This window comes from Gopherus flavomarginatus, chromosome 5 (assembly GCF_025201925.1).
Source record: "Gopherus flavomarginatus isolate rGopFla2 chromosome 5, rGopFla2.mat.asm, whole genome shotgun sequence".
Classification (NCBI taxonomy): Eukaryota; Metazoa; Chordata; order Testudines; family Testudinidae; genus Gopherus; species Gopherus flavomarginatus.
This window is the reverse complement of record NC_066621.1, coordinates 138,935,728-139,179,511: the sequence shown is the minus strand read 5'-3', so window position 1 is coordinate 139,179,511 and position 243,784 is coordinate 138,935,728. Positions and strand designations below refer to the sequence as shown.

At 44.2% G+C, this 243,784-nt stretch overlaps 1 protein-coding gene across 1 annotated transcript; it reads right to left on the bottom strand.

The window, feature by feature from the left end:
• Positions 1-90,722: 90,722 nt before the first annotated feature.
• Positions 90,723-221,249, bottom strand: RCOR1 (REST corepressor 1). Its single transcript, XM_050954193.1, has 12 exons — positions 220,825-221,249; positions 220,644-220,703; positions 153,483-153,566; positions 125,953-126,005; positions 121,430-121,591; positions 118,863-118,981; positions 110,280-110,358; positions 101,145-101,339; positions 99,822-99,899; positions 98,974-99,031; positions 98,202-98,431; positions 90,723-95,516 (listed from the first exon to the last, which is right to left on the bottom strand). Exons 1-12 carry the CDS (start codon positions 221,018-221,020, stop codon positions 95,475-95,477), a joined length of 1,356 nt encoding a protein of 451 aa, XP_050810150.1. The 5' UTR covers positions 221,021-221,249; the 3' UTR covers positions 90,723-95,474.
• Between the last annotated feature and the right edge of the window lie 22,535 nt (positions 221,250-243,784).

Genomic DNA, 243,784 nt, shown 5'->3' with positions numbered 1-243,784 from the left:
GCGGGGCTATGGGGCAAGAGGTTGACCCGCAGCCCTTGCTTTGTCCCTGTCCTTAGATTTTTCCCAGATCTGGATGCTAAATTATGTCTTCCACAGTTTGCTCCCCACCCGCAACTTTATATGTGATTCTATTATATCTTGTAAAGTTCTGTATGGGGTCACATTTTCCCCTCCCCTCAGAAATGATGTTCCCCGGGGAAAAGTGAAAAGAGGGTGAGGGAAAGAGGAGTGTGAAGAGGGAGAAAATCATGCGAGAACTAGAATGGGAATAGGGAGCATAGAAAGGAAGGACATGGATTATCACATATGAAAATACAATCCATTTTTACCTAAAATCACTCCCTCAGCAGCACCTCACCCAAAAGTGAATGATCTTCAGGAGAGCGTGACTAGACCAAACTCCAACAATACCAGTATGCAAATCACTAGGACAGATCATAAAAACAAGTTAGACTGCTGGTTCTCTGCACAAAACTAGCAAATTGTTTCAGTGCAGTAGAAAGTGCAAAACTAAGACCTGCTCTCACCAAATACAGCCAGTAAACAATAAACTAGAGGTAACAGAGTCAAACAGCTGTGCAAACCCAGAAAGAGTGTGCAATCACTGTGACAGAGAACAGATTGAAAGAGAAAGAGATTTTCTACTCCAGTGTCCAAAAGAAAAGGAAGTACAAGAAATGTATTTACTCAATTATCAGAAATGATAAAGAGACTTCACATTAAACAGCAAAGAGGGGGGAAACAGTACATATCTGGGAAAAAGGAAAGAGATGGCAGCAATAATATCACATTATTTAGAACAAACTGCAACTAAATCAGCAGTAGATAATGTTAACTAAACACAAGAAGTTTAACCCCCAATATAAAATGTTAAACCCTGTCTTGGGCAGATGCTTTATGTACTGAATCTACTGGTGACAGACAGAAGATTCTCTTTTACACGTGGACAACTTTTGTATAGTTTGTTGTGTCAGTAAAACATAGCATTGAACTGAGAGGAAGTGAAGGATGGCAGAGAAACAGACAACTGGGGCCCAGTGCAGGATTTTATTGTGGACCCCCTCCCACAGCAGTGCCACCCCTAATCCCAACTCAGTTCCGTGTTGCAGAGGGAACTGAAAAGCAAGCCTCTCCCACACTTACCTTGCAGCAGCAGCTCCAACAGCTCCTGGGTCCCGTGGGGCTGAGCCCAGCACCTACTCTCACCCTGCAATGATGGCTGCAGGGTTCACGTGTCCACGGGGCTAGGCCTGGCACGCTGCTCCATGCATTGCAACATGGTGTGCAATGTCACAGTGCTACTCAGGTTTGGCCCACCAAACCTCATAATATGGTCGGGTGGGCCAGATCTGAGGGGTATTGTGACCTTATATATCAGGTTGCAATGCATGGAACAGGCTGCCAGGCCTAGCCCCACGGGACACAGTAGCCACCCTGAGGGGTGAGTCATGGACACAGAAAAAAGTCACAGATAGATGTTATTCATGACTTTTCACGTAATGACAAACCTGCAGCCTTAATAATGATACAAACTTGCAGACCTCCCAGGGCCTTCTAAGGTACTTTGCCCCCTGGGCACCTGCACTGGCTGTTCTTCTGCCTGTGGAGAGGAGGTTCTGTGGCCTTTGTCTACCCTAGACTTTTCTGAGAACTATCTCACTGTTTCACTACTGACAGTGCAGCCCCTCTAGCAAGAGGAATGGTGGCAGTATTGCTGTAAGCTATCCACCAATGTTTTGACACATTATTTAGACCTGCTGAATATTGATTAGATGGAACATTAAATAGATGTCCTAGCGAACAGGAGTGGCTAACAGGAGGGTTTCACAAGGGAGTTCTCCAGGTGAAAGAAGTGATTACATCATCCTTGGGGTAAGTTTGTTGTCTGTAGTGTGTGTGTTTGTGGTGTGCTTGCTGCTTGCCTGAAACATACCATGTGGTCTGTTTGTTTGCGGGACTGTGTGCTGACAGTGTGTGTGCTGAGCCTAGTGACCTGCTAGGCAAGGATGAGATCTTCTTAACGAGGTTTTGATCCCTAAGCCCTTTAGCACCCATCAACCCTTCACCAGGCTACTCAGGAAGACCAGGGCTTGAAAAAGCCTGCTCCTAAGCGACCAGAGGAGCTAGTGAACAAGAGCAGCTAACAGGGAAGTTTTACAAGAGAGTTTAGAGGGGGAGTGTGAGGAGGGGGGGCTAGATACACTTACAATTCTTTAAACTTAAAGCCAAACACCTATTAAAAAAGCAAAAACAACAAAGGAATGAGCTGCAGGAGTAAAAAGATAATGCAGGCAGAAATCCAACAACAAAGTGGGTGCTATCCAGTTTATTGCACCCATTGCAACATCTATGATTACCTGCCTTATGAGCAGGTGACATACATGTGCATTCGCTGCAAGGAGCTCCTGGCCCTCAAAGACCATGTACAAGTTTTGGAGACTAGAGTGGCTGAAGCTAAGGGAGACAGAGCCGTATATAGATGGTATATAGACGCAGTAGAATGGTCCCACCCCTGGTCTGACAGCCCCTGTGCTCTTGAGGAGAATGAAAGTCTCAGGGAAGGAGAACATCCAACTGGAGCAGAGGGAAACGATCCCATAGTTGGGACCCTCCTTTTAGATGATGTTGTGGTATCCTCTTGCACTGAGGATATCTCTCCGGGGTATGGAACTCCAGTTATTAGAAAGAGACAGGTAATAGTTATGGGGGATTCGATCATTAGAAACATAGATAGCTGGGCTTGCAATGACCAGGAGAACCGCATGGTGACTTGCCTGCCTGGTGCAAAGGTTTCGGATCTCTTGAGGCATCTAGATAGATTTACGTGTAGTGCTGGGGGCAAGCCGGTGGTCGTGATACATGTAGGTACCAATGACATAGGGAAGAATAAGAGAGAGGTCCTGGAGGCCAAATTTAGGCTGCTCGGCAAGAGACTGAAGTCCAGGACCTCCATGGGAGCACTCTCTGAAATGCTTCCAGTTCCATGCGCAGGGCCAGTTAGACAGGCAGAACTGCAGGGTCTCAATGCGTGAATGAGATGATGGAGTAGGGAGGAGAGGTTTATATTTATTAGGAACTGGGGAAACTTTTGGGAAAGGGGGAGCCTATACAGGAAGGATGGGCTCCACCTAAACCAAAATGGAACCAGATTGCTGGCACTTAAAATTTAAAAGATTGTAGAGCAGTTTTTAAACTAAGGTCTGGGGGAAAGCCAACAGGTGCGGAGGAGCACGTGGTTCAGACAGCGCCATCCTTTAGGGGAGGATCTATTAATGGAGATTCTCTATGTCCTAGTAAGGAGGAGCGGATGGAAGATGATAAAATACTGGTAGGATCTTATGAGAAACAGTCAAATGAAAAAAATTCCTATTCAATTACATCATGTAATGGCAGACAGCTAATAAGTGACAAGTTTTTAAAGTGTTTATATACCAATGCTAGAAGTCGAAATAATAAGATGGGTGAACTAGAGTGCCTCATTTTAAATAAGGGTATTGATATAATAGGCATCACAGAAACTTGGTGGAATGAGGTTAATCAATGGGACACAGTAATACCAGGGTACAAAATAAATCAGAAGGACAGAACAGGTCATGTTCGTGGGGGAGTAGCACTATATGTGAAAGAAAGTGTAGAATAAAATGAAGCAAAAATCTTAAATGAACCAAACTGTACTACACAATCTCTGTGGACAGAAGAATGTAGCAGTAGGGATATATTACTGGCCACCTGACCAGGATGGTGATAGTGACTGTGAAATGCTCAGGGAGATTAGAGAGGCAACTAAAATGAAAAACTCAATAATAATGGGGGATTTCAACTATCCCCATACTGACTGGGTACATGTCACCTCAGGATGGGATGCAGAGATAAAGTTTCTTGACACCTTAAATGGCTGCTTCTTGGAGCAGCTAGTCGTGGAACCCACAAAAGGAGAGGCAATTTTTGATTTAGTCTTACGTGGAGCACCGGATCTGGTCCGAAAGGTGGCCCCTGTAATAGTCACCATAATATAATTAAATTTAACATCCCTGTGGTGTGGAAAACACTCCACAGCAGCCCAACACTGTAGCATTTAATTTCAAAAAGGGAAACTACACAAAATGAGGAGGTTAGTTAAACAGAAATTAAAAGATACAGTGTCAAAAGTGAAATCCTTGCAAGCTGCATGGAAACTTTAAAGACACCATAATAGAGGCTCAATTTAAATGTATACCCAAAATTAAAAAACACAGTAAGAGAACAAAAAAAGTGCCACTGTGTATAAACAACAAAGTAAAAGAAGCAGTGATAGGCAAAAAGGCATCCTTTAAAAAGTGGAAGTTAAATCCTAGTGAGGAAAATAGAAAGGAGCATAAACTCTGGCAAATGAAATGTAAAAATATAATTAGGAATGCCAAAAAGATTTTGAAGAACACCTAGCCAAAGACTAAAAAAATTTGCTATTAGTTTTTGAAAGTACATCGGAAGCAGGAAGCCTGCTAAACAACCAGTGGAGCATTCAAGGACAATAAGGCCATTGAGGAGAAACTAAATTAATTCTTTGCATCGATCTTCATGGCTGAGGATGTGAGGGAGATTCGCAAACCTGAGACACTCTTTTTAGGTGACACATCTGGGGAACTCTCTCAGATCGAGGTATCATTAGAGGAGGTTTTGGAACAAATTGATAAACTAAACAGTAATAAGTCATGAGGACCAGATGGTATTTACCCAAGAGTTCTGAAGAAACTCAAATGTGAAACTGCAGAACTACTAACTGTAGTCTGTAACCTATCATTTAAATCAGTTTCTGTACCAAATGACTGGAGGATAGCTAATGTGATGCCAATTTTCAAAAAGGGCTCCAGAGGTGATCCCAGTAATTACAGGCTGGTAAGCCTGACTTCAGTACCAGGCAAACTGGTTGAAACTATAGTAAAGAACAAAATTGTCAGACATATAGATGAACATAATTTCTTGGGGATAGTCAACATGGTTTTTATAAAGGGAAATCATGCCTCACCAATCTACTAGAATTCTTTGAGGGGGTCAACAAGCATGTGGACAAGGGGGACCCAGTGGATATAGTGTACTTAGATTTTCAGAAAGCCTTTGACAAGGTCTGTCACCAAAGTTTCTTAAGCAAAGTAAGCTGTCATGGGATAAGAGGGAAGGTCCTCTCATGAGTCAGTAACTGGTTAAAAAATAGGAAACAGAGGGTAGGAATAAATGTTCAGTTTTCAGAATGCAGAGAGGTAAATAGCGGTGTCTTGCAGAAGTCTATACTGGCCCCAGTCCTATTCAATATATTTATAAATGATCTGGGAAAACGGGTAAATAGTGAGGTGGCAAAAGTTTACAGATGATACAAAATAACTCAAGATATTTAAGTCCCAGGCAGACTGTGAAGAGCTGCAAAAGGATCTCTCAAAACTGGGTGACTGGTCAACAAAATGGCTGATTAAATTCAATGTTGATAAATGCAAAGTAATGCACATTGGAAAACATAATCCCAACTATACATATAAAATAATGGGGTCTAAATTAACTGTTACCACTCAAGAAAGAGATCTTGGAGTCATTGTGGGTAGTTCTCTGAAAACATCCACTTAATGTGCAGCAGCAGTCAAAAAAGCAAACAGAATGTTGGGAATCATTAAGAAAGGGATAGATAATAAGACAGAAAATATCATATTGTCTCTATATAAATCCAAGGTATGCCAACATCTTTAATACTGTGTGCAGATGTGGTCACCCCATCTCAAAAAAAAGATATATTGGAATTGGAAAAGGTTCAGAAAAGTGCGATGAAAATGACTAGGGGTATAGAACGGCTTCCATATGAGAAGAGATTAATAAGACTGAGACGTTCCATCTTGGAAAAGAGACACCTAAGGGGAGATATGATAGAGGTCTATAAAATCATGACTGGTGTCAAGAAAGTAAATAAGGAAGTGTTATTTACTCCTCATAACACAAGAACTAGGGGTCACCAAATGAAATTAATAGACAGCAGGTTTAAAACAAACAAAAGGAAGTATTTTTTCACACAACGCACAGACAACTTGTGGAACTCCTTGCTAGAGGATGTTGTGAAGGCCAAGACTGTAAGAAGGTTAAAAAAGAACTAGATAAGGTCATGGAGGATAGGTCCATCAATGGCTATTAGCTGAGATGGACAGAGATGGTGTCCCTAGCTTCTGTTTGCCAGAAGCTGGGAATGGGCGACAGGGGATGGATCACTTGATGATTATCTGTTCTGTTCATTCCCTCTGGGGCACCTGGCATTGGCCACTGTCAGAAGACAGGATACTGGGCTAAATAGACCTTTAGTCTGACCCAGTAGTGCCCACCTATGTTAGCATTCCCACAATCAGTGCCATTTGTGGAACTGCTGTTGTGAAAAGGACTGTAATCTAAGTTGTCCAAAGTAACAAGAGTCCAACTCAGTCTGTTATACAGAACTGTTCATGAAAGTCAGCAGAAGTTGGAGACAAATAGACTGACGCAAACTGTCTTGCTTAAGTTAAAGGAACTGCGCTAAGGCGGCTTCAAGTCTGCTGGTAAGGTGATGGGCTGACTTGGCAATAAACTGAAAGATTCTAGAAAGGGGAGAAAATGTTTATTGTTGAAATCACTGAAATGTGTTTTGATTGGTTAATTTTAATGAGATGAGGTTGCCAACTCTACTTGGACATTGTTAAGTGAGGAGGGAGGGGGTCACTAGATTGGAGCAGCAGGATAAGTGGACCAGAAGCAGCAAGATTTACCATCATGGCTGTCACCCCCTCTGTGTCCTGGGACCACAGAATCTGCCATGACACCCTTGGGCCTTCATTATCCAGATCCTGAAAGACATCCTGTCCAGGCCAGAGAGAAGGAACCAGATGACATCACCACCTCAGTCAGCCTCAGCGAGGTCCTGAACACCACCTGGGATATGAGACTTTGTTTTCACTGTGGTTACCTTCCTCATGTGTTACTATTCTTCCCCTATATACTTCTCCTCTTTCCTACATCTCTATCCAGGAAGAGTGTGGCCTATCTGCTAAGACAACTATGCCTTGTTCAACGATGCTATGAGCCTGTGCCCGGAAAGACAAGCGAAAAGCAAAATTTTAAACAGCCCCTACATGCTCATACAAGTTTACCAGGTCTCAGAATAGCTGATAAGACTATGCTGGGCCTGTGTTTCCCCAGTAACAAGGTTGCAAATAAAAGTCAGCACCTACTTTTTCTTTTTATGCATTTTTTTGTCTTCCCTTTTGTGCGTGGTTTGTCTTAAAGAAAATAGATTTGGACTCCCAAAAGCTCCGTGCCATCTAAGCTAACTTTTTTCTTTTCCCTCAAAAAGGGAGTGAATACCATCTACAAGACTGTTTACAGTGTTGCTGTTGCCCAGACCTGAATAAGAGCTCTGTGTAAGTTCAAAAGCTTGTCTCTTTCACCAACAGAAGCTGGCCCACTAAGAGACATTATCTCACTCACCTTGTCTCTCTAAAAGACTGTCAAACAAAGAGTTTCCCTATTAAAAAAATCTTTATACAGCTAAAAGGAAAGGAAATTATTATTATTCAAATGAAAGCTTTACCTAATACTTTACATTTCAAATGTTTTAACGGTTGTTCCTTCTTTTTTTGAATCTTTATAATAAAAGATTACAAATATTTGTAGTGGTGGGTGTTATAATGGGAGGAAGCCAGTGATAACTTGACACAAAACTCCAAATCACATTTCACTGTTTAATGTAATAAATGAAAAAGAGTTTTGTTAACATCTTGTCTCTTGTTGGGCCAGGACACCCTTTACCAATACAGAAAAGAGTCCTGTGGCACCTTATAGACTAACAGACGTATTGGAGCATGAGCTTTCGTGGGTGAATACCCACTTCGTCGGATGCATGGAAATTTCCAGGGGCAGGTATATATATATGCAAGCAAGAAGCAGGCTAGAGATAACGAGGTTAGTTCAGTCAGGGAGGATGAGGCCCTCTTCTAGCAGTTGAGATGTGAAAACCAAGGGAGGAGAAACTGCTTGCTTTCTTTACCAATACAGTGCACAACTGCCACAACAACAATGCATGATTTTTTTTTTCTGAAGCTTATGACAGGCTACTGAGTGTGAGAAAGGTAAGGAAGCAGAGAATCCTTGTCTCTAGTGAAGGTGGTATTGTTGCAATATACAGCAATTCATGTGAACTGTTGTAACTTGAAAGTGCAGTGTGTCCAACCCTGGTTCTGCTGTTTGGGATGCATCTTTGCCCAGCTCCTGTGCATGGCACTCTCTCCAACCATTGCATACTAGTGATTTGTGCATGCTTATCCCACAGTTTCTATTCTCAAAGAAGGTGCTTGAGTTTTCATTCCTAACTGACATATTGGTTATTTGGATAGGACTTAACTGGCAGAACCCAGTTCCTGCATTTCTTTTACTACAAAGTCTTCAGGCGTGTTCCTTCTTTGCCTTGTTTTTATGATACTATATGCATATTGACACTAGGGGGTTATGAATTTTTCTCCAGTTCAATATTTTTCGAGTTAAGATAATGTTTCCAAACTCCAAGGTTGGAACATGTGTACAGTATAGTTTCTCAGGTATTCATCTTTATGACCTCTGTGACTTTCTGTTTCACCTTCCTGATAAGTGTTCTGAGAAATAACTCCTATTATAAACAGCATAGTCCTCAGATTCACATTATGAAGCTGCTGCTTACACTACTTCTTTACTGCTGTGGCATAGCCTGGGAGAACTGCTGTTTTCCCTGCACCTTGGGAATAGGCATTGATTTATTGCATCCCAGGAATGGTATAAGGATTCCCGTGGGCTCATTTCAGCTGCTGCTAGGGAATAATCTTTGATGTAATAGCCTTGCTTGAGAAAAGGATTTACCCATTTTGGTGTCTTTCTAGTTTGAAATTCCTGGAAAGTGATGGCTTCCCAAGTGAGAAGAGTATCTGAAGTGAAATTTTCCTCAAGTCCTCTAAAGGTTATTTATTTAAGTAGCATGTTTAAGGGGTATGTTAGGTGAGGTTCCCTCCCCCTCTTTTTTTTTTTTTAAAGCTAATTTGACTCCTGAGTTACCTTACATGTCTCTTTCACAAATAGTAGTTGCCATCCTGCTGAAGGTGCTAGCATTGCACATCGAGACTCAGTGATCTTCGGGCCTCTCTTTACGACATTAACTAGCTAACTAATCATGGCAGAATCGCCAATGTCTTGAGACTATTGAAAGAGGTAATGAGCCAGATCCCCCAGCTCTCCCAACCCCACAGCTGCTGGGCTGATTCAGCCTCTAGCATAACTTAGTACATGATCCAAAGCCCACTGAAGTCCAAACAAATTTTCTCATTTATTTCAATGGACTTTGGATCAGGCCCTTAGAGATGCTCTAAACTATGCCTGACTGCAACGGCCTCAAGCAATGCTCCAGCCAAATCTCTTCTCCGTCAGCTCATCCCCTAAGCTGGGGTGAGAGGGAGAGTGGTGCAGAACTAGCAACAATTTCTCTATGCCAGCCAGCGAGTCCCCTATCACAGCTGAATCTGCATGTAGCTGGCAAGAGCATTTTTTAAGGCTGCCTTGTGCACTGGAGCAGCACAAAACACCCTTAGCAGGAACCAGATTTGGCCCCAAAGCTCTCCCCAGATGTAACATGCCTGTTATACATAATTAACAACTTCAATGACTCTACTAAACACCTGGAAGAGGAGAAAGGTGGACACAGTCTAACAGACCATCTCTGGAACTCTATTTATTGATTCTGATTTGCTCATTTCATGGTAATACACCCATCCCTGAACAAATCTTTATGATCTGTTGTCCACCAGATATCACAAGGCCTTACCTAGAAACAAAAGACCTTACCCAGTGCTGGCATAAAGATCAGAGGTATTAACTGGGTATATACTCAACACCGAGAGTTGTTCATTAGGTATCACTATGGATAGAATAGAATCAATAGCAACAATCATCCACTGAAGAGGGAAACCTGAGGGAAAGTAGTCTATACCTTCATACATTCTCAACTCAATGCCCTGGGAGTGAGAGAGCCTTTTTCACAATCGCACGTAAGTTCCCATTGTTGAATTGCGTGGAACTTGACTTATATACTAGATACAGGTCATGATCCTAGGCTATGGGGGAATCTTCCACTCCCAAGTCAGTTTCTCAGACAGCTGTCTAGAAGCATCTTTATTAAGCTGGCCCTTCCCTGCCAGATTTTAAGAGCTCTGTGTAGCTTGAAAGCTTGTCTCTTTCACAACAGAAATTAATCCAATAAAAGCTTTTATGGTGTCTAGTATAGTCAAGGCTTCTGGACAATTTCACAAGTGTCTTATCCAAGACTTTAATCTGTGCTAATACAAAGTAATACATTTCCTTCTGAATATCTGCCTCATAGTACAACCCTTGTATTGTCCTCTGTTTGGGAACCATATGACCCTGCCTTTGACTGTTCACCACAATTTCAATATTCTCATCCACCCACCCACCTCCTCTTGTGGTTGGAGACAGTTTATCCTGCCTTGTACAGTTTCATGATCTGGTTAGGATTAGGGTTTGGAGAGACTTCCCTTCAGACTTTTAGACTCCAGACAATAATAAGCTCTTTAGAGGAGGGATAACAACACACCAGCAGTAGTTCTTCTCCAAAGGTATCTTTTAACTGGATTCTACTATAAAATTTGGGGGGAAACATTTTCATGGACTGATTTTTTATTCCAGATGATTTCACCCTAGCACAGAAATGTTCCATAACAGTTTGGGGAGCTCTCTGCTTCCTGCAGATAACTCAAGGAACAATGCTCTAGAGCTCACTGAGGCACTTGGCCTCAGAATGAGGTGGGTATGCCTCTGCCACAAAGGGCTAACGATCTTGGAAAGCTATAACTCCAGTCTCTCCAACACTGGAGAATTGAGACCCAACAATGATCTCCATATCAAATGTGCTCAGTTTACAAGTAAAGATTTTTTTAAAACTTAACTGCCAGGCCTGCAGTCTGACAATCAAGGTGGTTTTTTTCCTTCTCACAAATCACCACTGGTTGCAGGTTAAATGACACCCTCACTGGCACCTGTGCAATCTCTGCTATCTCCAATTTACAACCCTCACTAACACCTGTGCTGTCCCACTAGCCAACAGCAGGGTTGTGCACATATAATTGAGGGCATCGTCATTCCAAACAAAAAGGTCCAAAGGGTCAGAGATTTCCCTTTCTCCCCAACACTCCCATCACTCTCCCTTCATCGTCAGGCCAACCAAGATGAAGAACATACCAAGAACATACCAACATGTCACCTGAAGGTTCAAGTGGTGTATCAACATCCAAACAGCCCAAAGCACCATCACAGCTACCTAGTGAAGAAACAGTGTCTCCACAACCTAAATTCAGTTCCTAATGTTTGTCGGTCAAACTTTTCCCATTTACTGAAATTACAAATGATGGCTACTGGTACACCTCTTGCAAATATGCTTATGAAGAAAGAAAGCTTCCTACTGCTACAATTGGTAAAACCGGAGGAGCTTGGTTTGTCAGACTGATCAGCAAAGCCAATGCTGACAAACTAGATGAAAAGGCTACAAAACAGCAAGCCTCTGGACTGTATCGACATGCAGAAAGCCTTATAAGTACTTTATGAGGCTGTTAATAATGCTGGAGACACAACACAGTTTATGTGAACAAACATAGCTATCACATCATACTTCTATTTAAGCAAGAGATGCCACACACTACAAACTAGAGGCCAAGTGTTAAGTGCATTGTCACTGGTTAACCCTGAAGTTGGACTCTGGTTCCGAACAAGACTGGCAAATGCTCACCAGCTTTCTGCAAGAAACTCAACTGACTGGTTAGAAGCATGGAGTGCAACAGTGAAAGACTGAACAGTTGAAAAAGTGAAAAACTCTCTCACCACCTTAAAAAAATTTGCATACATGGCTGATGAATGCACCTATGTAAATGGGCATCAAGTATTAAGTCATTGCATACATTATCTTAATGTCAGAGGTAGGATAGTAGATGCATTTCTAGATGTTTAGGTTATAGAAGACACATTGGCTGCATCTGTGACAACTCATGGCTGCATCTGTGACAACTCATTTCTTAGAAGAGTTAATTGCTTGTAAATTGGACACCAAACAGATGGGTGCTTGTGCATTTGATGGAGCTGCAAACTTCTCTGGAAGACATGATGGAGTACAAGTCTTGCTCAGAGAAAAGTGTAATCCCAATCTCTCCTATACACACTGCAGAGCAGAGACCATCTTAACTTTAGTACCTGAAAAGATAATGGAGCAAATAATTAAGGAATCAATTTGCAAACACCTTGAAGATAATAAGGAGATAAGTAATAACCAGCATGAATTTGTCAAGAACAATGCATATCAAATCAACCTAATAGCTTTCTTTAACAGGGTAACAAGCCCTGTAGATAGGGAGAGGGGGTAGATGTGGTATATCTTGACTTTAGTAAGGCTTTTAATATTGAATCACATGACCTTCTCATAAACAAACTAGGAAAATACAACCTACATGGAACTACTATAAGCTGGGTGCATAACTGGTTGGAAAACTGTTCCCAGAGAGTAGTTATCAGTGATTCACAGTCAAGCTGCAAAGATATATCGAGTGAGGTCACCCAGGGATTGGTCCTCGGTCTGGTTCTGTTCAATATCTCATCAATGACTTAGATAATAGCATAGAGAGTACACTTATAAAGTTTGTGGATGATAGCAAGCTGGGAGAGGTTGCAAGTGCTTTGGGGGATAGGATTAAAAGTCAAAATGATCTGGACAAACTGGAGAAATGGTCTGAAGGAAATAGGATAAAATTCAATAAGGACAAATGCAAAGTACTCCATTTAGGAAGGAACGATCAATTGCACACATACAAAAAGGGAAATGACTCCATAGGAAGGAGTACTGCGGAAAGGGATCTGGGATTCATAGTAGATCACAAGTTAAATATGAGTCAACAGTTTAACACTTTTGCAAAAAAAGCAAATATTCTGGGATGTATTAGCAGGAGTGTTGTAAGCAAGACACCAATTCTTCCGCTTTACTCTATGCTGATTAAGCCTCAGATGGAGTACTGTGTCCAGTTCTGGATGCCACATTTCAGGAAAGATGTGGACAAATTGGAGAAAGTCCAGAGGAGAGCAGCAAAATTGATTAAAGGGTCTAGAAAACATGACCCATGAGGAAAGATTGGGTTTGTTTAATCCGGAAAAGAAAAGACTGAGGGGGGAGGGCATGATAACAGTTTTCAAGTACATAAAAGGTTGTTACAAGGAGGGAGAAAAATTATTCTTGTTAACCTCTGAGGATAAGACAAGAAGCAATGGGCTTAATTGCAGCCAGGGAGGTTTAGGTTGGACATTAGGAAAAACTTCAATAAATTGCCTAGGGAGGTTGTGGAATCACCACCATTGGAGGTTTTTAAGAGCAGGTTAGATAATCACCTGTCAGGGATGATCTAGATAATACTTATCCTGCCTTGGGTGCAGGGGACTGGATTAGAAGACCTTTCAAAGTCCCTTCCAGTCCTACGATTCTATGATCTACTCAACTAGCACTAGTAGAGGCTTCAAAATCTTCAAAAGACATTTAAAAAGCCATAAATTTAATGTCTTTGTTATACTCTTTTTTTCCAACAAGTGTTCAAAAAGACTGAACATCTTGGAAAAAATAAAAGATATTCTGGGACTGAAGTTCAAATTAGTCCAACGTGGGAAAACCTCCTGGCTTTCTTGTGAGTGATCCTTGGCTATTGTCTTAAAATTACTGCAACCTTTATTACTGGCTTAGTCAAGTATCTACCAAGTTGGGATGGATCTAAGTAGTGAGACTAGTAGACTTCTTTTGCTAGTATGTTCAGAGAAGACAATCTCCATTCTCTCTCTTGTAAGTCTACTGTTGAAACCGCTTGGGTTATTAAACAATGCAATCCAGGCATCTGGTACAACAGTAGTAGATCTTTGTCCAGCAATAGAAGTTACACTTGGATCAGAGAGAGAGCCAATAAAAAAGTACTGGAAGAACCAAAGACTTCAGTCCACAAGTTGACTAATGAAGGCACTTACACTGAATCCTTAACTGAAGAGACAAGAAATGGTTGCTAAGTCAGCTGAAAAAGTACACAGACTTGATTCTTACAAATCTACAACAGCAACTTCTGGATTCTGCTCAACCACTATGTAACTTTTATAGATGCCTGTCTTATAAAACACCGATACTTGAATGGAATGAGGCACTACCAGCAATGGGACTGGTATGTGATCAGGACAGAATAGATAATTTGAACACAGAATGGAATGTCATACAACAAATGAAGATTTGACTTCAACTTCTTTTTTATCATCACTAGTTGCTTGACCCAATCTTTGTGCTATATTTCCTGGGATGAAAGAAGCAGGAATTCATTTCTTGCTACCCCCGGTTACAAAAGCTACAGTTGAGTGTTCTTTTTCATCATTGAATAGAATTTTGTGTTCTGGAAGAAGTCAAATTCTGCCTGATCATGTGAACGAACTAATAAGCATGTCCTTTGGAGGACTGGAGGTACCATACACGCAAGAAGCCACCAAAGATGAACACGTTGTATTCAGAAGTACATTAAACAGAGTTATACAAAATTACAGTAAGAAACCAAGAAGGATGTAGATGTAGTGCTTCACAGAAGGCTTGAGTAGCCAACTTTAATTTGTTTGATAATGTTAAAACATGAGTTAAATCTCATAAAATGATTGTGAAACATTTTTCAGTTTTTACTATGGTACTATGCAGCCCACCTTCGCCCTCATGGTCTCACCCTTGGCCCTTACCCCCAATCTAAATTCAAACAGCCCCCCCAAATTTCAATTCCTGGGGAAAATACTGGGTCAAGTTCTCCTCTTCTGTCTTCTAGTGTACATCTAGAGTATGTCAGATTAAATCTGTCAAGTCAGTTGACTTTGGTGAAGTTACTCTAAATTTAAAACAGTGTAATGGAGAACAGAATTGGGCCTCAAAACTGGATCATGTAGCAGACAGTAGACAATCTTATAGAATCTCATCATTTTTAAGTCAATCTTAATTTTTTTTTCAATATTTCCAATGCTGGGGTGGCAATACTGTATAGATCATCTTCGCTGTTGGATAAAACTCTTCACCACATTGAAAAACTGAATCAAGCCAATAGTAAATTCACTAAAAATGAATCACACAAAAATATTGTACACTCTTGGCTGCATTAAAGCATCATCTGCTGTTTACAAAATTTTTATAGCACAGTCAAGGCTAATGGAAAATCATAGCTTTCATCCTGCAGAGCCCCAATATGTGACAACTTTAAGAAGTGAGAGGCATAACAAATATGGAAGCTAATGATACTTGAGATAGATGAGATTTGTATCTTTAGCATAAACTTTTCTAGACCTTTGGAGCCAAATTCTTCTTTCAGTTACACTAGTATAAATCTAGAGTAAATCCACTAAATCAATTGACTCCATTGATTTCAATGTATATATATGCTAGAATTAATTCATACCAGTTTCAGTGAGCAAATTTGTCCCTCAGTTTCAAGAGTCAGCATTCTTCTTTAGTCAAAATCTGGTAATTCAATATGAGGTAGAAAAAAAAACACCACTGCAACAGTTCAAATTGTAAACTCTTTGAGGCAAGGAATGTGTCTTGTGTTTATTTTGTACAGTACCGTGGTAGATTAAGGAGCTAAGAGTTCTAAAATAACAAATGTCCTCATATTTGTGCAAATATAATAATGTGTGTGTGTTTGTGCTGCTAAGAGAACATTAAAGTTGCAAAGCGAAGCACTCAAAAGATAGGAAATGCCAGAATTAAGGTTGCCTGTTGTCATAAACAGATAGCTAAGGGTTAATGTCTCTTTCACCTGAAGCACCTGACCAGAGGACCAATCAGGAAACCGGATTTTTTCAACTTTGGGTGGAGGGAATTGAGTGTCTTTGTCTTTGTTTTCTGGCTGCCTGCTTTCTCTGAGCTTTGGAGAAGTACTTTCTACCTTCTAGTCTTCTGTTTCTAAGTGTAAGGACAAAGAGATCAGATAGTAAGTTCTATGGTTTTCTTTTCTTTGGTATTTGCATGAATATAAGTGCTGGAGTGCTTTGATTTGTATTCTTTTGGAATAAGGCTGTTTATTCAATATTCTTTTAAGCAATTGACCCTGTGTTGTATCATCTTAATACAGAGAGAACATTTGTACTTATTTTTCTTTCTTTTTATATAAAGCTTTCTTTTAAGACCTGTTGGAGTTTTTCTTTACTTCAGGGAAATTGAGTCTGTACTCACCAGGGAATTGGTGGGAGGAAGGAATCGGGGAGATCTGTGTGTTGGATTGCTAGCCTGATTTTTGCATTCCCTCTGGGGGAATAGGAAAGTACTTTTTGTTTCCAGGATTGGGAACAGAGAGGGAGATTCACTCTGTTTGGGTTCACAGAGCTTGTGTCTGTGTATCTCTCCAGGAGCACCTGGAGGGGGGAAGGGAAAAAGGATTATTTCCCTTTGTTGTGAGACTCAAGGGATTTGGGTCTTGGGGTCCCCAGGGAAGGTTTTTCAGGGGGACCAGAGTGCCCCAAAACACTCTAATTTTTTGGGTGGTGGCAGCAGGTACCAGGTCCAAGCTGGTAACTAAGCTTGGAGGTTTTCATGCTAACCCCCATATTTTGGACGCTAAAGGTCCAAATCTGGGACTAAGGTTATTACATGAGTGGCAGCTGGTGGGAGATAGACAGAATCCAGAAGCCAGTAGAAATATTATATTTTTCTTTTCTCTGCTAAGGGCTTTTTAGCAGAGAGAAACAGTTGGTTTTAAAAGGGAACCAGAGAGAATTTTTTTTTCTGCTCTCTCTCGCAGTTTGTGGCTTGCATGTTAAGGGTCTTTTGTCATGCAATAGCCCTCCCATTAGGAGGCAAGTACCAGCACTTATAGGCATGCAAATAAAGTGGTTTTTCTGGTTTCCCTTCATTGAACATTAGCTAGAGAGAGAAAAGGACAAAAAACACTGTTGCTAGGCAGACTTCAGGAGGCAACAGAGAACCTGCAGTTCAGAAGATAAACACCGGAGGGCACCCCAACACAAGAAAACAGGAACCATGACTTCTAAGGCAAAAATTGAGGCCGAAGAACAAATCAAAGAAGCTGAACACAGGCGACAACTGGAAATAAAACAAAAAGAGATGGAGATGAAAGAAAGAGAAGAACAGATCAAAGAGGCAGCACACAAAAGAAAACTAGAAGAAGAAGAGATGGCCTACCGAAGGAAACAAGCAGAAGATGAGTTGGCCCACAGAAGGAAGCAAGAAGAAGAGGAGGCGGCCCACCGCCGAGACATGGAAAAACACCAAAAAGAAATGGAAAAACAACAAAAAGAAATGGAAAAACAACAAAAAGAGAATGAAGAGAAGGAAAAACAGAGAAAACATGAACTGGAGTTGGCAAAAGCTGGGCTGCATGTGCCAGCCAACCCTAACAACCCGGCGCCAAATATTGCTCCACAGCACAGGAAATTTCCCACCTACAAGGCAGGTGATGACACCGAGGCCTTCTTGGAAAATTTTGAAAGAGCCTGTCTTGGGTACAACATCCCCGAAGACCAGTACATGGTAGAATTGAGGTCACAGCTCAGTGGACCTTTAGCAGAGGTGGCAGCTGAAATGCCTAAGCTGCAAATGAATGACTATAAACTTTTTCAAACCAAGGCCAGATACCGAATGGGGATAACCCCAGATCATGCCCGTCGGCGCTTCAGAACCCAAAAGTGGAAACCCGAGGTGTCATTTCCCAAACACGCCTACTACATTGCAAAAAACTATGAGGCCTGGCTAACAGGAAACAACATTCAAACCTTGGAAGAACTGAACCTCCTCATACAAATGGAGCAGTTCTTGGATGGTGTTCCTGAAGACATCACACGGTACATACAAGATGGAAACCCCAAGAATATCGCTGAGGCGGGGGAGATTGGAGCCAAATGGATGGAACTGGCAGAAAGCAAGAAAGCTACTGTCAAGGGGAACGATTACCCCAGGGGGCACACAGACCATAAACCCTACAACCGAGGACAGCCAAAGACCCCACATACCACCCAAGTAAAGCCACAGATACCCTACCCTTCAACCTCACCAGTCTCCAGTAACTCACCTCGGCCCAGTGATCCATCAGATGGAAGATGCTTTAAGTGTAATGAACTGGGACATATCAAGGCCAACTGTCCCAAGAACACCATGCGAGTGCAATTCATTACACCACCATCACACCAAAGATCCCCAGGCCCGGATGCCTCTCAAATACCCTTGGAGCGAAGGGAAAATTTGAGAGTGGGCGGAAAGAAGGTTACTGCGTGGAGAGACACGGGGGCACAAGTGTCAGCTATCCACCAATCCTTCGTTGACCCCAAATTCATCAACCCAAAGGCCAAAGTTACAATTTACCCCTTCATGTCACAAGCTGTAGACTTGCCTACAGCTCAACTGCCTGTCCAGTACAAAGGCTGGTCAGGAATTTGGACTTTTGCAGTCTATGACAATTATCCTATCCCCATGCTACTGGGGGAAGACTTGGCCAACCAGGTGAGGCGGGCCAAGAGAGTGGGAATGGTTACACGTAGCCAAACCAGGCAAGCTTCCAGACCCATTCCTGTTCCTGAGCCGTCCACAGAGGCCCCATCTGTGTTACCAGAGACCCAGACAGAGGTAGTGGACCCGGATTCCATGCCTACCACTGAAACAGCCACAGCATCTCCAGTCCCAGGCCCGGAACTGGAACAGCAACCAGCACCAGCAAGTGCAACTACATCTTCAAACTCAACGCCAGAGGGCGCCAGCGAGCCAAAACTGGCAGAAGCGACAGACAGCCATACCCAAAAGGCTCAGCCAGAGCCTGAAATACCCTCAAGTGCACCAGCGGAGAGCGGTTCACCAGCAATGGAAACAACCCCATCACCTACATTGCTTCCAGAGGGACCAAGCCCAAGTCCACAGTCTGAGGAAGAACTGGTGACCCCAGCCTCAAGGGAACAGTTCCAGACTGAGCAGGAAGCAGATGACAGTCTTCAGAAAGCTTGGGCGGCGGCACGGAGCACCCCACCGCCTCTCAGCTCTTCTAATCGATCCCGGTTTGTTATAGACCAAGGACTTTTATACCAGGAAATTCTTTCTGGTGGACACCGGGAAGAATGGCAGACGCAAAAACAGTTGGTGGTTCCAACTAAGTACCGGGGGAAGCTCTTAAGCTTAGCCCATGATCATCCCAGTGGCCATGCTGGGGTGAACAGAACCAAGGACCGGTTGGGGAAGTCCTTCCACTGGGAGGGGATGGGCAAGGACGTTGCCAAGTATGTCCGGTCTTGTGAGGTATGCCAAAGAGTGGGAAAGCCTCAAGACCAGGTCAAGGCCCCTCTCCAGCCACTCCCCATAATTGAGGTCCCATTTCAGCGAGTAGCTGTGGATATTCTGGGTCCTTTCCCAAAAAAGACACCCAGAGGAAAGCAGTACGTACTGACTTTAGTGGACTTTGCTACCCGATGGCCGGAAGCAGTAGCTCTAGGCAACACCAGGGCTAACACTGTGTGCCTGGCCCTAACAGACATCTTTGCCAGGGTAGGTTGGCCTTCTGACATCCTTACAGATTCAGGGTCTAATTTCCTGGCAGGGACCATGGAAAAACTGTGGGAAACTCATGGGGTGAATCACTTGGTTGCCACCCCATACCACCATCAAACCAATGGCCTGGTGGAAAGGTTCAATGGAACTTTGGGGGCCATGATACGAAAATTCATCAACGAATTCTCCAATAATTGGGACCTAGTGTTGCAGCAGTTGCTGTTTGCCTACAGGGCTGTACCACATCCCAGTTTAGGGTTTTCACCATTTGAACTTGTGTATGGTCACGAGGTTAAGGGGCCATTACAGTTGGTGAAGCAACAATGGGAGGGGTTTACGCCTTCTCCAGAAACTAACATTCTGGACTTTGTAAGCAACCTACAAAGCACCCTCCGACACTCTTTAGCCCTTGCTAGAGAGAACCTAAAGGATGCTCAGGAAGAGCAAAAGGCCTGGTATGACAGACATGCCAGAGATCGGTCCTTCAAGGTAGGAGACCAGGTTATGGTCTTGAAGGCGCAACAGGCCCATAAGATGGAAGCATCATGGGAAGGGCCCTTCACGGTCCAAGAGCGCCTGGGAGCTGTAAACTACCTCATAGCATTTCCCAATTCCTCACTAAAGCCTAAAGTGTACCATGTTAATTCTCTCAAGCCTTTCTATTCCAGAGACTTACAGGTTTGTCAGTTTACAGTCCAGGGAGATGATGCTGAGTGGCCTGACGGTGTCTACTACGACGGGAAAAAAGACGGTGGCGTGGAAGAGGTGAACCTCTCAACCACCCTGGAACGTCTGCAGCGGCAACAAATCAAGGAGCTGTGCACTAGCTTCGCCCCATTGTTCTCAGCCACCCCAGGACGGACTGAACGGGCATACCACTCCATTGATACAGGTAATGCTCACCCAATCAGAACCCCACCCTACCGAGTGTCTCCTCATGCCCAAGCTGCTATAGAACGGGAGATCCAGAACATGCTACAGATGGGTATAATCCGCTCATCTACCAGTGCATGGGCATCTCCAGTGGTTCTGGTACCCAAACCAGATGGGGAAATACGCTTTTGCGTGGACTACCGTAAGCTAAATGCGGTAACTCGTCCGGACAACTATCCAATGCCACGCACCGATGAGCTATTGGAGAAGTTGGGACGGGCCCAGTTCATCTCTACAATAGACTTAACCAAGGGGTACTGGCAAGTACCGCTAGATGAACCTGCCAAGGAGAGGTCAGCATTCGTCACCCATGCGGGGGTGTATGAATTCAATGTCCTTCCTTTCGGCCTTCGAAATGCACCCGCCACCTTCCAGAGGCTGGTAGATGGTCTACTAGCTGGACTGGGAGAATTTGCAGTTGCCTACCTCGATGATGTGGCCATTTTTTCAGACTCCTGGCCCGAACACCTACTACACCTGGAAAAGGTCTTTGAGCGCATCAGGCAGGCCGGACTAACTGTTAAGGCCAAAAAGTGTCAAATAGGCCAAAACAGAGTGACTTACCTGGGGCACCAGGTGGGTCGAGGAACCATAAACCCCCTACAGGCCAAGGTGGATGCTATCCAAAAGTGGCCTGTCCCAAAGTCAAAGAAGCAGGTCCAATCCTTCTTAGGCTTGGCCGGATACTACAGGCGATTTGTACCACACTACAGCCAAATCGCTGCCCCATTGACCGACCTGACCAAAAAGACCCAGCCAAATGCCGTTAAGTGGACTGATGAGTGTCAAAAGGCCTTTACCCAGCTTAAGGCGATGCTCATGTCTGACCCTGTGCTCAGGGCCCCGGACTTTGACAAGCCATTCCTAGTAACCACAGATGCATCTGAGCGTGGTATAGGAGCAGTGCTCATGCAGGAAGCAACAGATCACAACTTCCATCCTGTCGTGTTTCTCAGCAAGAAACTGTCTGAGAGGGAAAGTCACTGGTCAGTCAGTGAAAAGGAATGCTATGCCATTGTGTACGCCCTGGAAAAGCTACGCCCATATGTTTGGGGACAGCGGTTCCAACTACAAACTGACCATGCTGCACTAAAGTGGCTTCATACTGCCAAGGGGAACAACAAGAAACTTCTTCGTTGGAGTTTAGCTCTCCAAGATTTTGATTTTGAAATTCAACACATCACAGGAGCTTCTAATAAAGTTGCTGATGCACTCTCCCGTGAGAGTTTCCCAGAATTCAGTAGTTAAAAAGTGTTCTTAAAATGTAGAAGTCTGTTAGTTATATACTTAGGAGTATATGTAAAGGTGTATGTGTTGTATTAATCTGTTTATTTTCAAGTTCTAGAAGGAAATCGCCGCCAGTGAGCTTCCCCACTGTCTGCAATTTGGGGGGCGTGTCATAAACAGATAGCTAAGGGTTAATGTCTCTTTCACCTGAAGCACCTGACCAGAGGACCAATCAGGAAACCGGATTTTTTCAACTTTGGGTGGAGGGAATTGAGTGTCTTTGTCTTTGTTTTCTGGCTGCCTGCTTTCTCTGAGCTTTGGAGAAGTACTTTCTACCTTCTAGTCTTCTGTTTCTAAGTGTAAGGACAAAGAGATCAGATAGTAAGTTCTATGGTTTTCTTTTCTTTGGTATTTGCATGAATATAAGTGCTGGAGTGCTTTGATTTGTATTCTTTTGGAATAAGGCTGTTTATTCAATATTCTTTTAAGCAATTGACCCTGTGTTGTATCATCTTAATACAGAGAGAACATTTGTACTTATTTTTCTTTCTTTTTATATAAAGCTTTCTTTTAAGACCTGTTGGAGTTTTTCTTTACTTCAGGGAAATTGAGTCTGTACTCACCAGGGAATTGGTGGGAGGAAGGAATCGGGGAGATCTGTGTGTTGGATTGCTAGCCTGATTTTTGCATTCCCTCTGGGGGAATAGGAAAGTACTTTTTGTTTCCAGGATTGGGAACAGAGAGGGAGATTCACTCTGTTTGGGTTCACAGAGCTTGTGTCTGTGTATCTCTCCAGGAGCACCTGGAGGGGGGAAGGGAAAAAGGATTATTTCCCTTTGTTGTGAGACTCAAGGGATTTGGGTCTTGGGGTCCCCAGGGAAGGTTTTTCAGGGGGACCAGAGTGCCCCAAAACACTCTAATTTTTTGGGTATATGCATTTTAATATAGTCTTTAATCATACAACCACACTATTTTTCCACAGGATCTCTATCATATCCCATTAGTCATCTCTTTTCCAAGATGAAAAATCCCAGTCTTCTTAATCTCTCCTCATACAGAAGCCGTTCCATGCTCTTTATCATTTTTGTGGTTCTTCTTTGTACCTTTTCCAATTCTAATGTATCTCTTTTGAGCAGGGGCTATCAAAACTGCATGTAGTATTCAAGGTGTGGCCATATCAAGGGTTTACAAATTTTTCTGTTCTATCATCTATCCCTTTCTTTATGGTTCCTAATATCCTTTTAGCTTTTTTGACTGCACATTGACTGGATGTTTCCAGAGAAGTATCCACAGTGATGCCAGGATCTCTTTCTTGAGTGGTAACAGCTAATTTGGATCCCATCATATTGTATGTATAGTTGGGATTATGTTTTCCAATGTGCATTATTTTACATGTATCTAAATTGAATTTCATCTGCCATTTTGTTGCCCGGTCACCAAGTTTTGTGAGATCCCTTTTGAACTCTTCACAGTCTGCTTTGGACTTAACTGTCTTGAATAATTTTGTATCATCTGCAGTACTAATCCTGGGGAACACCACTATTTACCTCTCCATTCTGAAAACTGACTCTTTATTTCTACCCTTTGTTTCCTGTCTTTTAACCAGTTACTGATCCATGATAGGATCTTCCCTTTTATCCCAGGATTACTTTGCTTAAGAGCCTTTGGTGAGGGACCTTGTCAAAGGCTTTCTGAAAGTCCAAATACACTACATCCACTAGACCACCCTTGTCCACGTGTTTGTGGACCCCCTCAAAGAATTCTAGTAGATTGGTGAGGCATGGTTTCCCTTTACAAAAGCTGTATTGACTTTTCTCCAATAAATCATGTTCCTCCATGTGTCTGATAATTGTGTTGTTTTCTATAGTTTCAACCAATTTTCACAGTACTGAAGTTAGGCTTACTGGCCTGTAATTACCAGGATTGCCTCTGGTCAGACTAATCAGTCCAAGTCCCTCCCTGCAGACACCCTGTCTAAGTCCAAGTCTCCCATCTCCCCTCCCAGTTGCTCTGCATGATCACCCACTCCCAGTCTCCTTACTCAGTCAGTCACCGTTCCCCCACCCAAATCCTTGTGCAATCTGTCTCTGCCCTCCCCTCAACCTCCAGGTGTCTCTCCCCCTTCCCTTCAGTCCCAGTATCCCACCCCATCCAATCTGTTTTCCCCAGCCCCTTGTCTCAGTCTCCTTGTCCAGCCAGTCCCAGTTTTCCACAGTGCTTTGTCCTGTCTCAGTGTTACTTCTCTCACAAACTTGCTCCCAGTCTCCTTACCCAGCAAATCACAGCCACCCCTCTACTCCTTTCCCAGTTCCCAGATCCAATCTCTTTGCCCAGTCAGTTCCAGCCTTTCTCCACTCCTCCTGGGCACCAGCGAGGGGTCACTGGCAGCACAGGAGAGACAGGCTCCTTGCTCTCAGTGCTAGTCCCTGGTGCCACTCTGAAGCAACTGATTTCAATCTGTGGGGATGGTGCATGTCAGCACTAGGAACTGTGAAGGGGTCAGTCTTGCTCACTGAGGATGGAATCTTTGGCAAGTTTATCCGGTAAATGCTGAAAAGTCTCTACTGAGCATGTATAAGATGAGATTTTTCAAAGGCTTATAACTTGGCCAAAATTGGATGGCTTTTCACCGGCGGAGAAAAAGACACATCCTCCGAACACAAAAGTCACCCAACGTCAAATTTCAAGTCCCTGCTCCAAAACATGCTAGAGAGTCTCAAAGAAAATTTGCCTATGAATTTTTTTAACACGGAAAAACATATTTTCCCCCAACTTCATTCTCGGAAATGTCTGAACCATTTAGGCTGAAGCTTTCAAAAAATGTTCAGCCTGAAGCTGACACCCAACATGGAAAATTTCAGCACAAATAGTTAACGTCCCACCTATAATGCATGCCTTACCATGAATGTGCAATTTGACCAAGTGATGGTTGCCATGTGAAACATACATTTGAATTCATTAGCATTTTAATTTAAATTCTAAGTCACCTTAACATTTTTTATATGCAATGGTAATTATAAGCGTTTGGTAACGTATCTAGCTGGTAAAGTAAAGGACTGGAAGTCAGGACACCTGGATTCTGTTCCATAATATGGCACTCTAGGTGGGTGAGTTAATATCTTTTATTGGACCAGTTTCTGTTGGTGCAAGAGACAAGCTTACACAGAATTCTTCCGGTCTGGGAAACATACTCAGTGTCACAGCTAAATACAAGGGAGAACAGACTGTTTAGCATAAGTAATTAACCCATATTTCGAGGGAACTCCCTTCTGATCTTAAAGTCTATGATTCTATGAAGCAGCCTTGCTAGTCATGTAGGGTAAAGAGAGGGAGAGTGAAAAAGGCAGTTTGAGTGGGGAGCTGTTAGCTGGCTGGGGAGGATTAAGGTTAGCGGCGGATTAAGCCCCTTCCGCCTGCAGTGCCCCCCCATCTTCCCTGGCGCTCCTGCGGGGAGTGAGGTTGGGGAGCAAGGCAAGCCCCCGCACTCTAGCCCCACTCCCTGGCTGGACCGCTGGGCCGGCAGAGCAGGTCAGAGTGTAGGGGTGCCCATTTTTCCAGGGTCCCCCAATTAGTCAGGGCCCTTGGGCACAGGCTCCGTTGGCCCAGTGGCTAATCCACCACTGTTAGTGGGTTACAGATGGTTGTAGTAAACCATAAATCCAGACTGTTCAGTCCATGATTTTTAGTGTCTGGTGAAGTTATGAATTAAAGCTCCCAGGCTCATCTTTTGAAGGTATTGTGCAGTTTCCTTTGAGGATGAGGAGTGAGAGTTCAGATATAGAGTGATCGTATGGCACTGATGGTGTGACTTTGAACAAATCAAAAAAGAGACACAGTAAGGTTATATGAGACAAAAGATTGCTATCCTACTTCTAATACCTCAGTACAGTAAAAGCTTTGTAATCTGGCATATTGAGAGAATGAGGGGTGCCAGGAAGACAAAGATTCCGGTTAACTAAGCGTTATATTTACCAATGGAGGGAGGGAGTTTGGGTGCAGGAGAGGGTTCAGGGCAGGGGGTTGGGGCACAGACGGGGGTGCAGGGTGCAGGCTGGGAGGGATTTTGGTTGTGGGAGGGGTTTCAGGGTGCTGGATCTGGGCAGCGCTCACCTCAGGCGGCTCCCCACAAGTGGTGACATGTCCCTGCTGCTCCTAGGCACAGGCATGCCTAGGCTGCTTTGCACACTGCCTCTGCCCACAGGTGCCACTCCCGCAGCTCCCATTGGTCGTGGTTCCTGGCCAATGGGAGCTGCGGAGCCAGTGCAATGCATATAGCCCCTGTGGCCATTCCTCCGCCTAGAAGCAGCAGGGACATGTTGCCACTTCCAGGGAGCCACGTGGAGCCAGTAGGGAGCCTGCTGGCCCCGCACCAACCAGACTTTTAATGGATATCAGAAATGCTGGTTTCTAGAGCTTTCCAGCTGGTGAAGTGCCGGATAACACAGCTTTTACTGTATAATACTGAGAGACTTTGTTTCGAGAGCCTCTAGTGAAAGACTATGTAATGAAAAATCCAATAAACACACACTACTGAATAGTTCAGAATAAATATATTGTACATTATAGAGGCCTTCAAAGTAAGGAAAGGCAAATAAACTGAATAACCCATTTAATATTTTAGTGTCAAACTCTTATTGGTGTATTCCAATAATAATAACCTGGACCAAGTTTAATAAAGCTGATTTTTTTCTCTTAGTTTCTAAGTCACTTTTTCCCTACTTCAGAAAAACCAAATTTGTCTCTACCAATTTTCCTCCACTGGCAGTAATGACAATTCTACCTCAATAACTAGCTGCAGGCAATAATGCCTTAAGTAATATATTGAAGGCCTTTTGGCCGCAGTTGTCAGTCAGTATTTGTGGCCTTGCCCAGTTGTTTCTGTCAGGAAGAGGAACTGTTGATACTGGTCAGGTATTTCTTTGGTGCAGTCCTGTTTTTATGAAGCACATACAGAAAGTCTGTTTCCCTGTCGTCGTTTTCCCTCCCACTCTGTTACTGTTTCCTACCATTCCCAGTAACCTGCCTTCTACATAAGCACAGAAAAGAAGAAATATTGTAACAAGATGTGTACTCACAATCATCCTGTTCAACTTCCCTTAATCCCAGGCTTTTTAGATTTCAGGCTCTTCAGCACAGGCCTGTCTTCCTGCGAGTCTGTACAACACCTAGCATAATAGGGATAGGGAGGAAGGATGATCCTGTGGTTACAGCACTTCCTTTGGATGTGGGAGGCCAGGATTCAATTCCCTGCTCTGCCACAGACTTCCTATGCGACCCTGGGCAGTCATGCAGTCTCTTTATGCCGCAGTTTCCTATCTCTAAAACAAGGACAAAAAATAGGACCCTACCAAATTCATGATCCATTTTGGTCAATTTTACAATCAGAGGATTTTGAAAATTGTAAATTTCACGGTTTTCATGGTTTTGCAACTGTGGGGATCCCAACCCAAAAGGAGGTTGGGGGAGGGGGGCGTTGCAAGGCTATTGTAGGAGGTTCACAGTATTTTCACCCTTGCTTCTGAACTGCTGCTTGCAGCAGCGCTGCCTTCAAAGCTGGGCTCCTGGCCAGCAGACATTGTTCTCTGCTCATGCAGCTCTGAAGGCAGTGCCGCCAACAGCAGCAGCGCAGAAGTATGGCAATCCCTCCCACATAGAATAGCCAGATTTCACAGGGGAGACCAGATTTCACAGCCACGGATTTGGTAGGGCCCCAATAATAGTAGTTGAAACATTGCCTAGTGCCCCATGTGCTTTTCCTGCTAAGCCCATAAACAAGCCATGTAAATATAGTTTTTCCTAATTTTGTTCATTCTATTATGTGACAGGCTGAGTATCTTGAAAGACCTAAAACTCCTAAGTTTTCCATCCAAGAATTTTAATGCTCACTGCACCAGAAATGGACATTTTCAAGTATTAAAAAAAAAAAAGGAAAACTAAGAAGTTAAAATGTTGACCCTGAAGTATTTAATAAGCCAAGAGATGCCAGGGAAAGCTGACCTGGGTGTGTATTCCAGACACGGGAACTCAGTGATACAAGAGAGGAAATTCCCTGCCTCAGCCCTGCCGTGGCCAATAACTGCACTAGAACGGATAACCCCAGTGAAGTCAATAGGGTTGCACAGGGGCACAGGGGCTCGGCTGCAGAGAGTCACCTGTAGGATTGGAGCCTTAGAATTTAGTTTTCCCATAGCATGAAACAAGGTGTGTAAAGCTTAAGAAAACTGAAAAGAAGCTGAACAGATTTCCCCCCACCCCTTAAACTGGGGGAGGGCCCCTCACAGTTAGGGTGACCAGATGTCCCAATTTTATAGGGACAGTCCCGGTTTTTGGGTCTTTTTCTTATATAGGCTCCTACTACCCCCTAGCCCCTGTCCCGATTTTTCACATTTGCTGTCTGGTCACCCTACTCGCAGTAAAGCAGAACTGAAAGTTATGCTAATTAGAATATGCTGATTTCTGCTTAACAGTTCATGATTTGCAGGCACCACTGTAAAAAAATACAGTGAGTGTAAAAAGGTAAATAAAGATAGTTATGCTCAAAAGCTTCTGAAATGTAGCATCAACAGTGTCAATAACACTGAACCTGTGATGTGCTTTCTAAACAGCATGTTGTCGCCTAAAGGAAAATCAGTGTCCTTGTAGGCAGCGGAAGGACTGGCTTGTTAACAGAGCCCAGGGTCATAGGTAGCAGAACAGCAGACAAACCCAAGAACAGGATGAGTGACACTGGAAAAAATTAGTCCAATTGGAGCAGATGCTCACACAGGTAAAGATCATAGGTTTTGAATAGTTTCTCTAATGTATACAGCTCCAGAATTAAATGAATGTTGTTTGGTAGCTATGGCTTTCTGCCTTCTCTAGGATTTCCCCAAGATAGCACAGAAAATAACCTATGATCTGGGATTTTAACTGTAAGCTCTCACAAAAATATATCAGTTTATCCTTATACAGTAGAACATCAGAGTTACAAAAACCTAGGGAAACGGAGGTTGTTTGTAACTCTAAAATGTTCATAACTCTGAACAAAACGTTATGGTTGTTCTTCCAAAAGTTTACAACTGAACATTGACTTAATATTGCTTTGAAACTTTACTATGCAGAAGAAAAATGCTTCTTTAACCATCTTAATTTACATGAGACAAGCACAGAAACAGTTTCCTTACCTTATCAAATCTATTTTTAAAATTTTCCCTTTTTTTTTTTAGTAGTTTACATTTAATAGCATTGTACTGTATTTGCCTTTTTTTTTTTTTTTTTTTTTTGGTCTTGTCTCTGCTGCTGCCTGATTGCGTACTTCAGTTCCCAATGAGGTGTGTGGTTGACTGGTCAGTTTGTAACTCTGGTGTTTGTAACTCTGAGGTTCTGTTATATTTCATCCAGCAAGGAGAGTTCTTGCCTCACGAGGCATGGTTTTTATCCTCACGTGGAAATTCAATTTTAAGTATCTGCTTCCTTCTCTGTAACCATTCCCGACACCCTAGGAAAAAGAACAAATGATCTTTTTGGAGAACATGGTAGAGAGGCATAAGCCTTCCTTTAGGAATGCCGAACAATGCAGTGAACTCTATTGTCAATTTAGCATGAAGGGATTGCAAAGAACCCATAAAATTTCCCTGGAAAATAATCCTAGTACAGGGAACCTCTGCCATCAGGTGCAGAGCTACTGTAGCCAACTCCCTGACAACTCCTGGCATAAGGAGTGGGAAGGGTATGGCTTGGACATTCCTAAACCCTGACAGTTCCCCAGTTGTGGCAATACCCACAGGGGCCAAAGCATCTGAGATGTAATTTAGGGCAGCCCTCAGACTACCCTAGCCTATGCTGAGTGCTGAACCAGCCTCTCAGCAGCCCCAGAATGGGGGAACTGCAAGGTGCTGTCCTTGTGCCAGATACTGCACTAGCACAGAAATGAATTGAGACCTTCATCTCCAGGCTGAATCCTCACAATATGACAGACATGCACACAACAGGAGCTAGGAGACAACACAAATGAGAGTTAGCCAGTCTATTCAGACATACATCAACAGAACAAAGAAACATTAGGAGATTCCTTGAGAACATCAGAAGCATGGGGTATTGTTACCAAAAACAGGAGCTTTAAAGTTCAGATCTTTTTTGAAAGATCATATCTGTTTAAAAACTAAGCAAGCCACACCCAGAGTCACAAACACACAATAAATGTGGGACACCACAATGCCATTTTCACAGAGTACAAACTGCAAGCATTGTAAATACAATCTGGGATCTGAGAAACAGGCTGGGTTTTATCTTCTTACACATCAATAGGCTGAATCCAGTCCTCAGTTACACTTGTTCAGCCTATTTAATTGATTGCATCGGTGGAAATTAAAGCCATCTATTTTCCACTCTCTGATTTTAAGTAATGCAGATTTAATCACATTACCCGGTAGAGGTGAGGGCCGGATGTTGTAGTAAATATGTATTGTCAGTATAAGCTCAAGATTTCCTTCCACTTTTCAAAATGGATAAGAATATTTTTGAGTTTGTGACAAAAAATTTCCCTCTGTGTCATGTACTTTTTTTCTAAGTTCTAAACAGATATTTAGGGCCTGACCATGCAGCCTTTACTTACAAGAGTAATTCTCACTTACATGTTTAATGCCTATGAAATCAGTGGAACAACTTGAATAATCAGAACCAAGTTCTTAGAAATGACTGCAGATAGCATTCCTTTGTTGAAGCAGTGCCACTTGAAATTTTGAAACAGGAACATTTTGAAAGGCTGAGACAGAGACAGGAGTTTTGAGAAGAAAAACCATTGGTAGTGCTTTCCGGGAAAACACATTCTGTACTCCCCCATCCCCTAAAAATAAAATTGATTTGGTCTCCTCCATGTTTGTTTCACTACGTGTGACATTTTAAAATTTGCTTTGAAAATACAATAGGTGAGTTAATTGAATTCTTCTGCTAGATCCATGCTCCTGGCTGGAACCAAGAGGCAGCAAGCACTGTGTAAAAATTTCTACACACAGCTCTGCCAGTGAAAGTCAACCATGCCTTCCTAAACCACTAGAATGATGCCTTAGCTATGCCCTTCAAGTGGAACTAAGATGAAACCATCACTGGCATTCTAAGGCAGAATCTGAACTTATGATTTAAATACCAGTGCTACTAGGAGAACACAAAGCACCTCATCATGAATTTCACCACCTTGTTACAAACATTTTTCCAAACTATTTCCCACTTTTGATAGACACAAAGACCACTTGCCAATTTCCTTCTTTCCCCACGTTTACCATAATCATGGGGAGAAGTAGTGCAGTGTGAAATTATAACTGGAAATTATTTTAATGCAAGTCAACATTGCCAAAAAGTTAAAATGTGAGATTTACATGGCAAAACAATTTCAAGGTAAGTCTTTAAAGACCTCCTTTCAGGGCCCTACAAATATATTATTTCCAGTCTAAGAAAGACCATCATGATGTGATCACAATTCTAAAACAAATATGAGAAAATTTGGAGATCAGTTTTGTAATAATGAAATAAGGTCAATGCAAATTAAATTCCTTTTAATGCAAATGAAATTAAACAAAAACAAAACAATATTAAAAGGTAAGTCCACAACAGTAAGGGAAATTCTGAGTTAAGGCTTTATGCTTTTCTGGTGAAAATGTCACTGTGCAAAAGTGTATGTGTAGAGGGGGAGGTACCTTATTCTTTAGTATATTTACTCCATGTGTGTCTTCAACTCATACCTACTTAAGAGTAGATTGGTGATTTATAAGATTATTTCACAGTTTACTTGGATGCTACATATTTCACGTTAATAAATTAAATACGAAGAACTCAGCTATCACATACTTTGTACAGACTAGAATGTATAGTCATGTAGGATTGCATTTATCGAGTATTTGTCTCTTCCCCGCATCATTCCTCCTTCCCCTTCCCACAGTTAAAATTTCCTCCTGAGGATCAGAATCACATTTGTGCTAATGCAGCAAAGAGTCCTGTGGCACCTCATAGACTAACAGATGTATTGGAGCACGAGCTTTCGTGGGTGAATAGCTATTTTGTCGGATGCATGACATGCTCCAATACATCTGTTAGTCTATAAGGTGCCACAGGACTCTGCTGCTTTTACAGATCCAGACTAACACGGGTACCCCTCTGATGTCTGTGCTAATGATGCTCCTGCCCCTAATATTTCCCAAGAAGTAAGAGCAGAGAATAGCGGCTGAGAGGTATTGTGTCAAATTCAGTCTGCAGCTGCTCTTGCTGATAGAAAGGATGGGCTGCTGCATTACACAACTGAGGGGCATTGGTTTGTCTTTCACCCCTCCTATTAGTGTTTGTATCCATTGCACATCTCCAGCAATTGACCTGTTCCAATATGAGTCCCTAGCGGGAGTGTGAAACTGACAAGGATTTTGTCAGTCATTGCTGCTCCTGCTGGAATGCCTGGTAAAACAGCAGCAGCAGCAGCAACAGCAGCAGGTGAGAACCTGGAGGGAGAACTAATCTTAAAGGATGAAGAGAATGCTAATGGCATGATGGTCTAGTCTCCAGTGGCAGCACACACTACTTTGAGGTGACTTTAGTCTTGCTTCTCGGGCCAGGAGGTCTAGGAATACTGGGGAAAGCATTCTACCCTCTCTTGTTTCAGTGAAAGAACAATATGACCAGTGGAGGACAAGTGGCCCGCTCTCAGCAGAAGGGAGGGTCACTGTTATACAGAGCTTTTCCTAGATTCATCAATTCCAATGCCAGAAAGGACTGCTGTGATCATTAGGATATGTCCACAGCCACAACAGTGGCACAGCTATGGCACTGCAGCTGTGCAGCTTAGCACCGTAGAGAAAGAATTCTTCCATTGACCTAGCAGTGTCTACACCTGGGGTTAGGTCAGCCTACCCACAATACTCAAGGTGCAAATTTTTTCATAGCCCTGAGTGATGTTGCTAGGTCAATCTAATTTTTAAGTGTAGACTAGACCAGTCAGATCACCTGTATAACATAGGCCATAGAATTTCCCCAAATAAATTATTTTGAACTAGAGCATACCATTAAAAGAATCCAATCTTGATTCAAAATAATAATACTCACTGTTAAAAATGTAGGCCTTATTTCTGGTATTTACATATTGTGATCAAGTCACCCCTTAACCTTCTCTTTGTTAAGCTTTGAGGGGGAAGGAAATAAAAATGGGGCTCCTGGAAGTCAACCATTCTTCAGAAGGAGGGGGTGTCAAAGAGATGGAGGAGAGGAAAGATGCAAAGACACAACATGAGGATAGAAACCTTACAAGAGATAAGTGGCCTGGGGGTTGAGAAAAACAAGAAATCCAAAAGGAGGGTGTGGAGCTGAGGAGGGAAAGAGAAAGACCCCAGGGAGGAGAGGAGAAAAGAGAACAGGAAAAACACACACAAAAGATGAACTGCTTCATTTTAGGGAGGAGACTTGTAACTGAAAGGACCCTAGGTAGCGGAAGCCTCCCTTTTAATTATAAAATCCTCCATTTGAGAATGTGAATGAGGGCAATTCAGTTTTGCTGGCCTGGAGAGCGGAAGGGGAAATGTACCCAATGTACATATTGTTGATAAAGCCACTGACCTGTCTGTGTCTCCCTTTCTGTAACTTCCCATCTTTTCATCAGGGGCAGCTCCAGGCACCAGCACGCCAAGGGCATGCTTGGGGCGGCAAGCCACGGGGGGCACTCTGCCGATTGCCACGAGGGCGGCAGGCAGGTTGCCTTCGGCGGCATGCCTGTGGAGGGTCCTCTAGTCCCGTGGCTTCGGCGGACCTCTAGCAGGCTTGCCGCCAAATCTGCAGGACCGGGGACCTCCCACAGGCAAGCCACCGAAGGCAGCCTGCCTGCCATGCTTGGGGCAGCAAAATACCTAGAGCCGCCCCTGCTTTTCATGGACTGAGTGGTGCTGCCATCCTGAACCCACAGGACAAAGCCATGGAAACACATACATTAATATTTTCTAAATGAGTTTTAATTTCAAGTGTATTTAAACACTTACATTGTTAAAAACCACACTTTTTTTTTTCAATGACTATGAGGCCAATAGAGTGCTGCAGAAGCACATATGGAGCGGAGCCCAGTTGGGCAGTCCAAAAATAATGCCTTATATATATTTCAGGAATGCATCATAACTATACTTAGGATGTGGAATTTATCTTCATGGGATGAGTGTGACTTCATCATCTACAAAGAGAGTTATCGGGAGTGGATAATGCAGTCACCCCTCTCAAGTGTGAAGTCCGAATCATCAGTATATATCATGCATTTAAAGTGTTTATCTGGGACCCATTGCCTGGGTGTCTGGGTGCCTCACAGTCTGCCTAAAAATAAACAAATATCAGTTACCCAAATGGGTGACTCATAATCATACACAAACCCCCTTATAGCAAAGGTTGGTTAATTAATTCAAAGCCTGATTGAACAGGTGATCCTTACGCTGTGTGCTGTCATCATACTAGTATAATTATTACACGAAGGGCCAAAATCTCCAAAACTGGCACAGTAAGGTGTAAAGTCAACTACTCTCCCACCTCTGGCCTACCAAAAAGCCCATTGCATCACAGCAGGAAATTATCCCCCATGGCAGCTGGCTTTTCAGTGCTCTCCTGCCTCAGATTTAGGCTAGGGATGGAGGGGCAGCCTTACATTTCACCAGCACACTGATGGACATTCAACAGTGAGAGACTACACTGAACCATCAGACCAGCGTAACATTCAGCCTGGTCTGCATATCCCCTCCTTGATACCAGCACTGCCTCTCTCTGACACTGTGCCAATCACTTAACCACAAACCCTCCCTTCCTCCCCTACCCCTAAAATCCATTAGGCCAATATTTTATAACCTAGTCCCTTTAGGAGATTTAAAAAAAAATTAAAATTGGATATTTGGAGTGCATTGGAATTATTGTTTGTTTGCTGGATTGATTTTAATAATAAAAAAAAAAATTAGCAGCAACTGCAGCTGCTTGCTGCCTAGGCAGACTAGGCCCCATAGGCAGCTCTCATGCCAGGGATCGCTGCCATCCTTCTAGTCAGTTTAAACCCTCCCACTGCCAGTGATTTTTGCTCTAAATTAGAGCTGTTAAAAATGCAGAAACGTTTTCAGAATTTCCCCAAAATTCACCACTCTGTGAGCTGGTCAAAAAATAGCAAAAATGATTAATTAATTGTTCCACTAAAGCAACATGAAAAAGTTTGTGCCAGCTCTCCTCAGCATGTTTCCAGTTGCCCCTCTTTAAAACTAAGCTTTGTGTTAAATCCACTTCCTGGAGAAGGACTAGTACTGCAACTCCCTAGCAGTGCAGACAATGCTAAATTGTTTAGATAGGAGCAACTATTCCTTACAGGAAAGGGAAGGAGACAGGATATTGAAAGAAACTCATCTTTAATCCCTATGTAACCCTTCTGCTAGGTGGAGCCAGCAGCAACAAGGGCTGGGTTCAATAACTAGGGGTCCCCCTTAACAATATAATACAGAACCAGCTCAAGTCCCCACCCAATCATCTGGGAAAATTAAGCATCACCCTAGGCACCTCCAAGAGGCAATAATTCCCCATTCACAAGCACCGAGTCTGTGTATAGCAGAGAAAACTTTTAATAAAAAGAGGAAAGGAACCTGGCATTAATTTGGGAAAACACCACAACCATGATTTGAATCCATTTGGTCATGAAGCCAAACTCCTGCCCCAGAGTACATTGGGCAGTGTTCTTTGCCTCTGTTTCTCACCTTGCGGTCTGAAAGTCCAACAAACAAATGTGCCTTTAACATGCCACTCCTCTCTCCCTCCACCACTCAAAGCTGTTGTGCTTGGTCAGCAGAGGCCCAGAACTCAGAGGTGATAAATAGGCGAGTTCACCTCCCACCTGGAGAGGCAAGTGAAGAAATGTTCGTGCTGCCACCACCGCAACTGGCTCACAGTTGCCACCATTCACTGCATTGCTGCCTGCAGCCACAGCTGCGCCGTCCTTCATGCAGTTGCTGTCATTTGTCATCGTGCCACCATTCACTCCACTGCATTGTCGTCTGCTCTGTCACCACTAGCCCTGCGCCATCACCTTCTGCTACCACCCCCCTCTCTACCATGACCTCTGTAAATCAGTCTCTTGATGTTCCACCCATTGTGATTTCAGCTCTCCATGGGGGAATCTCACTGCTAGTGCAAGTGGGGCAGTCTCTTCCATCCAAACACTGTCCTGCAGCAGGTCTAAGCACTTAGACCTGATTATTAGTCATTTCAGCTCCAGGGATCACTTAAAACAGAAGACTCTCCATGGATCCTAATCAGCTCTATCTTTAAATAGGGGAGAGGGGCAGATCAAACAGCACCTATGACTTAGGCAGAGTCCACATCACCAGGCAGAAACCACTTTCTCCACCATGTCCCTCCCTCCACTGCCCCTGGGATCTGAACTCCCTGTTTAGCTAATTCAGTTCAGTTGAGGGTGACCCTCTCAATCAGCACAGGCTAAGTACACTTCTGCTGCCCTCTACTCATACAATAAGGATAACAACATTTAATCAACACCAGCCAAAATTGATCACTTTGGCAACACAGCTCTGTCTGCTGGATACCTAGGTAGGGTGGGTTGTTCATGTAAATACAGTCTGGTCCTGAAGCCTTTTCCCTCCAGCTCATCAGTAGCTGTCAGGGGAGAGCTCATTCAGACCTTGCTTACACTTAGGCCATAACTACACTTACAAGCTTACAAAGGCACTGGAGCAGGCCACACTAGCCTTTTGACACATGGTAGCATACTGGCTTTGTGTGTATGAATGAGTTGTGTTGCTTCCTAGTGACTGACTCAGAGAACATAAGGGACCTAATTACTATCAACAGCCACAGGAGCTCTCTTTGAGCTCAAGTGATAAAGGTGTGTGTTTTGGAGGCTGAAGGACCAGAGTTCTAGGGTAAAATCCTGGCTCCACTAAAGTCAATGGCAAAATTTCCATTGACTTCATTGGTAGCAGGATTTCACGCCCTACTGCTTGTAAAATTGGATCTATAATTCCACCCTGAATTTCCATAATCTCACTGAATGCATGTATGATACTTCACTAACTTCAGCTGTACGATTACAGCACAAATCACTTAAGTGGGGTCTTGTCTAAATGAGACCTTGCATTTCCCTCGACACATAAGTAGAAGCAGTCCAGCAGCATCACAAGAATGAGAATAACATCCTATTCTCACCACAGTGTTTGCAAAGGAAATAGCAGGGTCCACTGAAGTGAACTGAAAGGTTGATCGTAAGAGTTATATGCATACACACATCACTTCTTTCTGCAGTACCACTGAGTTTTCTATGGACGTTCCAAAATGTGTGAAAACAAAGATGATTCAAGTTTTCCCTCCCAGTTTATTGTTTGAATTTCAAAGTGATACTGACTAGCACCTACATAATTATCTAAAGGAGCTAACTCTGCAGCTCTAAAGGTGCCCTTTTGACCCATAGAACTGAACGGACATATGGGCTTTGCACATTATTTGCATCATGAAAAATCCTATTAAAATAAATAGGACTCTGGTCTATGCCATGTTTTTGAAAGTGACTATTTTGTAGTATGAAACAAAAGGAAAAATGTGCTTTATGGACATAGATTAATCTAACACCACAAAATCTATTTAAACAAAAAAAGGGGGAAATTTCTATCATTTTGCAAGAGATTTTGTAGCAGGAAGACTAATAAGCATATAGGATACATTTGCATGATCTGAGCAAGGCTGCAGTGTTTGGACATGAAAATCCACCACATTGCTTTTGTTTCCCTTTATTTGTAAACATTTTTAGATAGGAAATGTAATGGGACAGCATCAGTCTGAGAACAAGGCAACTTCAGAAAATTAGTTCAAAGTAATCTCCCCTACTATGCCTGCCCCTTTCCACAGCTACCAGTTCTTGTGGCTTTCTAATACTTTCTTTTTTTAAAAAAAATAATTCCCTTTGATCTGTACAAGACCCACACAAAACAAGGCAACTGAGTGATTGACTGTACATAAGGTAGCAATGAATGTGATAACACACAAAGTGCTGTCAAACAAACTATAAACATATTGGAGAAAAACAGAGGTTTTTTTCTCCAAGGTCTCACTAATAGTCTTTTTTATTATTATTAATTATTATTGTTATTACTATTATTTAAGACAGGTGTTTTAAGTGACTTAGTTGGCTACGTCCATTTCCAAAAGCGAAAAGTGCTTAAGGAGCTTCAGTACCTAGGTCACTTTTGAAAAATGAGACTTCGCCATCTCAGTCATTTAGGCCTTGCAATGCTGAGCAGAGCAATGGTTAAATACCTTTAAAAATCTGTGCCTTAGTCTCTCTGTGCCTCCGCTCCCTGTATGGGGTAATATCACTTCCTTGATTCCAACCTTTGTCTGTCTTGCATTCAGGACAGGGGCTGCCTGTGTAACTACAATACACAGCATGTGCATATATATGTACGCTAGTCCAAAGGGTATGTCTAACACAAGACTTCTAACTAGAGATATTTGGCAGTCAACTCATGGAGACTAACTAGTTTGTATGTACTAATCTCGAAAACCCACAAAATTTCTGTTTCAGGAGGATGTAAATGCTCAAAGTTAACTCCTGAACTCTGTCTATATAGGGAAAAAAAAGTTGTGGCTTTTTCAATCAATTATCTCAATGAATATACCTTAACTCTGCTGAAGCTTCCCCCACCTCCTTCAGGGTGCATCTTCACTTGGATAAAAGGTGCATTCTTAACTTGAATTAACACAAGGTAACATCCTAATGAACACAAAAGCAGTTTATAGTTTTCATGTGAGTTAGCAGGTCAGGGTAAACCCTGTGCTCCCCTATAGCCTATAACTTGGCCCACTAACTCACATGAGAGCTACAAACTGCATTGTCTTTGCCAGGGTTTTTCCTGGAGTTAGCTAACTTGAGTTAAGAGCGCACCTTTTTTTTCCTAGTGAAGACAAGATCAAATCTAGCATAAACAAATCCAAAGAAGCCCCAACTGATGAGACCAGGGCCCCAAAGTGCTACTGTAATACAAATATTAAATCAGCATCATTACTCATCACAATATTTGCTGCAGCCTGAAAATATCAAGCTCTCATTTAAAAAATAACATTTTTATTTTTTTATTGCAAAACTTACTGTTTATATAATAATGACCAGCATGCTGCTGTCTTATCCCTGTAGCCCTGCAGAAAGCACTCTCCAGCCAAGAAAACAGCTGCAAAGGAAGGAATCCACGCCTCCTTCACCAACCTATTCGTTTTAATGAGCTGGGAACGACACTGATTAATTGGGACCATTTAATCAATAACATTATTAACCAAAGCCCAATTGTTCTCTCTTTTTTTTCCCTTTTAATTTTTGTTAAAAGGCGATGAAATACCAAAATCTATGTTAATGCAATGTCAAGGGTACACAGGTAAAAAAAAAAAAAAAAATCACAAAAAGTAAAACCATGTAAATGTTAGGGATTCAACAGCAACATTATTTATGCATTCACTTTGTAAATACTGTTATATTAATACAGAGGGGATTGAAGGGGGGCTTTAGAGGGAAATTCTTAACAGTACAAAAATATCCACTTGAATATTTTGGCACAAGCGGTGAGTGAAGGTTGACTGGACCCAGCCTGAGCTCTGCTTTCATTGCTTCAGCAGACTTACACTTTGAATTTCATTTTAGCATACTGTGTTGCAGGCTGTTGCCTGGGGGAGGGAGGTTGTGCTGTAGTTATCCTTGCATGCAAATAAATTACACAGTATAGGTAAAAACAGAATGTGTGGAACCATCTTTCTGCTGACATTAAGCTAAGTCCCACAGACAGAATCTGATTCCTTCTTAGCACATCCACGTTTGTTGCTATGGTTTAGCAGGATTATGATATTTTGCACAAATAGCATCAACAACATATGTGGTGGCAGACTAAACAATGTTGCCACAATTCTTGGCATGGCTGAAAGCCTACAAACAATGTAACATATACTAATATTGTGTATTGATTTAATTAAATAACAGCTTTTAGAAAAATCACCCTGAACAGCAGCTTTTAGGAAAACAGCTCTGTATTCCATAATATTTTAATCTACATGTCCTGATGGCAATCTAGATCTATAGGAGAAACCGCTGAATCAGAGGCCCCTGAAAAGCAGGACCTATCTCTGCTGCAAGGATGTGAGAATTCTGCAGCAAATTTTACTAATTCTCCTCCAGTCCTACAGTAACATGCGGCTGCTTTCAAATCCCACAGCTTCAGAATCAGCCGTCAGTACTGCACGACCAGGAAATGGGTTTAAAATCCTTAACCTGCCCTGAGATTTACTTAAGGATACCAGCATCATTCCTAAAAATAGCAGTTGTGTTACCCTTGGACACATAACACAACCTGATGACACACTGCTGGGAGGGTTAGAAAGGTTTGAGGCTGTGGTCGGATCTATGCTAGGAATGTTTTGCCAGTATAGCTATACAGGTATGCTATATTGGCAAAGCACTCCTAGCGTGGATACAGTTTATACTGTCTGGCAAAACTGCACTTTGGCGAGTATCAGGGGAGGCAGGTTTGTATAATTTTTGGTGGTGCCCAGAATGGATCCAAGTTCCCCCCTCGCCCACCCACACCCCGTCTTGTAAGCTGATATAGATTTTTTTAAATAATGTAAAAATGTGATGGCTCTTGAGTGGGGCTGTTGATGAGGGGTTTCGAGTGTAGGAGGGGCTCAAGCAGAGGGTTGGGGTGCAGGGATGAGGGCTGTAGGGTGGGGCCGGTGATGAGGCGTTCACGGTGCAGGAGGGGGCTCAGGGTTGGAGCAGAGGGTTGGGGGGGTGAGGGCTCTGGCTGGAGATGCGGGCTCTGGGGTGTGGCGGGGCTGAGGATGAGGAGTTTGGGGTACAGACATGCTGCCCTGGGGCTGGGGCCAGAGAGCAGGACTCCCCCAGCCCTCTCCCTGCTGATAACAGTGAGCTCTGGGGGAAGGGACCTCCCCTCCGGCAGCACACTCACCTCGCACCACTGTCACTAGACATGCTTCTAGGGCCCCTCTCAGGTCCAGGAAGCCCCCTCACCTCCCCTGTGGTGGGTGCCGGGAGGGGGCTGCCATCACGTGTGTGCCTCCTCCCCTGCTGCTGCCCCTCACTGGGGATGGGGGATGGGGCTGCCCCTTGCCCTGTGTGGGGCAGGAGAGGTAACTGCAGGTGGCGGGGTCCCTATGCTGGTGACGGGTCCCGTCGGAAAAGGGAAGGATCTGGATGTCCGAGGTGGAAGGGCAGGGGCAGGGTCAGCCTGCCCTGGTACTAGTGTTTGGGCGGGGCACTATGACCCTGAGGCGGCAGTTGATGCTGGGAGCTGGCAGAGCAGAGCACAGCGCAGAGCTGCAGGGGACAGCCGCCTGCTGCCCAGGGCAGGCAGGGATGCTCGGGGGAGGCACACGGGGGTGGTAGGTGAGACTGCGGGGGGAGACTCAGCCCCATATATTGGTAGAGCCAGGCCCCTGGGCCCTGAATATTGCTGGAGTACAGGCACCACGGGCCCATATAACTCACTGGCCCTGGCCAGTATAGCTAATTTCATTCTTCCCTGAGCAAAACAAACAATACGAGCAAAAGCACAGTTCTGCTAGCATATATGTGACTGCACTAGGGCTTTTACCAGCACTGTTACGTTGGTCACAAATCACACCTCATCACATGCCTGGCTGACAGAACTACATGTACATCTGGCCTCAGGGAGCTAGCAAGGGATATAGTTTTAGATCAGTTGAAGTATATTATCAGTGCAAATTCCGGGCTGTTGTACTGCCCTGTCTAAGCTCAAGTATAATATTAATTTAACATCTGCTAATGTTTTCCACCAGGGAATACTGTATCTATTGCCTTAACAGGCGGTGGCCTTGATCTTACTGAACAGAAAAATGGCCATACTGGGTCAGACCAACGGTCCATCTAGTCCATTATCCTGTCTTCTGACAGAAGCTAATGTAAGGTGCTTCAGAGGGAGCAAACAGAACAAGCAATCATCAAGTGATCCATCCCCTGCCGTCCTTTGCCAGCCTCGGGCAAACAGAGACTCGGGACACTCAGAGCATGATATTCCATCCCTGACTAACCTGGCTAATAGCCATTGATGAACCTATCCTCCATTAACTTGTCTAGTTCTTTTTTGAACCCTGTTACAGATGCTCCCCAACTTACGCAAGCGTTCCATTCTGGAACGCCTTGCGTAACTCAAATTTTGCTTAAGTTGGAAACATATACCCGACCATTACGCAAAAAAAAACCCCAAAAAACAAAAAACCCACCTCCTATTTCTAGCTTAGGGAACTTTTTCCGTAAGTGCGGATTTGCATAACCCTGGGGTGGTGGGGGCATCTGTATAGCTTTGACCTTCACAACATCCTCTGGATTGTGCATTGTGTGAAGAAGTACTTCTTTATGTTTGTTTTAAACTGCTGCCTATTAATTTCATTGCACGAACTCTGGTTCTTGTGTTATGTGAAGAAATGCATAACACTTCCTTAGTCACTTTCTCCATACCATTCATGATTTTACAGACCTCTGTGATGGGATGCACTCACCCCACACTAGACAGGAAAGGGTTAATTCCTCATTGGGGGCTGAGAAAGCCATGCCCCCATGTCCCTACTGGGCATGCACAACAAACATGTGGACAAGGGTGGTCCAGAGGATATAGGGTACTTGGACTTCCAGAAAGCCTTCGACAAGGTCCCTCACTAAAGGCTCTTAAGCAAAGCAGGCAGTCATGGAATAATAGGGAAGATCCTTTCATAGCTCAGTGACCAGTTAAAGATAGGAAACAAAGGGTCAGTTTTCACAGTGGAGAGAGGTAAACAGTGGGGTCCCACAAGGATCTGTACTGGGACCACTGATGTTCAACATATTCCCAAATGATCTGGAAAAGGAGGAGATCAGTGACATGGCAAAGTTTGCAGGTGATACAAAATTACTTGAGATAGTGAAGTCCAAAGTTGACTGTGAAGAGTTGCAAAGGGATCTCACTAAACTAGGTGACTGTGCAACAAAATGGCAGATGAAGTTAAATGTTGATAAATGTAATGTACATTGGAAAACATAATCCCAACTATACATATACAATGATGGGGTCTAAATTAGGTGTTACCACTCAAGAAAGAGATCTTGGAGCCATTTTGGATAGTTCTCTGGAAATATCCGCTCAATGTACTGCAGCCCTCAAAAAAGCTAACAGAATGTTGGGAACCATTAGGAAAAGGATATATAAGACAGAAAATATCATAATGCCACTATACAAATTCATGGTATGCCCACCTTGAACACTGCGTGCCGTTCTGGTTGGCTAGGACTGGAAAAGGTACAGAGAAGCGCAACAAAAATGATTAGCGGTTTGGAACAGATTTCACATGAGGAGAGATTAAAAAGACTTGGACTTTTCAGCTTGGAAAAGAGAAGACTAATAGGGGATATGACAGAGGTTGTGACAGGGTGGGGGGACCCCGTCCAGTGCAGGGTGAGTGCCCCTCATCCCCCAAGCCACTCTCTGGCTCCAGGTAGTGAGGCCTAAGGGCTAAAGTCAAAAGAGTGACCCTATTCTGCAAGGCTATAAGGCCTAGAGGCCACAGTCAATAGAGATATCCTGTTTAGCAGTATGGTGTGGCCTGATGGCCTGACAAGGGGAGGGTCAACCCCCTGGAGGGGGTGGGAGGAGAAGGTGGTTGCCATAAAGGGACTCAGGCCCATCCTGCTCAGCCGGGTCCCAGCCCAGGGCCCTGGTGGCAAACTCGCTACCACCAAGTCAGAAGGGGTCCAACCGCAACATGCTGACTATGCTTGGGACTATGGCTAGTCCCTCCCCGGGCTACTTCCTACCGTGACTCCTGCATCCATAATCTGGGTAACTCTGGGGTTCCTGGGATCCTCTGCCTGGGTTGGTCCTGGTGGCTCCAAAATCCTTGTGGTATCCCCAGGCATCAGGGCATCTGCCAGAGTCTTGGCACCTCTGACTTCTGTATTCGAGGGCTGCTGCTGCTCCAAGACAGAAGCCTGCAACAGACATCTTTCCTCCCAGGCAGTCAGTCCAGACTGACTGGGATGCTCCCTTTTATACTTGTAAAAAATTCTAGTAGGTTGGTGAAGCATGATATCCTAGTACAAAAACTGTGTTCACTCTTCCCCAACATATTGCATACATCTATATGTCTAATAATTCTGTTTTTCACTATAGTTTCAACCAATTTGCCTGGTACTGAATTCAGGCTTACTGGCCTGTAATTATCAGGGTTGCCTCAGAAGCCCTTTTTTAAAAATCAGCATTTCATTAACTATCCACTAGTCGTCTGGTACAGAGGCCAATATAAGCGGTAGGTTACAAACCACAGTTAATAGTTCTGCAATTTCATATTTGAATTCCTTCAGAACTCCTGGGTGAATGCCCTGACCCCGGTGGTTTATTACTGTTTATTTTGTCAACTTGTTCCAAAACCTCCTCTAATGACACCTCAATCTGGGACAGTGCCTCAGATTTGTCACCTAAAAAGAATGGCCAGGCGCAGGAATCTCCCTCACATCCTCTTCAGAGAAGACTGAACTAGTCTTCTCATTGCTAACTTCTATGATCCTAACCATTCAAAGGAGAAATTAAGTAGTACAGACACTGCTAATTAAAGCGGTATTATTATTAGCTCGACACTCTTTAAAAAATCAGGTTCCTCTGCTGGACTGCTGACTTGGCTGCAATGCTTTGCTAAGGATGGCAGACATCTGATCACCATACACAGCTTTATTCTATCTGGCAACCAGATCTCGTTTTCAGAATAGTTCTGTATGACGAGTTTGTAGTCTGCCAACATTTTTTTTTAAAAGAACTTAAAATGTAACAACTGACTCCATGGTAAATTCAGGCGAGTGGACTGCTGTCTGTACCCCGTTCATGGTACATGCCTAGCAAATAAAGCATCTCTGTGACTAGACTTGGATCAGTTACACTGACAAGCCAGTTACAAGGCGTGCTGCTGTAATTGATTCCTGCACAATGACAGGAAGTACCCAATTTGATGTACATTAGTTTCTGGAGATGAGAGTCTAATGACTACCCAATTCAGAGTGACTTGTGCCAACTTGGCGACTCTATACCGTACCAGAGGGATGAGTGTCAGATTACCCATCAAAAAGCGGGATGATCAATAACAAAACTGTGTGCCCACTGGATTAGACCCTCTTCCAGTGCACTGTGCATCCACTTCTTATTGAAAAGTCCTTGGGGCGGCAACTACTTCATATGCTGATTTGTACAGTCCCATGCAATAATGATAGCGTTCATATAGCAATAGGTCTCTCTCTCTCTCTCTTACTTCCTGGCCACTACATACTAGGGTGACAATCTCAGCTCAGAGAAGAGAGGAGCTGTGGTTATGACTGTTGCTCTTGCTGGTGTCACTGAATGTTTAATTAACCTTTGCACGGGTTTTAGAAAGTGCAAACGGCTATTGTTTGTTATGGTCAATATTAGAGATGGGTCTGAGTCACACAATTTAATTACAGATACAGTCTGAATCTGAACTTTCACAAAGTTCAGGGGTGTTCAGATTTGGGTCTCTTCATTGCAGGCCATTATACACCTGAGTAAAGTTTGGAGCAGGATCAAAATTTAGTTCAGCCCTATATTTAATTGCTATTATTTACAATAAGAAAGCTATGTGCTGTTAGGGTGACCAGACAGCAAGTGTAAAAAATTGAGACAGGGGATGGGGGGTAATAGGAGCCTATATAAGAAAGACTCAAAAATCAGGACTGTCCCTATAAAATCGGGACATCTGGTCACCCTATGTGCTGTCCTGAGGGAAAGAATCTGTTATAGTGTATACTTATTAATGGAGGGATGAGTATTCCCCTATTGGCAACCTGGTGATATGTCATGTAGGCTCTGTCAGGCAGGAGATGAGACCTGGAGCAAAATGGCTGCCTCAGTGAGAAGGCCCTCATAAAAACTAAGCAAAAGGACCAATAGACAGCGCTCAGTTTGAGGGAGAACTATAGAGAGATTAGGGAGGCTTCTGCAGGGCACCCTGGGCTGGGGAAGGGGTCTTGCCACACGAGCTAGTGAAGAAACCTGACTGAGGAGACCTACTGTGGGGCAGGACAAGGAGGGGTCGGCAGCAGGACCTGGTTTACATGTATTGACTGATGTCAAACTGTGTTTGCGGTTGAACAATAACTGCATTTGTGGGGAATGGGAAGGAGACACTGACAGTGGAAGCTGCACTGTAACAGCTGGCCAATGAGCTGAGCTGCCAGCTTTCATAAATGGGGAAACAGAGGCTGGGAGTGTCCAGTGCTACATTTGAAAATATCCTGTGCCAGAATTCTAAGCAGATGCCACTTTCAGTGATTGGGGGGAATACATTTAGAATGGAGAAGTTTCATAATAAAATGGAGGAGCGCCTCTCCCAATTAGACTAAAAAAAATTGTTTTATGCTTCCAAGCCAGATCAAAGGCTGAAGCTGCTGCACAGGAGGGATAAAGTGCAGGCCAGGTTAACTAAATACACAGCAAAAGGTAAATCCCACAAGCGAAGTATTTCACACTTTACTCATTTAAAATTGTTTCATGCTTACTCACATGTGTGCAGGGTCCCATCAGATTACATATAACCACAGGAAAGAGGGGAAAGTTAGTGCAATTCAGTTTCACAAACTTACATAATAAAGAGACAATAACAAATGAAATAGGGAGTCATTAGTCCACATTTTACTGTGATCCATTTGGTCTTCATTTTCTAAGACCTTCTTTATTTTACATGGAAATTAAATTAAAAATATCATTTTCAGGAAAAGTTATTTTAAGCATCAGTCTCTGAGCTGCACTAATGACATTGCAAACACACTTAAATCAAAACCTGCCATCTGGGTACATTCGGAAGCTTTCTGGAAAGAAATTTAATATGGTCTTTCTTAGTAATGAGACCTCTCAAAAGAAAATACGCTGAATGGGAGTCACACTCTGACATTTGGGGGATATTTCCTTCCTTTGATTGATCTACACATGCAGTAGACGAGACAGATGCATTGCAGGGGGTACGGCTTAAGACAGAGTATCATGGGAGTTGAAGTGCTTTCAGGTCCCAGCATGATTGTGCAGGAGCAAACAGTAAGAGGTTAGCTGCACAGCATGTAAGATGACTACAGAAAATTCAAAGTACTAAGCAAAAGTGACAAAACAAGTCACCCAGGCTCTCATCATCTTGCAGCCCAATAACTGCAATGTCCTTCTCTCTGGCCCTGGCAAATACCATTGTGACGTTGAACTCTATATGATTTAATGAAACTATGCTAATGTAGTCTCTTGTAAGGTATCATTACAAGCTTATAATCTACTGAGTGTGATCATCCTATTTGTATAAATGTACCGCTCTTGTATCTGAAATTAGAAATATGAAATATAACTCTGGGGGCCTACTGTAATTATGCAAAGTGTGGGCCATTAATGGTGGTTTGGAATCTTGATGACTCCCATTAGCCAGGACAATTGTCTGCAGGTGTCTCTGTTTTACATGCAAGTCTTCCTGTATACGTGTGTGCTGGCAAGCGGGTAATGAAGTCTTACAATGACATGTGATCATGTCACCTGAACTGGAATCCATCTTTACCCTCATGCTTTTCCATTGCTGGGAGGGGAGGGTGAACCCAGATGGACAAAGAATTCCTGCCTTATGCGAAAGATATATAAGTGGGTGGAACAGAGAAAAGGGGGCAGCCATCAAGAGGAATCCTCCAGCTACCACCTGAGCTGGAACAAGGGCTGTACCCAGGGCCGGCTTTAGGCCGATTCCCCCAATTCGGGCCCCGCGCCTAAGAGGGCCCCATGCCTAGCCAGAGCGCAGCAAGCCCCGCGGTCCCGCAATCCTGGCGAGAGCACCAGGAGGAGCGCGGCAAGCCCCACAGCCCTGCTCCTCCCGCCAGAGCATGGCAAGCCCTGCAACCCCGCTCCCCCGGCTGGGGCCCAGCAACCCTGCTACCCGCTTCCTCAGCAGAGTGCAGCAAGCCCTGCGGCTCCGCTCCCCCGGCCGGAGCGCCGGCCAGGGTGCGGCAAGTCTGTGGCCCCACGTGCCTGGCCAGAGCGCAGCAAGCCCACGGCCCTGCTCCCTGGCCCAGAGCACTGGCCAGAGTGCAGCAAGCCCCGCGGCCCCACTCCCCTGGCTGGAGCATGGCAATCCGAAGTACCACCGAAGACTCAGAGCGCCACCCAGTGAGTACAAGCCCCACGAATCGGGCCCCGCACTTGCTAAAGCCGGCCCTGGCTGTACCAGGGGAAAGGATTGTGCCCAGATTAAGAAGGCGTCCAGTCTGTGAAAGAGATTTATTAAAACATCTTTCGGGGTGAGATTTTATCTGTACTCAGTTGTATTACTGTATTAGGCTTAGATTAGAGTGTTTTATTTTGCTTGGTAATTCACTTTGTTCTGTCTGTTATGGCAATAAGAAAGGCTGTCTTCTGACAAAGGAGGAACAATTTCCTTGGCTCCTGAGGTGCACAGTTTGAATCTGCTGAAGAAACAGTGATTTGTGAGAGGGGTCCCAGAAAAGGGATGGGGTGGGGAATGGACAGGAATTGGATAGTGTAACCCAATCCCACGGGAGTTAGGACCCCTTTGTCTCTGGTTATTATTTCCCAAGTTCCATAGAAGTGGTACAACTTGTCCTCAAATAGAGGGAATATGGTTGGGAAGTTGATAACTGATATGCTGCCCTTGGGAGAAGGGTCAAATTGCCTGCTTGCCCAAAGCTAATGGAGGACAGGCTGGTTGGTTAAAGTTGAAACCAGAAGGCCTTCTCCTCTGTGACCTGTTTCCTTCTGGAGAAGTCTTGCTGCCTAGCAGGATAAACTGCCTGTCTGAAATACCATTAGGACTGCTGATGGTGTAGCTGCTATTTCTGCTGAACAGTACAATGACATCTTTTAACTGCTGGGGAAAAACCTCCCTATGGATATAGAGTGACTTGAGAATCCTGAAAAGAATACAGCAGCTCATCAGTTTTTTCAGAAAACAAAAACTGCCCATCAAAGCTCTGAAATGAAGAAATTCTTCTTCTCATTGTTACAACTGAGGCATAATCATGGAGGAAGCTTCTGCTACGTCCAGTACCAATTGCAGTGACATTTTAGCCACTAGATGACCTTCAGCGATGAATGCCTTAAATTCTTCCCCGGTGACTTCTGGAAATGTATCAGTACATTTAGACATGGCATTCCAATTTACAAAACCATATTTCAATAACAGTGTCTGCCGATGAGCAGTGTGCATCTATAGTGATGAGGTAGAGAAACATCTTTCTTGGATTAGACTCCTTATCTTTAAGCATCAACATGTATCTCCTTTGTTGCAACTTCTCATTCACAGCCATTATGACAAATGAATTAGGGACCAGATGTGAATGGAAGCACTCAAATCCTTGCCGCACTATGTCTCTATGCTTATCCATCTATTTTGCTGTGGGAAGTAAAGAAGCTGGGGAATGCCACAAGTTCTTTGCAGATGCCAACAGAGCTTCATTTATAGGGAGAGCTACTTTCCCTGCGGTTGAAGATGTCCACTAACCTAGGGGGTATTCTTGTGAACAAACTCTGGGTACGTCTACACTATGGGATAATTCCGATTTTACATAAACCGGTTTTATAAAACAGATTGCATCAAGTCGAGTGCACGTGGCCACACTAAGCACATTAATTAGGTGGTGTGCATCCATGGTTCCGAGACTAGCGTCGATTTCCGGAGCGTTGCACTGTGGGTAGCTATTCCGTAGCTATCCCATAGTTCCCGCAGTCTCCCTCGCCCCTTAGAATTCTGGGTTGAGAGCCCAGTGGCTGATGGGGCAAAAATCATTGTCACGGGTGGTTCAGGGTAAATGTCGTCAGTCATTCCTTCCTCTGGGAAAGCAACGGCAGACAATCATTTAGCGCTGTTTTTCCCTGGATTGCCCTGGCAGATGCCATAGCACGGCAACCAGGGAACCCGTTCAGCTTTTTCTTTTTTTTTCTTTTACAGTCACCGTATGTGTACTGGATGCTGCGGACAGAGGCGATACTCCAGTGCTACATAGCAGCATTCATTTGCTTTTGCATGATAGCAGAGACGGTTACCAGTCATTCTGTACCGTCTGCTGCCAGTGTAACTTGGCAATGAGATGACGGTTATCTGTCCTTCTGTGCTGTCTGCTGCTATCATGGGTGCCCCTGGCTGAGATCGGCCGGGGGTGCAAAAGCAAAACTGGGAATGACTCCTTGAGTCAATCTCTCCTTTATGGTTTCTAAAAATAGAGTCAGTCCTGCCTAGAATATAGGGCAAATGTACTAGAGAAGCAATGTATCAGAGAGCACAGCTGCTCCGTGTCAGATCCCGCAGAAATGATGAGCTACATGCCATTCATGGGGGGTGCCCCTGCAAAAACCCCACCTGTTGCTTCCCTCCTCCCCCAACCTTCCTGGGCGACCATGGCAGTGTCCTCCCCATTTGTGTCATGAAGTTATGAAAAATGCAGGAATAAGAAACAATGACTTATTAGTGAGATAAAATGAGGGGGAGGCAGCATCCCAGTGCTATGACAGTCCAGGCAGGACATTAAGCGGTGCAGGGGAGAGGAGCCCAGCATGCCACTGCTATGATAGTCCAGGCAGGACAGAATCTTTTCTTTACACAGGAAAGGGAGGGGGCTGATGGAAGTGGCTATGATGAAGACAGTTACCAGCCGTTCTGTCCCATCTACTGGGAATGACCAGGAATCATTCCTATTTTTACCCAGGCGCCCCTGAGGCCAGCCAGGGGTATTCAGCAGTTATCAAGCATGTTGTACCATCTGCCACCGGGGAGGGAAGAGGAGCGGATACTGCTCTTTACTGCCGCAGCATCGCGTCTACCAGCAGCATTCAGTAGACATAGGGTGACATTAAAAAAAGTCAAGAAACGATTTTTTTTCCCTTTTCTTTCACATGGTGCGGGGAAGGGGGTACATTGACGAGCTATTCCCTGAACCACGCCGGACAATGTGTTTGAACCTACAGGCATTGGGAGCTCAGCCAAGAATGGAAATACTTTTCGGAGACTGCTGGGGACTGTGGGATAGCTGGAGTCCTCAGTACCCCCTCCCTCCCTCCATGAGCGTCCATTTGAGTCTCTGGCTTCCCGTTACGCTTGTCACGCAGCTCTGTGTAGCCTGTAGATTTTTTTTTTCAAACGCTTTGGCATTTCGTCTTCTGTAACGGAGCTCTGATAGAACAGATTTGTTTCCCCATACAGCGATCAGATCCAGTATCTCCCATACGGTCCATGCTGGAGCTCTTTTTGGATTTGGGACTGCATTGCCACCCGTGCTGATCAGAGCTCCACACTGGGCAAAGAGGAAATGAAAATCAAAATTTTGCGGGGCTTTTCCTGTTTACCTGGCCACTGCATCCGAGCTGAGATTGCTATCCAGGGCGGTCACAGTGGTGCACTGTGGAATACCACCTGGAGGCCAAATACTGTCGATTTGCGGCCACACTAACCCTAATCGGATATGGTAATACCAATTTTAGCGCTACTCCTCTCGTCAGGGAGGAGTACAGAAACCAATTTAAAGAGCCCTTTATATTGATATAAAGGGACTCGTAGTGTGGACGGGTACAGCATTAAATCAGTTTAATGCTGCTAAAATCGGTTTAAACGTGTAGTGTAGACCAGGCCTCAGTCTGGATGGCCAAGGCTATAGCCATTCTCCTCAGAAGATCTTGATATGACGTAAAGTCTTCAGGAACAGGAGAAGATGAATCTGGAATGGTGGAATCATCCAGTGAGGAAGATGAGGAAGGAAGTGTAGCTAATGGAATCACCTGTGGCAAAGCTTGCTCCTGCAATGCTGGTTCAGACTTCTGGGGAGATTCTGCGTGACTGTGTGCCTGCAGAAAACGCCCCCCACCCCCGACCCTGCAGAATTCCTGTGGTTCCCTGTAGAAAATGGCAGGGAAACAAAGGGAAACCGGGTGGGGGGGAGGGAGAGGGAAGCAGAGGGATGACCATGGATGCAGTTGGGGGAGGGGATTGCCCCCTCCAAAGAGGTGAGGTATGATGGGGGGGCACACGGGATTACTTGCCATTGCCCCACACCCCTCATTTCTGCAAGTGCAGAGCTGCTTAGCTGAAGGAGGATGTGTCTGGGCTTCCCTGACTCTGCAGCTGAACGCCACCTACTGGGTCCAAGTGCCAGTCGAGCTCCACTTGTGTGTGCTAGGAGCCTTCCAGTTTTCTGTGCAACAGTGAGTGCCTGCAGTGGCAGGGCTGGGTAAGGAGAGTTGGGGGGAATGAGGGAAGGGTGGGGAGGCAGTAGGGGAAGAGGTAGTGGGAAAGGAAGGGGGTGGAATAGGATGGGGGAGGGGAATGATGGGGGGAAGCGGGATCCTGGCATTCAGCATTCCCTTGGCAGGAGCTGGGGCTCCCCCATTAAGCAGGCTCATCAAACCCTCACCCTGAGAAGCCCCACCCCTGAACCCCTCTGACAAGAGCCTCATACCCAGACCCCCAACCCACTGATCTCCAACAGTTGAACCTGGACCACCTTCCCAGACCCATCTGACATCCAATATGTGGATAGCATCAGTACCAAAGACGGTATGGTAGCCAGCACCTTGAGTACCAGCAGAGACATTGAGGCTCCCCTACACTTGGCCCCACAATGGATGTTGGTGCTGGAGGAGAGGTCAGTACTGAATCTGAAGAACCAGTCTGCATTGAAAATGTAGAAATTATCATGGGGGAGGGGTAATGATAGTATTGGTATCAACAGCTTTCGGTGCTGATAAGGGGACCGATTTTGCCTCTGCAATCTGATTTTTAAGTGGTGCTGAAGATGACACCAGCAACTGCCTGTAGTCTGAAACAATCAGTCAATGTGATCAAGTCTGCAGAGGAAGCCACCACAGTTGAGAGCTCCTGTATCAAAGGAGAGCCAGGGACATAAAGGCAAAGCAAATGTGGTGCAGCCTGATAAGCCTGTGGAGTCGATATGATCAGTGCTGAAACCGATGTCGGTACCGGACTCAGCAGATGCCTTATGGACAGTACCAGAGTTGATTGCACAGTGCGTAACTGAGCTAGTCTAAGTACCAGAGAGCAGGCAGACAGCCCAGCTCTCAAGGAATCCCAGTGATCCCCTGCACTCCTCTTAAAAGAGGAGGACAAATCTTTCCAAGCTCTAGAGTGGCTATGGTGAGTCGTGGGAGTTCTCTTCCTCAGAAGACCAGAGGAAGGAGACCAATTTCTTCTTGTTGGTGAAGAGGCCCCCCACTACAGAAAGGATGTGGACAAATTAGAGAGAGTCCAGCGGAGGGCAATGAAAATGATTAGGGGGCTGGGACACATGACTTATGAGGAGAGGCTGAGGGAACTGGAGTTATTTAGTCTGCAGAATAGAAGAATGGGGGGGGGGGGATTTGATAGCAGCCTTCAACTATCTGAAAGGGGGTTCCAAAGAGGATGGAGCTTGGCTGTTCTCAGTGGTGGCAGATGACAGAACAAGGAGCAATGGTCTCAAGTTGCAGTGTGGGAGGTCTAGGTTGGATATTGGGAAAAACTATTTCACTAGGAGGGTGGTGAAGTACTGGAATGGATACCTAGGGTGGTGGCATAGACTGCCCTGACAGGTGCTGCTACACAAAGTTCTCTCGCTTCAGGGCTATGGGCACAAGCACACCGGAGTATAATACACACTGACAGCCACTTGAAGAAGAATATAGGAATACATATCTGGGGAATTAGGCATCTGTTTGTTTTATATATAATAGTAGACGCCTAATTCCCCAGATCCCTGCCTTCTAATAAGAAATATTTCAAACTGTGCCTTATTTATTGCTAAGGTTGTTACCATGAGAAAGCGTTTCCAATGTTTGGGCTCAGCTAGTTACAGTGCAACTAATAGGCCACTCTTTCTAATGCTTGCTGAAGAACTGTGTTGCTATTCGGAACGTGCTTTGCTAGCTTTTAATATATTGGTCATAATAGTGTTAGAATATTTCTATAAATAGAGAAGTAAAGTAGAGAGCCAACTATGGCTCCTTGAGGTACAACACTGTTACACTAATTGTGCTTTAACAGCCATGCTTAGTAGTTGAATGAATGACCATTTGTTTGCAGTATCTAAGTTACGATTGCATCCAGTTTGTAGCAATTTAGAGGAGTATTTACAGCCAGGCCTGATAATTTCCCTGAGGTATTCCACAGCTCACTGCAATCACTTGACACCTTTAATGACTCCTCCCCTGCCCACTCTCTCTGCTGCCTTGTCCAAGCAATAGTGTGATACCAAAAATGTTAGCAAAGGGCTCCCTTCTACCTCAGTCAGAGATACATGTGACTTTCCCTGGGCAAAATATTCTTCCTCTTCCCCAGAAATACCCTTCCATTAATGCTATACTCTTTTCCTCCTCAAAATCCATCAATTCCACACTTCTCTGCTGCCCAATAAATCCTTCAACCCTCCTCTGGCCCAGTTGCTCAAACCCACCAGGCTTCACACTCCCTACCACCTAATGGGGGCTCCTTGTTTCTCACAGAAGCCAGAATGGTGGCTGGGAGCCATCCTGTGGTCTCTGGCTGTGGAGTGACTGGGCAGGTGGACAGCAGGTGGTTCTGGAGATCAGCAAATCTATCCTAGCTGGTGTAGAGAGTCAGAAAGACAGTCTCTACAGGCCAATGGGGAAGATTTATGGAGCTGTGAGTGTTGCCTCAGTCCCAGCCCCTGTGGCAAGGGCATCTTGGGACAGAAGGCAAGAAAGGCCTCAGACAGACCATGGTTTGACAGGCCCACAGCTGTACTCGGAAATTTCCAGGCAAAACTTTATTTAAAGAACTCTCCTCTGTGATCTGGAAGGAGATGCTATCTCTTTAGAACCTGCACAGAAACTGGGTTATCAGCAATTGCTCTCCCAACAAGATAGGGTGACCAGATAGCAAGTGTGAAAAATCAAGACGGGGGTAGGGAATAATAGAAGCCCATACAAAAAAAGCCCCAAATATCAGGACTGTCCCTATAAAATGGGGACATCTGGTCACTCTAAAGCAAGATCTTCTCCAGCTGCCCCTCTGCACACAAAGCTGGCAGCATCTCCATTGTATGGTACAGGCTCTGCTGAACAGGGCCTCAGAATACAGGGTGGGCACAGACACCAGGAAAAGGAAGAGGCTACCCATGCCCTGGCAGAGAGGATCTTCCTAATGGCCTCCCACTCCTGTCAGCCTAGTAGGGGGTTTGGAGTGCCCCTCAGCAAACCTCTGTTCCACAATGCCCCCATCCCCTCCAGACCTGGGGAGGAAGGAGGTGAAGAATCTCCCAAACATATTCCTACAAGGCCTGGGGGAAGCAGCAAAGGTCTTTGTGCACCCCCCAGAGCTAAGGGGGGAGATGATGAGAAGAATCTTTGGGCTGGACTCTTGCTCCCTGCTGCCCATCAGGGCCTGCAGAGTGACACCCTTTAGGACAGGTTGGATCAATTTGTCATTGGGGGAAAAGGTGTGAACTGAAGTCCCACCCCACCCCCAGAAGATTGATTCACCTCATCCCAACAAAAACTCAACCCCCTAACACAGAACAGCTATTTGCAAGCTCTGCTTAAAAGCAATGTTAGGGCAGGGGGGAAGCTGCCTGCTATTCACAGTACACCGTGTCTGCATATATGGAAATAGTTACTAGATATGGTGTCAGCAGATGATGCCCAGTAACGTGGTGTTCAGTGATCACTCAGTGCTTAAGGTGCTCCCAAGAGCTCTGGTTTATTCTGGCCTGGTTCCAAATGGGTGAGCATCACACCAAGAGCTTCACAATGCCTCGCCCAGACACTCTAGAAAGCTCAGCCCTTAAAGGCACCACCCCCAATACCATAAAGAACATGTAGCATAGCTCCTGGGTTTTCCAGAACCTGAACAACATGTGGATAGCAAATGGCTTCTCCTTTGTGCAGCTTTTACATCAGCTATTAACAGGAGCCACCAAGAACTCTTCTATCAGAGGGGTAGCTGTGTTGGTCTGGATCTGTAAAAAGCAACAAAGTGTCCTGTGGCATCTTATAGACTAACAGATGTATTGGAGCATAAGCTTTCGTGGGTGAATACCCACTTCGTCAGACGCATGTAATGGAAAATTTCCAGAGGCAGGTATAAACTCTTCAGTGCCCTTCCACCATGCCCATCATGTGGGGAGGAGGCTACTAAGAGCAACGTCAGCCTGGCCCCCTCCTCGGCTGTGGTGTGGGTTAGTGCAAGGGGCTCCTCAAATACCCTTGGACAAGCTTTGATGGGGGCTCAGCCAGAAGGTTCTTTATTCCCTTCTCCACAAAGCCTTGGTGGGAGCAGCACTGGGATGAATTACTTTACTGAGGGTACAGACAGCTTCCTGCTTTGGACAGAGCACTATTCTGGGGCTTTGCTCAGTAACGCTGGCACCAAAGCACCTGCAGACTTTCCCCTGTGGAAAGGAAAGCTCTAGAAGGCCTGTCTCTAAGCCAGTTTTAAAGGGATAGCTTCTCTCAGAATTAAGATTATGACTGGCTGGAGCAGGGGCCTCCAGGAAGATTTCCCAATATGCTTTTGTGGGCCAGACTAACTGTGTCTGTTTTGACTAGTAATTGGAGGACCTTCAAGGACCACCTCTTCAGACTCCAGGCTTGAACCGGGCTAGAAAACACCTACTGGCTGCAGGACTCCCAGTAGGCAGCCACAGCTTGATGAGTTTTCCAGAGCAAATGGCTGGGGGAGAGAGAAGGCAGGAGGAAGGGAGGTTGTGGGAACTAATGTGGTACATCCCCCATTCACAGCTATAGGTGGGAGGTCCTGGGGGCGCAAGATGCAGGAAGGCCAAGAACTTAAGGTTCAAAAGGGATTGGACCTGTGGTCCCCATACTTTTCAGGGTTGCACCCCCACAACCTTTGTCCTACCCTCCCCCCCCTACCCCCGAGGATCTGAGGCCGGGAGTAGCTTGGGATGGGGGAAGGCAGACGGAGTAATGGGGCCACAGGAGGTGGCAGGTCTGGGGCCGGGAACGGAGCCATGGCCAGGGTCCGAGGCTGGGGGCAGCAGCCAGGGTTGTGGTTGGGGGCTGAGGCTGGGGGCAGGGCTGGGTGTGGGACCAGGAGCTGGGGGTTGAACTGGAGCAGAGCTGGGGGCAGAGCAGGGCTAGGTGGCACTCCCTTCCTGCTCCATGGGGGCTGGCCCAGGCCTGCCGTGCCCTCTTGAACGTTCCTCCGTGCACCCCTAGGGGTGGGCCTCACAGTTTGAGGACCACTGGATTGGACATTTCCATGGATATCAAGAATATCCAGAGTGGTTATAGTTAATGACAACATTTTTTGGAAGGGATAGTAAAACCTTGTGCTTCAGGGCTTACGCCAACTCTGACTATTAGAGATCAAGATGAGACCTATATGGGTGCAGTTTATTTCACATACGCCTACAGTAAGGGTTCTATGTCATCCTCTGAAACATCTGCCTCTGGCCCCTATCACAGTATGTGGACCGCTGGTCTGATCAAACCTAGTAATTTCTATGCTGTGCCAGCAGCAGCTGCGGTCACAGCATGTGCAGGCACACTTAGAGCTGAATAGTTTAACAAGCAGAGTGAGACAGGGCATTTTTTGGGGGGTTGAGAACATTTTTTCCTATCTCCCCGCAGCTGTAACCAATTTCTGTCAATAAGTATCACTGTATATGCACAGGGCTAGCCTGAGAATTTTAAGCAGAGTAATGACATGGTTCTGTGGGACATACCTTGAACAAATCAGAGTGTGAGAGAAGACGCAGGGGGATCTTTAGGCCTCCTGCTGCAGAATAATTTACCTGGGGTTGCGGCCAATTCTCCGTCACTGGCAATGTTTAAATCAAGATTGGATGTTTCTCTAAAAGATCTGCTTTAGAAACTATTTGGGGGAAGTTCTCTGGCCTTCGTTATACAGGAGATCAGACTAGATATTCACAATAGTCCCTTCTGGCCTTGAAGTCTATGAAAGCGGAGCCCTGCTGCATATCCCTTTCAATTGGTTTACATTTTGTTAGGCTAACGTCACACAAAAAAGTCCTGGAAGTGTTTGTATTGTATATAAACTTGAGATTGTCAGCGGACTCACATGAGCCTCTGCCACCTCATAAGCATGACTAAATAAACATAAGCTTGCTTCTCTCAGCTAAATCTCTCAGCTGTAGAAGCACTTGAGATGGGCAAGCAGAGCTTGCTGAAATATAATTCCGTCTCTGTTCTAGACCTAGTTCTCCATTTGGTTCCATTGTGCAGGTATTTAACCATCCATTCTGAAGTTCCTTCCCTTCCTACATAATCACCTTCTGCAAACCTAATTCAGAGAGGCAGTTTGTAAAAGCTGTGGGATGGGACCACCTTGTGTGTTTATGAAGCACCATATACAGTAACAGCATCTACACAGTATCCCAAATGTTTGGCAATATGGTATAGCACTATCTTGAGTCCCGCTCTGCTGAAATCATCTCTAATCTTAAATATTGCATTTCTCTTCTCTATCAGTTCCCCAAACCCCAGACTTCAGCATGTGCAGCGTTGTTCCCTCTTCTCATAAATACAAAGAAGTAGGAGCCCCTCTCCCATCCTCAAGCAACTTTGCAGGTTCTCAGTTTGTTTCAGCAGCCAGTTCAACATTCCCCTAATTTTAAAAACACCTCATGGATTCTTTAGGCAAGTATCACAGACCTCCTCCTTCTACTCTTGCCTTCCCAGTTCCCACACTGACACTCTTTGAACCTCTATACAATCTCACCCCAGTAAATCCAAGAGCCGCCTTCTCTGCAGTTCTTGTCATCTAGAATAAGAATAGCCATAGTGGCTCAAACCAATGGTCCAGGACCAGAGCTTCAGGAGGAGCATATCAAAGAGGGCTATTCTGGAGAGATCCACTCCTGTCTCCACATCCTGGCTTCTGGCAGTGAGGGGTTAAAGTCACCCCAAGCACAGGGTTACATCCCTGACCATCTTGGCTAATAGCCATTGATGGACCTAACCTCCATGAACTTCTCTAGTTCTTTTTTGTTCTTTGTCCTGTTTCATTTTATCTCACCAATTCTCCAACACTTTCCAAATGCCACCTGAGAACACATCTCTCTCCACTGCATATACATAATTTTTATCTCAGTTATTCAGCTCTGTAAAATGCTGGGGGATAAGGTGGATTAAAAAACCCTATACAATAGTCATATTCTAAGGCTGGGGACTAAGACTACTGAATTCCAGTGGCTTCATTTGAAAGGATAGATTTAAAGCTTCAGTTTAAAGGCTTGAAATCAGCCGAATGACTTTAAAAAACAAAACTAAACCAACACCTGAAGATCGTAAATAATTACACCTATGAATTTGGCTGCTTGGACAGATTCATACCTATGAATTATACAACATTATATGTGGACAGCATTACAGCATAGCTATCCATATTTTAAAAATTGTACACAATTGTTTCTCCGGTTTTAGATATTAAAGGAAGACTAGATATTCCAGTCTAGACAAGAGAGCTGAGTTCTTTGGATCACTGAACCCTGATGTATGAAGTTATTAAACTTACTATTTGGACCATCTGCTTCTACAGCTACTATGTGGGGAAAGCGGGGGGGGGGGGGGGGAAGCTTGTTGTATTAAACTTCTTGTCTTGAACCTGAGTTACAATTGGCTGGTGATCCAGAACTGAGAAATAAAGGACACCCAAGTGAAATGTTGTAGATTTAAGCACTTGTTTATCACTTCACTAATGGGCTGCTTCTTTTAAAATCACGTACAACTTACAGCATATGTACTGGGGGAGGAGGGGAAGCATTTTGGAAGTGATGGGGCTTACAGATGCATGCAGTGACAAAAAGACCTTAGCTAAACAAATGATAAATCCAGAGAAAAGCTCACACACACAGCCATGCATGTCCAGCTTGTAGATGGTAACAGAGTCACAGCCATTCATTAGAAGAGTTTAATGCATAAGATCTGCTATTTAACTGGGCACGACACATTAAGAACTCAAACCAGCAACAGAATGTATGTTATTAACAAAGGGGGTCTGATTATATCAGTAGCTCCGCAAGCAAAGTTCTCTTCATTATATAAAGCACCAATAATACATTTTTACAAGACACATAGGGTACCTCTACATGGCGCACTAAGCCTGGGCTCTGACTCAGGTTTGAGTCCAAGCCCCCCTTCTGTCCTCACACAAATCAGTCTGACTCGAGTTAGCAAGCACTCAGGACCTGGACCCTAGAATCCTGCTGGGGGGCGGGAGGGGTTGGAGCCCAAGTCCCCATGTGGCTCAGGTCCAGGCCCTGTCATTCTGCAGTGTGGATGCAGTTCAAGCTGCAGATCCGAGTCAGAAGGTCTGGGTAGTGCAGTATGTGCTATAGCATGGCTGTGAGATGCAGGTCTAACAATTGAAAAACCCAGGTTTACAATGAGGTGGATACTGAAGCATGGACTTAGAAACGCCAAGTCCACAAGCCCAAGTCCCACAGATCCAGGTTTACACTGAAGTGTAGACACACCCAAAGAGACAGGGCCAAGCAGATCACCTTTCAGGGTGCAACCATTTTCCACATAAGGGGAAACAGGACTAGTCAACTAAGTGATGGAGAAAACCAATTTAAAAATATTTGTATCTTAAAATTAATGTGTCATTTTAAAGGCCTCATCCAGCCAATAAGAACTCCTCATCACACAATCAGTGATAGGCCATGTATCCTGGCTTGGCAGCAGGCTTACCAGCAAGCTTCAGAGCTGTATAAAGCGGCAGAGAGTTAATAGAGAGACCTTGCTGCCTTCATAAAACAACATTCCCAGCTTTCCCATTCTGCAAATCTTCTGCCCTGTACCCATAAATCAAACAGAAGTTAATCCAGCTCAGTGGAGCCATTCTCCTATTCAACGGTCATTATTAATTATTATGATTATTATTATTTGTATTTCTTAGCTACTCAGAGCCCCAGTCACAAACCAGGACCCCATCATCTAGGTGCTGTAGAAACATGGAACAAAAGGATGGTCCCTGCCCCAAAGAGCTTCCAGTCTAGGATGTTTGACTACTTCACAGGCTCACAGCCTAAAACAATTTGGTTTTGTTTGTTTTTACATTATGGGGGCTCTGAGGGGCCTCTCATCCCTGATCACCATTTTTTAAAAACTTCAGGTTGTCTGATCTCTTCCTTGATCTCCCTGAGAAAGGTCTATAGCAGGGCACATGCAAATACCACCAGGTCAGAGTCTCTCTGACTTCCTTCACCATCTGACTAAATGGTCCAAATATCAGTGAAGAATTATCTGCCCCAGCTGGAATTTGGACAAGGGACCTTTACATCCCAAAGCAATAGCTCTACTTTGTGAGCTAACGGAGAAGCTCTGTACTCATAGTAGCCCGGAAATCCTCTTTCAAGCATCAGGTGAGTCTCATATTTACCCTCAGTTCTGAACCTCAGTCACTCCCTGACCCTGCTATGACAACAAATTGACTCAGAAAGAGCATTCCTTCTGGAAAACACTGTGCATCTGTTTTTATTTTCTTTCTTATGATGTTACTTTAAAGTTCTCCATCTGCTGAACTGAATGCTTCACAATCAAACGAAACTAATACTGTACATTGCTAATATCATTTTAAACAAAGACACTTTGTTTATATAAGCCCTCAATGAATATGAATGCAGATAGAGCAAGGAGAAGAATAGCAATAGGGTTTATGACAACAACCAAGTCTGAACTGAATACAGTATATCACATGCAGATACTCTTTTCAACTACTGTGAGTGGAAGGGCTGATGCTTTTCAGCCTTTTGCTCTGTTTACATTGCATTTCCCCCGTTCATTATTTCATTCCTGCCTTCCTCTTGCATTCTCTCTTTCTTTTTTGATTTTTCCTTTTCTCCCTTCTTTTCACCCAGACTCTCTCCTCTGTTTTCAATACCTCTCTCATGTACACACCGGTCAATTACTGTACATCAAAATAACCAGAATAATGAATTTTGGCTTAAATTAAACAAGTTGAATTTTATTCCAATGGGTTTTTTTGCCCACTATTTGCATTCTCCCAGCAACCTGCTACTTTGTCTTGGAGACACGCATTCTGCTGGAATGCATCACACCAAGACAGTGTTAGATTAGATGTTATTTCATACAGATATTATGTGATCCTATTTACTAACAAAATTCAGATTCATTATTAATATACATGATAAATAGGCTCTGGAATTTATGAGATGGTGATCTTGTCTCAACAATAATAATTAATTACTGTTTTCCCCTTACCTGCCTTCTTTTCTCAAGATGTTCCAGGATGTGAAAGAATTAATCATAGAGAATGAAAGGGGGAAAAAAAACTTCCAAAAGCTACTCCTGCCAAGTGAGAGGATAAGTTAAGAACTAAGCTCTGGAATATCTTCAGCCTAATTATTTATATATAAACACTAAATTGCACCAAGCAATTCTAAAGGCAAACATTTGATATTCATTCAAATCACTGACTGGAGTTGGGTGAATATTTGTCAGGTCATTTATTCTGCAAACTTTGCAATGTTTTTCAGATTAAGTTATTCACCTTTTAAAAACAATTATTTGTTCAGCACAGTTGACAATTCTTGATTTGTGTCAAGGTTCACTAATTAACACTTTGCTTGCTTCTTAATTTAAGTAACCATCTGTTTTTAAGTATCAGAGGGTAGCCGTGTTAGTCTGGATCTGTAAAAGCAGCAAAGAATCCTGTGGCACCTTATAGACTAACAGACGTTTTGGAGCATGAGCTTTCGTGGGTGAATCTGAGGAAGTGGGTATTCACCCACGAAAGCTCATGCTCCAAAACGTCTGTTAGTCTATAAGGTACATCTGTTTTTAGAAACTAGGCATCTCACTTCAGTTCATCTGGGCTGTTATTTGTCAAGCACAATTATTTAACGGCTGCATTTTCCTGCTTTGATTTAAAAGTCACTTGTTCTCCTATGTTTGCATTTCAGATCTGCGTTTCAACAGGCATCATTTATCTGCCAATAAGAAATAGCACAACACTTCTTTTCTATGGTCTCCGAAAATCAGAACTATCTGTTCAGAAGCTCAAAATAATCCTATTTTTCTCTTTTTGGTGGGGGTGGTGAAGAAAAAGGGAACCATAAAACAAAGTCTGGTGATCAACCAGAGCAACATTGTGTACACTGAAATGCTGTGGAATTGGTTTGGAATTACACTGTGCCTATTTTTGAAAGCTTAATTTTTCATTTTAGGATACTGTGGACTACAGGATATAGCTGCAGACTTGAATCATTGTGCTCCCTCCAAGAATATATCCAGCAAGTAAATTCTACTATCACATTGTGAGTTATATTGTTTTAAGTAGATCAGATAAGACTAGGTTTCCCAGTAAGAGGAGGCTCTGGGACGACAGAATCCAACTTTAAACAGACAATTTATAAAAAAGATGAAGCTTATGCAATTCTGGAAACATACACTAATGTTTCAAGGTCTTGGGTTAACATGATGTGAGGTGAAACAATACTCTTCAATTCTATAGTATCTTCTGAGTATCTCAGTGCACTTTACAAACATGACTATCACAGACCATCCTTCCTTCTCAGCTGCAATTAATATTGCAACAACTTGTGTTAGTCAGAGCCATTGGCCAGTATCTTTGAAAATTCGTGGCCATCAGGGGAGGTCCCGGACAACTGGAAAAAGGCAAATATAGTGCCCATCTTTAAAAAAGGGAAGAAAGAGAACCTAGGTAATTACAGACCAGTCAGCCTCACTTCAGTCCCCCAATCATGGAGCAGGTCCTCAAGGAATCAATTTTGAAGCACTTGGAGGAGAGGAATGTGATCAGGAACAGTCAACATGTATTTACCAAGGGCAAGTCATGCCTGTCCAACCTGATTGCCTTCTATGATGAGATAACTGGCTCTGTGGATATGGGGAAAGCCATGGATGTGATATCTCTTGACTTTAGCAAAGCTTTTGATACCGTCTCCCACAGTATTTTTGCCAGCAAGTTAAAAAAGTATGGATTGGATGAATGGACTATAAGGTGAATAGAAAGCTGGCTAGATTGTCAAGTTCAACGAGTAGAGATCAATGGCTCGATGTCTAGTTGGCAGCCAGTATCAAGTGGAGTGCCCCAGGGGTCAGTCCTGGGGCCAGTTTTGTTCAACACCTTTATCAATGATCTGGATGATGGGATTAACTGCACCCTCAGCAAGTTCGCAGATGACACTAAACTGTGGGGAGAGGTAGATATGCCGGAAGGTAGGGATAGGGTCCAGAGTGACCTAGACAATTTAGAGGATTGAGCCAAAAGAAATCTGATGAGGTTCAAAAAGGACAAGTGCAGAGCCTTGCACTTACGAAGGAAGAATCTCATGCACCGCTACAGGCTGAGGACCGACTGGTTAAGCAGCAGTTCTGCAGAAAAGTACCTGGGGATTACAGTGGACAAGAAGCTGGAGATGAGTCAGCAGTGTACCCTTGTTGCCAAGAAGGCCAACAGCATATTGGGCTGCATAAGTAGGAGCATTGCCTGCAGATCGAGGGAAGTGATTATTCCCTTCTATCTGGTACTGGTGAGGCCACACCTGAAGTATTGCATCCAGTTTTGGTCCCTCCACTACAGAAGGGATGCGGACAAACTGGAGAGAGTCCAGTGGAGGGCAACAAAAATGATTAGGGGGCTGGGGCACATGACTTATCAGAAGAAGCTGAGGGAACTGGGGTTATTTAGTCTGCAGAAAAGAAGAATGAGGGTGGATTTGATAGCAGCCTTCAACTACCTGAAGGGGGGTTCCAAAGTGGATGGAGTTAGGCTGTTCTCAGTGGTGGCAGATGACAGAACAAGAAGCAATGGTATCAAGTTGCAGTGAGGGAGGTCTAGGTTGGATATTCGGAAACACTATTTCTCTAGGACAGTGGTGAAGCACTGGAATGGGTTACCTAGGGAGGTGGTGGAATCTCCATCCTTAGAGGTTTTTAAAGCCCGGCTTGACAAAGCCTTGGCTGGGATGATTTAGTTGGTGTTGGTCCTGCTTTGAGCAGGGGATTGGACTAGATGACCTCCTGAGGTCTCTTCCAACCCTAATATTCTATGATTCTATGTTTCTGGACTGGAGACGGTGGTCTTTTACTGGAGGACACAAGAGCTGCACCAGTGGTGAATTACAACTGTGAAGTTTGATAATGCAGACAAGGCTCCTGTGATAGAAGGATTGACATCTCTTCTCCTGCTTAAAAATCTTATCTTGTCTTCCTTTGCTGGAAGGATAACAACAGTGATATAACTCTGAGAATATTGGATGTAAAGCATAAAAAAATAGAAGAAGAGGAAGACCAGAGGGCACAAGTAATTGGTACTTGCATATAAAAACTCTCATCTCTTACTGTCTGGTTAGAATCCAGCTTCAGCCAGTAATGATCAAAAGTTACCACCATTTCAACCCAAATTTTCTGTGGATATGTCAATATCACTAAACTGTTCACCACAATTGGTACTTTGGTTGACAGTTTCAGAAAAGAGACCAACACTGAATAGGTATAAGGAGATTCACCTCTAAAGTTGGTCACTTCACTCCAAAGTTGAGGTCTGATGGGGTGTCCACCTCATAAAAGGCCTGAAGGGGTAAATTAGGAAAATCAACCAATAGGCAGTGCCTGGAGGAAAACTAAGACCTAATTGGCTGATGACATCTTGCTCGAGGAGGAACTGAGTTGGGTTTATAAAGCCAGGAAGCTGACAACAGAAAGGGCTGCAGGAAAGTGGTGTGTAGCCATTCCCTGGGAGTAAGGAGGCATGTTTGAGGGTACAGGGCCCAGTAGTCTGTAGTTATTCCCTGGGAGGAGGGAGTGTGAGCTGGTACAGTTGCAGGGTGCAGAGTGGGGAAGGGAGGTGAACCAGAAGCTGTAGAAAGGAGTCCAGGGAAGGTGCAACAGGGTCTGAAGAAAGCAGACCACAGTTGCCAAGTATGGAGTCCCTGGGCTGGAACCTAGAATAGAAGGCGGGCCTGGATTCCCTTCCCAGTCACTGGGGAAGAGGCACAGTCAGAGCAGTACCAGAGAAGACTGCCTGAGACAGTTCATGTGGAAGTACTTTGACTCATCCCCAGAAAGGGAAACCACATAGTGATCTGGCTGGAGGGTCAAGTCACAAAGAGGGGGTTGCAGTTCCTGGAACACGAGAAGGGCCCCAGAGAGAGGGACAGACAGAGTGTGACTGCTGGAAAGGACGTTGGACAGCAGAGCTAATCCCCAGGAGGCAGTGCTATCTAGCAGTGAGTAGAGCCAGGGGTGACAGTAACGTGGTACGGGCCAGTACGGAGTACCGGTAAAAAATGGCCACTGGTACTGGCCCGTACAGCTGACTTTAAAGCGCTGCTGTGGCAAAGAACTCTACTTAAAGTGCTACTGCAGCAGCGCTTCAATGTCGTGGCCCTTTTGCCCCCCCTCCCCCAGCCGTCACTAACAGGGGGAGGGACAAAAGGAGCAGCTGTCCTGGGACCAGGGATTTCAAAGGGCCTGGGGCTCCAGCCACCTGGCTGGAGCCTCTGGCCCTTTAAATCACCGCTGGAGCCCAGGGTGGCGTGGGCCAGGCAGTGCAGATGGGCTGGCTGGGGGACACTGACCCCCAGCCCCTTCCCAGGGGGCCAGAGCTGGCCTCCATTCCAGTAAGAGTTCAATTTTACATTCATCTCTGGTAGAGTACCCCGTCATAAGGTCATAGATCGGAATTTAGGAATCTATCAACATCAGAAGGGACAATCATTGTGATCATCTGGTCTGACCTGAACAACACAGGCCTTGGACCTTCTCCAAAATAATTCCAAGAGCAGAGCTTTTAGAAAACTTCCAGTTTTGATTTTAAAATGATCAGTGACGGAGTATTCATCACAACTCTTTGTAAATTATTCCACTGATTAATTACCCACACAGTCAAATATTCATGCCTTATTTCCAGCCTGAATTTAGCTTCAACTTCCAGCCATTGGCTCATGTTATACCTTTTCCTGCTAGATTGAAGAGACCATTATCAAATATGTGTTCCCCATTGAGATACTTACATGTAGGTAATCATATCACCCCTTAACATTATTTTGTTAAGCTAAAGAGATAGACTCAAAGAACTCAATCACTACAAGGCAGGTTTTCTAATTCTTAAATCATTCTTGTGGTTCTTCTCTGAACCCTCTCCAATTTATCAACATCCTTCTTGAATTGTGGGCACAAGAACTGGGCACAGTATTTCAGCAGTGGTTGCACCAGTGTCAAATACAGAGCTAAAATAACTTCACTATTCCAATTCAAGATTCCCCTGATTATAGAATCCAGGACTGCATTAGCTGTTTTGGCCACAGAATCACACTGGGTACTCATGTTCAGCTGATTATCCACCCAACCCTTGAATATTTTGCAGAGTCACTATTTCCCAGGATAGAGTTCTCCATTGTGTAAGTATGGCCTACATTCTTTGTTCTTTACATTTAGTTGCATTAAAACAAATATTGGTTGCTTGCGCCCAGTTTACCAAGCAATCAAGATTGCTCTGAATCAGTGCCACCTCAACCAAGCTTCACAATCATCATCACTGTGTATCAGTATTAAATTGTTTGTTTAAAACTTATACTGTGTGTGTGTGTGTGTGTGTGGTCTTTTGTCTGGTGAAAAAAAATTCCCTGGAACATCATTTACATTAATTCTTATGGGAAAATTGGATTTGCTTAAAGTCGCATTTTTCAGGAACATAACGTTGTGGTTAAGTGAGGAGTTACTGTATAATGAAATCAGCATGTCATTTAACATAGTTACATGAACTGGAATTTTAAAGAGCCATCACAAGAGCTCATATACTCAGAGGTATTGTATTTAATTGACCAATAGTGTTTGGAGTGAGAGAGGGAAGACTGAAAGAATTATAGAGGTCCTAGCAAAGGCTACATGTTAAAGCATGTTGATCTTCCTCTCGTTTTCTACTGGGAGTTTTAGTTGATTATTTTCCTCTTTTGACAGCTAAATTTCATTTTGACACTTAGTTTCCCACTATGCCCTTAAATGTTGCCTTTTTTCTGACAGATTTTTATGTATGCTGCTGTCCACCAAGCGATATGGTTTTACAGAAGAAAGTTTGACGGATTATTTTCCTTCCACCTTTTAATTCTTGGTGCTCAACAATGGATGGCTAGAATGACACTAACAGTGACGTATACCTAGTATTCTCACAATGTAGCTTGTTACATAAAACACACCTCAACTGGGTTTGTCTACACTGCAATGCAAGCCCAGGGTTAGTGGGACTTCAGTCAGCTGACCCAACTTGCAGAACCTGGGGCTTGAGCATCTACACTGATTGTTAACCCAACATTAAGAATACTCTAACCTGGGTTCGAACCCTGTGCTCTGGTGTCCACACTGGAGCACACAGACCCTTGTCAAATCCAGAATATCCCAGACTCCCTAATGCCCTCCTGAAATGTGGCTGCTCCAGCCTTTTGCCCATCGTTCATGGTGGGAAAACTTACTGCCCACCTGCACTACAGGAAGTCTGAACAACCCACTATCACAGCCTGCTGAGCAATATGGAGGAGGTGCCTTTTCAAGAACTTCTCTTGCTTGTGTTTTCACTCCAGCGTCAGAAATCCAGCAGAGCTTCAGAGAGGCACTGAGGGACATTTTTGGTGGCATTTTCTGACCCACTAATGGCACCTGACAGCTTATGATGGAGCAGGAGGAGACAGAGGAGGAGGCATACCCAGGCATGGCAGACTCACACAGGCTGATGCTGCTCATTACACTTAGTATAACTACTGAGGCTAACTAAGCAGACCAGTGCTTCTGGCACAGGGCCACAAGCACAGACTGGTAGGATCACATCATCATGCAGACCTGGGATGACCAGCAGCGGGTCCAGAACATTCCTGCAGCTTTGTGAGCAGCTTGCCCCAACCCTCCAGTATAAAGACACATGCATGAGGTAACCCTGGCTGGTCCAGAAGCAGTTGCTATATTCAGGGGCGGCTCTAAACATTTTGCCACCCCAAGCACGGAGGGTCCGCTGATCCTGTGGCTTCGGCAGACCTCTCACAGGCACGTCTGCGGGAGGTCCACTGAAGCCGCAGGACCAGCGGACCCTCTGCAGGCAAGCCACCAAAGGCACCCTGCCTGCCGCCCTAGCAGTGACCAGCAGAGCGCCCCTCATGGTTTGCCGCCCCAGGCACGTGCTTGGAGCGCTGGTGCCTGGAGCCGCCCCTATATCGGTCTGGAAGCTGGCTACCCTAGACTGTTACAGTGCCGTCACCAGTTTGGCATCACAAATTCGACTGTGGGTAAAGTGGTGGCAGGCATAAAAGATATTCCTGAGGTAATTGCTAGCTTTGAGAGAATGAGGTTCCCTGTGTCAGGGCTGTTGATGTGTGCCCATAGTTTACCTTCCTCAAGGAGAACATGAGTACATAAACTGCAAAGGATACTTACTACTCCATTGCTATGCAGGCCCTCATGGATCGCAGAGGTCAATTTATGAATGTCAATGTGGGCTGCAATGGGAAAGTTCACGGTGCCAGGGTTTTTCACCACTCAGGAGTCAACATTCATGGACAAACTGGGTCATTATTCCCACCAAAAGACATTGTCATAAATGGAGTTACTTTCCCCACTGTTATACTGAGGGACCTCACATATTCACTTTCGCCTTGGCTTATGAAACTACCCTGATTTCAGAGGCCATGGCAAGCAGGGCCAGCTCTAGCCATTTCGCCGCCCCAAGCACGGGACGCCTGCGGGAGGTCCACCGGAGCTGCCTGCCGCCCTCCTGGCAACCAGCAGAGCGCCCCCCGTGGCATGCCGCCCCAAGCATGCGGGAGGTCCACCGGAGCTGCCTGCCGCCCTCCTGGCAACCAGCAGAGCGCCCCCCGTGGCATGCCGCCCCAAGCATGCGCTTGGCGTGCTGGGGCCTGGAGCCGGCCCTGATGGCAAGAGACAGTTTAATTACACTCTCAGCAGGTCTAGAATAGTGGTTGAATGGGCTTTTGGCCGATTGAAATCCCGTTAGAGATGTCAGCAGACTCATTTGGATGCCAGTGTCATCAATACTGTCCGCACTACTGTGGCTTGTTGTGCTCCTCACAGTCTTTGTGAAGCCAGAGGTGATCCCTTTCCCCTGAATGGACCTATGACAGCAAGGGGCCGGTGAATCGGTACCCGCAGACAGTGCAGCTGCCACAGCTGGAGCTGTCTTCACCCAGGCAACAGAAGTCAGGGATGCTTTGTGCTCCCTCTGTAGGGACTTGCATGGCCCAATGGAAGAGGGGGAATAGTTCCTCTACTGTGCTTGTGGTGGAACAAGGGCTAATTCATTGGAGGAGGAGGGGAGATGGCTTGATTCACATGCAATGTACTTGTGAATGACATTACATATCAAAGGGGAGGGGGGAGAGGTAGCTCCTGTCCCTTCTGTGTCTGCTGCAGGCTCTGCAGTAAATTGTTCCTTGAAAGTGCATCAAACTGTTTGATTGGGTTGCCACATTTTCTAATGGCTGGTAACTGGATCCCCAAAGCCCCACCCCTGCTCTGCCTTTTCCCCGAGCCCTCACCCCCTTCTCCACCTCTTCCCCACCAGATGAAAAAAACAGACATCAGGGCTTGTCAAATGGCACCTCGACATACAAGCCGAAAAGTCCAGAAAACCAGACTGGTGGCAACCTACAAACAGCTCGTTTAAGTATGTAAGCCAAATATGCTGCTGCTACACCTGTTCCAGAGTCTGCTCTGGGACTGGCTTCAGCAACAGAGTGACTTCCTGGTCCTCACTCAGTGCTGGCTGCTGACTCGTCAGTTCTGGGACCAGCAGGGCATCATCCCAGCTGACCAGGTCATCATGCACCATAGTTGAATCTGTGCTGGGCACAGTGCCCAGCACCCACTCAACCTCCTCATCAAATGGGCACAATGTTGGTAAGTTACCAGAAGTGCAGTTCTGGTCCCTGATTTTCCAGTACACACTCTTGAGCTGCTTAATCCACTCCTTGCACTGGTCTCTGGTCCAGTAAATTTGCAACACTATCAGCTTCTTGGCGATTTGCTGGTGTGCATGATCATTCCTGGTCCAGTTTTTCTGGTCTTGCACTGAAGATTCACCAAAAATCAGGCTGTCCTCCCATGACCAAGAAGCAGCGTGCTTTGCAAAAGGCTTGTTCTGTTCGGTCTCCATTGCAGTCACAGAAGGATCTCTGCTGGTGTGTTTGCAGCTTGGTGGTCAAAAGACAATGGAAAGGTTAACAAGGATTCATTAGGCTGCTGCTGTACTCAGACCTTCCACCCCGACAGGGTCCTGGGACCCTGAGTCAGCGTGATTTGTGCGTAGATGGAACCTGAGTTTCAGCCCAGGTTATACTGCAGTGTAGCCATACCCACTGTTTGCTTGTAACTGCGTCACCCATGACAGATGAATAGAAAAAAGGCTTCTGTGAGAAGTTTACAAGCAACAAAAATCTCCAGGTTAGGAAGATCATTAAAGAGGGAACCATGTCTTCACATAGATTTGTACAGTGCCAACCACAATGGAGACCTGATCCTGACTGGAGCTATCAAGTACCATTGGGCTATATAAAATAAATGACACCACCACCTGAGTCTCTAACAAATGCTCCAGCCTAACTCTAATTTAGATCATCATAGGAAATGTCAAGGAAAAAGGGACATTTAATTATAATCTGCTTTAGACAAAAGAGAAAAGATTTGTTTCACTCCTCTTGCAGTTACAAGGACAGAGGGGGTTGTAACTTGGAAGAGAACTGATAGCCATGTGGTTGAAAGGCTCTGTGTAAATGGGAGGGTCCAGACTGGAAAGTAATACCACCTGCTCTAGATCTAGCTCTCAAGTAACAGGTTGCAGTATCAGGTAAACGGAGTAGGTTATTGGGTATTATCACAGACATCTAGGAAAGTATGAAGAGTACCATATGCAAGTTGTTATCTATCTGGGTGATTACATCGTAGTAACACTAAAATAAAGGAGATCACATAAACCAGTAGAGAGTCTGCTTCTATAAATACAGAAAATGCCAGCAAATGCCTACATTTCATATAGGCAACATCATTTTATTTGAAGGCCCAGCAATCTAGCTAAATGCTGCACTTGTGTATTCTGCTGTTCCGAGAATACGTGCAGCTCGTTTTGAGTTGATTTACACTTATTACTCATTCCGTACCAGAGTTGGCAAATTTCTCTCCCAACACAGCACATAATTTTTGTCCACCGCTTAAGGTTAGCAGCAGGATGACTTCAATAAATCCCACTGGGTTAGAATCAAGTTTCTACATAATCATCTTTTCTAATCTACCAGCTAACAGTCTGCCAGTACTTTCATGTCTGCATTAATGGGAGATCATTTAAATAGTCCTATTTTTCCTTCCTTTGGCCTCCCTTGCAGATCCAATAGCTTTCCAATTATTTCAAAAAACTCTTAAGATGCTTTCATCAACTTCAGTGCTAAATAACCTTCCGTGTGAACATGAGATTTGAGTGATGTCATCTCAGGATGGAAATTTACCTTTAAGAAGATTCAATAAAGTATCTCAGCATCCTCTCTGTCTGATCTGATTGAACGTAGTTAGAATTTAAGCAAAAAAGCTGAAGCTGGGAATGAGTGACAGGGGATGGATCACTAGATGATATTACCTGTTCTCTTCATCCCCTCTGAAGCATCCGGCATTTGCCATGGTCGAGAATACTGGGCTAGATGGACTTTTAGCCTGACCCAGTATGGCTGTTCTTATATTCAAAATCAGTCATATGTTTGGGCCAGATTAATTGACCATTTAATAACTCAGAACATTTTTAAAAAAACACTCAGAACATTTTTAAAAAAAATTTATACTGTCAGTTACTAGATGACTGACTAGTGTCCTTAATGTTCTGATATAGATTAGCCTCTCCACTGGACCTGGCATTTGCTATCTAACAAATCTGCACTGGATCTTTTATTAGTTATTATTTTGTGTTAGCTCAAAGAGGCTCCAGTTGTGGATCAGCGCCCTCTTTTTCTCCACAAGGTAAAAAACACAGTTCCTGCCCTTACAAGCTTACAGTCTGTCTCTTTCTATAGGTTGAGACAACAGATGGGTAACAAATAAATGGACGAGAAGGGGAAGGGAGAGGACAAAATAAAAAAAGTGAGACATACCAGTTAGAGATGTCAGCACACCAGCCTCCTAATCAAGGGTATGTGCAGGAATTTTAATGTCGCTGCTTTTTGAGGGGCATGTTCTGTGCTCCTGCCGCGGCTCTGGGCTGGAGGAGCTCTCGCTCCCTACCCCAGCCCTGGGGGCCAGAGGAGTTCTGTGCCTCCCCCACGGATTACTGGGGCGGGGGGAGGGCATGCCCCTGCTTGCCTCTCCTTGTGCATGCCCCTGCTCCTAATCATTGTCAAACTAGTTCCCCATCCCTCCCTAAAGCACAGAAACACATGGCACAGGAGAGCATCACAGGAAGCGCAAATGCTTAAGGGTCACGACCTGTTTGGGAGGCTACATGTAAAAATCTCTTACGGACCGCCAGAAGCTGAGCCTGGATGGCAAAGGATGGAGCTCTCAAAATTGTCCTGTTCTGGTCATTCCTCTGGCCACTCTCGGAGACAGGATCCTGGGCTAGATGGACCACTGGTCTGACCCAGTGTAGCCGTTATGTGCTTACAACTGAATAAAAGTGGCTTACCCAGTATTATCCCTATCTTTATATTTCTGCCTAGGAATAAATAAAAGACAGCCACCTTGCCCATTTCCTTATCTGAGGATTCCAATTCGCTGCCTTATTCAGTAAGAGTCACTTGGGATTCCTAGTCCCACAAGACCCCCAGATCGACAGCACAGTGCCTTTTCCTTATGGACTCTGCTTACCATCTAAAGATTTGCACCTTGCCTTCTGCCTAATAGAGTGTAGAGACAATAGCTGAGAGGCTGCAGAATCAATCTGGATTTCCAGTTGGATGTGCTCAAGGATCAGAAAGTGAGTTTAGCTGGAGCCCCCAGAGAGCTTTCTTTCAAGCATTTATCATACTGTTCTACTTGTTGGGCAAATGTTTAATCCCTTATTGCACTTAAAACACTCCTGTGTGCTGGGATACCAGCTTTTGCCAAATTCCCCAAACAGTCAGCACATCCACAGACGCACATTTCACTCCTGTTCAGTAGTCTTGTGTGAACAACATGCAAAGAGAGGAAGTCTGTTTCATTGATAAGAGAGAGGTTGCTAAGGCAAAACCCTGTTAGGCTGGAAGTTAGAGGAGCATCTTATCTTTAAAGCAGATGGAATGAAGGAAACTCATTAGATCAGAGATTCCAGGCAGTATCTCTGGATAACACCACCACCAAAGATGAAAGAACGCCCTCGTATCTCAACAACCTCTACCATTCACCATGCTGTTGAAACGATACAAGAGTGATTCAAGGTCTGGAAAACACGAGAGATTTCAGACGCTCAATCCGTTTAGTTTATCTGAAAGAAGATGAAGTAGTGACTTGATCCTGCTTTACCAGTATCAATATGGGGCAGAGATTTCTGGTTGTAGGCTGCACTTGAATCTAGCAGAACAAGGCACAATGAGGTCCAGTGGTTGACAGCTCAGGTTAGACCAAATCGGGGTAGTAATAAGGCACCGTAATAATAAAATCGTGAAGGTAATTAACCAGGAACAACTTGCCCAGAGATACTGTGGATTCTCTATAACGAGTCTGTAAATAAAGACCGAGTGTTTTTCCAAATTAAATGCCATAGCTCAGATACTGACACATCCTGATGTAACAGTGGTAAATTCCCCTCACTGTTAGCAAAGTGTCCCTTACTTCCAGTTTTGATTTGTCCAGGTTCAGCGTCCAGTCATTGGATTTTGTTACACCTCTGCTAGACTGAAAAGCCCTCCCTCTGCTCTCAAAATTCTCCCTTTGTAGGTACATGAATCAAGTCACCTCTTAACCTCTCTTTGATAAGCTAAATAGATTGAGCTCCTCAGTCTCTCATGGCCCTGAAATCATTCTTGCAGTTCTTCTCTGAACTCTCTCCAATCTTACCAACATCTTTTCTGAAGTGCTGACGTTGGAAATGGACACAAGATGACTCTCCCCTGTAACTGCAATTTCAAGATTAGCCCAATGATTGATTTCAGCAACTTGAAGCAATTTCAGAAAGCACAACAGCTAAGGGGGCTTTGTGGAGTTAACCAAACATCCCCCACAAAGTCTCTTTCCCCGCAGAAGCAGACTGACTATTAAAAGAATAATAAAAAAAAAAACTATGCCATTTCCTAGCAGTTCCCACAAAATTCCTCCTAAATCTTTGCTGGAAAAGAAACTTCAGACAGCTGGCATGCACCCTCTTGGCCTCCTGCCACATGCATGTGCCTTCAGAAAGCTTCTGCAGGCATTAATCAAACACTACGGGGCACACAGTTTTCACATACTAATTTACTTAAACGATATTTTACTTTGCCATCAAAACTGAAACACCTTAAAACAGAGCAGAAATTGCCTGCTGCATCCCTTAGGAATAATTAGTGTATCAGAAAAACAAAACAAATCCTGCTGTAGCTAACGTAGGTGATTGACTCTAGGGGGTCCTGTACAAAAACAACTCATTCAGAATCAAAATGGTCACATTTTGAAGAAAATAAGACACTGTTCTCCAAAGCCCCTGCTGCTCTAGAAAAATGACCTGCTGTTGATGATTGTTGTGAATGGGTCTCCTGAATTCAGGCAGAAAAAGGATTTCTTGCAAGTATATAGGAGATACACTTATCTCATAGAACTGGAAGGGACCCTGAAAGATCATCAAATCCAGCCCCTTGCCTTCATTAGCAGGGCCAAGTACTGATTTTGCCCCAGATCCCTAAGTGGCCCCCTCAAGGACTGAACTCATAACCCTAGGTTTAGCAGGCTCATGCTCAAATCACTGAACTACCCCTCCTCCTATGCAGTGGAGAAACATCTCAGCACCAATTGAGAAATTATTACAGGGCTGAAGGGGCCAAGTCAGGTATTGGATAGAATCACGTCACAATCTGACTTTCTGTCATTCTGCTGAAAATGCTCCTGTCTACACCAGCACCTCAATCGTTTTCAACATTGATTCAAGGCACCTGTCATTGACCGCTGGACATCACCAGTGGGTCAGGTTCTAGTGCAGACTGGGCTTTGGAGATCTGGCTGATATAGCTGCAATCATTTCACTCTACCTGCTTGCCCTAAACCAGCTCTTTAACTCAAGACACAGTAACAAAACAGGAAATAACAAAGCTTTTACAAAATAGTAACAAAAGAAGTGCAGAGCTGAAAAAACCATTAACGTGGACTAACCCATCCACTTTCATCTATTATAGTTGCCTCTTCTAATGCTCCATATTAGGTAAAAAGGGGGCTTTCATAGCTCAAGAACCAAGCCAGTGGCACTGCCTCCTACCAGCACATCAGTTATACACGGACACTGCAGAATTTGAGATGGCTAAAGAACTAGGCCTACAGCAATTTCTCTTTCCAGAACACCTGACAGACCGCTGTAGTCTTCGTGCCGGACACTCACTCCAACATCTCTAGCAGCATTTAAGTACGTAACCACAACCTTCATGTAGTCTCCGTGGTACATAACCATTCTAGTCAGCTGTACTTCTAACCAGCTAGAGCCAAATCCTGCTCCCACTAAAACTAACAGCAGAACTCCCATTGACTTAATAGGGCAAAATTCTAGTCCCATGCCTACATTATATACATATTCCCCGCTACCAAAAACCAAGTCCATTTTCTCCTTCCTTCTACTCAAAATAAGCTACACTAACTTGTCCAGCGCTGGTGTATTTGTCCAGCGCCTAGTGAAATGGCATCCTGATGTGTCTAGGGCCCTTTGGATGCCTCTCCATTGCAGAGAATTCTGCATTACAAATGTCATTAAATACTTTTCATCCCACATACACAATTGTCAGCAGGTGGCTTCACAATATTTACTTACAGGCTTTTGCTACAAAAAAATAAAACCAGTGTGGCAATCTAAGTCTGCACCTTGTGTTACACAAGCAGCTGGATACAGCCTTCCTACGAGCAGGCAACTCCTAGAATTCCCTAGAGGTGAACAGCCTTCATGATTTCTTCTCACTGACAGGAGCATCTTCTGCATTCAGCTCACGGGCAAGTTAACCTTGGTTTGAGTTCTGGCACAAGCAGGCAGCTATTATAGCTTTCCTCCACTGTATAAGCACAGTAATGATGCTTGGTATTGCTCTGAATTCCACAGGACTGCCATGCTGCTCTTCGGTTATGTCTGCACTGCATGCCAGTGGCAATGGTGTGTGTAGGATATGTGTAGCTACACGCCACAATGAAAATCAGATTGCGTCTGCACTGCAGTGTGTAGTGACGTATGTCTGTGAAAGACTCTGGCAGGAGGGTGGCAGTGGGAAAAGGCTCTGGCAGCAACTTGTGACAGACTCCAGCAGTGGAACACTACCCTGCTAAAAACTATAGTGTAGACAGAGGAGGCACTGCCTGGGCATGTAGACAGCTATGTAGGGTACATATCCACAGGGTTCATATGTGCCTTTACTTGCCTGAGCTGTTCCTCACCATCTACATGTTATTTATGCCCATGCTGGGGGGCACACAATAGCTGTTCTCTACCTATCGCTGTGAGGAGCCTGCAGTAAAGATTAAAAAAAAATTCTAACTGTGGTGGCTCACGGTTGAAGCCTTTAGTTTACAGAGGTGGGGGTGCTGGAGCTTTAGCAAAACGTCAGTTCTCTCCAGCATTTTAGGGTATTTTAATAAGGTAGGTGGTATTTAATATGGTTTTAAAAAACATTCCACATTAAAAAAAAAAACAAAAAACAAAAACTTACTTCATCTCAATTAATCAGATTTCACTTTACTTACAATAGAACCTCAGAGTTACAAACAGCTCAAGAATGGAGGCTGTTTGCAACGCTGAAATGTTCGTTACTTTGAACAAAACGTTATGGTTGATCCTTCCAAAGTTTACAACTGAACATTGACTTAATGCAGCTTTGAAACGCTGCTCTGAAGAAAAATGCGGCTTTCCCTTGATTTTTTAGTAGTTTATGTTTAACACAGCACTGTACTATATTTTCTTCTTCGTTTTTTTTGGTCTCTGCTGCTGCTGGATTGCCTACTTGCAGTTCCAAATGAGGTGTGTGGTTGACTGGCAAGTATGTTACTCTGGTGTTCATAACTGAGGTTCTACTGTACTACTGTGGTGTCACAATCCTGTTTCCACACAGACTCACTCTCAATTTCTAAATGTAAAAACGCAAGCAAAACACTCCACGGCTTGTCAGGCCCGCTTCATATATTATAAAACAGCAGCAAACAAGACAAACCCTCTTCACTGCACTTTGAAGTTCACTTTTAAGAATCCTCCAATAAATCAGAGCAAAATAGAGCAAACATTCCAGAGACAGCAAAGTGGATCAATCCAGCACAAAAGGTTCTGCCCTCACATTCCCATGTCACTACTGAACCTATAGAGAATAAAGCAATTGGACCCAAGAAAAGGCTATCAGCAGAAGACAAAACACTGCAAAAAGTGTGGGCTGAATACAAACCTATTTCTCTCCCATAAACTCTCAGTTCGGTGTATCTTTGTGGAGAGCGTTAAAGATCAAATGAAAGCAGCATCTGGGTGAGACAGCATTGCTAATATGTTGCTGCTTCACACACAATATGCTAATTTGGTCCCTCTTTAGAGAGTGGAGAAGCAGAGAAGCGAACAGGCCGTTACTAAGCACAAATTCCTTTATCTTTTACTGTCAGGTTTCTGCCTAGATCTTGACACTAATGAGAACAGCTGATTGGTAATCGTTTGAGATAGTGTCTGATGTAAAGCTAGCATCAGCCTGGTCCAATCCTCACTGAAGTCAATGGAAAGACACGTAGTACAACAGGACTTGCATTAGCGCTTATGTTTAATGCCTGCAATATGCATATCCCTGTACAGCACACAAAAATAAAGATGGTTCCTGCTTGGGGTGCGGGGGGCGAGGCTTAGAGTGTATCTACACTACAAGTGGGCAATCAGGCTTGCAGGGCTCAGGCTAAAGGGCTGTTTAATTGCAGTGTAGATGCTTTGGCTGCAGCCTGATCTCTGAGACCCTCCCTCCTCTAAAGGATAGACAAAGATGGCAAGATGCCCGGCAAATCTAGCAGAGGGGAGTTTTATTTTTAAATTCTCTCACGTAATTATAAACTCACAGGTGTTTGAAAAAGGAAACAATCTGGGAGAAAAAGAATAAGCACATTCCATAATTGAGGGGCTATCGGGCAGGGTACAATACTGAACAGATAAATGGGTTAGCCCCAGTAAATAACTATTGACAACCTATCTTCTTGCATCCAGATTCTAAACTGAGATCTTGGGGACCTGAGCAGGACACCAGTATCAACTGCTAACAGTAAATAGAATGTCGGAGTTACGAACACCAGAGTTATGAACTGACCAGTCAACCCCACACCTCATTTGGAACTGGAAGTACGCAATCCAACAGCAGCAGAGACCAAAACCAAAATAAGTGCAGTACATAACTGTATTAAACTACTAAAAAATAAATAAAGGGCAAGTTTAATTCTTTTGGACAAATAAGGAAACTGTTTAAATGAACGGTTGTTTCATTTAAATTCTGATGGTTAAAAGCACTGCTTTTCTTCTGCACAGTAAAGTTTCAAAGCTGTATTAAGTCAATATTCACTTGCAAACTTTTGAAAGAACAACCATAGCGTTTTGTTCAGAGTTATAAACAACTTCCATTCCCAAGATGTTCGTAACTCTGAGGCTCTACTGCATTGGAATCCATTGGGCGCTGGAGGGGAAGGTTACAATACAATGCTTACAGCTGAATGAGTAGTTCATCATGAAATAGATTGATTAATTCAGTGATTCTCAGACCTCTGGTTCAGGAGCCAAATTAGCAATCAACATTATCCAAAAGAGCCACAGTGTTGTGAATTCATTTTCATTTACTATAATACTATATATTCACATTTAAACAGTATGATGGGAAATATTTGGTTAATTTATTTGCTGTGAGAATAATATATTAATAACGTAGTGCAAGCTGATAATTTGTTAACAGCATAGTAATATGAGTTATGGTTAATTAAAATGAATTGGTTAATAATTAAGTCACACACTGTTTTAATATGTGCTGCAAAGACTCGCAGGAGACAAATTAAAGAGCCACTTGTGGCACAAAAGCTGCGGTCTCATAATTACTGGCTTAGTTTATGCTCCCTTTATGGAATGGCTGTGAATCGGTTACATTTCTCTCAAATTATTCAAGGAGTTCTACCAACTCCTTAAATTCCATTGTTTCTGGTTCACTAATTAAAAGCAAAGCTGTATTGCTTAGTTGTGATTAGTGACATAAGTAATGCAGCATTTTTTGCTCTCCAAGTAGAGAAGAGCTGATAACCTAACTTCAAGCATGAAGAACTGCAGATTCTGCAACTCTAAAAAGAAAAGAAAAAAAAATGTTTTATTAGGGGCATTTGAGAAGCTTAACATTCACTTCCTATGAACATTTATTCCCGTAAAACTTGATTGCACAAGTGTTCACAGGAAGAGATCATAAAGGGGGTGCAAACCTACACCTATAACAAAAGTAGTTTTTTTGTTTTGTTTTTGCTTTTGCGAGGGCTGATGACTGTACCAAGGGAACATTTGGGTGAGAAAAACTGAACCAGCTTGTTAATATTGGGTAGACTTGAGAATGATCCATGATAGATTGGACCAGTTTTACTGTATTAGTGAAATATACATTTTTCTGACGTGATTTCACTTCCAGGAAATGAAAATATAGGACTATGGAGAAAGAAAAGCACTGGGCCCAATTTCCAAACATGGCTACCTTAGCAGAATATTCAATTGCTACACTCACGTTGATGAGCATTTACCTGTAAACATGGCTGTTTTATACATGGAAGTACAGATTTCAGCATGCAATGTGGGACTAGTGCACCTTGGAAATTCCAGAAGTTTCCAGATATACTCCCAGACTTGCTCTAGTGTAGCTTAGAGCAGAATTTGGTCCCATCTTTAGCTCCTTGATTTGTGTCAGGGGAGAGTTAACAACCCGTCCTAATGAAAAGTAGATTGAGCAATTCAGCATCGAGTGAGAGAGATTAATGATTGAGGCAATCAAGTCCACAGCACCCATTGGCATATCAATTTAGGACAGCTTAGCATCAAGCAATTACTGAATGAAAGGTAATGGAATCCTCTAACAATCCTCTTCTACGTTAGAATCTTTCTACATACAAAAATATGCCACCAGCCCTCATCGAAATACCAAAGTGAATGGCCCCCACAGCTTGCCCATGATGGCATAAACGTATTTGACGGTCTTGCTGGTTCAGTTCTAGAACTAAAGATATCGGGGCTTGATCAGACCTTGAGGGGAACAGCAAGTTCAGTGTCACAGTGACAGTCAGGCCACAGAAGTCTTAGGTTGTGGTGCAGGCTGTTTAAGGCTAAATAAATGCTGCTGAGTATCAGCTTTACACAGCAGTGATGGAGACTGTTCTCAGGTGTATGAGGGCAGTATGGCTTGCAGACAAACAAAATGATGGGGTTCTTTTGCTCTCCACCCCCACTCCCCGCCCCAAACACCTAGCTCTGCATAATGGACTAGTTAGACAAGCAGTAATACGTTACTCGTCCCTTCTACATTGGAGAGAATTTGACACTTTAAGCACAGAAACTGGCCTATTTTATTGAATAAGCTGTATTGTTTTTACAATAAGTTAACATTTGGGTGGTGAGGTTGATAAGGCCTCAACAGCAAGATAGCAAACACTAATAGATTCAGTACTTCCAATCTCTATTGCAGCTCCTACATGAAATCCTGCAGAGTGATTCTAACACTGATGGGCCTCACGATATGAGCAGTGGCTGCCACCACTCTCTCAGTGCTGCAACACTTTTCACTTCCAGTTTCTTTCTCCAGCTTCCGTTCAGTCCTTTCCACATCTGCAAGGGATATGTATGTGTGTTTTTTTTTTTAAACTGACCTCTTGCATACATGCAAACTTGCACCAGCTTCAAGAGTAGGTATGCTATTCAAACCAAGTTAGCTAAGCCAACACTAGTTGGTGTGTAGACAACGCTCAAGCCTTAGTGAGGCTAGATAAATAAAATCTACAGTAGAACCTCTGAGTTACAAACAGCTCGGGAATGCAGGTTGTTCATAACTCTGAAATGTTTGTAATGCTGAACAAAACATTATGGTTGTTCTTTCAAAAGCTTACAACTGAACATTGACTTAATACAGCTTTGAAACTTTACTATACAGAAAAAAATGCTATTTTTAACCATCCTAACTTAAATGAAACAAGCACAGAAACGGTATCCTTACCTTGTGAATTGTTTTTTAAAATTTTTTTTTGCCTTTTTTTGTTGTTTACATTAAACATAGCAGTGTACAGTATTTGCTTTGTTTTTTGGTCTCTGCTGCTGTTGGACTGAATACTTCTGGCTCCAAATGAGGTGTGTGGTTGACCAGTCAGTTCATAACTCTTGAGGTTCTACCGTATGTAGGGAAATAGGCAGTTTGGAACACTAAATCCATTTGAAGACAAGACGACCAATTATTATTACTTTATTAATAAAGTACTTGCAGTGCATTTTATATTGGCAATATGCAAATATGTCACACACACATACAGTATTTTTCCTCTATAAGTCTCCGTGTTTTAGAAACAACAGGTAAGCATTACCACCACCATTCTGCATGTGGCGAAACAACAGCACGAAGAAGGTAAGTGACGGCTCTGTGATCATAAAGTCGGGGCAGAGCAGGAAAAAGAAGCTGGATTCCTCAACCTTAGTATAGTATCCTATTCACTGCAGTGTGCTGCTTTTCTCTGCATTTTATATGCTCAAAGTACACCTCTACCCCGATATAACGCAACCCGATAAAAAGCAGGTTTGCATACAAGGCAGTAAAGCTCTGACACGCTGCTCTGAGCAGCGTGTTAAGTGTGTCAGTCCAGGCCAGGGCCGAGGGGTTCGATAAGGGGCCAAGGGTCTCGAGGCGGTCAGGGGCTCCCCTTGCCCAGAGTCGGGGGGCAGGAGTTGTGGGAGGGAACTTTTGGGGGTCCTGAAGTCCCAGAGTGGCCTGGGGGATTAGTGGGGGGCCGGGAGCAGCCCGCTCTGCTTCTCTTGCCCTGGCTCCAGCTGTGTTGCTCAGGGGGAGGGAGCATGGGGGAAGGGATCCCCTCACACACACACACACACTCACCAGCGGCAGCGGAAGTGGAGCAGCCCAGCCCCAGCCCGCTCCACTCCGCCAGCTCCCAGCCGCGGCGCTCCGCTTCCTGCCAGTGAGTATGGGGACATCCTTTCCCCAACCTCCCCGTACTCACTGGCGGCAGGAAACGGAGCAGCCCAGCTCCACTCTGCCAGCTCCCAGCCATGGCACTCCACTTCCTGCCGGACAGGTGAGTGCGGGACCTTTCCCCAACCTCCCCGCACTCACCGGCAGAGGGAAGCGAAGCTCCGTGGCTGGCAGGTGGCAGAGTGGAGCGAGCTGGGGCCGGGCTGCTCTGCTTCCAGCCGCTGCTGGTGAGTGCCTGTTAGGGGGCGGTGGATAGAGGTCAGAGCAGTCAGGGGACAGGGATCTCTGGAGGGGGCGGTCTGGGACAAGGAACCAAAGCAAGTTTGATATAACTCAGTCTCACCTATAACGCGGTGAGATTTTTAGTCTCCTGAGGACCGCGTTATATCGGGGTAGAGGTGTACTGTGTAAAAATATTGACATTGACTTATAGTCACCAAAAGCTAAGTTTGGATTTTATGAATTCCCCCTTTCTCTTACCTTTGAGCACATGGAGTATATCTCCCACCATCTTCGAGATCAGGCAGATTTTAAAAATTGGTAAGATAACATTTATGCTCCTTTTAAAATGCTGTCCATTTGTATAACTTAACACCAGCAGGCTCTCTTTGGACATCATAAAGCAGGAAAAGAGGTAAAGCTAATTCCCCCCTGCAGACATGCACAAGAAACAAACACAGCATTTTGCTCGTTATCATTAATTATGGGTTTTATGTATGCAGCCAAACAACAAGTTCCCCGTTATTTGTCCCATACAGGGCTTGTAGGAAGTAAGCTCTAATTGTCTTGTTATAGACGGTGTGTGCTTTCTCCAGTTTATTAGTGTTTTGCTCTGTTTCCACTGTGAATCCCTCTCCTTTGCATGGTCTTTTTTTTTTTTCTTCTTCTTCTCTCAAAATTGGGAAATAAATGCCTCTGCATTTTGAAAATTCCATCTAAAGAGTCTTCAGCTGCTATTTATAGCAACTCAGACAGCAGTGACGAGTCAGTGCAGTCGTTACTATTGGCTTTCAGCAACAAAGGTTAAATAACTAACTGTATGTATTTTCACACTGAAATTGGTTTTTAGTTTTGTTCACAATTGTATAAGAAAAATGTTATCTTGCTAAAAGGCATGTCCAACATGCTTGTCCTTTGTCTGTACAGGTCACAGAACATTTGGAACATGTTTCATCTTCCAAACATCCAGTTTAATGCTGAATACGCTGGGGAATGTCCCGCATTTATACACCATGGGCCAGATTCTGGCTTCCTCAGGTGAATGTTTGAGGCTCCCCCAAGGGACAGCCAGAATACTGACTCGGGCTTCTTGAAGGCCAGTTATGGCAAGGGTTAGGTGGAGGTAGGGTGACCAGATGTCTCGATTTTATAGGGACAGCTCAATTATTGGGTCTTTTTCTTATATAGGCGCCTATTACCCCCACTCCCATCCCAATTTCTTACATTTGCTGTCTGGTCACCCTACGTGGAGGTAAGTAGCATGAGCATAGTCAAGAGGGAAGAGAAGGAAAATGCTACACCTCCAAAAAAATGACGTGCAGTCTCCCTAGAACTGCTGCCAGAAGCCTCTCTCCCCTGCACACCAAACATCTCTAGCCACTGTAACTGGTGCAATGCACCTCCCCATTTCTCATCCCCTTGTTTGGATTTTGAGTGCTAGGGGCCCAATTCAGCTCCCATTAAAATCCCTGGAAAGACTCCCATTGATCTAAATGGGAGCTGAATTGTGCTCCAATGTCACAAAATAGGCCTGTGCAAGCATATTAGATGTAACAGTAGAATTGTGACTATCCAATCAGGCTACAGAAGTTGACAAATGAGGTCTATGAGTACGCACTCCTCACGCATTCCAGACCGACATTTTGCAGCAACAACATCTGTTACTCCGTGTTTTATTACAGCAATGGCTTGAAAAATTTTATTTGATGTCAGCAAACATTGGAAATCATAGAAAAATGAATTATGTAGAATTTCACAAATGAATTTTCAAACCCCACTATAATTCCTCTTACAGTAAAATGATAATTCAAAAACAAATGTTGCTTTTCAGTGGTTAAGCAATTTTATAATGCTATGAACGTTCATCACAGTAAATGTGCTGAATAATAGAAAACAGGCAAAAAAGACATTAAAATATTACTTACAACAGCATTATTACAACATACTTTCTTCAAAACCCCAACGAGTATTTGATCACTTCCCAAGCTATACAGCATTTCCATTATATTTGCAAACTTAACCTTATACATCTTTTAAAATTTTGAAAAAATTCTTTTAAGTAATCTATAAGCAGTTAACAAAATTGATAAAATCTACATAATGGAATACTATACACTCCAGTATAAATTTAATTTTAGGAGAATATGAATGTAAACACTCATTATTATACAACATGCATAGACTATACTGACCTTCCATCTTCTGAATGGTAACTTTCACTGCAATTGTGCTTTACTATCAACAGAAAAAGCCGCATTAATCCAGGGAGTGGCAGAAAGTGTATTTGCTTCAGGGCATTGCACAAGATCACTAGATTTTGACTTGCTAAAGGCAAGCTGGAGCTAATAAAAAAAAATGCATTTTTTTTTAAGTGTGACTATTAGGCCACTCAATTTTGAATGGGCTATGAGACATTCTATACAGACTTTAAAAATATATATATCAGAAAAGCCACATGTCTTGTGACATATTTGCTGTTCACTGATCTGGAGTTTTTCAAAGTCCTTAAGCTCACAAATCCAGTGATCAAGTTAGCATAATGCACAGTTTGGCTCCTATTTGGTGTGCATGAATACCAACTGTATATTGGAGATTAAGCTGGGGGAGGAGGCAAAAACTAAAATGGGTTAGGTTTAAATTTAAAGTGACAATGAGCATATTTTAGTAAGTAATGTTTTAGATGTGGTTGTCCTGGAAAGAAAAATGTTTGTCAGGACATCACTGTAAGAAAAGAAAAGAAAAGTTTCATTCTTGTATTAGCTTTTTAAAAAAAATGACGCTTTTTATTCAGAATCCAGGGGTCTTCCTGGTTGCAAACGTGTAAAAAAAATAAACATTAAGAATCAGTTATCCCCATTGGTATTAAATATATCAAGACACAAACGTTGTGGCTGCATTACCGGTTATGGCTACTATGGACTTAAGCGTCTGATTGTACATTGTTGCTATACTGTTAAGCACAACTGAGGCATGTATTTTTTCCCTTGGTTATAAAGATATTACAAAAAAATTGATCACTGTGTTTCAGATCAGTTAAACACAATATTCAAGTAACAAGGTGTTTTAATGGATAAGTAAAAAAAAAAACGGTTACCCACCTTTTAGTAACTGTTGTTCTTCGAGATGTGTTGTTCATGTCCATTCAAAGTAGGTGTGTGTGCACCGTGTGCATGCCAGCAGGAAGATTTTCCCCTAGCAGCATCCGTAGGGTCAACCCTGGTGTCCCCTGGAGTGGCACCACTACGGTGCCCTATAAAGGGGCCCACCGACCCTCCACACCCTCAGTTCCTTTTTGCCGGCACTCCGACAGAGGGGCAGGAGGGTGGGTATTGGAATGGACATGAACAACACATCTCGAAGAACAACAGTTACTAAAAGGTGGGTAACCGTTTTTTCTTCTTCGAGTGGTTGTTCATGTCCATTCAAAGTAGGTGACTCACAAGCCTAACCTTAGGTGGCGGGGTCGGAGATCACTGCTGACTGGAGTACTGCATGGTCAAAGGCTGCCTCATCCCTAGCCTGGTGTGTGATGGCGTAGTGTGATGAGAAAGTGTGGATGGAGGACCATGTGGCTGCTCTACAAATCTCCTGAGTCGGGATCTGAGCCAGGAACGCCACAGAGGAGGCCTGCGCCCTAGTGGAGTGGGCTGTGACTGGAGGGACAGGGGTCTTAGCTATGCGGTAGTATTCCCAGATGCAGGTCGCGATCCACGAAGAGATTCGCTGAGAGGAGACTGCGAGCCCCTTCATCCTATCTGCCACCGAGATGAAGAGATGAGCTGAGCGTCTGAAAGGCTTGGTACACTCAATGTAAAAAGCCAGGCCCTGCGGACATCCAGGGAATGTAACCTCCGCTCCTCATTGGAAGAGTGTGGTTTGGGATAAAACACCAGGAGAAAAATATCTTGACCCATGTGGAACTGTGAGACAACCTTGGGTAGGAAAGCCAGGTGAGGTCTAAGTTGGACCTTGTCCTTATAGAAGACAGTATACGGGGGTTCAGATGTTAATGCCCTGAGCTCCGACACCCTCCTGGCCGCGGTGATCGCCACCAAGAAGGAGGTCTTATACAACAAGTACAACAGGGAGCACGAAGCCAGAGGCTCAAAGGGAGGTCCCGAGAGGGCGGAGAGGACCAGATTCAGGTCCCAAGCAGGGGCCGGCTGACGAACATGCGGAAATAGCCTGTCCATACCTTTGAGGAAACGCCCGACCAGCGGGTTCGCAAACGCGGAGGTACCCCCCTCTCCCGGATGGAAAGCCGAGATGGCCGCCAAGTGAACTCGAATCAAGGAGAGGGAGAGACCCAGTTGTCTGAGGTGGAGCAAATAGTCTAGGACAATGGGGACTGGGACCCCCAGCGGATTGTGACCTCGCTGACCCGACCATATGCAGAAGCGTTTTCATTTAGCCAGGTAGGTGGCCCTAGTTGACGGTTTCCTATTACCGAGCAGCACTTGTCTGACCTGCTGGGAGCACTGCATCTCCATTGGGTTCAGCCATGGAGCATCCATGCTGTGAGGTGAAGGGACTCCAGGTTCGGGTGGCAGAGGGAGCCCCGGTCCTGCGTGATCAGGTCCGAGAACAGGGGAAGCATCAGGGGCGCCTGAACGGACATGTGCAGGAGTGATGTGTACCAATGTTGGCGCAGCCACGCCGGAGCTATCAGGATCACCCATGCGTGGTCCCTGCGAACCTTCAAAATCACTCTGTGTATCAGCGGGATCGGAGGGAAGGCGTAGAGCAGACCGACCCCCCAAGACTGTAGGAAGGCATCCGACAGAGACCCCTGACTGCGGCCCAGGAGGGAGCAGAACCGTCGGCACTTTCTGTTTTCCCTCAAGGTGAACAGGTCTAACCAGGGAAAGCCCCAGAGCTGGAAAATTTAGCGTACCACATCTCATCGGAGGGACCACTCGTGACCCCGGAAGGAGCGGCTGAGGGTGTCCGCCAAACCGTTCTGCTCCCCCGGAAGGTAGAAAGCCGTCAGGTGGGTCGCATTGTGGACGCAGAAATCCCACCGCGCGAGGGCTTCCCTGCACAGGGGAGAGGAGAGTGCACTCCCGTTTGTTGATATAAAAGACTTCTGACGTGTTGTCTGAGAGGACTGAAACACATCTGCTGGCCAGGTGGGACCGGAAGGTCAAACAAGCCAGGCGAACCGCTCTCAGCTCCCTGACATTGATATGCAACTCAAGGTCCTCCGGCGACCACAAGCCCTGCGTCCTGAGGTGTCCCAGGTGCGCTCCCCAACCCAGATCTGAGGCATCCATTACCAGAGAGAAGGAGGGTTGAGAGGCAGCGAAGGGGACACCCATGCACACTTTTTGCGGGTCGAGCCACCACCGCAGCGAGCTTAGCACCAAGTGTGGAATGGACACCACTGAGTCCAAGGGGTCCCTGGCCGGGCAATATACTTTCGCTAACCAGGACTGTAGCAGGCGAAGCCGGAGTCTGGCATGGTTTACCACATAGGTGCACGCCGCAATGTGACCCAACAGCCGGAGGCAGATTTGCGCCGTGGTAATCGGGGCACGGTGCAGTCCGAAGATGAGCTTGGAAATCGCACGGAACCTGGATTCCGGCAGGTACGCTCTGGCGTGAGTGGAGTCCAGAACTGCTCCTATGAACTCTATTCGTTGCATCGGACACAGGGTAGACTTGGCTTCATTCAAGAGGAGGCTGAGATTGAGAAAGGTCCGCCTGATGAACACCACCTGGGTCTCCACCTGCTCCTTGGAGCAGCCCTTTATGAGCCAGTCGTCCAGGTAGGGGAATACCTGGATGCCCTGCCTGTGCAGACAGGCCGCCACGATTGCCATGCACTTCGTGAAGACCCTTGGAGTGGCTGACAGGCCGAACGGGAGCACCATGAACTGCAGATGGGTGTCGGCCATGACAAACCTGAGGTACCGACGGTGTCGGGGAATTATGGCAATGTGGAAATAAGCGTCCTTTAAGTCAAGGGCGGCATACCAATCTCCTGGATCCAGGGAGGGAATAATTGAAGACAGAGAGACCATGTGGAACTTGAGCTTTCGTACAAACTTATTCAGCCGCCGCAAGTCTAGGATAGGTCTCAGGCCCCCTTTCACCTTCGGTATTGGGAAATACCGGGAGTAGAAGCCTTTGCCCCTGAGCTCCCGAGAGACTTCCTCCACCGCCCCCTGCCTCCATGAGGGACTTCACTTCTTGACTTAGAAGTTGCTCGTGAGATGGGTCCCTGAAGAGGGACGGGGAGGAGGGCTGGTGGGGTGGGAGGGAGGAGAACTGAATAGAACATCCCCTCTCTACCATGTGTAGCACCCAGCTGTCGGAACCAGGCACAGTAGAAGGCAGACAGACGTGATCCAAAGGTAGGGGTAGAAGGATCCAGAGAGTCTCAATAGGTAGGTCACCCTCGTCAGTACCATCAAATAGGGGGTCTAGGCCCCGATGGTGGTCTCGACTGACCAGACGCCTGGCCAGAGGGGTGGCGTTGGTGACTTCTTCTGCCATTTCTGCCCCACCTGTGCCCCAGCTCCTGGCGAGTCTGAGGCTGGTAGGGGTGTGGGGCCATCTGCGGCCTGAAATGCTTGCACTGGGTCGCAGGGGTATGCAAGCCCAGCGAGGCCCTCGAGTCCTTTAGGCTATGCAGATGCTTGTTTGTCTTTTCTGAAAACAATATCTGCCCCTCGAAGGGGAGGTCTTGAATGGTCTGCTGGTCTTCATAGGGCAGGCCCAAGACCTGGAGCTAGGCTCCCCGCCGCATAACCAGGCCCGTGGCCAGGGTGTGTGAGGCTGAGTCCGCTGCATCTAGGGCAGCCTGGAGAGAGGCTCGGCTTCCTCTCCTCCATCAGGGCCGAAAACTGACCTCGAGTCCTGGGGAAGGAGCTCCATAAACTTTGACATGGCTGAACACGTGTTATGACCATATCAGCTTACAATTGCCTGTTGGCTGGCAATGCAGATTTGTCGGCCTGCCGTGGAGTACACTTTTCTGCCGAAGAGGTTGAGTCTTTTAGCGTCCCTGCTCTTTGGTGTTGACCCCTGAAACCCCTGATGCTTCCATTGGTTAGCCGCATCCACCACCAGGGAAGTCCGGGGGGCGGGAGGGGTTTGGTGTTTAAGTGTTCGTGCCCTTCAGAGGGGACGAAATAGCGCCGCTCCATTCTCTTGGCAGTAGGGGCCAGTGAGGCTGGCGTTTGACATAAGGTGTGGGACGTATCCGCTATGGTCTTTATCAACGGGAGAGCCACCCTTGATGGCCCTGAGGGAGCCAGGATGTCTACTATAGGGTCCGCGTCCACCTCGATTTCCTCAGCTTGGACTGCGAGGCTCTGAGCTGCTCGCCAGAGCAGTTGTTGGAGGATTCCAGGGCCAGGGCCAGGGCCAGGGCCAGGGCCAGGGCCGCAGCTGTGCCCGAGACCGCTTCGTCCAGGGAGGAAGACGAGGAAATTATATGGATCGGCCCTTCCTCTGGTGCATGCAGTCCTTCGGGGTCCTGCAGCAGACGTACTGTGGTTGCGGGGCTGGTTCTGATTCTAAATGCGGCACCGTGACCGGTACCAGGGTCGCCAGTGAGCGGCTTGGCGTATCGGGCGGTGCCTGCTGAGCCCGAACGGTAACCGCTGCCCGTTTAAGGGGTGCTGAACTTGGATATGGCACATCCCTGCCCGGCAACGGTGCTGGTGGAGAAGGCAGCTGCGCCAGGGCCACCGACGCCAAGGAGACCGAGGCCGACCTTGTTCGAGGACCAAACGCCTGGCCTAACGACTGGTCGTAGGCCAGGGGGTCCAAAACGGCCACTGTGAGGGCAGATGCCATTGCTGCTGCCACTGTGGGTAACGCTGGTGGCTTGCCCCCGAAACCGATCTCCTGCTCTGCAACCGGCTGGAGCAGTAGGAGTCTGCCTCTGAGTCTGAAGTCTCTGAGTATGAGGACCTGGGGGGAACAGCACCTGGTGCCATTGGAGAGCGATGCTGAGGAGGCGGGGAACCTCTTATCTGGTCCGGTGCTGCCTTAGTGGTGCGGGGAGGGAGGCGACAGCATGGTCGACTTGCCCCTGGATTGTACTGGGGGACGGGCCGCGGTAGGCAACTCCCTATGGTGCGGGGAGGCTGGCGCCGGGAGTCCCATCAAGTCTGAGGCCTCCTCGAACGCCTCCGGTGTCGAAGGGAGCTGCAAGTCTCCACTGAGGTCCAGGGATCTAGGCCAGTCCGGACTTGACCGCCCTCTCTGCGGTGCAGGAGTCAACGGAGCAGCTGGGGTCTGTAGCCCAGCTTGTCCGTTTGCACCTGCGGACGGTGTCGGTCTCGAGTCCTGGTGGGGTGACCGTTCCCTCACCAGTGGTCTCTTAGTGGGCACCAGCGACAGTGAGCGGTGCCCCACTGAGGCCGACTTCCTATGACCCGACTCCATCCGGTGCCGGGTTTTAGACGACTTGGGCTGGGCCCTAAGTCCTGATGCCGGGGCTCTCCGCACCGAGGAAGACGTGCTGGGCACCGCCTCGGCCGGTTCCAGGTCCGAGGGTGGCCGCAGGGCAGCCTCCATCAGGAGGACTCTAAGTCTTTGACCTCTGTCTTTGAGAGTTCTCGGACGGAAAACTCTGCAGATAGAGCACCGGTCCTTTTGGTGGCTCTCTCCGAGGCACCTCAAACAAGCAGAGTGCAGGTCACTCTTGGGCACGATTTTCCCACAGTCCTTGCAGAGTTTAAACCCGGGAGACCTGGGCATTCCCCAGCAGGTAATGAAACTTGCGGGGAGGGAGGGACCCCCCCAACTACCAAGGACTATATACAATGACCTAAGTAAACTAACTATAACGTAACTATGTACACGGACTATACACAAGGATAGGACACTGCTAACTTGCTATGAGCAAGAGAAGTTCCAGCTAGCCGTCACCGGCGGTAAGAAGGAACTGAGGGGGTGGAGGGTCAGTGGGCCCCTTTATAGGGCGCCATAGTGGCACCACTCCAGGGGGCGCCAGGGCTGACCCTACGGACGCTGCTAGGGGAAAATCTTCCTGCTGGCATGCACGCGGCGCGCGCACACCTACCTTGAATGGACATGAACAACCACTCGAAGAAGAAAAAAGTTATCTAGCACTTTACACAGCTACATAAAATTAAATAGAACAAATGTAATTTGTTTATGTATATGTAATACACTTTTATATCTTTAAGATTTCTAAAACTAAAAGTTAAACTATCATTTGCTTTAACAATACCATATTTTTGCACAATAACTTATACTTAGGAGAAATAAATTCCCATATTCCACAAAATATATATAATTATAACATTCACATTGATAGTTTCAGAAAACAAAATTTAAGTGAATATTACATCTTATGCAGTAATCTTTGTGGACCCTTCTAATCAGAATGCAACCAGTTGATGTATCTAATGCTTGATCCATTAAAAGAAAAAAAAGGGGGGAGGGGAGAAGGTCTTCATATAAACAAGACCAAACCATTTAAACTTTCAAAGCTAAAATGATTTCTTGTATTTAAAAACATAATAGGTAAGAGAATAATGAAACCTAACGAAGTTAAAAATACAGGACTATATTGTATGTATAAGACTACAAGAAGATAGTAGTCCTCCAAAACAGAATGACAACTTTTTTCTTCCTGATATCAAATGAATTATACATGCTATTTTCCTTTGGGGAGAAAGCCAAAATACAACTTTTCTGATCATAAGTTTGCCAGACTTGGTGGGAAGTAGGAGGTGATCGTGCAAGACCAACTCTACAGGAGACACTTGGGCAAGGTCTACACCACAAACGCTTGTTGGTATAATAATGTCTGTTAGTTTTGTTTGTTGCTCTGAGGTGAGGTAGACAGAAAATCGGGCTATGCCCCCCTCACCACGAGATCCAACCCTTCTCTATGGCCCCACTCCCTCCTGCTCCTCAGTTAAATGCTGGCAGCTCTTCTTCCCCCCAAAGCCCAGCCCCATGGCCAGGCTGGAAGCCTGAGCTGGGCAATGCGGGGCAGCTGTTGCACTGGCTGGTATCATGGTATGATTGGCCACAGCGCTCTCCCATCTCCTCTTGCTGCTCCTCAGCTCCCCACTGCCCTTTGACTGCTCATAGCCTGTAAGAGCTGCCCGGGCAGGGGGATTCAGCTCCAGGGCCGACAGAGCCCGTGGGGAACAGCGAGTGCACGGGGCCCCAGGAGCCAGGGCTGGAACAAGTCAGCCTAGACCATGGGGAGCCCTGGATCCACCACCTGCCCTGGGTAGCTCACCCCAGCGGGCAGGAACACAGCCCAAGGCTGCTCTCAGGCACCCCAGACCCTTGCCCAGGCTTACTTCTGTGCTGTTGCTGGCAGTGGTGCTGCCTTCAGAGATGGGTGGCTGGAGAGCAGCAGCTGCTGGCTGGGAGCCAAGCTCTGAAAGTAGCACTGCCAGCAACAGAAGTATCTGTGTAAGGTTTCACCTTTGCACTGGGAGGGGTGGCTACAGAGGGGCTAAGGCAAATTTTGGGTTGCGCCTCTTCCCCTTTTAATTGCATATTTTGGTTCTGAAAATGAAAGTGATGCGCACTGTAGAGCAGCAGCTCCCAAACTTCACTGCTTCCTGTATCATCATCTTTAAAAAAAAAAAACTAAAATAAAAAAACCCTTAAGTGAATGGATGGAACATCAAGCAAATATACCAGAAGTGGTACACAAACCATAGCTTGAGAACTCCTGCTTTAGAGGGACTGAAATCGCTTTCAAAACCAAAGTGGGTCAAACTTGCAATGATATAGGGAAACCAGTTGTATCTTCCCAGGGCATTATTCTTGGCTCACTACATCAGTTGTTTCTCAACCTTTCTGATACCAGAGACCTGCTTGCTACCTTCCTAAAATGTGTCAGAGAAATCTCAGGACCAGCAAGGAGGCTGTCACGGACCGGTGCCAGTCTATGGACAGGTTGCTCAGAAACACTGCACTAGATTAATCAGATCACTTCCAGGTCCTGTACAGTATTGAGAAAGGGGATCAGGGTGACAAAAGGGGGAACAATACAGAACTGAATGAGGTCAATGAGATGGTCCTTGTCCTCCTCCATGCACGGTCTCCTCCAAGTCTGAAATCTACATTTTAGGGTTGCACTTTCACGTCAACCCTTCCCCACCCTTCCACTGAGATGAAGAATTTGGTGGTTTTGGCAACCTCAGTGCTCTGAAGAGGACGACGATGACGACACTGGAATAAAGTGACTGTATGGTAGCCTAATTTACAAAAAAAGGACATTCCAAAGGGAGAAGAACCAGCTAAAGTTGTTTTGACTTAATCCCAGGGAGAGTCAGGAAAAAGGAAGTTGCGTGGCACTCACTTAAAAAGTTACAATGTGAATGCCGAATGCCATGGGTTATATATTGTATCTGACAGATTTCAGGTTACATATTCCCTTTTACACTAAATAAAAGCTATTAAAATATCCAGGAATAAAACACTCAACCAGTTAGTGAGCTTTCTATGAAGCAAGAACATGTACAAATACAGAGTAAAAAAGGAATTGCACCAACCAGAAGCGTAATGAGTTATGTTTACAACTGTAGACAGACCCCAACCTTCGGAATAACCTTTCACATCACTTTGCATTATTTAAGAATGCTTGCTAAAATGCCCTGTAATTGCAGAGTATGATGCCATTGGCATGTGCATAAGCCTCTCCTTTATAGAAAGCTCACTAATAATAGTGTCATTGTAAGAATAATAATTACTTTATACAGGAAGCAGAGATCACAAGGCCATGCAGCAATATGTACTTATACCCTATGGAGAGGACCAAGTATTATAAGAGCTCCTACTGTGTAGCATTAGTGTGGGGCTGCTAACACCGGAGTTCCTTGCTGTGCAGACTTGCCAGATTTTACCCACAGGTGTAACTGGTTCTAGAAGTCCCCGTGCTTAAGCAGGACACTGATGAAATGGAGCGCTATCTGGGAGCTTTTGAAAGAAAGTGAGGCAGTATGGAGGAACGAGGAAAAATTAAGGCAGATGTAGCACAGGACTGGAAGCGTTTGCCTTTTTTTGGTAATAGCTGCTTGTCCACATAGATATGATGCAGATGGCTGTCTGAGGTTTGCTAATACCTGATATCCTGGATAACACAGTAGTCAAACACAAATTGTTCTAGGCTACACGAGCTTCTCATGAAGCAGATGCATATCTGACATCAAGAACAGAAGTAGCCTAGAGGGAAAAAGAAGAAACATTTGTTTAACTGTACACACACACTTCCAAATTTCTCTTGAAGTGTAAGATACTGAAAGCAAAGACAGACAACTCTGACATACAGCAAGGAGAGAGCAGCATCCTTTGCTCTGAGATGAAACAGGACTTGTCAGCAGATTGTAAATAAAAGCTAAACTCACCACTAAGGCCACTTTATTGTCAGTGATTTCACAGGAAGCATAAAGGTGACTGTTTGCCATGAAAAAACAATTCCATGGAAAACCAAGGAAGAATGGATTACTCACCTTAGATGTGTTGGCACACATGCTCCATGTGCCCCAGATCAGAAATGTTTCCTTAGCAATGTCCGTATGGTCTGTGCATACACCCCTGCTCTCCTCGTGCTCTGCACCAAGAGAACAGAGGGGACTGCCAGATCCTCCGCCATTTTGTTTCTTCTCTACTGTCAGTTCACAGGAAGGGAAAACCAGGCAGTGACAAAGAGCGCTATCCAACCCTCCTATACACGGGGCAATAAACGTGCCTTTAAGAACTCAGGTTACCACAAGGCAAGAAACCCATCCTTCTGTGAGTGATTGTTGTTGTGTGTAGTGTGCTTCAGGTGCTTCACAAGCTACATCTCTTTAAAGAAGATGGGTGCCTGGAACCTTATGACACAATACACTGTAGAACTCCCCTACCTAGAGAAGCAGTTGCTTACACCAGTGCATAATGCCTAGAAGTGGTGTGAACAGAACTCCAAGTCGCTGTCTGCTGATGTCAGTAAAAGGGACATCACTAAGGGAAGCGATCGATGCTGCCTGAGCTCTAGTTGAACACACACTCATGCCCTGCCTTTGAGGAGACATTTATCTCATAGCAGAGAAGGATGCTCCCTGAGATCCATTTAGTATTTGGGAGGAAGTGACCTCTCCTTTCACACACACTACGAATGACAGAGTCTAGGACAGTGGTTCTCAACCAGGAGTACGTGTACCCCTGGGAGTACGCAGAGGTCTTCCACGGGGTACTCAACTCATCTAGATATTTGCCTAGTTTTAAAACAGGCTACATAAAAAGCACTAGCAAAGTCAGAACAAACTAAAATTTCACACAGACAAAACAAGAAAGTAAGCAGATTTTCAGTAATCGTGTGCTGTGACTCTTTTGGATTTGTATGTCTGATTTTGTAAGCAAGTAGTTTTTAAGTGAGGTGAAACTTGGGGTATGTAAGAGTAATTGGACTCCTGAAAGGGGTACAGTAGTCTGGAAAGATCTAGGAGGCTTTTGAAAAGATTTTATTCTTTGCGGCTAAGGTTTAAGAGCCCTATGCACATCCAGTGGAGCGTCATGCCACCTCATCCATGCTGGAATAAGGTTTTGGGTAAAATACACATAGATGGGTGCTTTGGTTGATGTGAAAGTCCACCACTATCTTAGTGATGAACTTCAGATGTAGTCCCATAGATACCTTGTCCCAGCCGAAAACTGTGTGGGTGGGGAGGGATGGGAGAGGTGGTCAGCCATGAGTGCACCTAGCTCCCTGACTCTTCTGGCCATCATGACCAAAAATGCTACCTTCATAGAAAGGGGTAGCAAGGAGCTGGATCTCAGGGGCTCAAGTGGTAACTTAGTAAAGGCTGATAAAACAAGGTCCAAGTTCCAGGCTGGTACAAGTCTCACCTTTGGATGGAAGACTTGAATCATACTCTCCAGGAAGCTGGTGGTGACTGGATGGGAAATAAAGCATAGGTGTCTGCCAGCGGATGAAAGGCACTGATGGCTGCCAGTTTTACCCTGGGTGAGCTAACAGCAGTCCTGGACAAAAGTTAGTCCAGTGTGCCCAGAATCTCTGCCTGTAATGCTGTAGTTCCTTGTCTGTTATATCACAATTTCAATCTTTCCCATTTTGCTTTGTAACCTTTCCTGGTAGAGTCCTATCAACCTTGCACAGGACAGCCTGGACATCAGCCAAAAAGGCCTTTTCTAACTGTGACATCCAAACAAATGCCATGCGCTCAGGTGAAATATGGCTGGGTTGGGGTGGCAAGTCTGTCCTTCATCCTGGGTTAATAGCTGACACATCAGGGGAAGACAGAGGAGATTGGGCGGACAGCTGAAAAGCATGGAGGGTACCAGAACTGTGAGGCCCATCCCAGTGCTAAGAGGATGGCTTGCACCTTGTCTTGTCCAATTGTCTTCAACATCTGATGTAAGAGGGAAATCTGCGTTTGTTGATCCCAGGGCCCTGACCATTGCATCACTCAGAAAGCTTGTGCTACAAGTAAGGTTTCCATCTTAGAAATTTACACCTGAGTCCAAAAAACCAAACCCTAGACTAGGAGCTAAGGAATTTAAGTTCAGCTGAAGCACCCAACTGAGTTACAGAAAGGAATGAAGGTGACAGGGTGCCAATGACAGTCAGATATTGTCAGAGCCTGCAAATTAGGAGGTCTCTTATCACCTTAAGTTACACCTGGAATTCCCAATATTGTCACTGGGAACTGCATACACAGGGGAAATCTGCTCAAATAGTTTATTTCATGTGTGTATATACATATACATACACACATATATATACACAAAAACAAGTTGATTGAATGCTGTGAAAAATGGCTGTTAGCAGTTTGGACTTCATTTATATATTTGAACCTAAAAGCAAGCAGCATTTTACAGTCCCAAACTCTTTAGTCACAGATTTACCTCATTTTCCTCTTCTGACATTTTAGTGGAATTATCAGGCGATTTTACAGGCTTCTGGTTACTAGGTCCATTCGTCTCCTCTTTGCCATGTTCTGCTTCCCACTCCTGTAGAACTTCATCTATGTTGAAACGACGCCGGTAACTTACAAAAAAATGTTTCACTTGCACCACAGATTTATTTCCAATCACATCAGAGATTGCCTGGAAATCTCGGCCATACTTCCTGATTGCTGAAAACAGAAGAAGTAGAATTATATAAAAACAGTGAGAATAGCTAGAGATGGGCATGAGCCACGATACAATGATCCAATGCTGAATTTCCCCCAAGTTTGGGTCATCTCTGGTTACACCACCAAGAAAGATGGTACAAAGTTGGGAGTGGGAGAAAGATGGATGGTAGAAGAGTTGGGAGCGGAGACAGAAAGAGAGAGGCAGAGTTGTATATAAAAAGGAGTCACATAGGATGAGCCAAACCAGAAGTCCTAAACCCACCAAATCGACCTGTGAGTTAGATAGATGTACAAGCAGCCTGGCAGTGACTGCACTAAGAGCGTCACCGTCTAGAAGCAGGTGAGTGATCTGTTTGCCCAAATGAACACTGCATGTCATGTATCATAAAAGGGAAGGAGTGTTAACCCCTCCTTCTTTGGCAAAAATATAAACTAATGTCAAGATTTTCCATTAGCCACAGAAGGAGAAATCCCAGCTTGACGTGCCATAGGGTTCAATTGTACGTCACCTGCTCAAGTAGGAAAGATTTATAGTTCCATACCTTGCACAGCAAGAAGCTGCTCATCTGTAGTCCAACGTGCATTAAATTTCTGAACGACCTAGGTGTCAAACAAAGTAATTCATTTCCTTAAGCAATGGACTTCTACTCATATCTGAGTTTGTAAATTCTTGTATGAATGCAGTAATTAACTAATTGCTAGATCCTTCAAACATGGTATATTTCTTCCTATTAAAATATTGCATTATTCCTTTTAGCAACAAAGGGAATCAATTCAGTTAACTGACAAATAAATTGATTCCATAGTTAACTGTTAACACAATACAGAATTGTGGGGCTTGGTCCATACTCTGAGTGCAGGACTGGGAGTTAGGCATTCCTCTTTTTATTCACTGGCATTGCCCACCAACTCCCTCTGTGATCTCAGTCAAGTCTCTTATACCCTGATTATTAGAGGTGCCAAGTACCCCTATCTCCCATTAACTATGATGGAAATTGTGGGTGCTCAGCAGTTCTGTCAGTCACACCACTAAATTCTCTGGTCAGTCCTCCAGTCTGTGGAATGGGCTAATAATTACCTCTCTCAGAAGGGTGTTACAACAATACTCTGAAAACAAATATGGCGAGTGTGAAGTATTATCAGCAATCTGAATGTTTACATTTGAGATAAGTTTTACAACCAGTCAAATACGGATTTAAAACTGTTACCCTTCTCCACCCTCCCCTCCCGCAAAGACCAATTACCGTTAGATTGGTCTCAGGGTTAGCTGGCAGTAGATAGAATGATTGTATCTACATAGTGCCAGCTCTGACATTTAAGCAAGAATTAGGACCTGCTATTGGGAAATGCAGAAGGAGATGCATACATAGCAGTGTGTGACCTGGCATACCTCTGGAAGTCTGTACTGTTCTATTCCACCTTCAAGTTTTTCTTTGAGAGCGCTATTTGTCTGCTTGATATTTTGAATCTGGAGGAGGGGGAGAGAAAATGGAGCAGTGACTTTCAGCAAGGATAAAAATGTTTCAATAAGCCCTGTATCAGCCACCCTGGCAAACACCCTACCAGCTTGACTTTGCAGTTCTCCCTGCATCCTCTTTTATGAAAGGAGATTCTCATCTGTACCCCAAGTACAAGAAACATCTGGGGCGATTATTAAATGTATCTACACCATAAGCTTTTTGGACCAGGGTCTGTTTCTTATTGTATATATGTACAGTGCCCAGCACAATGGGACCCCATCCTCTGTTAGCCCTTGGTACTACCTTAAAACAACAACAAACATGACAGTAATTCAACGCTAACAATGACTATAGTAGTTTGAAAGGGACCTGAACCGGCTCTAAATTCTGAAGTCAGGGGAGAGTTCAGATCAAGGACATAGGCAAAAGATCTAAACCCAGGATGTGATTCATTAGCACTTCTGACTTGGCTATCAGATGTTCAGAAAACATTTGCCATTAATCAGCTGAAGACTGATCTACTGGCAGTGCAGAAATACGTGGGGAAGCTTGCCCAGTGCCTGCCTGCAGAAAGCACATGTCAAACCACAGGAGAATCTCAGCTCTGTATTTTAGGCTGATGCCAACACTTACAAAAGGTGAAGGTCTAATTAAAAAAAACTAAACAAAAACCCCACCGTCTCCCCTGATGCACAGACTCCACAGACTCAAAGTGAAGAATTGTGTGTTTGCCCAATGCAGAGTTCAGCTCCATCAGGGCTTCTTGTCTGCCAGCATGCAGGGGTGGCGGGGACTGAAGAGATGCAACAGGGCTGCAGGAGATGTCACAGAACAGATCTATAGCCAGAAGTGGAGAGTGGCTCTGGCTATTCCAAAGGTGACATGAGAAAATTGTGAAGAAAAACTAAATACGGTAGATGCAAAGTAGTTACTGTTGGAAAATACACAACCCAACGCAAAATTCAGGTTCAAAAACATGAGCAACACCAGGTTACAAGACAAAAGGCTCAAACTCTATGGATCAAAATGAACTATTCCTTGCTGCTTTGCAACTACAAAACCACATTTCAACAGTACTGGGCTAATTCACTTTGGTAGGCTGTCAGATTGTTAATTAAGCCACATCCTGTTGTAAGGCATCACAGACACGCTATAAATCCCCAGTAACAACCCCATGTGGTGACTGACAGCAGCACCTTTACATTGATCAGATGACAAATCTATTCCTGAGCCGTCTTTGGAGTGGTTCCTACCTGTCGCTTGATTGAGACCAATTCCATATCCAGTTGTCTGAGCACAGTGGTAGCAGCAGTGGCGTTGGCAGAAACGGCCTCCACGTCCTCTTGAGAAAGGAACATTCCTTTGGGAGGTTTCCTCTTTGCTCGGTTTTTAGCCTGTGTACTGTGCTTCTCCTTCTTCACCGGAGGCAGTGTCTCAGGTGGTGGCACCTGGGAAGCAGACATTTTACACAAACTGTTCTCAAACGAAAGATAGACTCTCGATGAGACTGAAGTCAATGGGGTTTAGGCTTTTTAGCCTTTGAAAATTACATCTCGCCCTTCAGTTCTGGTGGAAAACAGAGTAAGTTGCAAAGTAACAGGAATTAAACTCCTTTGTGTGATAACATCATACTATGGGGCCTTATGATCACAAATAAATGATGCTACATTAATCTTTTCTACACAACAACACAGTTTTTCCAGGTACAGATATTTCTGTTGCTTTTTTAGTTGGCTTCCATTTCTGGTACAGGTGCTTAATCATCAGGTAAATGTCATGGCCAGGCCTCAATATGTCAGTTTAATTCATTTCCAAAAGGAAATTCAATTTGATGGGGTGAGGGTGGGTGATCACAACATAAGAGTTTATGGAGCAATTTCCTATGTGCCAGACACAGGGAAAAAACAAACACAACCCAATTTAAGACTGAACACAAGGGTTGAGGTGACTGCAAAGTAATTCTTAAGAACAATAATTTTAAGGAATTTTTACTCACTTTATTTTAGTACGGTGCTGACAAACAGAAGTTCCATTAGAAAGATACACAGTTCTGCCTGTCTGAGGAATTCAAACTAGAAAGATCTCTTTTTCGGGGAAGGAGGGAGATGGGGAGTATGATGGTAGCATGGAGAAGGGGATATATTAACCTCACATTTCTATAAAGAATTAGCTACCAAGCTAATCAATCTATTTTGACCCCAAAAAGCTACAACTATTTCCCCACCTGTGTCTATAATCAGAGATATCTTCTGGAAAACCACTAATTTTTCTAACTATTTCAGCTGTTTATTACATGGAAAAGTCATTTTATTACCCCTCACACTTCCCTCAAAAAGCACATTTGAATCTCTTTAACACTGTCAAAAAAGATCATATGTTAACTTGCAAAAAAAATCCTCCATCCTCAGATTAAAGTTGTTGTATAGGGGCTGGAATAGTGCCAAGAATATAAACTTTAAAAAAAAAAAGATATGAGACAGAAGAGGACCTAAAATTGCATTCCTGTATTTGCTCATCTGCAAGTTAAAACACTGGGTATGGGTCTGGTTAGTGACACCTTATAACTGCAAATCAGGAAGAAAGTTTCCTCACGCTGTGCAGTGTTCATTTGCTAATTAGAAATCTTTAAACACTGAACACAAATGCATGAAGGCGCACAGAGTGAGGATCCAAATCCATCAGGCCCTAAGCGCCTAAGCCAGCCCAAGAGCAAGAAGCTATTCTGCTTAGGAAAACTGCCTACAACAGATCTCCTTGCACAGGGGAAGTGGGAGAATAGCAAAAACACACTGCAATAGCCAGATAGATTTAATGATGGACCAGTGAGGCAAGTTTTGCATTCAGCTTTAGCTGAATAGTTTGAAGTGGATTAGAGGTTTCAGATTGGCGAGTATTTCATCTACATACAGAAATTCACAGGCCTGTGCATGAGTCTAGTACAATGGACTCAAGCTGCAGGATGACAACACCCAACAGCAGGACTCTCCCATGAGGTTGAACATCAAATGTACAGTAACTCCTCACTTAATGTTGTAGTTATGTTCCTGAAAAATGTGACTTTAAGCTAAACGATGCTATGTGAATCCAATTTCCCAATAAGAATTAATGTAAATGAGGGGATTAGGTTCCAGGGAATTTTTCTTCATCAGACAAAAGATTTTTCTATTATATATTTTACACACATACACACACACACAGGTACACAGTGATGATGACTGTGAAACTTGGTTGAGGTGGAGGAGTCAGAGGGTGGGATATTTCCCAGGGAATGCCTTACTGCTAAATGATGAACTAGCAATTGGCTGAGCCCTCAAGGGTTAACTCTCACATTCTACAAGGCAGCAGGAATGGAGGGAGGGGACATAGCACCGCAGAAAGAGAGGTGGGGGTTTGGGGGTGAGAGAGAGAGATGCACAATTCCCTTTAAGTACACTGTCTTGTTAATTAGATCAGATTGCTGAGACCACAGCTGCTGCCAGCAAGCTCCCTCTGTCCTGAGTCCCCTCTGCTCTATGGAAGATGGAGTAAGCAGGGTGCAGGAGTAGCAGGGAGGGGGAGACCCTGACATTAGCCCCCCTCTTCCTCTCCCCCCCTCCCCCGCAAGGCAAGAAGGAGTCTCGAGGAGCAGCTCCAAGGCAGAGGGCAGGAGCAGCACATGGCAGTTGGAAGAGGGACAGCTGCAACTGCTAGCCTGCTGGGCAACTGCTGCACAGGGAACTTACGGGAGCTGGGAGCTCACAGAGGGAGCTAATGGGGGGCTGCCGGTCCACCCTGGTTCCAAGCCCCCACCAGCTAGCTACGCCTTCCAGCAAGTAGTGGACAAAGCAGGTGCCTGCCAAACAACGTTAGAAGGGACCACTGCACAACTTTAAACGGGCATGTTCCCTAATTGATCAGCAACGTAACAATGAAACAACATTAACCAGGATGACTTTAAGTGAGGAGTTACTGTATATTCCTTTGTAAGCGTAAGCAACTTCAGACTGTTATTCTACTGAGTTCACACAATATGTAGCTGCTCTTTATTATGGACAAGTTGTCAGAGCTCTAGCAGAATAGCTTTTGACAGCTCCAAGCACATTGAGACCCTTAGTATATTGTGCAGTCTTTGAGAATTTAAAGAGCTAACCTATATTGGAAAAGTTGCTTTGCTGGCCCTAGGTATATCTTTGTAGAATTCAATCAACTTAAAAACCCACAGAAGAGAATCTAGGTGTCAATATGGAGATCGGCAGTGCTTACATAGTGTCACAGATGTACACAACTGTTCATAGATAGAAAACAAGATCTCTATACCAAGGCTGAGTACTTAAATTGAAAAAAAAAAATAAAGCTCTCTTACCACTTAGAAAGCAAAGAAAATGAGACATTAACTGACTCCACGAAAGGGGAGGAGTTAAGGAAAAAAGGTTACAATTTCATCTGTTCTTCGAGATGTGTGGCTCATGTTTATTCCATTCTACGTGTGCGTGTGCCCGCCCATGTGCACAGTCAGAGATTTTTGCAGATTTAGTGGTATCCATAAGGCCAGCTGTGGCACCCCCTTGAATGCTGCGCTCATGCGTCAGTGCCACCGGCCCTACGCTCTCTCAGCTCATTCTTCCTGGCAACTCCAACAGAGGAGCAAGAGGGCAGGTAATGGAATGGACATGAGCAACACATCATCTCGAGAAACAGTTAGTTAAAAAGGTGGGTAACTGTTTTTTCTTCTTCCAGTGCTTGCTCATGTTGAGTCCATTCTAGGTGACCCACAAGCAGTGTCAATGGAGGTGGGCTTGGAGTTCACAGTCTTGCAGTGTGCAGCACTGCTCTGCTGAAGCCAGCATCATCTCATGCCATCAAGAGCAACGCCACCAGGTTCGGTTGCAGAAGACTGCCGTGGTTCTGGGACAGCAGGTCTGGCCAGAGACAGACTCAGCAAGTGGCTATCGAAAGGTCCAGCTGCATGCCGAACCAGTGTTGGTGAGGCCACTTGCAGGCTATAAGGATAACCTTCGCCCTGTCCTGTTTGATCTTCATGAGGACTCTGTGGATGAATGGCACTAGCGGGAAGCCATACATCAAGGTCCCCAACCATGAGAGCAGGAAAGCGTCTTACAGGGAACCCCTGTCCATCCCCCAGAGTGAACATCTGACATTTCCTGTTCTCACGGGATGCAAACAAGTCCATCTGGTGAGTCCCTCACTGTTGGAAGACAATACTGACTGCCTCTGGATGGACCGACCACTCGTGGCAAGACAAGAAGGTCCTACTGAGGCGATCATCAAACACACTCCTGGTCCCAGGCAAATGCATTGCTACTTGATGAATGGCCTGCCGCACACAAAAATCCCAAAAGGTGGAGAGCTTCTTGGCAAAGGGCCGACAACCTTGTTCCGCCCTGTCTGTTGATGGAATACATCGCGGTGGTATTGTCTGTGAGGACCTGAACCACCTTCTTTTTGACCCTTTTGGAAGTGGGAGGGATGGACGACTGGGTTTGCCAGAGGGCCATGGCAATTTTGAGGATTCCATCACCTGGTAGTGCAACATGGGCAGGGGTAGAGGCTGAGAGGACGTTGAACAAGATATCTGCCTGCATGGGCATCTCCTCCACTTCTAGGCCCAACTTCTCGGCCACTCATTGAAGCAGGGCCTACTGTTCTTTAAAAATCGTCTGGCGAGCTGGTCCTTGAGTGTCCTGCAACTGTCTCGTCCGGGGACGAAGACGACGACTGTACCACCGGGGGAGGCTCCAGGGCATCGTCCACTGCAGGGAAAGGAGGTTTGGGGAGTGGGGTTGTGGGGGTTGCAGTCTCCTCTGCCTTCACCTCGAGCATGCTTCATGCACCAAGGCCAAGTGCGATCAGTGACGACAACTGTGGCTCCAAGGCAGCAGTAGATGAATGGTGGAAAGGGGACACTGCCATGACCAGCATGCACCAATAAGGCCACTGCTCTGACCAGCACCGTCCACGTCGACACGTCCTCAGGTGCCCAATCATGCCAGTGGAGTCTGTGTGAGGCCCTGAACTGCCCTTCTGTGTGGGAGGAATCCCCTTCTGGTGACCACCGTGGGGCCATTGATGCCTGAGTCTGCATGCCAACCATCGCCGCTGGAGACCCGTGCCCAGAGTGAGAAGACTGGTGCTGGTATCAAGCAGACCAGTCCTGGGAGCACTGGAGACATGACGAGGAGAGTCCCATGAGGCAAGTGACCCAGATCTGCGCCGAGAGGATGACCAGTGGGAGGGCAAATGGTGCCAGTAGTACGGAGACCAGCGCCTCCAGCTAGGCAATCCGCATCAAGACAGCAGGGACTACAAACATGGTGCTGGTGACTGAAGGCAAGCCCCAGAGGATCTGAGCTGCAACTCTGTAGATCTGCGGCGGGGAGGTGGAGAGCACTGTCTTGTCTAGGGGGATCAGTTGCGCTTCACTGCCCCCCTGAACGCTCTTAGAGGTTGGCTTTCCCTCATGGGGAGCCTTTGCCATTTCCCACAGCACATGCAGTGTTGGTGCTGCAGGCAGAGGCATCTGCTCCTTTGGCGCCAGGGGGAACTGGGGAGGGCGTCTGTGTCATCAGTAGGTTGGCTCCCATATTGTGCCCAGGAGTTTGTGGTGGACCTTTTAAGGGACTAAGAACTCTGATCAGGAAGGCACGCACACATAGCTCCAGAATGGCCAGTTGGCCTGAACTGAGTCCCTTGCCCCATGATCCGTGGCCTTTCTTGCCTGGAGCCATCCTAGTTTTCTTTTTGGGCACCAGTGACGGGAAGCGGTGCTGGGTGGAGCCCGGTGCCAGAAGTGCACTGTGTACGAAGACACTAGGTGAGTCTTGGCGGGATGGTTCAGAAGCCGGGCCAAGGGCAGACTCCATGAATATCCCGCTCCTTTTGAGTTCTGGGCCAAAAGTTTTCACAAATACGGCACTTGTCCTTCATGTGTGATTCCCCCAAGGACTTGAGGCAGTTACTATGGGCATCACTTACAGGCATAGACCTGTTCAGTCTGCACAGGGCTTAAACCAGGAGACCGGGGCTTGCCCTGCCTCAAGCGAAGTCCTTGCTGGGACTCTAACGTCTAACTACTAACTACACTTAAACTATTTACAAGGCCCTAAGGCTCAAAGTCAATAGCAAGGACTTGCAGTTTCGTTTCTATGCAAGGAAAGGTACGCCGACTAACCACCATGGGCGCTAAGAAGGAACTGATATATTGACACATGAGCGTGGCACTCAAGGGGGCACCACTATCGACCCTACGGATACACTAAGGCAAAAAAACTTTGATGACCACACACCTAGAATGGAATCTACATGAGCAAGCACTCAAAGAAGAAGCCGCTCTCAGTCACTAATTCTGTGTGATGAAGTTACGATTATGAGAAAGCCTCAATCATTTCACAGTTAAACTGAAAAAGAAGGAAAGTATAATAAGGAAGCTCCCCATCTCCTCCTGAAAAAGAAACACTGAGACCAAGCATTTTTGAGAGCCCTCCAACCCCCTCTCCAAGTTGTATGGCCCTGAGAAATTCCCGTATTGCCTAAGAAGTCATATAGAGAACTCTGAGTCTCTGAGCTGACAAATATTTTTTTGTTTGGGTTTTGGGAATGGGGTGGAGTGATGATTCACTGCGATTACAAACCTGACCAACTCACTGCAGAAGTGCAATGATGAAGAACAAAAGCATATCCACCTTCTGGACTGTTCTGCTCTCTCTCAAAGTATTTTGGATTCAATCGGCCCTCAGGCTTCAGTACTGCAATATCAAACCTAATTAATGCTGCACAGGCTATGCAGACTGTAAATGAGAATAAAATGAAGCTGGCAGTTACTTTCCAGTGACAAGCCCTCAGAAGGCTGCTTGTCATTGCACACAGAGAGAGAGTGACTGAATGGGCTTGGTGAGCTTTTTTCGGGAGGGTGGCTGGGCAAAAGAGAGTGGTGGCACAGATTATCTGAATTAGAGAGTGAGAAATAAATAGGATATTTAATCCCATATAAAATACTTTGCTACAAAAGGGACCTGAACCCCAAAATTGTGACCATTTGTTTCCTTTTGGAACACACGTAGATACAAATGAACTTTGACTTCCACTATGCACAGCTAGATCTACAGATTGTAAGAAGCCAATAGTAATCCAATGTTTTAGACGAGTGAGTAGAAATAAAAAGTGAATAGTAAAAGCTCTTTGAGATTAAGTTTCCTCAAAGAAATTTTCAGTTTGAAATCTTAAAGCACTCAAAAAACTGCTTATTATCCCTTTTTTTTTTTTTTTTTTTTTTTAAATGAACAGACAATACTGAAGATTCCCAAAGAGCAGAAAATGGAAAGGAGTGGTGGTAAGAAAGAAGCTCTCATTCACTAATTCTGTGTGATGGATTCAGAGAAAGCCCGAATTGTTTTACAGTTAAACTGAAAATGAAAGAAAGTATAATAAGGAAGCTCCATCACAATATACAAGATGATCAACTGGGTAACTAAAGCGTAAACTAATTGGGTAAACTACCAAATGCATGCCTTTTGCATGTAGCTTTGCACTAACTGTACTGGGATTATGACATTGGAGGGTGGTTTTTAAAAGAGATTTTATTGCAACAACGGAGAATTTTGTCTAGTTAAGTATTTACTTCTTTAAAAAGACAAAACAGTGTAAGTATGCGCACAGGATCTGTAGGAACTAATGTACAGTAAATATATTATCAGAGTTCATCCTTTATACAAGATTGCTTTAGAAGTGTGCAAAATTAAGACAGCTTTTTGTCTTGCTCAGCTCCAGTTAAAGGGTTTGCTAAACATAACCCATAAATACCTCTTTCCAATCCCTCTTTAAAAATATTTAAAACAAAACCAAAACTCAGTCAAGGTATCTTCCAGACGTTTTCCAATTTTAACACTGATGTATGCCACCACCTTCCATAGTTCAAAGTCACATCTTCGCTCTCTATACACTGCTTTGTTACTACCACCCCCCTACCCCGCCCCCCATGAATGCCAAAGCTTGTAACATTAGTTTGAGGTATATCCCTGGCCCATCTGTTTAGAAAAATAACACAAAGAATCCCATAGACTTTGCAGATGCAATACAAGTCAAATTTAAGTAAAATGAATAAACCCATTCCCTATGATAGTTTCCTTGTATCTTAAATTATATTTCTCAAATCTTAACCATCATTTCTCATTCTTAATGTTTGGATTGTGCAACAGGCAGCTGCTAAGAACCACATTTACTTCAGTGGAGATGTGTGGGGGTGCTGGGGTCAGCCCACATGGATACAGTTACACAATCACAGCCTTCATTTGTATCTGAAGGCCCCAGACAGCTAGGGTGAGTTCTGCTGTATACTGCAGTGCCTCCTTTTGTCCCAGTACGGACTAAAGTACCACAGTCCTTATATGTGCTAGTTCTGAGGGAGACAGGCTGACGTCTTATTGCCAAGAGCAATTGGTGTCGTTCTACTGACTTCAGCAGACTTACACCTATTACACCATTATTGAGTCAGGCATGCATCACCTTATCACACAAAGCTCCTACACTGTGCGACTTGTGGACGTTACAAGAACAAAGCTTTCCATAAAAGTAAATGTCAATTTTCCAGTTCACACCCAGCCCTGTTCCAATGAAAGTCAATCGGAATGTTGTCACTTCAATGCACTCAAGCGCAGACTCCTTCTGGATGGACAGGCTAAACAGAAAATGCCCACAAGGACTGAGCGCTTCAGTTAACTTCAACCTAATGTGTCTGGACTATAATGTTATTTTTCTACTAGGGAGGAAAAGAAGTCTTGTATTAGGTCACTTCATTCCCCTAATAGTTATTTTAATATAACAGGTAACATCAAAAGAACTGGAATGTAGCAGTTAGCATATGTTCCAACCCTGATTACAGTTAAAAACATGTTAACTATTTTCTCCCTCCAACTCCCTGTTAAAATACTATGGGCTAAATTTTCAAAGGCAACACCTACATTTGAGCACAAAATCTTTTAATATTCAATCCCCCTCCTCCCAAATTCACAAACAAGGATCGGGCAGGGGGGTGGCTTTGGGTTGCCCATACATAAAATTTCAGCAGCCTGGTCAATGCCCCTTTGGAAGGGGGAAGGAAACACAGCCACATAATCTTTAACCTTTGTTGTTAGCAACTTCAGGTGAAATCCTGACCCTGCTGAAGTCACTCAAAGTCTTGGCATTCACTTCAAATGGGATCAAGGATTTTGACTACAAGTTACTCTAATCAAAACTGTAAGTCGCTATTATTCCTGTGCTGAATGTTAACTACGCACAAGCACAAATAAAAATGGCCACTGTCAGATCCTCTGTGGCACAACAGAACAGTTCACAGCAGCAGGTGAAAACTTTCATTAGCCTTCAGTACAGTATTAAGAAAAAAAAAAATCTACCTCTTTTTTGCTCTCCTTGTTTTGTTCAACTTCAATATCAACAGGGTTAGTTCCATTTGTTTCCTCCATTTCATCCTCACTGAAAGACAAAAGCAAGGCATGACCATATTACTACGAGAATGTCTATTTCTCTACAACAGTCTGCTGGAAATCAGGCATGGATGGAACATTCAATCCAACGGCCTTTCTTTTGGGTGAATTTTAAAGTCAATTACCTCTTTAAATTAACCACATTAGGGACCATTCATTTAAAAGCTTTTACATAAACTCTTCCGTGGTATATCTGGGCAAAATGAAGTCTGTTCACCCTCAAAGGCAAAAATAAAATTAAAAAAGTCAGAAATTCTCTGGCTGTCAGAGTCAAAAAGAACTAGCTGAATATTTTTTTTAACTTCAAGCAAACTCAGACAAACAAGGATATAGAGCAAACAGCTTTAATGTGGATTTCATACATTTAATTAAAAATCTTAAACGTAACAAAAAGCCACATGCACAATTAGTTCTCCCAGGGATAAAAAAAACCACCACATATGTTTAGCACTCCCATAATCTCATCTTTAATTCCTCCCTTAGTGGAAAAAAAAAAGAAAAGAAAAAGCATATTCTATCACAGGGGTTGGCAACCTATGGCACGCAAGCTGATTTTTGGTGGCACTCACACTGCCCAAATCCTGGCCACCGGTCCAAGGGGCTCTGCATTTTAATTTAATTTTAAACGAAGCTTCTTAAACATTTTAAAAACCTTATTTACTTTACATACACAATAGTTTAGTTACATATTATAGACTTATAGAAAGAGACTTCTAAAAACGTTAAAATGTATTACTGGCACTCAAAACCTTAAATTAGAGTGAATAAACGAAGACTCGGCACACCACTTCTGAAAGGTTGCTGACCCCTGTTCTATCAAGTACTGAATAATAATAATAAGCAGCATCAAATTGGGGCCATACTGAACGTGGCCTTGGAACACCCAGCCAGTTTAATTTTACTGGAATTCTAATTTCGTTTTTGACTACCATTCACATTATGGTATACTTCCATGTATGGTTTAGAGGTAGTGTACCATACATCGCTGAAGTTAATTGCTCTGCTTTTTATGATGTTCCCAGAGTGCAAGGAGAAGATTATTTGGACTATGTTTATTTTAAAAAGGACACATGCAGGTTTCACTGGTCCCATGAAATCAAGCAACCCATTAAGTTAGCCAAGTTGTAGAAGTCAGCATTATATTCTACATACCCTCTTAAAATTCCAGAGTACATTGTCTGCACAGTCCACAATCATTTATTCACCATTTAGGTTCCAGTTTTTATTTGCTTTATTATTTTAAATTATAAACCAAGTGAAGAATATGAACAAGACACGTGCACCTGTTCTGTCACTAAGGGACACATTTTAAGGTGGCGTTAACGGTCTTCCATTTGCAGTCACTTGTGCAAACCTTCCTTTTCGTCTAAGCTGCATGCTTTTCTGTACAAAACTGATTCCCAAGCTAGTCTGTCCATGCAAGTTCTGTCACTTCTGGGCGCAGAAGACTGCATGTACAGAGTCCCATGCACACAAATAAGAGAACAGGTTTTGAAAACCGAGTCCCACGTTTGTTTGAGGTTATTTTAAAGTGATTTCAGTGCTGCTGAAAGATGCCTTGGGAATTCCTCTGTTTAGTCACAGAACACATTCAGCAGCAGGGCAAGATTCCTCTAACTGCCCCTTTAATTAATTAGCCTTAACTCTAAAGGGCCAGAGTGCAATTTTACCTCCACACTGATTCCGTTTTTGGTGTCTGCTGAGACCAACACCAAAAGGTGCCAACTGTGCTGGAAGTGTGTGTCTAGAGGGTCACATAATTATGAACTAGATTGAGACCACTAAACCTAAACCATTTTGCAGAGGTTTATTACAGTCATTACTTAACCTAAGCACAACTCAATCCACAAGTGAACAGGCCTGGAACACAAACTAGCTTTAGAATTCACATATTCTAGCCTCAGGCTCAAATGACAGCACTGCTCTCCTCCCTGCCCCACAAAGCAGAGACAAATTCCATAGGTTTTTTCCTGCAATTATTCTACTTGGCTATTTGATTTTTAACTAAGTTATAAACCTTCCAATCATTCTTTAGCTTGCTAAACATGGAAAGCAAACACTATGGCTTGGTTGACACCTAAACCTTAAGTCAATGTAGCTATGTCGGTCAGGGATGTGAATAAGTCACATTCCTGACCGATGTATCTTTGTCAACCTATCCCCGGGTGTAGATGTAGCTAAATAAATGGACAAATGTTTCCATCAATGTAGCTTCTGTCATTCAGGGTGATGGTTTTCCTATACTGATGGGGCAGGAGGGGAGAAATCAAAACAAAAACCTTCCACCAGCTTAGGCTGCGTCTACACTACCGGGTTATGCCAGCATAGCAACGCTGACATAGCTAACCTGATGTAGTTTCCATAGTGTAGACATACTCTAAGTATCTCTGCTTCTGTTGCTTCTCTCAAAGGCTTTGACATTCAGAAATGTAGCAGCCCATCTACTTGCTCTCCATGGAGTTTACAGAATCTTAGATACACCATTTATAAAAGACTATACTATAAAGATATTTTTGGGTGGCAGTAATTTCAGTGTGGTTTACAAGTATAGAAAAAAATGCCAGATGCAGCCTTTCTGAATACTAAACTATGTAGTATGAACTACTAGACAGTGCTCCTTTTAGGAAATGCAATTATTTTTCCACTGAATAAAGTTAATAAAACAAACCATTTGGGGGATGGAGAAATAACAGTATGAAAGGGAGGCACTGATAAAGGAAAGCCAACAAGTAAGGGATTAGTTGGATAGTGGTGGTCTTCTTTGAGCCCACTCTCTTCCTTCCAATTAAGCAGGTGTGGTGAATCCAGCTGGAAGATGAAGACAGTCTTGCTGGCTCATTGTTGCAGTGTGGTTCAACAAACTGCACCATGGGAATGACCCTCTTCCTATAGGGATCTCCTATTTGAGGCATAGGAGCTAGGGTGTGGGCTAAGCAGTCATGAAATAAGAGCCGTTTGATGGGAGGCATAGGCAGAGCATTTCCAGCTTGTGAAAGACATCTCCTTTCCTGGGATGTGGCTCTAAGAGAAGTTCTGACTCTACAAATGTCTAAATTGCGTTTTAGAGCGAGTTGGGAAAAGCACCTGTTCACAAGGACAAGAAACATCTGGAGCATCGCAAAAGCGCCACAGCTATGTAGACAGGGGAAAGACAAGGAGGATGAGGATGCAGAGAACCTTTGCAGACCATCAGACCCCTCAGTGTACCAAGGAGTCATGGCCCACCAAGGCCTCAACTACCCTAGGTTCAAGTGGGGTTATCCAGAGAAAGAGGATTCATAGACTCTAGGACTGGAAGCGACCTCGAGAGGTCGTCAAGTCCAGTCCCCTGCCCTCATGGCAGGACCAAATACTGTCTGGACCATCCCTGATAGACATTTATCTAACCTAGGATCTCTATCTCCAGGAAGTATCTGTGTAGCTAAATATATGAACTATCAGCCAAACCTTCCTGAAGGGTGCTGCAGTGTGTGGTAGGCATGGCAGCCATGGAGACTGCTGCAGGCCTTAGCCTGAAATAGTGGAAACAAACATCAGAGGGGTAGCCGTGTTAGTCTGGATCTGTAAAAGCAGCAAAGAATCCTGTGGCACCTTATAGACTAACAGACGTTATGGAGCATGAGCTTTCGTGGGTGAATACCCACTTCGTCAGATGCATGTAGTGGAAATTTCCAGGGGCAGGTATATATATGCAGGCAAGCTAGAGATAACGAGGTTGGTTCAATCAGGGAGGATGAGGCTCTCTTCTAGCAGTTGAGGTGTGAAAACCAAGGGAGGAGAAACTGGTTTTGTAGTTGGCAAGCCATTCACAGTCTTTGTTTAATCCTGAGCTGATGGTGTCAAATTTGCATATGAACTGAAGCTCAGCAGTTTCTCTCTGAAGTCTGGTCCTGAAGTTTTTTTGCTGCAGGATGGCTACCTTAAGGTCTGCTATAGTGTGGCCAGGGAGGTTGATCCCACTTCCCTCAGATCCCACTGAGGAATACACTAAGAAACTGCAACATCTACTCAGGACACTCCCTACACTAACACCGGAACAAATCAACATACCCTTAGAGCCCTGACCAGGTTTATTCTATCTACTCCCCAAGATCCACAAACCTGGAAATCCTGGACGCCCCATCATCTCGGGCATTGGCACTCTCACTGAAGGACTGTCTGGATATGTGGAGCACTCCCAGCTATCTCCGTGACACCACTGATTTTCTGAGGAAACTACAATGCATTGGTGACCTTCCAGAAAACACCATCCTAGCCACCATGGACGAGAAGGTTCTCTACACGAACATCCCACACACAGATTCATAGACTCTAGGACTGGAAGGGACCTCGAGAGGTCATCGAGTCCAGTCCCCTGCCCTCATGGCAGGACCAAATACTGTCTAGACCATCCCTAATAGACATTTATCTAACCTACTCTTAAATATCTCCAGAGATGGAGATTCCACAACTTCCCTAGGCAATCTATTCCAGTGTTTAACTACCCTGACAGTTAGGAACTTTTTCCTAATGTCCAACCTAAATCTCCCTTGCTGCAGTTTAAGTCCCTTGCTTCTTGTTCTATCATTGGAGGCTAAGGTGAACAAGTTTTCTCCCTCCTCCTGATGACACCCTTTTAGATACCTGAAAACTGCTATCATGTCCCCTCTCAGTCTTCTCTTTTCCAAACTAAACAAACCCAATTCCTTCAGCCTTCCTTCATAGCTCATGTTCTCAAGACCTTTATTCATTCTTGTTGCTCTTCTCTGGACCCTCTCCAATTTCTCCACATCTTTCTTGAAATGCGGTGCCCAGAATTGGCACAATACTCCAGCTGAGGCCTGACCAGCGCAGAGTAAAGCGGAAGAATGACTTCTCGTGTCTTGTTTACAACACACCTGTTAATGCATCCCAGAATCATGTTTGCTTTTTTTGCAATAGTATCACACTGTTGACTCATATTAAGCTTGTGGTCCACTATGACCCCTAGATCTCTTTCTGCCATACTCCTTCCTAGACAGTCTCTTCCCATTCTGTATGTGTGAAACTGATTGTTCCTTCCTAAGTGGAGCACTTTGCATTTATCTTTATTGAACTTCATCCTGTTTTACCTCAGACCATTTCTCCAATTTGTCCAGATCATTTTGAATTTTGACCCTGTCCTCCAAAGCAGTTGCAATCCCTCCCAGTTTGGTATCATCCGCAAACTTAATAAGCGTACTTTCTATGCCAACATCTAAATCGTTGATGAAGATATTGAACAGAACCGGTCCCAAAACAGACCCCTGCGGAACCCCACTTGTTATACCTTTCCAGCAGGATTGGGAGCCATTAACAACTACTCTCTGAGTACGGTTATCCAGCCAGTTATGCACCCACCTTATAGTAGCCCCAGCTAAATTGTACTTTCCTAGCTTATCTATAAGAATATCATGCGAGACCGTTATCAAATGCCTTACTAAAGTCTAGGTATATCACATCCACCGCTTCTCCCTTATCCACAAGGCTTGTTATCCTATCAAAGAACGCTATCAGATTAGTTTGACACGATTTGTTTTTTACAAATCCATGCTGGCTATTCCCTATCACCTTACCACTTTCCAAGTGTTTGCAGATGATTTCTTTAATTACCTGCTCCATTATCTTCCCTGGCACAGAAGTTAAACTAACTGGTCTGTAGTTTCCTGGGTTGTTTTTATTTCCCTTTTTATAGATGGGCACTATATTTGCCCCCTTCCAGTCTTCTGGAATATCCCCCATCTCCCATGATTTCCCAAAGATAATAGCTAGAGGCTCAGATACCTCTTCTATTAACTCCTTGAGTATTCTAGGATGCATTTCATCAGGCCCTGGTGACTTGCAGGCATCTAACTTTTCTAAGTGATTTTTTACTTGCTCTTTTTTTATTTTATCTTCTAAACCTACCCTCTTCCCGTAAGCATTCACTATATTAGACATTCCTTCAGACTTCTCAGTGAAGACCGAAACAAAGAAGTCATTAAGCATCTCTGCCATTTCCAAGTCTCCCGTTACTGTTTCCCCCTCCTTACTGAGCAGTGGGCCTACCCTGTCCTTGGTCTTCCTCTTGCTTCTAATCTATTGATAAAAAGTCTTCTTGTTTCCCTTTATTCCCATAGCTAGTTTGAGTTCATTTTGTGCCTTTGCCTTTCTAATCTTGCCTCTGCATTCCTGTGTTATTTGCCGATATTCACCCTTTGTAATCTGACCTAGTTTCCATTTTTTATATGACGCCTTTTTATTTTGTAGGTCACGCAAGATCTCATGGTTAAGCCAAGGTGGTCTTTTGCCACATTTTCTATCTTTCCTAACCATCGGAATAGCTTGCTTTTGGGCCCTTAATAGTGTCCCTTTGAAAAACTGCCAACTCTCCTCAGATGGAATACAAGCTGTCAGGAACCGTATCCCCGATGATGCCATAGCACAACTGGCTGCTGAGCTCTGTGCCTTTATCCTCACACACAACTATTTCAAATTTGATGACAATATATATCTCCAGATCAGTGGCACTGCTATGGGCACCCGCATGGCCCCACAATATGCCAATATTTTTATGGCCGACCTGGAACAACGCTTCCTCGGCTCTCGTCCACTCACGCCCCTTCTCTACTTATGCTACATTGATGACATCTTCATCATCTGGACCCATGGGAAGGACACTGGAAAAATTCCACCACGATTTCAACAGCTTCCACCCCACCATCAACCTCAGCCTGGACCAATCTACACGGGAGGTCCACTTCCTAGACACCACAGTGCAAAAAAGTGATGGTCACATTAACACCACCCTATACCGAAAACCTACCGACCGCTATGCCTACTTCATGCCTCCAGCCTCCATCCCGGGCACATCACACGATCCATTGTCTACAGCCAAGCACTGAGGTACAATCGCATCTGCTCTAACCCCTCAGACAGAGACCAACACCTACAAAATCTCCACCAAGCATTCTCAAAACTATAATACCCGCACGAGGAAATAAGGAAACAGATCAACAGAGCCAGACATGTATCCAGAAGCCTCCTACTGCAAGACAAACCCAAGAAGAAACCAACAGGACTCCACTGGTCATCACATACAGTCCCCAGCTAAAACCCCTCCAACGCATCATCAGGGATCTACAACCCATCCTGGACAACGATCCCACACTTTCACAGGCCTTGGGTGGCAGGCCAGTCCTCACCCACAGGCAACCTGCCAACTTGAAATATATTCTCACCAGTAACTGCACACCGCACCATAGTAACTCTAGCTCAGGAACCAATCCATGCAACAAACCTCGATGCCAACTCTGCCCACATCATCTACACCAGCGACACCATCACAGAACCTAACCAGATCAGTCATATCATCACCGGTTCATTCACCTGCAAGTCCACCAATGTAATATATGCCATCATATGCCAGCAATGCCCCTCTGCTATGTACATCGGCCAAACTGGACAGTCGCTACGGAAAAGGATAAATGGACAAATCAGATATTAGGAATGGCAATATACAAAAACCTGTAGGAGAACACTTCAACCTCCCTGGCCACACTATAGCAGACCTTAAGGTGGCCATCCTGCAGCAAAAAAACTTCAGGACCAGACTTCAAAGAGAAACTGCTGAGCTTCAGTTCATCTGCAAATTTGACACCATCAGCTCAGGATTAAACAAAGACTGTGAATGGCTTGCCAACTACAAAACCAGTTTCTCCTCCTTTGGTTTTCACACCTCAACTGCTAGAAGAGGGCCTCATCCTCCCTGATTGAACTAACCTCATTATCTCTAGCTTGCCTGCATATATATACCTGCCCCTGGAAATTTCCACTACATGCATCTGACGAAGTGGGTATTCACCCACGAAAGCTCATGCTCCATAACGTCTGTTAGTTTATAAGGTGCCACAGAACTCTTTACTGCTTTTGGAAACAAACAATCTATTGAAGCTCAGTGGCTTAGGGACCTGTAGCGTGCCAGGTACATTTGTACAGTAAAGCACATGCGCAACTAAGAGAGGGGTGGGTACAGAATTCCATCCACCACAGCTAGTGTGAGCTCTTCTCTCTCCTCCTCTTCCCATCACGAAGCCAGTCTACTCGACCATTGCACTGGGTAGAAAATTTGGCCCTGAAAGCATTTTGCTGGTAGCAAGCTTTCTGCTGGGACAAGTGTGTAGACAAAATAAAGAGAGGGGAGTGCCAAACATTGTCAATCTTCCACTTAGTGGGTGCTCCCATTCTATGGAATGTTACATTTAAGGCTAAAAACCTGCCCTCGAGTTACCATTGTGATCTCCCTTTACAGGGACTTGAGAGTTGCATGTGAATCAGATGGTAGAATTTGGTCATGAACGTTTACATGGACACAGATTCTGGTTTTAAAAAAGGCACACCAGGAAGTGTCTGGGGGAAAAAATCCTAGTTCTAGTTCTTTACAAGCTACCAGAAATTCCAGGATCATCATAAAAAGATTTGAGTGGCAAGACACAGTCTCTCTCACTGCAAACATACCTTTCTTCCCGTTCCCTTTTTTGTTTACGAGCATGGCGGTCCATCACGCTGGTTTTAGTCCTTGTCTTTTTCCAGGAGTAGTAAAATTTCACCAAACTGGCTATCGATTTGTCAGGAAGCTGAAAATAAAAGAGTTACACTTTTTAGAAGTCTTCACAGGTTTACATGTACAGCATTACCAGGATTTCACATCAGATGAACCAGACTTTGGTACATACTATGACAGCCAGCAACATAGGGTGGCAATATCTATTCAAATTAACAAAAAAGAGGTTTTAAAAGGATGCAATATTGGTTCTTTCTACAACCTTTGATAAGCGTGTAGCAAGTTGTAATATTTTCATTCTCATTGTCCTGTATGTCTACATGACAAGCCTGCCTTCCATCAAGCAACTAAACCCATATTAAGGTAGCTGACTCATTTGTGTTCAGCAGGCTAGCCTAGAAGAGACCTGCACCACTCTTGTCCCTCACCTCACCCTCCGCAACAATAACTTTAAAGGTCTGAGCCAAGTTCCATTAAAAATCAGGGAGCTACAGGTGGAAGTCAGGTCCCTCTTATGTAAGGACCAAAATTTCAAAGTTTTGACTTTAGATACTTGTGGTTATCAGTGGCAGATTTGGTATACACTGAGGGCAGTAAATAGCCCCAAAACTGTACATTTGTTCCTCTCTGTGGAATGAGTTTCACACCTCTGCTCTAAAACGTGCAATTTTAATACCGGTCAGCACCCACGTACTACGTAGGTTATTTCTGGATACCAGCACAGGCTTCCTCAGTGCAAATTCAAGGATAAGGTTATTAAGAATGCAGCTAATTTGGAATAGGTAGGTCAGTACACTTGCACTTACTCTTTTGTTTTATAGCCAATACTTAGTCATTTTTATGAAAAGTGCACTATATTCTGTCAGTGTTTACCCAGCACACTCAAAACCACAAGATGCTACATGCATATCAAAAGTTGCTCAAAAAAAAGTGTCCTGTAATTCATTACTGAGAAGCAGTATATGAGTCTGGCATTAATGCACTATAATCCACGTTCACAAGGGGACAGAGTTACAGCCATTCACCTGAACTGTGAATTTCCTAATTTGGTGCTTACCTATGCTACATAATAGGCTCCCTTACATGTTTTACAATCAGTTTACAGGTGATATTACTGAGGGATTCTTTTATTTTACATTTAAAAGGAAAAAGTGGGGAAAAAAAACCCTGAAAGGTGCTTCACTCTCCAGGCCTTCAGAGTTCTGCTAGTTTTGCATAAATATTGCAGGAGGCAGTCATCCAGATCCTATAACCTGGAATTATTTGGCTGGGCACCACAGGAATCCTGTTCATACACCTGCATAAGGAGATTTTAAGGGAGGACGAGAACAGGACCTAGTCCTACAATCCTTACAAAGGTGCATAGCAGCCCTCCCTACCCTTTGGAACAGTCAGATCACTTTTTACTATTCAGCTAAGTTAGCAATGCATGGAGCACCACTAGGGTGACCAGATAGCAAGTGTGAAAAAAAAAATGGGATTTTTTTTTCCGGGTGGGGGATGTGGCCGAGTTAATAGTTGCATATATAAGACAACAGAAGGGCGTCTGGTCACCCTCATCACTGCACACTTCCTTAGCTGCACACTTTACGAGTGGATCAAAAGCCTTGTGCACAGTATACTGCATATGCTAGTTTTCAAAGGGTTGGAACTGTCCAATCAAAGCCAGAGCTTCACTGGACTAGTCAAAGGGATTTTCACCTGAGGGATAGTTTTCAACTTTCAAATTTCAACCTCCCATCCCAGCTGAAAAACTGTTTAAAACTTTCGTTTCACTACCACTCTCCATCCTTTCCTAAATGGAGTTGATAGCTTTGTGTTTTTGCTGAAAATTTCCTCTCCCCAAAAAAGTTCACTTTCAGGCAGATACCAAGCCTAGAAAATTTCAGCTCCAACGGTAAAGTTTCATAAAGACTGAGTGATTGAAAACAGGGAATTAAATCTACAATCCTCAAGCACTGATGCTCCCATATGATACTTAATAGGCACTTATCGCCAACATAAATGTATAAAACTCCTAAAAAAACAATGTTAAAAAAAAAGTAAAGCAGATTCAATAAAGCTCTTTGGGGAAAGGACTGTTTTTCATTAGGTATGTGTACCATTCATTGCACAATGGGGCCCTAAACCCTCATTTAGGCCTCTAAGTACTACTGCAACACAATAAAATGAAGAGTGGCCCCGTGAGTGACAAATTAAAAAGCAATACCAATTCTACAGCCAGAACGGTCTCTCAAGATTGTAAAAAAGAGTCAGATTCTACTTCTAAAAGACTCTTTCTTTGGATGATAAGCGGATTCTGTGTCTGCTGCTAGAGGAACGTGAGATGATAAAATAGTCCCTCCCAAATCAGTATAGTTCTCCTCTGAATGACAATGCAAGAGTCAAGCTTTTCCCCAACAACCCACCCCCACACCAGACAATCTTCAAAATGAGCAGTTACATGATTGCTAACAATCCTGTATTGGACAAGGTGACCACAACAGTTTTTCCCAGATCTAATTATTACGATCCTACTTACCATCTGCTGAATTCTATGAAATGTTTTCCCATGGAAACTAAAGGCCTGTTCAAACAAGACCTTGTCTTCCACTGTCCACTCGTCTGGGAATGGAGTAAAGTTGGGCAAATCAGCCAAGGATTTCTCAATATTATGCTTGTGCCAAAAGAGCATTCCAAGGGCCTGAAAGAAACACGGACACACGAGAAACTGAGTTACGAGGAGAGGGAATATACAGTCCTTATACTGATACAAGTAATAGGGTGATAGGGCAGCACGAAAGTTACAAAAGGGCCATGATTCTGACCTCATATACACGTGTTTGAGACTGCAGAAGCTTAAGTGACAGCAAGAACCTGGCATCTGACCTATTACCACTTTGGACTGTGATGCATCAGAAACTGGCCCATGTTGTATAAGGAGCAAAAGGAAAGAGTTCTATTGCTGAAAGGCCGCTAGAGATTGCTGCAGGAAAAGGCAAGTGGGGTGGACATTTTTGCTAGAGTTTAAAAAATAAAAATTGAAAAAGGTCTTCCAGCAAAAATGGCACAGACACAGAGAATTTAGCCAAGGACAAAGTAAAGAGCTAGAAAAATGTGTGTAAAGCAGAGATTAAACTAAACTACAGGCAGAGTTAGCAGGTGAGACAACTTCCTATTAGTGTTCAAGTCTTGATACTGGCCTATTTGATTGGGTGTTTTTGTGCTTTTTTTTTTTTTTGAGGAGGGAGAGGACAGTCTTATTTGTTGACTGAGCTGCCCCTGACAAAGCAGGGGCATAGCTCACTATCATTCGGGGGATGACGACTATCATTTATTCCCCCTAACTTCATCTCCTTCACTTGCAACCCCGAGTCTCCAGTTCAGAAAACTGAATTACACACACTGCACCCCCTGGCACTAATGAATGCTTGCCCTAGTGAGCCCTCTAAGAGGTATTCACTCAAAATCTAGCACCCTCCGGAGGTGGATGGCAAAAGAGCATTCTGACCCTTCACTCTGATGGAGTATTATTTTTGGGGCCGTTAGCCTCCCCAGAGTCATTTCAGAAGGGCCTGACCCTACCGTGCTACAAATATTTAAAATAAAAATTTGCAACTTGTTTCAGAACTGCTGTTAAGTGAAAACGATCCCTGACCCGCTGACTAAAATATTATCTGTTTGACATATGCAAAGTTGACTCTGGTTCTGCCACCATAACTCCCCCTCTATCTAGTAGTTTCACCCAGTCCATTCAGACTGCCAGTGCTACCTCTGAAACTGGGGTTTCCCCATCCCACTTTGCTATGCAAAAACCCCAGTTCCTTTCTGGGCACAAAGTTCTCGCTCCAGCAGATTCTGCAATTATATGACTAAATGCTTGATTCACCCCAGTTCTCTTCCTCATGAAACCAGACTCTCCCTGCTAAATATCTAGATTTCTTCCCCTTCACCATGATACAGAACCAGAAGAGTCTTTAACATGTCATGGTTTTGAAGATGTCACGTGAATTAAAAAAAATACAACTAGACAGTTGGGAGGGGAGAGCTTAACTAGCTAGTATAGAGGCCATGAAAGATTTTACAAGCATTATGGTTTCTTCTTTTTTAATATCAGACCCAGTCTCTCCTGGGCACCTTCCCAAATATCCCTGTGTGAAGCTATACAAGCTGGACATTAGTACAGAAATACATTGCACAAAGAGGAGATATGCTGAAAGGGCAAAAGCGGAAAAAAAGTTCTTAAAAAGAGGGGAAGTTGGCCCACATACCAGCCTCAGACAAAGGGCAAGGAACACAAGTGTGTGTGTTTGATTATTTTTTTTAATGGGTCAGGCTTTTAACATTTACAATATTCTTTTAAACAGACATTATTTCTAGAAGGAAGACATTTTACAAATAAGCTGCTTTTACACAGCTAGCAATAGTGCCCACAGGGATTTACCAATTCTAAGTTCTTCTACCTACCCCTCCTCCCTAGGAAAGAACTCTACTTGTCCCTCCCTGCATGTATCCATTTAGCTGTTGGTACAGAACCCAGCTACAAGTGAGGGAGAGAAGGAGAGGGCTAGAACAGACGAGTTGCATACAGAACAAATGCAGCCAGCTGGACACGAAGCCCATCAGACATCTGAGCTTTAAGGAAGAGTCCCATTCACCCTTCCAGAGAAACCTGATCCCTACTGCTACATCAACAAACTGGCACCCATGTCTCTGAATGTGATGGAGGGCAGGATCCTCAAGGCAATTGCTACCTTCTCCTCTGCTGCCCTATGCCTTGGAGGGAGCAAGCTTTGCAAGGCCATTGCCTCCTTGGTTGACCCCACACTTGGGATCTTCTAGGCTGCCACCTGCTATAGTGTCCTGAACCCTAGAGGACTGGCTCTCACTAGTGTGTGCGCGCACGTGCACACACACGGTCAAATGCTTGCCACCACCATTGGCTAATAACCTCAGAGCCAGAGGCAAAAGTCCTAAAGCTGGCTGTCTAGGCTTGAATTGTTCCCTCAAATTCTCACTCTTCCCCTTCTCCCCCCCCAAAGGATCTCATGTCTAACATCAGTCTGAAAGGGGAAGTGTCCATGGTTATGCAATTTTTTCCTGGGAAAGTCCAATTTCAAAAATAAAATGTCTAGAACATTGGATTAGTAGGACTATTTGCATAAAATAACCATCCTGGAAGGACATTCAGTGCATTTCCTAGCAGTGCTTGATTTTCAAATTCTAGAACCACCAAAATCTTTGAGGCACATGCTGCCCTGCAAAGGAAGAACAGTGGAAGGTTCTCTTCCACTGTTACCTCCCCAAGACAATTCATTATGGAGAAACAGAAACACAGGAATTGCCATACTGGATCAGGCCCATGGTCCCCCTACTCAAGCATTCTGTTTCTGATAGTGGCCAGTACAAGATACTTCAGAGAAATGGGTAAGAACCTCACTGTAGGCAGATTTGGATAATCTGCCCCTCCCCACGAGAGATCAGAATGAGACCTAAGTAACAAAAAGAAATGCCTGGGGACAGGACAAATTCATTTAGTAGAATAAGGGGAAGGACAGAGACCATCAGCTCAATTCACAGATCACTGTAAACCTGACAGTGAATGTTCAATTGCCACCAGCCTGGCTGACCATACGCTCAAATCATGACAAGTGAACAGTGGGACAGAACACTGAGAGCTTAGAAAGTGCCAGGTGGCACTGACCATTCAAGCACATAGTTACACAGCTTAGTGAGTCGTCCTGCCTCAATCCAGAGAGCCCAGTAGCACAACACACACTTTTCTCCTTCCTCCCTCCCTCCCCTTAACCAGATGTTCCCATTCCATCCCACCCTTCCGGTCACAGCATCACAGCCACAAAAATCCTTCTGTTCAAGGAGAAGACGTGTTTTCCAACTTTAGATAACTCTCGCGACATCTAAAAACATACATGTGTGTTCAGTTTTTAAAGCTTCGGACCTGGCACTTGGCTGCATCTCAGTTTTATAAGTTTTTTTAAGTTTAAACAAAGTCTGATCAGTTTTCACTTTCCAAAAACATTTACCTTTCAACTGAAATTGAACAGAAGAAGTTGTCACTCAAATAAGAGGGGCTTAGTTTTTTGAAGAAGTTATTCATGACTTCACATATTAGAACAACACACCTATCTCAACCTTAAAGGTTACCTGTGTTGTTTTAAAAAGGTGGGGGTAAATTAGGCTTGTGGCTATTCACTGCTTTAAGGGGGATTACTACTACATTTTTGGTCCTAGAAATATCATGAATGTCAGCTTTGATCTTCTATGGTTTTGCTGGAGCATCTGCTGGACAGCCCAGAGCACATGTATTGTACGGTTTCTCATACCTTAGCTGAGAAAAGATCAGGGACGCTGAAACTTTAAGATGTCTCTTCTCAAAATGTTTAAGACCTACACTTCCAATAGCTAACACAAAAATGAGGGTTTGGTCATCTGACTAAAACCTCTTCCCCTCTTAATCACTCACCCTTCAGTCCCATTGCTCTTGCAAGGGCGTCATTTTTCTAATTCTCAAGTCAGAGTCCTCCAGTAGAGACAATACCTTTATTCCCAATACAATAAACCAGAAGAACCCATCCCTCCTCCCCACCACACAACTTAGCACACAAGACGTTCCACTTAATTCAGAGGAATTTCTCAGGTGCATGAAGCTACCCAACTGTTGAAGTGTTTGTCGAGATGGGTTTTAAGCAGGAGACAGAAAAAGCCAGAGTGAAATCTGGACCTCACTCAAGTAAAGGAGAGCCTTGTCATGGGCTGCAATGAGACCAGAATTTTACCAACATAGACATAGATCAGACTGCAACACAAGGCCAAATACCACTGAAAATGAATGGGAGGTTTGCATCAAAACTCTGAAAACAGTATTTGGGCATTTTAGTAACTATCATTAATAAATTAGGATGAACTGCAGAAAAGAATTATTATACTGGATGAGTGGAGGGAAGAAAGTTTGCAGTGTAGCAGTTTGCTTTAAATCAAGTTCTAGTATCTACTGTGGAAAAAAGGTCAGTTTAAATAAAGAAATACAAATAATCGTTTTGTTACCTGTTCCATGTTGTATCCATGTTTCTCTTTAGCAATGGCAATGTATTCATCCACTGAAAAATAAAAATAGATCCTGAAGACATTTCACACATGGGCCTTGCCTCACTTTTCAGTCTACAACAGAGGATATAAAATCCAGTTGCTTTGAGTCTAAATAGGGAGGAGGCTAATGGTTACTTATTACCCATATTATTCATCTATTGCTCAGTAATGGACATCACATCCCCTGTAGAAAACTTGGGGAAAGTTATATTTAAAAAACATGCAAGCAAAAAAACCGAACCACATGGTATCCTGTTTGAATACTTTCCCAGTAGGTTGAGTTGTAAGAATCAGCCCATAAGCCTGCATTCTTAAGGATCAGAAACAGCTGAGGGTTTCAACCAGGCAAAGATATTTAATTTAATCTTGCTCATATAACCTAACTCTGCCCCTTTGTGCTCATGCATGACAATACACACTCTTAAGGGACAATCACCATGTGTTTGTTTTAATAACCACAAAAGACTCCTGCTTCCTTTCATGAATAGGATGGATGGCAAATCAGGTAGTTGTTTATAGGACTATTGTGATTTGCAGCTGAAGTTGAAAGGTGGTTATTAAAATGGCAAGAGGACTGCAGAAAGAGAAAGGATAGATGCCTGCCTGAATTCTGTTCTCTTTGGCTGTGTCACAGGCTTTTTACATGCTGGACAAAGTACTTAACTCAAAAATCTTCAAAATTATCACTAACTGTTGGTTCTTTGCTTTCTGGATGCTCATTTTGGGACACCTAAGGTCTGGTTTTCAGATATGCTGAGCTCTTCACTCCAAGTGAAATCAACAGGAGTGGAGAGGGCTGAGCAGCTTTTGAAGAAGGGGAAAATATGTATCTTCAGTGGGGCATCTGATATTAGTAGACCCTTAATATTGGCCTAGATATCCATGTCTCAGCTCCCCATCTGTAAAATTGGGACAATACCTTTCTAAAAACTCTCAGGGGCACTGTAAAAATAATTTCATTAATCTTTGTGAAGCAGCTGGTTACTATAGTGATGAGTGCCATGGAAAAGCCCAGGAGGAAACAAACAATTCCATATTCAGTGCAACTTGGATGGGGTGAAGTAAATAAAGCATGAGGCCACAAACTGAAAGGAATACCATATAATTGCATTATTCCCCAAGTACTAGCCATCCTGTCCACCGAATGACATAGGAGTCCTGTGGAAATTTTGTGATCACATCCCATGTAAGCGTGTATCACAATCCAAGTACTGTACACAAGCAGGCAGAATTAGGGTTGCACAGGAAACCTTAATTAGGATGTTTCCCAGCTTGAGTGTTTGACTATGCGCCCTTAACTTTTCTTAATGTAGATATTTTATATGCGATTCATTAAGTGCTTTGCCTTAAGGTCCAACAAAAACTTAAGTGCTAGAGACAGTACTAAGCTCTTGGGAATGCCAATCACTTGGGGAAAGGATTGCTGCGTTAACTGGCTCTTCAAATGAGAAAAGATCTATAGTTCCAGATACTATTTCATCATTTTTATCTATAATTTTTTCCCCTTGGAAATTTAAAGAGTTTTCCCTTCCAATAAATTACTTAACAGCTACAGCAAGTAAAAACCACATTTTTTTAAACCATTCACTAAATGTCTTTTCTATAAATTCCAACCTAGCTAAAAAGGACAGGAAGAGGGGTCACTATAGCGATAGCAACATTAATAGAACTTCATAATTTATAGAGGAACTAAGTATGTGGTGAAGCAAACTACTAGGGGCCTCACACCAGGACTCTGGACAGGAGGCACAGTGTGCTTATGTGTGCGTGTATGCCAGGGAGGAAGGACAAAGGGAAGAAAGGAAGAGGAGAGGAAAACGAACAGTAGAGAAGCAACTTTCATATACTGAAAGGAAGAGGGTGTGTGTGTGTGTGTGTGAGTGTGAGAAAGAGAGAGAATCTATTGTGTCAATAAACAAGGAAGTTGCAAGCAGAAATGAGGCCCTGCCATTTCTCATCTAACTATTAGCTCTCTCTTTCTTTGGAGCTCACACTTTGAAAGTTCAGAGGTGTTTGGCAATTCTAGATTCTTTGCTCCTATCTTGTAGGTATTACCTTTTGCATTAAAGTAGGGCCATGCTACTGCTTATGGACTTGAGTCACTCATTGGATCCTTTTAGATTCAACTCAACTCCTTAGTATTACCATACACTTGAGTTGCCACAGCTGAGACCCACATATGTCACACAAAACACACACCCTTCCATCTTGGCCTTGTCACAAAATTGCACTCCATTCTGGAAGACTTGGACCTGTCCACAGTGATCTAGGCATTTGCGACCTCCAAGCTCAATTATTGCAACTCCTCCCTGAGATTTAAGCCACTCACCTTGCAAACACCTCAGCTGGTACAAAGCATAGCAGCTCCTCTGCTTAGCAAAGCAGATCCCCCTGAACACATCTCACAAGTGATCTCCTCATTCAATACAGAGCCCAGGTCCCACAGTCTCCATCTCGAGATGGAAAGCCTACCATGGAAATCTCCCTAGCTACTTGAGAGATTACCTCTCCTGCTGCATGACTTCCCTGGCCGGGAAGACTTTAGGTGACGGGGGTGTGTATGCACGTGAAGAATCTACTGGCTGCTGTTAGTATGTAAGCAAACAGACCTGACTAGCAGAAGTTTGCGGAGTACAAGCTGTGCTGTAAAAACAGTGCTGGCAGATTCTAGTTGTTTCTTTATAGAACCACTGCACCACATTCCTTTCTACTGTAACCCCAGTGACCTGAGTGCAGTTACAAGGAAGAATCCAGTCTACAGCTCTGTCGCATCTTACGCGCATTTAACATGCGCGATTTCGGCTTTACGTGGTCGGCAAAAACAAAAAACAACAAAAAGAGAAAAACAACAATTTTAATACTGTACCTGTAGTGCGGAGGATTCCACCCACCATTCAACTCAATGTAATTTTGACTATATGCAGTTTTCGCTTTAGGCGCTAACTGCGGAACGGAACCTCCGCGAAAGATAAGACTCACCTGTATTGTGTTTAAGAGCATGCCCACACCACAACCATACGTGTGACAACAGCATGTGAAGACATACCTGAATTAGCTTTGGTACCAAAATTTGCTACACTGACGGTACGTCTACACTTAAATTGTTGCAGTGGCGCCTCTGTAGCATTGACACTACCTATACCAACTGAAAGGTTCTGCTGTCAGCATAGGCACTCCACCTTCCCGAGAGGTAATTGATAGGTTGACAGAAGAATTCTTCCAGTGACCCAGCACTGTCTACACTTTGGGTTAGGTTGGCATAGCTACAGCTCTGGGGAGGGGGGACTTCTCACATCCTTGAAGAATGTCTCTCTGCCAATATAAGGTCCCAGTGAAGACAAGCTCTAAAGCTAGTTCAGGGATGTCTACACATGTAGCAGTCAGACCTTTGACTGCAACGTCGACATACCCTAAGGGTTGGTCTGCACTACAAAGTTAGGTTAACCTAGCTACAATCACTCAGGGCTGTGAAAAAACTCTCACCCCTATGAGACTTAAGGCTTGGCTACACTTGCAGATGTAGAGTGCTAGGAGTTAAACCAGCCTTTGGAGACCACAGCAGGGAAAACTCTGCCATGTGTTTACACTGTCAGCTGCAAGCGGACGGGCGTGGCCATATTAGCAGCTTTTGCAACACCACAAAGAACAGTACATTGTGGTAGCTATCCCGGTGTGCAAGTGGCTGTGACGTTTTTCAAATGGGGTGGGGTGGAGTGTGTTGTGTGTATGTAGGGGGAGAGACAGTGTATTTTGGGGGGCTGAGAACATGTCAGCATGCTGTCTTGTAAGTTCACACAGCAGCAGACCCCCCCTCCCTACTTCCCCCACACACACATGCAGCAGCATTCCACACTAATGCTTTGTTTTGTCCCAGAGCAGATAAGCATGCCAGTTGTCAGAAACGAAGCTTTGAAAGGGGATATCCGCATGCCTACAGCCGATTTCAAAACAATAAACAGAGTGGCCACTTGACTTCAGGGGATTATGGGATGTCTCCAGAGACCAATCACAATGCAACACGTCGTTCACACTGACACCCAGGTGTTTCAGCCAGGGCGCAGCAAGTTCTATGCTTCTCATGGAGGTGGATTACCAGGAGCACTCCAGCTGCAGAGTCCAGGCGCTCTACATGCCTTGTCAGTGTGGACACCTCAGGAGTTAGGGCACCCAGGGCTACTTTAATGTGCTCTAACTTTCAAGTATAGTGTAGCCATGCCCATAGTTAATCCAACCTAAGCTCCAGCATAGGCAGTACTAGGTCAACAGAAGAGTTCTTCCATCGACCTAGCTACCACCTCTCTGAGATGGGTCTAATACAGCGATGGAAGAACCCCTGCAACTGTGCCACTGTAGAATTTCCAGTGTAGACATAGCCTATGCTATTCTAGAAAAATGCCTTTTCGCCAGTATAATTGTGGTCTGGTCTACACCACAGACTTTCACATCCCTGAGCAGTATAGTTCTACTGACCTAACCCCCAGTGTAGATAGTGCTATGTCAGCGGGAGGGCTTCTCCTGTTGATATAGCTACTGTCTCTCAGGAAGGCAGATTAACTATGCTGACAAGAGAATTCTCCCCCCCTCGGTGTACAGCATCCTCATTAAAGCATTACAGCAGCATTGGTGCACATGCGCCGATGTAGTATGTTAAGTATAGACCTACCCTTTGTCTGCACTAGGGCTTCTGCCAGCACAGCTATGTCTATTTGGGGGACAGGGTCACACTCCTAAGGCTTGGTGTACAGTACAGGGTTAGATCGACATAAGCTGCCTTGTGTCGACCTAGGTGCGGAAGAGTCTTCTCTTAAATTTGGCTCCCCCTGACACAAAGTGCCTCTCTACGCCGATTTAGAAACACCACCTCCCTGAGCGGTGTAGAGGCACGGCTGATGTAATTGGATGGACGCAGTGTCAGCGTAAACACTGTGTTGCTTACGTCGACTGTTACTGGCTTTCAGGAGCAGTCCCACAATGCCTTACACTGACAACACAATCGATACAAGCACTCCTGGTGAGGACACGCACCACACACAAGCAATTTAATAACTGCAGTGGCTTTATGCAGACGTAGGTTAGGTCGAGAATTCTGTAGTGTAGACATGGCATAACTCAGTGGTGCTCAACCAGCGCATGTGGATCCCTGGGGGTACGCTGAGGTCTTCCAGGGGGTACTCAACTCATCTAGATATTTGTCTAGTTTTACAAGAGGCTACGTAAAAAGCACAAGCAAAGTCAGTACAAACTAAAACTTCATATAGACAATGACTTGTTCATACAGCTCCATATACTATACACTTGAAATGTAAATAAAATATTTATATTCCAAGTGATTTACAATTATATAGTACAAATGAGAATAAGCAATTTTTCAATAATAGTGCGCTGTGGCACTTCTGAATTTTAATGTCTGATTTTGTACGCAAGTAGTTTAAGTGAGGTGAAATTCAGGGGTACGTGAGACAAATCAGACTCCTGAAAGGGGTACAGTAGTCAGGAAAGGTTGAGAGCCACTGGCCTAACTGACATAGCCATGCCAGCAAGACTTTCCAGTGTAGACCATGCCAAAGACAATGATGTTTAAGAAATGACAGTTATGTGACAAATGAAGTGTCTGATTCCTACGAGGGCCATTGCTGCTATTAGAAACCAGACCATGCAAAAGGAAGATTCCTGTACACCTTCAGGAAGGCTCCTGCTTTCACGGGTTTTGTGCTTGACTGGTGCATAAGAGCGAACTCCCCCATCCCCCTCATAATGTTCTGCTCTGGCCAGCACACAGGATGGGAAGTATGTGCTCACCCAAACATCGCCTGTCCACAGCTCAAGTCTCTCTTCCCTTCACCTCCCAGAAGGATGGTCAGGCATAAAAGGCCTGCTAATGGCACCTTGCTCTGCCTGTATGCTGCAGGCAGAAAGAAGTGGGAAACATTTAAACACTTGCTAATCACCTCTCTCCAGTGCAAAAGAGAGCTGTTAGGGTAACCACCAAAGGAGATGGACAGGTTGCATCCAACCCAGCATCAGTGGAGAAGGAGAGAGACACTCCCACGGCCTCTGGAGGGAGAGGCTACTTGCTGCGGAAAAAAACAAAAAAAACCCAAAACCACAACGAACAGGAGTACTTGTGGCACCTTAGAGATTAACAAATTTGAGCATAAGCTTTTGTGGGCTACAGCCCACTTCTTTGGATGCATAGAATGGAACATATAGTGAGGAGATGTATATACAGAGAACATGAAAAGGTGGGAGTTGTGGATGGCTTTGCACAAATGGATTTCCCGAACTGTGGAGGGCTGATAGATGGGATGCATATTCTTGTTCTGCCACCACCCCACCTAGAATCCGAGTACATTAATCGGAAGGGGTATTTTTCTATGGTTCTCCAGGTGCTTGTGGATCACCGTGGGCATTTCATTGACATTAACACAGGCTGGCCTGGAAAGGTGCATGATGAACACATCTTTGGGACACTGGCCTGTTCAGGAAGCTGCAGGCAGGGACTTTATTCCCAGACCGGAAGATCGCAGTAGGGGATGTTGAAACACCCATTGTGATCCTTGGAGACCCCGCTTACCCGTTAATGCCTTGGCTCATGAAACCGTATACAGGGAAGCTTGACAGGAGCAAGGACCGGTTCAACTACAGGCTGAGCCGGTGCAGAATGACTGTGGAGTGTGCTTTTGGCTGTTTAAAGGGGCACTGGCCATCTCTGTATGGGAAGCTAGACTTGGGGGAAAGCAGCATCCCCGCAGTTATATCCGCGTGCTGTACCCTCCATAATATTTGTGAAGGGAAGGGTGAAAGATTCAGTCAGGCATGGACCTCCGAGGTTCAATGCCTGGAGGCTAAATTTGCACAGTCAGAGAGCAGGGCTACTAGAGAGGTCCAGCACAGGGCTTCAAGGATTAGGGATGCCTTGAGAGAGGAATTTGAGGCTGAAAACCAACAGTAATGTTTGGTGCCTTGTACAGGAGTGAAGTGCAGTGGTTACAATGTTAGTAGGAATCTGTTTTTCCTAAGCTGATTTGCAGTGCCTGTTTCTTTCCTGGGCTAAGGTATCTTTGACTTTCTGCAATAATAAAGCCTGTTTTCAAAGCCAAGAATTCATTTATTGAAAAGAAAATTACTTTATTGACACAGACACAACTTTTTGGGAACCTAAAAGGGCAGGGGGGTGGGGTGGGGAACTGTACAGTCACAGGTTTGAATATGTCCTGTCTGGAGTGCTGTGCAATGACTGCTGCACTTCAGGATGTCTATACTGCATGGTGATGGGGGCTGAGTGCAGAGGGTAAGGGTCGTAGTTCTCAGGGCTGGTTGGTGAACGTACAGGTGTTGGAGGCAGTTGGTGGTGGTAAGAACCTGGAGGCTGGGGAAGGGGGTTTTGAGCTGACATTGGGGCACAAGAGAAAGAGCTTTGGGACGGGAGGGGGGGGCGATAGTGCTCTGCCTGCATGGCTACAAGAGCCTGGATAGAGTCCACTTGGCACACCAGAATGCTTATCAGCTGCTTTGTGCTTTTCTTCCTGGCTGCTGTGTTTTTCTGGCAGATCCTGCTTTCCCTTTCCCTCCAGTCCTGCACTTTTTGATTCTCTGTGGCAAAGAGATCCATAACTGTTTGCAGCAGGTTGTCTCTGCTTTTTCATGGCTTCTTCCAGAGGTTTTGGAGTCTTTGAGCTGTTGATAATACGGGCAGCCAAGAACTCAAGGTTGCTTGTGGAAAGGCAAAAAAGGCAACACTTAACAGAGGCAGCATTGTTTATACCACACAGTTATTCCCACACAGTTAAGAAGTAACATTCTTCACAATAGCATAATTTTCCCATACCAAAGAGAGCGCACATAACCCACAGGAGCCCCGAAATGGTGAGTAAGGGGGTCTGTTTCCTTCAGGGCAGTACTGTCCTCGGGGTTTCTGTGCGTTGGGGAAAGCACACAGCTGCAGGGGGCACTGACACTGAACACTATCCCAACATTTTCCACAGGAGTTGATCCTGGAAGATCTCTCACTGCTGCGGGTCACCTGGGAAGAGCAGGAGGGTCTTCTACAGCAATGCAGATTCCGCCCTGTCCCCTATGCAGCTTGCCTGAGCGCAGCAATGGTCCCCCCACCCCTCGCTATTCCACATCTAGGCATGCATGCATGCATGCATGCAGAACTCTCCTTCCTCTCCCGAAAAATTTCCATCCTGAAAATAAAAGCCGCTTACCAGGAACCCACTCCTCTGTTTGTCCTCCACCAAAGTACCGGCTGCTGCGACTGGCTACCTTTCTCCTGGCTTGAGAAGAGCTCCTGGCTGCATGCCTCCAGGGATTCTAGGGTGTATCCTCCCACCCCAGTACCCTTACTCTCGGTTTCCTCCTCCTCCCGCCCCACTCTGAAGTGTCCATCATGGTCCTCGGATTGGCGGTGGGGTCACCCCCAAGTATCGCGTCCAGCTCTTTGTAAAAACGGCAGGTCGTGGGAGCAGTGCCAGAGCGGCAGTTTCCCTCGCGGGCTTTGCAATAGGCACTCCGCAGCTCCTCCACTTTAACCCGGCACTGCAGCGCATCCAGGTTATGGCCCCTTTCCAGCATGGCCCTTGATACCTGCCCAAAGGTATCGTAATTCCTACGGCTGGAGCGCAGCTGGGACTGCACATCTTCCTCCCCCCAAACACTGATGAGGTCCAGAAACTCGCCATTGCTCCATGCTGGGGCTCGTTTGGCATGTGGAGGCATGGTCTCCTGGAAAGATTCACTGATTGCACTCCACACCTGGCTGTGCAAACAGGAAGGGGATTTTTAAAATTCCCGGGGCATTTAAAGGGCGGGTCACCTGAGGCCAGGGCAGTAGAGTTCGAACTGATGAGCAGAGTGGCGGAACAGGCATTCTGGGATACCTCTGGAGGCCAACAACAGCGGTTTTGGTGGCCACACTGGCGGAGCAGCGCTGCATCACCAGTGCTGCAGTCGTTATTCCCCAGGCCGAGGTGGAGTACAGCCAGCGCTGTAGCCAGGGAGATACAGCGCTGTATGTGCCTTGCAAGTGTGGACGGTGAGTGAGTTGCAGCGCTGTAAAGCCACCACCAGTGCTGCAACTCTCCAGTGTAGCCAAGACCTAACAGTTGCTACTCTGACACTTGCTGGGTTTCCCCATCGGTGCATTTCTCCCTTAATCTCACTGGAAACCCTACCTCCACGTCTTGGCTTTTGGCTGGCTAGGTGTTTGGTAATAACATCCCCTCTCCCAAGTCCTGTGGGTGTTATTCAGTAACACACAGACACTAACGGAGACTTTATTAGCTGCTAGAAGGAAGGGGATAGGAACAAATAGCTGCACTGCTCCTCATTACAGCCCCAACTCTAACGATTTGAATGATTTTAAATACATAAAAAGGGAATGTTTATTTAGGGGTCTATTATCTGAAAGATAGGAAATGCCTGGAAGCAGCTTCTTCCTAGGCACATTCCATCAAATATAAAAACCCTATAGAACATATATTTCTGTGGAATCTTCCCCAGAATAAATATTTGCTTCCTGACAGCTTCGCAAATGTCACTTCATGCCTAGCAGAACCATGGACCCTGCACAGGGTTTGCAGGAGAGAGAAAACCTGGGGAAAGTGAAGAGAATGCAGAGGTAGAGCTGCGACTGTAACCTCAATTCACCCCGTCTACTGAGGTACTGCAGGAGACTCTGAACACTTTGCATACTACGTGATGTAATACCCTGAGAGAACAGGGTGAAATAAGGACACAGCAGCAGCCTTAGCAGCCTGCTGAGGTGTGCTTCATACTGTTTGATCAATGCTAGAACGTGCAAGATTTTGACTGTAGCTGTAGGTTTTTATCTCTTCCACCAAAAAGAGATGCAGAATAAAAATCAATTTTGTATAATAAATCAAATGTGGATCATTCATACACAAAACGTGAAATATATTTTCAACTCCAAAATGTGATGGAAACGGGAAAAAAAAACAAAGAACAAACGCTTTTGCTATAAAAATGAATTGCAACATTGGCCAAACTGCAGCACAGACCATTAGTAAAACAATTTTGCCACCTTGTGGCCACAAAATATTTTTAAAAAGAAAACAGACAAAAGTATATTCAAGTTTAGAGAGCTGCAGGGAAAAAAAAAAAAAAGAGGCTAGTTTCTAAGGCTTGGTCCATGTTTAATATTTATTCCAACATTGCTATGGTGGTTAGGGGATTTTCCTCCCCCTCCCCCCACTGACATAGCAACACCTGCCTACGTTTCTAGCATAGACCCAGCTTACACCAGCATAGTATGTCTTCTGCTGTTACAGCTTATGTCTCGGAAAACTGATGAATACTATACCAGCAACAGAACTTTTATATTGGCAAAAACTGCATCTCCACTTGGAGTTATTGCTAGTATAGCTACGGTATAACTTTTCTAGCACAGACAGGGCTTAAAACTAATCTAGCTATAGCAGTCTAAGCAGTTTTTTGTACAAGTCCTGAGCTAAAAAGTGCCTGTCTACTTCACAAATAGAGGTGTGATTGCAGCATGTACAGACATCACTAAATTTGCTTGATTCTAGCTAGCGTAAATACCAACAGCAGAGAAGCTGCAGCAATGTGGACATCAGTGTGGGGTGCACAAAACTGCCAAAGATTCTAGGTACCTACTCCAGTGGCTATAGGGTGACCAGACAGCAAATGTGAAAAATCAGGACTGAGGTGGGGTGTAATAGAAGCCTATATATGGAAAAGATCCAAAAAATCGGGACTGTCCCTATAAAAATCGGGACATCTGGTCACCCTAAGTGGCTAGCCCACAGCGAAGTCTGCGCCGCTGCAGCTTCACTGCTGTTGGTACCCAAGCTAGCCCAGATATGTCTACACGGGCTGCAGTCAGACTTCTCATTGTAGCGGATCAAAGGGGTAGCCATGTTAGTCTGGATCTGTAAAAGCAGCAAAGAATCCTATGGCACCTTATAGACTAACAGACCTTTTGGAGCATGAGCTTCCGTGGGTGAATACCCACTTCGTCAGATGCATGTAGTGGAAATTTCCAGGGGTAGGTAGGTAGGTAGGTAGGTAGATAGGTAGATAGATATATATACACATATGCAAGCAAGCTGGAGATAAGGAGGTTAGTTCAATCAGGGAGGATGAGGCCCTGTGCTAGCAGATGAGATGTGAAAACCAGGAGAGGAGAAACTGGTTCTGTAGCGCAGACATGTGAAGGGACATTTTTGGTGGTTTTAAAACATCAATAATGTTTTGAGGGTTCTTTGTTTTTCCTAGTAGCTACTTAACTTCAGGAACCATGTAACTGAAGGTGGCCACACTGCCCAAACTGCCTTTTAGGTTTCTGATACTCACTAAAAAAAGCTAACCAATACAAATACCTGTTAATTGCGCAACTTAGCCACTCATTTACTATTTTGTCCTTTAACATAGTATTTTGGGTGTGTATATATACACATATATATTTAGAAACTTTTGCTGGTACAGCAGTGGCAGTGAGGAGTATGACTTTAACAACACTGTTATAGTAGTAAAAACCCTGATGTAGACACAATTATGGCTGCAAAAGTGTGTTTTGGCCAGTATATCACCACCAGTCTTACAGCGCTTTTCATCAATAGGTCTCAAAACGTGACACAATCTTTAATGTATTTATCTTCATAACACAGCTGCAAGATAGGGAAATTTAGCTTATATCACTCACCAAACCAGCATAAGCTACAATGGTAAGAACATTTTGCTGCCAGTATAACTAAGGCTACACTAGGAGGATTTTTCAGTATATATCCCATACCACCAAAAATTTTCTAGTGTAGACTAGGCCAAGGGTAAGTGGCAAGAAGTATTTGCAGTCAAATAACTTCAGTATTTGGAGATAGCTATAGTAAGTATAGGGAAGTACAAGGGAATGCTGAAGATGCTGAGGCAAACATAGCTACTACTCAGGCAAAAGCGGCAAGTTTTTAAAAAAGGTCATGACTATAGTATGGCTGCCGCATTCCACCCCAGAGGTGGTATCTGCATAACTAGCGAGTGAGATGCGCGTTGGGTTGGACAGTAGTTTAGGACTCTTTGGGTTGATAGGTGCTACATATGTTTTAAACTTTATGCTGTTATTCCTACGATAAATAATAATCTGTTTAAACTCTTGGCGTTAAGGCAAATTCCCAACTTTAAAAACAACATTTTCATCCCTCGTAGAAAGACAGAGAGCTCCTTAAGGCATGTTTTCACGCCAGAGTTAACCCAGTCTCTTACCAACGTGCTGCTCCTATTCCCAATCCCAACCACACACAAAACCTTCTCACTAATATTGGGTAGACTTCCAACCTGGTCCAAAAGAGGATGCGAGATGAAGCTTGGGTTCTGCTTTCACTCGGGCTGGTAACCTGCCCATTTTGCAGCTCACAGCACAGGCTAAAAGTCATTCAAGTGTTGACAACCCTCCAATGCCTTCCCAGAATTCCCCATGTGCCCAAAAGAACAGACAAGTTCTCCCATAATTCAATGGGAAAGAACCAAAGCAGATCAACCTACTGCAGCACAAAACACCATGGAATATGCCCCCAGAAGTCCTAGCAACACACATGGGTGAAAGCAGCACCCGTGAGTGCACAGTAACTTGGGTAGGGCTGTGCAGTGTGGCTCTGTGCTCCTGGACACCAGTCACCCAAGTTAAACAGTGAAGACATACCCTCAATTAACTTCAGTTCCTACCTGGAAATGATAGTGCATAATGGCAACATCCACACAGTTACATTAGACAAGGTAAAAACTTATATCTGATCTTAATCCTCATGCTTCAGAACATGAGCCAATAATTAATTACCTTCGGAAGAAGCTTCCTTCATGGGCATGTTATTGCCAGATTGTGTACTATGGGGTTGGTGTTTGTTTTTGTGTGTGGCACATTTCTCCTTAAAATTATGTATGGTTTCAGATACTATTTGGGTGAGGATACCGAATTAAGTGGGCTATTAGTCTGATCCAGGATATGGTTCTTGTAACTTTTTCCTTCACCAGGATCTTATTGGTTTGGGGGGAAAAATGATATTCCCCAATTATGGACAGCAGAACAGAAAGCACTTTATTCAAAGTGTTGCAGTCCTTGTACAAAGACTCTAGTGTCAACCTAGGAATGTCCCATCACCTCTTCTCATACTCCCAAAGTTAAGCACCATGAGTGGATCAGCCAGTCAATAAGGAATTACCTTATTGTGCCAAAAAATCAGTTTCTAAAAAGGAAAGTGTCTGATTTTGTTAGTGAAAAGGCAGCTCTGGTCAGTGAAGGATGGGTTACTCACCTTGAAGTAACTTGAGTTCTTTGAGAAGTGTTGTCCCAATGCATAAAGCACTTCAGATTGCATATGTGCTCGATGCACCCAAGACTGGAGATTTTTGATCATTTGGTCCATGCATGCCCTGCGCCCCATGCTCTACATCAAGAAAATAAAGGGGACTCCTGGTCTGCTGCCCTTTCAGGGCAGGTCTACACTTAAAATGCTGCATTGGCTCTTGGGTGCACTTAAAACGCTGTGCTGCTGTAGCGCTTTAATGGAGACACTAAGTCTATAGGAGAGAGCTTCTCCCGTTGCCTTAGTTAATCCACCTCCGCGAGAAGTGGTACCTATGTTGGCAGGTGAAACTCTCCCACCAACCTAGCACTGTATAACCGATGCTTAGGTTGGTATAACAGTTGCTCAAGGGTGTGGATTATTCACACCCCAGGTGACAGTTATACTGAAGTAATTCTATAGTGTAGACCAGGGCTTAGTTCATTCTCTACTGTCAGTTCTCAGTAGCAACAGGGGGTGGAAACCAGGCAGCAGGGAAGGTTGGGCGGTGGGTGGGGAGGGAGGGAGGAGAGTGAACTACAGACCAGGAAAAACACACCTTTAAGAACTCAAATTACCACAAGGTGGGTAACCCATCCTTCTTTGAATGGTCATTGTTATGTCTAGAGCACTTCACATGCTTCACAAGCTACATCTCTTTAAAAAGAGGTGGATGCTGTGTAGGCCTTTGACACAAGAGAGAACTGCTCGGACGAGAGTGTTGCAGGGTGGATTTCTCCAGGTTTACTCCAATACCCAACCTCTCGAATAGATGTAGCAGCACAGCAGTTGCTTCTCATCTTTCTTGGCACGATTGTCCCTTCTAGAGACAGTCTAGGGAAGGGTAAACTGTTGCCCCTTGTTGGGAAAGTAAGCTACTATCACAAAACACCTGAACGAACACTTTTGGTGCCATCAAGGATCCCAAGGCGAAAACACTGTACTGGTAATGTTATTGGTCAGTCACAAGCCTCAGGAATCTCCTGTTGGCTGAATGAATATCCACATGAAATGAGGCATCTTTGATATAAAGGACTGGGAACCAGTTGTCTGGATCTAGAGACAGGGTAACTGACAACAGGGTCACCATTCTGAACTTTGGGCAGAGAATGAACTTGTTCAGATCTCTGAAGTCCACAGTGGGTCTCTATCCCCTTGTCTTCTTGGGAACTAAGAATTACATAGAGTAGAACTCCCTTCCCTTTGCTGCTGGAGGTACGAGTTCTATCGCCCCCAGTTCAAGGAGCAATTACCTCCTCCAGAAGAATCCTCTCATGATTGGGGTCCCCCAAAAAGGGGATAGGAAGGGAAGAGAACTGGATAGTATACCCTGAGAAGACAATTCCTAGTAATTCGTCTGTCTATCATGATTCTGTCCAGGCACATTGAAAGCCAACTTTCCCCACTACCTTAGAGAGGGGTTGTTCAGATCCAGAGAGATAATCAGCACACGGTTTTCAAAAGTCCAGTCAAAACACCAGTTTTGAATGTGATGGTTGGAAAGTGAAATACGATTGACCCTGTGCCCCCTTTCTATGCAACCTTTGATGCTTGCATGGCAGTTTGTACTGCAGCCGGTGATAAAAGGCAGGCAGGGCTAGTCATCTGAATTACAGCTTACTGTATTTTCCAGTGATTGCAGGTGTGTAAATATCTGGCAAATTAAGTGCGACTTAGGAGACGTTCAACGAATGGAGAGACTCATTTGTCTTTGCTCTGAACAGTGCATCACGCTCATATGGAAGGTCTTCACCATGCTTTGAACCTCCTTTGGAATCCTTGAGGAGGAGGAGAGCCACAATGAGCGTCTTACCACCACAGCTGTTGCCATGGACCTCGCTGCCATGTTCGCTGTCACTTCAGATTGCCATACGTGCAATCTGGTTATCAGTTTTACTTCACTAATCGGGCTCAAAACTGGTCTAAAGTTTTAAAGCACCTTATTGGTGAAGCTGCCAATTTGTCACATGCGATAAAATCATACTTAGCCATCCGAGTTCTGCAGTTTGAGAGTTAAAATAGCAGGGAAGTCGAGGCATACAACTATCCCCCAAAGAGGTCAATCCTCTTTGCTTCCTTCTTGTGCGGTGCAGACCTGGCTTGCCTCCATCTGCTATGCTTGGTGACCACTGACTCTACCAAAAAGAGTTGGGAGATGGGTGAGAGAATAGCTACTCTGACCCTTTTGGGGATACAAAATAATTCTCTCTTCAGCAGACACCCGCCAGGTTCGCACCAGTATCCAAAGGGGCTGAAGAGAGTCCTGGCTGGTTCAAGAATGGCCTCATTAATAGATAGGGCCACATCACTCAGACTCTAGCAATGTAACACGTCCAGCAGTTTGTCTGGCCTTTCCTGGACCTCTTCCAGGGGAGCGTGAAGTGACTCTGCCACTCTCTTGAGGAAGACTGGGAAGGCCTTAGGATCATCAAGGCATGGTGGTAAAGCTGGGATCACAGCCTCATCTGGGGAAGATCAGGATAAGGTCACCAGCATAATCCTCCTGTTCCTGTTGCTCTTCTTCCTCATGCTCTGTAAGTTGCACCCAGCAACTGAAGAAGCAGCTCCTCCATCTTCTCTTGGAGCCTTGGATCTCCTTGGGTCCCTGGTCTCACAAAGTGGGTATATTGGGCATTAGTCTCTTGGATATTTCAGGCCCCAGTGATGGGCTCCTGGCCAGCAGCCGCTGTGTTCTGGCTGCTCAACTCTGTGAAATCTGGTCTCTCCTACAATAGCCAGATTTCACAGGGGAGAACCGATTTCACGGTCCGTAATGCGTTTTTCATGGCCATGAATTTGGGAGGGCCCTATCGATGATAGAAGGCTGCACCTGGACTATGCCCAAGGGATCCCTTGAGGGGATTTAACCCGGATGAAACCGTGGAAGTTTCCAAGGTATCTCACTAGTCTCATACTGCAGAATACCCTGGTCATCGTCTCCCCCTCAAAAAAAACACAAAACAAAATAAAAGCACTGGTATCAGTCTGGGGCCTGGTACCAAATGATTGAGCTCCTGCAGTGGCAGTACTGGGGTATGACAAATCCAAGAGACTAACGCCCAATACACCCATCTTGTGAGACCAGGGACCCAAGGAGATCCAAGGCTTCGAGAAAAGAGGGAGGAGTTGCTTCTTCAGCCACCAAAAAATAATAATAATAAAAAAAATACACACCACTAGTCCTGGGTACACACAGCACATGTGCAACCTGAAGTGCCAAGGGACAAATCACTCAAAGACAGACACTCAAAGCCAGTACCCACTATCTACTGCAAGCTCCAGGCAGCTACTCAGTGCCAGTCAACACCAAAAGGCACATCAGGGCATTCTCACAGTGAAAGCGTAACCAAGTTGTGAGATTCAAACTTAGGCACATGGTTCAAAATCCCTCCCATGCTGTCTAATTTATCCCAGTCTCCATCCTCCGCAGGATTTTCACAAAAAAGTTTAGACAAGAGCTTTCCAAAGACCAGTATTTCAGGTCCCGTCATACCAGGAACACTAGCTAATAAAGGCATCATACAAAAGAGTCAGGCTACATAAATAGTTCCTGGAACAATTCCATTATTCCAGAGCATGGTGCGTGTGTGTGTGTCATGGGGTGGGGTGGGGGGAGAGTGGGAATGTCATGGTGTGGGTGTGCACGTATGCATGTGCATGGGGGGGGCAGGGGATGGGACAGGTTACTGCCTGTGGGGAGCATGTAGGAGTGGACTTGCCATAAGGTTAAATTACAGTTTATTATTATTGTTGCTGATAATAAAGCCTGTCACTAGAGTGTGGAACCATGCTGACCCTTTATAACTGGTACAAAAGCAGGAGAAATGGACAATTTGTCTCCTAGCTACCTCCTTGAAGAATGTCACTTAGGCAAAAAGGAAGTATCACTATTCACTGCTTTGGCTGAAAAAGGGGAAGACAAGTCAGAATCATGCCGAGGAGCTGCCTATAGCTGTGACTGCTGGAAGACAGAGCTTAAAGTGAGAGCAACACACCACAGGCTTTGTGAGGACAGAAAGTCTCCAGATGGAATTTGGCTGATTCCAGCTTCGCAGAAGTCAGAGTAGGAGAACCTAGTATATCAAAGTGGGAAGTGGTCTATTCAAGGGAGCATTTGCTCCTTTTGCAGCCTGCCCCCTCACTCCCCAGCCCAAACTAGGGGAAATGACATGTTGTGGACAATGGTTCTCAGCACCTACTGAACTTGTGTTACCATTTGTAACTGCCAGAGCTGATGGGACAAAATTTCCAGCACTGTTTGATAAAGCATGATATGGACTTGATGGAATTTGGATATTAGAGGGAACCAAATCTCGACCACAGATTCCATAATGCTGCTGAAGACAGTTTTGCTCCTTATGCATTCACAGGTAAACAATTTTCAGAACTGGTTTAGGCAGGGCCCCTTTGATCACGTTTGAGGCAGTCCCACAGAGCGATGCCATTAGTACTCCCGATTGCAAGGGCAAAGAATCAAGTGAGCATTGGGAGGCTTCGTTTAAAGTAAGGAGAGGATTAGATAATGCATCTATTGTGCATGTAGAGTGAGTTGATTAGAGAAGGAATCTTTGATAAAGTTTTAACAAGGGGACAGATAGATATGAGGAAGAGCATGGCATAAATGCCTTGATTAGCTAAGGATAAATGGAATTTCCTGGTGAACCAGCATGAAACTGCTACCGGGCCACACCATGCAGAACTGGAGCATAAGCGTAAAAATATTACACTAATATTTGCCGAGGTGGGAGGCGTTAGAAGTATTGTATGAACTGGATCAGAGGGACAGCATCAAGCTGATTTTCCCAATGCAGATAGGCCTGAGAGGAGATGTTACTAGCACTTCATATATCCACCTCTGCATTTGATTCCAGCCTAATCTTGGGTGGTAAATCTGAGCCCTGAGAACATTTTGTAGAGAGATTGGAAAGCTAGTTACAGTAAAAGGGTAGCCTGCCTATCCAGAGCTCAGATGACACCTATGCTTTACTAGCTGGCAAACCAAATGGATTAGTGTCATATCTTCAGGAGACTTGGATTAAAAAATATGCATAAGGATGAAGTAAATACTAAAAGCCAAGTTACAATACCATGTTTAATTCACTCTTCGGTGCGTTACATCTCCATCTAGTGGCAGGTCCCAGAGGCTCTTAAGACTCTACAACTGCTAACACCAAGAGTTAATCCATTAGGTCAAGCGGTAGTAGCTCATTTTTAGCACAGGAGGTTCGATCCCCAATAAGGACACATTTTTCCTGATGATTACAATGAACCACCACCACAAGACAAATAATTTCCGTATTAAAACCCAGCATGATGCAGCTGCAGTTTGGCCTGATTCTTGCTATAGCAGTCCTACAACTTATACTACAGATCTGGCCAGCTGGAACTACTCAAATGCATTTCAGGTTATGCCTAATGGCCACACTAGTTCCCCAGTATTATTACTGTACTATCATATAACTGGTATTCAAATATACATTACACCATCCAAAAGGTCTTTCCCCTAGAAAAGCTTCCCTCTATTGTGAACACTAGTTCAACTGCCCTAGTGATAGCAGTAATGGGAGCACAACTATACAAAGGCTTCAAAGTGCCACTTGGCATTTTAACTAAGTCATCTGAACCTGCTTGTGATGGGGTGATTAACCCACCTTGGCTACGAAAGGGTTAATGCAGATGGGGAATGGGGCTAATTAACTGACAGGCCACAGGTGAGAGGCATCAAGTGGCTAAGCAAACTCTGACTCCAGGAGGGAGCCCAGCTGGGGAGGAATGAGCTGGGATGGATGTATAAAGACAGAAAATTGGAAACAGAATGGGTGGCTGGGGAATAGGATACAGTAATTCCTTAGGGGAAGAAAGGTGTTTCTGGGGCTACAGAGACAAGTAGCCTGCAGTTGCTCCCTGGAAGCAGGGAGTTGTGAGGCTGGCTACCTGGGGGGAAGAGTGCCAGATAGTAAGGAAAGAGCTCAGGGAAAGGCAGTAAGGTCTAGAAAGGAACAGCCCTTGGCTGCTGCGTGGAGGGTCCCTGAGCAGGAACCTAGAGTAGAAGGCAGGCCCGGGTTCTGCTGCCAGCCACAGAGGATGTGGCACCAGGGGGCAGCGAGTGGGAAGACTGCCTAAGATTGCTGAAGCCTTATCTCGGAAGGGGGACATGTGTATAGTGACTTGGCTGGAGGGCTGAGTCACGAAGAGGCGGCAGCAGCAGCTTGTGAAATGTGAGAGGAGCAGCATGTTGAGAGAGTGAGGCGGAGAGATGGCAACTGCAGGAAGGGGCACCTACCTTGCAAAGCTAATCCCCAGAACAGGCAGGACGAGGCACCATCTAGCAGTGAGTGGAGCACCCCATGACCAAGGCCGGCTTTAGGATGCGTGGGGCCCAATTCGAAAGAGCTGCTGCCAAAATACTGCCAAAGACAGCAGCAGCAATTGAGCTGCCGCCGAAGATAGCGGCAGCAATTCAGCGGAAGCTCAATCAGTTGCCGCTGTTTCCAGTGGCACTTCGGCGGAGGGTCCTTCCTCAGCAGCAGTTGTCTTCCAGGGCCTTACCTTATGGGGCCCCTCTTCTGGACACTGCGGGGGCCTCTGAGGCGTGGGGCCCGTTCACGGGAATCAGCCTAAAATCAGCCCTGCTTGTGACACTGTTCAGAGCAGGTCTCCATGATATGGCAGTAAGAGTGCTGGTGCCTTGGCTAAGCTAGCACTTCTATGGACTGGCTGTGAAGAGAAGTGTTTCTGAAAACAAGACTCACGTGGGAGAGGACAGAGCAGGCAAAACTAGGAAATACACTTCTCTAGCCAGGATGGCGGTGCTTGGTGCATCCTCCCCCCCTGCCATTACTTGTAAACCAACTGTTGTTTAGAACTAGCAGCGTGTGACCATGAATGTTGAATCAGACCCCTCAAATGTTGGATCCACAGCACAGCATATACATCCCATTGCAACGCTTGTACTCCAGGGATGAAGCACATGGTAGCAGAATAGAACCAACTACATGAAGCTGACTGCCTCCTCCCTACACTCGACACAGGATCCAGTGATAGAAGCTCTTCCAGGACAGCATGGAAATCTGAAGATACCTTGGACATCCTCCCGCCTGTCCCCCCCGATCACACATACACACATCCTGAATCTTTCAAATACAGTACAAGCTGATTACATGGGAGTTGACTTGGTCAATAAAAACACCAAAGAGAGTGCTCTCACTCAACTACTTTCCTGGTTGCAGTTTGAATCATTTCTGAACCAGATGCATCAGTGAAAGGGTTAAATTCAAATCCTAACTGAAATGTGTGTTTGGGCTCCAGAGATATCAACCTGCAGTAATAATGAACGAGCTGGTCTGAGATTTCACCTGGCATTGCAACAGCCAGCAAGCACCACATGGTGGCTAACGAACAAAAGGAAACTCCTTCTTAGGCTCTGTGTAAGCAGCCCAGACTCTTATTTGGAACATCTTAACCTTTGAAACGGAGAGGCTGCACTTCTGCTGTTTACAGTATTGTCTCCCCTACCTCCCACAATATGATCATTTGTAAACATACAAACTTACCCCAGGTTAAAGACAGAAGCCAGGTCCATTAGCAGTTCCCCTTTATCCTGCAGGCCTGTCTTTTGGGCATTTACATCACTGCTGCAATTGCCACTGTCAATAAGCGGCAGCTACTGTGATAACATTTCTACAATTAAACTCCTAGTGAACGTTAAGTTAAACCTCGTTTATCTTGGGTTTGGATTCATGAAGTTGTATTTTCTAGCACCAGCTACTACATTTGTGCCCAAGCTTTATGCCTACCAGGTTCTCTGTGTACTATTAAATTTGGATTAGGGATAAACACAAGCCCATTCTGCCTTTCCATTAATCTTTTTTTGCTGTCATTGCAAGGAGCCAACAGGCTGGTGTTAGTAGGGGGACAGGAAGGGAGAGAACAAACAGCATAAGTACAGTTAAGCTACCTTCACTTTACTAACACCCCTCGCGTGCCCCCCCCCCAAAAAAAAAACAAAAAAACCCACCACAGATCGGCTTTGGGCAAAAAAAAAAGTTACAGATCCAGAAATCTAGCACAAGAGTCTCCTGGAAGTCTTTGCTCCATCATGCAGATCTCTCACAGGGGGAAAAAGAGCAAAAAACACAAAAAAATTAATCTCTCAGGCCATCTCTTTCCCTCCTGAGGCAGCCATAAAAAGGCACAAATCTAATGTTTTTAAAAAGCCTTCTCAGATAATCTTTGAAGTATTAATTCCACCAATTTAAATGAACACTGTCAACTTGAAGCCTTCTAATTACAAAAGCGAAGTACTGAGTCAGAAGTGCCACCTACCCCAGAGATTCCCCGCCTTTGTGTGTTTTATAATCACTTTTCTATGCTGTACTGCAGACACCCCCACCATCCCCAAAGGAAAATGGGAGCTGACCATGGCCTGATCTTGCTAAGAGAGCCACGTCTCTACAGAATCTTGTTGATTTCAGTGTATGGCTTTGCAAGGACATAAGTGTACATCCATGAGGTTGGATGCTTTTATATAGCCAAGCCACAATCTTGCAGAGAAAAACAGTGAAACCAACTATACACAGGGCTGTCAAATGCACTCAGTACCCTGAAAAAAGGACAGGTATTTTCTCCTCCTCTAATCTTTGTCATGCATTTTAGGTTAAAAAATTTCAGATTAAGGCAATTTTAAACTGATGGTGCATCAAATTCTAAGCTACCCTGCCATGTCCCCTTAACATTAAGAGAAGCATGATCATACCTATATGTTCTTTGCAATGCTTAGCCCTTCAAAATGGTTAAATATATGGACCTTGGCCATTTAAAGGTGACCTACATGGTGACAGTTCAGGCTTTACTCGAAGGCTAGAGGATGCCAGGAGGATTTTCTCAACAAAGTGCTAGTTTCTCTGAAATAGGATACAGTCCTTTTGTTCTGTGTCTGTACAGCACCTAGCACAATGGTTCATGATACATCATCATAATAATAATAGTTAATCTTTCCAGGCTGTCCTCACCCTCTGTTTGCTGGAGGTCCTCAGCTACCTCTCCCAAAAGTCTGAACAGTAAGGTCAGAAAAGCCGTAAACCAAATTACAGCTCTTCCCCATCCAACTGCATGGCCAGAGGAAGCCACTTCTTAGCATCAGTCTCTAACTATTGCTAATGGAGTCTGTAATGAGCTAGCAGCATGTTAGCTCTAAACACTATGATCAGTCCGCACATGGTTAATACTTAGTAACAACAGCAACCAAACATTTCCCTCCCCATCAGAGGCCTAGGCTGGCACATAGCTGTCTTCCCAGGGCCAATTCACCACACTTGTTTTGCATTGTCGACAGGACCGCAAAATAGTGCTTATGTAACTAGTTTGGCCAGCCCAACCTCCTCACAGCCTTCTGCGCATTACGATACCCTAGTGCGCATGGCTCCAAGTACTGCTGGTTCTCCTCTGCAGGCACATCTGACAGGCACTCTATGCCCCCAACGAAACAGCATCCAGGTTTTCCCAGTATTTACCAAAGCAAATGCACTTAGGCAGAGAAGGTGGTGCAGGCGCATGTCAATAGTTACCCCGGGGGGTGTGTAAAAGAAAAAAGCTGCTGTGTGGATGCAGCTGAGCCACATTTGTGTAACCAGGTCAAATGCCACCACGATTATAAGAATGCTGTTGTGCTGGTAATGCTCATGGGGCCCTGAGCTGTGCATTTCTTTCCATTTTAGTTAACCCAGAGACTACAGCTTCATGGGATCCACTATTCGCATTCTCAAGAGCTCTTGACAAGAACAGCCAAACAAGGGAAGGTGGAGAAGTTCTTCTATATTTTAACAGTTTAAAAAAAAAAATGAACAAAAACTCCCACAGATTTGTATGGGAATGAAGAAGGTAGAATGGACTTTGGAGACAGTCGTCGTAGATAGTAAAGTAGCAGAAAAGGCAGCTTCTCACTTTGTGGGTCACATTTAAACTACATACCCATGAAGACCATCACCAGGATCATGTCATTACTCCGACTACTTGATATTCAGGCGTCTTCGGAGGCTCCTGGAACAAGCCAACGATGCTTCCTCATTTTCAAACTAGCCTAGTGTTGTTATGGTAAAGCCCAGTGAAGTACCTGGCAATGCTGTTTTACAGTAAAAGCTGTTTTATCCAGCACTATGAGGGAATGGGGGCGTGCCGGTAAGTGAAAAATGCCGGTTAACGAAGAGGGAGGGTGTTTGGGTGTGGGAGGGGGCTCAGGGAAGGGGGTTGAGGCCTGGGGTGCGGGATCCAGTTCACTCACCTCGGGCGGCACCTGTGGAGCCACCTGCTGCACCACCACCTAGGAGCGCCAGGACAGGCCACTGCTTGCGGGGAGCTACCTGAGTAGAGCACCCACCAGATGTGGCACCCCGGTCCCCTCCCGAGCCCCCTCCCGCAATCTGAACCCCTGATGGCCATTTCTTTGCCCAGGAGGAGCAGGGACATGTCGCCACTTCTGGGGAGCCATGCGGTGCCACGTAAGGAGCCTGCTGGCCCCACACCAACCAGACTTTCTTTGAAGATTAGAAATGTTGGTTTATAGAGCTTTCCGATTGGTACAGGGCCTGATAAACTATTTACAGTAAAAGCTGTGTTCACAATGCCAGCCTGGCTTTATGTACTGAGAGACTGCTCTAGGCCAGGGATGTACAAACTCTTCCTGTCGCATGCCCCACACCCCCTTACCGTTAATAGAATCTCTCCTCCTTTACTGCACAGTGGGCTCGGCAGAGGAGCTTGGGCTGAAGGCAGAGCTGGAGACGGGGCTGGGCTGCAATTAGGAGCAGAGCTGGGCTCCAACTGAATGTCACCCCCTCCCTGGCCCCTGTGAGGGCTGGCCTGGGCCCTGCTGCATGCCCCCTAGCAGGGGTGCACCTCACAATTTGGGGACCGCTGCTCTAGGCCATTAAAAAAACCATCATTAAAAAACAAACTTTCACCATTCCCCAACTCAGCTCCCATCTGCCGAACAGATTAGTTCCTTCACTTTACTTAGCTCTTCCTCTGTCTTGCTCAGCCCTGCCTCTCTCCAGTGAGATCTAACCTCCCAGTTCTGCCTCCATTAACAGCTCTCTCGATGCAGGCCAGAGCAGTTTCCTGAAGTTGAAGCGATTCTTTGGAGAAATCTCTTAAAAGGTCTAAGAGTGCGAGAGCAGGGTTTTGTAGCAGGTGTGGATGGGCTACGTAGCACAGAGGAATGGACTGACTGGGCAGAGACGAGCACAGCTATTTTAAGAGACAGTTGGGAGCTGACCTAGGGCAGACTGGAGGGATTTTGTTCTTGCTCTACTCTGCCAGAGAATACAACATTTTATTGTTCAGTCTTTGTTCATGAAACTGCCAGTGGGTACAATCACCTCAGTGACACTCTGTAACAAAGGGTTTTGGGGGGGAGCCAGGAGCACACCTATAACCCCTTATTGACAGCACTCAGTTCAGAGGGTGTGGAGGAGGGTGAAAGGAGCAGCGAAGTTATTGACTCCCACGAACATGATTAACAAGCCAAGGGATGAAAATAACCAATATGCCAGTAAATAGCAGACAGGGCCAAAGCCACTACAAATATCCACCACTTCAATATATTCCTCCAGCACGGGTAAAAACACTGTTCCATCTTCAAGCATACATGGCACAACTATGTTTTAACTCATCTGTGCTAAAGCCTTGGACAAGCAAGTCTATACCACAGTTAAGATACACCATTACACCACAAGATAAGACTACGTCAAGGGACAATGACTGTAACCTGGTCCCCCAACAGTTTCTCTGTAGTTTAGACAAGCCCTTACTCAATTCAAACTACTGAAATCTTCATGAAATCTTTCAGCATCTGCCTCCATTTCAGAGAACTGCTATACTCACTAGGACAAGGATATATGCTAACTGCTGTTTATAGTGCTTACCTTACTCTTCCCATTAAGCCTTGACCCTGAAAGTAAAGAAAAACCTCCAGCAGTAAGACTGTAACAGCAGGTATGGGCTGAGGCCCTGGAGCATGAGCCAAGCTGGTACTGCACAGGTGCTAAAGGAGTGTCTAAGCCATTCTCACAGCCCTGATTTTTCAGCCATAACTCCCCTCCACATCAAATAGCTCTACAACAAAAAGAAATTCTATAAAGACCTGCTGCAGTAAAGTCCTTAGTGGAGAGGGTCTCCCCAGAGTATGGGAGATTGGTACAAGGAACCACGCTCCAACACTGTAAACTCTCTGAAAGGAGGACAGGAGCAGGAAGAATACGGGACCTGTTCAGATTTTGTACTGTTGTAAATCATGGCATGTTGTCCCGGAAGTCAGTTTAGTAAAATTGCTGTATGGTCAGACACAGACAAAGTTCATGCGTATGAAATTTGAAAGGAGAAAGTTCCTAGATGCTCATTGTCCACAACCTTGCATCTTTGGAGAAGAGTCAGTCATTTCCTTCGAGAGTAATTCACATGCATTATATCCAATGGTACCAGTGGCTACAACCTTTCACAGTTGGTAACATACAGCCACCCCCAACTACACTTATGCTCACCACCCCCAGACCAAAAAGAAATCCAATTCCTATAAGCAAGGGGCTAAAAATTGCAAAGCTAATAAATCAACCCCCACATCTGAAGCCAGGTGTTTGCAATCTTTCGCAATTTTGCAGACTACCAAATTTTGGAGGGTGGCCCAGAAAGAAATAGCACATTTGTTTCCATCTGCAAACTCCTCACAAGAGACACACACAAAAGAAGGAAGCACTCTCTCCTCTCCAGAGATTTTATATAATGCACACAAATAGGAATATAAAGTCCACTAACTGGCAGTCTGACCCCACCACTAGGGGAGGAGGAAGAAGTCACACTTATATGGCACTTTTCATCTATAGATTTCAAGCATCATCAACCTTTTACAGATAGGCAGACTGTAAGAGAGAGTCAGTGAACACTCCACTGCAGAAAAGTCACCCAGCAGAACGCAGGCCACCCAGGATATCACTAGTCTGATACTTTATATACTAGATTACCTATACTGCCTCCTTTAGCACTCTTCGGGCTGGTCTACACTGGGGGAGTATTGATCTAAGATACGCAACTTCAGCTACGTGAATAGCGTAGCTGAAGACGAAGTATCTTAGATCGATTTACGACGGGTCCTCACAGCGCGGGATCGACGTCCGCGGCTCCCCGTGTCGACTCCACTACCACCGCTCGCTCCGGAGGAGTTCCGGAGTCGATGGGAGCACATTCAGGGATCAATATATCAGGTCTAGATGAGACACGATATATTGATCCCAAAAAAATAGATCACTACCCACGGCAGGTAGTCTGGATGTACCCTTAGTCTTCAGCAAACCACCACAACTGCCTTGTGAGGAGTATCACCCCTATGAAGCCAGTGAAAACAAAGGTCAAACGATTTGACCAAGACCACAGAAGGAATCAGTATCAGAGCTGGGAGCAGCACCTTTAGTTCCTTGCTCCTGGTCTTGTGCTCAGGTCACAGCATAAAGTTAAATCAAAACAAAATAACCCCCCTCCACTTTATTAAAAGAGTTACCATTTAAATGCTAGCTATGTTAAAGACACTGTAATTCTTCAGGAAGTGAACCGCAAATAGACATTTCTACCTCTAGTTCCGCCATGAGTTAATGGCCTTTGGAAACCTGTTCCCAAGGACACATTCAGTTTACAATTTGCTCTCACATGGAAATCCAAGACACTCTAATTGTTCCCACATTTTAGACTTGAATTCCAGGTATGGGGTTATTGAGGGTTTGGGCTTTTTGTGGGTTTTTTTTTTTTTGGTTTGGCCACGATTTCTTCCCTCCCTCCCTCCCGCCCCCACAAATGCCTCTCCTTCTGGCCTCAGAAACTTTATTTCTGCTGCCTTCTACAGCACATGACTGGAAGATCACAGCAGCTTGCTGATCAAGACCCTCAAAAATTCATACCAATGAAGGAAATCATAAGAGGTCTTTCCTCCTCCCCAATGGATATGGTGGTTCTTGGCAGCTGTTCAGCAAGGAATGAAACCCTGTGTTTGGCACTTTTTTTAATTCCCAAATTCATTTTGAAGCACACTGAGAAAACCACACTGAGTAACCACTCTTTGCTGCAAAAGGCATCTTCACTTTCTTAAAAATAAACCACTTAAACAAAAATAAGCATTCAAAATAGACTTACATTTTGCCTCGGACAGATTCTGATTAGGTGACCAGACCAGCATGCCAAGGTTCTCTCTCTCCTGACAGCGCCTTGCAAGTTTGGCTTAAGAAAAAACAGATATACAGCAAAGTTAAAAACAGACTTCAAGCATCTTATCGCCAGCTAGTACTGAAACAAACTGGGTACAAGAGTGACTTATCGTCCAGCTTTCAGTTAATCTAACAAGGTTAAAAGCCTTCCTCCCTCTCCCCCTTCAGATCAGAGGCCTCTATTTGTCTCTTCTTATAGATCACTCAATACATTGTGACAGAGGAAGTATATTCACCCTCTTTCGTGCAGGAATTAACATTCCTCCATCAACATACTTGATTATTTCTCTTCTGCCTTTTGTTAAATGAAGGGGAGGAGCAAGAACCGGATGCTATAGGTACAAGATCCTGAATGCCATGGTCACTTCCTTGTGTAGTTATGTCAGGACTTCAGGACAGGCACATGGAAGAATGTTCTGGGATTTTTTGCAAATCCCTGTTAATTATCTCAAGACATCCTCCAGTTCCAACTAAGTATTTCTACACCAACATTTCATACACACTGGAGCAGATTCAAATCTCAGTTATATTGTGGTCACTAGGATTAGAATCTGGGCCTTTGTTTGTCCAGTTACTCTAAACAGGGAAATGGCTCTCTTTGTTCATGGGTCTGTTACATCACAATAAAGAGCTGCACAGCATGATGCATTGAAATCTTCAATTCAAAGCCACATGCATGTATGGTTCCTGATCTCTTGCTATGCGAGTTGCTCTTTCTGAAACCAATGCAAGTCTGTGTATAGCAATTTTTTTGACAGTCTGCTGTTCAATTCCTTATACCATTAGCCTGGTACAGTAAAGATATTAGAAGAGATAGTTATCAGAAGTAGACACACCAAAAATGGAGAGAGCAGAACAAAAAGCCTTGCTCTGTTGAGTCAGCATGTGTAGGTAAATCCATTACTAGTACTGGCAGCACCACGTTAAGAGAAAAACTCTCATATTTAGTTATCAGTGGAGTACTGGGTATTATTATTCCTACTGCAAAACATCTATGGAGTGCTAAAGATCTACAGTGTTTCACATACAGAATGACACATACCCTGCCCCGATCTGATTAATAATATTATATAAAACACAACAGGACCAAAGTTCAGAAGAAAAAATTCTTAGGGCACTTCTGCACTGAACTGCATCCTGCATCAGTGTCTCAGAGCCCAGCTCTACAGACTTGGGCTCGCTGTGGGGCTAAAAATAGCAGTGCAGATGTTTCCACTTGAGCTACAGCTCAGGCTCTGAGATGACCCACATCCCTGTCACTGGGTTTCAGAGCCTGGGCAGGAACATCTACATGGCTATTTTTATCCCTGCAGTGCAAGCCCCCACAAGCCTGAGTCTGTAGATCCAGGCTCAGACTCGCTGCTGTGTGTCTTTTTTGCCACGTAGACATACCCTTAGTGATGAGAAGCAGCGAATAGAGACTGTACCCCAGGGTACTACACATGTGAAGTCAGAACAGGATTGACTTTTATAACTCATTTGCAGCAGAGATAGAGAGTTATGGTCTCTTGAAGCTTGGTGCTGGTAAGTACATGTTCTTCAGGCTACATCAAAACATTTGATGGGTGCATGCAGTGAACCTTAATGTTTTGACCACTCAGGCTGCGTTGTTTTTTAACATTGCCTCTCCTTAACTTGGCATTAGACAACAAACCTAAGTTACGTTTTCAGATAACAGTTTAAATCCCAATACCACCATTTTAGAAACTGGCATGTTATTAACCTCTAATTCAAAGCAGAGATACCGATTATTTTTACTCCCAATTGTCTGGATGCTGAAATTTGCATCATCTCTACACCTCAGCACACTAATGCAAGAAAGTTTATTTTCTCTCTGTTCTGCCATGAAGATGCTGAGAAATTAATGACCTTTTTCTCTAGTATTAAGAAAACTGGCAACTGCATCTTTCGAGTCACATTCAAACTCCAAGTATCCAGAAGACTCCGCCTTGGAATACTGTGAGCAGTACACATTTTTGAGACTTTCTACATTAGGCAGAAAGTTGGGGGGAGGGGGCGAAGAGAGAAGCCAACATTCTCTGGAGAAGAATGACAGGGTGGAGACGGGATGTTCTACAGAGACTATAAGAACATCTTAATTTAGAACGACAATAACTGGACTTTGAACAAAACCTGCTATGATCTTGAAACATTCAGGATTAAGCTTCACCCTCTTATCTGTCCCTGACAAATCAAGATTATGGAGTTGTGAGAAAGTAAAATAGGTAACCCCGATGCCATTCACTTGTAGAATACTGCTCCACTGCATTATTCATCTCACTTCTATTCACCCATTGTTCAGCCTACTACAGAAGTATCAGAACAGGGGGGGGAAAAACCCCAAAAAACTATCACTATAAAAGGTTATACCCACACCATTTGTGGATACACAAATAAATGCACAAGAACTAGTGAGAGACTCCAACTAAGATTTACTTTAAGCAGTGACAGTCGACTATACCCCAAAAGATGTATTAGGCTGTATTTTGTCAGTTAGGATTCAGGAGTCAGTTACCTAAATGCCAAAAAGAACTTCGTTAACAGGGTTAAGAGTTGCCCAGTGGTGCCTCGTACCCCTCCAAAATGTGAAGAGTAGCTAAATGTAAAGCCTCTGAAAACCAGGAAATATCTTATTTACTGGTATTCAGAGATTACATTTAGCCACTCTGCACATTATGGAAGGGCACAAAGGCGCTACCTTACCCTACAGCAGCTGTAGCAGCACAATTACAGTATTGCAGCTATGCCATTGTAATACAGACACTTCCTATCAGTGAAAGGGATTTTTCCTTCAATAAAGAAGGTAATCCACCTCTTCAAGAGCTGGTAACTAGGTCAAAGGAACAATTATTCTGTCAACCTACCTGTATCTACAGTGAGGGTAGGCTGACCTAAATACATCACACAGGACATTAAATTTTTCACAGCCCAGATGATGCAGCTGGGTTGACCTATATATTAAGCCTAGACTGGGCCAGCAGTTTTCTGGTCGCAGACCCCTTGGGATCTGTGGACTGTGTGTAACTGGTCCATGAAAGGTTGTCATTACCACAGAACAGTGATTTTCAACCTGTGCTCCATGGATGGGGCTCTGAAGACTAGGTCTAAGATTTCCAAAGGGTTCTGCATCTCCATGTGAAATTTTTTAGGGGTCCACATACGAGAAAAAAAAAGTTGAAAACCACTGGACTAGGCCTAATTCTGAATTAACAACAATTGGGGGCTTTTAAGAGTTTTTTTTTTTTTAAACAAACAAGGAAAAGACTTCCGTACCATACATACACACAAACACACACACACACCCCCATAGCCCAGCTCTCCTCCTTCCTTGCACCTGGCGCCTTGGCAAGGATTACCCCACCCACAGAACACACTGTATGTTAAACCCCTTCCCTGCATCGGTGTCACCCTCTCATCTCCCCGCTCTCTGCCTGTCCAGCACTGCTTGGTTCCCCCCTCCTCCCCACACAGAGGCAGGCATCAGGATGGGGCCCACAGACTAAGGAGCTGGGGAAAGGTGCAAAACAGTGGGGATACTTTTGAAGGGGTAAGACAGACATGGGGTGCATGAATGTGGGTTTTTGAGTGGGATAGATGATGCCTTGTTTGACCCCCTTCTTTCCACAGCCTTCCAATCCCTAATATTCTCTCCAATGTCTCAGATTTCCCCCCATACTGCTCTGAGACTGCTCCAACTCCAATATTACCACCATCATACCCATTGCTCATCTTAGTGGCTGCTCTCATCCCCTTTCCCTGCACATTTAGTAGCCTTGCTAACACATGGGGAAGGTGGGGAGACAGGTTAAGACTGCCCTGCCCCCAACAGAGGTATAAGGGTCCCCCAAGATATTGGTTTACACATGGGGGCGTCCCTGCCCTCTCTAACACTGGGTGTAGCTGCCACCCCATTCCCAAATATAGCCTCGACTAGAGGTTTTCAAATTATGGGGCTCAGCCCCCCAGGGGGGCATGGAGGAACGCGTGGGGCTCAAGCCAGCCTGGGGCAGGGCTTGGGGAAGGAGTGCTGCCTCCAACTGACCTCAGCGGGCCACCCAGTCTGGCTCAATGGCACCACCTGCCACAGTCACACTGAACTCTGCTTCTGGCAGCCTCCATGCCCAGTGCTGGCTCTGCCCCCAGAGACCTTCCCACACGTCCTCCCACACCCTGAAAATCCGAGGGAGGAGGGGCAGGTATTGTGTCTGTGTGTGTGTGTTGGGGGAGGTGCAACCAAAAACTAATTCAAAGGGGGGCTCAGCTAAAAAAATCTGAAAACCTCTGGCCTAGACAAACCTACAAGAAGGTGGGTGCGCAACTGATTAGAAAAGCACACTCAGAAGGCAGTTAGCGATGGTTAGCAATTAAGCTGGAAGGGCACAATGAGAGGGGTCTCACAGGGATCTGCCCAGCCTCTGGTTCTAGTCAATATCTTCATGAATCATTTGGATAACGGTGTAGAGAGTACACTTAAAGTTTGCAGAGGATACCAAGCTGGAAGGGATTGCAAGTGATTTGGAGGACAGAGTTAAAATTCAAAATGATCTTGAGAAACTGGAGAAATAGTCTGAAATAAACAGGATGAAATTCAGTAAGAACAAATGCAAGTACTCTGCTTAGGAACAATCAATTGCACAAATATAAAATGGGAAATGACTGCTTAGGAAAGAGCACTGCAGAACAGGATCTGGGGGTTATAGTGGATCACTAACTAAATAGGATTCAACAATATAATACTGTTAAAAAAACGCAAACATCATTCTGGGGTGTATTAACAGTGTTGCAAGCAAAACATAAGTAATTCTTCTACCCTATTCAGCACTGACAAGGTCTCAAGAGGAGTATTGAGTCCAGTTTCGGGTGCCACGCTTCAGGAAAGATGTGAACAAATTGGAGAAAGTCCAGAGGAAAAGTCTAGAAAGCATGACCTATGAGGCAAGATTGAATAAACTGGGTTTGTTTAGTCTTGAGAAGAGAGAGAGTCTATAACAACCTTTTACATACTTGAAAAGAGAAGGGTGATAAATTGTTCTTCTTAGCCACTGAGCACAGGACAAGAAATAATGGGCTTAAATTGCAGCAAGAGCGATTTAGGTTGGACATTAGGGGAAAAACTTCCGAATTGCCAGGGTAATTAAGCACTGGAACAAATTACCTAGAAAGTTGTGGGATCTCTGTCATTGGAGGCTTTTAAGACCAGGTTAGACAGATACTTGTCAAGAATGGTCTAGATACTCAATAGGTGGCCCACCAAGGCTTCCTGTGTGGCCAATCAACTCCCCTTAAAAAAATGTTTGTAATTATATTCATGAACAGTGATGCATAGCCTATCATTTGCTTATGACTTCCTTAGTAAGTAACTTACTGCTGGATCTTAAGTTCTTACGATAGCACCGGCTACGACTGAGCTAGGACATTGCCTATTTTTTCATCAGTGACAGTAATGGAGCCAAAAATGAACGCCAATGTAAGTGAATGTTGCAAAATCAACAGCAAAAAACCAAGCTTTTCACCCAAGCTGGAGAGTGGATTTTTTTATTACACCACCTGATTTAAACGCAACACTTTTGTGTTTAACGTGCCAAACCACTGTATCCATCTGTAAAGTCATCAGTGCGAAGTGCCACTTTGAATCAAAGCACAGTAACACTCAATATGGCCATTTCCTGGCAGTGTTAAAAGACGTGACAAAATTGAAAATCTGAAGTCTTTGTATCACACTTCAAATGTATCCTCATAGTATCAGTGACTGTGCAGGACAAAGTAACAGCTGCTTCTCTTCAGATACTGTTGGTGCTAGCTAAAAAGAGAAAGCCTTTCCTGGATGCTGAGTTTGTGAACAAGTGCACATCAGAAATACTGGAGGAGCTTTTTGCTGGAGATAAAAACAAAGATGATATTGTGAACCATGTGAAGCAAGTTCTCGTCTGATTCCTTGGCAGCACAGAGATTGGAGGTAGTTTACGATGACTGTTTATCAGCACTGCTGTCCAATCTAAAAAACAAAACAAAACACCACCAAATGCATGTATCTCGCAGTGGATACATCAAGCGATTTAAGCGACACTGCCCGGTTATTACTATTTGTTAGATTTTATGGTGGTGAAATTTTCAAGGAAGAATTTTTATGTTTAATACCATTAGAAACCTGCACCACAGGAGAGATCGTTTTTGAAAAGGTAAATGGATTTTTTGGGGAAAAAATGCTTTATATCTGCAGAAAATAAACTTGCTTGTTACAGAGGTCCCTCCATAATAGGAAAAAAGAGAAGGACTTTACTTCACATTTGGCAGAGTTACACCCTTCATTAAATACATTTCACTGCATCATTCACCAGACTGTCCTGTACAGTAAGTTGTCTGAGGATTTGAAAAAACAATGGGTATTCTGATGAGACTAGTGAACTACATATGCTCAACTTTTAGCTTGCAATAGCAGCTTTTTAAAGCTCTTTACATGTTTCAGCCAAATACAGTGAGTGACCTGTTGCAGCACAATGATGTTCACTGGTTAAGTAGCAGGTCTGTGTGTTAGTGAGGTTTTGTGCGCTTCAGACTCTCTTTCAAAACCACAAGACAAACAAGGTTTACGAGTTCCTGGAATTTATAAATTATATCCCCTCTGTCAATCTGTGTGATATTACTGGTCACATCAATTCCCCTAAATTGTAGTTCCAAGGCTGAGCAAGCAGTATTGGTGATGGGTTTGAAAAAGTGTGTGCCTTTCAGAGGAATCTTGAAATCTTTCAGACAGACTTATCAGGAAAGATGTTGTACTTTCCTAAATTTCTTGTGAAACTACAGATGAAACTTCGCTGAAAACGATGCAAGAATTACTAAACAATCTGATTGAAAAAAGTTTACAATTCCAAAGGATTTGTTTTCTCTTGTTTGTTGTCTCTGCCAACAGACTCTGCCCTTCCGAAGCAAAGAACATTCTTGATTCAATTGGTGAAGGTGCTTCTCAATTCGAAATTGTAAGGTTCCAGAGCACAGATGTCTTGAAAGCAAAATTCAGAGAGGTGGGACTTAGCAATTTCTGGACTCAGTATGCTGACCAATAACCAGAATCCAGCCATCTATCTTTTAACAATGTTCGGATCAACGTACCACTGCGAATCTGGGTTTTCTACACCATGAACATTATTTTTTTAAAAACACCACAATCGCTTGACAGATGAGCATCTTCACCAGTGCATATGCCTTGCCCAGACCTCCTACAAACCACTCTTCACAAAGCTTGCCAGAGATTGTTGATGTCACCTCTCCCATTAGTGATTGCCACAAACCCAGGTAATAATGTTGATTTATAAACTTTGTTAAAAGATAGAAACCCAAACACTTATGTTGTAATGAAGGTCTTTATTTATTGGCAGCGGAAGGGGTTATTATTTTGTCAGCATTCTGCTCAAACGGCCGCCTCTTGTCATAAAATTGTCAAGTTAGCCTGAAAGTAGATCTAATTAAGTATCACTGGTCTATGTAATACTTAGCCCACCAGGGGACTGGACTAGATGATCTATCAAGTTCCCTTCCAGTCCCACATTTCTATTATTCCCCTACGTCAGGTACAACTCCCCTCTGGCCCCTAGATATTGCCCTGAGAAATGGGACTATGAATGACATCTCCTACCAGGACCCAGCCTGTCCAGCAGCCTTAAACAAGAGAGAGGAGAACACAGGAATAAAAGGCTCCCCACCTCCCCAATCATCCCCCATTTCCTCTGCCACCCACCTCAAACTCCACTATAACAAGTGACACAGCTAAGAGCAGTTCAAGCACTTGTCTATGCTTGGAATGTACAGATAATTATTCCAGAACAGTTATTTCAATATAACCCCCATGTGGACACAATCTAGAATAAACTATTTTGGAATTGTTACTTTGGTACATTTCTATGCACAGGCAAGCCGTACAACCCACCAATGTTGGAGGGAAACTAAGCCCCCCTTGCACCTAATTCAGTGCTTTGACAGGCTATTCCACCAAAGAGCTAACCCTGGCACATGAAGTTTCATTAAAAATCATCCCTTTAATTAAAGCTGTTTTTAGGACACTTGTGCAGCTTTTTGTGTTGACACTCTTACACCGGTTTACATTTGGTTTACAGCAGTTGAAATCTGTAAGTTTAAACGTGCAAGCTAAACCAATATAATCAGTTTTAAACAGATAGACAAGTGTCCACACAAGGGTTCGCAGCTAAACTAATTTTCAATCAATGGGTTTTTAATCAGTTTCAGTTAAACTGTTTCAAGCTGTGTTTTGACAATAGCAGACGAGGAAGTGCTGACGTTCTGTTATAAGACTGAGGCCTGCATTTTCAGCCATCCTATTTAAATGCTGACAAAGTAGTTGAGTTGTGTACAGACACCCAATACATCACTGCGTAGGAGTGAGTCTCTATCACACTTGCTAAATTCCCAGTGATTTCCCTGCATCCCTCTGAATTTCCCCCAACAGCCCCCGCCTCCCAGTTTTGTGAACTAGTTACATGCCAATTTAGTGACTGTTTGGAAATTTGAATTGAAATTGAAACATTAATACACACCTTAAAAGAATATACAGTGTATGATAAAATACATGTATCTGAAAAAGTAGACTAGATTTGAAAAGTATGGACATAGACTAGCTGTTGTTTTTTATGACAATGTCAGTGCATTCATTTTGGTGATGCTGGCCAACCTAATTACTTCAAATGATGATTTGTAAGCAAAGTCTAAATGAGCTCTCCCTGACAGCTAGTGATGAGCTGGGGCGGGGGAAGGAAAGGCTTCAGGACCAGATTGTATTTACATTCACACCTAATATACCTAGGTATCCAGCAAACAGAGCTGTGTTGACCAAGTGATAGATTTTGGCTGAGGTTGAGTTACAAATAACTTGAATGCGGGGAAGGGGGGCGGAAATATGAAACGTTCTTATTGTATGAGTAAAGGACAGTAGAACTGTTCTTAGCTTGCACTGATTGAGGGCATCAAGAGAGAGGGTGGGGACCTGTCCCTCTCCACTGTTTAAAGACAGAGCTGATTAGGCTCCATAGATAGACCTGATTATCAGTGGTTTCATCTGCAGTGGTCACTTAACAACAAAAGATTAAGTGTTTAGACCTGCTGTGGAGACAGTGTTTCTGTGGAAGAGACAGCCCACACTGCACTAGCAGCGAGGTTCCCCCACTGAGAGCTCAGCTGAACTCACTGAGAGCTGGGTGGAACCTCAAGAGACCAACTCGCAGAGGTCACAGTGGCAGCAGAAGGTGATTGCGCAGGGCCATTGGCAACAGAGTGGTGGAGTGAATGGTGGCACAATGAACAGCAGTGGCCAGAGCGAAGTGAGCAGCTGCAGGAACGAGCAAGGTGCCTTCTTGCTCCCCACCTGGGAGGTGTATTCACATGACAGCACCTCTGAACTCTGAGTCTCCACTGATCAAGGATAACATCGGTGAGTAGGGTGCGGGGGAGGGAAAAGTGAGGGGTACGTTAAATAAACATTTGTTTGTTGGACTATATTTTAGTCACTTGGCTCCAGAATGCTAGATTTGTGACTGGGAATGGAAACATATTTATATGTTTCCTAGTAGGCCAAGATTTTTAAAATGCATTATTTACCAAGGTTGTTATCTCGCATCATTGCTATCTTGAGAGGTCATTATGTTGGGGAGTTTCTGTACTGAACATTATTATAATTAATTTTTACATAAGAATGGTCATACTGGGTCAGACTAATGGTCCATATAGCCCAGTATCCTGTCTTCCGACAGTGGTCAAGGTCAGGTGCTTCAGAGGCAATGAACAGAACAGGGAATCAAGTGATCCATCCCCGTTGCCCATTCTCAGCTTCCGGCAAACAGGCTAGGGACACTCAGAGCATGGTGTTGCACCTCTCCCCATCCTGGCTAATAGCCACTGATGGACCTGTTCTCCAGGAATTTATCCAGTTTTTTTTTTAAATCCTGTTATAGTTTTGGTCTTCACAGCATGCCCTGGCAAAGAGTTCCACAGGTTGACTTTATGTTGTGTAAAGAAATACTTCCTTTTGTTTTTTTAAAACCTGCCGTCTATTAATTTCATTGGGTGACAGCTAGTTCTTGTGTTATGTGAAGAATTAACTAACATTTCCTTATTCACTTTCTTCACACCAGTCAAGATTTTACAGACCTCTATTGTATCCCCTCTTAGTTGTCTCTTTTCTACGCTGAAAATTCCCAGTCATTTTAATCTCTCCTCCTGTTTCATACCCCTAATCATTTTAGTTGCCCATCTCTGTACCTTTTCCAATTCCAATGTATCTTTTTGGGGATGGGGTGACCAGATCTGCACACAGTATTCAAGGTGTGCACATACCATGGATTTACATAGAGGCAATATGATATTTTCTGTCTTATTATCTATCCCTTTCTTAATGATTCCCAACGTTGTTTGCTTTTTTAACTGCCGCTGCACATTGAGTGGATGTTTTCAGAGAACTATCCACAATAACTCCAAGATCTCTTTCTTGAGTGTTAACAGCTAATTCAGACTCCATCATGGGACTTAACTATCTTGAATAGTTTTGTATCTGAAAATTTTGCCACCTCACTGTTTACCCATTTTCCAGATCATTTATGAATATGTTGAACAGTAATGGTCCCAGTACCAACCCCTCCCTCAGAGATACCACTATTTCTCTCTCTCCATTCTGAACAGTGAATTTATTCCTACCCTTTGTTTCCCATCTTTTAACCAGTTACTGATCCATGAGAGGACTTCTCTCTTATCCCATGATGGTTTACTTTTCAAAAGTCAATTTAAATTAAATACATTTTTTTTTAAAAAAATTTTTTTAGAAATCTAGACCTGTTATGTGTTTTGGTGCAACTTGCATTATCCTTATGTTAAATTTGCATTATCCTAACAAAACATTTACTTTATTCATCTCTCTTTGATATATCTATCATCGGCTCTGACACACACACCCCATAAACTCAAACACGGCCCCTAATTTCAATTCCTGGAGAAACCACTGTAGATTCCTAGTGTTACGGAGGGGGAAGAGAAGAGCCCCAATTTGCTCTTCTTCCAAGCACTGTTCATATCAGGACCTTTGCACCCTGTTGCCCTCCCCTCTGCCTACCACCACTGCTGAGCTTGAGGCAAGTAGGAGCCAGAATCCTTCCTCCATCTGCAGCAGAAGGGCCTGCTACTGCATCCAGCCACCCCGGCATAGTCCCAAACATCACCACTCCCAAGAGTTATAAATCACCACCTGTTCCCAATGGAGCAATGCAGCCCTACTGTAGATTCTCAGCAGTGGCACAGCTTTCTGGGTGAGGCAGTTATATCGTTGGAACAAAGCAAGCTGTTTATTAGTTTATGCTGGCTGTTTGCATTTTTTGTCTTTGCTTTTCCTTGTGTTCTTGTTTGTTCCTAGTTCAGGTGTGGTCAGGCTTCCCTTCCTGTCTCCACTAGCTCACTGCTGTCAGCATGCATGGCATTCAAGACAGCAGTGCAGTCTGAAGATGCAAAGCATGAGCTACTCCTGACAGCATTCTGCACCAAACAATTTTTTAATTCTGCAAGTTTTATTTGTCAAATAGATACAGAGGCTCCAGCATGGCGGTAGGGAGCACAGGCCACTGGCTGCACGAAGGTGGAAGATCACCCCGCAGCCCCATCCCACCCCCAAGACACAGATTCAGTGGTGAGGCTGCATCCGACCCAGACATAGCACAAGGCCTGGAGCCCTGCCCTGCCCCTCTGTGCCAGTTAGGCTCAAAAAGGCAGAATCCAAGTGTGGAGGGGCTCAGTGGGGGGGGGGGGGGGTGTCCAGGTGTGCGGTGAGAGGATTCTGTGTGGCACAATCTGGGTGCAGGTAAATCAGCAGAGGGGTCTAGGTTGGGGGGATCCAGATGCACAGAGGCTCGTGGGGGAGGGGGGTGTTTCCCAGGTGAAGGTTTTGGGGTTTGGGTGTGGTGGGGGGGGTGGTCTGGGTGCTGGGGAAGGAACCACTCTTTACACCAGAAGACTAATTGTAAATGTTCTTGGCGCATTCAGAGAGACAAGGTGGATGAGGAAATATCTTTTATTGGACAAACTTCTGTTGGTGAGAGACAAGCTTTCAAGCTTATACAGTTTCCCAGTCCTGAAGAGGACCCCTGTGTGGTTCGAAAGCTTGTTTCTCTCACCAATAGACCTTGGTCCAATAAAAGATATTGCCTCACCCACCTAGTCTCTAATATTCTGGGACTGACCCAGCTACAACAACAACACTGGATAATGGCCCATTCAGTCCTGCAAGTTTGTATTATTTCCCTGCTGTGATGTGACAACAGGGCAGACTCATCCCCATAGGTAACCCTTCTGGGGCCACCAGATGTACAGTCGGCCAGTTTTCATTTGGATACTAAAGAACTAGACAGAAGGGTGTTGGCCCTCTTCTCCCCCCTGCTTAAACCCTTCCGGAAAAACACTCCCCAGACCTGAATAACCAGGCTTGGTGCAGAAGGTTCAGAGGAGGTAACGGGGATGGAGGGCGATGAATACTTTCCCCCATCCCTGAAGAAACATCATACCCACTCCACAAGACGTGTGCGTCCCTATGTATATATAGTGCAGAAGCGAGGGCATCCCCAGTTGGCCCTTAGTCATGCCACTCCCCCCACTGGGAGCTCCTACAAAAGCAGTGCAATGGAGCTTCTTAGTCCTGGCCCTACTGATCTCACCAAGTGTGGGAGCCTCTTCAGGGTAGAATCTGTTGAGCAACACTATGCCTTCAACAATGTGAAGGACTTTTTCATTAGCCACCTGCCTTACACTGACTTTCATCCCAAGACACCTACTAATGAATATAAGGTCCAGTCCTTCTCCCATTGAAGTCAGTGGGAGTTTTGCCATTTACTTAGTGGACAGCACGATCAGGCCCTTAAATGTAATCAAGATGCTCTGCAGAAACTAAGTGAGCAACGTATGGCTGCTATTAAAAAAGTACACCATGCCAAACACACAGGCTAGCTAATCACATACACAATATTAGATCTTAAATAAGAGTTCTCCAGCAGATACTGCAATTTCCTATTTTCTTAAGAAAATGCTAATTCTGCTGTCACTGGAGTCAGGTGTATGCAGTGTGTGATAGAATATTGAGTTCTCCAGCAGATTCTAATCAACATGAATACATCTAAGTTGACACCAAGTGATATGAGATGGGTTGAATCATCGATTTCTTGTTAGAGTTCACTCAAGGACTGAGAAAAATATAGCACCTGTGTGTTCTAGAGGCAGCGTAACAATGCAGTCACTTTGGGTCATATCTCCATGATCCATATGCAGAAAGCCCATCTTCTGCATCAGTGCTCCTCCTTTCTGCCCCACACCACCAGGGTTGTGCAGTCCAGGATCTACGCAAGTGTACAGGGAGGGGAAATGTACACACACACATGCCCCCAGACACTACCTGGAAAGGATAAAACAGCTTAGAGCTGTATTACAGCTTTCCAATGAAGCTTCATCTACAGAACAGAAATACCCTTCCACCCTCGACCCAAACAAGGGCAGGACTTGGAACAGCTGCAGTCCTTGGTGGGAGAAGAGAAGAAAGAATGCTTACTAGCCATATTATGCAGCTGGTCCCAGCCACCTGCAGGTACCTCAAGACACACCCCAACACCATCTGTAACGATTGGGGAGGATTTCTGCCAAGCGGATCCTCCAAGTTTCCTTCTGCCTTAACACATCCTGTGGGTTTTACCACTACAAGGACGATCCAGCCCTCTATTTTTTTGGCCTCCTGTGGAGGTCACTACGGTGCAGAGAGCTATGGAATTTACCTGCAGTGGCATAACTCAGAAGCACCTTGCTACCTGCCTAGATATAACCAAGTCTGCAGTTAAACATCACTGTTCCCTAAAGTACTGGAATTCTGCAGACACGGAGGTCACACAGTATCTATTGTTAGAGAACATGAAAGGCTTTCAGCACCACCACTGAACTTTGTTGAATTACTTAAGTTTATGTGCAGTACAAAAAACTGAAATCCCCCAAGTATTGATGGTGAGAGTCCAACACTCAAAAGACTACATTTACTGAGCCTCTGTCATATCTGGCAGTAATTAATGGTTTGACGTTTTATGATAAAAAAAGTCTGTATCCCTATTATTGGGGACTAGAGTTAAATGAAATAAAAGCAGTTAAATATCGCTCTCATGAGTAGTTGCATACATCCACTAAAATATAGCCACTTTTTAAATAAAGTGATATAAACATGCTTCTGTTCCAAACCCGGCATTTTCTTAATTTATTAATGAAATCCTACATTTAATGAAATCCTACATTTTTGGCTGGACAACTCCCTCCTCCATATACACACACAAACTTGTCTACACCCACGATATACAATAGAAAAAGTCAGCCTTGGCTCCAATCATTTCAGAAGAGACCATTACAAACTCAATATTATTGCCCAGTTAAATCAGCATTACTGACTTCAGAGTGGTACTGCATTTCAACAAGAATTAGCTTTAACAAAAGTTGTGCTGATGCAAAAGAATTCAAACCATTTTGAGAACAATTAAAACAGGAGAAAAAAAAGTTTCCCCATCCTCTTTCCCTCTTGCCAGTGTTAACCGTCTCAGGCAACGATCCAATGAAATTCAAAGCAGTGCCCTGCTACACATCTGCTTTTTTGTGCATGTGACTTATCTTTGGTCAGCAGATTATGCTTGTGACCCCCTTTCATTTCTATTTCAGCAGGACTGCCTAGATTTAATAGCTAGTATCTTGATAAAGTAGTTTTGTACATACTGTAGTAGTGTTAAATGCAGCAGAACATTTCTAGACCCGAAACCTGTAAGTCAGGGGACTTTTTAATTAAAAAGGTTATAAATTAAGCAGCAGTTAGCTCTTCCTATACATAGCTACACCTGATTGGCACTATAATCTATATGCAAATAAAGTGCTGAGGGCAAATTTGTATCCACCCATGAAACAGACGCTACTATTTAGAGTGCTATATATAAAAGCAGCATCCTACACCACAGGAGTAAATGAAGGTGCTGTACTACAAACCCAGAGATTGATGTAATATCCATTAAGAGTGTGTGAAAATATTGCTTTAAAAGTTACTGAGTTACAGAGTAATCATCCAGCACGGGTTAAGGAGGTCATTTTGCACTTCTAAATGAAGAAGATTAAAAGAGCTGAAGGAAAATGAGCTCAGTAAGAGAGACACTATTCCATTACTAAGAACGAAGAATTTCAATCCAAATCTAGGCTGAATTTCATGTATTTAGTTTTTTTAATTATCTGATGCAAGATGCTACTTTTTTTAGATTAATAATTGGAGGAAGCTGATTAAAGTGCAAACAAATCTTCATTTGCTCACAGTCAAATCCAGCTTAAACAGTGTTACCATTTTGAGGCATCGCCTTGATTTTTTTGCTTTGAGTCCACTCATTCTTTCCTGCAGGCAGGTGGCACCAATGTGCAGCCATAGCAGCTGTTTGATCAACTATAAGTGAATGGTCCTTATACACAGAAAATGTAGGTTTATATTTTATACATACACAGAACTGGTCTTAATTCTGCAGTGACCTCTGCACAGGCAGACCGCTGTACCTACACACAACTCATTTCAGGACTAGGTCATAATTTAATGCATCCAGGAATTTTAGATCACAGCATTCAGAAAATCCAGTAATATTGTCATCACCATGCAGCAGCCATCTTCCACAAAACCGTGCCACATGATACATTATTGTATGACATCTGCTTAAAGTTTTGCTATTTGTTAGAGCCCTAATTTTGGATTTCCTAATTTTTGGACATGTCTCAGCCATAGTCACATTTATGTATGGTTTATACACCAACAAGGCACCTGTCCGTTTAAAAGTCATAAGCCGTAAACAGATACATTTTCTTATCCATGTCTCTAAAATTTAGATTATCTGAAGTTAAATATTTTTAAAACCCCAGACTTGTTATTATTTTAGATCAATTTATTTATATTTTTTTCCTCAAATGGAGGACATTAATGATGTCAGTTTCAGTTTTGTTGATGGCCAGTTTCACTTTCAGGTTTTTAGTGGTGCAGCATCTGGGGTGTGTTTTTAAATGCAGACTGAGTTTAACTTTTCAAAAAGACATGGTCAAGCCTAGCTACTAACAACCCACTAACATTTTGTAAAGGCTGTAAAACCCATCTATACTAGCGCTGAAAAGTGTGCAGGCATGTCTATGTAGGGCAGGAGTGGCCAACCTGTGGCTTCAGAGCCGCCTGGGACTCTTCAGAAGTTAGTGTGTGGCTCCTTGCATAGGCACCAACTCGGGGGCTAGAGCTACAGGTGTCAACTTTCCAATGTGCTGCTCAACCCCTGACTCTGCCACAGGCCTTGCCCCTACTTCACCCCTTCCCCCAAGACACCCGCTGATCCTGCCCCCTTCCCTGAGCTTGCCATGCCCTCGCTCCTCCCTCTCCCCCCAGAGCCTCCTGCATGCTGCAGGAGGCATGGGAAAGGAGGGGGAGGTGCTGATCAGCAGGGCTGCTGGCAGGCAGGGGCGGGAGCTGATGGGGGGCTGCTGATGTATTACTGTAGCTCTTTGGCAATGTACATAGGTAAATTCTAGCTCCTTCGGAGGCGCAGGTTGGCCACCCGGACATAAGGAAATAGCCCTGAGTAGCTTCTCTGTATGTCCTCTGTGTAGACACTTATTCCACACACAGTGTGTCTTTGTGGTTTAGATTAATCCATGTACAGATGAGGCGCTAAAGCACACCACCTTCTGCTTTTTATAAGAAAAACAAAAAAAAAAAACAAAAAAGTCACACTCTCGCTTATTTTGCAGTAGTCTCCCTGTGTAGAAAAGCCCAAAATTTACACTACTTACACTTTCTCAGGCCTTGTCTTCATGCACACAAAGTGTGTTCTTTACTAGGATTTTAACTTAACTTTTAGTTATGACAAGGCAATTTAGTTGTCACATGAGTCAGCAGGTTCAGTTTATAGTTCTCCATAACTGGTCAAGTTATTCCCTATGGGGGAGTATAAACTCAACCTGTTAAGTCCTGTGACAGCTACAATTGCTTCATCTTCATTACATAAAAATGTATTAACTCAAATTAAAATCCTGCTGAAGGCAGGCCTTTGTCCAGGCAGCCAGAATTTCAAATCAAAAGGAACCAGGTTGGGAGGTTTTGTTTGTTTGATGTTTAATGAGAACCGAAGCACTGGATTTAAAATAAATAAATTATTGGACTGGAAATGTTTGCTGGGCTTTATAAAAGCTTGTTTTTACAAAAACCCTGAATGCTGTGTAAAGTTTAACAGTAACAGTTCATTTAAGTTTTAGGGTTTTTTTTTAAACTATTATTATTATTATTATTATTATTATTCTTATTAAAGGAAGGACTAGTGAGCAACTGTTTACTGAAACAACCATGCGCATGTGTTTCATTGTACAGTCAACCACACTTACAACACACATTTCAGTATGCAACTACACACATGCTTCTGCCTTGCCTCTCATCATGGGGCAGAACTTCACTAACTGCACTGAAGGCTTCCCTCTACACATACCCCTGCCACTTTCAGTGGAAAGCAAACCATACCCAACAGCCACACCATAATTATAACTGTAATTTAGAAGAACTGTTCAGGAAATCAAGTCAGGCCTTGGCTACGCTGGCGCTTTACAGCGCTGCAACTTTCTCGCTCAGGGGTGTGAAAAAAACACCCTCCTGAGCGCTGCAAGATACAGCGCTGTAAAGTGCCAGTGTTAACAGTGCCACAGCGCTGGGAGCGTGGCTCCCAGCGCTGCAAGCTAAACCCCATGAGGAGGTGGAGTACATGCAGCACTGGGAGATCTCTCTCTCCCAGCGCTGGCGCTGCGACCACACTCGCACTTCAAAGCGCTGCCGCGGCAGCACTTTGAAGTTTCAAGTGTAGCCATACCCTCAGAATTCATTTTTAAGCAGAAGTATTTTAAAAGCCGGTTGATAAATTAATAAACGTGAACTCCAAAAAAATCTAGGAGTTGCTTCTACTCCCTTTCTTCAAGAGTTACTCCACACAAGTGTTCTCCCTCCTATTTCCATGCCATTAAAAACAAACAAAAACAAACATTTAGGATCCAATCCAGCAGGCAGCCTAGTCATACTAGTGAGTAAGGGAGATATGACAACAATCACGGGTCTTGCAATTTCTTCATCAGTTATCACTCATGTAAGAACACAGCCCAATGGGGCAGGTAAAGATACCTGTGACACCAGGCCAGTTTAGCTGTTATAAGACTTATCAATAAGGAAGTAAAGACATGACACCTTCTTCCTGTCCCTCCCCAGCACACCCTATCAATTCTGCTTTCCCATCTCCCCCAGATAATCTGACAACCTCCAAACTGGACACATTCCTGTGTTCATAAAGTCTTGGCTCCTTTATGTAGTAAATCCTCTGGTCGCCTTCCTCCCCTTCCAACCCACTAATGAAAGGGCCTCTTCTGTCATTCTCCCCTTCTGCTCTTCTCCAAGTGGGCCATTCTACTGTCCCTCCCCTGCAGGGGAGGAATCAGAGGGGCCCAAAATGCAAGCCTCTCTCTGGCTCTCTCCCCACTTTCCCTTTAAAGGAGCAGCTACTTCCTTCTCCTGCCCTCTCCTCCGGGGAGGGTTTCTGGCTCAGCTCTCTCCAGAGAAAGATTTCTACTCACCCTGGGACAGCAGAGAAGCATCCCACAGCGCCCAGCCTCGATGAGGAAGCACAAAACCTAGTTACCAAAAGGAATGTGTCCACAATTTATTTGAAAGCTTCAGCTCAGTTGGTTTGGCCTTTAAAGTCCCACGCAAGTAGCTGCAACCTGAGTATCACAGCATTGTGCTAGTGTGTGCAGAAGAACTACGGCATTACCACAGCTTGAAATGGAACCCGCTGGCCTGTTTCAGTTGCCCAGTGTAAGAAACAGCATAAGGAGTAAAAAGTTTCTGTAGTCTGAAGTGTTAGCAAAACAAATTGAATGCTTTGTATTTTGGGAAGAGATGGTGCTAAAATACACTTCTTAGCACACCAGCATCCCTTCAAGGCAACTTGTGTTGATTTGTCGAACTCTAAGGGCACGTCCAGACTACCCGCCGTATCGGCGGGTTAAAATCGATTGCTCGGGGATCGATATATCGCGTCTAATCTAGACGTGATATACTGATCCCCGAGCACGCTTATATCGATTCCGGAACTCCATCAACCCCAACGGAGTTCCGGAATCGACACGGAGAGCCGCGAACATCGATCCCGCGCTGTCTGGACGGGTGAGTAATCCGATCTTAGATATTCGACTTCAGCTACGTTATTCACGTAGCTGAAGTTGCGTATCTAAGATCGATTTCCCCCCCCTAGTCTGGACCAGCCCTTCGTCAGTCTCTGGAAAATGCCAGTGTTGTTATAAAATGCAGATACTTGCTTGGCAAAGATAACTACAAAGAAATGTTCAGGATTTCTGTAGCCCCTTTGGGGTTTAGAGAGCACGGCCCCTTTAAATCTTTTTTCCTAGGGGAGGAGGGGGAGAGCAAGAAAAAAAAGAAAGAAGGGAAACTCCGGGGGCAGTGCTTCTATATCCTGGGAAATTTCCCAAAATCCGAAAATTTGGAGTATAATGTTTCAGCTTGGGATTTTGGGAGTTTTCATTCAAAACCTAAATAATCCTAGGAAAATTTCATAAAAAGTAAAATATTTGTGCTTCTTTTGAATTTCCCTCAAAATGCATTCTTCCATTGGTGAATATTTGTCACTTGATTTTCATAATTGGACTGTGCTGCTCTCCTACTGGCGATGCTTCAACGTACTATATCATGACAGCACAAGTGAAGTGACAAGTGCGCATATGCACTCACAACAAACCAACCTTAGCAACAGCTGGCTGGCAGGTAATGAGGAGATGGTTATCAAAATTTATCTTCTAGGTTAAGTTTCTTCCAATAATTAAATATATTGCAATATTTACTGATGATTAGTGTCTTGATCCGTCATTAAATCTCTAAAATTGTGTCTTTTGTGCTTGCAGTTGCACAGAGAATGTGGACCAGAGCATTCGGCTGTTCATAAATTTGTAACAGCATCTTCCTCCAGGCAAATATTAAATATCTTCGCCTACTGTGTTAGGTAGTAATATATATATTCCCTGTTTTGATTTAAATATAAATTGAAATATACATTATACTAATTATTCATTCCATTATTTCAGAGATCTCTTTCCATTTTTTTAAATCTAATGTAAAAAAATGAATAGAGACCGTTAAGGCTGGTGAGAAGAGGAAGAGGACTGCAGGAGTAGACAAACATCCATCCACGTTGAAACGGGATAGCACCCTCGACAGAGTAAAACTCAGAGATTATAATAATAAGGAAAATATAAAATATAAAAAAGTGTTATTTGTTCTTTATTTGCTTTTTTATTTTTTCTAATCGTATGTTTACTTTTTCTTTTTTCCAAAATAACTGATGTACAGTACATTGCAGGGCACAAGCTGTACTTAATATTTTTGTATTGTAATACTTTAGTGAAATTTGTGTAAAATACATTGTTTTCTATCATTTCAATGCTACTCCTCATGTGTTCAATATTTTATTTACTGTACAAGTAACAAATTTTAAGTTGAAAAACATGTCTATATGTATAAAAATAATAAAATGTGAAATTTCAAATGAATAAGATACTCGCCATCTTGGCCACAAGGGCACTGAAGTTACATTTCAAAATCCTTACTGATGGGTGGTCAGATCCAAAGAGCAAGGAATTAGAGTCCAATTTAGTGGAAAATGAAGTTTAAAGAAAGCTCAGGAAACTTTAGACAAATCAGGACGAGCTATTCCAGGGGTCAGAATCTTTCAGACGTGGTGTGCTGTGTCTTCATTTAGTCACTCTAATTTAAGGTTTCGCATGCCAGTCATACATTTTAATGTTTTTAGAAGGTCTCTTTCTATAAGTCTATCATATATAACTAAACTATTGTTGTATGTAAAGTAAATAAAAATTTTTAAATGTTTAAGAAGCTTCATTTAAAATTAAATTAAAATGCAGAGCCCCCTGGACTGGTGGCCAGGACCTGGGCAGTGTGAGTGACACTGAAAATCAGCTTGTGTGCCACCTTCAGCACACGTGCCATAGGTTGCCTACCCCTGAGCTATTCCTTCTGAGCCTTCCAACAGCAACAATCCTGCTTTATAGAACATGACACTGATGGTACTACTATAGCTTCACCAAACAGTAGGAATGAAGCATGCTAGTACAGAACATTCTACGGTATCTAAGTTGAACAAAATTTGTCCCCAAAAGTCCAAGGGCAAAGTACATGATAAACGGATATTCACAGCATAGCACTAGTACAGTAAAAACAAAATCATTCTGCGCAGAAGAATAAAACTATGAAAGCTGAGCAACAGCCTAATTTTCAGGATATGTATAGATTTCCCACAATAATAATTAAAAAAAAAAAACCCAACACAAAATGGTAAATGGGGTTGAGATTTTGGCTCTTTTGAGGACAGTAGGTGGGCAAATTACAGTACTAACATACTAAATTAGAGGAAGCACCAGCACAGAAGATGCTTACACAAGATCCTGTCAGTGGATTAGGTTGCTGGACATCTCCCGGGCTCCACTGTAATCAATGTGGCTTCTGACAGGCATACAGGTTTACCCACACAAAGCTAACTAGGACTGCTGGAAACATCTACCTAAGGTACTCCAATGCCCCCAGCACTGTAGGACCTGAGCACCTCACAACCTTTGATGCATTTACCCTCACAACACTTCTGTGAGAAGGTACTATTACTGAGGCCATGCGTACATCACTGTGTGGACTGCAAGGAAACCAGGAAGTTAGTCAATATCGTGATTTTTCCAACCACTAGAAGACAGACGTGGCTGCTCATGGGAGTTAACAGGACAGCCCCATCCTAGGAGAGGGGCAGAGAGGTACCAGGACAGTCCTATCCCCTAGAGTAAGGCTGCATGTCTCACCGTAGGGTGCCAGCTGGTTCAGCCCAGTCTGCCCAGGGCAGGGATTGGGGACTGGCTCACTTCCTGATTGGCCAGTGTATGTGTGCGTGCGCGCAGGCGCAGGGCGGGGCGGGGCAGGGCAGGGAAGGGAAGCGCACAGAGACATGAACATGGTTATTAGGAGCCCCACACCAGGAGAGACATTGCAGGAGGTGAGCCCGTGATCCATCCCCTCGCCACGGCCAGCACTATGGCCGCTTGGAATTAGGGCTACCAACTCTCTAACGGCAGAAAACTGAACACCCTTCCCCCGCCCCCCTGCCCGACTTCAGCTCACTCCATTGATCTCCATCACCCTCGTTCACTAGCTCATTTTCACCAGGCTGGGGCAGGGGGTTGGATGCAGGAGGGGGTGAGAGCTCTGGCTGGGGGTGCAGGTTCTGGGGTGTGAAGAGTTTGGGCTGCAGGAGGGGGTTGGCACAGGAGGGAGCTCCAGGCAGAGGGTACGGGCTCTTGGGTGGGGCCAGAAATGTGGGGTTCAGGGCTGGGGCAAGGAGTTGGGGCATGGGAGGGGGTACGGGCTCCGGGAGGGAGTTTGGGTGCAGGTTATGGGCTCAGAGCTGGGGGAGGGGGTTGGAGTGCAGGAGGGGGTGAGGGCTCCCGGAAGCAGCTGGCATGTCCCACCAGCTCCTAGGCAGAGGGGCCAGGGGACTCTGCACACTGCCCCCACCCTGAGTGGTGGCTCTGCAGCTTCCAATGGCCAGGAACTGCAGTCAATGGGAGCTGCGGAGCCGCTGCTCGGGGCAGGAGCAGCACGCAGAGTCCCTGTGGCCACCTCCATGCTTAAGAGCCGGTGTAACGTGCTGGTCACTTCTGGGAGCCGCATAGAGCCAAGTAAGGAGCCTGCCAGTGCCACCAACCAGACTTAACAGCCCAGTCAGCAGTGATGACCAGAGCCGCCAGGGTCCCTTTTCGACTGGGCGTTCTGGTCGAAAACTAGACACCTGGCAACCATGCCTGGAACATGAGTGAGTATAAGGGATATTGTTCCACCAGGGGGGACAGATCCCGGTATCAGCTCTGCACCAGTTGGAGCTGTCTCTCCTCTGGAGCTTCAGGGTGTGCTGGGGCTCTTAATCAGCTCATGATCAGCTCTGGTCCCCGCCATCACCACCACCAGCAGCTGGGTAGGAAGCAGTAGCCAAGCCAAGCACAGAGCAAGCCAGGCCCTGATCCTTGTCCCAGGCTGGCACCATGTGGGGAGAGCTTCCCCACCCCAGTCTGCAGAACTGGACCATCCCACCACCTCCCCACTCCATCCAGGATGGGAGCGGTCCCCATTAACTCCCAAGAGCAGCTGCAGTGTGTGCTTCCTCACACACACACACACTTCCGGAAAAACACAAAGCGGGGGGGGGGGGGGGGGGTGGTGAGGGGGACAGGTGATTCAGTGGCTGTGCATATCCCATGAAATTCAGAATGAAAGACAGACAGACAGAAAGAACCCATGATTTTCTCAGGACCTTAGCTATTATTCCTATTTTACAAAGGGGGAACTGAGGCACACAGACTACATGACTTGCCTGCACAAGACATCTGTGGCAGAGCTGGGAACTGACGCTGGCTCTGAGTCCGAGGCTACTGCCCCAGCCACTGGCCAGCCCTTCTGGCTCACCATTCCACTCTCAGGGACCAGACAAGGTATTTGGTGAAATTTAAAAAAAAAAACAAAAAACAAAAAACTTGCCTATTATTTAATGAAATTTAAAAATAAAAACGGGAGGGGGGGAATAATTGATCTGTGTTTTTCAAAAGCTCTTTTGAAGATAGTACCGCATTAATTCAAACATAAGGCAGTATTTCGTTTGCCCTTGAAATGCAGGCGGCTCCTAGGAGCTATTTGGTTTGACAAGTTTTCCTTCAGATTTCAGAATTAAAAAAAAACAAAAACAAACCATCTTCTCCAAACTTCATAGCAGTTTGGAATTTTTAGCAGAGGCTATATGTAAAAAAAATATAAACAAACAACCATGAAGGATCCCACAACAGTGCTAATCTGAGTTCTGCTAACACTTCACCCAAAAAACCCTAGCACTACACAGGCACAAATCAATCAAGGCAGATGCTAGCTCTGGAAAGTTCTACATTTATATCAGTGGCTCTCAACCTATTTACCATGTGGGGTGCATATACTTCTCTGTCTGTGTTATGTGGGCCGCATCCATACAATTGTGTACACACACAATTATGTATACACACACACACACACTGCATGGTCCATGGGCCGCAGCTGTGTGCTGATTGGGCCACAGGTGGCCTGCAGGCTGAGAACCACTGATTTAAATCTTAATACTATATATCCAGCAAGAATAGACTAAAAGCTTAATTCTTCATTGCCTGGCACCTTGTGTAGACAATTACAACAATGCAGAATGAGAGCAAGATACAGTAAAAACTGTGTTATCCAGCTCTTTACCAACCAGCATTTCTGATACCTCCCAATACAAATCTCCAGTCTAGTAACCAGGAGGTTATGCAGTTGCACATTCTGCACTCTACTTTTATGCAAAAGAGGCAGAAGACAAGTGAGCAAGCTGATAACAGGGATTTATTCAGAGAAGCAGCTTCCGGGTATGTCTTAGGGTCATTACAGATTCAGCCCAATCTCCTACACCTTCTACATCTACAATGATAATTGATGTCGATAATGATGACCCTGAGGCCCTGCAAGATCCTGAAGTGCCTTCTGAATCATCGAAGAAAGATTAAATTGTGTTCCATATAATTTTAGTGTTAAGTGTATGTTTAGTGATCTGGGTGTACGTCATGTGCTGCCTGCCCATAGTGGTATGTAGTGTCATAAGATAACCTACTGTATAGAAAACTTTACCTGTATACACTCAAGTGCTTCAAGAAACCAACCAATCTGTAGTACTACTACTGGCTTGGTGAGTACCTGTACACTATTTTATACTTTATTCATTTTATTGTATTCTAATTCTTTGAAAAATGGTATTCCATTGGTAAGTATAACTCTTAGTTGACTTGAATTTTTTACTAATGGCACCCCCCCATTCCCGCAACATGCCGGATAACAAAGCTTTTACCATACTAACTAGTCTCATTTACACCTACTGTGAATGACTACACAAGGTGCAAGCCAACAGAATATCCTCAGTGGCAGCAGCAACTGGGCTCCTCAGCCAGACCAAAGCAAAAATCCTGCAAGCATGTTGGATTTTGCTTAGCTGCCTTCACCTTGGGATTATGAATGTTCCATCTGTGGTGCCAATCTTCTGCATACCACAGCATATTATAAAGGAATCAATTAAGGCAAAAGCAAGGAGGTAAACATGAACCAGACACCCATGATGCATGGCATGCTCCTCTGATCAGAATGTAACTCCCTCTCTGCCTAGACTGGGGTAGGCAACCTATGGTACGTGAGCTGATTTTCAGTGGCAGTCACACTGCCTTGGTCCTGGCCACCGGTCCGGGGTACTCTGCATTTTAAATGAAGCTTCTTAAACATTTTAAAAACAATGGTTTAATTATATATGATAGACTTATAGAAAGAGACCTTCTAAAAACGTTAAAATGTATTACTGGCACATGAAATCTTAAATTAGAGTGAATAAATGAAGACTCGGCACACCACTTCTGAAAGGTTACCGACTCCTGGCCTAGATGCTTCAGGCAGAGAAGAGCACGACAGTTAGGGCTCGTCGTCACTGAAAGTTGTACTGGTTTAGCTGCAGATGTGAATTTAAACCAGTTTAGTTCAATAGTGCAAACCCCTGCAAGGACAGTCATGCACTATTTATATTTAAAGGGATGCAAGCATGCACATAGACAAGTACTTAGCAGCACTGATGGTCTACACTGCAATAAAAGACGTGCTTCATGGCTGGGGCTGGCCTGCAGGACTCAGGCTGCGGGGCTACAAAATTGCAGTGTAAACATTTGGGCAGGAGGGGAGTAGGTCTCAGACCTCAGGCTCAAGTCCAAGCAGCTACGTTGCACTTTTTAATCCCGCAAGCCTGAGTCCATTGACCTGTGCCCTGAGACTCAGTGCCATGGTTTTTTGGTTTGTTTTTTTTAAATTGTAGGCATAACTCGAGAGATAAATTAGCATTGCGTATCTGGAGCAATATCCCCAAAGTGCAGAGGGAGGGGGGAGACAGGGAGCTGGAGTTGGAGAAAAGAAGGAATGGCTAGTCAAAGGCAGGGCTGGGGACAAGAAAGGGAAGTCAGGAAAAGTGAGAGGGACCAGGAGAGAAGGGGGATTAGAATGAGGATATGGCAAGGTAGAGAGGGACACAGGAGGACAGAGAGACATAAAGAGAGCAAAGGTTGGCCAAATAAGGGGCCGCCAGCAAGGAGGACAATCTGCCTACTTAGATAGTCAAAGATTCTTAGTCCCTCATGGGAGGAGGAGGAGTGGCTTGCACGTAGGAAACTGACTTCTTATGAGAGACCACGTTGGAGCTTGGTTTGGTTCTACTGTGAGGGAGGGAAAGGAGGCTATGCTAACACCCCGCGAGCTGAATTTGCATGGCAGTCGCCACACTGTCGCTGGCATGCGCACTCACACGTTTGCTATATAGCCATAAAATTAACTCTTTCCCTATGTTCAAGTCATAATCTTTCTAGTATGAGGACCAAAACCCTGTTAAGAACTTAAATGCCTCTTCCTGGGGCTGCAATTCTTAACTTTTCTTCAATACAACTAAAATGGTTTTTAATTTAGGGTAAAAGGGATATGTCTGCATCTTCTGCAGCACCAGGCATACTGTCAGTGCTAAACAAAGTGATTAATACTACAGTACCTAGTACAAGGGGAGTCTGTCCATCGTTGGGCTCCTAGGTACTGCCACAATACAAACAAATGCAATACTCAGTGCACCAGCAGATCTCATTTGGAACTCCCCTGCACGACTCCCGAACAGAAGAGAGTTGCTATAAATCCAGCAGTGTGCATGGTTGGAGGGGTTGGGGAAGGGTCAGAAGATTATTTTTGGAGTCACTCTTTCACATGGGCAAACCCTTAACTAATACCCGCTAGTACATGGCTACACTTGCTTAAGTGTCCTGGCTTCAATGGCTGTGGCATTACACCCCACTAAACATATTCCACCTTCAGAACAGCAGTTTGGTATCACGGTTGCATCCAGTTAAATATACCAGATAAGTCTCCATCACTCTCCAGAACGGATGGTACCCTGCTTAGGAGCAACTGGGGGTATGGCTACATCTGGAATTTCAAAGCGCTGCCCCGGCAGCGCTGCGGGAGCGCTGCCGCGGCAGCGCTTTGAAGTGTGAGTGTAGTCAGAGCAGCAGCGCTGGGAGAGAGCTCTCCAGCGCTGCATGTAAACCACATCCCTTACGGGTGTAGCGTGCAGCGCTGGGAGCCGCGCTCCCAGCGCTGCTGCCCTGATTACACTGACGCTTTACAGCGCTGTATCTTGCAGCGCCCAGGGGGGTGTTTTTTCACACCCCAGTTGCAGCGCTGTAAAGTGTGAGTGTAGCCAAGGCCTGGGTGTCTTAATTCCCCTGCTGCTTGGTCTGAAGCCAGGGAGTCCCACTAAGTACCAAGAGAAAGGAGCTCCTGAAGATCCCCACTAGTGGACTCCTGAAACATTTCCCTGAAGGGAATAGGGTAGTTCCAGCATTTGCTATCCAGGATCATATGACTGGGGAGCCTAGGCTTTTACATGAAGCCTCAAGGCTCGCTCGCTCGCTCTCTCTCTCCACATTCTTTAAGTGGAGGAAATCCACCTTAGGCCAACTACCTCTAGGCTGAGCTAGTGCCCTGTGGTAGCATTTCACATAGGGCAAGGACAACCTGCCTTTGCTGGTGCTGTAACACTTCCCTTCTCCCCGAACACACCTCTGTCCTGCTTCTGCAGGGGAGGAAAAATGCAGGGCAGAGCACCATTTAAAACTGCCTACTTTTGTTTCGCCATCTTCTACCATCTTCAACTGACAGACTACTGCAGATGCAGAGTCAGATTTTTTTTCCCCTTTTATTTGTGTGCTACTAATGTTTAATCTTGATCAATCCCTTTAACTAACCTACTGTAGTATACTTTATGTCAAGAGTAAGTCACCATATAGGTCATTTGTATTCCTGGATAATGGAAGCTGCACTTGTCTGTAATTCCACCCAGGATTTCATAGGTATTGCTGCTTCTCTGAATGTGTATCAAGTTAGAGAATAAGACAGATGAACCAGGTCTACATCAAAAAATTTGCTGGTACTGCAATATTAGTTAGTGGTGTGATTTTCTGTGACATTTCTATATGAGCAAAAGCCCTACTGTCAATGTGGTTATACCATCCAATCTTATTTCACATGTGGAACTGGTAACAGCTACATCTACCCCAGGAGCGTTTGCTGGTATACGTATTCTGGCAAAAAATTTCAAGTGTAAACTAGGCTTTTATCTCTGCATCTAGATGGCTTCTAATTGAATACATCAGACTCGGCCCCCACCCTGTTATTGTTTGGAGAATATTAGGAATTACCCTTTTCGCTTTGTCCTTTTTGTTCTAGTGATTACAGGTCCATTCATGGAGTCCTGTGACCTTCTCATCCATTTCAGAGCCCTAATTATTTATGTGGGTGGAGTGCTAAAAACTTGTGATGGAGTCCCAGCAGTGCCTTGCCCTGAAAGAAACAGTTTAGAACCAGAAGAAAATTCAGTTATCACATCAATTCAATCTTTGGCCTTTGTGCAGAGATCGACAAGTGCTGGCTGCATTGACTTAGTGATGTGGACACCCGTCCTCTCTAGGAACTGCATGGAAGACACCAACGTGCTTCACAAAGACCAAAACAATATTTATTTCTGGTCACTAATGATCTTGGTTATTTTGAACTGGTGACCAAGAGTTCTCAAATCATCCAGCCCCCAAGAATCTTCCTTCCATCTAATTTTACCTTCAAACAGAACAAAAGAGCAGGGGAAATTTATTTCTTCTAACAGGGAAGATACGTTGCTTTGAATGGAAACTCTCAACATCTTGTTAATGATTTATGAAGATCTATACTTAGTGTTTTGCTGTTCTAGCAGAGTTGTAAAAAATGTGTTTATTTTTGCCAGACTTAAAAAGAAACAAAAAAACCCTAAGAAGCTACAATTCCCATTCAAATGCATATGTGTCTGTAGCCATTCTTTAGAAAAGACTGTGTTGTCCGAGAGCCAGAGTGGGTTGGTGAAAGCAGGAAAGTCTCATATGAGAGATTCTGGGGATACTCTCACTTTGGAGAACTCTTGAACAGATCAACTATTTAGGGGATACAACTGTGTTCAGGGGTAAGGCAAAGATTTAGACATAGGAAAGCTGCACTCTTTTCTTGGATCTGACTGGCTAGGTCATCTTTGGCAGGACACTTCACCTCTGTACCTCAGTTTCCTCAATCTGTAGATAAAGAGTGCTGTATAAGATCTAGGTACCACTCATAATATAATCTTATGCATTTCATCAGAATGTATGTGAGCCAGGGATAAAAGTACCATACACTGGAATCTCCAGGAATTCAAACCCCAAGCGAAAAGAATGCAAATAGACAAGCACATTACTGGCCTCCTGATGCAGAGTGAGGAGGGGAGGAGAAAAGAAAAAAAAAACAAACAGTATTTCATACTATATATAGTGCATTCTTATTGAGGGAGATCAAAAAGGCAACAGTTACAAAAATTGGTCCAGCTAACATACCAGGAGAAGCAGTTTCTCAAGACTAAGGCCACATCTACACTACAGCATAAAATCGAAATTATTAAAACCGGTTTCATAAAACTGGTTTTATAAAATCGATTTTATGCGTCCACACTAGGGCATATTAATTCAGTGGTGTGCGTCCATGGTCCTAGGCTACCATCGATTTCCGGAGCGGTGCACTCTGGGTAGCTCAGTAAAAGAATGGGACCAATAACTTCGATTTCCGTCCACACTAACCCTAAATCGATATAGTAATATCGATTTTAGGGTTACTCCTCTCGTTGGGGAGGAGTACAGAAATCGATTTTAAGAGCCCTTAAAATCGATTTAAAGTGCCTTGTAGTGTGGACGGGTACAACGTTAAATCGATTTAATGCTGTAGTGTGGACCAGGCCTCAGAGTATGTCTACCCCAGGAGACTATACCAGAATAGCTATGTTGCCATAGCTTTGCCAGTATAACCCCATAGCATGCAGCCTCCATTGACAGAATGGGTTTTTCCCGATACTGTGAGAACACCACCTCCCCAAGCAACGGTAGTGACATAGCTGAATCTACACGGAGGGTTAGGTCAGCATGGCTACACTGGTCAGTACACGCCTAACAGACCTAGTGCTTGAATGAACTGCAAAACGTTACCACACCACAGCATAGTAAGGGGTTCAGCCACTAGTGTAGGAAATTCACCTTCCCGAGAGGCAGTATGCTGCTGGAAGAATTCTTCTGTCAACCTTGCTAACACTATCAACAGGGGGACTTAGGTCAGCTTAACTGTATCGCTCAAGTGTGTAGATTTTTCACATCCCTGAACAACACAGCTGGGTCAATCTAATTTTCTAGTGTAAACCAGCCAGTAGCTAGGTCAACCTGACCTCACAGAGGAGATGCTATTCTCGAATTGGCCCTAAGTAGTACACAAGAGTAGCTTAAATAGTTGCCATAGACCTCGTCTACATGGGGAAGTTTTACCAGACATACCAGTATAAGCCCTGGCATTGGCACTTCTGTACTGTGCCTTCCCCCCTTCCCTCAATTTAAATCTAAACCCCTTCTCAAATTATATAAGATAAATAGAAAAAAAATACACAAAAAACCATTCTTACACCTGGTTAAAACTTAAAATTTAGGTTGACATAGCTACAGCTCTCAGAGGGTGTGAAAAATACAAACAAACATTCTTAAGAGCCATTGCTATGCCAACCTATCCCTACTGTAGATGCAAGGTCCATGGAAGAAACCTTCCATTGATCTAGGTGTTCCTATAATGACAGGAAACCCTCCACCCTACGGGATTATGCCAGCATAGCTACAGCACAGTAGCTATGTGGCTACAGTCTCTGCAGTGTAGGGATGGCCTTATTCCAGCCTAAGAGGCTCACACAAAGGTGCCTTATACCAGTGTAACTACAGCTGTTTAAAATGTATTCCTTAGCTTATACCAAAAAAGTTTTCCCATGTAGACATGGCCTAAATCAGAGGCCTTTTATATCCTGCAATTCTGTGGCCACAAAGCTATGCTCCAGAATTCAAAACTTTAAGATTAAAAAAGCCAAACACACATCATTTGTTTCTAGCCTTCATAGTTGTAACTAGAGGATGAAAAAACGTGAGTGCAAGCAGTAGCAAAGATGCTGGATTGGGGTTATTGCATCAAGCCATGTGAACTGCCTCATTCATTTAAATGGGGTAGTATCTTTGGTTTCAGAGCTGACAGAGCCTACTGAAAATTCGGGGGTGAAGTAAAACAAACTGAAGGGAACAAAAGAGGAGCTGTAGTACTGATGTACATATGAATGTGAGTATCAGGTCTTTTAAAACAAAAAAAGATTTAAAAAGAAAAAAGAGTTGCTGAAGCTGCTACAGGACACTCCAGTTAATAGAGAACCCAGGGACCTTGCTGTAGAAATCTGATCCAGCCTGCTACAGAGTTGACAGAGCCTTTGCTACATCTGGTGCACTATATAGTAGCTGTCACAGTGCACCTATGGCCTGGTATGCACACAGGTTTTGAACTGGTATAAAAGTGTTTTGAGAGGCGGCAAAGAGTTCTGTGGCACCTTACAGGCTAACAAACATATTGGAGCATGAGCTTTCGTGGGTGAATACCCACTTCGTCAGATGCATGTAGTGGAAATTTCCAGAGGCAGGTATAAATATGCAAGCAAGAATCAGGCTAGAGATAACAAGGTTAGTTCAATCAGGGAGGATGAGGCCCTCTTCTAGCAGTTGGGGTGTGAACACCAAGGGAGGAGAAACTGCTTTTGTAATTGGCAAGCCATTCACAGTCTTTGTTTAATCCTGAGCTGATGGTGTCAAATTTGCAGATGATCTGAAGCTCAGCAGTTTCTCTTTGAAGTCTGAGATCAATGTTGCACTCCTCTTGCCTTTGTAGTTTAAGAAATAATTCCACTGCCACTCGTGAAGCGTTAGTCAACAGTGCGGGATCCAATCCTGAAGACCAAAGAGGCAGAGCGCGCAGTACACGAACTGTTGAAAGATGGTGCCAAATATGGACGAAAGCACAGAGATTGCTGGGATGCGAAACAATGCATCACGGGGTATTGGGACAGTACCCAGGATGCCCCGCGACCCCCCTTTGCCTTCCCACAACTCTTAATGGCAGAAGAGGAAGAGATGCTCTGTGGGATAGATGCCCAGAGTGCACCGCTGCAAGTGTGAACACGCTATTGAGTGGGCAGCTGACAGTGCAAACATACAACAGTGGTTTCCTTTCAGTGCTCTGAGTGGCGCTCTAACTGCCAGCGCTGTAACTCTGCCAGCGTCGACCCACTGTAAGTTTAGCATCTGCTGGAAGGGGACCATCTCAAACAATAGTACTATGAACATTAAGCTTCAGTTTCTGAGCTCTCTAACTTCCCCTTTCAAAAGTCAAATGAGGAAGTTGTTATCCCTGGGCTGAGCCTAGAGACTGCTTCGGCATTCTACAGTAGTGTCACAGAAGGAAGGTGTGCACACCACTCAGTTACCAAAAGCAAGGCCATAGGCAAATACAGTAACTCCTCAATTAACGTCCTACTTATGTTCTTAAAAAAATGCAACTTTAAGCGAAACCATGTTAAGCAAATCCAATTTCCCCCATAAGAATTAATGTAAGTGGGGGCAGGGTTAGGTTCCAGGGGAAAAAAATTTTGCCAGACAAAGACATTATATACATACATATACAGTATAAGTTTTAAATGATTTTTTTAAAGTGATATTGTACTCACCAGCGATGATTGTGAAACTTCGTGGAGACAGGGACTTAACGAGGCTGGGGTGTAAGGGCTTGCCCAGCTCCTCCCCCGTGCGTTCCTGCTGAGGAGCGGAGTTGGGGCGTGGGGGCTTGCCCACTCCCCAGCTGGAACGCCTGACAGGCAGAATAGGACAAACCCCCATGCCATGACCCTATTCCCCAGCCAGAGTACCTGGCAGGTGGAGTAGGGGGAGCCAAACAATAGGATACGGGAACATTGCAGGCCTTTAAAGAAGTATGTTCTCTAATAGGTCAGTGTCCTAATAACGAAACAACATTGACCAGGCCAATATCAAGTGAGGAGTTACTGTAAAAAAAAAAAAATTATATATACACATATATATATACACACACACACACACACACACACACATATCTACATATCTATATGGTTAAATGGGAAAGGCTGAGTGGCTATTCATGTCAAATAGATAGCCTTAAAACATTTAAATCTATCCCAGTACAACAGAAAAGCACTTTAGCTATGGCAGATAACATGTTAGATGGAAATCAAAGAGCAAACAGCGAAGTTATATACACATATCAGAAACAGGAAGCCTGTGATAAAGTCAGTGAGAACTCCTCAACTACCAAGGAATAAAGGGAACAGCTGAGAGTAAGGACTTTGATTTAGATGAATCATTTTAAGTTCTCTGCAGAGTTCACAAGAGAGAAAGTTGGGGCGAGGGCTACTCTTTTCAGGCAATAAAGATTTCAAAGACTGAGGTGTCCAAGGAAATAAATAAAAATTGATTAACTAAAGAGCAACCAGTCATCAGGACTTGATTCCATGTATCTGGGAACTTAATGAAATAGACTAGCTTAAACCACACACACACACCCTCCACCCAGGGGTGGTCTACATGGGGGGAAAGCCTACAGTAGGAAGTTTGCACTTGCAGCTTACTAGGAATGGCTTAGTGAGCAGTACCTTAATGCACTTCAAAAGTGCATTAAGCTAAACTGCCCGAGGGCACTCAGTGCACAATAAGAGTGTCCACAAGGGGTGTTAGTACAGAATAGCTAATGAGCTTTAAATTCACACCCTAGCTAACTGCACACTAACTTCCCCATACAGACAAGCCCTCAGTTACTATACTGGGGGACAATAAAATGTTGTGCCTTTTTCAAAGCCAGGCATTTAGAGGTGATCCTGGCAAAACCCTTCAGATCCAGGTACAGTGGATGACGAGATAATTAGAGACTCATAAAAACACCTAAATGAATAAGGACAGATGTAGCAAATCTTAAAATAAGAGGTATAAGATGCCACAAAATGAAAAGCAGAATTTGTTAGCATTTCATACAGTATCAGGGTTGGAAGGGACCTCAGGAGGTCGTCTAGTCCAACCCCCCCGCTCAGAGCAGGACCAATCCCCAGACAGATTTTTTTCCCCAGATCCCTAAATGGCTCCCTTAAGGATTGAGCTCACAACCCTGGGTTTAGCAGGGTAACGCTCAAACCACTGAACTATCCCTCCCTCTCACAAGATGCAGTTTTGGGAAGCATAGGGTGATGGGATGAGATGCAAAACTGTCATGGATTAGAACAGGGGTCGGCAACCTTTCAGACGCGGTGCGCCGAGTCTTCCTTTATTCACTCTAATTTAAGGTTTCGCATGCTAGTAATAGATGTTAATGTTTTTAGAAGGTCTCTTTCTATAAGCCGATAATATATAAACTAAATTACTGTTGTATGTAAAGTAAATAAGGTTTAAGAAGCTTCATTTAAAAATTGAATTAAAATGCAGAGCCCCCAGACCGTTGACCAGGACCTGGGCAGCATGAGTGCCACTGAAAATCGGCACGGTAGGATTTAACGGGACTTTTTCTATTTGGTTTTGGGTCAGGCCCATAAATCCTCACATTTCAGAGCATAAGTCAACCACTAACTGATGGAGTCAGAATTAGCTGCTCAGAAATTTCTATGATTATGGACTATTGCATTTCTCTTATCTTTCTGAGGCCTTGTCTACACTAAAGGGAAAGTCGACCTAAGCTATTCAATTTGAGTTACGTGAAGAGCGTAACTCAAATTGATGTAGCTTAGATCTACTTACCGCAGGGTCCACACCATGCAACGTCGACAGGAGACGCTCTGTCAACTCCCCTTACTCTTCTCAATCAGGTGGAGTACAGAAATCGACAGGAGAGTGATTGGCCATTGATTTAGCGGGTCTTCACTAGACCCGCTAAATCGATTGCTGCTGCGTTGATCCTCTGGTAAGTGTAGACAAGCCCTAAGAAGCATCCGATACGGGTCACCATTAGAAACAAGACACTGGACTAGTCAGATCTGGTGAGCAATTCCTAGGTTCTTTTCAAAATGATCCTTGGAAGAGTTGGTTTTAGCAATATGCAGAGGGAAAGGATGAAGAAACTGAAAAAGCAGATTATACAGACACTGGATCATTACTGGCGAATGCATTTCTTAGGACTTATCTACACTAAAATGTAGAGTTGACACAGCTACATTGCTCAGGTGTGTGAATAATCCACAATCGTTTATGGTGTAGTTAGGCTGATTGAACCCCTGGTGTAGACAGCACTAGATCAATGGAAGAATTCTTCTGTCGATCTAGCTACTGCCTCTCAGGGAAGTGAATTACCTACATCAATGGGAGAACCCCTTGAAATGTTACAGCAGCACAGCTGCACCACTGCAGTTAGGCCATTGTAGCATTTCAAATGTAGACAGGACCTTGCAAGTGCTGGGCATTAAGTACTGCATTTAAAATACCTACAAACTTCATTTCCTGCTTGCTCAATTGTACCACTACAGCCAGAACATGGATTTATGCACTGAAATCCCTTGGGGGACTCCCAATTTAATTACTCTGAAAAATTAACCATAGGATGTATTACTGAAGTTCCAAAATGCTTTCAGAAGAGAGATGGTCACAAACCAAAACTAGACACCCAGATTTCTAGTGGTGTGGGGGAGAGTGAGGGGCTAGTGTAGATCAGTCTTGCACTTGGCCTCGCTCTGTAAAACAGGCATATCTAAACTCCCTCAATTTTAGTAGGTTGAGTAAAGGTCTGAAGTTTGCACCATGAGGTTAATTTTGGAGGTAACCTCCCACTACTAGTTTAACTACACACATCCCTCCTTCTCCTCTCAGGAGATACTTCTGAATAATGCATGTACGCTACATAGGTACATTTATAAACAAGTTTGTTTCTAAGAAAAGCAGCAAAGATTAACGCTAGTTTTTGTTGTTGTTGTTGCAGATAGCATGAGTGGGACGGTTTGTACCCGCAACCTGCTAATACAAAACTTGCATTTGATTATAAGAATCTATAGGTGCTACTCCAGATTAATAATGTCAATGTCTTTAAAAAAAAGGTAAATCACATATTTCCTATAACTAGCAATGCATATCAACTGCAAAAGACAAGCTACTTTGCATACATATTTCAGCACAATGGGTTAATATGATTCAGCCAAATACGTTCTTAGTCCCTACCTCTGCCCCCACATCAGTACCATCTGGCTCTGACTGTGCTGGTGACCACAGACCACTAGTTCAGGCAAATGTTCCTGTCTTTACAGTTACATGTCATTCACACCACCTGTGTTGGTCTGTTTATTCTCCTGCTGTGTCTCGTCAATCTCAGACTAAGCTCTATGGGACAGTCCTTGGTCTACCCACCTGTAGAGTGTCTGGCAGCGAAGGCCTGACTAGGGCCTCCAAAAGTCACTCCAGTATAACTATGTAGGTTAATAAAAAAATCCACACGTTGTTGTATATACAGGGACCTAGGGCTGCCTTACTAAACTAGAGAAGAAAAGAATGTTTCCCGTCTCCTAAAGACTTGTTTTTGGAGCCCAGAAGAAATGTTTATTGGGATCTGCCCTCACCTCCTGATTCAGAGATTTGAGTTTATTCTCTGTCAGAGTTCCAAATGACTGACTCGTAAACACCCTGTTTAGAAATGTCTTCTGTAGGAGAACAGAATGAATCAGAGACACTGGTGACTCTAATGCTGCTCTTTCTACCCACTTCAAATGGCAGCTGCAGGTGCTCAGCACCTTTTGGCTAGTTTATGCATTGCTGAGGACCAACGGCTGCAGTTTCTCTTCTAAAGCAACTGTCATTCTTGTCTCAAAGGCGGACAAGTGCCAGTTGTCATTTCATAAAGATTTGGAATTTCCTCCCCCTTTTATTTAAGCTGCCATAGGGGAAATGAGCTTAATTTTCAGGCATGAAGTAGTGTTATGCCTTACACCAAGAATCTGGTGTACATTTAAGCAGGGAGCATTGGAGAAACTCAAGCTCTGTTAGGCATCGTCTCAATACCTGGGTATTGAGTCTCAGTAGAGTACTTTTTGATCGCTTCTCCAGCCAACCCGCCATCCTTTTATGGGGAAGGAGGACAGAGTGTGAGAAATCCAAAGCTTCAGACACTGGCCTGCCTAAGAAATCAACATCCTGAGCACAGCTGCTGTGACACAAAAGGCTTTTCCTCTCTTTTTGAGGAAGTAAGCACTTCCCCCTTCCCCATTGCAGTTACTGGTGGAGAAGAGGCCTGTAGTTTCTCAGAAACCCCCTTGTGATCCAGAAGGGTCTACCATCACCAGGAGAAAACAGAGACACACACACACTTGAGTCACATCCTTCCCCCACTTCCCTCTGAGCTTCCAGAGACTAACAGTTTTTCCTGAGTCACCAGGGAAGCCCCAGTTCCAGGACTGTGGCTGGAGCTCACTGCCATCCATCAAGGGAATGGAGCGGGGGGGGGGGGGGGGAGCGGAGAGGGAGAGGGCCACCAAGAGAGGAGAACCAGGGGTGAGTGCGACAGTGCTCAGGGTACCCAGGACTCAGAAAGTCAGTCACTTTGTTCCTCACTGGCAGCAGGGTGTGAGTCTTACCTGTGTCTGCTGGGTGTTAGTTCCCTATGCCAGCCATGTCTGGGTCTTGCAGTTTAGCAAGTGCACCCCAACCCTCTTGGAGAATTCCTCTGTGACATCCAGCCCCTGACACTGACTAGTCACAGAAATCCCAGATCATCTGCTTCCAAGAGGAGCAGTGTATCCCAATTTTACCCACAGCACTTGTGAATACTTAATAAGCCAAAAGAAATAGAAACAAGAGATATGGAAACAAATAGTTACAATATAAAACAATCATAAAATGTGAACTACATCCTACATTTATTAATAGGCACCGAAGTGCCCTACCTGTCACACCATCTTGCCTCTCAAGATCTACCCAAGGTCACACTACAGATCAAGCCATGAATCTTTTACTGTTATATAAAAGGTCCAAATGGGGGACACAATCTAAAATCTGGAAAGGTTAAAAAAAACCCTACGAAAACAGTTTGTTCTTAGCAAACTTCTCCCTCCCCACCCCTATTCACAGAATTACAGGGCTGGAAGAGACCTCGAGAGGTCTTCCAGTCTAGTCCCCCACACTCAAGCCAGGAGTGAGTATTATCTCTTAGACTAGTCATCCCCAACACGGTGCCCGCATCTATGTGCGCCCACGCACTGTCCGGTGGACGAGCATCCGCCAAAATGCCGCCGAGAAGCAGCGTCATCCAGAGGCGTCGCTGCTGAAATGCCACTGATTTTCTCCCTCCTCCTTGTAACAACCTTTTATGTCCTAAAACTTATCATGTCCCGCCCTCAGACTTCTCTTCTTCAGACTAAAACCTAATTTTTTTCCCCTAATCCTATCTCATAGGTCATGTTTTTTAGACCTTTAATCACTTTTGTTGCTCTTCTCTGGACCTTCTCCAATTTGTCCACATTCTTCCTGAAATGTGGTACCCAGAATAGGACAATACTCTAGTTGAGGACTAATCAGCGCAGGGTATAGGGAAGAATTACTTCTAGAGTCTTGCTTAGAACCCTCCTGCTAATACATTCCAGAATGATGTTTGCTTTTTTTAAAATATGCCCTTCCAGCTGAGAACTACTAACGATTACTCACTGAGAACAGTATTCCAACCAGTTATGCACCCACCTTATGGTAGCTCTATCTAGATTGTATTTCCTTCCTTCGTTTACAAGTAGGTCACGCGAGACAGTATCAAAAGCCTTACTAAAATCAACATACACCACATCTACTGCTTCTCCCCATCCAGAAGGCTTGTTACCCTGACAAAGAAAGTGTTTAGGTCAGTTTAACACAATTTGTTCTTGACAAATCCATGCTGACTGTTACTTGTCACCTTATCTTTTAGACGTCTTCAAACTGATTGCCTAATTATCGGTTCCATTATCTTTCCAGGTACTGAAGTTAAGCTGACTGGTCTGTAACTTCCCAGGTTGTCCTCATTCCTGTTTTTACAGATGGGTATATATAGTGCCCTTTTCAATCCCATATTCCATGACTTTTCAAACACACTTGCTAACGGCTCTGATATCTCTTCAGTCAGCTCCAGCCATGTCTATATAAAAAAAAAAAAAAAAAAAACTTATGCCAGCAAAACTGTTGCTCAGGTGGGTGTGGTTTTTTTTCACATCCCTGAGTGACATAAGTTTTGCCAACATAAGTCGTAGCGTGCCCAGAGCTACGTTAGCAGGAGAGCTCGCTCCAGTCAGTAGAGAGCAGCTACAGGAGAGATCTTATAGTGGTGCAGCTGTGCTGCTGTAAGGTCTCTAGTGTAGACATGGCCTCCTTGAGTATTCTAGAATGTATTTCATCAGGCCCTGGTGACTTTAAAACATCTAACTGGTCTTCAGCCTTGCCTGCACTATACAATTTTGTCAATCAGATTCTCAAGTCCCTGACTGTGTTGCATTTGAAACACATGCCTGCTCAACTCACCCTGCAATCCATATAGAACTGCTCCCATGCCCTCCCTTCACACATTCCCGGCCTGTCACAGTACCCCTAGCACTCCATCCCATGGACATTTTTCCATAATAGCTGGACTTATACACAGCTGTGAGATCTTCATTTCAGAGAGTGCTATTCACTGCCTTGTAAGAAATGTTAATCTGTGTACTGCTATTTAATAAAAAATTAGTCTTACAAAGACTGTTGCAACAGAAAATTCATACGTGGTGGCAAAGCTGCACATTTGCAGACTACAATTAACACTCAGGTGTGAATCATTACAAGGATCATTCAAGATGGCAAGTAAGCAATGCCTGACTGAATGCATTATAGAAAGACACATTGAGAAAGAGTAGAGTAAAACGCTGCTTCAAAGCCTCCCTGATTTGAATAGCCCTCTGCTGAGCCTAATAGCCCTGGTGTCTGGCTGCTCAAAATCAGCAGCCAGGTGATCCACCTCAACATTCCACCCCCCGGAAACTTTTCAACCTTAGGGTATGACTACACTTGCAGACATATAGCGCTGCCGCGGGAATGCTCCCGCAGCAGTGCAAGTGTGGTTGCAGCGCCAGCGCTGGGAGAGAGGTCTCCAAGCGCTGCAGGTACTCCACCTCGTGGGGATTAGCTTACAGCGCTGGGAGCCATGCTCCCATCGCTGGGGCAGTGTTTACACTGGCGCTTTACAGCGCTGTAACTTGCTGCGCTCAGGGGCATATTTTTTCACACCCATGAGCGAGAAAGTTGCAGCGCTGTAAAGCGCCAGTGTAGCCAAGACCTTAGTTTCACAAATGCTATGCAGTGCACAGCAGGCTGCTATGAACATGGAAATATTTTTCCTCACTGAGGTCTAAGCAAGCCCAAAAAAAAGGTAGCACCAACAGCCCTTTAATCTGCCGATCGCACATTCTACAGTCATTCTGCACCTGTGAGCCCATTGCTGCTGTCAAGGTTTCCAGGGTAAGGCTTCACGAGCCACAGGAGTAAGGGGTAGGCTGGGTCTCCCAGAATCACTATGTGCATTTCCACATCCCCTGTTGGAATCTTCTGGTCTGGAATAAAGTCCCTGCGTGCAGCTTTTTATATAAGCTAATGTTTCTGACGATGTGTACATCACTGACTTTCCCTGACCACTCTGTGCTGATGTCAGTGAACCACCACAGAGAAGCAGCCATTTTAGTTGATGTACTCTTCCGCAAGATAGTCTGGGGCCAAAAGTGCACACTCTATTGCCCCACCGCAGTTAGGGAATCCCATTGCCACAAAGCCATCCACTATATCCTGCACATTGCCCAGAGTCACAGACCTTCGTAGCAGGAGGCAATTAATGGCCCTGCACACTTGCAACACCACAACCCCCAAGGAGGATTTTCCAACTCCAGATTGATTAGTGACTTACCGGTAGCAGTCTGGAGTTGCCAGCTTCCACACAGAGATCGCTACACACTTTCCACCATTAGGGCAGCTCTCATTTTGGTGTTCTCCCACCACAGGGTGGGGGCAAGCACCACACACACTTCAAGAAAGGTGGCTTTGTGCACATGAACGTTCTGCAGTCACTGCTTGCATTGCATACCTGCATCACAATCCAATCCCACCATTCATTTCCTGAGTCCAATAGCGATGGTCCACCATGTTGAATAGTTTCTTTCCATGGCACACAGCAGGGCAGGCACCACAGATTCCAGTTCAGATTCATAGCTCATGAAATACTGTAGGATCAGCCACATTGTATTCATAATGCTCATCATAAGACTGGTGAACAGTGCAGGATCCATGCTTTCAGGCAGAGACGGCAGGCACACAGTTTACAGGGGCAGTTGAAAAACAGTGTGAAATATAGTCAGAAGCCCTTGGAATTATGGGATGGAGAAAACTGTAGCATGGGATGGCAATTCCCTCCCCCATGATTCACTGCGATCCATTCCCAGAACTCCTAGCGGGAGAAGGTGGCGATCTACACAGTGGTGATAGCCACCCCGGTGCACTGTTCTCTCCATTGATGCTAGAGTGGACAAGCTCTGCTGACACAAGGAACGTTGTGTGAACGTGCACAAGCGGTGTAATTACAGCAGCTTATGACCATCAACGTAACTTAAGTCAACTTAATGCTGTAGTGTAGACATAGCCTAAGTAATTTTTAACTTGTTCTTTTCATATTTTAGCCTCTGATCCTACCTAGTTTTCATAGGCATTCACTACCTTAGACATCCAATTGCTACTAAACTTTTTGGCAAAAACTGAAACAAAAGTCATTTTGTACTTTTGCCATTTCCACATTTTCTGTTATTGTCATCCCACTCCCTGCTACTGAGTAACAGGCCTACCCGGTCCTTGGTCTTCCGCTTGCTTCTAAAGTATTTGTAGAATGTTTTCTTGTTACCCTTTGTGTTGCTAGCTAGTTTAATCTTGTTTTGTGCCTTGGCCTTTCTAATTTTGTCCATATCTATTTGCGTTGTTTATATTCACCCTGTAATGTGACCTAGTTTCTACTTTTTGTAGGATTCCTCTCCTGCCAGGTGCCAATGTTCTTTGCTGCAGGGCAAAGTAAACCCAAACCAAGCTAAGGGAAACTTTGATTATTTTCCTATTTGCAAATCAGTGACTTGTTTATAAAAGGCACCCCACAGTTGGAGTGAAGCAGCCTCTGTGTACTAGGTACATTATGAATTTTAAAATTACCCACCCCTAGCCCATTCTGTTAATCAAGAGAGCAACCTCCCCATTCATGTAAGATCAGTTACTGGCCCAAAGCTGCACCAGGCATAGCCAATTCTTGAGTAACAGCTACCACAAGCATTTTAAGACAATGCTGTAGCTGGCCCCTGAGCAGGCTACAGCATGCAGATGCAAGCAGCCAGGCACCACCAAATGCAGACTAGCGCACCAAGGCACTAGACACCCCTAAGTGGAAAAAAGGAACCTATTCCTCATACTACACCAGTAGAGCTGGCACAGCCTGCATGCTCCCCCTAGAGGCAGAAGAGCTCCAAGAGCCACTGGCCTCCTGGAATTGCTACAAAGTGCTCTGCCCCCATATGCCTCTTAAAAAAATAAATTAACAGTCCCCTGAAACCGTCTTTCCCCTGCTGCTATATTTCCATATACCAGAAGGGGATTTTTGGAAAGACTTGTGTGAGTAGAGTGCAAGACTGTTCCCTGTAGTCCACCCCAAGCCCAAACGGTTTTGTGCAGTCTAGTTTCAAGTCTCATTGTTTTACATGCCCCTTCTCCATAATTGCTAATTACTCAATAGCTAAACAAATGCTTTCTGGGGTGGGGGGGTGTAAATAATTGAGTTTCTCTAGTCAAATTCATTCAGCGGGATGGCTATGACCATTAGAGCTAGTTCCCCCTCACACACATACCCCAATCTGCTTCTGTTATTCTCTAGCTTTGTGTGGCTGTTAACCACACGTACCCTTCCAAAGCCAGGGATCTTATTTATGACTATTAGGCTGTGTTTCTTCACCAGTCAAGCCAGTCTATACTCCCTTTCATCAGTAAATAATAGCTGCATGCTGATAATTCACTACAATGCAAGTTAAATAGCTATTTAAACATCTGCTGTGACAAAGATCCAGTTGTCACACTACTGTATGGGGGACATGGATGCCTCTGTGACATAACAGGGTGTGATTGCATATTGTGACTTGAGCATGACCGGGTAGTCATGGCTGTCTAACAGTGCAACTAGTCTCACTGCCAGATGACTGGTGTCCTGTAAACTTAGTCTAACTTTAGGATCACTGTCATAGGTGTTTACACTGGCAATACTACAACGTCAGAACAGATTCCTGTTCTTTATATACAGGAAACAGTAACCTGGAATGGGTTTAGAAAGGGGGAACATGGGGCTGTTGAATGGGCCCACTGACAGCACTCCACTGCTCTGGACACCTGGGTTAGATGGTGCTGGTCTCACTCTCAGATGCTTTGGACTAACAGAGAGCGGTGGAAGTGTTATGGCTGCAGCACAAGCAGCCCCAGAGGGAAGAGACTGTGCCTTGAGTAGCCACAACACACATCCTTTCTTCAGTCAGGGAACACGGCATCGACAGGAGTGCCATTTAGTCCACCTATGATATCGGACGGTGGTTGCAACATAAGGGTAGAAGAGATGACCAGAAACAATACAGGATGAAGAGATGGAATGAGAGAAATCCCTTCGAGACATAGCTTTGATTTACTCAGCTAAGAGATTTGAAGGGGTGGGGGTGGGGAGGAGCAGGACATAGTTAGACTTAACAAAAAATAAATAAAAAAGTGTCCGAGTTTTTTGAACATAGTAACAGACAGAAGTAATAGAAATTGAAAAATCCACTCACCAGCAATGAGCAGGAAACTTGCCAACAGGAAGATGGTATAGCCATCAACTTCTGCATAAGTTTGTTATTACTTTGCTAAGTCTCACAATTGAGGGGAAAAAGCCTTCTCAATTTGAACTGACGCAGTGCCCTCTTCCTGAGTCTGCAAACAGACAGCTCCTCTGCTGTTCCCGGTAGCAGTTGCTTGGGGAAAGCAGCAGCGTGAAGCAAGGTGGTGACACTGCCCAGGGTGTGTACAAAACCTTGCAGAAAGTAGTGAAACTGGGAGAAATGTTGATTTCACTAAGCCATGGAAGAGCTAAGAGTCAGTAGACACGGCAGCTCACTGTTTTGCCTTTATGATGGTTGCTTTCCTGTGACCATTCCAGTCACACTTTCTGCAGCATAGATGGGAATCCCAAGCCACAACAGGCATTGGTTAAATGCTTGATCTTCCTCCTTGTTCTCTGTGGTGGGACAGCCACACCCAGCTCATGCCATTCTGCATACATCTTACAGTCACCATATCCCTGGTTGAGTCACAAAGCGTTAGCTGCCAAGATTTTCCCAGAATGCATGGACACAAACATGGGTGGGCTGACTGACAGATGAAATGAAGGCAGAAACTTGGCTGGACATGCATTGACCTGTGTTATTTGTAATGAGCTACAGTCAACATGCCTCTAATTGTTTAGAGAAGTTTAGAAGTATTATCATGAACAGGGTTTCAGCTGCTGCTTGGGAAAAGGCCTGAGCAGCTGTGGGAATGGGCACCGAAGCAATTATGGGAAAAGATGCCCAGAAGTGTGGGTGGGGGCTGGAAGAAAGAAAGGCTGGGGAAGAGGTAGAGTAACAGATACAGGTGTTTCTACACTAGATATTTGGCCTGGTCACACTCATCAGCAGCGACCCACTGGTGGTTGCTCCAATGCAAACCCTGATGTGGAGAAAAGCAGCCTCTATTTGCTGCAGTGGAGTGTTCCTCTGCTAGATGCTAGGGTAAGCTGCCTCATTCCATCACGCAAACAGCAGCTAGTGTAAACATGGCAAACCTGTTCACACTAGAGATTTCCACTGGTGCAGCTGCAACAAAAGCAAACCACCAATGTCTATAACCGGGCCAAATGCCCAGGATGGACAAAGTCACAAACTCCTGCCTACTGGATGGACCAACAGGCAGCTGCTAACCCGTACAATCAGGAGGCTCTAAGATGGAGAGAGCTCTACAGATGCCAGACAAACGGCTTCAGATCTGTTAGTCACTTACTAGTCCAGTAGGAAAGATGGAGATTGCCCTCCCACCCCCGCCAAAAAAAAAAGGGGGGGGAGAGAGAGCATCTTGTCAAGAATCCCCCAATTCTTCCAGATCTTACTGGTGGGACAGTCTCTTATGTTCCTCCCTCCCACACACACACAAAAGTAGAAGAAATATTGTATCTTTAAGATTTTTCAATCTCCAAGCATTTCTACAGTGATCTTTATGTCCAAGACACCTCAGACCTATTTAAACTTCACAGCAGCTGTGCAACACTGGATGGGTTGAAGATTAGCCTCATTAGGATGGGGCAACTGTGACCACTCAACACAATGCCTGGGGCAGTACCATCAACTGAGGTCACTCTGGCTGGTGCAACAGCCCTTGGTAGACAACGCATGTTTGATGATGAATTGTGACAAAAAGGTTGCAACCTGCGCAAGGTCAGAGAGTCAGTGAGAGTGCTGAGATTAGTACTTGCAAACTCAGTCTCCAGCTCCTGTGCTCAAACCACTAGACCAGGGATCGCCAACCTTGGGCATGCAGACCGTCAGGGTAAGCTGCCTGGTGGGCCAGGCCGGTTTGTTTACCTGTTGCGTCAGCAGGTTCGGCCGATCGTGGCTCCCACTGGCAGCGGCTTGCTGCTCCAGGCCCATGGGGGCGGCAGAAAGGGCGTCCAGCACATCCCTCGGCCCATGCTGCTTCCTGCAGCCCTCACTGGCCTGGAGCGGTGAACCGTGGCCAGTGGGAGCCGCGATCAGCTGAACCTGTGGATGCGACAGGTAAACAAACTGGCCCAGCCTGCCAGGGGGCTTACCCTGGCAAGCCATGTGCCAAAGGTTGCCGATCCCTGCGCTAGACCATGTTTCACTGGCAGTTTGCTAAATTAAAGTGTCTGAAGCACCCAGGAGTGATGCCAAGCCCTAGCCAACACTCACAAATCTAAGGTTTGGATCCAAAAACACCAACGGAAGAGGGATTGCACCAATTAGTCTTAAGAGGAACCATCTCCTCAACCCTTATCTTTTGTGAAGATGGATACCAAACAAACAGAGGACCCCGGGAAAACGGGATTTAGAATGCATGTGTGAAAGCAAGAACTAGGACACCATAGTATTAAAGATTCTGATCGTATGAGTTTGTTGTTTGGTTTGTAGGCTGGAAAAGATTTTAGTTTACTATTTGATAATCCACGCTTTAAAAAAGTAGCACTAGGTACAAAATGCTCTCCAAACATTATAAATATTCTTGCCACGTTGAGACATTCCCCCCAGAATGTCTTTAAAAAAAGAAAAGAAAATAAGAGAAAGTTCACATCACAAATTCACTGAGGGACCCTGCTCTGCAAGTTTAAAAAAAAAAAAAAAAGGATGGATCTACATTGCCATTTCAATGGAGTGCAATCCATGTACTCTTTCAGAATACCTGGAACAAGATAAGTAAATACAGAAGTGTTAAAGGGAGAGAGGAGCTGAATACCATTAGGAGCTAGTAGTAAAGAGGATAGATTTTAAGAATGCATTTTCCAGTTGCAGTCGCTTTTGTCTCTTCATTTGCTTATATGATTTCCTGTTTCCTCTCTTCTGGCATTCTAACTCTCCAGTGCCACTCACCTTTTGAGCGTGCCTCATTTCTGCACCGTCACTGGCCTCCCCCACCTTGCAATGCCTTTCCCTTCCGGCCTACAAAGCTTTACCAAAATATGGTAAACCAGGAAGAGAAAGAGCAGCCTGGCTGTTATTGCTGCTGCTTTGTTTAACATTTATAGCATCCAGAGGTTCATTTAATCTTAGCCTCAGCAAAGCAACAGAGTTTAGCTGCCAGTTCTTAACTCTAATACAGTAATGAGGGAGTCAAATTGAGATGTCAGACTTTTTAAAAAAAACATTGTTTCTTTAAAGGTCTCTGTAGCATCTTCAGAACACTCAAAAGTTGTTGAAAACTGAGCAACAGAATGACTGCAATTTGCATAAAGCCTAGAAGCAATTCTGCCTATCCCTTCACCCCACAGCTTTCTCTATACAATCACACAACAAAAATTTCAAAGCTACTTAACACTTGATCACTCCATGATAATAGTGCTCCAGTGGCTATATTGGTTAGTAAACTAGGATTTTGATGCTCCGTTTCTAACCAGCACTGACTGCTGTCTAAAGCTAGTAACATAGTAAGGATCTGAACAGAGAGGTTTGTTTTTTTAAATATAAACACTTTTAGTGTTTATGGATTGGTAATTTATGATATTGATAATTAATAAAAAGTTTAACGGTATTTCTAGCAGGGCATTGCCTAGAGACCTTGATTGTGTCCTCTGCTGCCCCCTCCCCCCACCCCCGCAAACCATAATCCCATCGTACTAGGCACCACACATCTAATCAAGACTGCAAGCTCTCCTGGCAGATGCCATCTATACATAACTGCTGGCTAGAGAAAAATGCTTATCTCTCACAGAACCAGAGTTACCTGAACAGTATAGGGACGCTTACGGTCTTGTTTTGGTTTTATGGGTTGCCTTTAAAAAAGGCCTCAACTCTGTTCCAGTTTTAAGAAAAATGCAAGTTCTGCTAAACAAGTATTTATGGACAAATGATAACGCACAACTAAATGACCTTGTTTTTGTTGAGGACATTGCCCTCCTTAGTTCAAAACATCACTTAATGGAAGGAAAGACCCAAAACAATTTGGCTTATCAACAACCGAGAGACAAAATATATGGCTATCAATATCCCCAAAAATCAACCACCAGAGTAGAAGGAGAAAGGCTAGAAATACTAAGTCATTTTATCCATACAGAGAGAGAATATTTTGACCAGCTTCAATTTCGGAGAAAGGGCCTGCCAAATCTGAAAGAATAAATAGTGCTGTCTTCTCAGGGGTACGTCTTCACTACCGGCCATGTCAGCGGGTAGCAATCGATTCCTTGGGGATCGATATATCGCGTCTCATCTAGAAGCAATATATCGATCCCCAAACGCACTCCTGTCGACTCCAGAACTCCACCAACGCGAATGACGGTAGCGGAGTCGACAGGGAGAGCCGCAGATGTTGATCCTGCGCCGTGAGGATGGCAGGTAACTCGATCTAAGATACGCAACTTCAGCTATGTGAATAACGTAGCTGAAGTCGAAGTATCTTAGATCGATCTCCTCCCCTAGTGCAGGCCAGCCCTAAGTCTGACAACAGCTCCAGTGCCTCTGTTGTCATTCAGTTTTACCAAGCTGAAACAAAGCCAAGACGGATCAGTTATTTTTTCCCTACTACTGATATTCAGACCCCTGGGAGAAGCAGGGAAAGACAGAAAGTCAGTTTAACTCTGCTGGGGGAAGAGAAGAAGTTATTCACTGGGATTTGAGTAGCATAACATCCTCTTGCAGCAGCTGGAATATTGAGGCCAGGGTAAAGTATGGTAGCAATGACAACAAAGCCACTCTCCGCTACTGCTGCAACCAGTACACCATGAGCAACACCCAACTGTTCTATCCCTTTAAGTTGCAGGGTGTGCAACAGCACAGATGTTTTCTACTGTAGCTTGTGTGTGTCAAGTAGATTTTCCTAGCCCTGGTTATAGCAACATGAACTTCTACAGCAAAGAACAGCCATTTTAAGATCCATCAGAGAAGAATAAAACCAACTGTCAAAGATAAGAATAAAAACCACCCTCTTCACTAACATCCATCTGAGACGATCAAGTTCTGGGCTGACAACTGCTGTAAGTCCTATAGATAAATTATCCATAGCTAGCATATTCAAACCCTGGGTTCTTGTGCGATGGTCTTGACAGACTCCCCCAACAGCCATTGAAACCGGTTCTCAGACAATGCTAATTCATCTGACAGCCTCCTAGTTCTGCCCCTAGACAAAGATGACCCAGGCAAAGTAGCAGCAATTCCTACTGAAGCTGCTGAGAATGAGATAATCAGATAAAGTAGCATTCCACATAATCTAGTTGTAACGATGTGCAGTCTATATGGGTTTATAAAAATATGGTAATAAGTGAATATACTGTAACTGGAATATGCTTCATGCAAAAGGTCTCTTGTAAGGTATTATTACAAAGCTTATAATCTACTGAGTGTGATCATCCTATTTGTATAAATGTACCACTTCTGTATCTGGGGATTAGAAATATGAAATATAACTCTGAGGGCCTATTGTAATTATGCAGAGTGTGGGCCATTAATGGTGGTTTGGAATTATCCTGGTTGATGGGAGCCATTACAATTGACTGGGGCTCTGTTTGCAAGCAAGTCTTCCTGAGTCAGGCTGGGAGGAATGAAGGTTTGGGGTCTTACAGTGACATGTGATCATGTCATATGAATTGGAATCCATCTTTAACCTGGTGCTTTTCCAGTGAGGGAGGGGGAAACCCAGAGAAAAACAAAGGATTCCTGCCTTATGCAAAAGATATATAAAGGGGTGGAACAGAACAGAGAGAAGCCATCATGAAGAATCCCCTAGCTACCACCTAAGCTGGAATAAAAATTGTACCAGGGGAAAGATTTGTGCCCAGGCCTGAAAGGTGTCCAGTCTGACGGGGGGGGGGGGGGGAGAAGCATGTCTGAGGGTGAGATTATCTGTATTCAGTTTGATTAGACATAGTTTTGCGCATTTTATTTTATTTTGCTTGATGACTTACTTTGTTCTGTCTCTTACTACTTGGAAGCACTTAAATCCTACTTTCTGTATTTAATAAAATCACTTTTTACTTATTAACTCAGTATGTATTAATACCTGGGGGAACAAACAACTGTGCATCTCTCTATCAGCGTTATAGAGGGCGAACAATTTATGAGTTTACCCTGCATAAGCTTTATACAGGGTAAAACGGATTTATTTGGGTTTAGACCCCACTGGGAGTTGGGCATCTGAGTGTTACAGACAAGCACACTTCTATGAGCTGTTTTCAGGTCAACTTGCAGCTTTGGGGCAAGTAATTCAGACCCTGGGTCTTTGCTGGAGCAGACGGGAGTGTCTGGCTCAGCAAGACAGTACTTCAGCACCCTGAGCTGGCAGGGAAAACAGGAGCAGAGGTTGTCTTGGCACAACAGGTGGCAGCTCACAGGCAGTTTCTGTGATCCAACCCATCACACTAGTCACTCAATGTTTAGCGGGAGACATCTGGGTGCAGGACAAGGATGTCTAGCTGTGATCATGCAGGCCCCAGTAGTCTAAACACAGGGTCTTGAGGAGACGACATTAAGTGTTCTCAGGGAGTTTCTGAACGGCAAAGATTCTAGCAGATCCCGATTCCCTGGCTGCAATAGGAGAATATTTTTACTATCCCTAAAATAAACTTGGAAAGATTAGATTTTTAATCAGTAAATGTTGATTTTACTATACACACACACACACACACACACACACACACACACACACATACAAAACAAGGAAAAAATATTTCCATCACCAATAATCAAAATTTACAGACAGGAAAAGTAAGAAAAATGCTGTTTGACAACTTTATTGGAATTTAAGGATATTCACTTTGTATACTTGGACATGTGATCTTTTCAATTTTTGGTTTAATGGTTATAAAACGCTTTAACCTTCTGAATCTCCGTTGTCATTCAACAATTATTGTCTCACATCCTGCATAATTTCCTGCTGCTCCAAAAATTTAAGTCTAAACATTGTTTTGTTTTTAAGCATATTATCTGTTGACTTTTTTTTTTTTAAATAAAGTGTCACCCCTACTTCTAAAGATTTTTTTTTTTTGTTAGGGCGAGAGAATTTATTGAATTCACTCCCACACTACCTTGCGGTAACTTAGATAAGGCGCAAGTTGCAAATGCATTAAATTGCTTAAATGTATCTTATACTAGCAACAGTCACTCTGGAGGATGTGTTAAAAAAAAAAAAACACCACCAATAACCAAAACTCACACACTACTAAAGTTAAACATTTTTTAAAATCAGCAGATCTTGCCTTCAAGAGTTTTAAAGGAGCTGGCTCAGAACCTCGCTGGACTGTTAATGTTGATTTTCAATAAGTCTTGGAGCACCGGAGAAGTTCCGTAACACTGAACTAAAGCTAATGTTGTTCTGCCAGTTTTTAAAAAGGATAAATGGGATTACCCAGGTAATTATAGGCCTGTCAGCTTGACATCAATTCCAGGCAAGATAATGGAGCTGCTGATAATGGACTCAACTAATAAGTAATTAAAGGAGGGTAGTGTAACTAATGCAAATCACTGTGGGTTTACGGAAAACAGATCCTGTCAAACTACCCTGATATTTTTTTTGATGAGATTGTAAGTTTGGTTGATAAAATTTTGACGTAATATGGTTAGATTTCTATAAGGCGTTTAATTTGGTACCGCAAAACATTTTGATTAAAAAACTAGAAAGACACAAAATCAGCATAGCACACATGAAATAGATACAAAGTTGGCTAACTAATAGGTCTCAAAATGTAATTGTAAATGAGGAATCATCATCAAGCAGGTCTGTTTCCAGTGGGATCCTGCAGGGATACATTTTTGGCCCTATGCTATTTCACATTTTTATCAATGACCTGGAAGAAGACATAAGATCACTGATAACATTTTCAGAAGACACAAATAGGAGGAGTGGTAAATAACCAAAAGGAGAGGTTGCTGACACAAAGTGGTACGGATCACTTGGTGAGCTGGGCACAAGCAAACAATATGCATTTTAATATGGTTAAACATAGATGTACACATCTGGGAACACAAACTGCAAGTAACACCTTACAGAATGGAGGACTATCCTGGGAAGTAGCAAGTGAAAAAGATTTGGGAGTCGTGGTGGATAATCAGTTGGACATGAGCTCTCGACGCGATGCTGTGGCCAAAAAGAGTTAATACGATCTTGGGATGCACAAGCAGGGGAATCTCGAGTAGGAGTAGGGAGGTTATTTTACCAATGTATTTGGCACTGGTACGACCACTGCTGGAATATTGTGTCCAGTTCTGGAGTTATCAACATTCTATTTAAATTGTGAAGTTGGAGAGGGTTCAGAGAAGAACTACAAAAATGATTAGAGTATTAGGAAACCTGCCTTACAGTAACAGATCCAAAGAGTTACGATTTAGTTAGATCGGGGGGTAGGCAACCTGCAGCACACGAGCTGATTTTCAGTGGCACTCACACTGCCCAGGTCCTGGCCACCGGTCCGAGGGCTCTGCATTTTAATTTAAATGAAGCTTCTTAAACATTTTTAAAACCTTATTTACTTTAATATATAACTAAACTATTGTTGTATGTAAACACTTATAGAAAGAGACCTTCTAAAAATGTTAAAATGTTTTACTGGCACGCGAAACCTTAAATAAGAGAGTGAATAAATGAAGACTCAGAACACCACTTCTGAAAGGTTGCCGACCCGTGATTTAGATCAGCAAAGAGAAGAAAGTTAAGGGGTGGCATGATTACAGACGATAATTGTATACTTAGGGAACAAATATTTAATAATAGAGCCTTCAGTCTAGCAGAGAAAGGTATAGCATGATTCAACAGCTGGAAGTTGAAGCTAGTCAAATTGAGACTGGAAATAAGGTGCACATATTAATGGTGAAAGTAATTAACCATTGGAAAAGTTTAGCAAGGGTCATAGGGGATTCTCCATCACTGAATTTTTAAATCAAGTTTGGATATTTTTCTAGAAGAGCTGCTCTCAGAATTATTTTTGTGAAGTTCTCTGTCCTGTGTTATACAGGAGGTCAGACCAGATGATCGGAATGGTCCCTTCTGGCCTTGAAGTCTATGAATCTCTGTTTTAGAGGACATATTAAAATGAGTTTTATAATAATTTATGTCCATCCTTTCACATCAGCATAAGCCATACCTTTTATAGGCATACTAGAAAAAGTAAACCAAGTTCGCTAACTGTCCATCTTTGCTCCTAGATGAAAGCCTGAATATTATAGAGCAGTGGTTCTCAGAGGTACATGTATCCCTGGGGGTATGCAGAGGTCTTCCAGAGGGTAGAGCAACTCATCTAGTATTTGCCCAGTTTTACAACAGGCTACATAAAGAGCACTAGTGAAGTCCGTACAATCTAAAAAGTTTCATACACACAAAATGAGACAGTAAGCAATTTTTCAGTTATAGTGTGCTGTGACACATATTGTTATGGTTGGTTTCGTGAGCAACTAGTTTTTAAGTGAGGTGAAACTTGGGGTAGGCAAAACAAATCAGACTCCTGAAAGGGGTACAGATAGTCTGGAAAGATTGAGAGCGACTGCTCTAGAGTACTTCTTGGTTGTACCCAAGTGACCAAACAGCCAGTGTCCACACCACAGCATTTTTAAATTACAGCCTTAGTGGCTTCTGTTCCAATGGAAGCTGACAAGTCATTTTTCACCTGAAACTGCAACTGTAGGACAACACAGGCTTGGTGACAAAGAACACTGGATGGGGTCCTGGATGGCATTTGCTTGCACTTTAAAAGAATCTGTGCCTAGCAGGTTAGGGATAGTTTTTTAGAAAGAAAAAACTGAGTTGCTCAAAACTCAAACCAGAGAAAATAGGAAACTTTTTGGAGATGGGGAGGGGTGGGGGAAGAGGGATCTTATAGTCCTCTCAATTATCTTAATTACTGCACAAAGTTAAGAGTAACAGGCTGACTGCTTCCCAAGAGATACACACAGTCGTGTTTCTCAGGGTGAGTTTATGAAGAATGAAATCCATTAAAGTAGTAGCCATGTAATCAACAAAAAGTCTCTCCACTTTACTTCAGAGGGTTATTCTGATGACTGTTTCTATACCTCCAAAAGTTCTCACCTGCAGGATCTCTCTCTCCCTCCATATTATTCAATATCTATACAATGCTTAGGAGAGCTGGTGGGAGAATCGAGCTACATGCTGCTATTAGATGAAGCTGAATCTATCCAATGCCAGAGAGAAGGTGCTTCAACAAGAGCTGGTCGGTTCATCAACATATCCACCTATCACAGCTATCTGCAGCCTTGGGGTCCATTTGGACTTAATACTATTGGATCCCCAAACTGCCATGAGGACAAACACATCAATTTTCAAAACGCCAGGATGAGGTACAATCCAGTAACTGGGGCATATCTGGGCAGGGCCTTATCAGAATGAGAATGATGCAACAAACATGTAGTTGCAATTGCATGAAATCTCTGCGACTTTGGCTGTTGAAGAGAATCCACTTCAGGGTCCCTGCCCTGATACTCTGAGCACTCTATGGGATCACACCTAGCTAGCCAGAGATCAACTCTTTCCTCACAGCCACGGCCTTCATGGCAGCTACAAACCACCGGAAGAGTGAAGCTACAGACCAGGAGAAGGAATGTGGTACCGGGGAGGGTGGGGGAGGTGCAATTTCTGCAGCGTAGGTCCAGTAGTTCCTGTTAAAACATCCACAGACACAACCTTGCTCAGAACCCATTTCTGTGACTTGGCTTCTCCCATGAGGTGTGTTTTTGTCCGACCTCCTACCTCCTCCCCACTCCCCGAAAAAATATTTTAAACAACTTGGTAAACTATTTGCTGTACAGTCTGGGAACGCACATGGATATTACTACTGAAGTACCTGGGAGTGCTTAGATAAAGGTGAGGGGAAAGCACATGAGTAATTGAAAAGCATCTACTTAGATTGTAGACGACCTGGGGCAGAGACAATCTTTCTGTTCTGTGTTTGTATGGCGCCTGGCATCAGGCAGTCCTGGTCCATGACAGGGGATTTCTAGGCACTGTGATAATACCAAATTCTGCTAGTTTGTTTTATTTTTATTTTGCTAAACAGAGGGCTCTGAGTCATCAACCAGAAGAAAAGTCATGAGAGGGATTTTAAGAATAGTTGTGGAATAGGTTAGGTGCAGAGATGATGTTCCCATGGGATAGGGGAGGGGAGACATGGCTGGAAGAGAAGGCAGAAAACACAGTGAGGGATAGGAAGAGTGAAAAGTGCAGGAAATAGGCTAGAAAACACAAGTAGTAAGGTTGGAGTAAGGAGAACAAGGTCATGAAATAGGTAGGAGACCTATAGACATAATGGAGGCAGGTGTATTACCAGCAGCAAATCAGAAGAATGGCCAGAATGTGCCACAAGCATGGCAATTCTTCAGAGGGGCTGATTACAAGAGTACTTGGGGCAAATCAGGCACCCAGATTTCTGACAGTAAGGAGTCATGTGCAAATCAGGACAGCTGAACCACTGCAAAGGAAGTAGAAGCTGGAAGCGCAACTTTCAGACAGGTTGCCGTGAGAGGTGAAGCTAGATAAGAGGCTAGATCTTGCTAAGAAAGGGATGAGCAGGTGTTAGTTGGGAACATCTCCAGGAAAAGATTACTAGAATGGGAGTGATGGCTGCTGCATCATGAGCATCACACACAAGCCAGTGGCCAGAGTGCAACCGATTATTGCTGCAATACATGAAACAAAGGTTGAGTAGCAGGAAAAGAGAGAAGAAATATTGCGGTCTGAGCTTAAGAGGCACCAGCAACTCCCATTAACTCTGATCAGAATTATGGGTGCTCTGAGCTTCTCAGGATCATATCTGTTATTTGCCATGTATCCCCTTACATATGTTAGAACAGACACCGAAGATGGAACAGTGAGAAACCCCTTCCACTACTTCAAGTACAGAATTTCCCTCGCCTCTTGAATGAGGAATTCTGAATCCTAAGTTTGAGATGCTGTATCTCAGTGATAGGAGAACTGGATATACAAATACATTTGAACCCAAACTTTTGTAAGGTACATTTATGTGAACACTCTTAGTATTAATTAGAAGCCTTTGCAGTCTTAAAGTTAATACCTGTGGTTATCTTGCCTAAGTCACAATTTATATTTTCACAGCAATAAAGATATTTCTAAACTCTTTAGATATGTGGAGCCAATGACCTTTGTTTAGAGTGTATGCTGTTTTTAGTAGTATGTATTTTTAACACTGATTACAATTCTGAGGCTACATAAGTAATGCCTTTTAAACTGCGTGATATGAGTTTCACATGTGATGTATCACCATCATATGGTACTTTTTTAAAAATGTACTGTCACTAACTATCCAATCACCATCCATCCATTCCCCGACCAACCCCTTCCCCATCCTTAAGCAGAGAGCCATCACACGTGCTACTGTCCAGATGCTGTTTTGTGTCCATCCTTATCTTACCATCTATCAGACAAAGAAAATCCAGAGCCAGTTAAGATCAAAGTTCTCTTCCCACATACAAAGAGGTGAAATATCAGAACACATATTTTTGTTGCTGTTAAGACTACTTAATACCAACACTGAGGCAGCCTGCCTAGCAACAAGTTGAAGTTATAAACTCATATCATCCTACTTGTGTTCCCATGGCTACTGTCATGAACAGAGCAGTGGTAGCTGCACAAATCAGGGAAAGGCGTCCCATTAAAGACATATTTAAGATTCTGAAACAGAAAACAATACCAAGAAGGTATGAATGCTGTCTGGTACACTTTCTGCTACAGCCTCTCTCTCCATCCCCAAAACTGCTCTAAATAGCCTTCCGTTAGAGCAGTGGTTCTCAAACTTTTGTACTGGTGACCCCTTTCACATAGCAAGCCTCTGAGTTTGACCACCCCCCCTTATAAATTAAAAACATTTTTAAATATATTTAACAGGGTGGATTTGATTCAAATCAAATCAATTTAAATCACTAGTCAGGAAGAGTCAATTTAATCATGGTTTTCTACATAAAAGCACATTTTTGTTGGTTGTTATAACCTTAATACATATTCTTCACAAGTCAGATATAGGTTTCATTTTTAGAAGGCACACTATATATATTTTAAACAGTGATTTATTTTGAAAACTTTACAGATTAGTTTTACAGCTGTATCAGAAAACGAACAATTCTTTGGTTATTTCATTTACCACAGGTAATTGAAGCAGATATGTATAAAGTCATTGGGAGGTGAACTGTCTCCAATTCAACAGGTTATTCATTAATATTTGGTAGATTTTCTTGCCATGCTGTATTAGGAGAACATCAGACAGACATTTAAATTGTTTTATTTAACTAAAACATCAACGTTAAGTATTCTGGATTTTTTTCTTCAACAGCAAACATATAATATTAACAAGCATATGTCCCTCACTTCTCACATTTACCTCCAGACTTTTCTCCTTGTCTAGATCTATTCCGCCCCCAACAATCTTCTATTCATTGAACTTTTTAAAACTTTGCACTTTTAGAGAGGTAAGGGATTGACTGTGTACACAAATTTGCAGAGGGACAATAGAGTTGAGGGCTGTCATTTCTCATCTCTATATTTATTTAAAAACATTTTTTGCTGTTAACAAACATGTTATCTCTGGAGACACAAATCCAGTTTGAGAACCGCAAAACTAAGCATCTCTGATAGTATCTTCTAGGATGAGCCCTGAGTCCCTTTGGGTAGATAGAAAGATTAACCTAAATAATCTATACAGAAGCCTGTGAAACCCTATAAGATTGGGTCTCTAATCCATGAACTACTGGAACTCATTTACAAAAAAAATTCTTAAACATTACATGAATCAATTGTCTCATACTATAGAATTAAAATTTATAATCCCTACTCCATGATGAGATATCTTTGAGCTATAATGTATCTTTAGATAAGTTTTTCCTCAAAAAGCATTTTATCAAAAAAATCCGATCTAAATCAAATTTTTAAAAAATCCAATTGATTAAAAAAAAAAGTGCATTGATTTTTATCCACTCTGGTTTCCAGCATCATTCTAAATGTTGGCAGCAAAGCGGGGTTTGGGTGGAGGTTGATAGCTCGAGACTCCCCCCTTCCCCCATGTAATAACCTCCCAACCAATGAGCGGTCCCAACCCCCAGCTGGAAAACCCCTATGTTGAGCCTGTAAAATATTAGTGGTTTGTCATCTAGGGACGTGATTGAGCCAACTGGCTTCTGAGGAATGCTGAAAGTGTTTTAGCTTTAAAAAAAAAAAAAAAAGTGGATTTGAACCACAGTTGTGCATCATGACTGAAGACAGCCGTGAGCTCCTTACGTAGCCCTTAGCAGCCTAAACAAAAAGATGTAGCAAAGGCCACTTGTCAAAGTTGTTTGGAAACAGCATGATCTAACAGCTTTATTAGTGTTCCATTCTTTTTTCTTTAAAAGTTCAAAAATTGTAATGAAGGGCCCAAGCCAGTGTGCTCTTGATTCACACTAAAGGCAATGAGACTAGAGGGCCCAAAGAGAAAGCAGAGGAGCGGAGGGAATTCCCCATTTCAGTTCACATCTTGAGGAAAAAGTGGATAAATATTTGAGCTATGAATCCAGACTTTTCCAATCCTGACTTGACTGTTCCCTCAAGATGAGAAACTGCTTCATTTCCATCTTAATCTTTCACTGTTTACAGGATCTCCGTGAGGTTGAGTCTACAGTCCATGATTTTTCAAATTGCAACGACTGACTAAGTATTTCTAACAAGGAAGGAAGCCAGGCAGTCACTTATGTAACAATATATAGTTGGGCTAATACAAGCAGAATTGCTATAGTTACACGTTATTCATTGGCCTACGTTTTTGCAGACTAAATATACAATATCTAAGAAAACAATGTTAAGTGCATATACAAACTTTTCAGTGTCCAATATTTAAATCCAGATTTACAAAAAAAAAAAATCTGTAAATCAGTATAAAAGTGAAGTCCAAATGGGCTCAGATATCAACCTGTGATATAGACACAGAACCGTATAATAATGGGCATAATATAGATACCTATACAGCAGCATAACTGCCCAGATGCCACAGGTGGCATGTAGCTAGATTCTAAATTAGAAAAGCTATACTATGAAAGAAACTGAGAGGATCTCTTATGAGAATATAATCTATGAAACCTCTCCATAGTGAGGAGGAGCTTGGGTAGGGGCACTTCTACTAAAGACACCAACTCACTTCCTTGCACTGTTCATTTCCAACACTGCTGCCACCTCACTGAAAGAATGACACAAGAGAATACCAGTAGTGTCCTGTGTGGAAGCTCCTAATGCACCATGACCAGATGTGATGAAATATGAAAATCAGATAAGCATACACCAGATCTTCCTCTGAACAGGAGATCTTTGTGATTAGATGTTATCAGTTCATTGCAGCCTCTCACTCCCCCCAACCCTCCATCAATGTAAGACAAATTCCATTTACTAATACTTCCTTTCGCAGAGTTCAAAGCGTTTAGCTGCTGTGTAGCACTGAATGTTTAAAGATGCTTGGCAGAATGGGTTAGACACGCTAGCTCGGTCTCAAGATCTTAGACCAGAAATGAAGTGAATTTGATGGTCTCAATGTACCTACCGTGCTAAAAATAGTTTATCACACCCCTATCAGTCACATTTCAGCACAATTGGCATTATGTGCTCAAGATAATAGCAGAGGCTATATTGGAAAGGAAGTTTCCAAAAGGAAAGTTAAAAACAAAACAAAGAAAAAGGCCATTTTCAAAAATTAAAATAGAGTCTAAATTGCCCTGCAAGGAGGTTTTTCCTGTTCATTATTTGAAAAAGTTTTAGTGCAAAAGTCAATTTTCCAACACATATATTTAGAGCATAGACTCTCTCAGTTTGCCATTTGTTTTAATTAATTTATATAGAGAGGCTCACGTACATTTTGAGGTTCTGAGCAATGGGCAAAGATTTCACGAGGAGTTCTGCTTGCACAATTGGAGGTTCCTTGCTCCAGGTTCACTGAAGTAACCAGTCACTCTAATTATGTTACACTACAGGCAACTCAGCACTTAGAATTTGTGTTATTTTATAATTGTAAAGCACCATGAAAACCTATGCCGCAGGATCACAAATAAGGAACATTACTAAAAATTAAATTAAACAAGTTTCCGGAGAACCAGCTGCCCCAGCTGTACTTGCCTAGCATCTGTTCAGAAACCAATATGGATACTCAGAAGCTACACTGCACAGCTGAAGTGTTTACAAACCACATCCAGTTATAATACTCTGAAGGTACGTGACAGGACAAGAGCCCCCGTAAGTGCACTGTACAGTTCCCCTTGATCAGAGGAAAGATTTCTGAGCTAATAAGAACTAATCACAGAGAGCTCTAAAGCCAAGTCACAAAACTAAACTAGGCTGAAAACAAAAGTTTTAAGAGCAATTCATTAAGTGGCAGAGACCAACTACAACAAAGGATCCACTTTTCATGACTATCAAGTCAGTCCCATCATTAATACACTCATAAAAAAGTGAAGCAATGACAAGTTTATTATGCAAATATTGCATGAGCCAGGCAGAAAAAGAAGCCACAGGCTCTGGCCACACTGACATTTGTCTATTTACTACAGTATTCAGGTTTTAGAATGACGCTCATGCTATTTAACAGCGGATAACCTCCGAGACCATCCCTTGGCTCGGCATCCCAGGTCCAGGCATACCCAGTGAACACCGCCTGCTCTGTAAGAGAGTAATCAGACTAACTGAAGACAAGATACAGACCCAAGCAATCTTAAAAATGGTGTCTAAGGGCTAAGAGGCCCAGGGTACCAAAGTAACACTGCATTCTTGTGGGGCTGTAAGAGGTGCCATTACTGATACTAGAGATACCTGAACTTGGAGATTGCTTTTTAAGCCCCATTGCGGAAGGGAGAAGGGGGTGGGACAGACACTCTCTTTGGCTAAATCATGAGCACCTGCAGTCATCTCTAGCCTTATACAGAACCAGCCAACACATTCCCATCCCACTCCTGCAGTACAACTGCTACAAAGGATGGCACAGACATGACATCAAGGTTTATCTGTGTGCTGGTACGGAACCCCGCACAGAAGCCCGGGGGGGGGCGGGGGGGAGGAGGCTTAAGTCTCTCCCTGTTCTGGAGTTGCTATTAGTTCAGCCTTGAGAGCTACCCTAGCCTGTACCCACCCACGACTCCTAAGGGCCTTGAGGCAACCGGGAAATAAATACCTAGGACAAGGGAACCCCTCAGCCACAGCCTCTCCCCCATCCCCAATGCACTCCTTGTTAAGGCTCCTATTGAGCCTTGAGGGACAAGGTGGCAGAGAACAATGGGTCCTGGAAGAGCGCAAAGGGCTGAACAGTGCAGCGTTGCCCCTCTGTCACAGAAAATCTAAAAGGCCGTCACCTAAATTTTCCACAAAAAATTTTTGTCAGAAGTTTTAGTTTAGAAGTGCTCTGTCTGAAAGCCAAGATACTTCAGTTTGGAAGTGCCGCGGCGGTAGCTGATGGGAGCTGTAGTTTGGGTGACAAACTCCCATTCTCCTCTACATGCCAGGCTCCCTGGTCAGACTTCATCTCCCACGAAGCAAGCTGATTTCACTGGGGGGAGGGGGTGTCTCATGACCTCTAGTAACTAGACTGTTGGAGAGGCCTCCTGGCATTGCACAGTGAAGTGAAAGACAGCATCTTTGGGCTACTCACTTCACCGAGCAATGCCAAGAGCTTTCCAGCAAGTGAAGCCATACCAAGAGAAACAAGGTGAACCATCTAGTTCATTCTACTTTTCACTCTTCCCATAACTTCCAAGAGTTACTGGGACCGAATGTATTAGGAGCAGTATGAGCTGGGTCTCCCTAAGGCAAGACTGTACTGACCAAGTCTCTCAAAGCTTTAAAGAAATTGAATCAGCTGCCAGCAAACTAGCAGGGACTTGGCCATCAAGGAGGGACAGGAAACATTTGGATGTTCATGTAGCAGTTCTTAGTACATGACCAAAGTGGGGTGCATTCCCAGACCTCCAGCATTTCAAATGGCACCTCCTCACAGTAAGCAGTTTCTCCCACCTTCTGTGTCCCTGGACCGGATGCTTCTAGGGTGTTATTGTAATTCCTCCCTTAACAGGAATACTTCCTCAAGTCAAGAGTGCTCAGATTTTTGTAGCATAGCAGGAAAGAGACTGGTGAAGGCCAGCTCTGCTGTAAGCAATCCACAGATGGTTTCTCCCTCTCTGCCTCCCCCAGCATCTCCATCATAAATCTGATTGAATTAGGGCACCCTCTGGATTAACCAGCCATTTGTCAGGAGTTCACTTCTACCGGAAAGAAAACAGGAGGATTCTCTCTGAAGATGACTGGACATAACAGAAGTCTGGAGATATAAGAACTGACTCATACTTGTAGTGCTGTAACTGAGATTAAAGGTACTTAGTTGCACTTCAGCCATGAGAAGGAGAATTGCACAGGAGAAATTGTTTCTATCTTCTCTGTATTTATAGATTCGGAACAAGTTGTTCTCGTCAAGAAATTATATAATGCTTTTCGAAGTCAGTGAAACCTCAATCTTATTTAAAAGTTATTAGCTATGCAAAAAGTAAAATAAGTGACTAGGTTCTTTTTTATATTTACAATATTTCAGCGCATACAAGATGAACAAGCAGAAAGTGATCAGAATCAAGAAACATGCAAGTCTTTTGTTAGTACTCCCCTCCTTCTCCCCCTACATAAAACAAAATAGATTTCTATTCATCTTTGGGACACAAAACATTCCCTTTCACTAAGTTTTTCAATTAAACACACAAGTACACACAGCTTTTTGTTCTCTTTTTTAAATCTTCAGTTTCTCAAATGGAGAACTCACAATATATGCTGGCCTACTGATAACAAGTATTGTTTGCTAGAGCTTTCGGCTAGCTGACAGTCAAATGTTTGACTCACAATTCTTTATATTTACTACAGAGGGCAATGGAGGGGGAGGGACAGCTTTTCTTAAAGTATTCATTAACTCAAGGCCAAACAGCAAAACTTACCAATATTTATAACACTTATGAAAAATTAAAAAACTTGCTTTTATTGTCTTAAATAGAAAAATTAGTCCTGCATCCAGCTGCCAAGACCTGGTTTACCACAGCAACATGTAGTTGCAATACCTTACATTGGGCCAATGAGGATGAGAAAGGAGAAAGAGACTAATTTAAGGAAAGATTCTACAAAACTTTGTCCATGTGACCTAGTCCTTAGAGCCCTGTGTGGCTACAAAATTTGTATCCATATCCAATCTACAAAAATGGACCGTGGATGTGGCTATCCAGATTTGCAGGGATGTCCTAGTGCCCGTAGCCAATCCACTGAAGTCAAGGACCTACAAAGTAAGGACTATTGCTCCACATGCATAATAAATATTTGCAGGCTCATGTCCTTGGCTTTTAAGAATCACACAGATCATCATCAGGCCCCTGACACACTCAATTTTAGCCATTATAATTTTAAAGAAAATTTAAGATCACCCAGAGGGCCACTTTAATTCAGAAGGAAATCTAGTTATTTTTGGCTCCAAAAAGGAATCTAAATATATCTTCTAGTTTCAGTATTTTTCCTAGCACCACTAAAAACCTCTATCCCATTAGAGGAGATTAGACTAGATGACCCTTCTGGTCCCTTCTAACCCTATGACTAGCCAAAAGGTGAGGGGTTCTCTACGCACTTTTTAGTAGTTTTGTTCTTATTCTGTTTAATAGTTTGTCATGGTAAATCCAGAGAGTAATTAAGGAGACGTTATTCTTGATTTCAAGTTGTACAGTATTCACTGCCTCTTTGGTCTGATCTAACTCTAATGTAATTACAAAATCTGAATCAACATCTTGTTAATGTCTTGCTCGACTTCACTTTATTTTGCAGAATGTAGTTCCGAAAAGCCTTCCTAGTTTAATATTCTTTACTATAACTGCCTCACACATGTGCATTATATTTTTATATATACACACAAGAAACAGACTGAACAAACATGACTGCTACTTCTGCTTCTTATACTAATTTTGATTGTAAGCATTCAGGGCAGGAACTCTCTGTTACTCTATATGGTGCCTACCACAATAGGGCCCCATTCTTAGTTGGTCTTTGGCACCAGCATAATAAACAACCATGATTAATAATAAAAATATCAAAGGCATACTTAACTTTAATGCTGAACTGTAGCTAAAAGCATTTACAGTCCCTGTACTAAAATCATGGCCGTGATGCTAAAAAAAAAAAAAAAAAAAAAAAATCTGGTCTACACTGAGTTTCAGCCTCCAGTACAGCTGCAACAGTGCAGATCCCTAGCGTACACACAGTTTTACACTGGTGCAGTTTACCCAGGGGTAAGGAGACACTGTTTATACTAGGAGTTTGCACCAATTCGCCAGCTAGAGTCCCAGAATAAGCCAGGGCAAAGAAATAACAGATTTTACAATCCTTTGTTCTCTACTAGAAATAGGATGTTTAATGAACTGAACCTACAGTCATTGTGCTTTATTATAACACTATGCTGTTTGAATTTAGTAGTCACAGGAATTTCTAGGCTAAACAATTGTTTAGGGTTAAGAGATATAGGCTCTAGATAGCTAAAAATCACCACTATTTGTTGAAAGGTCAAGTTTGACTGGCATTATAGTCCAGGAGTACAGTTACTTAGGAATGCACACTATTTTTTTTAATAAAATAAATCAAATAAAAAACTGAATAGGGATGTTCAGAGGAGAAAAGATACATTTTTGTGAAAATGTTTAATTGCACAACTATCGAGGTAGTTTGATAAAATTTAGCATTAGTTTTTCAATCTGCTTAAGTAGAAGATAGATGTGAGTATACACTAAAAACTCTTAAATACGTCTAAAAATTAGTTGTACAATAAGGGCCCAATCCAAAGCCCACTGAAGTCAATGAAAGTCTGCTTATTTACTTTATATCAGGCCATTATGGACTAAGTACTGCATTGTTTACTCAGGCTGAACTTCCACTGAAGTTGTGTAAGTTAAATTTATTTTTCCAGCTATGTCATACACTTCCCACCCCACTGGGAAGAAAGATGAGTCAGTAATGAATGCAATAACTTTTGCATAGGTAAATCTACACAGCATTATCTGAAAACTATAATAAAATAAATGCAATCCTAAATGTATTCAGTTCAGTCATAGCAGTAAAGAAAAAAAAAGTTGCTCTAGTAGAGAAATGAGGTAAGCTAGAGAATTGATTTGCAAGGTTCAATGAAAAGTATTGTTGCAACACTTGGCTAGAAGCCAGTAGGATCCATGTATGTTATAGCAATGTTGTGCTTGACCTACAGAATGAAAAAGAGGGTCAATTGCTACCTAATAAGCCCTTCCCCCAGCAGTCAACCAAAAAAAATGGAGTCCCCATGTGCAGAGAGACCTTGTAACCTAGTCTGTCAACCAGAAGAACCAAGGAGAAATGTCTACCCAGGAAGAAGACAGAGGAGACAGAAAATACAAATAAAGTATGTAAATAACTATATGAAATGCTGTAACTAAAAAGATGTTCAACCTGAGTATCCACAAAAAATGCACAAGTTAATTTGCAGAGACTGCAACAACTTAAAAATAGAGAAAAACCAACCTATTCCATTAAATAAAAAGGCACCCAAAACATCTTTATCCTCTGCATTGAGAAGCTCAAGAATATATATTTCTGAATTTAGATTGATCTAATATGTCAATTAACAGCAGGAGTTACTCTCTGGTTTGTTCTGAGAAATGAACTACTGTTATTTTCAAGTCATGTGTTTTGTTCTTTTAAGCTGAGAGTTACAGAGGATTCAATTAAGTTTGAAATATGCAAGAGGTAACCCCAAGTGTTAAGACCTCCAGACAGAAGGAGGGTTTTCACTAGCTTTAACCTACAGTTACAAAAGAACAATTAAAAGACATTTAAAAACTAAGGAAGTCGACAGTCTACCTTTACACACACAGCTGGAGACACATCTATACTAAAATGTTTGAATAGCATGCCTTCCAGTACAACTACAATTCCTTTGTTTGCTCACAATTTGCTTCCATACCACTTTAAATTAGCTTACAAAGAACTGCAGCAGAATAGATGGAATGTGGAACATTTTGGCAACCAACTGGTTCTTTTTAAGAATTTAAAAAAAAAAACCAGCCACATTAGTTTGACTAAAAAAGCCATATTCGAATATATTTCAAAAAGAGGAACAGGCATTTGTGACTTCATCTTTTTTATTTCTACCCTTATGGTCGAACCCACAAACACACAAGTCGTGTGGAGGGGGAGCGGAAATCTAACTGCCATGTACGGTCTCTCCTAACCAAATCAGCTTCCCTGCTTTTCTCCGTTTGCAAAGCGCCCTCTGGAAAGCATCTAGACTTCTTTTATTAACCGTTGGGGGGGGGGGGTATTCGTTGTTCTTCTCTGGCCCTGAATGTCTCGTTTTGGGGGAGGGGAGGGTGTGGGTGTATTTTTAAAAAGTCCTGGGGGTAGGGGAATAGAAAACCCACTAAAGGATTCGATTTCATATTAGTGCCAGGGAATTTGATGAAAGTCCTTTTAATTAGTGCCATGCTACTCTCTTAAAGACCCAGATCCCAACCCGATCACTGTGAATATGAAACTAAGCACACCTGAAGAAAGAGACAGGGGTGGGGGGGAAGGGGGGGTAAGAGAAAGTAGCGCGGCTAATCCCTCTTGCTTCCGTGCCACAGAGTAAGATATTCATATTTCCCTGGGGGAAGGCGGAGGCGAGGAGGGACGTAAATAGATCTATAGCTATAGTTTTGGTTCTATTTCATGGAAAAGGAAAGATCTCCCTTCCCTCTCCTCCCCCCACCCCCCGTCTGGACGCACGTTTCCCCTACACGTTCCCCCCTTGTTGCTGTTCTTTCCTTGGACAGCAGGGTGAACACACACACAAAAGTTGTTGATTTTCCCCTTCCTTTTTCATTACTAGAAATCTAATGCCACAAAGTGACCTCTCCCCCATCCCCTCAATAAAACAGTCTTATGTCCAGCGGATCAATCCAACCACAAACCCCCAACTCCCAAACGCAGGATGTTAGATCTCCAGCCAGAGCCTCCCCCCCGCCCCCCGCCGTTGGAGGCTCCTAACCCACTCACACACAATGGTGCTGAAGCTTTAGGAGACACTAGAGACAAAATAACTCACCCGGATCAAAATCAGGAACCACGGCTTGGTACTGGGCTCCAACTCTCATGCCTCCTCCTGCTGAGATGTCAAAGAGAGAGTCCAGGTTAGACGGAACCTGCTTCATTGATTCGTGTGAGAGAGGGAGATTAACAGAGAAAATCCCGGAGCGAGTTTGAGGCTCCCACTTCAGGGGACTTACCATGTTCTTCATCACTAGAGGAGCCGGAGCTGCCTTCCTCCCAGGAGTTGCTGCTGCTATTTCCATTGGGTGCTGCCGCTGCTCCCAAACTTTTATTATTCCCATTATTATTAGCACTGGCGGCAGCAGTGGCATTATTATTCCTGCCTCTTCTCTTCCCTGAGACCTCTGGGCCCTTCTCTATCATGGCTGGCATTTGGGGGTGAACCTGGCAGAGAGATCAGAGTTAACTTGGGGGGCTGGTGGGGAGGGGTGGAGACAAGGGGCTGCTGGAGCCTGCGAGCAGCAGCGGCTTGGCAAAGCCCCCGGCTGGGGGCGGGGGGGAGAGGCTGAGGCGCTTTCACTGTGTGGCCGCTTTAAATCCCCTGCACGGCGAGGGCTAGAACTTTGAGGCTCATCCCAGCGCTGCACTTCCCTGCACTGGGACGCTCCTCAACCTGCGCTGCTGCCTGCACGGCCCTACCTCCCCCTCCGCTCCCGCGGCCTCCCATTGGAGGCCCCCACATTTTGGGAGGCCAGGTGCCTTTGCCATTGGCCGCCCCACCCCGTCCATCAAGCCGGCCCGGCGCTTCCGTTTGTCAGGTTAGGTGGAGGCGTATCGCCCGCTGTACGTGGTTGGGTTTTGCAATCTCTACGCCCAGTGATACAGCCCCTCGCAAGGCTACATTGTATCGGGGAGGGAAGGGGGAGTTTCACGCCTTGGCCCCAGAGGCGCTTCCGAGACGCGGGGAGCTTCGGGGAGGGGCTCGAAGAGGGGGAGGGGATCGGGCGGAGGGGCCCCAGCGAGGGGGCTCCAAACCTCGTGCTTTGAACTCATCAGCATCGGGCTAGGAACTATTTTCCTCCCGATGGCGGAAGGTTACGCGGTAGCCGCCGCTCAGTTTGAATGGAATCCCCATACAAAGAGAGAAAGTCATTGCTACAAAGTGGCCGCGGGCTGGGGCCGGCCCCCGCGGGGGCGCTGGGACCAGGCGGAGGCGACCTGCCCATGCTTTGGCCGGGCAGTGTCTCCTCTCCAGCGCCAAGAGGAGTTTGGCTGGGCGGGGAGGAAAAGTCCTTGTAATTGCTGGAGTTGGCCAAATTGCCTCCTGGGTGGCGCCGCGTGGGGAGAGAGAGCAGGGCCTTAGCCAGGGGGGCAAAGCAGCAGCCGCCACCCCACCCATCGGAGCAGCAGGCCCCTGGCAAGGGGACAATGGGCAACAGACAGAGTTCAGTGAAACACAATAAAAGCTGGAGGGAGATTGATGCTGGCAGAGAGGCACTGAAGTAAGCAGGGTGCCAGGCAGGTGTAAGGATCTTCCCTTGCAACTGAGAGCAGGATCAGGTCCTTGAGGGCCAATCCTGCAGACTCTTGCCACATGAAAAGCTTCGTTTACAAGAGCTGTCCCAGAAAACTGCGCATGTGCATGTTTGCAGAGTCAGGTTCTTAGTCCCAGATCCTCAAAGGAACCAAATACCTGTAAGGCCCACATCCTTAAATCTTATAGAATAAGGTCCTTGCCATGCGGAGTTTGCAGTTTAAGTGTCTAACCTTGTCGAGCTTTCTCTTGTGACATCAACGGGCTCGCTCCCATGAAAACTGCTCTTCTAAGGATTCCCAGGTTGAGCCCTGACCAGGGCCGGTGCAAGGATATTTTGCACCCTAGGCAAAACTTCCACCTTGAGACCTCCCTCCAACACGCAGCCCCCACATTCCTACGGCCAAGTTCCCCCCAGGGACTCTGATGTTCACAAAGTGCAGGAGGCACGGGGGGGGGAGGGGGCTGCAAAGAGGGGGTCATATGGGGGCTTTTCCAGGGGGTGAAAGTGGCAGAGAGGGTGGTGCACAGGATTGTTGCAGGGGCTGGAGGTGGCCAAGAGGTGGAGGGGGTGGGGATGTAGTTGCAGGGAAGAGATTGCACAGAGGCAAAAACCCCTCGTTGCAGGGGGTGCAGTGACAGGGAGGGAGTGGCACAAGAGAGAAGTGAGCAAGAGGGGGTTGTTGCAAGGAGCTGGCAGGCGGAGGGGTGTCTGTGCCCAGGGTTGTTGCAGGGGGGTGAAGGTGGCAGGGAGGGGTTTGCAGGAGAGAGATGGCAGGCGGCGGGGGGGTGGGAGTCCCGAAGTTGATGCAGGGGTGAAGGTGACCGTGGCGGGCTTGGGGGGTTACTGGGTGGAGGTTGCCCAGAGGCAAAAGTGGCAGGACAGGGTTGTTGGGGTGGGGGGTGCACAGGAGAGAGGGTAACTGGTTGGTGAGTGTTGGAGGGGGTGGCACTGGCTGGGGGAGGGGTGCCCGGGTTGCTCCCACATACACCATTCCCCAGGCCAGAAACTGGACCTTCCCACCCCCCAGCGCTCCACGGGCCCGTGCAGCTCCCCGCGGCCCAGCTAGGTACCTTGCAGAACCCGAAGAGCAGAGCGCAGCTGTGCCTTCTCTGCGCCGCGGGCCGAGCCGGGCTCCCCGCCACCCCAGGGGCTCTCAGTGGTGGCACAGGCAGACAGCACCCCCCCCCCAGCGCCCAAGCCTGCTGCCGCCGCCACCACTGAGAGCCCTGGGGGCGGCAAGGAGCCGGGCTCAGCCTCCAGCGCAGGGAAGTAGGCGCAGCTGCTAGCACTAGACTCTCCCCTTCCCTGCTATGCCGCCAGCTGCTCCCCCAGGGAGAGGGACTGGTCATGCCGCGGGCGGCCCCTCTGGAGCCAGGAGGCAGGGAGCAGCAGCAGCCTTGTGCTCCGCTGTTTAAAAAAACAACTGGGGGCACCACTTTTTGGCGTCCTCAACCACTTGGCGCCCACCTAGTGGTTGCACCAGCCCTGGCCCTGACAGACATGGCTCATCACACTCCACATTTCTTCCACTTCCAACCTGCAAACAGCTACGTCGGCAGACACTTGTGCCTGTGCAGATTCAACAGCATGACTGGGGTTTTGAGCCCTAGTCCTGCAAGGAACTCTGCTGAGGCAAAAATCTGAGCCCACAAAGACTCCCCTTGACTGCTTTAGCACGTCCTGTGGGTGCAGGAATCTGTCCACATGGAGGCAGTTGCAGGATCAGGGACTTTTATCTTCATACCCTGTTTGTACAGTGCGTACCACAACGGGGTCTGATCCTAAACTGAGTGGTGCAGCATTATCACCATCAAACAATAATAATAGCAACCACAGTTTGGTTGGGCAGGGGCTGTGAAAGGAGTGGGAGGACAAAACAAGGGGAGAGAAAGAAGTGAATCAGTAAAAGCACTTTTCCTTTCTCTCATGTTCTACTGAATTGCTATCGGTGAATGATGTTTGTTCAGGGGAAAAAAACACTTTTACTCTTACTTTGCAAAAAAAGTCATGACTATCCCTGCCAAAGAGAGACAGTTGGAATGCACATGCTGTAATGGTGTATTTACTATTTGAACAGTGCAGTAGCATGAGGTAAAGTAAAGTAAATCTAGAATGGCTTGTAACCTTCTATTACTAATTCAAATTATCTCCTGCAGCAGTTATTTTTTACTGGTCAGCAGCACAATTAAAGCTGCAATTTGACTAGCTGCAGCTATCTGAATATCAGACAAACTGTCTCCAGTCACACCCCACCTCCCTCGCCCCTCATTTAAATGTGAGGGAACTTGAAAAGGGAAGAGAGAAAGCCTGCTGATCGAGATACTGTGGTGGTTTTTTTTTTAATATTTTACTTATTTACTATTTTACTGATTACTCTGCCTTACACTGGACAGGTCTACACTACACAGTTTTGCCAGGATAGCTACGCTGATTAGGAGTGTGAAAAGTTCTTCCCAAGTGAATTAAACTAAACCAAATTAAGGCCACCTCAATTCTGAATGACAGCATCCAAACAGGGGTTTAAGGGCTTGTCTACACAGAGAATTTAAGAAAGTTAATCCAAATTAACTTTTTAAATGGATTAGTAAACCACATCAAAACCTCTGTGTGGATGCTCTTATTCAAAATTAAAGTGGGTTTTACTTAAACTAAATTGAATTAAGGCCAATTTAATTCTGAATGTGTCCACAAAGGCATTTAATGCAGGAGTCTAAAAGTTAATGTAGATTAATTTTCCTTAGGGCTTGTCTACACTGCCAGGGAGATCCACACGGTTGCAATCGATGCAGTGGGTGTTGATTTAGCAAGTCTAGTGAAGTCCCGCTAAATCAACGGCAGAGTGCTCTCCGGTCAACTCCAGTACTCCCGCTCCCCAAGAAGAGTAAGATAAGTCAATGGAAGAGTGGAAGGGGTAAGTCGACCTAAGCTACGTCGACTCCAGTTACGTTATTCACATAGCTGGAAAGGAGCAGCGTAACTTAGGTCAATTTACCCCCGTAGTGAAGACAAGCCCTTAAAACACTACAGCAACATATCTTCCTTTGACCTAGTGCTGTTTACACAGGGATTTAGGTAAATTTAACAATTCTACTCAGGGAGTATCGCTTTTTCACCTCTAGACAATATAGTTATAAAAACCTAATTTTCTAGTGTAGACCAAGCCTGTGTGTCCCCATGTAAACAACCCCAAAATGATTTTACTTCTAGATAGCTGATTATCTCATCAGAGGGTATTGTTTCATTTTCATCACTATACTTTCTCCCTTGAAACCGGACAGAGAAAGAAATATATAAACAGGCCCCTGTGAAATATACATCAGCTTCCTTCAGAATAATGTCCTCTTGTCTATATTCATCACCATCACATATATCCAAATTATGTCTACACTTAAAACACTACAGCAGCACAGCTGCAGTGACGGCTGTAGCACATCAGTGTATACACTTACTCCTGTCATTGTAGTAAATCCACTTCCCTGAGGGTACGTCTACACTACGGAATTATTCCGATTTTACATAAACCGGTTTTATAAAACAGATTGTATAAAGTCGAGTGCACGCGGCCACACTAAGCACATTAATTCGACGGTGTGCGTCCATGGTCCGAGGCTAGCATCGATTTCTGGAGCGTTGCACTGCGGGTAGCTATCCCATAGCTATCCCATAATTCCCGCAGTCTCCCCCGTCCCTTGGAATTCTGGGTTGAGAGCCCAGTGCCTGATGGGGCAAAAATCATTGTCGCGGGTGGTTCTTGGTACAGTCTCACCCCTCCCTTCGTGAAAGCAGCAGACAACCATTTCGCACCTTTTTTCCTGGGTGAACTGTGCAAATGCCATAGCACAGCAAGCATGGACTCTGCTCAGATCAATACCGCAATAATGGACGTTGTAAACACCTCGTGCATTCTCGTACAGTCTATGCTGAACCAGGACCTGCAAAGCCAGGCGAGGAGGAGGCGGCGGCTATGGCAGCGCGGCGACGAGAGTGATGAGGACATGGACACAGAATTATCTCAAACCGCGGGCCCCTGCGCCTTGGAGATCCTGCTGGTAACGGGGCAGGTTCTAGCCATTGAACGCAGATTTTGGGTCCGGGAAACAAGCACAGACTGGTGGGACCGCACGGTTTTGCAGGTGTGGGATGATTCCCAGTGGCTGCGAAACTTTCGCATGCATAAGGGCACTTTCATGGAACTTTGTGACTTGCTTTCCCCTGCCCTGAAACGCCATAATACCAAGATGAGAGCAGCCCTCACAGTGGAGAAGCGAGTGGCAATAGCCCTCTGGAAGCTTGCAACGCCAGACAGCTACCGGTCAGTCGGGAATCAATTTGGAGTGGGAAAATCTACTGTGGGGGCTGCTGTGATGCAGGTAGCCAATGCAATCATTAAGCTGCTGCTACGAAAGGTTGTGACTCTGGGAAATGTGCAGGTCATAGTGGATGACTTTGCTGCAATGGGATTCCCTAACTGTGCGGGGGCGATAGATGGAACCCATATCCCTATCTTGGCACCGGAGCACCAGGGCACCCAGTACATAATCCGCAAGGGGTACTTTTCAATGTTGCTGCAAGCACTGGTGGATCACAAGGGACGTTTCACCAACATCCACGTGGGATGGCCAGGAAGGGTTCATGACGCTCGCGTCTTCAGAAGCACTACTCTGTTTAAACTGCTGCAGCAAGGGAATTACTTCCCAGACCAGAAAATAACAGTTGGGGATGTTGAAATGCCTATAGTTATCCTGGGTGACCCAGCCTACCCCTTGATGCCATGGCTCATGAAGCCATACATAGACAGCCTGGACAGTGGTCAGGAGCTGTTCAACTACAGGCTGAGCAAGTGCAGGATGGTGGTAGAATGTGCATTTGGCCATTTAAAGGCTCGCTGGCGCATATTACTGACTCACTCAGACCTCAGCCAAACCCATGTCCCCTTTGTTATTGCTGCTTGCTGTGTGCTCCACAATCTCCATGAGAGTAAGGGGGAGACCTTTATGGTGGGGTGGGAGGCTGAGGCAAATCACCTGGCCGCTGATTACGCGCAGCCAGACACCAGGGCGATTAGAAGAGCACACCAGGAAGCGGTGTGCATCAGAGAAGCTTTGAAAACAAGTTTCATCACGGGCCAGGGTACGGTGTGACTGCTGTGTTTGTTTCCCCTTCATGAACGCCCCCCCTTTATTGACTCCTTCCTTGTAAGCAACCCACCCTCCCCCTTCAATTACAGCTTGCTTAAGGAAATGAAGTCACTATCGTTTAAAAATCATGTATTCTTTATTAAAAGTCATTCCCTGTAAGCAACCCACCCTCCCCCTTCAATTACAGCTTGCTTAAGGAAATAAACTCACTATCATTTAAAAATCATGTATTCATTATTAAAAAATAATTATAAAAAGAGGCAGAGAACTGACAAGTTATCCCAGGTGTGGTTTGAGAGGAGCTTAGGAGGGAAGGAAAAGGCCATTAAATACATTTCAGTGTAATGACAGCCTTTTGTTTGGACTGTCCACTGAGGTGGAGTGGGTGGGTGCACGAAGCCTTCCCCCACGCGTTCTTACACGTCTGGGTGAGGAAGATATGGAACATGGTGAGGGTGGTTACACAGGGGCTGCAGCGGCACTCTGTGACCCCGCTGCTCTTCCTAAAGATCCACCAGACATTGGAGGATATCAGTTTGATCACGCAGCATCTCCAGCGTTGCATTCCACCACCGCTGATCTTCCTGCCTACACCTCTGATCTTCCTGCCACCACCTCTCATCTCGAGTGTCTCTCCTATCCTCACATTGGTCCCTCCTGTCCTCACGTTCACTGGCATCTTTCCTGTACTTTGCTACCACGTCCTTCCACTCATTCAGATGAGCTCTTTCATTGCGGGTTACTTCCATGATTTCCAAGAACATTTTGTTTCGCGTCTTCTTTTTCCTCTGCCTTATCTGAGAGAGCCTTCGGGATGGAGTAGGGAGGCTTGAAAAATGTGCAGCTGCATAAGGGAGGGAAAAAAGGGAGAGAAGTATTTAAAAAGATACATTTTACAGAACAATGGTTAAACTCTTTCACAGTGAACAACACTATTCACCTTACATAGCACATGTGATTTCACTACAAGGTCGCATTTTGCATCTTAATATTGAATGCCTGCGGCTCTGGTGTTACAGATCTCACAGACGCAGGTCCGGGCATCAGAATTCAGCTTGCATGCGGCCATGGTAAGCCATTGTCTTTCAGCTTCTCCAGCCTTCATATACACAGTGCCCTCTGATGCTTCTTTCCTGTTAGCATGCAGCAGCAGAAGTCAACCCCCCCATCCAATTCTCTAGGATGATTGCTTTACCCCTCCCCCCACCGCATGGCTGGTATCATGGAAGATCACTGCTAATCACCCCCCTTTCCGCCCCGCACCGCATGGCTGGTAGCTGGGACGATTCCTGCTAGCCAAACACAAAAAAGCTTAGCGCTATCCTTCCTCCCCTCCCCCCGCTTGGCTATGTGCAAGGAAGGATTTCTTTTAAGCAACAGCCTAGTAGGAAAATGGCCATCTCTGTCCCCTTAATTAAATTCCTGAATTTCAACCAGGTTACCATGAACGATATCACTCTGCTGAGGATAACAGAGCGAAATAAAGAACGCATGTTTCTTGAATGCCAGCAATCACCGGGACCATACGCAGCTATGCTTTGTCATGCAATGATACCCGATTACTTGCTACATGCATAGCGTGGTAAAGTGTCCTACCATGGTGGACGGAACAAGGCTGCCTTGCCCAGAAACCTTCTGCAAAGGCTTTTGGAGTACCTCCAGGAGCGCTTCATGGAGATGTCCCTGGAGGATTTCCGCTCCATCCCCAGACATGTTAACAAACTTTTCCAGTAACTTTACTGGCCGCGAATGCATCCCAAGCCCTCATGGCAAATCAATCATTAAAAAACACTTGCTTTTAAACCATGTTTTATATTTACAAAGATACACTCACCAGAGGTCGCTTCCATGGCTTCACTGTCTGGGCTAGTGGCTTGGGAGAGCTGGGAGGGTAATTCTGTCTGAGTCACAAAAAGCTCCTGGCTGCTGGGGCTAACAGAGTGCTGTGTGCTCACTGCAAGGTCGTCCTCCTCTTCCTCCTCCTTCTCCTCCTCCTCCTCATCTTCCCCATCCGCAGAATCCTCAGCCATGGTTGAGATTACAACCTCCACCTTGGAATCCACGGACAGGGGTGGGGTAGTGGTGGCGCAGCCCCCTAAAATTGCATGCAGCTCAGCATACAGGCGGCATATTTTCGGCCCTGACCTGGACCTTCCATTTGCTTCTTTGGTTTTCTGGTAGGCTTGTCTGAGCTCCTTAACTTTCACTCTGCACTGCACTGAGTCCCTGGTGTGGCCTTTTTCCATCATAGCCTTGGAAATTTTTTCAAATATTTTTTCATTTTGTCTTTTGGAACGGAGTTCTGTTAGCACTGAATCCTCTCCCCATATAGCGATCAGATCCAGTACCTCCCATGCGGTCCATGCTGGAGCTCTTTTTCGATTCTCAGGAGACTGCATTGCTACCTGTGCTGATGAGCTCTGTGTGGTCACCTGTGCTGATCAGAGCTCCACGCTGGCCAAACAGGAAATGAAATTCAAAACCTCGCAGGGCTTTTCCTGTATACCTGGCCAGTGCATCCGAGTTCAGACTGCTGTCCAGAGCGGTCACAGTGGTGCACTGTGGGATACCGCCCGGAGGCCAATACCGTCGATTTGCAGCCACACTAACCCTAATCCGATATGGTAATACCGATTTTAGCGCTACTCCTCTCGTTGGGGAGGAGTACAGAAACTGATGTAAAGAGCCCTTTACATCGATATAAAGGGCCTCGTAGTGTGGACAGGTGCGGCGTTAAATCAGTTTAACGCTGTTAAAATCGGTTTAAACGCGTAGTGTAGACCAGGCCTGAGAGACAGTAGCTAGGTCGATGGAAGAATTCTTCTATCCACCTAGCGTTATCTACATGCGGACTTAGGTCTGCTTAATTATGTTGCTCAGGGATGTGGATTTTTTATACCCCTGAGTGATGTAGCTGGGTCAATCTAATTTTCTAGTATAGACCAGTCTTCAATGTATACATTTTATATATACAGTAGAACCTCAGAGTTATGAACACCAGAGTTACAAACTGACCAGTCAACCACACACCTCATTTCAAACCCAAAGTACACAATCAGGCAGGAACAGAGACCAAAAAAAAAAAAAGAAAAGGGCAAATACAGTACAGTACTGTGTTAAACAAACTAAAAAAAAAAGGTAAAGCAGCATTTTGATTCTGCATAGTAAAGTTTCAAAGCAGTGTTAAGTCAATGTTCAGTTGTAAACTTTTGAAACAACCATAAAGTTTTGTTCAGAATTACAAACATTTCAGACTTATAAACAACCTCCATTCCCAAGGTGTTAGTAACTTTGAGGTTCTACTGTATAATCTGTATATAGATAGATATTTATCTCAAATTCAGTATACATGTACTAGTAGCTGCAAGCCTGTGCTTTCACACAGGTGTAATTCATAAAGTCAAAATAACTAACAACATAAAAATAGAACAGTAACCGACCACGAATTCCAGTGATGATTGAATCTGGTGATATTCTAAACAAAAAGAGCCCTCAGCCAGGCTTATATCTGTTCCCATTGCTTCAGACTGATTTAACAGACATTCTAGGCTTCACAGTGACAATCCTGGAGTCTTATTATATAGATACACATACACAGTTCGTGTGTGTATTTTTAGATAGATTCGATTCAATACACATACAGTTTATGTGTTTTTATATTTTTATATATATTTATCTATATCTAGATACACCTCTACCTCGATATAACACTGTCCTTGGGAGCCAAAAAATCTTACTGCATTATAGGTGAAACCACGTTATATTGAACTTGCTTTGATCCACCAGAGTGCACAGCCCCGCCTCCCCCGAGCACTGCTTTACCGCATTATATCCGAATTTGTGTTACATCGGGTCACGTTATATCGAGGTAGCGGTGTATATATATAAAATCACAGTATATATGTGCACATATAGAAAAAATCCATACAGTGTTTTATATTCTTTCCCAGTATAATGTAAAATTGGTTATTTTTGCAGTAAAAATGTATTACTTTTTCACAAATTCAAAAAACTAATTTCACAACAGCAATTTCTGGTTCCACAATTTTTTTTCAAAAGGATGTTCTAAATCACGGGAATAATAAGTGATGCTCTCAAGCTTCCAGCATAGCAACTGCAAATATTTCTTGGTTCAAAATGTGTTAGTTCTACAGTATAATACACACATTTCATGAGAGACAAAAATGCAAACTTAGCAGAATGTTAGTTATCCTTTTCTGTATTCTACGCTCCAGTATTTCTACTTCAGAAATATGGATGATGGGAATAGTTTCTGATTTTCCTTTGAAAAGGAATTTGAGTTAGATTCAAAAGGAGTTTATGTTGACACTGAGGCCTGAACCCTGCAAAGACTACTGCATGTGCTTATCTTTACACACTTGAGTAGATCTGTTTAACTCAGGACTAATCATGCCCTCAAAGTTAAGCATGTACACAAGTCTTTGCAGGGTCACAGACTAATTTTGTATTTTTTCTATGGTTATATCTCTTATATCACCTTTGGTGACTGTTTGCTCAAAATTAGGACTCAAAATTAAAATATGGTTTATATTATAGTATTACGGATTTTAATAATAAAATATTGATAATTTTACTTTCAAACAACACTTACTGCCAATTTTATAAATCATTTATTATTTTCAGACTTGATCAAATTGTACTACACTTACATTAAGTAGCATTTAGTAGGAATTTTCCCACTGATTTGAACTGGAGCAGGATTAAGTCCCATATGTCCCTACCCCTGCACAGAATACAAGTGACAAGGTGGGTGAGGTAAAATGTTTTATTGGACCAGCTTTTGCTGGTGAAAGAGAGAAGCTTTTGAGATGCACAGAACTCTTCTTCATAGAAGCGCCGGCCCTGCCCCTGCAGACAGAATGTTCTGTCCACATTGTTCAGCTTGTAGGATTGGGGCTTTAGCCCCTGCTCCTGCAATTGAGTGTGTGCAGATGCACCCATGTACCTACACAGAGCTCCACTGAAGTCAATGGGGCTATGTGTTGGCTCAGGTGTGTGTTCACATGCAGTCAGTCAATTGAAGATTATACATGTTTTGGAGCAGGGACAACTTCTTCCTAGCACAAAGTGGTCCTGATCTTGACTGGGGCCTCTGAGCACAACTGTAATATAAGTAAACAAACATGATTCATCTTCTGCTCAGCAGTGAGGAAACCAAAGCAAAAATCTTCCCCTCCTTGTAAACATAATGGTCTCAGTTTTGTATATGCACTCACTGATGGGTATATTAGTAGGTTTTATTTTCAAATAACTTTTGAAAAAGTGGATGATTAGTTTTGCCAAGCAGTAGGGTTCATCTACTGCCAGCCAATAAATGTGAACCTTTTTACTGGCACTGATTGTTAGGCACACATGAAGCATATACATTACATATCAATCAGTGTGATCAGGAGCTCTCTGTGGTAATGACTGCTAAACTATTAACTGAAGTTAGAGAGGAAAGTTGATCTAGTGATTAGGGCACTGGCCTAGGACTTGGGAGACCTGAGTACAATTCCCTTCTCTGCCACAGGCTGCCTGCATGACATTGGCCAAGACATTTAGCTTCTGTGTGCCTCAGTTCCCCATCTTACAAATGGGGAGGATAACAACACTGTCCTAGCTCACAGTTGTTTTGAGAGAATAAATCCATTACAGAATGTGAGGTGTTCACAAACTACAGTGGGGGGCGGGGGGCAGATAAGTACCATGGATAGACTTCATTCCCAAGCAAAGTCCTCTGCTCCTCCATAGGGTCAAGAGTTTGGATAGTCCATCAAGGTGACAACACTGAAGTTACACTGATTGGTTGGGAGGCACATGGTCCCAGGATCATCACAGCATCCTTCAGAACTAAAATGAAGAGGATTAAGATGAATGTTGTTCAGTGCTATGCTCCAATTAATGACAGCGAAGAGGAGGACAAAGATTATTTTTACAACAGACTCCAGAAAATATTAGAGATTCTCCCAGACAAAGACATCATCATCCTTATGGGAGACTTTAATGCCAAAATTCTTGTTTAAACCAGGTATATATATTTTAGCACTGGCCACGCTGCAGCAAATGAGATCATTGTGGTCACTCGTAGTAGAAAAGATAGTTACACAGTCTGCCTACTGATTTAATACTTATTATTATTCGTTTTACTATCACACCTAGGGCCTAGTCAGAGACCAGGACCTCACTGTCGTAGGCAGTGTTCAAACAGAACAAAAACATAGTCCCTGATCCCAAGGAGTTTACAATCTAGGTATAAGACAAGAGACAACAGATGGATATAGACAGACAGAGAGTACAAGTCAATACTGTCTCGCTGTTTGTCAGCATGGCAGGGAGTGGTCTCTGGACATTAAATGACTATCAGAAGAAAACATTAAGCATTGAACAAGATGCCTCAGAATAAACATTAAGGTTCTTTCTCTAGGTGTTAAGTCACTGTGGAAGCAGATCAGAAACCGATTTATAATCTCATATTAGAGCTCCATGACACCAGCTTTAAGCAAGATTTAGGCTGGAATTTTCAAGGCAATTTAAGGAAATTAGGTGCCCAAATCCTATTCACTTTCAATGGGATTTGGGTGGCTAAGGGTCAGATTTTCAAAGGTATTTATTTAAGTAAATATACAGATAGGTGCCCGGTGGGACTTTCAAAAGCACCTACACACCTAGCTCCCATTGAAATTAAGGCCCAGTCTACACTTAAAAATTAGTTCAACTTGGCTACATCACTCAGGGCTGTGAAAAATATTGCACTTTTAGCACCATAGTTAGGTGTATCTAACCCCCAGTGTAGACACAAGCAGGTCAACAGAAGAATTCTTCTGTCAACCTAGTTACCATCACTTGGAGACGCAGATTAACGACACTGATGGAAAAACCCCTTCCACCAATGTAGGTCACACCTACACTCCAGTGGTACAGTGTTGTAGTGTAGACATACACAAAAAGAAGAAATGTGTAGCAAAGTCAGCATGCTGATGAGGTTAGTGGGATAGACTTTACGAGGAGCAAAGGAGTCCAGAAGGGTGGATACAATTGAGTGAACTAACAATTGAGGAGGGAGCTGAGGGCAGTGGAGAAGTCATATACTTTGATGGACTGGAAATCAGGGAAGTGTCAGGTGAAAGGTGAGGGGCAGATAGGCAGGATCCAGAAACAGCTGGTTCTTCCCATACACCAGTTGAAACCTCTATAAAGCTATTATCTTGTTCTCCAGAATCTCAGTTTTAATTTTTTTTTCAAAGTTAATCTCTGTGCTGTAAAGTGTGTCTTCCCGGAAGTGCAGAGATGCCACACTTCCTGTACACTCTAGACCAGCGGTTCTAAACTTTTGTACTGGTGACCCCTTTCACATAACAAGCCTCTAAGTGTGACCCCCCCCCTTATACATTTAAAACACTTTTTACATATATTTAACATCATTATAAATGCTGGATGCAAAGCGGGGTTTGGGGTGGAGGCTAAGAGCTCGTGACCTGCCTCCCATGTAATAACCTCGTGACCCCTGAGGGGTCCCAACCCCCAATTTGAGAACCCCTTCTCTAGATGCAGTCTTTGGTTTCCTGTGACATACTTCCGGCTAGAACAAAGAAGCCCAGGGCAGGGCAATAGCAGGCTGAAATGACACTGAGTAGTAGGAAGTTTTGCTATCTCAGTTCTGTGCACAGTTCCTGTTCATAATAAAGGGTTTATCCTGATACAGCTCGGCATCTCAGCAAGATACAACAGTCTTTAGCTGTTATGGTTGTGGAGAAAGCTCCCAAAATGTGAACCAAGTGTAACCCAGTTCTGTAACCATGCAGAAAGCAATAGCACTGAGAGGTGTGAGCTATGGCATTCAGTCTCAGTGATGTGTTAACTCGGATGTCCAGGGAAGATAATTTAAATGTAAACACTGCAAACTATTTAATTGATCAGGTAACAAAGGGGACGGAGGGTCCCAAAGCTGCAAATTTCCCGGCTCCTGACCATGAATGCCAGCCTCAGGGCAGACTGTCAAGAAGCAGAACAGAGGCCCCAAACTGGTTATATGTTCTATAATTAGATTTCACCAATCCAGTAACAAGTGTGAACTCCTAACGCACTATAACAGTCTTCCTATGTAGTCGCCCCTCAGGCATTCCAATCTATTTTGTCAGCCAGGCAAGCTGGACTTAGTGATAAGTGGCTGCTCTACACCAAAGATCACAAAATATTCAGGTTGCTCCCAGTCCCAAGAGACCAGTCACTTACTCCAGGTCAATTTGTGCCATAGCTCTCACACCTAAGACAATGCTTGTAGCCAATCCTATAGTAAACTAGCTCCGGATTTATTAACAGAAAGAAATGAGAGAGTTACTACAAGGTTAAAGCAGGCAAGCATATATAGACAAACGAGTTACAGTCTATGGTTTTAAAAGGTGACAGAGTTGTAGTAATCTGTCAGTTCTGAATGTTTTTTAGGGCTAACTCAGGTTGACCATGGGGATTTCTGCTTCTGCGAGAGTCCAAACAGCAAAAGAGAGGTTTTTTTTTGTCAGCTATTTTTATTTCCTTCTTCCAGAACTGAAGCTGATGGGATGAGCCCTTTTGCATGCAGCCTCTTCATGAGTGTGAAGGGGCAACTAACAAAGTCTTTGTATTGTGATGTCTCACAATGGCCCATTGAGTTTTGATCAGCCTTCTTGATGGGCAGGAGATGATCCCTCCTGACTGAGTTCAAAGCAAACATTTTTTTACAGTTATAAAGCAAAAACTTAAATATTTCCTTATGGCAGTGTTTCTCAAACTGGGGTCGCCGCTTGTGTAGGGAAAGCCCCTGGCAGGCCGGGCCAGTTTGTTTACCTGCCCCGTCTGCAGGTCCGGCCGATCACAGCTCCCACTGGCCATGGTTCGCCGCTGCAGGCCAATGGGGGCTGCTGGAAGTGGCGGCCAGTAAGTCCCTCGGCCCGCACCGCTTAACCATACTAACACACAGGTGAAACAGATCGATTTCCAGCAATGAATTTGTCAGTGCTTGACTGAGTCCTAAAGCCTTGGCAAGAGCTCACACCTGGTTTGCCAGCATCACAGCCACCACTTATTTTTTTCCCCCAGTCAGGAAGGAGCCAAGCCCAAGGAGTGTAACAGTGCCCAAGGCATATTCAAGCCTTACCAAGAAAGAGCCAGATTCCAGGAAACCATTGGAGCAAAGCAGTGACACAATGATATTTTGAACATCTTCACAATCTATTGTGTGTGGCATCTTATCTGGCCAATCACATGGGTGGAGTTTATTTTGGGAGCAGAGGCTGAAAGAGTACCACCACCTTCCCCGCCAACCCCATCTGATCCCTGCAGATGGGCAATAGTGAAGGAGATGAGGTGGTTGACACTAGGATGGGATAGCGAGAATTTACAAAAGACGGGCCCAAAGGAGATGCTGTGGGGATGGGAAAAGAGGGAAAATGCTGGGAATGAAGCAAGAACCAGAGTTTGGGGAGATAGAAGTGCCACGGATATAAAATTATCATCACATACACTGGTGCCCTTGCTGGATGCCTCAGCAGAGAAGCAAAGCACTAAATGTACACACAGAGTGGTATCTTCTCCCCTCTAGAGGTGGTCACTCCAGGTCAGGATTGAGGCAGATTAGCTAGTCACCATGGGGAATCTTGCATGGCTGCCATCTTTGCTTTAATCTAATCTATAGATAAACAGAGGGCTTCAGGCTACAATCTGGCACCTTTCAGAAGCATTACATTTCAAATGAAAAACTCATGTTTTCAAATATATCACACAGCATAGACCAGCCTTGGTGGGCTAAGCAAAATGCAAATGGAGTTTCTGTTTAGTGCAGGCTAATGTAACAGGTGACCTTGAGGATCGTCACTATCTTTTCATAAACTTTTTTATTACAATTCACATGTTCACCCTATCTTCAATAGTATATAACACCACACAGAGATCCTGGGTGTAACTCTGGCCCTACTGAAGGCAATGGGAGTTTGAAGACTGAGATTTCAGCCAATGTCTTTATCTTCATACCACTCGGTCTAGTGCAATAACGGAACATGTAGTGTACATCCCATACGCCTGACCAATGAAACCGAAAGGTGGCAAATTCAAAGCTGATCAAAGGAAATGCTTCTTCATACTGAACATGATTTGCCTGTGGAACTCTTTGCAACAAGATATCACTGAGGCCAAGAGTTTAATGAGATTCAAAAGACAATTAGACATTTGTATGAATTACAAGAACATCTAGAGCTATCAGAGTAAATGTTATTTTAAAAAAGAGCTTTGGAAGGGTTATAATCCCTCATACATCAGAATTTAAACCAATCTTGAGTTACTGAGGCTTGGTAAAAATTTTCCTCGGGGAGCAGGTATCCTAGAACTGCCTACTTACTGCAAGGTTTCTTGCATCTCTTCTGAAGCATATGGTACTGACCATTTTTGGTGGCGAGGATAGTGGACTAGATGGCACATTAGTCTGACCAACTATAAAAACTCCTATGTACTATCATCTCATAGTTGAGTAGTTCCAGTGCTTTCACTGGCCAGGATCTTGTTGCAAAGATCCACATGTGAGAAGTGGCAAGTTAGCAAAGAGGGAGAGGAGTGCCATCTCTGCAACCCCTTAGATTCCACTCTTGTGCAACTGTCTTACCACTGGATCACCACAGGTAAAGGGCTCCATAGATTTCTAGGGCACAAACGAGAGCTCTGTACAGATTTTCAGCAAGTAAAACAGCTGGGAGTTCCATTACCTTCCTCTGGGCCACCTTTGCAGCTGCTTACTGAGTAGCCAATAGCAGGGTAGCTCAAGTAGGAACTAGGAAGGGAGGCCCTGCTGAGCAGCAGCTGTGCCTGGAGGACAGCTCCTAAACCCATACTAAAGGGCTTCTGATTTGTGTAGTTGGGAGGATGGGAGGTCTCCTATAACCACAACCCCCTTTGCTTCCCCATGCACCCTCATCTCCTCCCACCGAGAGAAGGGACAGTTCTGCAAAGGGAACTAGATTGAGTTTCTCTCCTCCCACAGGCTTTTCTGTAGGAGGTGGCAATCTGGCCCTTTGTAAGCATTAGAAAATCACTTGAAATTGCTCCAAAACACCAAACATGTAGAAGGAGCAAGGAAGATATTGTAAGAGTGAATTGAATCTACATGAAAAATAGGCCCCAGAACAATGGGCTGTTCTGATTCACAGCAGTATAAATTGGGAGTGACGCCACTGAAGTCACTGCATTTCTCTTACACCAGCGTGAGACGAATCAGGACCAGTGTTTCTGTGAACAGATTGTTGACTCTAAGGCGTGCTGTCAAGATTGTAGGGTCAAAATAGCAAAAGCATCAGTGCTATTTTCTAAAGACAACCTCAAACACATGCAAACTGAGAGAAGATAAACCAGTAAAACTTTGATTTAGTGTCAAATGTCTGAGGGATTATCAGCATCTAAGGAACCATTTAAAAATTAAGAAAATGTCATGACAGTACCTTTTAAAATCACAATAAAACAAATGGCCGCACACTCCTGAGTCCCTTGCTTTTCTTACATTTAAGACTGAAAATACTGGATATTTCCCTTATGCTCCACAAGAGCAGCAACCATGCGGCTTAAATGTTGTTTCTTGCATACTGGGTTCTTTTTGATAAAATGTTATACTCTCACAACAACCTGTTGTGGAGATTCATCTCTGGAAACAAAGAGGGTTGGGCCAGCTTCTGATATTTCTATCGGGCCCTCCATTTTCAATTTTTATTTTATTTAATTTTTGCCAGGAATTTATCAGTGTTTATTACAACAACAACAAAAACAGGTGAAAATCAGTGCAAAAAAACTATTATTAATTTTTCTAGGTAAATATCAGGGTTTATTTTGGTGGACAGAAGGATGGGGGGAAAAGTATTCAGTAGATTAATGCTTTCATGAACAGAATTCAATGTGGTTTGCTGCAGAACTAAAACAGAACTCAAAACACAATGCCACTTCTGAGTTTAAGAAAACTATATACCTCTAACCTCCAAATAAAACTTTTCATCTGACTAGACAGTTTACTGTTGAAGACTTAGAACTATTAGCCTGAAAATATTTACATTTAATAATCTACAGCGCATACACTTAACCTGTTTCTCCTGTTTTTGTTTTTTTGAAACTTTGAATACTTCATTGGGTTCTGAAAGATATTCTGATATAGAATTTTGTTTTCTTCTTATTTTAGTGTGTCAGATCTTTAAACGGTTATCTGCTAACCGCTTGAAAAGTATACGTAGTGGGCATGAGATTCATCAGTACGTGCAGATGCGCATGCACTTCAGAGCTTGAGTGCATGCCTGTTTGTTTACTGTGTGTATCTTCTAGACTAATACATAGCCTTACTTCAACAGGCAGGTTTGCATATACACACAGACTAATGTAGTATCATAATATATATATCTCATACAATGTATTGTATTTTCCTAATAAAACAAGTTATTTTAATATATTGGAATGATATAAAAGTAGGGTGAAAATTGGAAAAAAAAACAAGTAATACTTTTTTTAAAACCTGGGATTTTTTTTTGGTAAAAATTGGTTTAAACTGAAAAAAAAGGGGCTTATGTATCTAGCTAAACATTTATACCATGCTCATCATTATCACATATCAGAATAACACCAGTGTAAATCTAAAGTGACTGGCATAAAACTGGCATAACTCCATTGGAACAATGGAAATACTCTGGTTCGACATCAGTTTATTCAAGAACAAGAATCTGCCCCCTGGTTCTTCTGTGTATCGTGGTATTGGTTCTGATTGTTTCTCGGATAGAGAGGCCAGGTGAGTGATGTAATATCTTTTATTGGACCAACTTCTGTTGGTGAGAGAGACAAGCTTGAGAGCCACACAGAGCTCTTCTTCAGGTCTATTTCTCTGATAGGCAGTAGTGATTTAAAAGGAGCAGTTACAGTCTCATGTGTAAATGTGATTAATACTTGCTCTTTAAAAATAGAGAGTTTTCACACGACAGGCACTAATGGGCTTTTCAGAGCTGTTATGGTCTATCTTGTCAATTTGGTTTCTAGTCACACATGCTAAGTGAATTTGTATAGCTTAGCTAGGAATCCTCCAAAATATGCTTTATACTGGAAGAGCAGCTGTGACTTATTGTGAATCGTGATATGATATCATCCCTGCTCGTGGAATTGGGAAATCAGAATTTCTTTTTTGGTGCAGATAATGTTACTCCCCATCACTCTTTCATCTGTACTGAAAGGCACGAAGGAGAGACAGAATTATCCCCTCATTACAATACTGCTTCAGAGACAGCTTCTCCAGCTACTCTCTGCATGAATTAGAGTTAGGGGCCTGATTGTCAGAAGTGCTGAACAGCTATAACTCCTGTTACAGTCAACAGGAGGTGTGAGCACTCAGCAGCACCTTTGAAAATCAGACCCAATGTGCTTTTAACCAAAGGTTTTTAAAAAGGCTTACATGAAAGGGAAAAAAATTATAGCCAGAGCTTCATTGTGAAAATGGACTCTCAGTATATATTCAGGTTGATTGATTTCCCTGTAGCTTCCACATTACAAATTGTATAGTACATGTACTAGTCTCAGTATCATTACCTACTTCTTACACTGCCAGAAGAGAAAAACAAGTTCCCTTAATTGTCTTCCCATTCACAAAAAAAAGCTTAATTTTTCATGCTATGCCAGTTCAGATCTGAAATGTGAATAATTTTATATCAGCTAAATACTGCTGATCATTGACACTGTACAGAGCAGATACACACCAATATTCAGTGGCAGTGTGAACCTGCTCTATGGAGCTGAAAGTAGTAAAAGAAAATAGAAGATATCAAATGTCATTTACTTATTTGTTCAGATGTATTAACTGTAGACTCCTTGTTTCTGACAAAACAATTTTATAATGAACACCATTACAGGAGCTGATCCTCAGCTGGTGCAAGTCGGTGACGCTCCACTGAATATAATGGCTCTATGCTGATTTACACCAGCTGAAGTTCTGGCCCCACACACCTAAAAAGGCCTACATCTATAGATCATATAAGCAAAAGATAGACCTCCAACATTGTCTTTCCAATGCATTTCTCCCCAGGGCCCACTCACTACTGGAATCATAGACTTGTCTCTACCTACGTGCTTATACCTAGTCCCCACTGCTGTACTATTCATGTGTCTAATCATTCAGTAGCCATCTCCAAGACTCTCATTTGAAAAGGCACAGAGCCAAATCTGGCACAAACAGATCAGCTATGTACAAAGGGAAATCTTGACAGCATCTGTGAATAAAGAGTTTAAAAGAAGGGAACAAAATAATACCACATATGTTAACAGATTGAAATGGTAGCTATGGTGACCACAGATAGACAAAGAACAAACCAATTTGATTGAATTCAGCTGATTCTCTCAGCTCACAAATTGCAATTATAAAACTAAACTTTTAAAAGCTGTGATGAAATGATCATATCAAATACATTTTGTGCGGTTCTGTTTGTCTGTTTTTTAAACTTTTAGTTACAACCACTAAATTCTCCCTCTTAAATTAACTAGATATTCAATCAATATTGTTTACCCCATTAAAATATGAATGTTTCAAAATGACTGCTCTTTGTTTGCACTTTCTAAAACAGCCAGAAATAATAAGTGTAAAATGACAGACAGGCAGAAAATAACTCAGGGTGATGTCCTCTTTCTGGAACAATGGGTGAATTTTGTAGGCTAATGGTTTGTCTACACACAAAAGTTGCACCACTTTAACTGTACCGGCGTACAGTGTAGCTATGAAAAGCCAGTGGCTTTGTTTATTGTGTACTGCACCTTTAAATGTCGAAGAACTCTGCAGCAGCCATTTTGTTCTCAGAGTTATAGTCAGTATAGAGGAGATGCATACTGTGCTCTCCCATAGCTACTTTACTTTGATTCTATCTAAAATAGTCCCAGCTTTAGATTGGTTGTTCTTTGTGCATGGAAAAACATAACAATGGCATTCTAATCCTTTTAGGGGCAGATACTTTCCTCCTCCCAGCCCCTCTATCCCACTCTGGCAGAGTACAGGAGCTGGCCTTATGCTGCAAGAAGCCCAGTGCAGACACAGCCTAAGGCTGCTGTAAGTGACTCTGTGCTACCCCCTTGCAAACTCTCACCACAAGAGGTGTGCATGGGGCAAAGGAGGACTGTCCATAGTGCACCCCTCTAGGGAGATTCTGGAATTCTTCAGATTGTGGAGCATCCCATAAGCAGCCCTCAGGCTGCTAGGGTAAAGCAGGGCATGGGAAGACTGCTTTGACTTACACAGGATGCTGTTTTAGACCCCACATGGGGGGAGGGGCAAACAGGGTCACATGTCCCCCCAATTTGCTGCTTGACTTATAGTGAGCATGCTCAGTAACACTGCTGAAGACTTCTGCCCTCACTCTTCCCCCCCCACACACACACACACTATTAGCAGACACAGATCATCTGTGCTCCTGCACAAAGGTGACTTCAAACCATCTGTATTTCTCCCATCTCAGGGATGTGCATTCTGTATTGGGCCTCCAGGGGCGCAGCACAGAATCTCACCCCCTAGTGAGCAGGTAAGGCACTTCCATTCTCATGACAGACTTAACAGTTTAGTATTTAATAGCATGTCTACAGTAGCATTTTGCAGTATGCCGTAGGCTGTTAAATTGATAATATAGATTTGCAACATGGCCATGTCATTGTTAATGTGGGTGCATTAACATAGGCCTGGGCTACACTAGCGGCGGGGGAGGGGGGGTTTTGAACTAAGATATGCAATTCAGCTACGCTATTTGCATAGCTGAAGTTGAAGTATCTTAGTTCGACTCACCTGGCTGTCCTCACAGCAGTGAGTCGACTGCCTTGGCATCCCTGTCGACTTCGCTTACTCCTCCTGCCGAGGTGGACGAGAAGCGATAAATTGATCCCCGATACATTGAACACGTATAGACGTATCCTTAGAGTTTCCTGTTTTGCTGCATTGACATTCTCAGCTGTATTGTAGCATTTTTGTTCTGTTTAATTTCATTGGGCATTTATAAAGAAAAAAATTAAACAAGAGTGATCACTGTTTAAATGACTGTATATTATGTTGCCTGTGTTTATGTAAGAGAGAAAGGATGGTCTTAACTAGCTACGGCCTTGGATCACAACTTGGGAGACTGAGGTAAATTTCCAGCTATGCCATACACTTCTTGTGTGATCTAAGGCACATCACTGAATCTCTCTGTTCCCCGTCAGTGAAATAAGATGATAATACAGCCTTTCGCCACTTTCTCCCCCACATTGTCTATCATGTTTAGTTCGATTGTAAGCAATCTGAGACTGTCTTGGACTATGTGTTTGTACAGCTTGTAGTACAGTGGGGGTCTCTAGGTGTTGCTGTAATGCAAATAATAATTTCAAGGTCTGTCAGGGAAATTCAAGTGGGCAGGCACATGGTGTCTCTGGAGCTCCACACGTGTTTACTAAAATGCTCAGGCAAGGAAATTAAAGGCAGTAGGCCAAATTCAAACCTGTTGCGGTTCCAGTGAAGTCAGTGGAGTAAT

Bases quoted from the DNA above. Each gene is read 5' to 3' on its own strand.
- RCOR1 (XM_050954193.1), bottom strand. From the start codon at position 221,020: ATGCCAGCCATGATAGAGAAGGGCCCAGAGGTCTCAGGGAAGAGAAGA. The intron at 220,704-220,824 runs GTAAGTCCCCTG...TTGACATCTCAG, and splicing joins CTCTAGTGATGAAGAACATG to CAGGAGGAGGCATGAGAGTT. The intron at 99,900-101,144 runs GTAGGAACCACT...CCCCTCCTCCAG, and splicing joins TGGTCTCAATCAAGCGACAG to ATTCAAAATATCAAGCAGAC.